The sequence below is a fragment of the Micrasema longulum genome, unplaced genomic scaffold (genome assembly GCF_059751315.1).
Source record: "Micrasema longulum isolate JH-2025_06_02 unplaced genomic scaffold, ASM5975131v1 h1tg000487l, whole genome shotgun sequence".
Lineage (NCBI taxonomy): Eukaryota > Metazoa > Arthropoda > Insecta > Trichoptera > Brachycentridae > Micrasema > Micrasema longulum.
This window is the reverse complement of record NW_028277684.1, coordinates 144947-388739: the sequence shown is the minus strand read 5'-3', so window position 1 is coordinate 388739 and position 243793 is coordinate 144947. Positions and strand designations below refer to the sequence as shown.

Sequence of the window (243793 nt, the reverse complement as noted above, 5' to 3'; positions counted from 1 at the left end):
TGGTCAAATTGGCGAAGATTTAAGATATGACGTGTGCAAATATTCTGCAATCGTTTCAATTTATCAAGCAGTTTAGGATTAGCATGGGGATAACATGCATCTGCATAATCAAGGAGTGGGAGAAGGAAGCTTTGGACCAATGTTTGCTAAGCATTGATTTGCTTAGCAAAAGAGATATGAACAACAGTTTTATTATGACTGTAAAAATATTTATATTAAAGTCATTACCTTTAATATTTAATAGGTTTAGTGATGTTTCTCGTTATCTCTCTGATTTGTGAGCCCTATGAGAATGTGTTTATTTTTTCCAATATAATTAAGCTGGTTTTCTATTTATTACAGACAAACAATCGAAATGTTCACCCACGCCCTAATGAGTGCTAATACACCTTTATTGGGGGAGACTCTTAGGTTCTAAGAAAATAATCACCATATTGATGAGATTGGCTGTTACCGGAAGGAAAACGTGAACAAAGTGGCAAAATGGCGGACCGGAACTTCCTGTGGAGGAGGTTGTTTTTCGTGTTTGGTAAGTTCTTATTCCTTTTTTCGTAAAGCTATATTGAACTTGTTGAAAGGTTGACGAGTAAAAGTTATTTTTACAACTTCGATGGATGAATAAAGAGTAATTACTTACTCCTGTTTTATCATTCGGGGTAAATAGATTGTTTTTTTTTTGTAGTGGAAAAAATGTCTCTTTTCGTATTTGATGGATTCAATTTTACTAACGTTTTTTACTTTAATTATGTTATAATGAATGAAATAAGTTTTATAATTGGATATTTTTTTAAAAACGTAAATAATATTTTTTTCTTCAAAAATATTCAATACCGCTTACAATATACACAAACATCAAAAATTTAATTAAAATTCAGAAAAAATTGACAGAATACAACGTTTCAATACAAGATTACATTTTTTTTCAAATTTGCCCATCGATATCTACGAAATGACATTTTTTGTAAAATAAAATTACATATCAACTGAATGTTTTTCTTATAATTCGTATAAACAATAAATAAAAAATGATTTTTTCAATTCAATTTTTTAATAATGCAACTAACACAATACATCAGCCTTGTTTCATCCATTTTAATTTACGATTCACTGAAATATAAATACCAATTTTCATTTAACATTAGGTATTTATGTAAACTTATTTACACGTTTAGTTTGTTATATTAGTCATACAACAGTTTTATTACAATAATGAAATTATATTTAATACAAATACCTCAAAAATAAATTAAAAAAGTTAAAAAATATTCAAGTAGACCGCACAATAGTTTTTTTTTTTTTTCATTTTAATTATAATTTGCTTTATTATTCATTTTTACCTTTGTATTAGTTGCATTTATAAACAACCAGTATTTTTATCTTAAAAGCGTTAAATAAAAATGTATTTTTTTACTAATGTCTGAGCACCGGATGACAAGCTATTATAGGATAGTTTATCGGAAAAAAATGTTTATTAAATTTAATGTTTAGTAGTATTGTAAGAAAAAGAAGAAAAAAAAACATTTTTGTACCAATTTTTTTTATATTAAAATTAATTTAAGCGTCCTTTTTACTAGAGTAACACGTTCTAAGGAGGACTTTTTAGTGAGTACAGTGTTCAAATTTATTTGTTAACATATTTTATATGTCATTCAAATACTTTTTTATTTCTTCTATCCTAATTTAAATGTTTATTTATATTGTTGAGTTGATTTCGATCGTTCGGTCCTGGGCACACAATAAGAAAAGTATTAAAAATATTCACTGACTAAAATAAATAACTGGGCACAGCAGCAATCAATCCTTTTTATTTTATTTTAAACATTTCAACCAAACATATTCTAAAGAGTTTCTTTTTTTTCCCATTTCATAATTTTTTTTACTGCCTTATTCAACTTAGATTTTTTTAAAAATAGAAACCTGATCTTTACTTTTTTTCTAGTATTACGATGATGTATTAATTAAATTAGATTATTTTTCACCAACATTCTGTTTTTATATTACAATATTGCCTCAGTATTTGTTTTATTTTACATATTATTTTATACGCTTGCTTGTTCATCAAGATAACTCTTTCATTTTGTATCTACTGCATCAACTCTACTTCAAACGTTTAAATTCTTAGTTCTGCATTATTATTCGTCTCACAAAGACGCTTGAGTGTTTCTGAAGCGGAAAAATAGTTTTACAAGAAGCAATATATTTGTAGTCACGCTTTCACGTTCATCGTTTCTAGTTTATTTACCTACAAAGTGTATTAATGTTTTCTGACTAAACTTACATAAGTTTAATGAATTGATATTTTGATATAAATTATCTTTTAAAAGCAAAAAGGGGTTTTTAAAATAAATCCAACATCAATCGGGTGGCGTTATGCAAAATGCGTTAGGCCGCACCAACCTCAAACTGAAATAATTGATGATAAACATCAAAAACTTGTTTAAAATATGATTACTTATTCAAGTTTTTTTTATGTAAAAACTACTTTTACCTTTGTCATCATTTTTAAACAAAGTTGCATCCCAAAAAAAACTTTATGTTATAGTTTTTGACTTTTTTTAAATGTAAAATTATCAAAAGTATATATTTTATTTAGATGGAAAATTTTGATTCAAATATAAATTAAATTTAAATAAAAGCTTCACATTCTAAATCAGATCATAAAATACCTTGAAATTTACTTCCAACGAGAAACCTCAAATCACTAAAAGTTGACTGCCGTTTATATTAAATAAAACTTGTCGCCAATTCTGGCAAAAAAAGCGTTTATCGCGGGGTTACATTTTTGCAATACTGTTATCATGTTAGCCACATATGGATTCAATTCGCAATAATACGTTAAGCATCTTAAAGCAAGTTTACGTTGTTTCTAGTCCAGTTGCATGGTTTTCGGTTCAAACACCGAGGTATTTACAGAGAATTTGTACGTTTAAACTCATCAAACTATTTTTCCAAAGTAAGAATATCACTTTTGAATTGTGATTCTGAGACTAACTCATTTTTTTCGATTTTGTAGATTGTCGCATTTTTCCTAACAATATCCAATTAGATACATTTATTTATTTATTTATTTATTAACGGACATTGTCCATGTATACAATTTATAAGGTTTAAATATTACAATAAAAGAATAGTTTAAAACATTTAAAGAAAAAAGAAAGAAGCATTGACAAACATAAGGGACATCGAGACAAGATCTGGACTATTTATTTAGTGCTCGTTTAAATCGTTGTAAACTTAAACCAAAAAAGTCCAGATCCTGTCTTGAGTTAACAATACGACAAAGGCGGGTCATTGGAAAATTTAGGCCATAGTTTGTTCTATGCTGATCGATGAACAGTACTTCATTGTTTCTCAATCTACGAGTCGGAATATTGAATTTTACTTGTCCCAGTAATGATGGAACATCGATTATACCATTTAGTATGCCGAACATATATATGGAGTCAATATTAGTTCTACGTTTTTGTAGACTAGAAATAGTTAACATTGACTCTATTTCAGCATAAGAATAATTATCTCTCTTTAGTCCAAGCATCCACGCTTTTTTTCGAAGCAAGCAAAGTTGGACTGATTCAATGTGATTTATGCGATTGACATAGAATGGAGACCAGACCACTGAGGCATATTCAAGAAGAGGGCGAACAGTGGAGCAATAAAGAGTTTTGATTGTACGGACATTAGTAAAATCAGAGGATATTCTGTTAATGAAGCCAAGTAATTTCAGTGATTTATTTACTGTATTATCTATATGCTCGTTGTATGTCAGTTTATAGTCCAGAACAACTCCTAAATCTCTGATGGACTTGACTACATCAATTTTGGAGTTTTCTAATAGGTACTCGAAGGAAATTGGTTGTTTTGTTCTATGAAATGACATTATTTTGCATTTTTTAATATTTCGTTCTAATTTATTGACTTTACACCATCGGTTAAAAGAGTTAATGTCTGATTGAAGAAGAAAGCAGTCTTGTAAAGTTTGAATTATTTTGAGAATTTTGTTGTCGTCCGCGAAGAGCCAAAAACGAGAGTAAGAGAATGATTTAGCAACATCATTAATAAACAAATTGAAAAGCAGGGGTGCCAAATGAGCACCCTGAGGTACACCCGATGTAACATCAATACTGGTTGATAAATAGTTATTTATCCGAACATTTTGTGTCCTACTAATTAGATACGATTTAATAAATGATAGTAATGGATCTCTTATTCCCAAGGCATGTAATTTATACATGAGAATTTTATGATCTACTTTGTCAAATGCCTTAGAAAAATCTGTATAAAGAACATCAATCTGCTGACCATTTTCGATATATATATCAATAATTTGTTAAATACAAAAGAGAGATGAGGCTCGCAACCCATCAGGTCGCTTCTCTCGGGGAGGCGCAAAGAGGAGGAATTCTCAGGAATGTAGAATTGCCACTTGGAATGTAAGAGGACGTATGACTGATAAGATGAATGAACTGTGTGATATAATGAAGAATAAATGTATAGATTTATTGTGTGTCTCTGAGACTTGGAAGAAAGGGAGTGGTTCGATGGAGCACGGTGATACTCTGGTTCTCTGGTCCGGTCTCCCTGAGACGGACAAAGCTTGCCGGGGTGTTGCTGCGTTTCTATCGCCAAGAATGATAGAGGGCATGAATGAATATTAATTTGTAAGTGAGAGACTCATGTTTGTCAGATTTAAGGTCGGACTGACAAGATTGCTTGTTATCATAGGATACGCTCCTGTCAACTCCGACTGTGAATCTGAGAAGGACGAGTTTTGGACGAGTCTAATGAATGTGATGAATGGGAAAAAAGATAGCGAAAGGATAGTTTTGGCTGGAGATCTTAATGGTTGGGTGGGAACAAGGAGAGATGGGCTGGAGTCAGCTCTAGGTATGTTTGGGGATGCAAGAGTGAATGACAATGGGAAAAAACTGCTAGAGGTATGCCTGGAATGGAACCTTTTTGTATCAAATACATTTTTCGAACATAAAGGAATCCACCAATACACATGGGAGAGAGGAAATGAAAGGTCGATTATCGATTATGTCATCATTGACTCTAGATTGAAGCCTGTAACTGTCGACACACGTGTGTACAGAGGGGCCGAGATGGAATCAGACCATTTTTTAGTAGTCTCAAGGGTGATTCTGTTTAAGGGATGGCGGTCCCAAACAAACAAAGTCCAGGCTCCTTCTAGAGTCAAAGTTGAAAAACTGCAAAATGCTGACATAAAAGATAATTTTGAAAGATCTGTGAGTCACAGACTGAACGAAAAAGATGTAGAATGTATGGGTATAAACGATATGTGGGAGTGTTTGAAAATAAGTCTGTGCGAGGCGGCGAAAGAAGTGTGCGGTGTGACAACGCTAGGGAGAAAGAAAGGTGATGCGTGGTGGGACGACGAAGTCAAAAAACTCGTTAAAGAAAACAAGGATGCGTGGATAAATTTGCTTGCTGTAAAAAAGAATACAATTGAATATGAATCGGCTAAACGCGTGTATGGTGAAAGTAAGAAAAAGGTTAAGCAGGGTGTATGTGAACGGAAGAAAAAATTGAAGGATGAAGAAGGAATGAAAATGACAAAATTTCCATGAAAACATTAAAGTTTTCTGGAAAGCTGTGAAAAACTCCAGGAGTAGCAGTGAAAGCGGAGGCATGACAGTTGTTAAAGATAAGGATGGAAAAATGGTGACTAGTGAGAGTGGAATAAAAGAGAGATGGAAGGAATACTTTGAGGAAGTTTATGAATCGCACACTGGTAACTCGGGCGGTGCCGATGTATCGACATTATCCGAGGTGTGTCTGAATGCAAATGATGAGGTAAGTCAGATTAGTATGAAAGAAATTATCAGCGTTGTCAAATGTATGCGGAATGGTAAAGCGCAAGGGTATGACTGTATTGCAGCAGAGTTTATTAAGTCGGGTGGCAAATTAATTCTCACATGGCTACATAAACTTTTTAACTTGTGTCTCAAGGAGGAAAGGACTCCACCTGATTGGAGGAGGGCAGTTGTTATGCCGTTATACAAGGGAAAGGGTTCTAAGGTGGAGTGTGGGAATTACAGAGCTATCAGTCTTCTGAGCGCTGTCGGCAAAATGTATGGAAGAATACTGATAGAAAGAGTAAGAAACGTGACCAAGGAGAAAGTATGGGATGTACAGAGTGGATTCATGAATGGTAGAGGATGTATGGATCAAATATTTGCATTACGCAATATGACAGAAAAGTTTTTGGCGAAAAACCAGAAGCTTTTTTGCGCTTTTGTTGATTTGCAAAAAGCATTTGATCGAGTTGATAGGAAAAAATTATGGATGGTTCTATCGGAGTATGGAGTGAGTGACAACCTTGTCCGCGCTATTGCTTCCTTGTACAAAGATAGTGTAGCGTGTGTAAGGGTAAATGGGTCATTAACTTCCTGGTTTGACATCCCTAAAGGAGTCAAACAGGGATGTGTAATGTCACCGTGGTTATTCAACATATACATGGATAAATGTATGAAAGAATTGAAAAGTATGGATGTGGGAGCGAAAATGAGTAATCTAACTGTCAGTTGCCTTCTGTACGCCGATGACGCAGTCCTCCTAGCTGACAGCGAAGAGGAACTGCAATCCTTGGTTACAAAGGTTTACGAAGTGTGCAAGGAGAGTGATTTGCTAATGAATGTGCAAAAGTCGAACGTCATGGTCTTTGAAAGAAATGTAACTATGACTGAATGTAAGATTGTAGTAAATGGAGATAGTTTGAAACAGGTCGAAGAATTTGTATATCTGGGTAGTATGTTTACTAGAGATGGAAATATGGACAAGGATATTGAAAGGAGGGTTAGTGCCGGTAACAGAGTTAATGGTGCCTTAAAGTCTGTCGTAGCAAATAAGTGTCTATCGCAAGAGGCTAAATTAGCAGTTCATAATGGAGTTCTGGTACCAACCCTAATGTATGGAAGCGAAGCATGGAGTTGGAAAAAAAGGGACGAAAGTAGACTGAATGCTGTTGAAATGCGATCCCTCAGGCGAATGTGCGGAAAAACAATGTATGATAGGTGCCCTAATGTCGAAATTAGAGCAGAATGCAAGGCTGAGTTAAGCATTATCGACAAAATTAAGAAAGGTCTTTTGCGATGGTTCGGTCATGTGGAGCGAATGAATGATGAAAGAACGGCTAAAAAGATTTATGTTGCGAATGTGTCTGGTTGTAGAAGTCGAGGAAGGCCGAGAAAGACATGGCATGATCAAGTACAACAAATTCTTGAAAGTGGTCATGTGAAAAGTCGGAATAATCGACGTGCGTGCATGAGAAGATGTATGAATGTGAAGGAAGCAGAGGAAGTGTGCCAGGACAGAGTGGTGTGGCGTTCTATCCTCTCTGCCTACCCCTCTGGGGAAATGGCGTGATGATTAGTTAGTTAGTTAGTCAAAAGAGAGATTTGTTTGAGCATTTTTCGTTTAAAATTTACACTCTTTTTTATTTGGGTATTGTATTTGTTTTGTTAGTATGTAAAAGATAAGTCAATAAATAGACATATTATATTTTATCTACTTGCGTAAATAGTCAGTTTGGTCGGATCTCAGAAATTTCAAGCTTCAAGAAAATAAACCAAAAAATAAACGGAACATTTACAACTTTGTCTCTGTTTTAAATAATCAAAACATAAATTATATAAAGAAAAACTTTTCTTTGTTAAAAACGTAACAATAAAAGATCCTTCCTACTTACATTACTTACATTTGAAAAAATTTTTAGCCTTAAATGACAACATAAATTGTTTTAATGAAAAATTGTACTTGAAGAGTTAAATTTCCGATGAGAACCCATAAATTTATTATATGTGTTCTGTGCTGTTGGGTTGGATTTCAATTTTTTTTCCTGGGCTGTTGTGATGAAAAAAATGACGAATTTCATAAAACACTGCGTAAAATCTTTATTGCGTTTATTTTACGAAAACAAAAAAAATATTACGAAAATAGCCCTTTAAAAATTATCAATAGTAATGTTAATAAAAAGTTTACATACGAAATGCATAAATACGAATTGTAATATGATAATATTTATTTTTTTGTTTTCTGAAGAAAAGGGGGGTTTTAATTAATCAATTAATACGTATTTATTATCTCCATGAAAACCACTCCACTTAATGCCAAAGGCTTTATGATCAATTATCAACAAGATTACAATTATTAAATTTGTTTTTTTTTGCAATCTTGTGTATTTTGTGCCTTTTTTACAACTGGTATTGACCGTTTTAGCCAGCTAGAAAAGTCTGTCTATAGTTAAATATTCATCCACTTAGAATTTATAAAAGGACAAAATATTATGAAATCTTTTTCAACTTTTTTAGTGACAAGAGCTTTTGAAAGTTTCTCCATACACCGCTACACCAAGCTTTTAACGACTGGTGAACGATGTGAGCTTTTTCATAAATCCACTGGCAAAAGAAGTTTATAAGTTAAAAGTTTTACTCACTGTCAGCCATAAATGTCCAACTTCAATATTAAAGGTTAATATTATAAGACAGTTGAGACTTTTTATGTAAAGGAAAAGCTTTTAACGATTCACTGCTCTCTAAGAGCAATGGTTTGCGTTTTCTGCCCACAAACTTAATTTAGCAACGAAGTAGGAGTACTTTTGTATAAAATATAAAAAGATTATTCAGGTTTAATCGGAGAAAAAAAGTATTAAAAAATTTAAAACGATAAATGCGTTTCAAAAGTGCATTTTTTTTTGCAACACACTTTCAATTTTTACTTGTTAATTCGGTATAAATTTGCATTTTTAAATAGTAATAATGATAATAATATTCATGGTTTTTTAACAATTAAGAAACTTTTTTTTTATCTACTACACACATACTTAGGCTATGGATTTTTCTAGATTATGTCTAGTCTGCCTAACTAAGTACAACCTGTTTAAGAGGCAGGAATATTTATGCAAAAATAAACAACAACCCTAATACCTCCCAGTTAATTAACTATACAGTTTGTCATGTTACCGACTAAGTAGATACCATGACAAAAGAATATTCCGATTATTAATTGTATTGTGGCAACCCCCGTAAAACAGGTCGCTACTTAAACGCGACTCTTGTCAAAAATGTCGTTCTTGCGAAAACACGTTCGCCCTTAAACGCTCTAGTGAACAAAAAAAACTGAAATAAGATGTCACCACAAACCCGAAAGACAGGAGCCGAAATCATAAGTCAAAACCCATCTTTAACTTGACCAATGTAGAACTGAACAAGCAACTAATATTATTCAGTTTTGACACAGGGTTCCCCCAATCTTTACCCTTAATTGAAATGCCATGCTCGTACTTTTAATAATTATGTTGAAATATATTTTTCATTTACATCTTCCATGTCAGATGTTATATTGAAACTTTCGGGTGATAAATAAACTAAATATTTGTATTGGACTGGGGTTTATCCCGTATAAAACTATTTATTATTTTTAATAAAATACAAAACTCGAAGAAATGAGAAACGTTCGGAGGATATTATATATTTAATAAGGAAAAATTCACGAAGAAGATGACTATTGGGATGAAATCTCACAATGGACTTCCTTGAGAAGTTGACTGAGATTCTACAAAAACTGTATTTTATTAGATTCACCAATTAAGGTGGCTTAATATTAATAGTTTTCTAGTCGCTAAATAAAAACGTATCGTTTAAAGACAATTTAAACTCGAGCTTCATATCCGTATATTTTACATTTATCTTGTGATAAACTTTTCAAAATACCATTTGGAAATCTTTCATTTAATATTAAAATCTGTGAGTGCTATCAGCTGAAATAATTTTTTCATGGAGTACCTTAATAAAGATTGAGTTGGTTGGTGAATACCCTTTGCGACAAGGAACACGCAGGATCTCCTTAGCGACTTTTCTTGAATTTCCCATGCTCTCGGTCCAAGGCTTTACTAGTTGTACTTGCTAATTTATTATACAATATAAGAGATTTTTTAGTTATATGATGGGAGAAGTAGATGAAAAAACCTGATTCACATAACTGTATACTTTTAAACATCTTTATTAACTTTATTGCGTTAACTTTTTAGAAGAATAAATAAAACTTTAATAAATAAAATTTTATAAGCAACTATGTATTGTCGTGGGGGTCACAGCCCATGATCGATGAAACACGTATGTCCTTAATAATAAACATTTTTCGATAATTGCGCTACAATAAAAATGTGTATTATGTATTATAATTATTGAATGCTGCTTCTTATTAGTGCATGTAGTTATTAAAATGTATGTTGTGTTGGTTTTATATTTTTGTTCAACAGCTATGGTGAAGGTGTATAGTGGGTTTTGCATTTTGGTTTAATTAGTGTCCTGACAAAGAGACGGGTACGTCTTGAAACCGGTAGATATAGAAAAGTCGGTAACTGAGTATATACAAATATTTAATAATATTAAGTAAAATATTTGACCACAAAATTGAATGCCTGTTATAATGTCAAAATATGTATGTACCTTCTTTTGAAAATTTCACGTTATAACAATAATTTGAAAATTGTATGATCGATCTACTTTAACAATGTTGTCTAATGAAATACGCTTTGGTTAAATTCCATTCATTTCTTATATCTGAGACGGAGATCACGCTAATTCTTATCTCGCATGCGATAAGATACATTGCAAATTGCTTTCTTCACACGAAAGGCGCCAACATGGGGGTCGTATTTTATTTTAGAAGAATGATGATTCTATTTTACAAAACCTTTATTAATTAACATAATTTTTACAAAAAATGCTGTTGAAGTAGGACGCTGAAAAGTAACACGGGAGGTAATGGAATAATGAGACAAAAAAAAAGAATTTTTCTTAATTCGGAGAGTTACAAAAAAGCGAGAAAATGTTACAAACCCATGTATACGTTTTTAAAATATTTAAAAAAAAAAATATTTTTTTTAATAAAAAAAAATGGTTATTTGAAAATACTTTTTATGTTTAAATGACATCAAACCATTAAAAATAATCATTGTTCAATAAGTCCACTTATATTCACAACACATTGTCTCATACACATATACACACACCCTCAAACAATATATATTTATACTCACTCTCACTAACATGTACAATAATAAACTAATACACTAAAACAAGTATTTAACATAAATATTATTATGTTAAAGTAAAAGTTATCATCATAATGTAATTCAGATACATTTTATATTTGTATATTTCTACCTATATATTAAATCCATTGAATTTATTTGATAATGTGTTTCGTTTTTATAAGAAAAATAAAATAAAATAAATTGAAATAGAAAGGGAAACCCTTTTTTTTTTAAAGGAATAATTGGCTAAGCCATTATTTTGAGGCTTTTCAGCAGGTAGGATAGAAGAGATATAAAATACAGTAATGAAAAATACACCGTAACACCCAGACCAATTGAGAAACAAATCTTTCTTGATTTTTTTCTTGCAACTGGCGGGAATCGAACCCGCGACGCCAGTTTCAAGGTTAGCCGTCTAACCAACTGCGCCACGGCGCCTGCCTTAAACCAGAAATTATTTTACTTTTAAATAAACCAATATTAACTTCAATATAAATCAATTTTTAAGTATTGAACAGTTATTTGAAGATACCTGTATAAACTAAAAACTAAAGTAGGGTTTTTATAAAAAAATAATTTATTACACTTGGAAGTTATTTGAACTTTGCTTTTGTATTATGCAAGATTTTTTCGAATATTAATATATTTATCATGAAATTATTTTCAGTATAAAAACCAAATCAAAATTAACTAAATAGCAGCTAAAAATATAACATAATGAAAATAGCTATAAAAGCCTGACACCATAATCTATGGATTTGTTGTACTACAAATTAAGCATGAAAAACAGGCTTCAAATGAGGTATGTACCCTTTATAATCAGGACGAATTAACAGTACATTTCAGTAAGTGAAATACGTCAAGAACCCTAAATGAGTGTTTTACACTACGGTTACTCTTAGGTAAAAATCTGAAAAAGGAAATCGACTTGGTTTTTTTTTCTCATAAAATAATAGAGAGCACGTTTGCTTACTACGTTTTAAGTCCCTGATTTGATTCTTGGCAGGGTCGACGTGAAATATTTGTTTAAAAGGTCTACACATTTAAACCACAATATTTCACTGTCCCTGGACTCGGACCAGAAGTATAAGGCCGTAATGTAAGAGATGATCAATATTTACGGCAATTTGGTGTTTCCTCCAGGAATTGCACCCAGAACTTCAAGCATGGTAGGCGAACACGCCAACCACTACACTTGAAGGTCACTTACTTCCCCTCAATTTCATTATTCAGAGAGTAGGCATCGAGTCGAAAATACTCGTTCAGGGTTTGAGTTCTATTTCTTGCATAGAACTGTATTCTTTATACGCCCGAACACAGCCTCTGTTCAGCTGTATTTGATGACATAGAATGCTTTTTTGTTATGAAAACACCGGACTTTCAGTATTTTTTTCGTAATCGCTTATGAAACCAAGAATGAAAACACTACTGTACATAGAGAAAAAATTAAAACTTAATTTATTCCTCTTGATTCAATAAAATTTGAATAGTAATCGTATTTATGGTTATTTGTTTTTTATATAAAAATTATATTGTAAATAATTCGCTATTTCGAATTGGGAATCAAATTGTGGTAGAGCTGGATTCGAATGTCCGACTTCTAATGCGTGAATCTGCGGCGCTACCACTGGACCACAAATTTATCTACACAAAGTACGAATATAAGCAATCAATCGAAGTTGCTAGGAAACTCGTAGAAATCAGAGATATAAACTTGAAATCAAATATCATAAATCGAGTAAGCTTCAATATAAATTTATATGAATCGACGTCTACCTATTGGAGTATTGGCTTTGCGAAATATACCGAAAAGTTGGTTGCGGTTTTAAGCAGACAACCTGCGGTCGCCGGATAGGGCGGGTCTGGGGTTGCTAACTGGTTGGGTGGAATAGGTCGGGTGGGAAGGAGGGCGGATATTGCGGTCAGATCAACACCTGCTCCCTGGGAGATCGAATCATCGGGACCCGAGTTATCTCGAAATATTATTTTCGTTTCGTGTTTGATTTATGAAAATTTAGACACATGATGAGAACGTGATGGATGGAAGAGTTCTGATTTTTAATATATAGACTAGTGTAGTTATCGTCCCCCTTTCAACACCTAGTGGCTCATAAGGCACTGTTTATATTTCTAATTATCAATCTGCGATTATTTATTGTTCTTAAAACGCACTTGTTTTTTAAAAAATGACCTCTTTTTCTGTTTATTCTGATACAAACGGTTATTTTTATCTACCTTTACACTTCATACTTGTCATCAGGTTGATTTTTCAGAAATAATTTTATCAATTTATCACTTACAAGTGCCGGAATGGCATAAAATTTTCACCTTAAATTGAATTAATACGAAACGCTGATAATAATTCGCAGCCATTTTGCCTTAACTGCCCCTTGAAAAAGCTAAATAGGGCATTCATTATTTTAAATCGCACAATTGAAATCATTCAAAGGTCCAGAGATACACACGAGCGCAGTTGTCTGTGTTCGCGTAATTAAGCTTGGCCATCATTTTCAGTATTTGCTGAAACCGGAAACAGATACTACAGCGGAACCGGACCTAACAGACGCCATAGCAGTTTACACAGTAAACGAAGACTACCTACACTGACACAAACAAAATAATAAAGCCTTAAATTGCGACGTGAAGCTGTTTTGAGCCTAATAAATTATAGCAATAAATTCTACGCTGTAATATTATCTTTTGAATCTTAATTTATACAATTTGTAGTCTTCCTATCATTACTTTATTAGGCTATATAAACACTCTGTTATAATTGGAAGAGGCGATCAATTTTAATAAGCTTTGAATAAATAGATGTATCATTAATGTTAATATTTCAGCAAGTCGACAACTTCTTGATAAGTTTTCTTTGCGATATGAAAAACTAATTACATTTTACCTTGAATAAACAAATAGACTGAACGATGACGCCTAGCAAATTGATACGATTTTTTTTTGAGTTTTAAAATATTTATCAATGTATATTGACACTTTTGTCAAGGTATTTATAAAGATACTGATTTATCATTATTGTCTGTTTCTAGCGAGCACTTATTATACTATCATCCAGTCGACATTCAAAATATGTTAAAGGTTTTATCGTCCAGTATGGTTACTAACATTTCACCAGTAGTAAAATATTGCACTTTTGAGGTTGAAATCTATCTTAAATCAACAGTTCAAATGATGAATAATATGAAGAAAAAAAATTATCAGAAACAAAAATTAAAATAATTTTTATTTAAATAGGAGAGTATTTGATTCCAGTTTTGAATCAATCTCATTTTTTAAATTATTTTTGCTTCCAACTTGTTCCAAAAATCCAACGTTATATTCAAAGATTTATTTTATTTCAGTGACTTCTATTTTGCAGTCTCAATCCTAGGGATTGGTTTGCAGCAAAGTCCTGCATCTCGTCATCCATTGGTCTCTATTTTCTGCAGCCCTCTTCAGCTCAACATATGAGGCGCAGTTTAAATCTTCCATCGAGCTCGCCTCTCTGAGATGGTTTTGATAAGAAACTTTGACAATCTAACAAGGGTATAAACCTCGTTCCAAGCTAGGCAATGAAGAAATTCAGCCCTACGGGAAATTGGATACAAAAAATGTTTTCTTGCGCGCGCTAAAAATTACAGCATTAAATTTTAGGGTAAAATTTCTTAATAATATACGAAAAAAATAATAATAAATATTTTAACAAAAACGCACTACTTAGAATGACGTCACTGGTTCATATAAACCATCAAATGATATGAGAGCTTTGAAAAATATCCGGTTTGGTCACCGTAAACAAACCAATCAGAAAAACTGTCATAGAACAACCTCTGACGTCGCACGCGGAGTTATTTCAGAAAAACAAAACTTTTAAAATCATAGCGCTGATAATAGGATACATAAAAATACGAATTTGGCTTAGTTTAATATTCTACTAACAAATAAAAAAAAACTTAAAAGACACTGAACTTCCTCATTATATTTAAAAAACGTATGATAATTTTCAAGTTAATTTATTTTAAAGAAAGTGCAGACAATTGAAATAAAAACTAACTATCATAAACATATTCAAATATATATTTATACACGCATACACATATTTTTGCGCATAAACATACATAAATACACAACATATTCACAATTAAATAAGTATTGGCCAAACTTTTTGATAGCCATTTGTGTTTTTTTTTAATACGTTTTTTTATATTTTATTCTCCATCCAATAAGAATCTCCAATCCCGGCATAACATCAACCTCTCTGTCTCCCTACAACCTATGTCAAAAAAGAGAGAAAGCAACACTTTCATCAACTTGACAACACTCCCGCTTTTCCATAATTCTGGCAAAAAAATATAGACCTTCTTGCCAACGTAAAAATATTGCTTCGATGCCGGAACAGTGTCGACCCCTTATCTTAGTATCATATCCCTATTGTAGTATCTCGTATAATAGTTTTGGTTGACGGTTGGGTATTTGTCTATATTTATGTGTTTTACTCATACCGTTTTCTATATAATCTGTTGAATAATATCAAACACTCCGACATCTGTAAAGAGCAAGTCACTTATTAAATTAAGTAATCGCTATGTAAAACCTTCATTGAAACAATTGTTTCACGTTTACACTACCAGGAATTGAACCCTGGATCTCAATAATAATGGAAAAATGCTCCAACTACTATTTAAGTTATTTTCCTGGGTTCAGATGATAGTTAAGTCTTAAGATAATATTTCACATACAAAACTTCAAGTTTGTTTTTTAAATTAACATATTAATAATTAATAAATATGGCTGAATTAAAAAAAAACTGATGTTGTTTTATTATTTTTAAAACGATTTAAATCTGAATTTGATTTTTTTTCTTTTTTTATGACGTCAAAAGAACTTTCTCTTTTATGTTATGAAGTATAACGTTACGAATATTTTACAATTTCAAATATCCTTGCCTGAATAATCTCTATAGTAGATATGTATCTACCTGTGTTCAAAGCTTTCGCTCGCTTTCAATATCTAAGGGTTGGTGCTTTGCTACAGACCCGCTTCCAATATACAAAATTTGATATTTTCCAGACCTTTCTGGAATGTTTCACAGGTTTTGTATGCGGGTATATAATGAAGAGAACTAAGTGAAAATTTTACTTAGTCAACTGTCATTTATACGAAAAATTTTAGACGTGAGCTTATTAGTTTGAATTCTGAAATGACACAAGTTTGGGAGGCCGGATGAAGGAATATATATATATTTTAAAAATAATTTGAAAGGCGTTACCGTCAATCTGCTTTTTGTGAAGTTTTCTACTGAAAATTTTAATAACATAATTAGTCAAATAAAATGTAAAAGGAAGTTTGTCAGTTTTTTTTGGCATTTAAAATCTAAAAACAAAAAATCTTGTAAATTGTAATGATATAAAAATGTCTCAACTCGAGACCAATTTTTTGTATCAACTTGTTGAAAATAGCCTAAAAACTTGAAATATTTAGATAATTCGTACACTCACACTATTTCACAGCCCGAACTTTGTTATGTATTTGCTATTTTTTTAACCCTTTCCTCACAGTGCCTAAAACATTTATTTATTTATTTATTTATTAACGGACATTGTCCATGTATACAATTTATAAGGTTTAAATATTACAATAAAAGAGTAGTTTAAAACATTCAAAGAAAAAAGAAAGAAGCATTGACAAACATAAGGGACATCGAGATAAGATCTGGACTATTTATTTAGTGCTCGTTTAAATCGTTGTAAACTTAAACCAAAAAAGTCCAGATCCTGTCTTGAGTTAACAATACGACAAAGGCGGGTCATTGGAGAATTTAGGCCATAGTTTGTTCTATGCTGATCGATGAACAGTACTTCATTGTTTCTCAATCTACGAGTCGGAATATTGAATTTTACTTGTCCCAGTAATGATGGAACATCGATTATACCATTTAGTATGCCGAACATATATATGGAGTCAATATTAGTTCTACGTTTTTGTAGACTAGAAATATTTAACATTGACTCTATTTCAGCATAAGAATAATTATCTCTCTCTAGTCCAAGCATCCACGCTATTTTTCAAAGCAAGCGATGTTGGACTGATTCAATGTGATTTATGCGATTGACATAGAATGGAGACCAGACCACTGAGGCATATTCAAGAAGAGGGCGAACAGTTGAGCAATAAAGAGTTTTGATTGTACGGACATTAGTAAAATCAGAGGATATTCTGTTAATGAAGCCAAGTAATTTCAGTGATTTATTAACTGTATTATCTATATGCTCGTTGTATGTCAGTTTATAGTCCAAAACAACTCTTAAATCTCTGATGGACTTGACTACATCTTCGGGTTTTGGCGCTATGTAGTCATTACACACGCACAAAATGAAAGATTTTAAATCGGAAAAATGAAATATTTATTGCAAATTTTTTCAATCATTTATAGTTGAAGTCAAAAGTGATAATATTTTTGACTTTATTTCCAAAAAATTAAAAAACCATTATCCCATGCCCCCAACAAAACTCGGAGAACTACTCACTGTCGTCTGGCAGAAGTACTGGCAATTTCGCTGTTCGCTCGTGGCACGTGTGAAAGTATCGAGAGTGAGCCGTAAAGAGAGTGTGAGACAATTATATCATCACTACTCTTTTACTTCATACTCCGCAACATGTGACATATCGAAAAACTTTATATTGGATTGGTGTTGATTTATCTATGATTAAAAAAAAAACGCTCTTTCTGTTTTCAATTATGTATTAATTTTTGAATAAAAACATTTTTTGACCGTACGTCAGAGTATAACGGAGGAATACCGAAAATCTTTATTCAGAATTTATTATATTTATAGTGATATTTAAGTTATTAGATGCAATGTGTACTAGCTGCACATCGATAGTTAATCTCAGAGTAAAAACGCTCTTTTGTGGGCCTAGTGGTGTAATGTTTAGTGCATTTGTCTACCATGCAAGAGGTCTTGGGTTTGATCCCCGACATGGTTGATATAATGTACATCTTGAGTGGTTTATGCTATGTATATGTGCCGCATGTAATGTATATGTTTGTGTATGTTTTATATGTGCGTTCATGTGTGTGCGTGGGTGGCTCGGAGTGTACATTCGGTATTTTTATTTATTTTAATTTATTACCTCCATGGAAAACGCAAATGTCAACAATTATCCTTTTTTCACTTAAAGTTCTTATTTATTTTTTATTTTTTGTCACAGTTAATGTTTATATCTTTTTAATTTATGAAAACTTAATTGGTCTTTTTATGTTAAAAAAATGTTGTTTTTAATACTGATTTTGTATGACTGTATGTTTTCTAAATAAAATAAAATAAAAATAAAAATAAAAAAAATATCATTTTAAAGGGTGTTTTTATACTAGAATATTTCATAGTCCTTCGAGTGGTACGTGAAGCGTAAGACTGATCATCTTACCTTCATGTGACAAAAATTATCAAGATACGCTGCGATTGGTTTACTAATGCATAATTCAGTACCCTATGCACCATTAGGTGTGGAAAGGGAATGATGATAAATAACGCTCTAAGGATTATAAATGAAAAAGAAAGCTACTGTTTACAGCAAACTAATGGGAAGTGGGTACTATCGAAAATTCTAAGCCGTCCGTCACACATCTGTTGTTAAACCATACACTGGCTACGTTTTCCACAGAAGGTGGAATACAAACTCTGTTGGCTTATGTATTAGTCGATGCAAAACTCTGCTCCGGAATATCTAAGGGACTATGCATTCTAGATGATTTAGCTGACAGACATCTTACGCTTAGGTCAGCTCTTTCTGCGAAGAGATGGAAAATTATAATCTCTCTACGCAACCAGCGCACTAAATTCGGTAAACGTGCATTTGCGGTCACAGGCCTATGGCATGGAATGCTCTCTCAGCAGAAGTGCAAAACTGTAAGACTGAAGTGACATATAAGAAAAAACTCAAAACCCACTTATTCTCTAATTCATTTTATCATTTTTTTTTTCACTCCAAAGTTTTAATATTTAAATTTATTTATAAACAAATTTTATGTATTAATTCATTTTGGTTAATAAATTGAATACTCTGATTTTATATTACATTCATTTTACACTTATATGTTTATTCATGTTTTAATTTATTAATTTCCTTCCATCAGAAAATACTTTAGAAAATTAATCAAATTTACAACTTAACTTTTTAGATGTAATTTAAATTAATTTAAAAAAAATTAAAATAAAAATTAAAAACCGACATATACAGATACGGTCACCCATACATATTCTAATCACCCTTCATCACATAAACATTCTGCTTTCCATTCTATTCGTCTTACTTCAATATCACTAAATAAAAATAATTTTGACTTGGAATTAAATACTACAAAAAGCATTGCTTTCAATGATGGTTATGAACCAAATTCACTTCATAATATTTTTTTAAAAATTAACCAAAGGAAAAAATACAGTTCCCAAAATATTTGTAACAATAATGAGAATTGGCGTAGAATTTTGTACATTAATTCATTTTCTAATAATATCGTTCAAATTTCACCAAACAATATTAGGCTAGGTTTTTATTATAATAATAACATAGGTTAAATTATATCAAATTGTTATGATTAGGATAACAAATAAATTATTTGGTAATAAATAAATTAAATTGTTTAAATTTGCCAAATGTCCATAGTGGAAAAACTTCACGTAAATTAAAAATAGTAATCAAAGAACATTTAAAATATCTCAGTAACAATAATTTTCCAGAATTCGCAAATCATCTTATATCTGAAAACCATGATTTTAATCAAGAAACGGGAGTAGAAATTTTGCATGTCAATAAAAATGGTTTTCGTTAAGACAATTAAGAACGATTAGAAATTTGTTAAGCCATTAAAAAAAAACTTCATATAATAAATAATCAATTTAATTTAACTTCGAGTCCTCTTTTATAAATATTTCCGTTATGATTACTTGTTTTTTTTTCTCTCTTTTTTTTATTTTTCTGTTTCTTTCATTCAATATTTCATAATATTAATAGCAACGCGTGTCATTATAAGTTAGTTTAATTCCTGACGATGAGGTAGTAACCTCGAAACCGGACGAAGTAAAACTCAAAATTAAAGTAGTTTATACAAATGTAAAAACATATATATAGCTATCTGATTTTATTTCAAAGATCTAGCTTAAGTATCGCGTAACATTATATTTGTTCTTAATCTGGGGGGAGACGCTAAAAGTGCCTAAGTCAAAAAAAAAATAGGCAGGAGAGTGAAACTAAAAAAAATTGTTTGTTACAACTACCTATGCGATTTAATGCCACGAAACATCTCAATACATGTTTTTCTTATATTATATTATCTTTAAACATTTCTTTGTATAAAATGAGCCGGAGCTTTGGAATACACATGACAAACTATTTTTTTGGTGGATTTTTAAAAATGACTGACTTGAGCACTTACAGCACTACAAGAATGGTTATTTAAGAGTACTTTCTAAAACCTAACTCATTTTTAGCGAAATCTGATATAGGGACTCCTTGCATTGCCCCAGAATGCGAATCCCAATTACTTCATTTTAATTCACAAACAATTTCATTTTCAAATCTCTCTTTCTGTTTTTCGTATTTTTCTACGTAGGTGGATATTTTTAATATTAAATGGCATTAAATATGTTCAGGCGTTGATCCTAAAATATTACGGTTTAAAATACATTTATTTAACGGCTCTTTTAATTCGGATTGGATAAAGTTAATCGGATTACAGATTACTTCTCTGGTCTTTAGTCTTAGGGGATTACAAGTCAAGTACTAAAAATTAAATCGTTGTACAAAAGAAGATAAATACATTTACCCCTTGTATTTAACACTTTTATCATATTTCTATCCAATAGCTATAAGCAGAAAAATGTCAATTTTTATTTTATTCTTTTTTACGCGCTCATTGCTAGAAGCAACGTGTGTTATTCTCCAAATCATGAGCATAAATTTTTATTCGAATTTTATCAAATATTGGTGTCAAAAAACATGCAATAAAAGAGGTCAAAACAATTACAGCAAAGAAAAAATACGTAAGGATCATCAAAATGAAAATAAGAATAATTAAACTCCTATATGCGACCTGTCAAGGCTGGTTTTAGTGGCCACTTTACACACTGTGTAACATTCACCGTTCTGCCAATGTTTTAACATCCATGTTTCTTCAATTCTTCCATTTGTTGATTTTAGTGAAGTTAAAGAGCTGATACTTTTATCGTTGTGAAGAGATTCATCTGACTGAACTATTACACATACTAGGCAACGCCTGAAAACAATTTTCCAACTTTTAAACTTCTTCTTGGACCAGTTGGTTTTATTACAATATTTGAGTTTTTCTAAATGTTTGTAGACAAAAGACTGGATTTCACCCCCTCGGGAGTCATTAAGATTAACAAATTACAACAGGGATGGAGAATACCTTAAAAGGGGAATATGATTGCTTAGTATGTGAAATAGTTCAGTCAGATGAATCTCTTCACAATGATAAAGTTTTCAGCTCTTTAACTTGATAAATTAAAATTAAATAAATTAAATATTATGGAACAAATATGGATGTTCAAACATTGGCAGAATGATGAATGTTACACAGTGTGTAAAATAGCCACTTAAACCAGCCAATGACAGGTCATAAGCTCTGTAAATGCCTAGATATCCATATTCCCTTTTTAAAGTATTCTCCATACCTGTTGTAATTTGTTACTATTTTGAAGCAAATGATATAGAATATCGTTTCGTGAGGAAAATAATTGACAATATCTAACTAGCTAAACTGACTAATGACGGTATACAACAACCCCTGTGTGAACTTCAGAAACAGAGAGATGACGCATACAAAGCTGCTTAAATAATTTAATCAGATAAAAAACAGGAAATATTTTTAAAAAATTGGAATTATAATGAGTCTGAATTAAATAACCTATAATATAGTAACTGAAATTATTATAGTACGTATTTACAATGCATTTTTTAAACTAGTTGTTTAATTAATTAATTTTTTGAACACATTCGTTACGATACAATACATGAATATAACATATTTATATGTATTAACTCATATGTATTTATTTAATACGCCATATATTTTCTTTACTAAATTTGTATACTTTGTGGAAATCTGTTATTAGTTCTGAGTTTATTCACTATATCTGTTTGTTTACTGTAAATGTGTATATAGAACTGTTGATTTCTCAAATAAAATAAAATAAAATGTCGAACATAACAAAAATTTCACCCATTCATCTAACAAAAATGTACACAAGCTTCTAAATATAGTTATAGAGTAAAGAAATAATCTTAAAAATATTCCTGCTGACAAGTATGTCAATCTTAAGAACTTTTTAGTTCTTGTTTTTGTATTTGCTTTATCTCGAATAACGTAGGTGAGAGTAGGATAATGTGATTCCACTAGATAATTAGATATGGTAAAAAACGTAAATTTTAATTTTTAAAATAACCTATTGATGAGTAATTTTTATAATAAAAATTCTTTTTTTTTGCAGGCATTTATATAATTCTTGTAGACAAGCAAAAGTAAAATAAAGTATTTTTTTCACTCAGGGTATAATCCTATTATTATCTCTCTTCAAACACTTTCTGTGCTAAGTAATACCTTGAGAGCGGATTTAATTGTTCTGACGTAGGTGGGATTAGCGAATTTTATTTTTTACGCTAAGTGTATCGGATTTTTAAAAATGGCGACCATGGGTGGCGTGCCTGGATTGGACATGACAGGGGTTCGAATGTGTGTGGAATTATGTCAAAAGATATTACGTAAAGCCACATTTTACCGGAGACCAAAACCTACATAATACCTACATACACAAACGTGATCCATACATACAGGTTATCCAGGGGCGTACCTCAATAAAAGCGATTATTTTTAGCTTTAAAACTCCCTATCGGTTGAAATCCAGTACCTCTTATTATGCAAGCATTTGGTTATTTATTTATTTATTTATTTATTTATTTATTTATTCACACTCTTTATCAAAATACAATTCCATATTTACTTTGCCCAGCTAACAAGGGTACATACCCCGTTCCAAGCTAGGCAATTACATTTTTATATATTATAATAGTTAACAAATTAATATAGAGCACAGACAAACAAAATATAAACTTATTCGGATACACATTTTGATTCATATACATACAGACATACACATATATACACACATGTATATATAAATATACACATATATACACATGTACATACACACACACGTACATACACCCATGCGCATACACATACATACATTCATAAAAACATAGACAATTTATTTATGCGAAACTTCATGGTTGTCATCTATAAATATATATTTTTTAAATTATTCCTTATTTTTATATTTTATTTTTGACATCCAGTAAGGTTCTCCAATCCGTGGCATGCATCAACTTTTCTGACTCCCTACGACCAATGTCATGAAAGAGCGAGGTCAACACCTTCCGTAACTTGACAACACTCCCGTCTTTCCACGATTCTGGCAAAAGGTTATGGACCTTTTTGCCAACGTTATAGAGTTGTCTCGATGCCAGAACAGTGTTGACCTCTTCACTTAGTATCAGATCCCTATTAGAGTATCTTGTATTATGGTTGTGGTTGACGCTTGGGTAAATGTCTCTCTTTATGTGTGTAACCACTACCGTTCTCAATATATACTGTTGAATAATATTCAGTACTCTGAATTCTTTGAAGAGCAAGTCACTTGGATAGCGAAATGTTTTTATATGGATATAGTTTACATATTCTTAAAAGCAAAATAATTTACAATTCAATCTTGATGAGAATCAAACCCTAGACATCTGGCACGGTTGGCAAAGACGTGAGCCACTTGATCGTAAGGTTAACATTTAAAAAAAATACAGTTTTTCACGTATTTGACAATAAACATTAACATATTTATTATTTATTTTTACGCTTACATGTTATTAACAACTATAAAAAATCTTCGTTCGCCACTGAGGCAAGTATGGGTGAGTTTTATACTTCATATTTATGTCTGGATGGTAGCCAAATGGAGCGATGCAAAAGTTGAAAGCAAATGAAAGCATTTTATTTGAGAGAAAATGATTTATGTGACAAAAAGTCATTTGCTCTAATTAAAATTGCGCTATTTTTCAAATACCTTTTAAAGCTTTCACGATTTTTATATAATGACTAATCCATAAACGTGGCTTTTTGACAAAAAAGGTGTTCGAAAAGCTTTTTTTGTTAGTGACAAAAAAATGAAAATTGAATGTGAAGTACATTGACGTTGTAAGGTAGGTAGAAATATTAAATCGGACGCAGAAACTTTCGGTGACCAGTGTCATTAAGCGGACGCCTTTTGAGAGTCTCAATACGCCTCCCAACATTGTTAAGCATGCTTCTTTGCCAACAGACCTTACTGCCTTCTTAATAAATAATACATAGGCAGCCACTGTGGTGAGGTGGTAAGGACCCTTATCATACACGGGAGGTTCCGGGTTCGATTGTCGTTGAGAACACAAAAATCAAATGTAATTTTTCTCAAGCTTGAAAAAAGATCTAGAAATGAAAATAACTTTAAAGTATATTAAAGGATAAAAATATATATATATATATCTAGCCTCTCCCACCCATGAAATATAATAGAAAGTCAGTCTTGTAGGTACTTAACTTCACATGGAATGAATCCGATGTCTTGATACTAACTTATTGCCTAGAGTATGAAGTCTATTGATGACTGCATTTTTACTGTTAATTTCGTCTATATTTAAGTGTACCCCCGAGCTGAAAGAGTAAACTTGAAGTGTCTATTGATACTTGTGTAATTATTATTTATATTTTTTTTCTGCATGCAAATACTTCAGAACAAAAAAGGTAATAAAATATTCCCTGAATTTAAAAAATATGCATTCTTTTTGAGATACGGTGTATTTCATAAGAGTAAATGTTTATTTTACTCTGAAACCATCCCTTGTAGCATAAAACATAAATTTACAGTTACCCCTTTTTATGTTACCTACTGTACTCCGTTCGGGCTTTCGTTCTTTGATACCGTATTTGATTTTTCCTTCCAGCTAAAGCCGCTACTAAAGACCAAAATTATTACACGAGAAAAATCCAAAATCAGCGGAAAAACGTGCAAAAAATGCATTACGTTTACCAAGTCAAAAATACACAGCACACGAATGGTTTGTTACTTTTAGGGGAAAGTCAGACATGGCCGGAGATTCTGTTGCGCCTAGGAATTAGGGCAAACAAAATGGGCCGTAAAGAAAATATATACATAGATTCTTCCGAATCCCTTCTCTTTCAAAGATGATATCGGTTAACGGGAGACTCGCAGAAAGGAGTTATCAGATGTTATGGCTAAATATAAGACGGAAGATACCATGATAAAGAAAACATGTCATTAAATGCCATTTACATCGTAAATTTTTGCTCTGATCACATAAAACAAATACTTTTAATATGTAATTATTTTTTTTCTATGTTTTGTAACTTCGGTGCAAAGATTGCACTCACAAAGGTAGCAGATTTTTTTGCCAATCAATGTTACGCAAACATTAGTCCAGAGATTAATTCTCTCACTCTTTGATTACGCAGATGTATGTTACCCAGATGCTTATTCTAAACTGTTTGACTTGGAAATATTGCAGAATATCTTAATATGCATACATTATATCTTTCATCTTAGAAAATTTGATCACATAACCGAATACCGCACGCAACTACACTGGCTCAGTATGAGGCATAGAAGAAAAATTCACATTATTTCACTTTTTAATGATGTTTTAAATAATCCCACTTCGCCTGTGTATCTAAGAAAACTCTTCCAACCTATAGAGGTTTTGATAGCACAACATGAAATATGTCTTCGTTCCAGAAATGAAAGACCGCTTTTAATACCTATTCACCGCTCTGATTGTTTTGCCTCCTCTTTTACAGTAGTTTAAGCGCAATTGTAAAATAATCTACCTACTAATGTCCGAGACGCCCTATTTACATTTAAATCAAGATTAAAATGTCACTTTCTAAATAGTTAAACTTCTTTTTTTCTCGTTCTTTTGGTTCGGAAGAAATTGCCTTAAGGCAAAATACCTGCCCTTATTTGTATATTAAATGTAAAAATATGCATAGAAAATAAAGTGTTAAGAAAATAAGAAAATAAATAATTTTATTTTTTGTTCAGTAAACTTGAATAATTTTTTTATTCATTATCGGTGCAAAAAAAAGTATTTTTTAAATTTAAGACAGTAGCTCAATAGTTAGTAGAACACACAATGTTGGAAATGAATAAGCCGCATATTCTGAGATATTTAATTTTTCGAATTTGTTCCTGGCATAAACCGGAAATCAACATTATTACATAGGGTAAAACATATATATTAAGTCAAATTAATTTAATACCTAATAATTCAAATCATTTCATTAAAAATCAATATGAACGATGCATATAGAAACTTCGGTTTTACTTTTGATGCGATACATACAAAATTTATATTTTATTTATTGAAACGCTCCTTTGATTCTTTCTGTAATTTACTTTCCTTTTGAAGACGTTTTAAATTTATTTATTTTTTAATACTGATAAAAACACAATCAATTTTTATAAAATGGTTATTGGCATACTGGCATACTGGACGTCCCTAATTTAATGAGACTGATAAGTACCAAAGTATCAAATAGATGTAGAAGATTGCAGTCTACGATTATTATGGCATTTAGTAAGCATAAATATTTTGTAAATTATCTAATCGTCAGACTTCACCAGCTCGGAAACGAGTATGGAGAACTTAATGTGTTTTGTTTTCTGTTATCAGTTTTTTGATAGAAAATTCTTACGGTAATAAAATCAAAATAACTTACATTTTTTATTTATATCCCTACAGAGATGAGGTAGATTTTTTTTTCCAAATTCAGGATTATGGATATTCGAGCGTTTACAGGGCTTATGACCTGTCATTGGCTGGGTTAAGTGGCCACTTTACGTATTACAACATTCCCCATTCCGCTTATTAGCGAATATCCACACAGATAACATTTTTGATTTTTGTATATATCTTACTAAACGAGAAACCATTCACAAGCGTACAAATACACGTACCAAAATAATGTTGTATAACTTACATTATTCGAGTGCCGTAAAAATCGATTCTTTTTTGTACTTTATTTCTTCTTGCGGTGCCTTGTCAGGTCCCCCCGACGTTGGCGATCACTACAGCAAAAGCATCTCGGTCCTGCGCTACTCTTGTATTCCGCAGCCAGGACATCTGCAGTGATTCTTGGGAAAAGATGACCAGAGTGGTTTCCTGTTGCCTTTTCTGGTTGATTTTTCTGTCGGGGTGACCTTCCCTTAGCTGGTTGGTTCTGGTTTGGAGGCGCCAGAAACTTGCTTTTCATCCTCTTCTTATCTTAACATATTACAACAGAGATGAAGAACATTTAAGATAAGGTAATATAGAAGTCCAGACATCTACAGGGCTTATGACCTGTCAATGGCTGGTTTAAGTGGCCACTTTACACACTGTGTAACATTCACCATTCTGCCTATATTTGAACATCCATATTCCTTCAATTCTCTCATCTGTTTATGTTTGTAAAGTTAAAGAGCTGAAACCTCTATTTATGCGGGTGAGATTCATCAAATTGAATTATTTTCCCTCTCTGTTGAAATACATTTAAATCAAAACATAATATTTCATTTTTTGAACCATCATGATACCCCATATCCGTGGATATAAAGTTATACATTCCATCAATAATTCAATAATTTCAATTTACAGATGTACTGCATGGCCAACTTACATATTCAAAAATGTGAAACTGATTCTAACTTGCTCCGAAAGCAAACAAGTTAGACGCCAACTTTTAATTGAATTAATTTTGATCATGAGTGACATTAACTTCTACGTCTCTTGCCCGGGTAAATTTTCATAGAGAACTAAAGGTTTTTCCCATAAGGAATCGCATACTTTATGTAATTGAAATTGATATGTGAAATAAAATGAATTCGCATAGAGGTATTTTATTATAATTTTTCACCTGTACTCAAATGATACAGTTTTTCATTTCTAAATGCTTTAAAGTAAAATCGTAAAAAAAACGCTTAAACGAAAAATGACAACTAAAATCAAATGTTTCCGAATGCAAAAACTAAGATGTTCTTTCACCTTAAGTAAACATTACATTTCAATAAAGAAATCATCAAATTATCTATTCATGCTAATTATTATTAATAAATAACCTTAATTTTTTAAGTTGTTCACTGAAAAATTGCTGGTTGGTTTGGCTGGTTTTTAATCATTAAACATTCGTGGTTAAAAACAAAGTTGTTTCATTTATTTTATTTACGTTTTAAAACCATTAACTATTGAATTGTCAATTTATAATATATATTTATTTTATTTTACTAACATAAACTGCAAATCCGCCTTTTACAAACATTTATAATACTAACATATTTGGCTGAATATTTTATTTTTTTTAAAACCATAAATTTCCTTATACCTTAAGATTAAAAAAATAATAATCCTAAATATTATACAAGATATATATTTTAAAAAATAACCTAAAAATTATACAGCATATTCAGTAGAAAGTTTAAATAATAAAACGTTCTACAATAATACAACAAGAAAATCATAAGTACTGTTTCATACAGCTGAGTAAAGTGAACAAAAAACTGTATATATTATGAAACGCATGAATAAATAAATATAATTACCATTCACCATCTTTAAAAAACTTCAAAAGGTTTGTTCTATAGGAACAATACCCTACACCAAATATATCAGATACGTGGGAATAACTATTGCCGATTTCATGAAGTCTATTTAATACGGCATTACAAGTATACACTGTCCGTGAATTGTTGCTACAAAACGGTGGCACCTGTCTAGTCATTCTTTCAGGCACCCTGAAGTTGAAAGTAAATGAGTAAATACGACTATAAATAAATAAACATATAAATTATAGCTTGTGCCCGAATGTGTTTTCCCAAAAGCTACTTAGTTATATTGTACAAAATGTAGAAAAATTTTGTTTTCTAAATAAATTAATTTAAAATACGTTTATTTTAAATGTATTGGCATTGTTTATTTACTGTTTAATTTTAAAAAATCTTATATCTTTCGGTTATTTTGTATTGTATGTTGTTCGTTTATTTTACCAATTCTTTTAAGGGGGATTGTTCATTCATCAATTTACAGTTTTATTTTTCATGACTTAATAAATTTATACCTTACAAAATGACGATACAGAAAAGATTGTTTTAAACGATAACGTTTTCCAGTAATTATAACATTTTCCACGACTTCACGTAAAGCAGCGTCGTTGTTTGTGTAGGCACTAAATTTATTTGATAATTTTTAAATTTGTTCCTTCGAAAGTTTACCAAATAGTGAACAAAACATTACCTAACTAAATACAGTGAAGCTATGTATTGTAGTATATAATGCACGCAATTTGGATGCTCCATAAATCACACTTTTGTTTCGTTCGGCTCACGTTATTTTGCAATTTATTACGGATAAATTCTAAAAATGCGTAAATTGCCCGAGTTGTATAGCTGGTTTCGGCAATTTTTCGCGTGTATTGGTTACATTCTCGCTTCGGTGATTTATAGTGAGAAAATTCTCAATAGACCGCAGCTAATCTTTTTTTATTTCTCACAAACATTAACAATGAGAAATATCATTGAAAATTAAACCTTTTCTCCTTAAATCTATGTTGAACTTTTAAATCAATTATTTCACTTCGAATAATTTAATCATGAATTATTTATTATTATCTTAATTTGTTGTAACAGAAGTAGAAAACATTTCCTAGCAGGGATATGGAAGTCAAGGCATTTACAGGTCATGACCCTTCATTGGCTGGTTTAATTGGCCACTTTACATAAATCCAGCCTGTCTACAAACAGTTGGAAATACTGAAAACTTTTATACTATTAACAAATTACAACAGGGATAGAGAATACCTTAAATAAGGGAATATGGAAGTCAAGGCATTTAAAGGGCTTATGACCTGTCATTGGCTGGTTTAAGTGGCTACTTTACACACTGTGTAACATTCACCATTTTGCATATGTTTGAACATTCGTATTTCTTCAGTTCTTCTATTTGTTGATTAAAGTGAAGTTAAAGAGCTGAAACTTTTATTGTTGTGAAGAAATTCATCAGACTGAATTATTTCACATACTAGGCAACGTTTGAAAACAATTTTTCTATTTTTAAACTTCTTCTTGGACCAGTTGGTTTCATTACAATATTTGAGTTCGTCTAAATGTTCGTAGACAAAATACTGGATTTCACCCCCTCGAGAGTCATTAAGATTAACAAATTATTAGTTTACATGTGAATGGTCACTCTTTGAATATCTTGTGTGCGTGTTATTTCCATAGTAAAAGAAAAAAAATATATTTAAGTTATTTTAATTTACCCTAATATTTTAACGTTAAAGCCAATTTCCAACCAGTTGTTAATTACTCACTTTAAAAAAACGGGAATCGAGTAGAGTGGGGTTTGAACCACGGTCCTTAAATCGGTGAGTTCGCGATACTAGCCACGAGTCCACAACTCGATTTGCTAACTAAAACGGTTTCACCCACCCTTAAGTGAAACGGTGTAACCCATTCTTATACTTCTGCTGAGATCTACTGTGTGGGGGTACAGCTTCTTTGGTTATCCTAAATGCGGGACATAATAGAAACTTTTAAATATAGACTAATAGAAGTTTTATATCCATCCTTACCTCCACATTCATATAAAAGGTTATAATTGGGCCAAGGTAAGTTCAACAAGCAGGATCCTTTAGTCTTAGGAGGGTGTGTGTGAGATTTCTAGCGCTGATAATCTCGTCAATTGGATCAAAAAATATTCATGTTAAATTTAATTACAAGACTTCTTTGAAATTTGAAATATGGAATTTTCTGGCCTTGCCTAATAGGTAAAATATTTAAACCAGATGAATCTCACTCACATCAATATTGGTTTCATATCTTTTGCATCACAAATTTGCAGAATCATGAATATATACAAGTATGTAAAGTGGTCACTGAAACTGGATACTGACCGGTCTTAAGCCGTGTAGATGCCTTAGTCTTTCATGTATCTTTCTCATAAATGTTTTTTTCGTCTGTTGCTATGAATTTCAATGATTTATTTATTAATTTCAAATTACATTTGTATACATATTTACTAACCAATTATAGCTGTCTAGGCTGTGTTTGCATTAACGCATAATAATTATCGACAATAAAATGTAGTGTAACGTTAAAAAAATAATAATTACATAAAATTAAACAATAATAATCCGAATATATAAAATAATACTAAATACTTTAATTTATATATGTTTCAATATTTTAAATAACAATTCAAATAAAAGTTATAAAATTATATACTCATCAAACTAATAATATTTAAATTAAGTTTACAAACATAAACCAGTATACAAAATAATTGTATAATTAAAATTCATAGAATTTAGCACAATATGAAAGTCTAGATCGTTCTTAAAATTATTTGAATATGGTATTTAAAGTGTAAATTAAAGTCATCATTAATGCTTAAAAATAACGATTTTAACAATGTTAAAAAGCAAAACAAAACATCAAAATATATTATTCGGAAATTAAGTATGAGGAAGGAATGGAAAAAGCGATAGAATAAATTATTTCATTCAATGAATTATTTATAATTAGACCATGTATTATTATTGAAATTCAACAATACGTTTTAATGAATAATTCGTTTTATTTTATACTTATTTTTGTAGGTAATCCACAAAGTATTCGCATGATCCTGATAAAAATTTTGAATTAAATATACGCCTTATCTCAAATTCAAACGATGTTTCCTTGTCCAACACAATTTTTCAGATGAGTGATCGCCAAGTCTAAGCAAACTAAAACCTTCCTTCCCTTTTCTTATCTTATGATTATTTGAAATAAATTTTTACAAAAAATAAAACGAAAGAAAAAAAATTACATAAAAACACGCGAAGACCCAAGCGGCTGGGATTTGGATGGTTTAGGTCAGTTTAGGATGAGCCCAGTGGACTTTAGATATAAGTTTAGCGAAACTTTTTTAAGGACTGTCGTCTTGTTATATTAGAAGGAAAGCTCTCAGCTTTTTATTTTAGGTCCTCAGAAATTCAAACTAAGATCTAACTCCCGACATTCGGTGGTTGAGAATAAATTATAATTGAACGTACTTATGCAGAAAACAGCCAGTTCACAATTTCAAAAATAAAAATAGATATTGGAGTTACCGGGTGCAGTAAGGTCAATTCAATGCTCTGCTAAAAACAGCCAGGCCGCTTTTATGTTTTTTCTGAAAATAGTGTCGATCACAAAAACGATATTTCTCAATTTGTATAAAACACCCACAGCACTTAAAAATCTTACGGTACTTTCAAAATTAATAATACTGTATTCTTCATTCTTTATTTGGATAACCAAAAGCTTTTTTTAACTTAAATATAAAACAAATTAAATTACAAATAAGCCAATTACAGGTTTTTGCAGGTAGCATCACCGCAAGTTGAAGAAGATTCGAAAATATTGAAAAAATATAAAATGAACAGTAATTTAGTGGAAATCCTAAAGAAAATAAAAAATACTTTGAAATATTTTGAAAGCAAACGCCGCACGTCATTATGATTATTTGCAAATAAATCTTTGTTTAATGTTTTTGTTATTTCATTAAAATTATTCAAAGTTCGTCATAAATATGAATTCGGCCCAAAATTAAATGAAACATTAAGTATATGAAGAAAAAGGTTATTCCTTAGAACTTTGGAACGAACATTAATAGAGAGTTTGCATAGTAGTTAGGGCAGTTTTCAAATACGTAATAAGATTTTTGTCAAATATGTAATTAAATTCTTGTTTGTTATGTAAAAAAACAAATATATTTATTTATCTAAATCTAAAACATTTAAATTAAACGAAAATTCTTGTTGGAAGTTCATTGTAATTTATTATATAAATAAAGACGAGGAATACTTTAATCCACAAATTTGGAATATCCAGTGACCGGTTTCATCGCTGTTGCGACATCTTCGAGACGACTATCTATATTTAAGAAAAAATAAAATAATTAAACTCATTAAAATAGCATTTTACCAACTCATTAGTTAACCCGAAAAAAAAATGATAATGATTCATTTAATTTACTTTTATACAATTTTGAATTCTCTATCCTTACCTCTGTTTTGTATAAATACATTGAACTCCTTAATAAAGATACCAGTTTTTATTAAATAATTTATTTTATATTTATTTAAATAAGAGAGAAATAGATGTAATCGAATTAGATAAGTACGCAAGACATATATATATATATATATATATATAATTATGAAAATCTTAAAAGAGACGGTGATTATCAGGTGATAATTTCCGTCTGTCAAGTCAGAAAGGTTGATGCATGCCACAGATTGGAGATTTTTACTGGATGTCGAAAATAAAATATGAAAATAAATATTAATTAAAAAAAATATATACACAAATGGCAATCATGAAGTTCGCATTATAAATAAATTGTAAATGTTTTATGAATGTATGTATGTGTATGCACATGGGTGCATGTACATGTGTGTATATGTGTATGTGTATATATGTTTATATATATATATATATATATATGTGTGTGTGTATATGTGTATGCGTTTGTGTGTATGTATATGTATCAAAATGTGTATACAATTAAGTTTAAATCTTATTAGTCTGTGCTTTCTATTAACTTCTTAACTATTATCATGTATTAAAAAATGATTGCCTAGCTTGGAACGGGGTATGTACCCTTGTGATTGTGATTTACCCGGTTTATTGCTAACTGGTTCGACCCTATCTAGAATAAGTTTCTCCTATTCGGTTTTCATTCTTAAGGACTCATATTGACCATATCGAGTCTTTCCAACACCGATTTTTAAGAAAATTGGCATGGTTGCTCGGATTGCAAAGGGGTAATTATTCCTATTTTGAAATTGAACAGTCTCTTAATCTGTATTTATTAGAGAACGTAGAATTGAGTTGGACCTTATATACATTTAAAAATACTCAATGAAATAAGTGATGTCCCATCTCGGTTTCAACCTATTTCTTTTTATGTTTTCAACCAAGTCACCAAAAGCTTCTATTTTTTAATATTCCAAGAACAACTTTTTTTATATACCTCAATGCCCAAAATGTGGAGATTAGTCAATTCGTCATATTACTTGGAATTAGTTTGGATAGATTTTCCGGCTTTTCCTAGATCTTTTTGCTACTAAAATGGCGTAGCTCGAAGTCTTATATGTTTGTCGTGTTTATGAAAATATTGTATACCATTATTGTATTGCCATTGTTTGTTTTTGCTAAATAGTTTTAAGTTCTTTTTGTTCAGTTTCATGTGTATATTTTTCTTCGCGTAACTGTTGTAAATAGCTCGTATAAAATAAATAAAACAAAATAAATAAATTTGTCTTAGGGTACTCAACATTTTGTCATTTAAATAGATCCTGGAGGACAGAATATTTAATTAAAAATTATCTTACACATCGTAATAAATTGTGTTATTACCTTATTCTTATGTATTAAGTTTTTTTTTTGTATTTTATTTATTTTGCATGTCTCCAGTTATATTATGTATAAAAAGAACCGACATGCGCATTTTATTTAAATAAAGACTACAAAAAAAATACAAACAAATATTGAAGTTAAGAATCTCCTTGAATCATTATTTCAAGTCGCCTTTCCCAGGAATCTATTCCAGAACCTTAAGGACGGTAGCCGAACGCGCAAACCACTACTTTGTTTTTGTTGTCATTATTTATCTACCTATGGGATTATACTTGCATTGCATATTATTAGTCCGAAGAATATGTGAGCTTTTGGTTTTAAGTTTTATTAAGCCTCAGAAGCCTCAGGCCGCAAAACCCACAGATAGATTAGAAGTACCCTTAGCTTATCATCCAACCCTAGGTCACTGTATGTTCTCCTGGTACACCCTTCTCAAATAAAAGGTCAGTACTAACAATATTGTAACTTTTATGACACGAATTTCTGTTATTTAATATTAAATTTAAGGAATAATTACATTTATGTTTTCAAAATTAAATAGTTAGACTTCGACTTTCGATGTTCAACATTTTTAATCAAGAAAATTTATAGAGGTCAATAATAATTGCAAAAGGGGTAAGAAAAAAAAAGATTTATTAATTTACACCAATAGTCATCATCATCCCTTTATCTGCACCCAGTGTTACATAGAACACTGTTTTATTACACTAAATGCAGCCATATGTTACATAAAAGTAAGGTAATCAGTATTATACGCTTCAAGTGCCAGTCCAGGAACAATGAAATGTTCCAGTTCAAAAAACTTTTAAAAACAATATTTGCTTCCACCCTACCAGGATTGAACCCAGGTCCTCAAAAATCCAGGCGAATACGTCAACCACAACAAGAAGAGGTGGACTTATCTCCAATTGATTTCTTTTGTCAGGATTTTAATCTGAGAGCAGTTGGAATCGAGTCAAAAGAACTGGTTCAGGGTTCTGGTTCTATTTCACCGATAGAACTGCATTATTTATCAGCCTGGAAAAAAGAGTACATACTCACAATATATAAAATTATATCCACCGGTATCATCGGGTCATCCCCTTATTTTGAACTAATTTTAAATATATTTGCACAACAGGCAGGCCAATGACAGTGGTAAATTACAGCACACAACACCCAGGCTTGAGGAAAATTACAATTTAATTTTTATGATCTAATGGGGAATCACGTCCGGAACCTTAGATGTGTGAGTCGGGCGTATTAACCACTACACACTGGAGGCTGCGAATGGTGTGGTTTACTTTTAAATCACTATCATAATTTCCGTTTTCATAGGGTTCTGCATTAAAACATCAAACGCAGCCAATTTCGATTATCTGTTACGTGATATTAAGATGATCAGTAATCGTTTCAGACAGTCTAGCAACAATGAAATAATGCGCTGTACAACCACCTTAAAAACCAATATTTCTCATCTACCCAGGCAGGAACCGAAACTAGGATCCCGAACATGATAAGCGAAGGCAACAACCATTTTTTCAATAAGAGGCGGATTTGACGGAATACTTGAGCGGATCTATCGGTTCCTATATAGACAATTATATTGTTGAGGAGTGGACGAGGTGGGAATAATACCTCGTTCTAGGGGGAGGAAAATTTAGAGTGGACTGTATTGTTAGGAACTCCACTTACCTGCTGATTATGAGGCGTGATGAGTGCTGGAACCTGGCTGATAAAGCTGGCGGTCTACAAGGACGCTGGCACAGCTCACTTGATGATATATTAGTTGAGCACTTCATTCGTTAATGTTAGATTTTGTACGGATTTTTTAATGTTGTAACCGGCACTCACACGTGGTATTATTGTGACATGAAGTGCGCTAAGAAATGGGAAGGACAGGTAGGTAGATATGGATTTGGTCCCAACAGATATGTTACGGCAAAATAAATATAAAAACGTATTTGCAAACGTGTGAATACATATATTTTTATTTATATATAAGGCATTAACTTTGAGGTCAAACATTTTACTAAATGTAATTAAATATTTGTATATAACCATTTACCGCTTACCACCATTGACCATCGAATGACTCTTTTGAGACTCGGATCAAGAAGGAGTTTCCTCAAAGTCTTAAATGACTATGAGATCTCTGCAGAAAAATGCAGAGAGGATCTGTGGAGAGAAGAACTCGGCGATAGGCTCTGAACAATGCCATCCAAAAGCGCAAACACCGCCCACAGCTTGAACTTTTCTACGTGGAAAGTTCTCAATAAACTAAGTGTAGGGGTGTCTAGGTGCAAATACAATCAACCGAAGTTGGGTTTTCTGGAGGGAGATGTCATGAACTGCGAGTGTGGAGAGGTGCAAGATGATCCTCACCTGCTGCGGTGTCCACAAATGCAGTTAACTTGTGATGATAATGATTTGAAGATGGCCACTGACAAGGCACTATCTTTCGTTGCACACTGGAGTTTAAAAGGTCTGAAGTCCGGACTCGATAAGTAAGTAAGTAAGACTGATTACCACTTACCGGTTGTGGGTATATACAAATATTAAGCATTTAGTCATTTATATCTGCCCTTGAACCTGTAGCAATTGCACAGAAATCTTTAATCCGAGTCATTTAAAAAAAAAACATTTCGTTATCCAAGTGACTTGCATTTCAAAGAATTCAGAGTACTGAATATTATTCAACAGTATATATTGAGAAGGTAGTGGTTACACACATAAAGAGAAACATTTACCCAAGCGTTAACCACAACGATAATACAAGATACTCTAATAGGGATCTGATACTAAGTGAAGGGGTCAACACTGTTCTGGCATCGAGACAACACTATTACGTAGGCAAAAAGGTCCATAACCTTTTGCCAGAATCGTGGAAAGACGGGAGTGTTGTCAAGTTACGGAAGGTGTTGACCTCGCTCTTTCATGACATTGGTCAGAGGGAGTCAAAAAAGTTGATGCATGCCACGGATTGGAGAACCTGACTGGATGTCAAAAATAAAATATTTAAAAAAAGGAATATTTTTTTTTTTAAATTGTAGATGACAACCATGAAGTTTCGCATAAATAAATTGTCTATGTTTTTATGAATGTATGTATGTGTATGCGTATGGGTGTATGTACGTGTGTGTGTATGTACATGTGTATATATGTGTATATTTATATATATGTGTTAATATGTGTATGTCTGTATGTATATGAATCAAAATGTGTATCCGAATAAGTTTATATTTTGTTTGTCTGTGCTCTATATTAATTTGTTATAATATATTAAATTGTAATTGCCTATCTTGAAACGGGGTATGTACCCTTGTTAGCTGGGCAAAGTGAACATGGAATTGTATTTTGATAAAGAGTGTGAATAAAAAAAAATAAAAAAAAATATTGAAAATCATTACAATGCTTATATCCACTCATTTCCTTTTTTATTATTTAAACCAAGAGGTAGCCATTATGTTAAAATCACTCACCCGGGGTTCTGGTTCTATTGATAAATTAATTAACATATTTACGCAATAACAAAGACATCTTTTTTTTACTCATGCGATCTATGTTAGTTTAATGTTTTCAGCAGCAACAATGGTTCAGCGTGCATTTATTATGCCACAATTATTGCTTAAGTTTTAAAAATACTAATATTTTAACCAATGTTTTATTTACTTACGCATTTAAGCCCAAAGGGCTTTTACATATACGGAGGTTATAAACAATTAACACATAAAAATGCAATTTAAAATTTTAAAAAATACTAATTAAAAAACGAACTAAGTTACCTACTAGAAACTAAATTATTATGATATTGTTATGTCTAGTAAAAAAATGATATTTTCATCTTTTATTTAATACATATTTTTTAAAAAAAATGTACCTATTGTACATCTTCATTTAAATAAGTAATTGTAAAAGTAATATTTTTTGTTGATCTAAATTTTGGATTAATTTTGATTTATATTTATTTTTTATCTTGTTTTGGTTGTTTTTTTTATTTCATCTTGTTTTCAAACTTTTTAGATACGCCAGAGCGTTTTTTATCTTCGGCATCAAAATCATTCCTTTAAAAGAGTCAAAAACAACATCTGCATGTTGTTTCTGGCAGAGCATTGTAGCTATAAGTCTCCACAACAATTTTGTGTGCTTCAGCTGCAGATATTTTTTTGAAAAAGTAATGCATTTTAATTCCCTGCAAATACGTTCTCTCTTTTGGCACGAGGCTCGATATGTTTAACGCCATGAAAAAATATGTTGTTTATACTCCGGCGAAATAACATACGCTGTCATTTCAAGCCTTATAGTGAAGCTTCACGATAAACTTAGATGTAGTATTGCCTAATGCAAAAAGGTTAAGATAACACCGTCGGTCGGGGAATAGCGAGTACTTACTCAACTACTTTTAATATTCCCGTCAGTGAGAATTTTACTATATTTTTTCCTTAATCCGTTAAAGTACATACCATGTACTTTTAGATTATTTTTTTCTGCACACAAATATCAAGGCTACCAAATAGCAAATAGCTTTTTTGCTAAGCCGTTTTTTTATTGGGTACGGTAAATTTTTCCTTGTATGTGGGCATTACCAAGGAGACTTAAGATTTCACATGTGATGTGCAGTATGTGATAAACTGTACAAAAAAATAATGTTGCATTTTAACTTTCACCTATGTAACAAAACATCGCACGGAATGCAGGATCTGTCAACAGACGGCTCTGTAAAATATTATAAAATGAAGAACACCAGACAGATCACTCATTTTTACACGCTGACAGCTTCCAGCAAACACGTTTCTTATACGTAAAACTCTTTATATTAAATAATTCTTACCTTGTTAAATCAGCGAAAATGCATGTTCATAAATAGTCCTCAAGCGGCTTGAGGATGTAATCTAAATATTATGCCATCCCATTGAATCAATAATAAATTTATTGTTTTTTGTATGTGCATATATATGTATGTATGTGTGTTTATATATATATTTATAAATGTATGTATGTGTTTATACTCGTATATATTAAGGTGTACAAGAAAAATTAAATTTTTATTTTTTCAACGCATACCCTCTAATTTTTTTTAAATGATGTCAAAACACTTATAAATAAAATTTCACGTAAATTGAATCACGGCAACCCGTGCCGCCGACTTGCATCGGAACTTGTCAGAACTTACATAGTACGGCGCGCGCGAACTAAGTGTTAATGTGCTTGTTATATCGTGTTTGTTTTTACTAGTGAACGCATTGTTTTCGTTGTGTCAATATGTCTGTGGAGTTACGCAGTTCTTAAAAAGAAATATTTTTGGTCGGGGATATAAAACATCAAATTACAGGTTCTAAACTTCCCTCTAATGAACAAGTGCTGGCGGTTTTATTTTATAATATTTGCAAAGTCAATTTAAGCGTCAATGAAAGTGCAAATCCTACTATTCTTGAGTGCATTATTTATTGGAAAAAGGCACTTATACCGACTAAATCTTTACCTAAGTGTGTTATGAAACTTGTAGCCTTATACCAAGATTGGAGAAATTTGCAAAAATATGCAAACAAAACTCAAGATGTGTTTGAGCAGCGTCGACAAGAGTTTGTTACAAATACAAAAAAATTGTTTGATATTGTACATGCCGATGCGCTTCAATTAATAAAGATAAATGAAGATAAGATTTTTACAAAAGCAGAGAGAACCATGACGACCCGGTCATTTAACTGGAGTGGACAAAAAATTTACAGAAAAGGAGGAAAAGGCGAATCTTAGAAATATCCAGGAGCAAAAGCGGCTGGCCACTTATTTGGCATCCATAACACCCTCTACGTCTTCTCATGAGCCATTACAAGAAACTTTATCTTCTAATTTTGAAGAAACGGACTTGCAATAAGATTTGTCCATTCCAATTGAGAGGAAACAGCCCGATACTATTAAAACTTCTGTGAAGAAAAATTTCGTTACTCTGAAACTTAGACAGGTGTCAGTTAAGTATGAGAGATTCTGTCTTTATTATTGAATCAATTATGGAAACACTTGGCCACAACACTGACGAACTTCCTATAAGCAAGTCCTCCATCCAAAGAGTTCGTACATAAAAGCGAAAACAGCGCGCAGAAGCTATAAAACTTAATATTATGTTAATAAAATTTGTATAAAACCACTCACCGACTTATCTGTCTACCGGTTTCGAGACGTAACCCATCTCTTCACCAGGACAACAACACTACACCAACATGCAAATACCACTACACACCTTCACCATAGTAGATTTGCAAAAATACAAAATCGACATCCAGGTTAGACACATGCTTCACTACGCCACCACCGAGGGTTAATGACTTATGAAGCTAATATTTCAAAAGGATTAACAATCGGAAAAGGAGGAAAAAAGGGTGGGAGGGTTTTATATAATTTTTTTTCAATATAGTAATCAATATAAATTATTAAAGTGTAACAGTATTTGAGTGTAAAATAATATTGTACCTTAACCAAAAATTTTATACTACAAAACCGCCGCTGCTCAAGACGTATCATTTAATATGGCCTACATAATTCTAAATAATTGTAATTAACCAATCTCTACTCGGATTATTTACTAACGGATGCTATCCCGACATTTATATTTCACTGGTTTTTTATATTTATCAAAAATAAGGATCGAGAATTTTCTAATTGATTTGTTTATTTTTCATACAGACTTATCCAATCTAAAAACTAAAAGACAGACAAACTCTTAGCAAGTTTTCGAAGGAAACAACGCTTAAACTAAAAGAAAAACTTGTATCTAATTTATGGAAACCGTTATCTACGATTATACTGATCGCTTATGATTATCGTAAAACCCTTTTACTTAGCGTATTCAATCTTTATTTTGGCAATTGATAGTGAAATGATTATAAATTTATGTGAAGAACTGGAATAATGTTAGCTGTTCCAAGACATCTAATCACTTGATGTCACTGGCAACATTGCTAGCATTTAAGTTATATATTTTGATTCACGATAAATCCCGGTAAACTTAATCAGATACGTGCAAATTTGTTATCTCTTCCTCAAGTTGTAAACTGTTATGTCCAGTCGTTTATGTGGGTGAACTATTTTATTAATAGAAGTTTTAGAAATATCGCTCGTAATTTTTCAAACTTTTCGTATGCCCACAAACTTAAGATACAACGAACGTTATTTGAGTTTCATTATATTTATTTTAAACTTTTTAAATAAAGAATATAATATTTTAAACTTTTAACCAAAAAGTTCTTAAGTAAAAAAAATAATAAAATCTAACCGTAACAAAAAAAAAACTAAAAATAAATGTCGTTAAATAATGAATATTGTTATGTGTCATCATCATCATTATCGATACCCTATACACACTCGCTGATGCATAGGACACTGCATTTGTGTATCAAATGCAGCGTATCTCGATTGAAAAATTTCAACGATTATCAGTTCATGGTTTACCTCTTCGTTCTTTTTCTTAAGGCACTCTCTTTATACCTATCCACAATTTTTCTTTCTTCTCTAACTCATATCGTGTCCATGCGGCTCGACTGTGGAATCATCTCCCATCTACTATCAAAGATCTTACTACATTATCTCTGTTTAAATCACGCCTGAGGAAATATCTCCTTTCTCCTCCTTAATCTCTCCTCCTTTCCTCTTTCCTTTTTTTCCTTTTTCCCATTGAGTAATTAATTTGATTTAAGGCAATTTATAAACAAATACGTTTATTTATATTTTTATACATCTTTAGCTTTTTAATATTTATTTTCTATTGAATATGTTCTGTAACTTGAATTATAAAAATAAAACTATTATTTTATTGGTTGGATGGAAGAAATCGCCATTCGGCAATAAGCCCGCTAATGTACAAATTACATTATGTACAAAAAATTAAATAAATAAACTATCAGTGATATATTTTTTTTCTTCATACAAATGCATATATATTATTCTCATTCTCAAGCTTCAGGTGCCAGATCATGAACAATAAAGAATTGAAATTTAAAACAACCTCTATAACCGATATTTTACATTCATCCTTGCAGGAATCGAACTTAGGACCTCAAGCGTCAACTTAGACTGTTCCACATTCCAATGCACAGAACCAACCTGTCAATGGTTATGCTTGTTGGATAAACTAACTCTATGTTGGACATTATAAGGTATCTAAGGGAGTTTCGATTATCTCTAGCAATATCCACAAAAAATCCTGATTTTATCTGTAGATTTTACAAGCACTCCCCCTCAACCGCTGTACCTCCCCGCAAACAGGTTGCGTGACTTTAGATCAGTGTTATTCAACGTATTTCATCGAGAGGAGAGCGACGTCATACAGCATCATTTCGCAACAGTATTTTATAAAAATTGTACAAATGAGAAACTTCAGCCCTACGGGAAATTGAATACGAAAAATGTTTTCTTGAAGAGGTAAAAATTACAGCATTAAATTGTAAGGCAAAGTTTCTTGAAAATGTACAAAAAAAATAAAATATTTCAATAAAAATGAACTACTTTGAACGACGTCATTGGTTCATTTGAATCAACCGATGATTAGAGAGCTGTGAACGACTGAGAATAAGCTGAAGAGAACCTCTGACGTCACGAAAAGAGTTATTTCAGAAATACGAAACTTCAAAAAATTATAGCGCTCATAATGAGATGTAAAATGTTTGTTTTTTAATTGCCTTAGTTAAATAGTCTATTAACATATAAAACATATAAAAAAAAACACAGAGTTTCCTCATTTGGCAGAAAACTCGAAATATTATGGGATAGTTTTATAAACAATACTATGACAATCATAATGAAGTAATTTTTTTTTTAAAGTCGTATTTAAAACATTTTAGCTGGGATATTTTGGTACTTCGCTTCGGAACTAGCGGAGCGTTTCCACGTTTAGGCTCGGAACGTTTTTTTTAGAAAATGGATAAAAAAAGGGTAAAAAAAAGTTCTAAGATGATATTAAAAAATTTCATCGTCTAATCTTAAGTCGATAACAAAATTAGGGTAAGTTTATTGATTGAATTTACAAAAAACATGAGTTGACAAAGGAAATAAATATAAACTCAATTTAATGTTTGTAAATATAAGTATATAACCACTCACCGAATTTTTTAGTCTACCGGTTTCAAGACATATCCGTCCCCTCATCAGGACACTCACTACGCCAACATGCAAATACTAAAATACACCTACACCTTTAACATCACCGTAGTATATATATAGTTTTGCCAAAAATATATATATACATAGACCAAAACTTAAAATGGAATGACCATATTAGTGAACTAGTAAAAAGAATTGATGTATAAACATATTTATTAGATTAAGGAATATTTTAAAAATCAACAATTGAAAAATAGCCTATTACTAAATTATACAATCTTTGTTACAATATGTTATTGTAGGGTGGGGTAGTTCATACGCCAATATATTAAACCCTTTTAAAATAGTACAAAGATTTATTATTGAAGTAATTCTAAAGAAACCATCAACCTTCAATACGGAAAGTCTAATTAAAATATTTAAAGTTATTTCAGTAGACACTCTTTAAAAAATAAATTATATTATTCAAATAAATAAAAAATAAAATAATTTGAGATGAATAAGTCATTTAGGTACCAACATAATATTAAAATTCCTAAATTCCACACAAGGCACGAAAATAATAGCTTTGTCTTCAAAGGTGTAAAAAATTATAATAATCTTCCCAATGAACTAAAACCTATTAAAAATAATATATCAATAATAAATTTTTTAAAAATATTAAGAGTTTTTTTGAACACGTGTAAAAACTACATTAAATTTTAATTAGTATGAATGTATTATTGTGTTATGTTTTTTTTTTATATATCTTATGTTTTTATTTTTTTCTTGTGTACTCGTATTTAAAAATATATAAACTCTTATAATAAACAATAAACAACTACAACAGCATAAGATTTAGTCTCTTTTTTGGAGAGTTACAGTGATAACATTTATTATATGTGTAAAAGGAATTTGTATTTAATTTTAATAAAACATGTACCTTTTATGAAATTTATTAATAAAAAATATAATTTTAAAAATATAAATATATATAAATGACATGCAGATTTACAGAGATGCGAACGCCACGGTGTCTGAACATGCAGTAAGTCTAATTTAAAAAATATTTAATCTTGTATTGAAGAATTGGTATGGAATTGAGAGGGGGGGGGTAGAGGTGGAGTTACCTGATGGTTCAATTTTTAATTCAAAAAGTGGGCTGTCCTGAAAACTAATTTGCTTATTTATTAAGGCTTTGTAATGTGAAAAATCTCCATATTATTTGATTTAAGTTCTCTCTCATTATTTGAATGTAAAATTTTTATTCCTTTATCCTTATCAAAATTGTGATTTGAAGTTATAAGATGATTATTAAACTCTAAAAAAATATAATTATTTATATATTTCATGTGTTCTTTAATGCGAATATTGAAGCTAATTGTATTTTAGTTTTTGCATGTTGGTGTTGAGAGTGTCTCGACGAACGAGTACGACTCGAAGCAGGTAGATTAAAAAAGTCCCTAACTGGTTATATTCTTATATTATATCCTAACATTATATAAAATATTTGACCGCAAAGTTAATGCGTTAAACAAAAATAATATAAACTCAATCGTTAGGACTACCGAAGCCTAAGTAAAACGGCATTATTTTAGTAATTTAGATTTGTAAATAGATTTTGTGACTTGTAATAAAAAACTGTGAGTGTTACAAAATAGAAGAATTTCTTTATCTATTAGTGGTAAAGTTTTCTGTGCTAACCAAGTAATTTGTTTTCCCCCTGGCGGAGAAATAATTCTCCTGGCCATTGAAATTAGTTTTGGGGAGGTTAGTGGAAGCTGTTTGAAGGGATTGATTGGATCCACTGAGAGGAACTTTGTTTATTTTCCTTGGTTCTTTTTACCTCATGGGTATTTCTAATGTGACCATCGCACGTAAGTTCCTGAAAGGGTATAGATATCCGGCTTATAGGCTCTATAGAATATTATTATTGGATCAAGTGTTGATACAGAACCTAGTGTAAATTACGAGTATGTATTTTTGATACATGTGAAGGATAAATATGTTTGTATCGTCATGAAAATTAATAAAACAAAGTATTGTGTGGAAAAATTTACTTGTGTTAAGAATCGTTTTTTGGATCATAGGAATTTAAAAAGCATAGTTTAGTTGATATTTCTTTTCAATTGATTTAGTTAAAATGTTTTTACGAGTATTTGATAAATAAACCGAGAATTTTTCAGATTAATGCAATTTAAATAGATCAACAACATGTTATAGAAGTCAAGGCATTCATAGGACTTATCATTGGCAAGTTTAAGAGGCCCTTTTACAAACTGGGTAACTCACACCATTCTGCCTATGTAAGAACATCTATATTTATTTATTAAAAAAATTATTGCATAATATAAGTGTACATATTTAATAACAGGACACAAAAAAAAATACGTAAATGGAACAAAAGAATTTTTTTTTTTATAGTCTTAAATTAATGAAATACATTCATTACAACAATATGAATACATTTTTAAAAGAAAACAAAGTAAATACTTTTTATTTTGTTTTAATAAACAAATTTTGTCCCGATAAACTATTAAATAATAGTTTGTCATCGGGTGCTCAGACATGAGTTTTAATTAAGGGTCAAATAAAAGAGTACAGACATAATAGTGTTTACATATAAGCTAATGACCATACATTATTTTGTTATTGATGCTTTGAAAAATTAAAAATAATATTAAGAAGAATTATTATTGAAAAAAAAAAAAAAATATTTTTATGAAAAATAGGAAAATAGAGAAAAATAAAACAATTAAAATGAAAGAATAGCCATTTACTTGAATATATTTAAAACATAGGAAAAAAGATATTTATATGTATAAATAGTGGGTGCTCATAAATGTAACCAAAACGAGATAAAAATTAAACTAAGTAAATCTAAAATTTTAATTCATGTCTACAGAAAAAAAAAATATAAGTACATATTAAAATGAGGATTTAAAAAATGTAAATAAAATAAGAAGGAAATAAAAGAAAAAGTTGGAAATAAAATAATAAAAATGTATTTAATGAGAGATAAAAATATTAAAGAATATTTCACAAAAATAATAAATCAGTATAGAATCGTTCTGTCTACTAACCACTTCGTTGATAAAATTACTAATGAATAAAAAAGGTCCAGACATCAAATATTGAACTTTTCGACTTCCCAGTTTTAAAATACTATCTTCGGTCTTATTGGCGTCATATCCCGGAGCAGTAAATAAGCAACTGCGTAAAAAAGTCAAATCAATCTTTTTGATACGTGTCTATTGTGTACAACAGAGCCTCCGTTAAATAAGGTAATTTTAATTTAAATTAATACAATGACGTAGGTCTTTATGCTTTTAATTTAGGTTCAATTAAGTTGTTCGCACGATGGAAAACGTGTTTTGGACAGTTATATTGGAGTTAAATTGTATCAAGCAACATAAGTAAATGCGGGTAATATATTGTCGTCCAAATTATTTCTAGTTGATGGAGTATAATTTGCGGGTAGAACTCAGTGGACACTAATGTATGGCTCACCGCACACCACTCACAGTGAACAAATAACAAACCTTAATTTGCATCGCTTACACATAAATTATTGCACGGCGAATCAAATTCCGTTTCCCTTCTATTTTAAACTGAAAAATAATTGGCTTACGTACAAATATATTGTATTAAAAAATGTACAAATCCTTAAAATTCATTGATTAATTAGTCACTGATGTAATTTTGGACGAAGAACTAAAACTTAAAAAATTGTAGCAAATATGGACACAATTTTTTTCTATGATTTAAATGAAAGATTTAGATGAAAACTAAAACATCGATAAAAATACAGATGGTCCCTTATGCCATCTGACAACTGAAAGGTTTCAGCTCTTTTGCTTCGCAAAAGTCAACAAATAGAAGAGTTGAGGAAATGAGGATGTTGAAACATGGGCAGAATGGTGAATGTTACACAGTGTGTAAAGTGGCCACTTGTTTTCCTTCTCTGTTGAAATAAATTTAAAGGAGGATTTTATTTACATGAGTTAATGGACAAGCTCTCAAAATATTTAAAAACTATCTACACGGAAGAAAACAGTTTACGAAAATTGAAGAACACAAAAGTGAAATAACAAAAAGTGAAATAACAACAATGCAATTCGGAGTACCTCAGGGATCAATTTAGGACCATTTTTTTATATAATATACATTAACGACATAATACACAGTGACATAATGGGAAAAAAACAATCTATGCGGACGACTTAAGAATTTCATATGAAAACAAAAATGACATTGAAACGACTAAAACCATTAACAATGACGTGCAAAAACTATTAGAATGGACAAACAAAAACTTCTTAACACTAATTGCCAAGAAATGCAATATAATACATTTCGAAACACAAAAGAAGAACCATAACATGAACATAAAAATAAACAACGAAACTCTTAAATAACTAAAACATGTGACTTACCTAGGACTCACAATGGAGAGACAATTAAAATGGACAAAACACATAAACGGACTCACTAAAGTAATGCCATCACAACATAGCCTCTTCTACAAAATTAAAGATTTTATACCAAGAAAGGAAAAAATTATGATGTACGAAGCCTATGTCAAAAGTAAATTGAGTTACATGATCGCCTTCTAAGGTAACAAGACAGAAATAACAAGAATACAAAGACAACAAAACAAAATTCTTAAACTAACATACAACCTACCCTACCTGACCTCTACGACTAAACTGTACAAAAAAACACACCAGTTTGACATAAACTACTTGACTAAAATTGAGACCTTAAAAATTGTGAACAAAATAACACTCGGAAACATACAAGAAGACGACATAATATTAGTCAAAAATGCTGACATACACAAATATAACACCTGACATCAACAACACTATCATATTGAAAAAGCTAAGACAAACACAGGACTGTTAAAAATACTACATAATGGACTTGAACACTACAACGACCTACCTAACTACTTGAAAACTTTTACTGGAGACAAATTTAAAATCAATCTGAAAAAGCACATGATGACTGAACTAACTAGACTAGACGAGACATAAAATGACTAGACAATATTAAATTTCTAATGTAACCCTAACGGGTTTTTTAAAATTGTAAATAAATAAAAAAAATAATAAAAAATAATACATTTTTACATGTTTGTGTTAAACTGTTACCGTACAATTCTCCTTTATTTCATAGTTGTTATTAAAGAACGCTGCGTCTGTGTTACTTAAAAGGCGATTTAATCCAATTTTGAGCCATGACGTAGATTCCAACAGGGAAATTCATGTTTCTCTATCATAAACAAGCGAAAAAATCTCAGGAAACAAAAAGTTACATTCTTCCTCCATTTCCTGGCATGTTTCGTACTCCAACATTATATTAAACTACCCTACTGTGAGATATCACATTCCAAGCGGCGAAGGCTTGTTTGCTCACCGACAATTTCGATTTGAATGTGCAAATAAAGTACCGCACACACGTCACAGTCGATATACGGAACGCTGAAATGGGTGGAATAAATCAGTTGAGTTCGTTCAAAGACTGTGAGTAAATTTATCATTTCAGGTAACGTTTTACAGTTTGAACATGCAAAACCTATTTCAATAGTGCATTAATTAAGAGTTTCTAATGGTAATAAAATGTCTATTAAATGAACAAAAACTTGTTTAAATAATCGAACTAAATGAGACTTATAATCTTTTATGTGAATTATATAAAAGCGGGAATGTTGTCAGGTTAAGAAGGATGTTGACCACGCTCTTTCATGACATTGGTCGTAGGGATTCAGAGAGGTTGATGCGTGCCGTGGATTGGGCATTCTTACTGGTTCCGTAAAAAAAAAAAAAAATTAAAAAAAAACAAATAATTAACACAAAATTTCTCCCATATTAAATTTTCGAAAATCGTGTAGCCTTTTTGTACGATACAGAATTTTATACATGTTGATTATGTATATACATAGATATTTCAACCGGGTTGTGGTCTTGGGATAGTATTGTGGGCTCACGGGCCAAAGGTCCGAGGTTCAAATCCCACTCTAATACAACTCGATTTCCATTTTTCCAGCAAAAGTTGTTTACGACTTATTTATTTTGGCAAGTTTTTATTGTAATCGTATTTGTTTCTTCTTTCTTTTAAATATATCAATGGAAACGATATATTTTCTTAATGTATTGCGTAGCTTGTAATGGGGTATGTACTCTTTTAAGCTATGCAAAAGTTTCTAATAAAAAAATCTAAAATATGGTAAAATGTATAAATTACCCCAAAAAAATTTTGTGTCAAATCACAAACTTTTCGGAGTAACCTAATCATCTCATTGTAAATAATTACACCTTTGATAAGTGCCAAACGATTTTACTTGTAATATAGAGCAACGGCTCAGAAGCAAGACAGCATTTTATATTGAATTCAATACATCATATTCTGCAAGAGCACACATTACTGCACATCAGACATTCGTACACATAAAAACTACGTCTTTAAGTACATTAATTTCTTTTCTGCCATGGAGATATGAATAACAAAAGCACATGGCCTATAAAGAGACGACTTGGCGTGGTAACGTAAGTCAGTATAACCAAGTCAGTTATCAACAAGTCAGTCATTGCCGTTACTCTCGAAATCTGTTATTAAGTTCTGTAATTTAATCTATAATTAATTCTGTATTTTCAATGTAATACGAGTAAATACACATTGAACGTCAACCTCGTTTCTTTTGTCCATCTCCAACAACACGCCAAATCTTACACATATCTGCAATAGCGGTCGTTACTTATATAATTATGGAAAATTCTAAAAGCTGTCAATCATAATAAATAACCGAATTAAGGATTTAAAAAAAAAAAATCGATGAAAATATTTAATAATTATAAATATATTTCTTTTGTTTATTTACTTTAACTCTCTTATTCTTTCTCTGAGAAATGGTAACCTAATCGTTTTTTTCTTTTTTTTGTTCTATTTTTTTGCCTCCATTTCTTCTTGAGTTGTTTCTTTCTCCTCCCTCTTTTCTTCCCTATTTACCCCCTCCTATCTTCATAGTTAAATTTAGATTTTTAGTCGATTAAAAAAAATAAAATATTTGCATAAATCAATGTTTTGTTTTATAGCGAAAATATTTTTATATACCTACAATATGCTCACATACCATTTATTCTATAATTGAACTGTTTGGGTAGATAGGAAGAAATTAATTTAAGGCAATATGCCCGCACTTATGCATATGTATGTTAACTGTTCATTTTGTTCAAATAAAGTGTTTAAATAAATTAAAGTTACTAAAGAACCTAGATAAATGTTACTAAACGACTTTTAAAAAAATGTTGTTCACGATCTTTATGGTAGTGTTTACAAAACAGTTTCATAATATTTCGAGTTTTTTTCGGTATTCATACTTTATTTCATTACATACTGTTGCGAGAGAATGCTTTATGACCTCATGCTATTCTTGGTGTGACACTTTAAATAGCACTTATTTTACGTCGCGCCACCCATTAGAGAAAAGGTACAGTGGAGAATTGAGAAGGGGAAAGCATGATAATTGTGAAGCACGGAATCCAGATTTGTATGGATATAGGTGGAAAAGCGACCAAATAGTAAAAAGCACACGTTCAAACTGACCAACACATCGAAGAGTATTAAACCGTAAGACGATGAATCGTCATGTTTGCTGTTTGCTTAAAGCCAAATGTGAATTATTAACGAAATAATTTGGCAGAACAATATTTAAAAAACTAAAATGAGTAAATGTATTAATTACCGAAAAAAATATTGAAATTACGTGCTACCTGAGGGGTAAGGTGGGCCAAAATTTTTTTCCGATTTTTCAAACAGAGGGGGTCTAAAAAGGTGTCTTTCGGATTACTTGGAATGCAATTTTTTTTTTTTAATTGATACTACTTTTGGCTTTCAACTAGAGCTTGAAGTTTTTGAAAAAGTATTTTTTTTGCCCTAAACCGGCTGTCATTTCGTATTTGAGTAAAAAAAATCAGTCCAAATAAATGTTATAATGTGCATTAAACCTTACTTAATAAGCATCAAAGGGCGTGAGTTACATTTTGTTTTGTATTAAATGGGTAGCATTGTTTTAATGAGCTATTGCTTTCGTCAATATTAGCCAGGCGCTCAACGGAATCAGTGTTCCGCGGAGTGTAAACTTTTTGCATTTCGGTAGTTTTAAAACGTGTTCGAATTTGTTATGTGATTAAATTATATCTTTACTAACAAAAAAATAATTTTATCAACATTGATAAATAACAAAATGTTCAGATAGTTTAAAAACTCAAACCTCGGTTTAGGGCCAAAGGTAGTATGGAATATTTTTTAAAAATAATTTTTACGTTCAATGTGATCCAAAATGCAACTTTTTTGACCCATTTCACTTTGATGTGTAAAAAAAAAACTTCGTACATCATCGGCCCGCTCTACTTAGGGGCCTTAAATACCCCCCTTGGGCCCGGAAGGGCAAATAAATATTTATTTCAAAAATGTTATATGTACCTAAATAATTTTTAATTAATGATAAAATTTCTGATTTTATAAATTATAGTAACCTTTTATGTTAAATATGATACTAAACGGTATATTTATTAAACTTAAATCGAGTTATTATTAAGATTAACGAACGAATTAATTAAGTCTGTAGGAATAATTCTTGTTTCGGAAAATTTCGTTTGAATTATGTAGTGGCTCTTAATAAAAGGTACTTTTGTTGTATTTATATAGTAGATGCTGTGGAGCTTTGGAGTGCTTGGTAAATAGAAAAACGTTACAAGATCCATTTGTTCCCAGAGCTCGCAAATAAACGAGAAGACAATGTACCCTGGCACTTTTATCCTATCTTTTATTAAATATATTACATTCGCTTAAGTAATTTCGATTAGCTTTAATAATTTTATTAAAGTTAACAACAACTTTAATTAACTTTTAAAAAACGTGTTTTTTCCAATGTTTGTTGACAAGGACTAGAGTTTACCGTAAGAGTTTTTTTATAACAAAAAAAACCAATACGCCTCTTTCCCGATGGGAAGTAGGAATAGACAAGAGACAGACAGAGAGGATAGAACGCCATGTCACTATGTCTTTTCAAAAAAACCTCCTTGTCATGCACGCACGCTGATTATTTCGGCTTCAACGATGAATTTTTTTACCAATCATAAAGAAATAATTAGGTACAAAAAGCATACAAAAACGAAAAAAAATCCCGCTCAACCGTGAGATCGGCTTATCAACAGGTTTTTATTTTTAACAGAGATAGATGTAAAAACCAGTTACGTTCATTTAGAAATCAATGTTGATATTATTAAAAGCATCAGTTATTTAGATGAACGTATTAAAATAGAAATAAACATTACATGTTTAAAGAAGAGAAAATAAAACTGTAAGCATTTACAGGGCTAAAAGCCTGTCAATGGTTGATTTCAATTACCACCTTACATCCTGCGTAACATTCATCATTTTGCCTATGTGTGAACATCGGTATTTCTTCAATTTAACATTTGTTCACACATGACTTTTCACCACATTATGTTACACGGGGCACTACATTTTTATTCCAATCGCAGCGGACCTGATTCTTTTTTACCACATGAACGGTCAGCCTAACCCAGGATCAATAAAATATTGCAGTTTACGGCATTTAAAACCAATTATTCAAATTCTTTGTGCCAGGAATCAAACCCGAAACCTTAACATGGTCAGCGATCGCGCCGATGAGTAAACCAGGGGACGGAATTAACTATTTGATTGACAAAACTCTACAATTGAATCGGCAGGTTCACATATTTTATTGCTTAAAAGATTGCTTCAAACCAATGAACCTTCTATAAATATTTGCGCCTTGAGTACAATAAATTATATATCGGATTCCTTGCAATTTTTTTCAATATTCAGTCTTAAGGAGAACGTTAAGGATATCTTAGAACAAGGACTTTTATTGGAACCGAAGCCTATTTACCCCTCTTCGGTTTGCGGAAAGGAAAAGCTCATTAAAGGTGATTAATGACGTAATACGCAGTCCACGAAATCCATAAATATATGTTCCTACTTGTAATAAAACCAGTAATGAACTTAGTGAAACTCGGCACAAGTTTGTTCCTACATCTTATCTTTGATTTAATTCTTATGGCATGTTTTGGTCCTAGCGGCATTCATTCTTATTTTGAGACATTCTCTTTACAATTCAATAAGTTAAATTATTTATTTATTATGTACGCCCAGAGGGCTTTTACATTACAGGTACACAATTAAAATTCAAACGTTTCGTGATATTTTATTTTATCTTTCTCATAAAAACAAAACACGTTATAGAATTTTTACAACGGTTTCAATATGTCGGTAGAAATATATACTTGTATTTAAAATATGTCTCAATTCCATTATGAGGATAACTTTTATTATAACATTTAAGTTTGTAAGCAAAAATTCTTGATGGAAGTTGATTGTGATTTTTTAAATAAATAAAAGACGAGTGATACTTTAATCCACAAATTTGGAAATAATATAATATTTTATTACATCAACTTGTATAAGAACTCAACAATTTGTACTACATCAATAAAAAAACTCTTGATCGAGTAGCTTCTTCCTTATTTTACACTTGCTACATCTAATATTAAATCTAAGGTTAGTAAGAATAAAATTAAAAATATGTTCAAGGTTCGATATACTTTAAAGTTCTTCTACCATAAATAATAAGTAGAAGGGATCACTAAACCATTATTATAAGGACAATGAGCATTAAAAGTGAAAAATCTAGACCAATATAATATAAATCGGGTTTTTTAAAATTGTAAATAAATAAAAAAAAAAAAAAACAAATTCACAGACAATAAATCATAATCATTTCTTTCAAATACTTAGCAGTAAATTAACGAAAGAAGTATTTATAAAAGCAAGTCGTGTTTTGATGTCATTATACTATTACTTTGATTGCTTTTATAAAACTATACCTGCGTATTGTATTTATGTCTGTTTTCGGTCAGTTATTTATGAGCATTTGAAAATAACCTGTAACAAAAATTCTTATGTTTAGAAAACAGAAAAAAATTGCGTTTCAAGAACAGAAAGACTAAAAAAATCACGCTTTTTCAAAACAAACTTATAATCTTGAGATTAAACAAACACTTCACATCATTCAATATTGTATTTATAATGAATTTTTTTCTGTTTTTAAGTAGAAACTCATGGACCTCTATTACAATGAAAAGTAACAGAGTAATATTTATTTGCCTATAAAGTAAAATATAATTTTCCGGACAAAAATGTGTGTATTTGTATAGAGGTCAAAGTATAGTAATAGGCGACACACGCACGTACCAAACGATTTTACCTGAAATAAAGAACAACGGCCTAAGATGCGACAATTTTATATTAAATTCAATACATCATATTCTGCAAGAGCAACAGTATTGCACATAAGAACGCGGTGCATGAAGAGACCACAGGGCCTGACAAAATCAGTCAGCCTTATCAAGTCAGCTTAAGTCAGTCGATTCTAACATGTAGTTTAAGTGCAGGTAGTTCAACTTATCATCGCCGTTACTCTCGTGCTTCAGAAAATAGTTCCGTATATTTATTCGCCATGCAATAAGTACACATTAAACGTCAACCACATTTATTTTATCAGTCTTCAACTGACGTAAGAGCTTTCATCACCACGGTCTTTAAATCCCTACAGTAAAAACCAATCCAGTGGTGACCCTGACGTGATTTTGATATGATGTGACGTGATATATATTTTTTTCCAAACACGTTTAATTCTAATTGCCAATTTTCTTGAATATTTAGTTTTTTCGTGTAACCTTCGTTATTGGCTTAGGCATTATAAATAAATTACAGAGTACCGACAAAGATATTTTTTAATTGGATGCAAATATACATCATTTTCATTAGAAAATTTAAATTTAAATCACAAATAGTTAAAGATATCTGCGTTTATTTCCCATATAATTAAGGTCCTCTGATTTACTTTCAATTCTACGCACAAGGCATGTCTCAGTGTATTTCGTAGAAGAAAAATATTTAAATTTATTTCAACAGAGAGGGAAAAAGTTTTCGAGAAGGGAATATGAAAGTATAGGCATTTACAGGGCTTATGACCTATCATTGGCTGGTTTGAGTGGCCACTTTACACACTGTGTAACATTCACCATTCTGCTCATGTTTGAACATCCACATTTCCTCAACTCTTCCATCTGTTGACTTTTGTGAAGTAAAAGAGCTGAAACCTTTATCACGTGGGTGAGATTCATCCGGCTGAACCAAATCACCTACTAGGCAACGCCTGGAAACAATTTTCCAATTTTTATACTTCTTCTTATAGGTACCAGGTAGTAATTCAACAATGTTTGATTATGTCCAAATGCTTGCAGACTGGCTGGATTTCCTCCCTAGGGAGATGTTCATTTTTAAATTTATTTCAACAGAGAGGGAAAAAGTTTTCGAGAAGGGAATATGGAAGTATAGGCATTTGCAGGGCTTATGACCTGTCATTGGCTGGTTTGAGTGGCCACTTTACACACTGTGTAACATTCACCATTCTGCCCATGTTTGAACATCCACATTTCCTCAACTCTTCCATCTGTTGACTTTTGTGAAGTAAAATAGCTGAAACCTTTATCGTGTGTAAAGTGGCCACTCAAACCAGCCAATGACAGGTCATAAGCCCTTTAAATGCCTATACTTCCATATTCCCTTCTCGAAAACTTTTTCCCTCTCTGTTGAAATAAATTTAAATATGAACAACTCCCTAGGGAGGAAATCCAGCCAGTCTGCAAGCATTTGGACATAATCAAACATTGTTGAAAAATATTTATCTTAAGTAGCAAAAAAATAAAAACGATACAATAAATCAAGCAATCATTTTACGTCGCCTATTTAGCGAAATAAATCAGCCAGATGAATCTCGCCTACATCAATAAAAGTCTCAGAATTTTTAATTTACAATAGTCTACAGATGGAAAAGTGGTGGAAAAGAATTATGTGGATGTTTAAACATAGGCAGAATAATGAATTTCATACTGTGTGTTAAGTGCCTACATATACTATCCAATAACAGGTTATAAGCCCTGTTTATACCTAAACTTCGATACCCCATTCTCGAAAAATGTTTTTTCTCTCGATAGAATAAATATTTTATTAGACTTTTGAGTATATATATAAGACAGTTTCATTATAAGACTTTTGTGGAATTGTCTACCCATCTAGTGGGTACTGTTATTCCAGGAAGGGCATTAGGACTGTGAGAACTTAGTTTGTCTCACGTGAGAAAGCACTAAGTAGATCTGTGAGTATCGGAAAATGTGATTATTGAATTTATCAAACTAACCTCAAGAAAAAGTCCAAGTCGCGTAAAAGTAACGTAATTGGCAGAGGGAGTACTGGGGGATATTGTACCACGTGCTGTGTCCATAAAGTGGGCGAAACTGAGAAGAGTTTCGTTAGTGGATTATGTTCAGGGAGATGTTACGAAAGTTTGACGACAAAACAAAACAAAGTCTTTTTTATAAACTTTATATTTAAAGCACTTACTTTGTGGTTATTTATTTAATGATAGTTTTTTTTTTAATATTTGTTACTTTTTTTAAGCTAATCAACAGGCTTAAGTAAGCCCTAATAGATTGTCATTGGCAGTCAAACTTAATCTAAACATTCTTAAAATCTACCTAAATTAACAAAGTGTATAATTGACAAAAGGTATGTACTCGTATATTTATTTATTTATTCATTTTATTTTATTTAGGATTTTTACAGCTATTACATAAACAAAATAATTAGAAAAATCTTAATAATACTAAAGCCAATTAAAAAAATCCACTGTAAATATAATGACACATAATATTTAAGAAAAGAAGTTTAGTAATTGTATTTCTGTGACGTTTGTATTCATGTGAATGTGAATGTGTGTATGCGTGAATGAATGAAGGAGAGGATACATGTGCGTGTGGGAATGAATGAGGGAGAGGGTGCGTGTGTATGGGTGCGTAAGTATGAAAATAATATATTTGCTTAAAACTTGTAAATTGTATTTAAAATGGTACAATAAAGAGCTTAGTAAAAAGTTAGAAACCTTTTTGTTAAAATTGACATAATCTAGGCGGAAATATCAAGTGTGATACCGCGAGTCAGGCAAAACATCACAGCTACCTTCCTAATGCCTGTCCTTGCTGTAGAAACACATTGACAGAACCGTTTAGTGAGATTTCGTTCACTGTTCTGAGGTTCTTTGGCAAAGGGGAAAAGAATCCGATGTCAGTTTTATAATTTCTCACATCAAACAAAGGTTTATCTGAGCAAGGATATCATGGGCATCTATACAGTTAGATATTAATTTGTGCAAGAATATCAAACCAGCTAAAATCCTTCTGAATTCTAAACTAAAGATATGAAAGTACGTACTCTAGACGATCATAATAGTTGATAATGAAAGTATTTGATCCGATTGGATGCAAAAATTGAGGAAGACTGAGAAAAACAAGGCACGGCTAATTCCAACAAATACTTGAAGATGAACGTATCGAAAGCTGAAATGATCGGTGTGTGGGCATGAGAAGATGTGTTTATTTATTTTATAAAAACAAACAATTAACAATTTTTAAATTATATGATAAAGATCAGGTTCAAAGTCAGATAAACAAGTTTTTAAATAACATCATACATATTAATTTATGTTACTTACTTAAATGTGTGCATGTGTTTATATATATGTATGAGGGTGTGTTTTTGTATGAAAGGGTATGTTCAGGTGTGTGAAAGCGTATGCATCATTAAAAAGCAAGTGGAAGTGTGTCGCAGCCAAACAGTACGAGTGGTAATTTATTTAAAGACAGGGCGATGATGATTAGTCTTATCTCTTATATCTCTCTGTCTTATCCTACAGGGAAACGGCGTGATGATTAGTTTATTTGTTAATTTTTTTTAATTTTTATTAATAACAAATAAAAATACAATATTACAACTTTATACAATTGTTGACATTAATCAAATACGTATATTTACATGAACGTTTGCCATTACGTAAAAGAAATAAACAATTCTTGTGTACATAATGGAGAGTGACGTCTTACAATAGTTCATTTTATTTTAATTGATAATATTTTTAGGATACATGTATAAATTACAAAAAAATATATAAACGATGTTTTTAGCAGTGTTACATAAAGAAGAATTATAAATGTTACTTTTCACTTCTTTCTTATGTAATATGACTTAGTCCCATTCTTCTTGAGCTTCAGCTTCCAAAAAGTTAGGACAATATTTTCTAATCAATTTTTTCATGTTCGTTCTACCGTCAATAACCGTTTCGGTGCTGTTATTTTTTCATTTTGGCCGAATTTATGGTCTGCTGATATTAGGGTCCCAGTCTATGGTAAATTGTTACACAAATTCAGACACATTGTCGCCGAATGTCACCTTTGAAAAGGTTGGCATTACTCTTGTACCTTATTTACGTAAAACAATAAGCAGGGAAAAATAACTTTTCGGCTTTCTGCCCCTCTGAAAAAGTACAAAAAGGGTTGGCGTTTTTTTATCGTTTCAGTGATTTTCGTGCTTTTGTGGTTTATGGCAGGTGGGGAGGAAATTGAAAGTTGTGCTTTTATTAAAAGTTGCCCATGAAATTGCTTGTACATATATGATTATGTTTCGCTGGCGGTTGTGACTTTTCCGTCCCTAAATTACGCGCTTGTTATTTATACTGATATTTTTTTTATTTGTTATACTTATTTAACTTTTTGTGCATAATATTAATTGAACGTTGTTATGCAGAAAGCAGCCAGTCAACAATTTAGAAAAAATGAGATGTTAATGTTATCGGGTGCTGTAAAATCAATTCTATGTTCTGCTAAATACAGCCAGACCGCTCTCACAAAAAAAAATCTATTAATTCACCTTCTGAAAATGGTGACGATTTCAAAAATTTGAATTTTTCTATTTGCAGAAAACACTCACAGCACTAGAAAAATCTTACGGTTTTTTAAAAATCATTAAAGCTGGTCAAGTACATAATTAGATTCTTGTTTATCATATCTAAAAAACAAGGTTTTCATTGTTTTTTATTTGTGAAAGTCAAAAACATTCTAACTGTTGTGAAGATTTGTATATTCACTGATTTTACAAAAGTGTCTCAGTTTCACTTTTCTATGGCTGGCTGCTTTCTGCATAACTGCGTTCAATTTTTCATTGGCAGGTTTATTTCCAAATGGCAATTTTATCCAACCAACCAATAAAATAAATGTTATATTTTTGAAATTCAAGTTACAAAACGTATTCAATAGAAAATAAAAATATAAAACCTAAAGATATATGAAAAATGTATCTGTTTATAAATTATCCTAAATCAATACCACTTCTCAGAAACAGGAAAGGAGGAGAGATTAAGGAAGAGAAAGGAGATGTTTCTTCAGACGTGATTTAAACAGAGATACTAAAGTGACATTTTTGATTGTGGATGGGAGATGATTCCACAGTTGAGCCGCGTGAACACTTTATGAGTTAGAGAAGAAAGAGGAATTGTAAATGGGTTAATCTTAATAGAAAATTCGTTCATGACCATATTAAAACTTTTAACTGTTATTAAATAATTGTATATAATCAGTTAAAAACGTTTCTATTTCAACCGGTTTCTAGGTGTTACCGTCTCTTAGGGAGGATACAAATAACAATATTTATTTATTTAGATATTTTATTTAGCTAACGCTTTATATACATATACAATATCAGAGTGGGCAAGGCAATAGCCTTAAGGCAGTTTCTTCCTACTTCCTAAACCGTTCAGTTTGAGAAAATTTCAAGTATGGACATAGACACACAATCGACATTTTCTAGGTAATTGATTTTTTTTTTTATTAAATTTTATTAAATTTTACAATACACCCAAAGGGCATTTACAAAAAGTATACAAGTTAGTACAAACATAGTTAGTAATAATTTAAAAAATAAACAACGCTTTTTTGTATACATGTAGAAACAATGAAAAGCATACTGCCATGCAAAATAAAAAATAAAACTTTACATAGTAAATAAGAAAAAATATATATGGATTAAAGAAAAGTAATTGAATTAAAAAGCAAATTGTAAATAACTTTTAAAGAATTTACACAAAAAAAATATAAATATCTATATAAACTTAAATGTATAAGAAAATGGTACTAACAAATTATTGTTAAAAACAAATCATAAAAATTAGTTTACAGTAAGTATATATAAGATAATAATAAAATATCTGTTACACAAAAATATTTGATACATTAATTTCAGAAAAAGATGATAATAAATAATAATACACATCAAAAAAAGAGAAAAATTGTATGAAAAAGAAAGTTTCATTACGACATTAATGTGCATTTAAGAACGTTTTAAAATGAATAATTGCCGTATTAAAAATGTCTATATCACAAGTAAATTTGTTGTTGTGTGGAATGTAAACGAAATCTTATAAGTTAACACAAAAATACTAACTAAAAATTTACTGTTTACTATGAATAAATGAAAGAAGAGGTGATGGGAGGGAAAGAAGAAGATGAAAGGAACAACTCAAACATTTTGATATTAATATTTTAATCTTGATTTAAATGTAAATAAAGAAGGAGTGTCTCTTACATTAGTGTGTAGGTTACTCCACAATCAAATCTAATATGCAAAACATTTTTTTTGTGTTAGCTACTAAAATCGGCCTCGTGATGGAATGTTCAGCGCGTTTGCCTACCATGCAGGAGGTCTCGGGTTCGATTCCCGACATGGTTGATATGAAAAACTTATTTAAAATGGTGTTTTCACACCAGAATATTTCATAGTTCCTGAACTGGTGCCTGAAGCGTAAGACAAATCATTTAACCTTCACGTCACAAAAATGATTGAAGTATGTGGCGATTGGTTACCAATGCAGTGCCCTATGCACCATTGAGTGTGAAAGGGAAAGATAATGATTATTATGATGAAATAATTGAATAAAATAATCACTTACCGAATTTTCTATTTCTACCGGTTTCGAGACGTTCCCGTAACTTCGTCAGGATACTAATCACAATAATATCCAGAACATTTTTTTAGCTACTGAAATAATGTGTCCGATCAGCAAGTTATTTTTATATATTTGTGCGACTACTATGGAAAAGGTGTATTGTGGGATTTGCATGTTAGTGTAAATAGTGTCCTAAGACGTCTCGAAAGCGGTAGGCATAGCAAAGTCAGTAAGTGGTTATATATAAGTGTTTACGAACATTTAATAGGTTACGCAAAATTATAAATAAGTAATTGTAAATAAAAATTAACAAATAACAACAGGGATGGAGAACATTTTAGTTAAGGGAAATGGAAGTCTAGGCATTTACAGGGCTTATAGTCTGTCATTGGCTGGTTAAAGAGGCTACTTTACATATCGTGCAATATTCACCATTTTGTCTGTATTTGAACATCCGTATTTCTTCAATTTTTCTATCTTTTGATTTTAGTGAATTTAAAGAGCCGAAACCTTTATTGTTGTGAAGAGATTCATCCGATCGAATCATTTCACATACTAGGCAACGCCTGAAAACATTATTCCAATTTCCGAACTTTCTTTGGACCATTTGGTTTTATTACAATATTTTGAGTTTGTCCAAATGTTTGTAAACAAAAGACTGGATTTAACCCACAAGGGAGTCATTGAAATTAACAAATTACAAAAGGTATGGAGAACAGTTAAGAGTTCCTAGGGAGTGAAATCCAATATTTTGTCTTCAAACATTTGAACAAACTCAAAATTTTGTAAGTAAACAAATATAATGTTACTGTGAGCTACTAAAAGCATGTGTTTTTAAATCGCATTGGTTTTATTTGTTAGTGCAATTACTATGGTAAAGTTTAATTGTGGGATTTGCATAATAGAGTCCTGACAAAGAGACAGGTAGACACAGGAAGCCGGTATCACAAAAAGGCATAAAAAGTCAGTCTGTTTTAATACCCTCAATATTTATTAACATTTGTTTGGATATTTAACCACAATGTTAATTCTTAAAACATAAATTATATTTTATCGGCATAGTATATTCTTATAAGGAAATTATTAACTGACTGAGAGACGAGACAAAAAGCCGGTAAGTGGTAAAGTAGTAATATTTACTTAAGTTAGTTTAAATGATTGACCACAAAGTAAATGCTTTAAACATATCCGAGTATAATATTATGTAAAAATTTTGATTCGTAAAATAATTAAGAGATTTGTAGAAATTCAAAATGTAATCAAATTTAACCGACAATCAACAAAGGCCTCTGTGGTGTAGTGGTTACGATGAAATGACTCACGCACAGAAGGTTACGAGTTCAATTCCCGGTGAAAACCTCCTGGTCTAATAATGTTTTGAGTATGTCCAAATATTTGCGAAAAGGCTGGATCTCCTCCCTAGGGAGTTATTCCGATCTACATTTGTTGCAACGGAGAAGGAAAACATTTTATGAATATGGAAGTCTAGGCATTTACAGGGCTTATGACCTGTCATTGGCTCTAAATGCCTAGACATCCATATTTCTTTCTCAAAATTGTTTTCTCTCTCTGTTGCAACAAATTAAGACTTACTGGTCTGCTGTTATGCAAATAAAAAAATAAAAACAATTCCATGCATTCGAAACCAGAGATTAAACTAGATTCGATTACCGATGAGGAGAAAAACAGAGTCTCAAAACTCTATCAAAAACCTTGATTTCTAATAAATTTGTTTGACAAAATATGTTTTTGAAATTTTTTTTATAAAAAACTGTAATTTTATAAATAGTTAAAATTAGTTCTTAAAGTTTCAAAAACTAACTGAATAAAGCGTAAATAAATAAAAACGTGCTTACATACGCTCGTGACGCGAGATGAGCAATAAAAACGTATTTAAAATTTATTTTAACTCTATTTGCTGTGAATAATAGTTATCAAAATAACGACTTCGATAAATTGCTTTTTTTGGGTAAACATCGCTTTTGCTTATCAAAATGCTGATGCTGGAAAAGCAAAAATGATTAGCATAATGCCAACATCATTACATGGATCATTACCTCCTGCGAGTAACTTTATGATGAGTTTAGCTGTCCTGATCCTAAAAAACCATCTCTTAAGAATAAAAATTACAATATTTTCAACCCTTAAATTCAAATTTTAAAAACTTTTTAGCCCTCTTGAATTTTCTTGACGTTTTTTGAAGCATAAAAAAAGGCGTTGAAATTATTCAGTCAGATAAATCTCACTCACATAAAAAAGGTATCAGATCTGAATCTTTACAAAAATAAATTACTTGAAGGAAAAATTTAAGAAATATGCTTGTCAAATATGTGTAAAGTTGCTACATAAACCAGCTAATAGCAGATCATAAGCCCTATAAATGCTTGGTCTTTCATATCTCCAGCGCTAAAATATTATCAATGCAATATGTAAATAAAAATATATGTTGTTTTGAATTTTTAAATATAATAATAATAATACGTATATAGTTTTGTTCCACTTTTATTTATAATTTTTTACCAGTGACCGGGTTTTGTTGTAGCCGCATCGACAAAATTTAAAAAAACTCTAATTTTTTTAACCCTTGTTGACATCGAATAGTACATTAGGTATTGTATAAGATAATTAATAGTTGCAGTATTATTTGCCGAATAGTTGTACGAAAGCTTTAAAGCTTATTTTCATGGAGCTACCAATTTGAGCATATAAAATCAAAAATAGCGACCGTAACTGGCGTATTGCATAGACTTCGAGGCTTGTTTCCTCATTCCGTTTTGTTTGCCGTCTACTACGCTATGATTCATTTCCACCTTTCTTATTTATCATGCATATGGGGTTTTGCCAGCAAAAATCAGATCTCGGAAATACAAGTTCTTCAGAACAGAGCTCTAAGAAACATTCTTGGACTTAAATGGGATTCCCATGTCAAGAATATCTACCGACAAATAAAGATACCTACTTTCAAGGTAATGCCACTGCATGACATAACCAATACTATTTTAAATATCATAAACTTTTCTGCTCACTCAAATTTAAAATACACACTTGGTCATAATATTCATAATTACAATACGCATTATTCAGGAAATCTTTCGTTTCGCTCAACGTTTTGCTCAACAAAGTTTGGCAGTAGGTTCTTGGAAAATATTGGCCATTCCGAATATTATAAACTGCCTGATGAGCTAAGACAAGAAAAATTGGATAAAAAATCCGGAACTGTCGCAATTAAAAAATATTTTTTAAATATTTTTGATAATGATAATTATTAACGTAGTTTATATAAGATAGTGTTTAATGTTTCTTATACAATAATGTTTTCTTTTTATTGTCAAAAAAATGTTTTTTCTTATGTACGGTCCCAAATGAGTTTCTTTAATAACTCCTGTGAGTATAATGTGTACTTTTTGTATTATATGTTTTTATTATAATAAAAAAAATAAAGCAACGATATCAGTGTTGCTTTAAAAACACCAGTGTTCTAGTTTAAAAATAAAGAAGTAGAAATCGCGGTAAAAAATGCTTCAGATTTGTCAAAACTCATCATGTGGATCATAAGTATGCTTCACGGTAGACAAGTATTAATTTTTAATTTCAATTAACTTTTATTTATTAAGTGTAGAAACTTTACAAAATATGTGTTTCAAAGCATATAAAACACCAGAATATAATTATAATATAAGGGTATTACTTGAATGATTTGTTGATCTATGTTAATTTTTACGACGTAAGAAAAATACGTTTGCGCGATGATGGCAGATGCGAACTAAACAGTATGCGGCCAAACAAACCACAGCAGACAAAAATCCTACCTTTGGCAAGTCAGGAAAGGGGATCAGGGACAGAAATCCATATGTTAAATCTCCAAATCTCGACTTCTGCTAAGTGTTTCCTTTTTTGGCGAGCACAGAACTTTTGCTATGTTAATGCGGGGAATATATCAATGAATGTAGTAGCGCAGCGGTCAGAAGACGTAAAAGTGTGCGGATGTAGGCAGATGATTAAAAAGTGAGCAAACGCGGGCAGATTTATTATGATACTCGTGGTTGTTGACAGATCAAACTATTAAGAGAGAAAATACGAGATTGTTAATGTTGGTTGCTATGAATATGGAAAACTGTTCTCATAGCAACCGTAGCTACCCATGGCCGACTAGGAGAATAAATAAATTTTGAAAGTTGGGAAGTAACAGGATAGGTAGCATAAGTTGGCATTCATCAACTGGCGGTCCATTCAGCCACATACCACTCAATCCCATCAACCTCTCGCGCCACCAAATAGTGTTAAAAGAAAAAAAAAGATCTGCGTGCATACAAACAATGAGCTCGCGGCCCCACGTCATTCATACTGTTAACTGTCAACGCATATGTATTTGTTATTGCTTGTTTTAATTTACTTATCCTCTATTTACTGCACTTTTTAACTTCACGCTTGGCTTTCTTTTCTGTAAATATTGATTTTCATCGCGATCCTTGATATTTTAGAAACCTGGTGTTGATTTTTGATAGCAGAATAATTTACTGTTAGCAGATTACGCCATTTCAAATTTAGACTCAACTTAGGTATCTGGGATCTCAATAAAGACTAAGTATTGAACAAAACTTTTTTTCTAATAATTAAAACGTTATTATTTTCAGGGATGGATGGCTGGAAAATCCTCCGAATTTCCACCATTAAACCACAAAATCCCCAATCATCTCCAGCACCAACATCCTAAGAGAGACATTAGGGAATACACAGACACAGTGTTTCAAAATACACGCAGATTCTCAAATATTGACAAAGAAAACATATATTCTAGAAAAGTCCCCAGCATGAAACTATTAATTTAGTAGTATTCCGCAGAATGTGTGGGGGGAGTTATGAAGGGGAGGTGTTAAGTGGTTGAACGTTAATTTTTATAGCAAAAAGTGGGCTATATTGAAAAGATATTTGATAATTCATAAGGATAATGTTATTTTTTAAAGCATTTTGTAAAGCACACTTAATTATTATTTACCTTATTTTAGTGCGTATTCAAATATGGTGATGTTTGCATCCCCTTGAACTCTGTTTTTTTTATGTATTTGTTCGAAAATACTTTGCACGCTACGGTGACCGTAAATGTAAAAGTGTATTTTAGTATTTGCATATTGGTGTGTGATTGTTCTGACTAAGAGACGGGTACATCTCGAAACTGGTAGATATAAAAAGTCGATTAGTGGTCGAAAATCCACATATTGACTTATATCAATTTATATGTTTGACCGCAAAGTTAATGCTTGGAAAATAAATAATAATTAATCATTGATCATGATATCATCATAATTACATTCTTTTTTCCACCAGAAAGTGGGAAAAGGAATTTCTACGCGGATGCGGGGCGGAAAACAGCAACGGACGAAACTCTTGAGATTCTACGATATTATTGATTGGAGTAAACTGTATTTAATTTTAATGAAAATAAGTGAGTATTTTCGATATGCGGCATGCAGTGTCAATCGGTCACAACCCCAACAAATGCGATGGATTAAGAATGGATGCCACTAACCTTATCTTCGTTCTTGATGGAATTGCTGCAGTTCGCCTGGTCACTTGCACGTGGCACCAACACTAAGGAAGGCTCTTGATCTGAAACTTAGCACTGGTGATTGGTTAAAACAATGTTTGTGATTCGGCACACGTTCATCAAAATAAACGCGCGATTCACGATACGAGTTTTTAATGTGGCGGGTGATCAAAGAATACTGAGGCTGAAAGTGAACAGTGGTTGTAGGTGCAAAGGATGTAGAAGTTGTGACAATACTTGACCAATGCTTACCCACATAATTCTTCACCGAGTTCAATTCATGGTTGGTGGGGTGTCAATTTAAATATATTCGTTTAGTTTCTGATGTACTATTATTATATTTTATATTTGCTTCCAAATAATGTTTTTAATCTGAATGCCATTTTATTGAGTAGAAATATTTTACGTTCTTTGTTTTCCGCTTAAATATTTTAATGGCTTTGTTTTCCCCATTCTATAACTGCCTTCATTTAAGCATTCATTAACGTATTCGTGGAGAGCCTTTTAGCCTTTTCAGCCGTACCAGCATTTAATTCAAGTTTCTATGTAGGTACTGTTGATGGCGCGTTTTTTCACTTGTTCATTTCCACCAGTCTGTTCTAACTTCCGGTTCCACGCCATTCGGAAGTGGAAACGCGGGCAGCTGGATGTTGTGAGTTTTTAGCAGGGTTGCCATAGTTCAATAATCTTAGATAAAATCATTATTTAAATATTTTGGCAACAACGCAAAGAACAAAACCAATATTTATTTTACTTATACTAATTAAAATACTTATATGTATAAGTTAAAATAACTAAAATAACTTAAAATAAATAGATTAGCTCAATACCCCCCCGTGTATGTTCAGCGATAATTCAAAGTTTTGGAGCCACATACAAGAATATAGCTTTTAGTTGTTTTTTACGATTTTTTCGCTTTTTTATTTTATTTTATAATATAAACACACTGATAACCAAAAAAAATGGATGTATTTGCCATTACTTTATCAAACTTCAAGAACCAATTTTTCTTTAAAATTTTGAATAATAATTAAGTTTCTGATAGTTTTATTTGAGTTTTTTTTTTTTTTTCAAATTTCAAATTGTATTTTTATATTTGTAAATTATTTATATCCTTTGTATATGTACAAACCCGTAGGGCGTTAATAAATAAATAACTCATAAAATACGTAAGTAAATATTTGTGCATAACCACTGACTTTTCAAAGTCTACCGCTTTTTAAACGTACCCATCTTTTCGTCAGGACACGAATTACACTAACATGCAAATTACCACTATGCACCTTCACAATTAAAATGTAATTGTCAACCAAACCTTTATTAATTAATACTCGTCCGTTCTTTCACTCTCCTTTTTTCAATTGTTACTCCCACAAGACATTTTCTTTCAGAACGTTGGTTTTATATTTTTTTGCAACTACTATGGTAAAGGTGTAAAGTGGGATTTGCATGTTAATTTAATTAGTGTCCTAACGAAGAGACTAGGGCGTCTCGAAACTAGTAGATATAGACAAGTCGAAAAGTGGTATATGAAAATATTTACTAGCATATATTGATGTTTATCAATTTGTGTTAGAGAGGGGGTTTGATCCCTTTACTAATCTGTGGTCCGCGATATTACGACTCATGTTTTTTTTATTTCAACAAAATTGATTCGCTTTTTTTTAGTTCGTATAATAATTTCATATATGTATTATGCATACGATACCGATTTTTTACTGTTTCGTATTTTAAATTTTAAAAAAATATTTTGTTAATGGTAAAATTAAAAATATATGCGTGTATTAATTCCAACCCTGGTAGTTTTCAGAACATTTGGCGCGCTTTAGGGCTGCGTTTTTCAGGGGTTGTTAATTACGTTCTTGAATGATGCACGATGCTTTTCACTAAATCAAAATTCTGAAAAGAGATTTCAAAACTTAATCAGTGTTTTGATGTTAGGAAACTCCGAATACTTCATCTAGCTTTGAAAAAGGCTTTTCATCATTATGTATTTTTGGAAAAATAAATTCTACTGGTTTTCAGCTAAAAAATCTAATAAAATAAATAATTATTATTGTTCAATTATAAAGCGCTTCTTTATATAATACCTCAAGGGTGCCCTTGTGATTTAATTAATATTATTTATTCTTAATTTGACCTAAAATTAACAATTGAAGTAAAAAAAATAGCATCACACGCTCCGGATGAATGATAAAATAATTTATTGAACAGGTGGATTTTAAAATTTGTCCGATATATCACATCTTTCTCACATCTCACGTTCTTCTACTAGTAGAACATTTAATGTAATCAAACCCATCACCACAAATGCACGTTCAAAATGGTTTTTCAGATGTAGCTGATCTAAGCGTATGACGCCTGTCAGCTAGTTTATCTGAAATACATAGTTCTTTTATTCCTATATCCTAAAGCAAATTTTTGCAGCGCCTTATACATAACCCGACAGAGTTTATAATCCACCCTCTGTGAAAAACGTAGCCAGCGTGATTCCTGAAGTAGTGGTGAAATATAACTGAACATAGAGACTTCAAAAATTATTCTCACCGTGGTCTTTAATAGACTACAGGCGAATCATTTTACTCATTGATGGACCTCTGAAAAATATAACACTAACAATGAATGTATTTTTACCTTGGGTAAAAAAAAAATATGAATTATTTTCATTCGGAATCAGAAAAATATTAATTATTTGACTCAAAGTAAAAAAAAATACAGTAAACCTATACTATTCAAATGTACATAAAGTTTTCTGTGTATATTCTTACGTGTGACATTTATATTGGGAGAAATAAAATAAATCACACTCGATTTATAACTATCAAATCCTGAACCAAATATATCAGCATTATTCTCATACCGATTACCATATCTATGGAGCCTGGGAATAGACGAATACATGTGGTAGTTGGTTCTAGAACTTGCTAAAAAAAAGTGATCTGTGGCGGTTATGTCGACCAGGTACATCGATACACACTCACTTCAGCAAATCAAGACAGGCAATGAATGAGTTGATTATTTTTTAAACTATCAATCTTATCTGTTAGAATTTTTACGTCGCAATGTTTTTAAAGATTTGCCAAATGTTACAATTGATTATATTGAAATAAAGTAAATTAAATATAGTACATGATCACGAAACTGTTTTAAAACATTTATTGTTAAAGGGTTGTAATAATTTTCAATTCTTAACATGCACAATTGCAATTTTTTTTATTCGAAATTTATTTACTAATCCTTTTCGGATTATTACATTAATTTTACAAAAATAATATATCTTTTTTTATATAAACTCTGTTGTTGATAATTATATTTTGTATGTCTTTTGAAAAGTTTTTCTGAGTCTTTTGTTTAGTTTTCTAGTCTATTTGATTACACTGGGCAACAAAAAAATGTAAAAAATGGTCTTAGAAAGAAAAAAATGTGATTCTGGTAGTATTTTTTTTCCTGAATTCAAATATGATATATGTTTCTCATTACACAAGGTTTTCAAAATACTATCCAGGTATGAATAATTTCAAACATTCGAACATTTTTTTTCATTCTTAACTCCACGATATTCAAATACTCTGACTTACCTAAAAGCTGTGAGAAACATTTTTAAATGCTTGCCAAGCTGCATTTTCTGATGGATTCAATAGCTCCTTAAACTTCTTACCATGCTTTTGTGAGTAAGCGTATTTGTGGCCTAACAAATATTCCCTCTTTATTTTTTGTGAGTAAGGGAACTTCCGTTTGAGGTACATGAAACCAAGAGTATTGTCTATGGCTTTAACGAAATTCCGCTGATTTGAAATTCTGATATAAAAAAACTCCACTAAGTGCATTTATTGGTACTCATGAGACAAAAATCATGTTAACCAGTCTTGTTTGTCTAATTTATTTATTTTAGCGTGAAAAAGTAGACTTTATTGAAAAACGTATGTTTACAATTGATCTGGTACGCTTAGCTGGTTTTTCACTGACAAACTAATTAAACGACGCCCGCTCACGTCTCGCGACTCACCGTTCTTGGCCCCCTGTGACTTTTTTTGTTCCCAAAGATGGATAAGACTATGAAAAGATGACGTTTCACGACTATAGAGGAGGCGTAGACCGAATTGCTGACGGAACTGAAGGCCATACCAGAAAGTGGGTTCTCGAATTGTTTCGAGGATTGGAAAAAAGCTGGTATAAGTGTATTATATCTGATGGTGATTACTTTGAAGAGAAAAATATTAATATTGACGAATAAATAAAGGTTCAACGCATTTTTTTTATCAAACTATATATTTACTAACATAATTCAATAAATGCTTGACGACAAAGTTAATGTTTTTAGAATAAATACCTTATAATCTTAATTTATCTCATAGCGACTCCACGTTAAAATATTTTTCCAGTGACTTTCGCATTCATCTTAATCGTGGAGAGTTTTCAAATAGACATTGTCATTTATTTCTCAACCATTTTTAATATTATTTAGGGCACTGAATTGATATTTTTGATACTCAAATCATATGTGATAATACTGCATAAGTAATAATTTATTATGAAATAGGTTTTACCCTGCAATATTTGATTTTACCTGTTCTGGCACCTAAAGCGTAAGACTCACCCGACTTTCCTGTGACAGATGATTGAGATACACTAAATTTACTCCACCAATACTGTGCTTTATTCACCATCAGGTGCTGATAAGATGATAATTACATTTTTGTAAAACTTTGTTTTTATATTTCTAATCAAATACTTTGTGTACAGCTACAACTGTTTACGTAAGTGATTTTTTCAATATTTTAAATGAAGCGTTATTCACTGTGATCGATCATTTTATATTATAAATCTTGACGTTTGCTTTATTTTTATTTTGACTTTATAAGCCTGCAGGCTGTTAAGTGAACATATATTTTATTAAAATTGTTTTTAGTATTCAGGGTTTTTTTTCCATTTTTACTAGACTTGACAAATCAATTTGACGTTTGATACGAGACGCCCTTCACAGCCTCGGTACACCGAACGCTGCCTCTCGGTAAAACGAGAAAAGCTTCTAAAAGCTACTCTCTATGAATGAACGCGTACATTTGTATTATGACGTTCTTTCACAGTCCTTTTCCCCTCTTAAACCGCTCCTTTTTATTTTGCTTCTTTTCCAGTATTTAAACACTGTTATTGTCTCGAAAATGCGGCCCTTCAATGTCGTGCAGGGAGAAAGCGTGCGTTGGAAAGGAGACGGGCAAGAAAGAAAATGAAAAGCGAAGAAAAATGAGAAACGAATTATTTTTTGTAAGGCTACTACCGAGGCAATAATGGAGGTTATTTTATCTACATTTGTTGCAAATATAAATTACTCACTACGGAGGAAATCCAGCTAGTCTGCAAACATTTGGACATAATCTTACATTGTCAAGTTATTCTATTTTATTTTTAAAACAATAACAAATTATAATTCATTCATTCACGCATACAAACATTCACATACACATGAATACAAACGTCACACACATGCAATTACGTATATATTTTTTTAAATATATTATGTGTCCTTAAATTTACAGTGGATTTTTTTAATTTGCTCTAGTATTGTTAGTATATTTCTACGGATTATGTTTATTTAATATCTGTAAAAATCCCAAATTAAATGGAATGAAATAAAAATAATCAGCACTCACGTTGTCACATGTTAAACAAAATACAACTGAACCAATGAGCCTCTAATTTTATATAACGTTTTGTAAATAGTGTTAATTGAATATTAGCGGGCTAATTGCCAAATTGCAATTTCTTACAACCAACCAATATAATAAAAGTTGTATTTTTCTAATTATTCAAGTTACAAAACATATTCGATAGAAAATGTTTTTTAAAAATCTAAAGATATATTAAAATAGAAATAACTGTATTTGCATATAAATGACCTTAAATCAATACTCTTACTCAATGGGAAAAATAAAAAAAAATGAAACGGGAAAAGAGAGATTAAAGAAGAGAAAGAAAATGTTTCTTCAGACATGATTTAAACAGAGATACTGTAGTAACATCTTTGATGGTGGATGGGAGATGATTCCCAGCGTTCACAACAAGTAAACTGCGTAAATTGTAATAATTATATACATGTTTATAATCACAATATGTTGAATGTTTCTAATATTTTATATACAAATACGAGATTTTACCCCCTAGGACCCTAAGACGTTATTAAGATTTAAGTAGCGTAAGATCAACACTCACATTATATAAAATTCTTTACTTTCAACACTGTCGTATCTGCACTGATGCAGTCCAGTTCACCCATGGTATTTTGGGCTTTCCTGGTTATCGTCGTCCTCGTGGCACAGATAGAGTTAGGCGTTTTTTTGGGTTTTCATTTTCCATTGTACCAGCCTTTAAACAACATTATTGACAAAAGTAAGTAGATCCAATAAACTGCAAAAGAACGGCCAAAATATTTTTTGATTCGAATGTTGATGGATGTAGAAAGCGAGGAAGACCAAAGCAGACATGGCGCAACCAAATTTTACAAATACTCGAAGTTGGACATGTCAAAAATTGGAATAATTGGCGTACGTACATGAGAAGATGTTTGAATGTAGAAGAAGCGAGGTTTGTATGAAAAGACAGAGTGAAAAAGCGTTATTTCCTCTCTGCCTACCCCTACGGTGAAATAGCGTGCTTGTTTATTTCCATATTTGTTTCAAACCTTGGATTGGATTTGGCATAAATTAATGATAAAATATTTAACTCAATGTATCTTAAATTACAATCCATCGGAATATTATTAAAAAACGTTTTTAAAATCGAAGAGTTTTCGCTTGTTTAATTTAATCAAGAAGTAATCTACAATGACATATCATAAGCCCTATGCTAAGATTTTCAAACTCTAAAAAAAATTTAAATCTTGCAATAAATTTATATTTTATTATAATTGACCACGAAGCAAAAAATTCATCTTTGTGTGGAGCTTTATGTTTCTGAAGATTTAAAAAAAATATTTTCTAAATTAAAATAAATCTATACAACAAATAGCTTAATGATATTATGTTTTGTTTTTATGCTATTGAAAAGCATATTTGCTTTGGCTATTTGTTTGAAATGAAATTTTCTAAATGGGGTGTATTAAAAACCCATTTATTTTTTTTATTATTTTTTTTATGTTGTGTATACAGTGTTATTTTGATATAATATACGATACGTAAATATCTATTTTTTTTTCACATCAACCATATCCAGAATCGAACGCGGGACCTCTTGCATGGTAGACAAACGCGCCGACCATTACACCACGAGGCCGACAAGACTATTTCATTGTTTCTGGACTGGTGCCTGAAGCATAAGACTGATCACTTCATCTTCTTTATTCTATAAAATCTACCCACATTATCTGTACATCTTGACGTTAGTTTTCAAAACTGACCGTTATTTCGGAATTGAATTCGACCTCAAAATGTACTTTTTTTAAAAAACAGTGCCAACCTCAGAACGATTAAATATTTTAATAAATCGTTATTATGGGAGAAATTGCTCCATGGAGTATTTTTTTGTCACTTTCAATGCGTAGATATGCATATAGAGGGGTACTAGTCCCGTCGGGACAAACCGATGAACTTACATCAAAACATAAAGGTGGGCGGGCGGTCATGAATTCGTAATCGCTCGGAAGAATTTATTTTCAACTGCAACGTCATAATGAAGCTATGTCACTTTGGTGCGTAGATATATGTGCCGTGACGTACGCTTCCCCTTGTTACATATCGATGTACCTACCTCAAACCTAAAGGGGGGTGGTTGGTTTTGAAATGTTCGTCTTTTTATTTTTATATTTTTTTTAAATATGTATGATTGTTGATATGTAAAAACGAAATTTGTTTAAATTTTGTTGAGTATTGTTTTATGTACGTGCCAAAAACGCGATGCATTATTTCAGACCGTTTTGATTATGCAAACATCTCTCGACCCCTTTTTGTCTAGCGCCTCATAAGCTACCTTCTCTCGTCCCATTAACATCTGTTTGTTCATTTGCGGCGTTTATCATTACGTCCCTCTCGTCGCAGATGCCCTGAAAGGGACAGCGATAGCGGCTGCGAGGGGCGGCTATTACTAACCCCCGCCCCGTGCCCCATAGAGTCTGAGCAATTAAAATGGCCATTGTTTGATGCCCCTACAAAACGTTTTACACGACCCAGCGCCGGAGGAATTATTTTCATTTAAAGAATCATTAATTATGTATACGGACGCAGACCAAGTGTGGGGATTTTTACAAGAAACATCGAGTAATTGACCGTGTTTAGTAAGATTCCGGTATTCTGATTTCTTATCGAAAAGTTTAGCTGGATTTTCTAGGGCTGTGAAATAAATACATTTCTTCAAATTGAAAAAAAAATCCATCGGTCGTTCAATTCTGCAACTGGTGAATATTTTTTGGTAATTAAAAAGAAAAACATTAATCTCATTTGTAATTAGTTTTACACATGTATCTTATAAAGTCTGAATTTTGATATGATATGAATTAACCTTTGCCTAATTTATTGCCGTACAGTTTTATTCAAATTGTTAACGATTCATCTAATTTTTTTATTGTAATTTTTTTTTTAAATTTTATATTAATTTTATTTCCTTTTCAATATTAATTATAAAAATGTGAAAACTAACAAAGGGGATTTTGAAAATCATTTAAGTGGATAATATTTAAAATAAAAAAAAAACAGATTCTAAAAAATATATATTTACTATCTTAAAACGGGGAAGCAATCCCTAGTTAAGGGAATTAAGGTGTCTCAGCAGCAAAAAACAAAAAATATATTATACTACTACTTATCAAAGCTATTGTATAATATATAACTAAATGTTTATTGCTATTATAAATATTTAAATTTTTAACCATAAACAAATTGTAAAAGTAAGAGGTTTGTGATTTAAAGTTTTAAATAAAAGGGACAAGAGCTCATTAATAAAAATCAATCAAATTAAGGCCTTTTTACCCAGTCGGTCAAACAGAGAAATGCATTGCTGTTCTTAGAATTAAAAAAATATTTTACAATTGCGTTTCATTTTGTTTTATTTTATATGTAATTTTTTCGTTTACATTTAGTACATATTTTATTACATAATATTTAACGTTACAACTTTACAAGAAAACTAAAAATCCCACATAAGTATGTGCGTGGGTATACTAGATCTAGAATATATAAATCTATTCTGTAGATTCATATTATATAAAATAATTAAAATTAAAGCAAAAATTAAATGATATATTCAGGTCGAATAATTTTTATATTGCTTTGTTTGACACTCTTGCCCCGAACCAAACAAAAGCCCGTTTTCTTGCTCATTTGACTGATTGAAGGTGCAAATTTCATTTGCGGACACTTTAGCTATTTGTATTAAAGGAGATCATATTTGTTTTTATCACTCTATTAAAAAATATTCTGCTCTGATGTTCTGAAAATGGAGCAAAATGAACAACCGTTCAGATTTTAAGGTTGTTTACGATTTTTTTTATTCATTTAGAATTACACTTGTTTACACGTTCATGAACATGAATAAAAGGTTTTTTAGGCTGTGTCGAGTTAAACCATAATCATGAAAAATTTATAAAACTATACAAATATGTAATGAAATAGAATAACAATAAATAAAAACAAAGTATAAATAATAAGATAACCTAAACAAAAAATCAGTGTTATCAATAATAATAATTACACTTTGTTTTTGAAGCAAAAAGTAACTTTTTATAAAATAATAATGGATAGACTTTCATTCGATGGTAAATTACAAAAATAAAATAGCTTATTTCTGGACACAGGGGTCGTTTAATCTGTTTTTACAAAAAGTATTATACGCTAACCCCCCCCCCCCTTGACCTTTTATTAGGTTGTTTACATTATTTAAAAAAATATATATTTTAGGTATGTGAAATGCGAAAATTTTTTATTGTATTTTCTTTTCTATAAAGGCGCATATATACAGTATATATGTTGGTTTTCAAGAATATAAAAACATTTTACTTAATCATATGAAAATGAGCATTTATGTACACACTACAGATTTTTTTCTTGCACTGAAGATAAAAACAACGATATGATAAAGTATATTTTCTTTTACATCATTATTTTATATGTGTTCAAGCAGATGAAAAATACAGTTCTGCGTTTGGAATAGAAACAGAACTCTAGACGAGTGCTTTTAACTCGTTAGCTACTCTCGCTAGAGTGTGAAAAATTCCGCATCTTAGGTAGTCTATAATGCTTGAGGTTCTGGGTTCGTTTCATGGGTAGATAGAAATAAAATATTGTTTTAAGGTAGTTTTATCCTGCAAGATTTCACAGTCCCTATGCTGGGATCTGATGCATAACACTGATTACCTTACTTTTATGCCACAAATTTTCAAGATACACTGCCCTATGCACCACTGAGTGCAAATAGGGAAGTTATGATGATTATAAGAAAAATTTATGTAATTAATAGGTACAAAATAAATTAAGGTTTTTCGCAATCTCCGAAACCCGAGTAGTTGGAAAAAAAATTAAGTCAATGAGTAGTAAGTTTTTAAAGTAGGAACAGGTTGCAATTAATTCCAAATATCTTTTTTTAATAACCATTTTCATCATTTCAATTATGAAACTAAAAACGTTATCTACGCGTTTATTTTGTCTCGTGTTCTGAAAACGGTCGGTATATAAAATTTCTTTTCCAGATTTTACATTAAATAAGAAGACTCCCTAGGGGGTTGAATCCAAAAATTTGGACAAACTCAAATCATTGTTGATAAATCCACCTGGTCCAAGAAGAGGTAGGTATATAAAAAATGGAAAATAGTTTGAGGCGTTGCCTAGCATGTATGTGAACTAATTAAATCAGATAGATCTCACCAGCATCAACAAAGGTTTAAGATGGATGAATCAAAGAGTTTGACTGTTGTTAGGAGAGATATATCTAGAATGACGGTACCAGGATATGTGGAAATGCAAATGACTGGATATATGATGTTGTCACCAACAATAAACCTACATTCCTTAATGTATACATTGGTCATTGTTAAAAAGAATGGCGTTCTTTATAAAAAAATGAATCTTTCGAAAAAAAATCATTTCACACTCAATTCTTTTTTACACTTTTTTTACAACGTAATTCTTTTTTTTTATTTTAACAGTTTCATTACATTTTCGTAATAATTTTAATCTCCAGACATTTGAACAGGCCCAGGGTAATTATACAAACAATTGCAATTCACAGCAGGCAAACAGGAAGAACGGGGGTGCTCTGAAGGGTGTAATAGCTAAAATCGCCTCCAACAGGCTATGCGCACCGAATAAAACCTCCCTCCAAATGAAAATGTCCTTTGTTTTACGTATATATAAACCTCCTTTTTGTGAGCCTCTATATACTTGAACCGCATTTCATGAAACATTTTGGATTTTAAAAACTATTTAATACATTTTGAAACATATTCATCTCAAACAATAATAATTATTATTATCGATAACTTTTACAGTGCCGCTTTCGTAATAGAATACCTCAACGATATATTACAAAGCGATTTTAATTTGACTAAATATATATTTTTTTTTTTGGTAAAACAGACATGCTAAAAAGTTATTTTAATTATTTAGAGAATAGGTGGGTGTAAAGTTTTAACTGAAACATCCCTTCACTCACACAGTTTTGCAATCTCTACTGGTTGCGTTTCAGGAGCCATCTCCAGGATAAACTTTAGGAAAAAAAAGATATTATTTTCATGTCGCGATCGGCGGCCGATTAGTACATTTAGTGTAATTTTGATGCACAAGGTACCGGAAACCATTTTGAATTTAAATTTAGCCCGTTGTGTCAGTTTACGTTATTAGTATTTTTTACAGAACACATAGTTTATTTATACATCAGCGGTTCAAAAAACCTTTTACAAAAAAAAAAAATTACAAAAATAATTACAGCAGTGCACAATAATCATATAGTACATAGTATGAAATAATAGAATAATTAAAACTAAAAAAAATAGTCACCACATAATGCAAAAAACAAAAAAGTAAAAAAGAAACACAACATTCCCAAATAAAAGATAACAATAACCATGAGAAAGTCTTATGTTCTAAATATAAATAGAACACAGTAATATTGAGAACAATAAGATAAAAAAAAAATAATACATTTCTACTTTAAAAAAAAAAGTTTTTTGAGCAATAAAATAATTTTAAAAACTTAAATTAAGTAAAAAGTACCTTTATTGAGTTAAATCATAATCATCAGTTGGTTGGAAGAAGTTGCCATTTGGCAATAAATCCACCAATGTACAATTTAAATTATTTCTTTCATGTCAAAATAAAGAAATAAAAAATCACGTATTCCAGGAAACAAAGTTAAATTTAATAACATATTTAAAAATGAATCCATTAGTTTTCTAAAAAATAACGAGTGAGAATACGTTTTAATTCATGAACAGAATTTGTAAAAAAAATATTAAATATTTGTTCTATTTCATATCCATACCTGTGTATCCTGGGTATAGGAGAGTGCATTTCAAAGTTGGTCTGTGAATTGTTGCATAAAAATAATTCCTTACTTCTAGTGCATATGACTTCTGCAACGGTAGTCAAAACGTCGAAACGAATCCAACCTACAAGGAATCACCCAAATAGACGATAAATATACAGAACTGTGACTGAAAATCAACGCACCAATAAAAAAAATTATATATTGACATCAATTCAAATACTTTCATAATCAACTATTATGATCGTCTAGAGTACTTTCGTTTCTTTAGTTTAGAATTCGGAAGGATTTTGGCTGGTTTGATATTCTTGCACAAATTAATATCTAACTGTTTAGATGCCCATGATATCCTTGTTCAGATAAACCTTAATGTACCTCGTCGTATCTTGCGTACCAATCCTGTCTTTGCTGTGAGAAATTATAAAACTAACATTGGATTATTTTTCCCTCTGCCGAGGATCCTCAGAACAGTGAATGAAATCTCACTAAACGACATTGTCAATGTGTGTCTACAGCAAGGGCAGGCATTTAAGAAGCAAGCGGTCTTGTCTCTCCTGACTCGCGATGTCACACTTGCAATTTCCGCCTAGATTATGCTATAGACATGCTTTTTGTTAATTATACACTTTGTTTATTTGGGTAGATTTTAAGAATGTTTAGATTAAGTTTTAATCATTAATGCCAATCTATTAAAACTTACTTAAGCCTGTTTATTAACTTAAAAAAAAAAACCAACAGTAAAATTATTACATCCTTCATACATTGAAAGCCCCCACCCACTTACCCGAATCTGTTTTCAAAGACCTTGTGGCCTCTTTTCAGATCCGCACATTGCACAAACAATTAATTTTTTTTAGCTGTGATGAACGGTAAATTTATTTATGTTTTCAAAAAAATCTTTGTTTTCAAAAGATTCGCGTATTTTCATTTTTTGAATTTACATTTACTGCTTTCAATGTCCCGATCGCCGTCAAAGCAAGCAGTCAAGTATATACAGTTAATTTGTCTGTCACCCTCAATCAAATTTCATCCCCCATAGAACCTAACTATTTTGACGACCAAATGTCTTTTAATGGGGAAGTTCATGGTCAAAATGTTTACTTACGCGCTGTAAAAACTAGAGCATTTAATTGCACAGTGAAGTTTCTCGAATATACATGAAAATATAAAAAATAAATATTTTGATTATAATTAGCTACTTTAAACGACCTCATTAGTCCTCCGAAACCAACTTATTACATAGTGTTGTGATACATTTTCGGTCACTGGAAAGCCAACCCACCTATCGAGACAACTCACCGTAGAATGCAGACGTCACGGCGGAGTAATTTTAAAATTACAAAATCATGGCGATACATAAAAATGTATTTTTTGAAATTGTCTTAGTTTGATAATTATCATTTTTTTTTCTCAAAACCCCCTGAACTTTCATATTGATTTTTCTCGTATTTTACAGAATTTTTGTGTTGAAAATCAAGTTACTTTTTAAAATATCGCTTTTTTAAACCACTCTCAATTTTTTTTTAAATTTATTATCAGCGCCTTTACTGTGAGTTTGGTTTTTTGTATGGAAACCTTTGTCGGATATTGTCATTCTTCTTTATTTTCATATTTCAATTAACTACACAAACGGTAGCAAGATTTATGTTAACTGAATTGTAAAATCCCGATTCGATAAATTCAACTGACTCTAAGACTCTTGAAAAATAAAGTTCCCTACAGATGTTTCCTAGTTTCTCTCATAAAATTGTAATATTATTCGACTTTAACCTTTTACATACTGTGTGAAAAAACTACCTTGAGTCGATCTGTGATAACTTGAGGTTAGGAAATGATCGCCTGATAATCACTGTCTCTCTTCATCGTATTAAAATTATAAGTGTGTCTCTTGCTTGGTGATCTAATTTCATAACATATGTTTCTCTCAAATTAATGTTTTATGTTCAAATTTGTCTCAGGATGCTTGTCATTTTTGGAGATCCTGCTGAACAAAATACATTTTTTTTTTTTAACTTAATAAGTGACTTAAATGCAATTTGCAACACCGGTAACATGACTGATACGGGTGGGTTGTATCACCCTTCTTTCATATAAAAAGAAATCGTTATCATTTTTCTTTTAGTTTACGAATAATTGAACAAACATTTAGTATTCAATAAGGACTATGTATTCAAATTCCTCTATTTACTCGATGATCATCATTCACCATTCTGCAATGCTTCAAAATCATCTTTTTTTTATTCTTCCGTCTGTTGATTTTCATACGGTAAAATTACTTTTAGAGTGATTTGATTCTTAAGAATTGTTTATCATTTTTTTCGTATTTTCCAGCATTTTAGATTACATTACAATATCCATCATCAGGGTTGATATCGACGCTGGACAGTAAAAAGTTACTAAAGGACATTTAGCAACTTTACGGAAAGACCAACATTTTTTTTTTTGACAAAAAAAATCTCATACACATATTTATTTATTCGACGGCTTACGCCTTTAACGAAGTTTAAAATAATAATAAAAACCATTATAATGAAACAAAATACAAAACACCTGCACACAAGTTAAGAAAATACAGATACATTAAATCAGAAAATAAAGAAATAACAATGGAAATTAAACAAGAAATTATATCATAGGTATGCCGCAAATTAACAAAAAAATAAAGCGTTTAAATATAGAAAGTATTGAAGTAATGGAAGTAACAGAGGAGATGTATTATAGTATAAACAGTAAAACAAGAATAACATTTAGTTTATTTTTAAATTTAGAAAATAAGTTTTTCAAAAGTAACTCAGAGTAATAATGCGCCAAGCTATAGAGGAGCCCAAACGTAAAAAAAGTATTCTATGACTATATTGGGTATTAAGTTAGCTACAGTTCGCAGCAAAACAATAGACCGTACTCAGGTCGAGAATTGCCAAATGGATATTGATTTGCATTGTTAATATTTTTTAATATGTAATTTTCTATTCATTATTGCAGGGTTTTCCAATTTATTTTTCTATACTTCGCCTATATTTATTTTATAAAACTGAAAATACGTGTGTGTTTATTTTTTATTTATTTATTCATTTTATTCACAATTCACTTATGTTTCATTTATTGAGACATAAATCCCAATTCCATGGAACCAAAGTCCTGTGTTGAGTTTGTTTGTTTGTCCGTCACATCTCCGAAAGGGCGAGTCGTAGCAGCCTGAAATTTTGATACGTCATTTTAGATGCGATTTAAAGGTTAAAATTGCTATTTTTGAGAAAAATTTGAATCGATCTCTACTCGATAAAAACTCAAATTTTATGTGGATGCCTAGTATGGCCCCGACACATTGCCCGTAATCAATTATCATTATCAACAGTAAACATACTTTAATTCACAAATTTATCTCTCAAATTGGGAAAAAATAGTAGCTGAAGTGAACATGTTGATATAAGAAAAGTTTTAAAGCAACATAATACACGTGCCTTGACAATAAATGCCGAAAATCAATGTAAATCATGGGAAAATATTCAAAATCAATTACCTGTGAAAACTAACTCCTTTAACACCTTTGACGCTCCTACTGCTGCAACCAAACATACTGCAATTCACCAAAGTCGATTTTTATTTATTATAACGTAAATATCCAAGTTATTCACAAACAAAGCTAAGCACAGCTACAAAAGCATCCGATCGAACCGTTATGTTTATGTTGTCAAATTAAACAAAATGGCCACCAATTGGTTGCTAACCAACAAACCAACATCGCTTGCGTTCTATGAAACATAGTGATAGGGCATCTTTATAGGTTCACGCATTATTACTCTGAGAAAAGTAATGATTTTCATAACTAACTAACTAACTAACTAACCATCATGCCATTTCGTAGGCAGAGAGGATAGAACGCCACACCACTCTGTCCTGGCACACTTCCTTTGCTTCCTTCACATTCATACATCTTCTCATGCACGCACGTCGATTATTCCGACTTTTCACATGACCACTTTCAAGAATTTGTTGTACCTGATCATGCCATGTCTTTCTCGGCCTTCCTCGACTTCTACAACCAGACACATTCGCACCATAAATCTTTTTAGCCGTTCTTTCATCATTCATTCGCTCCACATGACCGAACCATCGCAAAAGACCTTTCTTAATTTTGTCGATAATGCTTAACTCAGCCTTGCATTCTGCTCTAATTTCGACATTATATCATACATTGTTTTTCCGCACATTCGCCTGAGGGATCGCATTTCAACAGCATTCAGTCTACTTTCGTCCCTTTTTTTCCAACTCCATGCTTCGCTTCCATACATTAGGGTTGGTACCAGAACTCCATTATGAACGGCTAATTTAGCCTCTTGCGATAGACACTTATTTGCTACGACAGACTTTAAGGCACCATTAACTCTGTTACCGGCACTAACCCTCCTTTCAATATCCTTGTCCATATTTCCATCTCTAGTAAACATACTACCCAGATATACAAATTCTTCGACCTGTTTCAAACTATATCCATTTACTACAATCTTACATTCAGTCATAGTTACATTTCTTTCAAAGACCATGACGTTCGACTTTTGCACATTCATTAGCAAATCACTCTCCTTGCACACTTCGTAAACCTTTGTAACCAAGGATTGCAGTTCCTCTTCGCTGTCAGCTAGGAGGACTGCATCATCGGCGTACAGAAGGCAACTGACAGTTAGATTACTCATTTTCGCTCCCACATCCATACTTTTCAATTCTTTCATACATTTATCCATGTATATGTTGAATAACCACGGTGACATTACACATCCCTGTTTGACTCCTTTAGGGATGTCAAACCAGGAAGTTAATGACCCATTTACCCTTACACACGCTACACTATCTTTGTACAAAGAAGCAATAGCGCGGACAAGGTTGTCACTCACTCCATACTCCGATAGAACCATCCATAATTTTTTCCTATCAACTCGATCAAATGCTTTTTGCAAATCAACGAAAGCGCAAAAAAGCTTCTGGTTTTTCGCCAAAAACTTTTCTGTCATATTGCGTAATGCAAATATTTGATCCATACATCCTCTACCATTCATAAATCCACTCTGTACATCCCATACTTTCTCCTTGGTCACGTTTCTTACTCTTACTATCAGTATTCTTCCATAAATTTTGCCGACAGCGGAGTCCTTTCCTCCTTGAGACACAAGTTAAAAAGTTTATGTAGCCATGTGAGAATTAATTTGCCACCCGACTTAATAAACTCTGCTGCAATACAGTCATACCCTTGCGCTTTACCATTCCACATACATTTGACAACGCTGATAATTTCTTTCATACTAATCTGACTTACCTCATCATTTGCGTTCAGACACACCTCGGATAATGTTGATACATCGGCACCGCCCGAGTTACCAGTGTGCGATTCATAAACTTCCTCAAAGTATTCCTTCCATCTCTCTTTTATTCCACTCTCACTAGTCACCATTTTTTCATCCTTATCTTTAACAACTGTCATGCCTCCGCTTTCACTGCTACTCCTGGAGTTTTTCACAGCTTTCCAGAAAACTTTAATGATTTTCATTTGTTGATTAATTTGGTGTTTATTTTGTAGAACTCCATATTTAAACTTATAATGCAAGAAATCAAACACTGATTTGAGTCTACTGAACACTTATAAATACCTAAAGTTCCCATTACCTATTAAACACGTAGCCTTGCCCTTAATTATTTGTTTTCCCCGCTAATATGATTGATGTACATGCTATGGTTCATAAGATAATTTTAATTTTTACTTAAGTACCTTGAATTATATAACTATATAAGGAAATTCGATCTATTTAATCATCACATTCGTTTGAAAATGCCCTAACAAGGCGAAACAATTGTCACGAAATTTTTATTTTTATATTTGTAAAAATAAAATAAAGTCAAATATGTTTGAGTAGGTATGTCCAAATGCTTGCAGGCTGGATTTCCTCCCTAAATTTATGGAGTTATTCATACCTAAAATTATTTCAACATAGATGGAAAAAAAAATTGAGAAAGGAATATGGAAGTCTAGGCATTTACAGGGCTTATGACCTGTCATTGGCTGGTTTAAGTAACCACTTTACACACTGTGTAACATTCACCAATCTGCCTTCGTTTGAACATCCACATTTCCTCAACTCTGCCATCTGTTGACTTTTGTGAAGTAAAAGAGCTGAAACCTTTATCTTGTGGGAGAAATTCATCCGGCTGAACTAAATCACCTACTAGGCAACGCTTGAAAACAATTTTCCAATTTCGAAAATGTGTATGTTCAAACATGGGCAGAATGGTGAATGTTACAATTAAAACAAATGAAATCAGATGCATTTTTCAAAAAAGTATGAGAATTTAATTTAGTACCGACTAACTGGTGAGTTAGTATTTATTTAAAAAAAAATCATTATTTAAATAAAGATATTATTATTTATTTTGTACACGAATTTAAACCGTATTTATTAAATAAATTAATAATTTATTTTGAATGTATATAACGGATGTGTATTGAATAAACATGTAAGATTGTTCTTAGAATTTTGGCACGGAACCTAACAGTTTCTCTCGGAACGGATCCTCGGCGTAAAACGACGTTTACCTGTACACGAAAGTGAGTATTTTTGACGACTTCTGTTTGCGTTCAGTCAAATAATAAAGCTTCAAAATCTGTTCCCGGTATTTGCGCAGTGTAGTGAAGATGCTATAGGTTAAAACACGTTATTGACTAATTTGAAGTTTTTTGTTGTAATGTCATATTGTTCTCTTAATTTGGTAAATACCGGACACAAATTAAGTTGAAAATCCACTCGTAGGATTTGAACTTGAAATCTGTGTCAAAATTTCATATGAAATTTATTTTTATAAATGGTACCGAGTAATAATTGTTCGCTTTCTTCATTTTTAAATACGTTCAAGAATACGTATTTTTGCAAAGTGGCATTTGAAAGCTCTTTTTTAATACCGTCTGGTTCGAGGGGGGCGGACTCTCGAGACATCAAGTCCGGTCTTTCTTTGGACCTAAACACGCTGTTTATGATAATGGCCGGGTCTTTTGTGAATTTATACCGAGGTAAATGGCGCGTCCGTACTGCTACTGAGAAAGAAACTTTAGAAAAACGACGCTAGTGTTTTATATTATGTTATACAAACTACTGTTATTTCTCTAGGGACGCAACGCAAAAGGGGGGTTGTATTAAAACCGACACAAAATAATATTTATGTATATGTACATGATTATCATCATTTCTGCGCCTAAATGAGCAAAGGGCACTGCCAAATGAGAAATATGGAAGCCAGAGCCCGCTAGAACCTGCCATTTATTTTTTTATTTTTTTATTTTTTTTTATTTAAATTTAATTAAGAGAAGACCCGTGCTAAGTCAGAGTAAGTTTATTTATATATTTCTATATAAAAACACACACGTGTACACGCTTATAAACATTCATACACATATACACATACATATACGCACATGCACACATATACATGCATATACACAAACATATATCTACATACACACATACTCATAAATATTCATACATGTACATATATACATGCATATACACATACCCACATAAATATTCATACATATATACACACACATATATATGAACACCCGCACATACACATACATACATACATATATACATATATATATATTTATAAATTTTATCCTTCTTGTCATTGTATTGTTTTGTGTTTACATTGTCGTGGATAATATTAATATTAATATAATTTACCTTGCAATGTAGTTAAATAAGGTTTCGGCTTATTTTTTTCCTAACTTAATAAGCCACTGGGTTATTTAATTATTTTGCATAGTAGTTACATCGTGTTGGGTGAATAAAATATGTTTAACCTTATTATTGGCTGGTTTAAGCGGCCACTTTACACACTGTGTACCATTCAGCATTTCGCCTATGTTTAAACATTTATGTTTCTTTAATTCTTCGATCTGTTGATAAGTGCAGTTAAATAGCTAAAAAAAATATTGTTGTTAAAAGATTCATGTGATCAAATTATTTTACATACTAGGCAACGCCTGAAAATTATTTTCCAATTTTTAAACTTCTTCTTAGACCAGTAGGATTTATTTGTTTTTTTGAGTTTGTCCAAATGTTTGAAGACAAAAGACTGGATGTTATCCCCTGGCGAGTCGTTACAGCCAATAACAGGTTATAAGCCCCGTAACCAATATAACCTTGCCACCAAATCTATCAAGAATGTTCAAATAACTCGGGACCTCGGTGTTCTTTTAAATAGTAAACCCGACTATATCGAACATGTCAGGCATATTACGAATGATGCATTCAAATTATTAGGTTTTGTGACTAGAGTCACCAAAATGTTTAAAGATATAAATACCCTAAAAATTTGATATTACGCATTTGTTAGAAGTCAACCTGGGCATGTCTGGTCCCCATACTATGAAAGTGATAAATATGTCGGTGGATATCAAAATTGGTTAAATCCAAAATTGGTAAAAAAATATTTTTTGTGGAAACACGATTAAAAGTTTAGTTTTTCATAGATAACTCATTTCAAAAATGGGAAAATCCAATGTTATACCATAATAATTGTTTTCAGAAGTTTGATTTTGTATCAAAATCGGCAACATCCACTCAATAACACTCAATAACACTCAAATAACACAATAACACTCAAAACGATTCAAGTTTTATTTATTTTTTACTTCGTAAAAGTGACAACCCTGACAAAGACATTCAATGACGGATTAGATCAAAACTGGTTAAATCCACAAATTAATTTTATCAAAACTAGTTAAATCCATTTCGATATATCAAAATGAGTTACATCCAAATTATATATCGGTTTTACACAAAAACTAAGTCTAATCGATCAAATCAAATAACGTAGAATACTTGTATTACCTACGTCAGACCTACGGGTAGTCCAAATAACCATTTAGTCGAATAGCAACGAATAGCAATATCAGTTTCAGAAAAGTGTTTTTTTGTGAAAAAATACTTAGTCTGGATATATCTATTTTTGATGTTAACCGACACAAATATAAAAAAGAAAAAGTTTAAAATATCTAGCATACAAAAATAATTACCAATTCAATAATTATAGTGATGCGAGAGTGCATTTAAAAATTAACTCTTCCGATAATAGACTATCGTCTACTATCGATAGCTGACTCAATGTTTCTATTTAAGCTTTTAAATTGCATTACTGACTGCCCTAACTTACTCAGTTTAATTAATTTCCATGTACATTTTAAACGTACCCGTCAAACCAAATTATTTTACTGCACCGATCACTAATGCAGCAAAAAATTCGTGCATTCATAGAATTTGCAACTTATATAATAATTTAAATATTTGAGTTTGTCCAAATGTTTGTAGAAAAAAGACTGTAAAGTGGCCACCTAAACCAGCCAATGACTGGTCATAAGTCCTGTAAATGCTTAGACTTCCATATTCCCTCATTCAAGGTATTCTCCATCCCTGTTGTTATTTGTTAATCTTAATGACTCTTGAGGGGGTGAAATCCAGTATTTTGTCTACGAACATTTGGACAAACTCAAATATTGTAATGAAACTGGTTCAAGAAGAAGTATAAAAATTTTAAAATTGTTTTCAGGCGTTGCATAGTATCTGAAATAATTCGGTCGGATAAATATTTTCCCAACAATAAGGGTTTCAGCTCTTTAACTTCACTAAAAGCAACAAATGGAAGAATTGAAGAAATATGGATGTTCAAACATAGGCGAAATGGTGAATGTTACACAATGTGTAAAATGGCCACTTAAACTAGCCAATGATAGGTCATAAGCCCTGTAAATGCCTAGGCTTTCATATTCCCTTATTTTAGGTATTCTCCATCCCTGTTGTTATTTGTTATGTAATAATATTATTGTGAGTGATATCTTCAACTTGAATAATAATAAATCCTAAAATGAAATCAGCAACAGCATGCAGGCATTGTCGTCGTGGGCGAATAGTGATGAGTAAATACAATATTATTTTTTTCGTTTTATTTTAAATTTACAATGGTAAATATTTACAGACATTTTATTTATGGTTTTCCGAATTCTATTATTTGTATAATATAACTTTATTTATGACACTTTACGAATATTGATAATTATATGTTTGAGTCTGGTTTTAAGTATTTATTATATTTTAACCGTATTATTGTAAATATGACTGTAGATTTCAATAAATAAATGAACAAAAATAAATAAATTTTTAAAAAATATCTAGACTTACAAATTCCCTTCTCTAAAATGTTCTCAATCTCTGTTGTCATTTGTTGATTTTAATGACTCCCTAGGGGTGAAATCTAGTATTTTGCCAACAAACATTTAGAAAAACTCAAAATATTGAATTAATAATCATTTACAAAATTCACTTAGGCAGGCCAGTCTCACAATCTATACGCTATTTAAAGAATGGTATCAATTTATGTAGTTTTAAAATATACGTTTAATAAAAATACAGGGAATAAAAATTAGAATGAAAACCTTGAGGTATCTTTAGATAAAACATTTGCCTGAAAAAAAATATACAGCGACAGCCAATGATACATCATGAGCTAATTAATATTTATGACAAAAATAACTTTAAAAAATACATTATTTATTGCCTTGGAACAGGGAAGCTATTTCTAGCTAGGCAGTTTAGATGACTGACCAGAAAAATTAAAAATATGTATGTTTATTTTTATTACTTGATTAACTTTTTGTATAAATAATTAAATGTTAATTGCTTTAACAAAGATTTCAATATGTAATAATGAAATAAGAAAAAAAATTATTAAGTATATGCTTTGTTTCAATACATACATTAGAATAGATATAATAATATGGAAGTGTTGACATATTCAGAGCTTATGTTCTAATCATAAGCTCCATTTACTATTCTGCCTAAAATGAGGTGACTTTCATATTTAAATACACACATTTATAAGCGTATGTTTTCGTTTCGTATTACGTAAATGAAAAAAAAAAATGTGTTATGTAATAGGGAGCGACGTCTTACAGTTATATCCTTTCTGTTTTTAGCCCAAGAAATATTTTTAAAATTATAAATAAAATTACATAATTAATCTTTCATTGTTTCTGGCCTGGCGTTCGAAGCGGGAGACTATTCAAATTAACTTAAATTTAACAAATAACAATCAAGATGCCCTGAAATGAGATAACTTATGCAGTGCCCTATGCACAACTGATGCGGGTATGGAAATTATTAATGGTGTATTAAATCTCTACAAAAATATGATGAAAAAAAGATCGTTATAGTAGTTTGGTCACATGTAACTTGTGGATAAGAAAGACATTTTAAAACAGATGTCTAATGCTAGAGTAAATGGTAACGTAAGACAAAAATATGAAAAATACATATGCTTTATCGAGCAAATCAAAATTTTTGATTTGGTCATGTTTAAAGTTGACGGAATCAAAAGACTAGAAATCTACGTAAGGATAAACGTGTGTGGCGTTCTATCCTCTCTGCCTAGCCCTCTAATGAAATTATATTGTAGTATTAATTGAAACAGAAAATGTATTTTTAAAACTGAAATCGGACTTTTTCTTAAATTTAAAATTATAAATAACAAAGGAAAATATTTAAGAAATATTTTATCTGTAGGTAAATTAAAAATCAATGAGTATTTAATTAAAAATTAACTTAAACTCAAACCATGCTAAAGCAAAATGTCGCAAAGAAATTGTTGTACTCATTATAAAGTATCATTTATAGGATTTTCTCTTAATTATTTTCATAACCTACTTTAAAGAAATACTTCTAACAAATTTAACCCAAAAGTTACTTCGCGAAAGTTATTTTTAATGAAACATGTATTTGGATCTCCATTAACCTTTCATTAAAAATGACAATGAAGCTTTTAAAATAAATAATTTACTTAAAACTTGGTCTGGCCAAATCTTTCCCAGTACTTCAGGGCTGTCTTTTTAATGTCAAATATTCAGAGGACCCTTAAAACTCAAACATTTTACGACTGGGAACAGGCAGCTGTTTATTTTTCGAATAAATTTCCTTCGCAAAGCTTTTATTAAATTTTCGGCGATCCACTCGTCTCACATCTTCTCAAAAATATTATCACAAAATCTAAATATGGCGAATCGTAATTTATTCAGGAAAACTTCGAGAATGCCTATATCAAATATTTCTGCTCACCGTTTTGTGGTTGTTATGCAAAAACGTGTATCATAACGGAATTTCTCGTTTTAACTTGCGATGATATAACTACACGTGCGTAATTTCTAATATGAGATTTATTCCGTTTTGATTTCTTCTATTAAGACCTCAAATAAAATAATCTGTAATCTATTTTTATAAACATATGTGTATCTGTGTCATGGCAGATTTAGAATATGGTCCTGTGTGAAATACTCGTATAATAAGAATCCTGACAAAGGCAATCAAGTGAAGGTAAGTCCACTTACTATTGTTAGGGTTGGCGCGTTCGCCTATCATCCTTAAGGCCCCGGGTTCGGTTCCTAGGAAAGTCGACAAAAAATTCTGGTGTTTTTTTTAGTATTATTTTTTAGTATTTTTTTATTTACATTAATACAATTTTTTATGCTTTTAGCATTACATTTTTTAAATAGTTTTTATTTTTTTATATTAATAAAAATCCCACCAAGCCACTTTCTGTGGCTTGTTGGTGGAGATTTAAATTAATACGAACATATCAAATGTATAAAATCAATGAATTTACAGATATACACAATAAATATCCGGAAAAATCAGTTGTATATATTATATAAAAATAAACTGTTTTTTTCTTTTTAAATACAAGAAAGAAAATAAATACAAAAAATAAATATACATGCACATAAAATAGTTAAATAACTTTTGATCGAATAACTACTATCTTATTTTGCATTTGTTACATTGTGTGTTAAATCTTAGTTCATTTGGCTTTATAATAAAAATGCCAGGTACTAAATAATAATAAATTATATTACTATACTTATTAGTTATTAGATATTTTTAGTACTACCAAACCATCATTATACGTAAAGCGTGTATGCTGGTTATGTTTGAGAGGAATTTTGAAATGGTAACTTGTCAATTGTTCTAAAATGATGCAAAGCCACAGTAATTCTCGAACTGGCAGAGCTACACTGCAATATTTTATGTTCTAGGACTGGCACCTGAAGTGTAAGGCTGACCACCTTACAATCTTGCAACAGGTAATTGGTGACGTCAATCCGATAATTCACTTATGCAACCGTTTTTTATAATCCTCGAAACATTTCTGCACTTTTTGGTATGGTCTATAGTTACGTCAGTGATTGAGTCATCTTTTTATGGTCTTCCTTATCTTTGGTAAAAGTAAAAAGTCGCAAGGAGGTAAGTTTTGTGAATATGGTGGCTGCAGCATCAATGCGGTCAGGCTTATTGGTGAAATGTCGCGAGCAAGCAGCAAGACGTGAGCTGGGGCCTTTATTTTTGCTCTGGAATAATCTTAAAAATTTGCCGATAACATCAAAACGCGACTTACTAGTTTCAGTTTAGTTCAGCTCAGTACAAAATACGGCGTTTATTGGCAAAAAAATTTAAGTTTATGATTGCTAAAAAAGTAACAAATAATTTTAATTGCGAAAATTGCAAGAAAATATTCCCAGCAGCATCACTAGATAAAAAATGCCTGTTCTAAAGCCACATATTTCATATATATATATATATATATACATACACTATTATAATGTAGAATAATAATAAATAAGTCTGAAAAAATGAATAAATTACAAAAATAGAATATTTATGAAAAGTTACAAAATTGAAAACAAAGAAAAAAATAAATAAATAAAAATATGTAACAAGCTAAAAAATCAAATAAAATTTTAATGCATTAATAATTTTAAAAGTTGGCAACTAACATTCTAAATTACAAAAACAAAAACCAAGTAAAAAAAACTGCAGAATATTAAAACATAAAAAACAAAAATATTTCTTAAATTAAATGAATGAACAATTGAATTCTTATTTTTAAGACCTCATCCAGACTTTTTCTTATTCTGAGGAGCCACTCTTTTACTTCAACTGGAAATTTAATTTTGGAAGAATCAGTAATTTCTTGAAGTAGCTTTTTAACATCAGGTCCTATAAAACTTGAGTGTCTTTGGGCAAAAATTGTTTTTATTCGAGAAACCGCAAGACAACCTTTAGTTATGGCTCTAATTCTTTTGGGGTATATTTGAACTTAAGTTTGTTCATTATTACAAGAATTTCCAAATAAACAAACCAGCCGCGTGATATTTGACGGAAAACATCCTATATCACACGTAACAGCTTAATCTAAACGGCACAGTAAAATTATAGTGGATTGGCATTTATTAGATTCGTTTGTATTTATTGAAATTTGATAATATTTACATTTTTAGTTTATTTTTTATATTAAACTCCATTATTAAGGAATTTAATCAAAATATCGATGAAAAAGCTTTGTTAATATATGTTAAAAAATTTTAAATTTAAAATATTTGCGTTCTTATAATTTACCCAAATTTTGGTGACTATTTTCACTGAGTTGTCAAAAACTCACTCTTAGAAAATAGAAATCAAGTTAGGGTAGAGGGGGGTTCGAACTTCGGACCTCTGATCCGTCTAAAAGATCGCATTTCGACCGCGTTCACTCGGTTCTCATCCTTTCTCTGCTCTTACTGATTTACTTAAATATATTTATTTATTTTATTAGGTAAACAAACAACAAAGAGGATGTTCAAACATGGGAAGAATGGTGAATGTTACACAGTGTGTAAAGTGGCCACTGAAACCAGCCAATGACAGGTCATAAGCCCTTTAAATGCCTAGACTTCCATATTACCTTCTCAAAAAGGTTTTCCTTCTCTGTTAAAATAAATATAAATTTATTTAACAATGTTTGAGTATGTCCAAATGCTTGCGCACTGGCTGGATTTTCTCCCTAGGGAGTTGTTCATATTTATTGTCTGTAAATGCCTAGACCTCCATATTCCCTTCTCAAAAACGTTTTTCCTCTCTGTTGAAATAAATTTTAAAATAAATTTATTTTGTTTTTAACTATTACGCATATTTAAAAAAATTATTTAACGTTGTTTTTTAACATTTTTATTAACAAAATTGTTATTGTATAATATGGTTTGAATATTTTTTTTAATTAACTGTTTTTCGTTCATTTATTTTAAGAGAATAAACAAATTAACTATTGCTACTTATTAATTTATGACCAACAGCTTATAATATTGCTATGCTGCAAAAGTAAATTCAGCCTCAAACGGTAAATTTCAAATAGGCGTTGGTTTTAGTAAATAAATAAATCGAATCAATATAGTAAGGAGTATTGTTGTAGATAGAACACATTTAGGTAAATACTTCAGTATTCAGACAGTATTGTTTTGTATTTTTAGATATCAAATTACCACATTAATCCCCTATGAAGACCTTAAAGATTTTAATTCAACGCATGGTACTCAGCGCGTACACAATAAATTACCTATATGTAGTTGATCCGCCGATAAATATCTCAGTGTCAGCCCCTATTGTATTTTCCATGGCGGATTGATGTCCAATCTCTTTAAAAACCTTTTATATTATAGGCAGGCCACGCAGTAGCTTACAACTTAAATCAGCCCTCGAATTTATACAAGGGTGTTTTTGTACGTCGATACAGAATAGTGATTTCGTATTCGTTACACATATTTTGCCTTATAAAAGCTTTATTATAACGAGTGGTGTATAACATGCATCATTTCGGCCTTGTGGTGTAATGGTCAGCGCGTTTGCCTATCGTGCGAGAGGTCACGGGTTCGATTCCCAATATGGTTGATATGAAATATTTATTTGAAAGGGTGTTTTTCCACCAGAATATTTCATAGTTAAAGCGTAAGAAAATGATCAAGATACGCTGCGATTGGTGTAACAATGCAGTGCCCTATACACCATTAGGTGCGAAAAGAGAATGATGATGATGATGTTGTATATTATTGTTTTTTTCAATGTTGAGAAGTTATTAATAATTATAAAAAATTCCCTGTTTTGAAGTACATGCTCTTATTATTACGATTTGTTTTTTAATTATCAAAAATATGTCAACTTGTGTTTTTATAATTTACAAAATAATTATATTGAAATTCGGAATCTTTAAATTTTAACTACGCCATGAATGAAAACAAGATATATTTTGTAAACAAAAAAATCAGTTCAAATACATTAGTAACATTAGGCAGAAGAAGAAGAGGATGAATGTAATAATCCGTAAGGGTTAATGAATAAATTCTAAAATAAAATTGTAAAATATTAATGAAGGTTGCGTTATAGGAAGAAGGATATAATAAAGGCAATATTAACAATTAAATTCAGAAAAAAACACTTTGTTAATTTATTTTAAAGGTATTTTTTTTTTCTTTTTTAAATGTAAAGTCAAGTGGGGTCAGTGTATCATACGTTTTTTTTTAAATTCAAATTGAACGCTCTCTGTGTCCTGTGTTTTTGGTTCGTTTTTTTTCAATTTACCACAGAATGAAAGTCTATTTAATATTATTTTAAATAAAGCTTCTTATTGAGCCAAAAACACACAAAAAATCATAGTGTTACTAATAATAATCTAAAATCTGTAAGACTGTTCCTCTTCCGCCGTTACCCGGGGTAAAGCTAGGGTTTTCTGCCGTTTCCTGCGGTGGACAGCCGTCGTAACGGTGACTAGAGAGAGGTTTCTTAGGAAAACAATTTTGATAACACCGTTAAAAAATAAAACCACTCTCTAGTCACCGTTACGACGGCTGTCCATGTCATCACCGTTCACTACGGCCGTTAAGGTACGGGCACCGCTGTCCTAGGAAACCCTAGCTTAAGAGTATCATGGCATTATATCTCCTAATATAGTCATAATATAGATATTATCACCTTTTATACAAAAAAAGAAAGTAACCGTCGATGAAATGTGTACCTTCAATCATTTTTGAAAGATGTGCTTTTGATACTTTTGTCCCACCTGACTTCAATTATTAAAATAACTTTCGATTTTAATATGAACATAGATAACAGAAAGGAGCATATTTTAGAAAATTGGGACTAAAATAAATCAAAAAGAAACTCACCCTAGCCCATCTATCCAACCAGCTTACCCCGTTGTACATATATCGAGCCATTATCGTCAAAACATCGTAACCGACAGGAACAATATTTTCATTATCATCATTCCCTTTCTGGAGCTAATGGTGCATAGGGCATTGCATCGATACACCAACCGCGACATAATAAAAAATAATAAAAAAAACTATTTTGAATAAAACTCCCGTTGGTCCCTTTATCTCTTATATCACTCAAATTACATACATTAATATTATTATCACAAATCAAATTTCTCTTTTGAAATTCGTTTTACTACTTAAATCGCTTTAATGAAATTTTATCGACTTCTCTTGGTTTGAAATCTTCTCCTTATATTGCTTATTCAAATTTGAAAGATTACTTGCTATACTTGTTATTCCTTCTTTATTTTTTATTTTTTCTCTGCTGCATTGGCATGTTTTTATACTTTTAAACTACTTTTAATTACTTAGATTATATATGTAAATAAAATCAATATATTGCTGCTCTTACTATAATGTGTCATTAATTTTGAAGATGTTTTTTAAATTGACATAAATTTACTGTTTTATATTTCACTTAAAGATTCTTCTCATCGTTTCTTTGAATCCCTTAAAATAAATATATGTATATTTATGTTTCTCCTTTTTTTTCAAAAAATTTTATTACTATTTCATTTTATTTTTACATCTGAGCATGTTTTTCATTCTTTATTTCAATTCTTAATTACACTTACAAATTTTCTTCATTTTTAATATTATTTCCATTTGTAAATACTCACTACAAACTACAAACTTTAAAATATCTTTTTTTCACTTAAATTTTAATTTTTTAACAACTTTCATTTATGTTTTTCTTTTTCCTTCTCTTTTTTATACTTTCATAATTAACCTTACATATAATTGCTTTATAATATGGAAACTTCACTGGTCCATTAGAATTAAGTCTAATTGTGTAAAATATTAAACTTTGTAACTGTACTGTATGTTTCCTAAATAAAAGAAAATAAAATAAAATAAATAAATATCTTGATCTTTTTTGTAACATGATCACTCTTACGCTGCAGGTGCCAGTCCGGGGGACTATGAAATATTTTAGAGTAAAAACATCATTTGAAATATTTTTTTCGTGTCAACCATGTCGAGAATTGAACCCGAGACCTCTCGCGTGGAAGGCAAACTCGCTGACCTCTACACCACGCGGCCGACAACGGAACAATATTTTACGGGAGAATATTAATTTCTACATCTTAATGGGGAAGTTCAGTGGTTTGAAAAAAAATGAAATTTTTAATAGACCAATAAACTAAGCCAAAAGAAATATTTCAAATTTTTATATATCGTATTATCAGCGCTAGGATTTTTTAACGCTTTGTTTTTATAAAATAACTTAATTGTAAACTGTAAAATAACGTGTGACGCCAAAGGTTCTTCGATCAGTTCTTCGCATTGGTCCATCCACAGCAAGCAAACCGGAATTCTTCCATAACTCTTATATAATAGGTTGATTCATATGAAGCAGTGACGTCATTCTAAGTAGTTCGTTTTTATTAAAATGTTTTTTTTTTCATACATTTTCAGGAAACTTTGCCGTACAAACATTTATTTTTTCCAATTTTCCGTGAGGCTGAAGTTTTTCTTTATTGAGCGTATTTGCTGTTGTTCAATGGACTTATTAAGTCCGTAAATAAAATAAATTACATACGGTAGTTTGTGGCCACCAACGTAAAGGTGAAAAGTTTGGGCATTAGTAAAAATGTAATACATTTGGTAGGTAGGGTCGATAGTCGGTAGTGGATACCCATCGGACGGGTGAAAAATATTGCACTCAGAAACAGACGGATATTGATAGCATCTGTGGTGATTTACCGTGCAACTCAATAAACATTTACGTTTCCTTTTAGACTTATGGCGAAAATATTCACTTTTCGATAAGAATATTTGTAACATGTGAAAAATTTACATTTTCCCCCCGTTTCACATAGAAATTTGACGTGATTCATCATCATCATCATTATTTTTATATCGGTACCAAGTGATGCATAGAACAGTGCATCTGTGTTTCTATTCTAGCGTATCAGGGTTTTTTGCCATATGAAAGGTAAGGTGATCACTTACACTTCAGGTGCCAGACCAGGGACTACGAAATATTCGAGTATGAAAACATGTTTTAATTTCTGATTGTATGATATGATAACCTTACTGATTCAATAGATGGCGGCCATCAAGTAGACGTTATTTATACCGATTACAGTAAATGTTTTGACCAAATTGATCACAAATTACTATTTGAAAAAATAACTAAAATCGTTATTAGTGGTGACCTTTTCAGATGGTTTTAATTTTTTTTAAGCGCTCTTGTAATAAACCCTAATATTTCAATTTTGGTGGCCATTTTCAACGAGCTGTAAATAACTCACTATTAGAAAATGGAAATCAAGTTAGTGTAGAGTGGGGTTTGAACCTCGGACCTCCGGTCCGTGAGTCCGCAACACTAGCCACGGGACCACAACCCGACACCTTATATAGACAATAGGTCACAAGCGGTAGTGGTAAATAATTTTATTTTTAGTTGTGTACGGGTTCCCAGCGGAGTGCCTCAAGGGTCTCTTCTGGGACCTTTCCTCTTCATATTTTTTGTTAATAACACCGATGAATGCTTTGTCTCTTCATTTTTGCTTTGTTTTGCTGACAACATGAACATTTTTGTAACAATCAGGAACCCAGCTGATGTCTCTGATATGCAGCCAGATATCGACCGAATACAAGATACTGCAACTCCAACTGCTTGGACCTTAATCCTTTTAAGTGTTTAGTTATAACAATTAGTCGCAAAATAAAAATTTAACCATCAACTATGTGTTTAAGGGTCAAAACCTCCAACGAACATTATGTGTAAAGGATCTAGGTATCTTCCATGATGGTAAATTACTTTTCGACGCCTATGTTGACAGCATCGTAAAAAAGTCATCGCGTTCGCTTGGCTTTGCTATGCGTAGCTCTACGTCGTTCACCATGGCAAAAACACTCAAAACCTTTTACTGTACATTATTGCAAAGCAACTTAGAATATGCATCACAAATATGAAATTCTATGTACAATGTGCTAATATCACGCATTGAAAATATTCAAAAGAATTTCATAAAGTACATGTGTTTCTTGTTGCATACATCATTTTGGCCTCGCTGTGTAATAGTTAGCGCATTTGCTGTTTTAACGGAACAGATGTTGATTTTATGCATACATACATTCATTTTCATTTTCACCTACTTTAGAAAAACCAGTGACTGCTTTAATATGTTTTAACATAAAAATATTTTTAAAATATGTCAGCCTCGTGGTGTAATAATCAACGCGTTTGCCTACCATGCGAAAGGTCTTGGGTTTGGTTCCCGGCATGGTTTATATGAAATATTTATTTGAAAGGGTGTTTTCACACCAGGATACTTCATAGTCTCTCGACTGGTACTTGAAGCGTAAGACCGATCATCCTACCTTCATGTATTAAACATGATCAAGATACGCTGTGATTGGTGTACTAGTGCAGTGCCCTATGTACCATTAGGTGCGGAAAGGGTATGATGATGATGTCAACTACGTATGTATTAAACATGAGACATCTTGCATGGTAGGCAAACGCGTTGACCATATGTATATTACAAAGCGGTCAAATGCATCACATTTTCAAATACATTTTTAGAATTCGATTATTTTCATCATTTTCCTATCCTCACTCATTGGTGCATAAGGCGCTGCATCGGCACTTGTTTTAATGTGTAAAACGTTCTTTGAAACTTATGATTCATGTTCAGTCGACCAGAAGTCAAATCCAGGACATCAAACATTGCAGACAAACGCACCAACCTCTACTAGATTTTTACCTAAAAGTTGCGAAAATTTGTCCAATTTAACACTTCAGCCCATCTGTATATTTAAACGTACAGTGTTTATTAGGGAAAACGAAAAATAAAATAATGTTCTAAACACGAATTCCTTCACTATGTTTAACTGCCTTACCTTCTATTTTTATAATTTCATTGATGTTAAAAAGAATTCTGGGCATCATCAGTGAAAAAAATGACATTTAGCACTTGCCTACAAAAAGTTACTGATAATTGAGTTTTTCTACTGACATTTCTTGGTGAAACTGCATTTTAATTACAATAATAAAAATACTTTATAGTTTTATTCCACTTTTATTTATGTATTTTTTTTATTATTTTACCAGTGACCGGGTTTTGTCGTGACCGACATTGTCAGACTGGTGGAATACTAAACAAATTTCTATTTCATACTGGTGGGAGACTAAACAAATTTCTATTTTATATAATTATGTTAACTTTTATTTACATAACTATATAAAATCATGATTTACAACCCTTGTTTGCACTTGTGTATAACATATAAATTTGTTTAGTCTGACGATGTCGGTCACGACGAAACCCGGTCACTGGTAAAAATAAAAATATAAATAAAAGTGGCATAAAACTATAAAGTATTTTTTTATCATAATTACCGATAATTTTATTTATATCACTACAGAGATGGGTAGAATTTTTGTTTCAAGATTATGGATATTCGAGCGTTTACAGGGCTTATGACCTGTCATAGGTTGGGTTCAAGTGGCCACTTTTATGTAGATGCTACAACATTCCCCATTCCGCTTATTAGCGAATATCCATATCGGTGACATTTTTGGTTTTTGTATATATGTCATGAAACAAGGAAAGCTTTCGCTAGCGCGTTTGGAGCGCCATTTATGTATTTGATATTGAGGTTAAGTATTAAGTTGGCACTCCAAACGCGCTAGCGAAAGCTTTCCTTGTTTCATGACATATATACAAAAACCAAAAATGTCACCGATATGGATATTCGCTAATAAGCGGAATGGGGAATGTTGTAGCATCTACATAAAAGTGGCCACTTGAACCTAACCTATGACAGGTCATAAGCCCTGTAAACGCTCGAATATCCATAATCTTGAAACAAAAATTCTACCCATCTCTGTAGTGATATAAATAAAATATACCTACTCCCCCTTGGGATAAAACCCAGAATTGTGTGTGTATAAATATGTAAATATATATACACATACCAAAAATAATATTGTATTACCGATAATATTTACTACACCGTGTTCATACCAGCTTTATGCACAAAGAATTTTATTTTTATTTTAAAAAGTCAAGTTTATCGAAAACGATCCATCTTCCTTTTACAGTGGATTGGTACGAAGGTAAAAGAGGAGTTTTTTAGTTTTATAAAAGTACCCAATGCAGTGAAACATACACTGGCTTTCCACCTGGCAGGTGAGATGGCTCCTAATCGCTTTTCTTTGCTACAAATTGAACGTGCTTTGCATTTAAAGCCACTAATTTCTTGTATCCCGGATACGCCTTTCGTTGGAACGAATTAACTAGAGCGTATTTTTATGGAGATTGATAAATTTATAAGGTATTAGTTTACAAATTAGCTAAGAAACTATTAGCTAATAGCTGTTTGTATGGTGAAATATCGGTATTCAAGATAACCGATAATTATACCATAAGGACATATTATAATGTTTGTACAAGTTAAGTTTTATTTTTATTCATCGTCTTGCTCAGTGCTGACTGAGGTCTTCAGGGATATCAGGCACCAGGAGTATGATTTAGCCACGTTTCTCCTGGTTCTGGGCTTGTTGAGGGCACCAAAAAAAATGCGATCTGGCTGCGCTTTTGTTCCTCCATCGGGAAAAATCTAAGTTTATATACATAAATATAAACATATGTAACCCACTTAAGGTGGTACAAATAATTATTTGTTATAAATCAATTTAGGTTCGTCAACACTTTGGTCAACCATTACTCAAAACCGGAAACTAAGGCATCAATATGTACATTATAATTGCCAACTGTGGTGAATAAATTAAAGCACAGGTAACAAACAACTGAGAATATATTATAACCTTTTATTTAAAGCACTAACTTTGTGGTTATTTATTATAATTATAATTAAATTAAAACATTCATGTTTTCAACCACGTATTTTTCAGGCAATTTCAAAATCTTAAAAATTAAAGCAGTAACAAATAAAAATTTAAAAACATTTAATAATCAAATAAACAATATTTTCTGTAGCCCACACTTGTCTAGTTTTTGTAATAAATATCGAACTCTCCCACCATGTCCCTTAACAAAAGCAAAGTACCATATGCCAAAAAGACATGACTTATTAAACCCATATGTTTAGATTTAATGTTTATCACTTTGACACTATTTAAATAAAATAACGACTCAAGTAGCAAATACCGAATCAGAATTAACGACGTTGTCACAAATTAGTTTGAGGTCACCACCGGAGTTCACCAAGGTTGCATCCTTGCACTGTTTCTTTTTATAAACCTCATGAATTTTATTCTAAGGAAGTTAGTTTCTAAACGATAGAGGAATATCCATCTCCCCCTTACAGAAACTCTGCGATCTAGAATATGCCGATTATGTGGTTATAACTGAAATATTAGTCGGGGGTCTTCAGGTCACTGTAGATAAGCTAAATAGGTATTCCGCATGCATGGGTTTGAAAATCAATACTGCAAAAACCCTCGTTCTATGTAAAACTTTATGCATTAATGCTCAAAATTCTCTGACTTTGTCAAACTAAATCATCAAGGGGGTTTCAAATACCTGGAAGTATATTATGTTACAGAAAATGACAGCTTTAAAAAAAATAGTAAAAAAAAAAATCAAAATAAGATGATGATCATTAGTAAATAATACTTTAAAAAAGAAGCTTATCTAGCTTGAAAACCGGTAGGTAAAAAATAAAAAAATAAAATGGTTAAAATTAAAGTTGTTATATTCAAACTTTAATAAAAATATATTTAATTAAAATTTAATATACGAAAAACTAACAAGCCAACACTAAGCATGCATAACAGAAAGCAAACTGATATCAAGGGAGAATTATTATTAAATTGTAAATAATGATTTCCTCCCTTATATTTTTTCAGGTACACGATTCATCCATTTTATACTTATTAAGTGATATACATTTTATTCTTAATTATTAAAAAAATTCATTTAATTGAATTAATTATTTGATTTTCACAAGAAAAATCACGAAATCGCTTCAACGCTTCGTTGGTAATAATAACTAATGATCTTACTTACACCCGCCCCAAGTTTCAAAGATCATTGAGGTTAATTATCCCTATTAAATTTTCGAACCTCGGTTATACTCAACCTTAATAGATCTTACAGAATCTATTACCGAATTACACATAAGTTTAGTTTGCGAATTTCTCTTAATGTTTTCTCTACCCTTTATATCTGTTTTAATGGGTAACTAAACGAATAAGACACTCCTCGGAGATAGAAAAACTCTTTGAGAAAATACAAGTTGTATGGATGGCTAAGCATTTTCCAGAGCTAAACATTTATGATTGACTGGTTAATGTGATCACTCAAAACACTGTGTTACATTCGCCATTCACATACATAGATAAACCACCAGAATCGAAGTATTTATATTAGTATCGTTAAAATATTTACTGGTAGATCAGTCTTTTTCAGCTTTTTCGAATGCAATAGTTTTATTATCTTTAAAAATTAACATATTTATAAGGTGTATGTATCGTACCTCAACACAAAATATATATTAATAAATTACAACAGGGATGAAAAACATTTTAAAGAAGGGAATATGGAAGTCAAGGCGTTTACAAAGCTTATTTAAATATATTTATTTGTTTTTTTTTAGTTTTTTTTTACAATTGTTATAAGATGTAAAACAAAGTATTAAAAAAATTAAGAACAATTACAAAGCAATGAAATGCATATTAACAGTCAAAACAGTAAACAAAAAATCCCACAAAGGTATGGCCTGTTTATGAATTTTCGCTACTATAATAAATAGAAAGGTATAATGTTTTTGGGTTAAATAAGAAATAGAAAATAAAATATTCTGTAAAAAATAATATGGTTATTTTTTTATTTTATAATAATTAAATAGGGATATAACAAAAATAATACATAAAAAAAACATAAAAGTATTACTTATTATTAAAGAGCTACAAAATCTATCATAAAAAAAGAGTTAATATCTTTAGTTTGAATCCAGGATAGTGCGTGTTTTTTAGAAGAAGGAAAATTTTGAAAGTTTGGGATCAATGAAACATTATCAGTAAAAAAGAATGAAAATTTTTTGAGTCTATAAAATATGCATGTCTCAGTGCTAGCTTGTGTGTTAATTCTAACACACAATTCCTTACCTGCCGTTGGCTGGTTTAAGTGGCCACTTTACACACTGTGTAACATTCACTATTTCGCCTATGTTTGAACATCCATATTCTTTCAATTCATCCATCTGATGATTTTACTCACTAACGAGTAGGGCTGGGAGGAGTATATCGGTCGAGGGTTGGGCTGTGCTGCTCCTTCGCCGCCGTGGTAAGTTATTGGGGACGCTGTCCTAGTATGTAGGATTGGATTTTCATATTGCGTGTGGTTAAAAAGGCTGATTGTTAGGTTGGTTGATAGGTCAGTTGATATATTAGTTGATAGGTCTTAAATAGGATGCTTTTTAACATTTTCAAAAAGGAAAAACATAAATCTACACGGCCATATTTTATGGGATTCAAAAAAACGATGAGAAGAACTTTTAAATGAAAAAATAAAAACAATAATTTAAAAAAACATCTTCAAAATTAATGACACATTTTAGTTAGAGCAACAATATATATATATTTTATATACATATACAATATAAGAAGTCAAAAGTCGTTTTAAAGTATAAAAACATAAAAGCAGCAGAGAAAAAAGAAAGAATAACAGGTTTAGCAAGTAATCTTTAAAATTTGGAAAAGCAATGATGAACGCTGCACAACCCAGAAAAACTTATACCCCGAAACGTGTATTATTTGGATGGATAATGGAAATAAATAAATATACTCAACATTATTTTTAAAATGCCTCGTATTTGATCGGTTAATATGTATGATCAATGTAAATTGAACGTATTATGCAGAAAGCAGCCAGCCATAAAAAAGCGAAACTGAGAAAATAGCACTTTTGTGAAAACAGTGAATAATCAAATCGGTAGTCAGATGGCAGAAAGGACCATCTGTAATTTTCAAAAATGTTCAGGAGAGCTGAAATACGCCTCAATTTCAAGACTTTAATCCACAAACTAACATATTTTAGAGTTGCTTTTCAATAATAAATTACCATTCTAAATGACGCTGATCTTTTTATTTTTTTGCTGCGTGTATTTACTGAAATATTAATTGAAACTTTTGAAAACTAAAACATAGACAAAAATACAGATGGTCCCTTTTGCCATCTGACTACCGAAATCTACATCTACATCTGTTTAAATTTTTTCTGCTTTGACAAATTATTAATAATGTGTACATTCGATTTTTTTGAACGACAAAAATAATTTGATTATGCATTCGACCAGTTTCAATAATTTTTAGAGTCTGGGTGACCACGCAATCTAAGATGAGCATTTTGCAGAAAATAGCCATCCCTAGTAAAACGTTGATGTATTTTTTTTCCTACGGCAGGCGCCGTGGTACTGTTGATTAGACTGCTTACTTCAAAACTGGCGTCGCGGGTTTGATTTCCGCCGGCTACAAAAAAAATTAAGAAATATTTTTTTATCGATTGGTTGGGTGTGGTGGTATATTTTTCATAACCTCCTTCTATATCTCCTCTTTTCCTCCTCCAGACAAGCCTCTAAAAATAAAAAATTTCTTCAAAATGAGAAATGTTTTTATGATCAACATTTTATTTATTTATTCATTCAAAATTACACTAGTTTAAATATTTATGAACTTATTAAGGCTTTTTAGGCTTTGTCCGTGTCAAACCACAATAAATAACAATAAAAATGCATACTTAAATTAATAAGATCAAATTATAATGACATCGAATAACAATCCAGAAAAAAGGTTAATGCAATAAATAATCAAATTCCAAAGAATACAATGCAAAAAAGATAACAAGAAATAATTTTTAAAATATAAAATTATACAAATTAAGAATCACACATAATCAAATAAACAAAATAGTGGTATCATTAAAATCAACAAAATAATAGTAGAATATAGTATATAAATCAACAAAAAAAGAATATATATATAAAAGCATAATTGAAATGATAATTGAGATATGTTTTCTAGAAATTCACTCAATACTATAGTAAGAAATATAAGAAATAGGAGCAATAAATCATACGCCAAATAATAGTACGTACTAAATTAAATTATTTAAAAATACATAATGAAAAAATCATAAAAATTATCAACATATATAAAAAGCAAATAAAAGTAAAAGCATGGAAGGAAAGCAGATTTGTAAATTTTTGATAATCTCGAACTTTAAGAAAATTGACAACCTCGTCCCTATCGATGTGCAGCAACCAATTGCAAACATTTTTCTTAAATACATTGGCACTTGTGGAGTTTTTTTATGGTTGCCGGAAGTTGATGAAGTTTCTTTGAGCTAGCCTCAAGTGAGTGGTTGGGCCAAGGTAATTAATCCTCCCCGCTGATCGCGTCTGTATATTTTGCTGTGTCCTGACTATATCTACAGATTTCCATTCCATTCCATTCCTACACATTAATTTCAGAAAGTAATTTTTAAAGTTTTTTATATAAAAGTGGCCTGGCTGATTTAGCGGAACATAAAATTAAAATTACTGCATCCGATAACACTAATATCTAATTTTTCCAAAATTGTGGACTAGCTGCTTTCTGCATAGCTTCGTTTAATTGCTTTTCTTATTCGTAATTCTCTCACAATATCAAATATTACCTACGCGGTTGTGCGATCTCCAGGTAAAGATATACCAACATTAGATTTCTATAATATCTCGCTCTCGTGGTAGTTACGTGATCGGAGTATAATCATTTAATTTCAACCCTTATATTATGGAGCGCCTCGCCGCTTGGTCCCAAAGGTTCAATAATTAACCACTAATTTTGCCAGTAATCCTTTCTTGATAAGTTTTTTCTCCTGCGATTCGCTCCCATTTACAAATGAGACGCCTAAAGGAATGTTTAACGAACGTTACATTACGGTTACATCGTTATTTTTTGCTGTACACAGAAAATTAAACAATACTGAATGTATACCTATGAATTCTGCTAATGAAAGAATTAAAAGGCTTTAGAATGAGAGCAAAAATGGGTTATTTAAATGTCAATTGTCTTTTATATACTGACGATGCTGTACTTTTTGCTAACAACAAAGAGAAACTGCAATTCTTGATAACAAAGGTCTACGATGTATGCAAGAGAAGCGATTTACTGATAAATGTCGATAAATCGAATGTGATTTTTGAAATAAATGAAAGTATGACTAAATGTGAAATCACCGTGAATGGAGTTATACTAAAACAAGAAGAGGAATTTGTGTATCTGGGAAGTATGTTCACTAGGGATGGAATGACTGAGAAAGATATTAAAAGGAGGGTGAGTGCCGGGAACAGAGTAAACGGTGCACTTAAATCGACCTTGGCAAATAAATGTTTGTCAAAAAAGGCAAAATTGGCAGCTCACAACGGAGTCCTGGTCCCGTCCCTGATGTACGCGAGCGAAGTATGGACTTGGAAAAACAGGGATGAAAGTAGGCTGAATGCTGTCGAAGTGCGATCTCTCAGGCGAATGTGTGATAAAACTATGCACGATAGATGCACAAATGCTGAGATCCGTACATTATGTAAGGCTGAGACAAGCATTATCGACAAAATCAAGAAAGGAGCTCTGCGCTGGTTTGGACATGTAGAACGAATGGACAGCGAAAGAACGGCTAAGAATATTTACAATGCGAATGTTGATGGATGCAGAAATAGAGGAAGACCGAGAAAGACATGGCATGACCAAATCCAACAAATACTTAAAGATGGACATGTCGAAAGTCGGAATAATCAGCGCGCGTGCATGAGAAGATGTATGAATGTAGATGAAGCGAGATCTGTATGCAAAGATAGAGTTTTGTGGCGTTCTATTCTCTCTACCTACCCTTACGGAGAAACGGCGTGATGGTTTGTTTGTTTGTTTGAATTCTGCTAACTAAAAGCAATTTTCGTAAAAGACAGGTTATAAATCTATAAAGCATGAAGTTTGGGGTCAAACATTTCTGATAATAATATAAGATAATATTCGTATATAAGTATAAAACAACTAATTGACTTTTCTATGCCTACCGGTTTCAAGACGTACCTACCCATCTTTTCGTCGTTGGTTACACTAACTTGCAAACTCCACTATACGCCTTCGCCATAGTAGTTACACAAAAACATGAAACCGACATGGTGATAGGACACATATTATTAAAAGCTAACACCAACGTGGACTGATTATATATTATATGTTTTTTAATTTTAAACTTTTTTTTGTTCAATGATTTTTGTTTCAATTGATTTTTATTTGTATATGTATTATACCAGCGGACCCGACAGATGTTGTCCTGCCCGAACGTTGGCTTGCCTGCTGTTATCTTGGAAAAATACTTTTCATCTAAGTACTTGTTTGTGATTCAATTCCATAAGTAAAAATTGTTAATACTAAACAAATATCAAATTTAAGTAGGTACTTGTTTATGGCTGAATTCCAAAACAAAAAATAAATATCTTTTTCAAATATGGCATTCTTTTTGCAAACGTCAAAATCCGGTCGTCTCCCCAACAAAGGAGTGTACTTATGTAGGAATACGATTTTTTTTATGTATTGAATTTAAAATTTCTTTAGTGTTACCAAAAATCCAATAAAAAGTAATAAATGGGTAGAAATTATAAGAAATTTAAGGAAAGAATCTGATTTAGATCCACAAAAAACAAATGCTGTTTGTAAACATTTAAAATCATTTTTTTTTATACACAAAAAAACAATATCTTTTAATTTTTTTGCAAATGCATTTTCCTCAAATGCAACCCTGGTAGATCGATGAATATAACATTTATGCTCCTAACTTTTTTTTTACATATTCTATTACAGATTTTATCTACAAACACGCACAGCGTAAAGATCTATATTTCTCTGAAAACCGCACGTAAATCGGTTAAGCCGTTTAGGAGGAGTACGGTGTCATGACACGTACAGAGGAATTATATATATAAATTTTGTGCGATGTTGTATGTCCTGTTGATTTTTTGAAATTATTTTTTACGGCTTTATTTTTTCATAAATTTATCGCATGTATAAAATACACAAAATGTTTTTTTGAACACCTGTTATAAAATACCCTATTTTCCAACCATTATGATTTTCACTTTCTACGATATAATTCTGAGTAACCAATTAATTATCGCAAGCACCTGAATAAATTATGAATAATTACAGCTATAAATCATTTTACATCGCTATGAAAATAACCATCCCTCTCAATTCGAAAACTCCGTACGATTTAAGTCTACAAAGATCGGCTGTTTTTGTTGGCAAGACTACGCGGATTGTTTGCGCCTCCAAAACCTTATGTAATTCGTATTTTTCTTCCTATAATGAACGCCACTCTGCATACTTTGCGTGCCTATAATATGTACATTTCACCCACCTGCGGCATTGTCATTGAGAGATCTCTTCATAAAATATTCATTTAATCAACCAACGGTTTTCAAAGTTTATAAAATGTACTTATTAAATATTTGAATCAACTACTTTTTTTTCATGATTAAAAAACTGTGTTAAATCACAGTATAGTGCTTAATTTAGTGATGACGGCCAACGAAAACCTAGGCATTTTATTTATTTACAAAATACAATAAGTGCATTTACTTACATTTATAATTAACAAAAATGGCAACTTGGCAAAATGTTTTATTTTTTATTTATTTATTCTCAAAATATTCATTTAAACATTTATGATACAAGTCCCAACTTCATCGAAGCAAAGTCCTGAGTTGAGTTAGGACAAATATATACAAAACTTTTGCAGTGAATATTCCCATATTATTAACTCTCTTTCTCTCTTTCTCTTTCTCTCTCTCTTTCTCTCTCTCTCTTCAATCTGTGTCTCGTGTCTGAGGGTGGTGATTACGCCTGACTCCAGGCATGGCTCGTCTGTTAACAGTCTCCCTCCATCAAGAACAGTCTTATGCTCTTCTATAGGCATTCGTTGGTGATGATTCTGATAATTCGGTGATAAGGCTGCTTCATCTTGTCGATTGACGTCCTCGCGACCTTGATCTTTCGACACTTTCCAGAAGAATAGTTTTTTGGAAACTATCAGAGTTCCCCCTGGAAATTAGTCCAAATATCTGCTGGATTCTTTTCTCGTACATGGATGTAAACTTTTCTTCTTTGTCCAGTTCCTGAAGTAAAGATACATATTTATAACATAAACATCATTAAATACATGGCAAATCAAGTATAAAAAAGAATATGCAATAAAAATCCTTTAAAATTTATGCAAAAAAATAATTTTTAAAAAATCCACCCAACTATAACTATAATATTATCATTATTTGGAGTTCTTTTAACACTTGAGTTTTTTGGAAAAATCTAAGAAATACTTTTTTGATTACAATATTTGAGCGTGTCCAAATGTTCGTAGACAAAATACTGAAACCAACTGGTCCAAGAAGAAGTTTAAAAATTGAAAACTTGTTTTCAGGCGTTGGCCTAGCATGTGAAATAATTCAGTCAGACAAATCTATTCACAACAATAAAGGTTTCAGCTTTTTAACTTCACCAAAATCAACAAATGGAAGAATTAAAGAAATATGGATGTTCAAAGATAGGCAAGATGGTGAATGTTACACAGTGTGTAAAATGGCCACTTAAACCAGTGTTAAGAGTTATATTAAAAAAACCATACCGATACCCGAGTGATTCGCTCTTCAAAGAATTTCAAGTGCTGGATATTCGTCAACAGTATATATTGAGGTCAGTAGCGGTCACACATCTCAACAGGGAAAAATACGCAAGGGTTTGTCATGTTCATAATACTAAACACTCCAATAAGGATCTGATTCTACAGAGAGGAGTCAATACTTTTTTAGCTCAAAGGCAGCAATAGTATATAGGCCCGAGGGTATATAACCTTATCCCAGTTTCGTGGAAATGTGGTGGGATTGCCAGGCTGAGGAAGGTGTTGACTGCATTCTTAATCCATATTGGTCGGAGGGAGTCAGAGAATTTGTTGTCCGATGTAGAAGGACGTAAGCTGGTTGCTTGTTTTAATAGTAATGACTTGGGACTTAGGATATAGAGATTTTGGTATTATTTATGTTTTCTCTGGATATTCATTGTTTACCTTTAAGACTGAAAAAGCACACATTATGATAAAACTGTAAATACTTTTAAATATCATTGTAAAATACATAATTTACTGCCTTAGAACGGGGAAGCTATCCCTAGTTTTACAGTTTAGATGAACCAACAGCAAAAATAAAAAATATGTATGCTTACTGTTACTACTGAATTAATTTGTTGTATAAATAATTACTTGTATATTGCTGTTATAAATATGTAAAATAATAAATAAAAAAAAAATTTAATTAAAAAAAAAACAGCCAATGACAGGTCATAAGCCCTGTGAATGCCTAGACTTCCATTTTCCATTTTTTAAGGTATTCTCCATCCCAGTTGTAGTTTGTTAAACTTATTTGATTGTGTATTTTCGGATTTATTGATTTATTGCATTATTTCGGTCAACTATGTCTAATGGAAAGTCTTTTTAGTATGACTGACTACCTAAGACATCGGTGGCTTAAGCTGTTTTATCTTCTTGCTTGCAGAACCAGGCTGCTAATGATAATCCCAGTAGGAAGAGCAATATCTTCACTCAACCGTTAGTATCTCTTCGGATATCGACATCGTTCATTTTACAGAACGAAAGTTCAGGAAGCGTATATTCCTTTTTTTGCTAATTTTGTTCACGTTATGTGTGCCTTGGAATATATATTTTGTAATGGACTTAAACATATTGAAAGAATTAATTCAAATTGAAATTTTGTGTAAATGTAGTAATAAATAAAAAAAAAGTTTAAATAATATTTTTTATTTTATTTATATATTTAAATTTTTGTACATAATGTTATTTGTACATTGGCGGGCTTATTGCCAAATGGCAATTTCTTCCAACCAACCAATTAAATAAAAGTTTTATTTTTATAATTCAAGTTACAGAACATATTCAATAGAAAAAAAATATTAAAAATTTAAAGATATATAAAAAAGAAATAAACGTATTTGTTTATAAATTACCTTAAATCGAAACTATTACTCAACGGGAAAAACGAAAAAAAGGGAAAAGAGGAAAGAGGAAAAGGGAAAGGAGGAGAGAATAAGGAAGAGAAAGGAGATGTTTCTTCAGACGTGATTTAAACAGAGATAATGTAGTAACATCTTTGATGGTGGATGGGAGATGATTTCACAGTCGAGCCGCATGGACACTATATGAGTTAGAGAAGAAAGAGGAATTGTGTATGGGTATTAAGAGAGTGCCTTGAGAATGAGAACGAAGAGGTAAACCATGAACTGATAAGCGTTGAAATTTTTCACACAGGTATATAGGAGCGTTAGGACTATTATTTGACAGCTACAATAAAAGAGAATATTTATTTTATTTTATTGAAAGCACTAGAATTGTAATTTTTCATGTTTTATAATTTTCACAAAGGTTTTAAACAACAATTCCAAAAAATTACCTAAATCAATTAATTTAATATGATTAAAAAGGTTCCTTGATTACCAAATGTATTTTACTCCGATTGTGATTGTCTCATGCACATTTGAACAAAATGATTGAATTAAATAGACGTTATTAGTTCAATTTTTTTTTAAGTATCTTATTAAATAAAAATCAATTTATTTATTTATAAATAAAGCAATGGGCCTAAAATACATTCGAAATAATAAAACGACTTTTACAGAATGGTTCTGGTTTGGTGTCATTGTTTTGAGTACTGCTTATATATATATATATATTTTTTTTAAATAATAAACACTTCAGTTCAATATTTAAATAAGTAAAATAACAGCTAAAATGAACAGAATAATTATGTGAAGTACATAAGTAACTTCTTTAACGTTCTTGTTTTACGAGTAATGACTTAGGACTTAGGATTTAGGAGATTTTGGCCTTATTCATGTTTTTATTGTATATTTATTATTTACTTTTAAGACTGAAAAAGCACACATTATAATTTAACTGCAATTACTTTTTAATATTATTATAAAAAACACCATTTACTGCCTTAGAACGGGGAAGCTATCCCTAGTAAGGCAGTATAGATGAACTACCAGCAAAAATGAAAAATATATATGTTTACTTTTACTACTTAATTAATTTGTTGTATAAATAATTTATTGTAAATTGTGGCAATAAATATGTAAAAAATAAATATAATAATAATAATAATAAAATATACGACTGCAAATCCTGGCACCATACTTATGCTCAAAATACTTATGTTTTAAGAAAGGCATAAGGTGGTTTGATTTCTTGATAACATTGAAATCCGAGAGTAGACGTTGTGGTATCCTATAACGAGCATTTTGATAATGCGGTGGTGGACCTGCCCCAGGAAAACTTTAATCCAAGCTGCCTCTTCTTTACTCCTAAGAGCTCCCACCGCCCTGGAAGACCGTCGATCACAATATTTCGGCTATAGTTTGCAAAACTAAGGGACGCGGTATAGACGTGGGAGGAGACAAGAGTTCTGGCTAGCGACATGATCTCCTGGAGGCGTTTGGTAGTGTCCACATACTCCTTTTTAGGACCGGATATGGAAAAAGTAAAAAAAAATCCCACGTGGTGATGTAATATTGTGTTACCTTAAGCGAAAGACATAATATTCTAAAGTTGAGACATTTGATGAAAAAACAAACATTGAGGCATCCTGTTACATAATTTCATTTCCAGAATTAAACTAGTGTGCACTCCTACTAGCTGCCAATAACCGACCGATCAAACGTATTCCTTCTTTTGTTTTTGTCTTATTCACAAAAATACTAGCCACAGAAAAGCGTCTCTGTCTTTCTTGTTATAAGTTTTATTCTTGTACTCTTTTTTGTACAGTAAAACATATTGACTGTGGCATTGGGATCACTTCTATTTGTATAAATTTTCTTGGCGTAGCAATGATAAATATTTTTTTCATTAAAATTCAGCATATTTTTGCAAATTTTACTTTCTAAATCCAGTTTGAAAATGACAATTTGAAGATCACAAAAAACACAACTACATCATTTAAACAAATAAAAAAGATAAATCAAGTGTTGTATTCTTTGAAGACTCGTGTTAAACCTCAGCCACACAAGAGCTAATACTATTTGTAAATCTAAATTTGTTACAACAAAGAGATAAAACATTTTTAATAAGGGAATATGGAAGTCTAGGCATTTACAAGGCTTATGACTTGTCATTTACTGGCTTAAAGAAAATGTTTTCCCTCTCTGTTGCAACAAATTAATATCTTAATAACTCCCAAGGGAGAAAATCCAGCATGTATACAATCATTTGGACGTACTCAAAACATCGTTCATTTGTAAATGTTTCAAAAACGATAGGGTTCAAAATAATTTTAAATTTTCAAATGAAACATGTGAACATACATAGACTTAAACATTTTAAACACCGTGTATAAACATCACATAAGTATGTAAAAGTTTTCGCCAAATTTTCTCTCATTCTCTAAAATAAGATATATTTTATTTTTGATTGTATCTTTGCGGAAAAGATAAGAACTATTGTACAATATCGTACATTGTATGGAAAAGAGCGACTATTCACGGCAAAATAATTATACCTATAAAATTTCGTGGTTGATTTTATTTTGAATCCATGGTGTACATTAAAGGCATTAAATTGAAATAAAACATCCTACTATAGAAATGTTGGCTTACTGGCTTCCAGAGTATAATATAGGAGTCGAAGCGAATAAGTTCCCATCGTATTTGTGAGTAGTGGCTTATAACTTTCCGAGAATCCAAAGAACTATGTGGCTTGAAGACGGACATAGTTTACGGAAGTTTGAGAACCATATGTGGTTTCCCACACATGTATAGAGCTACATATACATATAAAATATGTACGATTTGTATACCTACGTCTCACTCACACTTTACGATGAACTCGTGCTGTTCGTCCAATATCCATTATCAAATTGAAGCGAATTTTATACATTTTCTTTTATCGAATTGGATTAAACATACATTTGTATATTAAATCCACCATTTACAGCCATAAAAGTTATTTTATTTGTAATAAAATCGAACATGATTTACTATCTTCTTTTCCAGCATCTTTTAATATTGTCAAGGGAATTTTTTTTCTTATAATGCAATACTTTTTAGATAGGAAACTAATTAAAAAGCATGTTTTCGTTTTGTTTTCAATAATATTAATAATAATCACGTTTTATTAACGAAAACCACATTTTTTTCATCTACTACATATTTAAGGTAATAGATTTCAAACAATTCTAACAAATTAAATCACGTTTTTTGTTTAATATAATATGAGGGTAGGTACTACTTGGAAACCCGGCGAAATCCAAAATTTTAAATAAGTGAGATATTAATTGAAACTTATTCAAAATACGATTTTTTACAATAATTTCAACATTATCAGTTAAAAATGCGGCTTAATTTGTGAAATTTGACTTTTAAACTATCGGCTTTGTTGCAAACATGCCAATCTCTCCTTGAGTGTTGCAAAGTTGGTAATGTATAAAATTAAATTTATTATTTCACTACTGTTTCTTGACATAACCATGCTTATGTCATCAAAGCTAACGTATAAAATATTTACTGATTATAATAAAAAAAATAAGTTTTAAAAAAAATTGAAATTGAGTATTAAGTCAGTTTTTTTTTATTCTCTCAAAATAAAAAAAGATGGATTTTGCCGGGTTTGCAAGTAGAAACATCATATTGTGAAAGTTTTGTAAGAAATTTAGCACTTGAATCCGTTGAAACTATGGTAATATAATAATTAACCATGGTTTTTTACCTGAGAGTTGCTATCGAATCAAAAACACTCGTTGAAGGTTCTGATTTTACATACAGTACTGAATTATTTATCCATCTGGAGACAGAAAAATAATAGTCGTAAAAAATACTGGTGACTTTTTTTGATGGATCAGATTCTTTGAAACTTACTTTCAACGTTGGTTGCCACAAAATTAATAATTCCAGTTGTTTGAGTTTGATCCTAATAGTGGCCAACTTACATTTTCTATCACAAAAAAAGTGATTTAACTAGAACTTCAGTGTGTGTTATATTGATTTATTATTATGAAACCTAGTTATCGTTAATTCCATTTTTATTTATTTATTGAAATCAAAGAATCTTTGAAAACCAATAGTAGACGTTCCTTGTAAATAACACAAGCAATTACTATTAAAAATAACCGTTGTTCTATTAGTACTCTGTGTCCAGGCAGATGAAAAATACAGTTTTTTACGGGTGTTTTCGACTGGATAGCTACTCTCAGGTTAAAATTCAAAAAAAAAAATTGAATGAAGGCAGTCCTTGTTATTAAAAAATCTACAAAATCAAAACATTCTTGAGGTGGGTTTCAGTAAAAAAAAAATTAAGGAACATATGTTTTTTGCATTTTGTATTGTTTATTTATTAAAGGTTGGTTCACAAATTCATTCGTACATTTGTATGTTTTTGATCATTTCCATGTTATGTTTTTATTCCATGTTAAGTTTAAAGCACTTTTATTTATTGTTTTTCTTACATAAACTTTATCTGAGCCACGTTGCGTGGCGCAACATCAAATATTTTATGCACCGGGGTAATTTGGTTTGATTTCAAACAGTTAATGTTTTATTATTTAACTTACAACTTTCAAATGGGATGCCTTTCGATGTCAGATAACATAAAAAATAGCGATGTTTCACCTAACGTTAAAATGAATGTAACTACGTTCCAACCAAATAACATCAACTTTGAATAAGATATTTGAATACTATAAAACCAAAAGGTACCTAACTCTACAAACGTATTTTTTGTTGAATTTGTATAATCTTTGGATCAAATAAGTTATAATTATAAGAATAAAAAACAATAACTAATGTGAGGAAAAATTTAAATCAGAAAGTTCTCAAGACATGATTGAAATGCAACTTACACAGTATGATTTGTAATTGAACATTTTATAATGTACGTTTTGAAATTTAATATTTTATTTTTTCAATTAACCTCAGGCGCTTGTATTAAAAAACACAATTAGTTGAAAAAAAACAGCAGTCAGCTATTGCCGACTCATCACTTTAGTTCATTTTTGTCCAACAGACAAGTGTTCGGAGTTCTGAGAAAGCCCTTATTTATAAAATTCAAACGAAAAAAACGTATTCAAAAAAATGTTTAATGGTTGTGGTAATAAGTTGTGGTTGTTATTTATGCTTATTTCGAAAAAAAAATTAAAGCTCTATTTTTGAATATTTGGGTATTGGTTTGTTGGACAAAAACGAACTGAAGCGACGGACCACGACATGCTAAAAATTTTACCTTTCAGGCCTTGCCAAGGATCTCGGATCTCGGTAAGGATCTCGGATGCCTAGAAATATGGCCAGTTTTTTTTAAAATTCTTATTTTATTTAAGGATGCGATTGATTTACTTATATTTATTTCTTTACTTTTATTTTGTTGAAATATTTCAGTTTTTTTATTATTCTTAATTAATATATTCTATTGTGTTACTAAAATATTTAAAGAGAAAAATGTCCGCAAAAAACTGCTTTTGCAGTTTGGCAAGAATTAAAAGAATGTTTTTAAAAAATGCGCATGTAATAAAGTTCCAATAAAAGTTTTAAAAAACAAATATATCCTTATCCAATATTCACATTTATTTATTTATTGATAAACATAAGTTTATTGTACATTATTTGAGACATAAGTCCCAACTCCATGGGACTAAAAGTTCTGTGTTGAGATGGAACTAGCAATTAGTTGACACAGACACACGAGTATATCACCACAAATATAGGATCAGAAACATACAAAATAATTTTAAAAAGAATAATATTTTGAGTTTGTCCAAATTTTTGTAGACAAGAACTGGATTCAACTCCCTGGGGAGCTGTTTATATTAATATATTACAACAGAGACGAAGAACATTTAAGATAAGGTCATATAGAAGTCTAGGCATCTACAGGGCTTATGACCTGTCAATGGCTGGTTTAAGTGGCCACTTTACACACTGTGTAACATCCACCATTCTGCCCATATTTAAACATCTATATTTCTTCAATTCATTCATCTGTTGATGTTTGTGAAGTAATAGAGTTGAAACTTTTATTTTTACGGGTGAGATTCATCTTATTGAATTATTTCCCCTACATACTAGGCAATGCCTGAAAATGTTATTTTTTTCAATTTCTATACTTCTTCATGGACCAGGTGGATTTATCAACAATATTTTGAGTTTGTCCAAATTTATTATTAAAACGACTTTATTACCTTGTTCATAAGGCAATTCTGGGACATTGCTACAGATTTCTTTTCTTGTCTTATATTCTTATATCCTCTTGCATATTTATGAAATAACTCATTCTTTTTTAGTTTGTTTTAGAAATATTTCCGCAATATTCATTGAATGATTTTGTCAATTTTATGAGCAAAAATTGACTTGATTCTTTGATCAATTGTCAAATCTTAAAATTAAATCACTCTTTAATTTTAGTGCATAATATACCACATCTCAAATTTTTCTTATAACTTTGCATTGTTTTATTTCTCTCATTTCTTTAATATGAAATACTGAAACAATAATCAATACGGGGAGCTGTTATACTTAAAATATCAGCATATAAGTTTTATGGACTAGATTATTCCTCATCCTTTCTAACAGAGAAACTTTCTTTCCAATTTTTTAAATAATATAGTCTGCATACTATGTAAAATATATTTTGAAGTCAATTTAAACTCCTAGTTATATTATGTTTTTAACATTCTCAAGAACTTTTTCATCTAATTTAACACTGTGTTTACTGTTGAATAACGTTTGCTACCCATTATCAAGCATTTTGTTTTTCCTTTGTTCAGTTTTAGCTTATTTGCTTCAAGCCATTTAAACTATTTTTAATACGAAATTTATTTCCCTTAGCGCTGAATCATAATCGGTATTAGCGACATAAATTCATGTATTGTCTGCAAATAGTCGATTTGGGCCTTGCGATTTTTTTTGTTATTTAGAGCAATCAAGATGTAATAAAAGGAAACTTTTATATAAAAATACAGCTACAAGAACCACACCACATAGGAACTTACTTATTAACCTGGTATAAAGTTACACCTAAAGAAAGTGATAGAATAAGGATAAGAATATCAATATTATTGTACTAATAAAATAAGGATGGTATTCTTATCCGTATTCTTCCACTTTGCCTAGGCGTAACTTAATACCAAGTCTATAATTAAGGCGCATTGCCAAATAAGCATGTCACATATATATACGAGTACACTAAAAGCAAGGTTGGTACGCGATCAAAAAGTAAAAAAGAATGGTTATTAAAAATATTACTTTAAAAACCACACAAAATATTCAGATACATTAAAAATCTAGGCAAAATTTTCAGTAAGTGATCGATCGAAATGTGATAATAAAGAATTTCTAATTTAAATTAATGCTTCTAGCATCACACAAAATATTCAGACTTGTTTTGGGTATTGTAATGTTTAAAAACAACTTCTTCACTACTCGCCTACGCTCAATTATTTAGTTTTACTAAAATGAATAACCAAATAGCGCCGTTTTATAATATAACACCTCAAACGGACCTTTTCTATCTGTGGTAAGGTAAATTTATTGTTTTAAAATATCAAATAAGTACTTAATTCAGACGCCACGTCATGTTGTATTGTATTATATTTATGCTTTATTAAGTTAGTTCATAACATCTTAAGAACTAATAAAAACTTTTAATAATATTTCTTTTTTTTTTTTTTAATTTTTCAATTGCATATTTTTTCAAATTAATTTGAAATATTTCAATTTTTTGTATTTCCTTTATTTTTTCAGGTAACTCATTGTACAGCTTTTATTCCTTGTATAATGGGTTTTGAGTTTCTGTTTTTTTTCTCATTGGTAATCTTATCTTTTTTTTACCCCTTGTTTCATATGTATGACATTGTTGGTTAAATTTTATCATTGTTTTTATTTTATTCATCCCCTTAATTATTTTTAGTATAAAAATTGCCACATTATATTTAATTTGTTGCTTTACTGCGAGCAAGCCAATTTCTTTTTGCATTCTTTCCATATTAGAATATATATTTTATTTAGTATAATCCTCATTGCCTTGTTTTGAAGAATTTGTATATTTTGAGTTTCTCCTTCAAACCATAAAAAAAGAATGGAAGAACAGTAATTTATGTGTGGACAAATTATTGTTTTATATATAAGAATACTACTTTTTAAATCTATTACATTTCGTTATCTTCCCATAAATGAATTTATTTTTGTTACATATTAAGTTTTTTTTTTTTAAATTTAAATATCTATCCAAGTAGATATGGTATTTTTCGTCAGAAAAAAAAACGAATTTGTGACAAAAAATATTCACACAAAAATCATTTAAACTGAGACGGCTTTATTTACTACCCTTAATGACGAACATTTTTTATTCTCTCTGTATAAAACCCTCTACACAAGCCCCGCCTCAAAAATTAGGCAGGCTGACCAGCTGACAAAAGGAAACAGATTTCAAGCGATTCGGAAAACAAAAGATTTTATTACATCATATTTTGAAAGAGATGTTTTGTCCAGTCAAAGCGTTGGGTTCTTACATGTCTCTGTTTTCTTGAAAAAATAATTTGAAGTATTATCGTACATTAGGCATTTTCATTATATTATTTAATTGAATACTTGGTCTTGTACCTTTTACTTTTTCTATGAATACTGAATGAAGCTGGCCATGGCCTAGTTAAAGTTGCTGTCGGATATCCAGATTCGATGGCTTCCAAAAAGAATTTCAGGGATTTTAAAAAGTTTTGTAATCAGTTTGACGAATTAAGCATGTTTTTATTGTGTTTTGTTTATTTTTTCTGTATATGTTTATCATAATAAACCAAATAAAAGTAAAAATACAGTAACGTAAAATATAATAAAATCAATCAAAATATAATATCGTAAATACACTAAAGACTAGAGTAAAATTAAGGTAGTTAGAAAATTATTTTACTTTTAAAATGCATCTGAATATAAGTAAAACATGAATATTATTTTGAATATACAACATACCTCATGCAATATGTCATAATTTGAAAATATTTATTAAAGTATTGATAATCTTTTTAGTATATTCATAATATAATCATAATTCAAATTTATTTTTTTAGTATAAAATATTTTACACTAAAGTTAACGATTTCATTGACTTTTGAGCCGATATGTATAGACAAATTTTAAAAACGTAGAAAAATGAAACAACGTTATTAAAAATGTAACTTAATAAAACAAGATACTCTAATAGGGATCTGATACTAAGTGAAGGGGTCAACACTGTTCTGGCATCGAGACAACACTATAACGTAGGCAAAAAGGTCCATAACCTTTTGCCAGAATCGTGGAAAGACGGGAGTGTTGTCAAGTTACGGAAGGTGTTGACCTCGCTCTTTCATGACATTGGTCGTAGGGAGTCAGAAAAGTTCATGCATGCCACGGATTGGAGAACCTTACTGGATGTCAAAAATAAAATATAAAAAATAAAGAATAATTTAAAAAATATATATTTATAGATGACAACCATGAAGTTTCGCATAAATAAATTGTCTATGTTTTTATGAATGTATGTATGTGTATGCGCATGGGTGTATGTACGTGTGTGTGTATGTACATGTGTATATATGTGTATATTTATATATACATGTGTGTATATATGTGTATGTCTGTATGTATATGAATCAAAATGTGTATCCGAATAAGTTTATATTTTGTTTGTCTGTGCTCTATATTAATTTGTTAAGTATTATAATATATTAAAATGTAATTGCCTAGCTTGGAACGGGGTATGTACCCTTGTTAGCTGGGCAAAGTGAATATGGAATTGTATTTTGATAAAGAGTGTGAATAAATAAAATAAAAAAAAATTTAAAAAAAAAATTAAAAATAAATAAAACTTTGAGGGGTGTTGAGTGTTTAGTCATAAACATGGGGCCGAATTTACAATATTAATTCTTTTTTGTTGTACAATTTATTTTCTGTGACTTCTAATTGTATTTATGCTTTTAAATTAATAAACTAATTGAAAACCTTGCATGTCATGTAAAAATTAACACGTGCAAAATTCCCTGAAGAGGTTTTTTATTATTTCATATTCCTTAAATATTAGCAAGAAAAATTAAATCGTAAAACTGCAAAAACCATTTCATGATGAAATACATGAAAACTTATGTTCTGTGAGTAAATGAATTTTTCGCTTTGACTGAAAACAAAACTTTTTATTTTTAAACATCATTATATCTACCGAAAAAACTGACTGTGTCAATTTCCTTTAACACATTTCATCCATTCGTTCGTGCTTATTTCTCGCCCTTAGCCAAGTCTCGCCTCCCTCAACCATATTAATGTTCATAAATGAGATGTCAAAACATTAATGTCTCTGAAAATTTACATCCATTACGACTCTCCTACGCCATTTCAAAACATTTTATTTATTCGAATCGTCGTGAAGTTTAATAGAAAGATATTTTGTTTTTCATTACAGGCTCCGCATAACTTTATGATTAAATATGATAATATAATACAACATTATGGGTAATTTTGATTTTATTATATGCGTGTAGCATAAAATAAAATATTTTAATGAGCAAGATTCGTGGACTTTAAAAACCAAACATTGAATTAAATTATGTTTTATAAACAGGCTTTATGTCTATTATGCACATAATCTTTATATCTCTACTTTTGGTACTCCAGTTTTGTATTTCCTTTTAATTTTATTTGAGTATTAAAATATCAGATATTTATTATTTACTTCAATTTTTTTTCAGTTTCGATGCTGCAGAGCAGCGTTTATTTGATATTTTCAAATATATATAACAATTTGTTACCCTACTAGTCTAAAGACTTTTCAGTGGGACATTTTTTTTTTTTTTAATGACAGGTTTATTTTACTTTATTGTTTTTATATTATACAAACTAATTAACTAACAGGCACTATTTAAGTTCAAATATTTAGAAGATATTTTTTCAGTTCTTTTTTTTTTCATTTGAAAATCTTTCATGTTAATGATGGTTTGTGGGAGATCATTGAACAACCTTGGAACAACGCAATTAAATGTTTGCTCTCTGAATTAATTTGTAATTTTTAACAATTTAATTCATTAGAAAAAAGTTCTCGCCCCTTATACTTTAGTTAATATTAATTATTATTTTACAAATAGTGTAATAATTTGTTTTTATTTAAATGATCTCTACTGTTAAGTCATATATGATATATTAAATTATCCTGATGAATCTTATAACAATAAAAAAAGTGAATATATATGTATCTTTTGCTGTTATGGTATTAAAACATGTTTTATTAACATTTTTTCTAAAAATAAAAAAAAAGTCATTATTATTAATTGTAAAACTTTTTGAAAAACATTTTTATAGCCAATTATTAAAAACAATTTCAAAAATTTTTTTCTTTCAATTTTTTTTTTAATTTTTTAAGTTAATGACTATTATGCGTAGTACAATTTAATTTGTAATTTTTTTCATTTTCATCATCATTCCCTTTCCCTTTTTAATGGTGCATATGGCACTGCATTGGAAAACCAACCGCAGTGCATCTTGATAATTTTTTTTGTAACATGAAGTTAAGATGATCAGTCGTACGCTACGGGTACCAGTCCAGAGACTATAAAATATTCTCGTGTTTATTCACCTTTTTTAATAAATATTTCAAATCAACCATGTCGGCAATCAAACTTGAGACCTCTTGCATGGTAGGCAAACGCGCTGACCATAACACTACGAGGATGACATATTTTTTTTAATTTTAGTATATTTATATGTAAAAATATATAAAAGCAGCAGGTGCAAACCGTGTATAGAAGCGATTATGCGCAGCTTACCATTAAATTTACCAACCACAATAATGTTTTTTTGTAACTTTATTTACAGAAAAACAAATAAATAATTAACATTTATTTTAATTCATTTCCACCGTTTGTATTTTTATCCTAATATAAATATAAATTTTAATAAAGCGCGCCCAGCGCCTGCGGTTAGCCAAGAATCTAGCCGATTATTCCAGCTTATTTTTTCATGCAAATAAGTATACTGTATTTTTAATGTATTAACCCCAGTGCGGGTTTTTTCTTTTAGATTAAACTTGCAGATCACACAAGTTATATGAAGATTCTCGATTTGGAAAACAGTATTTCAAACATTTTTTCTTAAGGACTATTTTTCTTTAAGATGGTACTTTTGACATAAGACCATAATTACTTTCATACGTAATATTGCAGGACATATAGCGCTCCACGCGGCTGTTTTCAGCACTATAAAAACTAGAACGTTCGGCCTGTTGACATTTTAATTGAATGCCCAATATCGACTGAATTCAAAGTGGAATTTTTTATTATTTTTTTAATGAATTATATATTAAAGTCATGAATAATATATCTATATAATATAATATATCACGAAGTTACATCGTTTGAGTTAATCTCATGGATGAGAGTTGTTGTATCGCACAGAACCACAAAAAAATATCAATTTATAGTATATATTACTTACATATTTTTTTATTAAATATATTTGGACCCCTGTATTTAGTAGCCTTACGTGTCATGTACAAGGCTAAGGTACTCGGAAAAAAAAAAGTTTTTGTTTGTCTTGGAAATGGGATGTTCGATCACTGATTTTGGTTTATTACCTTTATGAGTCCAATCACCATTGTTGCAAAGTTCAAGAACAATGGCGCGTGATAACTACTTTTTACTACAGTGTGGATATCTGTTAAGGATATTCCATCTTTCCTTCATTTTGCTTCAAGATTATGGCGTTGCAAACTGAAAAATGGGCACTGAAATAACAGATGTTCTATACTCTGTGAAGAAATATCATCACATGGACAATAGTCATCATTCCTTAATTTAAACCTATATAGATAACTTCTCATAGCTCCGTGTCCGGTAAAAATTTGGGTCGTTTCGAAAGTACTTTGGTGATGATGACGGAAGTTTGCTGCATCAGCCAGCGTTGGGAAAAACATTTTAGTGATTTTACCTGCAGAAGAAGCGCGGTAATGATCCTCCCAACGCTGCTAAACAACTCAACAAAGAAGTAGACTCGATAGTGGCTCGATGATTTGGGGACCGTGTGAGTTGAAGTACTCTCTTATGGTGAAGAGGGTTTAGAAGAAATTTCTTCGGTTTCTCTACATAAGGGAGTGAGGATATTATCCATGGCTTTATCCCGCTGCGTTCCTCCAGGGTATGCTCGGTTACAGCAGTTTGAAGGCAAGAAGGAATGTGTATTTAACTACGCACTTTTTTCAACCCTTAAATTATGCGAAGCATTAGCTTTTATGTTCCGGATCATTACCTTAGACAGCGTCAGCATAGACTGTTTCACTTTCCAATATACAAGACTAACCTGCGAATGGTTATGCCTGTTGGAAGGGCTATCTCTATGTTGAACAATATTACTTTAAACATTGAGATTTTTCACGTCTCTGAGGTAGCACAATTCCTAGAATATGCGACCAATAAAACAATATATTTACCGAGGCTGATATTGTTTGTGACAATGTATGTAAATTTAGGTCAAAAATTATAGAAATTTTGAGAGAAACAGATATTTAACTTTATTTTTATTATTATTTACATATTTTTTCATTTCGTTTCTTTTACATTTATTATACTGAACATAATTTAAATGATTGTATTAAGTGTAAACATTTTTTTTGGTGTGTGCATGAGTTTCTTTCACTAATATACAAAAAAATTGGTGATACATGTGTACATACTGTTTGTTTACCTAATTAAATAAGTAAATAAATAAATGTAAGTACAAACACATGATACTTTTTTATAGCTTACCTGTAAATAAAATCACCATTCGCCACTGAAAAGCAGTCACTGGTTATTCTAAAGTAGGTAAATAATGAGAATGAAGTTTTGGTAAATGTATTATGTATGCATAAAATCAACATCCGTTCTGTTCGTTTATATAGATGAATAGCTAACGCAAATTAAGTTAAGGCGAACAAACACCTACATCTGCGTGTATCGGCTTCCGAAGGCTGCAATTGTGTTTTTTATAGTGAGCTGTGCATTTATTGGACATGAACATCTAAGATTTATATTCTAATATTAAATACAGTTTTCATGTTTGTTGTGTCATTTACTGGGAGGTTAACAATTACATATTTATTTATTTGTAAGTATCGAACGGTCGTGCGGCGGTAGCAATCCCAGTGATTTGAATGAATTCAGTTGAATTTCGTCGAATTGTAATAATTAGGTTAATTAAGCATTTTTAAATTAAAATATCTCATTGCATGTAGGTACATGCATTAAAAATAAAACAAAATTAAATTAGAATTTATTAAAAACATTAAACCCACAAATATTCTTGAAATACGCTAAATAATAAGGATAATTAAATATACATTTGTGTAATAAATGTCATTGTTGTTAAGATCTTCGATCGTATTTATGTATGCTTAAAAGTTAGCCGGTGTTATGTTTTATATTTTTAGTTTATAAAACCCTTTTCAGTTTTAAAAATTTTGGATAACTTCACTTTAAAGTTTAGTTTACCGGTGTAAAAAAAAATAATAATTATGTTTTATTTGAATCCTACTATGCCTTATATTATAAACATAATATAATGTATGTATTATGTCTTAATAGTGTATTATGTTAACTATGTAACTTTATTTTTAAATTTTAAAAATATTTTTTTTTAATTTTTATATTTGAAAAAATGTTAATTAAGTTTAATGTGTAACTTTTTCTTTTTATATAGTTTGTATAATATAAAAGCCCCATGGGCATAAACAGAAAGAAAAAAAAAAAAAAAAAAAAAGATGTGCATCGACAAATCAGCCGTCTCTTTTAATGTTAGCTAGGAACTACCATGTAACCAATATTAAAATATATATATGTTTTAATGTTTCATCAAATATTTATTAAGTGAATTCAAATTACCCACAATAAATATGTATGTTCCTAAAAGTTCACTTTGAATAAATATTTCATATTAACCTCATAACGGTTTCACACACTCACCCTTTCCATAAACCCACCCTCACACCCATATATACACACACACATATTCACATACCTACCTAAACTACACTTACTTACCCACGCATCCTAACACACATAAACTCCCACACATGCACTTCTACATGTTTTAGTATCTAACTGAACTGGATTTTTGTAATTGTTTTTATGTGGAAAACTGATTTGGCTTTATTTTATGTTTTTTAATAATGTTGTGAATATTTTTTTGTATTGCTGTTGTTTTTCTGAACAAACAATATTTTTTTTAATTAACAAAAATAACCTTAATAATTCAATCGACCGAAATACATACTGTATTTTACCATTTTATAATTTAAACATCTGACTGAGTATTATGTTCGCCTCAAACGTTGAGTTACATTATACGAGTATATATAATTTTCGCTAATGTGTATGTTTTCAAGCTAATTAAAACTCACTTAATATCCCTATGTACTAGATATCATTTTATCATACGTACTACAGTATAAAGCAAATTATGAGAATCAGGGGAGAGTTTTTCTCTTATTTATTTGCGGTGAAAATATTATTAAAAAAGGGTATGTCCGAATGTAACAGGTATCTTTATTTATTTTCTGGAACTGTCACTCTCCGTTTTCTATGCAAACAAATGTACCACTCTTAGATATAAATTACAGAGATTTTCAGGGCGTATCTGTATCAGTAAAGCCCATATTACACTAAACGAAACCAAAAATTAGTTAATACCTAAAAAAAAGTTTATTTTTTAAAACGGTTTTTTTTTGGGTAGGTAATTGAACTTTTACTCGCAGTATTACACGGTTCTTTTCCACTTTTTAAATAAGTTTGTAAGCATGTCCAGTAGGGTGTATCGATCTTGTATGGAGAGAAAAAAAAATAAGTTATCAAAATGGCTTTATGTGGAAAAGATATTCTATAGTATTTAAAATAAGAGAAAAATAAAATAAAAAATATTTTTTAAGGGTAAGGTTTGCCGCGAGGAGGATGAAATTTAGATTTTCATTGAAAAAAGCCATATTTTGGTAAGATGATTGGATAATAGGATACTAAATTAATGTTCTTCTGCAATAAAAATATGCATAAATTATAATCAATTATTAAATAATATATTACTCTAGCTTTGATAATCGACCCTTTCCTCTCATCCTCTGAAATCAGTTCGTAAAACTGCATTAAACTGAGCGAGCGGCCGTCAGAATAGCATGCGCGACCGCTGTTCCCGGTAAATAAATAACTATAATACTATGTGAATTGTGAGATTAAATGAACTTGAACCAGTTTTGCACGATTGCAATATTAAGAAAAGACATGATTTGCCATATTTTCAGGCCTGGTTGTAATGTGCCACCAAATATGATATCTACCTGTGAAAACGAAATCTGGTACGTATGTTGGCATTTAAACCAACATACGACATAAGGAAAACATTTCTGTACCGTGTAAATATTTTTTTAAGAAGTAAGACTATATTTAGCATCAATCCCAAAAATTAAATTCAATATCATTTAATTAATTTATTTATTTATTTTATTGGGTAAACAAACAGAATTTACATTCATATTGTCAATTTCTTTGTAAATTAGTGTATGACACTCGTGCACACACCAAATAAATTGTTTACACTTAAGACAATAATTTAAGTTATGTTAAATGTAACAAATGTTAATGATAAGAGAAAAAATACGAGCAAACGGAACCAGCATGTGAGCAAGACTTCTGACTTTTTTATACAGTCGGATATTGTTGAAACCCCATCCTAAGTTCTCAAAGACCTCTTATTTGAAGAACATGATATAAGTATGGCGTTTTCAATTAAGCAAGGGTAGCTATCGTATCAGCTGCACTTCAAGATGTTGGCCTTTTATCACTATGGCAACATATCGAACGTCATTGATTGCGTTTTAATTCGGCGTGAGAGAACAAAAACAAGAACCACTTTACTATCTCAGCCAGTTGTAGAAAATTCTGATCCAGTTAATTTATATTTTGACCAACGTAAAGACAATACCATAATAGTAAAAAAAAACGGAAGAAAAATCAAAAGAAAAAACACATAGGTCTGGTAAAAAGAACTTGAGTCCAAGTATATTGAAAAAATGTTAGAAAAATTGGAAAAAACAAGATAAGGTCTGATGTTGTTCTCACAAAGCTGGTTGCGATTGGATTCAATGGAACAGTGGTTTATGTGCCAGTCACATGCCAATAATGTTCCACATTGTCATATTTTTGTAAATTTAGATGGAACTACAATTGGGCTCATAGAGTTCACGGGAGAAATAGAAAAATTGTTATATGGCGAGAAGCTGCCTATAGTTTTATTCACCTCAATAGAATGCAAACTACCTGAAGTCATTAATAAGAAAGGCGTAAGCTTTGATCAGCTTTAATTAATGGACATTATAAAATTATCAACTTTGGACATTGCAATTAAATTCTGTGAAAGATAACCCCTAGAAAAATTTGGCACTGTAGGTGGTTCTACAACCGCAAATTGGAATCATAACATAAATCACAATAATCCATCCGAGATTTAAGTAACATTAAAGACTATTATTTAATTAAATTATTATGACTCAGTTTAAAAAAGACTTACTTCATATCCTGAGAATGTTACTTTATCAGTGCTAGCTGACAAGAGAAAACACGTAAGAAAAAATAGTTTTCAGGAGAATTCCGAGAGCCTGCAAAATAAAACGGACTACACTTGCAACAAGTATTCGAATATTCGAATTTCTAGAATGTGATATTTGTACAACAGATTATGAAAATTCGACTTAAAAAAAAAATCTGCAAGAGCCTCGAATGACTGAAAAATTTACCTATAAAATGATTTCAGAAGCAATAGGAGACACATAGATTATTAAGGAGGCCATACTACCTTCCACCACGGGGTTTTCCTGTCACAGTCAAGCCACACGAATTGTAAAAATAGTTACGAAAGCGTCAGTTTCTGTCTGCAGATACCAAAAAAGAAACAGGTTTAATAAAAAAATAGCAAAAAATAAAAAAATTAATGCCAGTGTTTAAACACTAGTAATAACCGTCAACTTGAATTTTGATGTTTTTTTTTTAACCTATAACAAAACAATTTTCTGAAGCTGCTCAATACATATTATCAATAAAAAAATTGCATCTAATTGGTTTATGTTTTACCTTTGCAATAAATACTAAAAAAAAAAAAAAAAATTAATTCTTACCCAAAAAATTTTTTTTGTTATACTGCCAAAAAAACGTTAAAATACCTAAACTAAAACAGTCTTTTCCACATAGGGCCGTTTTCAATTTCCAAAAAATTAGAAATCAAACCACTCTAATGTCCAGTAAGCAATGCGAAGGCAGATTATCAATGAGAAAATGAACAAATTCTTGAGCCTACAAATTGATTGACTTTAATGAGAATTTTAAAAGTATCATGGCCGCCTTTTTTTTGATTTTCAAATTAGTTTCACAGTTGAGTTACTTAAAATCAAATTGAAAAATTTAATCAAAATTAGGACTTAATTGTAACTTAAAATTTTGCATTTGCGCATAAAAATTATTGTTTTTTGTTTTTGTTTGCTTTTGTGATTTGTGAATTTCTACACATAACTCCATAGAGGCCATCAATTGATTTGTATATAAACCATCACCGATTTGTGTTTTCAAAATTCGATCTTTTTGATCTGATTTCTATCTAAACAAAAATAACCATAAAATTTGTTTTTTTTTAAGATAAATTTTTATTATTAAATTACATGTTTGTATTTTACTTCTGAATTAAAAAAAACAACTTAATTATAAATGATCAAAAGAAACTGTTAACTAGTTCAAAGACTATCATTAGCATCAACAAGTTCCTCAAATATTACAATGTAATTGAATGAAGATAATGCACCTGGCGGTTATTTTGTAAATTCCTTTTGAGTTAGTCATCATCTGAATATTTTTCGACTAGTTTTGCAATTCATGTAATATGGACTTAAGGCTGGTGTCAAAAAAGAAAGGAGGGTTAAAGTTTGGGGTAAAAGGTTATGCGTATTCCTCAGACGGTTTTCGAACTTCTTTTATGCCCTGAAAAACTTCCCTTAGTTATGAAATGGACCCTTCCAGCCCTTAGAAGTCCTGAAAGGGTTGCGTTTTGTTATTTACCCCAAATCTCGATACATCTCCAAGTTATATGAAATTATTTGTTGAAAGATAAGATGAGCAACCACGGATTTAATTAAAACAACTTGATTATGTAATTTTTAAAGATAAAAATAGTCAATGCGTTTGCTTACCAAACAAGAGGTCTCGAGTTTGATTTCCGATATAAAATTTGTTTTTTTACTGGAATAGTTTTTGGACAAGCGTTTTAAGCATAAGACATACCATTTTTCCGTTCCTTTTACACTTTACAACAAAAAATATCAAGATATACTGCGGTCGGTGTATCAATGCAGTGCCCTATGCCACACTATGGAAAAGAAATTATGATGATAAAATCAACATGAATAAACTATGGATGGTGGGAATCAAGAACCAATAAAAAAATATCATGTCTTTATTCGCTGATATATGGGATTACGCAGGATTGACTGTAGACTCTGCCACAATGTTTTATACGGCAGTTTTTTTTCCACGTATTTCCACGATTAGTAATAATGCGATCTCACTGGGGTTATTCATGCCGGGGATACTTAAAGATATACTTTATTTTAAATAATTTTACATGTAAGAATATACGTAAAATCCTACAGAGATAATTAACAAAATTTTCAGACTGTTTTGGACATTACGTTTTTGTGTTTATAATTTATTTATGTGTACCTATATTATTTATATTTAAGTTAAATCTAGTAATAATGCATGAAATTAAAAAAAATAGTCATTGTTTTAATGATTTACTGAAGTAAATTTTTAAATTTTCTCATTTTTAACAGGTTTTAAATTACTACTAGAAAACGTCTTTTGACAAATAACGACAATCCGCATTTTCAGAGTAAATTTTTTGTGGTTTCCTCGTCATTAGAGCAAATGCAAAGAAGCTTCTAAAACAGGCCATACCTTTCATATCATAAACACAACTTTATTAAGTTTTTCTGAAGCTTATTTTATAAAGTTACTTTAGAAGTCCTTAATTGTTGCAAAAGAGAGAGAAAACCTTTTTGAGAAGGGAATATGTAAGTCTAGGCATTTACAGGGCTTACGACTTAGGCAAGAAATCCGCCCAGTCTGGAAGCATTCAGACATACTCAAAACATTGTTGAATTAACTAACTGGTAAAAGAAGACGTTTAAAAAATGGAAAATTATTTTCAGGTGTTGCCTAGTAGGTGGATCGATTCAACCGAAGGAAATTTAACCACATTATAAATGTTTCAGCTCTTTTACTTCTCAATAGTTAGGAGTTAACAGATTAGGGAGGTTAAAGTGACCACTTTACACACTATATAAAAATATAGCCAGCCAACAATAAACCAGCCAATGATAAGTCATAAGCCCTGTAAATGCCTAGACTTCTATATTTCCGTCTCAAAAATGTTTTCCCTTTCCATTGCAACAAGCTTAGATCTACATAACTCGCTAGAGAGGAAATCCAGCCAGTCTGAAAACATTCGGACATACTCAAAACATTTTTACTTTAGAAATATTAAAGTATTAACAAATGTATAAATTTTATATTTGAAGCACTAACTTATGGTTATTTATTATTATAAAATAAATAAAACAACTTTGTTTTTAACAACCATTTTTTTTTTCTTTTTTTTCCACCGACCGGTTTCAAAGCAAACAAGCTCTTTCGACAAGGTTTACGTAACTAATAAATTATTTCCTATTTTATTTTTATCATGTCAACTAAATACTAAACGTGGACCCAATAAATCAAGTCAAACTGATTGCTTATAATAATGGATATAATAATAACTTAATTGATAAAATATTAAATTAAAAACAAAAACGAAGACTTTTAAATAATTATTAATATTCTACTCCCACAGAAAATAAAGCAAACCCACCTGAACATTATTAAAAAATCACAAAGACAAAGTTCATAAATATATTAATATAATCTGGGATATACCAATTAAATTGTAATGATTGCGATTCAATAAACATTATAAAAACTAATAGAAACTTTTAAATTAGAGTAAAAGAACACTTAAGGTACTTAAATAATAGTAATTTTTCTAAATTCGCAAACCATCTGATAGAAAATAATCGTAACTTCAATAAAGATACTGGATTAAAATTACTTCATGTTGAAAATAAAATATTAACGTTAGGCAACTTAGAAATCTTAGAAATTCAAAAAGCGATTTGTAATAAGAAAAAAATAATTAATAACCAAATAAACTAATCTTTTTTTAAGTCCTCTACTGTCTAGCTTCGAAAATATCAATATCAAATTACCACCCTTGTAAGGAAAAAAAGACTTGATAGTATCCACGTGAAGTATTTAGTTGACACGATAAAAATAAAATAGGAAATAATTCATTAGTTACGTTAACCTTGACGAAGAAGCTTGTTTGCTTTGAAACCAGTCGGTGGAAAAAAATAATAATAAAAAAAATAGTGGTTAAAAACAAAGTTGTTTTATTTATTTTATTTTAATAATTATCTCTTTGATGTGTACATAAACCTTGTAAGCTAGGTAAATAATGATGCAACTCTCGTATATTTTTAGTCAGTCGTACGCTACCTAATAGTATCATTGAAATTAATCACGTGTCTTCTTTTTCTTTTACAGGATTTTTATTTTCTGCTTCCTATGCCCTGGCTTCAGAACCCACAGCATCTAACTCCGTAGAGACGCTGGCATCACGCTCGCCCCCCGGTACAAATAGCGTGACTTGTGTTATGGGAGTTCTACGTGACACCACGCTCACGGAAGAAACTTCTGAATTATCCAAGTAAGTCTTCTCAAAATATTCCAAACATAATATTTTACTACCTGGTTCTTGAAAACCTCATATATGAGGATTTCAACTAGATCCATCACCACCATATCTCTTTTTTTTTATTTCGATGCAAATATGTTCTCGTGATCATTGCTACGAATTAAAACTAGTATTTCAATGTGTTGAATCGATACCTGGAGCTAAATAATTATCATTTTACCTTCACTGTACCTAAAAGAAGCACTTACACACTTCTTGTCGAACAATAAGGAGAGATCTCAGCAAAATGTTCGTACAAGATTGTCCCAGATCACGAACTATGTCATACCTAAAACCCGTATGCCTTTTGCTCAGAGACATCTCTCCGCATCGAAAGTGTTAAATATTTTAAAATATCGCAATAAGGCATCTAGGACGAAAACCATTTTCAAGAAAGGAGTTTAGAACTGGATTTTCCTTAGTGGGAGGGATTTGAGTGGGAAACTACTAATAATTTTCTAAATGTTTGAGTTTACTGTTTATAATATTTATGTGTCATACATTTTGTTTATTAAATATTATTATTAGGGTTTTGATTTTGAATTAAATTTGTGATGATATACTCATGTGCCCGTGTCAATTAATTGCTCGTCCCAACTTAACACCTTTTAGTCCCCTAAAGTTGGGGCTTCTGTCTCAAATAATTTGTAATAAACAACCTATACGTAAATTAAAATATAAAATATTACTTAGATCGCTTTTAAAGCACCAAAGCCTTATAGATAACGGAATACTCGTATGATAAGTATTTTAGCTAATATTTTCAAATTTATCTAAATGAAAATATATGATCTTAAGATTCTTTTCGAATAAAGATTTTTTTACAAAAAAACCAAAAAATTGTAAAGAAAAAAAATTATGAATGAAATGGTTATTAGTTTTTGTACAATTTTTCATTTTTAATACGGGGTTTCAGATAGACTAATTAAATTCATTTTCTAAATATCTAAGCGGACATTTTCATTGCCAAGTTTTATTATTGTTACTTTATTTAGTATATATTGCTTTGCAAAAGGAATTTAGAGAATGACTTATTTAATATAAGTGTCAAATAAGTTAAACCTGACAGTGATAGACATATGACGTTATTCCTCTTTTAAGATAAAGTAACGTGAACATTTTTATGAAATTCGAATTTGCCACAAAATCAATACTCGGAGCAGAAAGCATATCATATTTACCAAGCTTTTTATTATGTACTCAAGTTAAAAAGATTTTTATATTTGAACGTTCAAACAATAACAACATTTTAAAGATGTTTGTCGCATAAAATTAACGAAGACGTCACATACTGATTTGGAGTCACCACTGAATTGCAACAAGGCTGCTTCCTTGCACTATTTTTTTAACATCTGAATGCATTTTTTATCCTGTGAAGTACCACCAAATACACGTAAACCTATTATTAATATATTCTTCCTAGAAGCTCTGCAATCAGAAATGTACCGATCATTCCGTTATTATTGATGACTAAGTCAACGGCCCTCAAATCATTTTTGATTTTCAAAATAGATGTTTTACATAAGTGGGTTTAAAAAATTCACTCTGGACAATTTGGTGTCTAGATGCTCATCGTCACCTGGCCTATGTCAGGCCAAGTCATCGAAAGGCTGGCAAATGATAAATTTAAGAAACAAGTATTTTAAATATTGTTATTGCTCAAACAAAATAAAATTTTATTGCACTCCAGGGAGTTGTTAAGATGAACATATTACGACACAAATGAAGAAAATGCATGATAAGGAAATATGAAAGTTTAGACATTTAAAGGGGTTATGACGAGCCAGTGGCTAGTCTAAGTGGCTTTTTTAAACTTTTTATGACATTCACAGTTTTACATTTTTTCAAAGAATCATATATCTTCAGTACTTCAGCGTGTAGATTTTTGTGAAGAAACTCAAAATATTATTGGTTAAATCAACTAGTCCAAGGCGTACGTTTAAAAAAAATATTTTCAGGCGTTGGCTAGTATGAAGGTGAAATCATTTTGTCAGATGAATCGCACCCGAATCAAAAAGGTTAACTTTACGAGCATCAAAACAAAGAAGAAATAAAGAAATTGTAAAGTGGCCACTTTAATCTGCCAATGATAGGTTTTAAGCTCTGTAAATGCTTTAACTTCGATACGCTTTCATCATTATTTTTTTATAAAATTATTATGTTAATTATAAAATTGAGTTTGTCCAAATTTTTGTAGACGAGGACTGGATTCAACTCCCTGGGGAGCTGTTTACATCATATTACAACAGAGCTGAAGAACAATTTGAAGAAGGCAATATAGATGTCTAGGCATCTACAGAGCTTATGACCTGTCATTGACTGGTTTAAGTGGCCACTTTACACACTGTGTAACATTCACCATTCTGCCCATATTTGAAAATCTATATTACTTCAATTCTTTCATCTGTTGATGTTTGTGAAGTTATAAAGCTGAAACCTTTATTTATGCGGGTGAGACACCTGGTCCATGAAAAAGTATAGAAATTGAAAAAACAAAAATTTCAGGCGTTGCCTGGTGTGTAGGTGAAATAGTTCAATTAGATGAATCTCACCCGCATAAATAAAGGTTTCAGCTTTATAACTTCACAAACATCAACAGATGAAAGAATTGAAGTAATATAGATGTTCAAATATGGGCAGAATGGTGAATGTTACACAGTGTGTAAAGTGGCCACTTAAACCAGCCAATGACAGGTCATAAGCCCTGTAGATGCCTAGACATCTATATTGCCTTCTTTAAAATGTTCTTCATCTCTGTTGTAATATAATTATAAAATTGTTTAATGTTACACAGTTTGTAAAGCGATCACTTAAATCAGCGAATGACATGAATGCCTAGCCCCGTAATACCTAGTCTTCCATATTCCATTCTCAAAAAGATTCACGTCTTTATTGAAATACATTTTTATCACACATTCATAATATAAAACTGAATGAATTCTTTTTAAAGGGAACTAAATTATTGTTACGATGACTGGGTTAAATTTTCATCGTAAATTTCCGTTTTACACCTTGTCGATTTGTGAACTTTATCAATGACGGCTAAAAAATGAATACAAAATTTCAGATCGTTTATTTGCAGATACACTTATTCATTTCGAATGTATTTGGATTTTGTCTGAATAACATGAATACCAAATGAACCATAAACTTCGGGGGCAAGTCTGCTACACGATGCTGCCAAAAAGCTGAGTTATTTTCCCTTACTTAATAAATAAGTCGTGACTCATCGACTTTTCTTCAATGGGGTCTCGGCGGGTTTATATCAAAATGTTATTTCGTTTTCATCCCCGCAAAATACCGACATTTTTCAAAAGGATTCCAGAAACATTACTCATAAGTTGAGATGAGTATTGTCAACCATTTTTTGTCAGCGTAGGTCATCTTTTTCACCTCTTTTTTGTTTAATTAAAAAATTTTTTTTTGTCTTTTTGCGTTTTTTTTATTTACTTACGTTCATCAAAAACCGTTATATTTACAAATAAGTAGTTAGTTTATCAATACTACAATTACTAACATGATGCTTTTTCCACGTAGGGGTAGGCAGAGAGAACGGACAGCCACACACGTCTATCCTGGCATATATTCCTAGCTTCTTCCACTTTCATACATCTTAATATAAATGTCTTTTGGTTCTGTCATTTTTTGACATGACTAGACTTAAGATTTTTATTTATCTGATCATGCCACGTTTCCCTTGGTCGTTTTCGTCTCATGTTACCATTCATTTTTGCTATATATACTTGTTTTACTATTCTTTTGTCGTCCATTCGTTCTACATGACCAAACCATCTCAGAGACCCTTTTTTAATCGTATCAGTTATACTTGACCCAGATTTACACTCTCGCCTGATTTCATCATTAGTAACCCTGTCATACATAGATTTCCCACATATTCGCCTAAGAGATCAAATTTCAACCGCGTTCACTCGGCTTTCATCCATAGTTTATCACATGCAAAAAAATATTTATATTGACTCTTTTAGATCTGAATTAATTTAGTTGATACAAAAAACCACAAATATATTATTATCTTTTCAGTGAAAAAACATTATTTATTATGTTTGTACCAAAGGAATCATTTGAAAAAAAAAAGTATTTTTAATGTTTTTTAGACTGTTATACTTTAGAAATTATAAACCGTTATTTTTTTTTGTAAACAATGGGTCTCAAATTGATAATCAACTGACAAAATTAATTTGAAATGTCATATTATCTACGAATACATGTTTATGAAGTCACATTTATTTCATTTTAATGAAATATGTAGAAAACTTGCCTCGCATATTATAATCATTCGCTCCAAGGCCAACTAACTAGCCAAAATTTTTGTTTGTTAGGTACAAGAAGGTATGAGAGAAAAAAATCTTAAAATTCGTGTATGTTTAAATGAATGCCTAAGGTAATAATGTTTTAAAACAAACATATGAGTTCATCATAACTGATATTATGTGGGATCAGAAAAAATAATACACGGCACATCAATATAATAAACAACAAATTCAAACATTTAGTTTAAGTTTAATGAAAAAGGAGAGAAAAATAAAAAGAAGGTCATATATCTGAAAAATCATCAAGGAGATTCCCACTCAAATCCCTCCCGCTGAGGAAAATCCAGTCCTTAATTCCTCTCTTAAAAAGGTTGTCTTTGTCCTTGAGAGCTTTATGTGGTCTTACAAAATATAGCACGCTCTCGGTGCGGTAAAGGAGAGGTGTCTCTGTGAATAATTCGTGTGATATTCATACTTTGCACATATCATCATCATTTCCATGTTTAGTTGGAGCATATGGTGTTCACAAAAAACATCCATGCATCTTCATCGGCTGCCAGATGATGTGCGTCTTCCCTCGTCAGGTTCGAGTCCCGTAGTTTTGTTATAAACTGCCGGCAAAAAGTCAGCAGTGAACGCCCAGGACGTCGAGAACCTGATGGCTTGTAAAGTAGGCAAGTGCGATTAAGGTCATCAGGAGGCATTCGCAGTATATGAACTAGCCAACTGTTTCGCCTCCACTTGACGACAGTTGTCACTGGAGTTTACTGCGTCCGTTCTTTGATTACTTCATTCCTCACAAAGTCAAACTAACTCACACCCAAGATTCTTCTGAGACCCCTTTTTTTAAAACCCAGTATTTTGCTGTTTTGAGCCCTAGTGAGGTACCACGATTTGCATCAGTGGAGGAAAATTAGTGCTATGCAGGCGTTATAAAGGCAGCATTTGGTTTTGACTGAGTAAATATCTGATCTACGGACAACCTTCATACCGTTGAACGTGGCGCCTGCTACTTCTAGCCGCACTCCCAGTTACATTTGAAAATTGCCATTTTCTGTAACATGTACTCCCAGGTATTCGAAAGTTTCGACTCTTTCAATGATTTGGTTTGACAGAGTCAGGGGATTTTGAGCATCAAAGCACAAAGTGGTACACGGTCCATGAGTTTTTGCAATATTGATTTTTGAACTTAGAAATATATAATGACTTATTTTTTTTTATTTATTTACTTAAGTTAGTTAATATTACATTGTATATTAACTAATATATTTACAATTATAACAAATACTTCTTACATAACTACATTATTACAATAAACATAACATTTTTTTTTTAAATCCGTAAGTTTTCTTTCATTCTTCATACTTTCAGGCATCTCATCATACAGTTTTAACCCTTTATACATTAAGCTATTTTGTGATTTTGTTTTTTTCTTAAGTGGTAGTCTTATCCTATTTCTATTTCTTGTCCTATATGTATGTACATTTCTATTTAATATAATTTCACTTATAAAATACTTTGGCATGAGATTATTAAACACTTTATATATAAATACAAATACATTATACAATAGTCTTTTCTTTATTCCTATCCAGTTCAATTGTTTTCTCATTTTTCCAACACTATTACATTTGCTTTTTTTCAGTATAATTCTCATTGCTCTATTTTGTAGTATTTCAAACTTGTTGATGTCTCCCTCGTTAGCTAAATATAATATAGTAGAGCAATAGTCCCAATGAGGGGCAATTATTGTTTTGTATATAAGTTCTGCACTCTTTTTATTTATTTTTTTTCGAATTCTTCCTAGGAAGAAAATCTTTTTTGAAATTTTCTTATGTATATATTCAAAGTGTGATGTTAAATTTAATCTGGAGTCAAGAATAATTCCTAAGTATTTCATTTCATCAACCCTTTCAATAATTTTACCATCAATATTTACATTCATTGTTATGCCATGTGCTTTATTACCTATTTCCATATATTTTGTTTTACTAACATTTAATTTCAATTTATTTATCTTTAGCCATGACGATATGTTCTGTAGATCTTCATTCAATTTATTAATTGAGTCTTCATAGTTTTCTCCCGCTATATATATAAGGGTATCATCTGCAATTAGTCGTACTTTGCAGTGCTTTATTATCTGTGTGATGTCGTTTATATATATAATGAACAATATTGGTCCTAGCACTGATATTATATTTATTTATTATTATATTTATTTTAAGTTCTCAACATTCATGGTCTTAATTTCTATCGATTTTAAGTTACGAAAATACAAATTCCCTTGAAAGCCTTTACTTGTGAAAGAAAACTAAAAATGTTTATCCGAATTTCAAGGCAATTTCTTAAGGGCCACAACACACTATTTCAGTCCAAATTAATTTTCTGCCATCAATCATTATGTTCGTACTGACGCAGGATCGAAAATGCGTTAGACTTTATATAAATAATTTATAAACTCGTTTTCGAATTTAATATGTTTTTGCAAAAACTGCAAGTCAATGTTTTCCCGAGAACCAAGGGAATTCTTTATCGTATTTTCTTTATGATCCGTTAATACAAACGATGTCAGTATAGTAATATCCCGTAATACTATAGCTTTAAGCTGAATACTGAACAGAAGAACATCGATATTCGCGATTAAAAACTACTCGAATGTACATTATCTACAACTCTGAATACCCCTTAGGAGGAATATTCCCTTCTTTAAATGTTTTCTCTCTCAATTGAAACAAATTTAGATATAAGTAACTCCTAAGAGAAAAAATCCAGCCTATCTTCAAAATATTGTTAACAATTATGTAAACTCTTTCCTTCATAAGATCAACAGTAAAATCTTATAAAGAGGAATTCCAGCCCAACCCGGAATTAAATTATAAAAATGTTTTCGTGTACACGTGAATATTTAAAAAAATTGGAATAGGATGAAATTTCTCAAAAACGCACGCAAAAATAAATAAAAAATGTTGAAAATAGTACTCATTTTAAAATTGTAAATAATGACGTCACTCTATATATCGACGTGTAGTATTTCCGGTTTCCGCTTAAAGCCTCCGCACCTTGTAAGGAACGTTTTGACCATAGAAAAAAAGAGTATAATTTGTATAATTTTACATTTCAACCAGAGATTATGTCAACTTTCTAGGTTTTTCTTAATCGGAGCGTTCGTAAAACCAACCATAACATAGAAATGAGCAAATTACGATCAACTAAATGAAGTAATCAAAGCAAATTCCATAGATTCTTGTCAAGTCAGTGAAAGTAAGAACACCAACCGTTTCATGACGTCACTACTGAAAAGTGACACACTGATTACAGTCATTTGGCGCGGTATTTGATAAATGTAACTTTAAAAAATCATAGTTTTGTAAATAACACACAAAAAAATAAAGTATATATATTTTTGTATGGTTAAATAGTACGCTAATAGAAAACAATATATAAAACAGTGGAATTCCTCATTGGTTCTAGTATTGTTAACTTATATCTGCTTCATGCTATGTAATATCTGTTGAAATCCATAATAAAATAAAACATCCACATTATTTTAATCAGAAATACCACTAACATAATACAACAGAGATTAAGAACATTTTAGAGAAGGGAATATAAGGGTTTATGACCTGTCATTTAATGACCCGTTATTCAATGCGAATTAAAAATGTTCTTCATAAATTATGTTTTTATACGAAAGTGGACAGAACGTTCCTACATTGATTTATTATTTATGTAAATCGTTTTTTATCTCTTATTTAATACATTTTTGTTATTTTCTTAGGTTAACCTTTTCTTTTATTTCTTTCTTATTTTATTTACATTTTTTAGATCTTCATTTTTACGGGTACTTTAATTTTCTTATTATTTCAATTTTTTATATAGATATGCTATTTATGCTGTATTTGGGGTTTCGCTAACAAAAACCAGATTTCTGAGATTCAAGTTCTTCAAAACCTAGCTCTGAGAAGCATTCTTGGTTTGAAATGGGATTTCCATGTCAAGGATATTTATCGTAACACAAAAATACTTCCTTTCAAGGTAATGGCACTGTATGACATCACTAACACTATTTCAAACATCATAAACTTTTCTGCTCACACAAATTTATACTTACATTTAATCATGAAATTCACAACTATAATACACGACATGCAAAAAATCTTCACATTTCTAAATTTTGTTCCACGAAGTTCGGCAAAAGGTCTCTGGAATACATTGGTCGTATACAATTTAATAAACTGCCTGATGACCTTAAAAATGAAATGTCGAGTGGTAAATCTCAAAGACCAGAAATGAAGACCTATTTCTTGAATCTTTTTGAAAGTGATAGTTTTTAGCTCAGTTTCTGTGAATAGTCTATAAATTGTGTTTTAGGTTTAAATGTTTTTCTTTTCTTTTTTTAATATTAAGTTCACAGAATGTTTAAATGTTTTTATTTTCTTTTTTAATATTAATTTCACAGAATGTTTAAATGTTTTTCTTTTCTTTTTTAATATTAAGTTCACAGATTGTTTGAATGTTTTTATTTTCTTCTTTAATATTAAGTTCACAGATTGTTTAAATGTTTTCTTTCCTTTTTTAATATTAAGTTCATAGATTGTTAAAATTTGTTAAAATTTTTATTGTTTAAATGTATACTATGTATTGTTACAAGAAATGTACTATTTTTTTATGTACCGTCCCAAATGAGTTTTCTCGTACAACTCCTGGGAATATAATATCATGATATTCATGTCTTATATGTTTTATTAATAAATAAAAATAAAATAAATAAAAAATATGAATTGAGATTTTCGATATACTTTGTTTTATTTTTTACCTCGTTTTGATTACATTTATGAGCATACACTTTTTATATGTGTGTTTATATTTTTTTCCTATATTTAAAATGTATCCAAGTAAATGGCTCTTGTTTAATTTTAATTACATTATTTTACTATATTTTCTTACTTGCAAAAAAATATTTTTTTAAACCATTTTTATCTAGTTCTGAATATCTGATTTAATATTATTGATATTTTGACAGTATTTCGAATGTGTTTAAATTTTTGTAGACAAAGACTGGATCTCATCAACTGGGGAGTCATAAAGCTAAACACATCACAACAGAGATAGAGAACATTTTAAACAAGCGAATATAAATCTATGCATACAGGGTTTATGGACCGTCATTTACTTGTTTATGTGACCTCTGTACGCACTCTGTAGTATGTAAATAATGTGTAACTGGTTAAAAAAAATATATAAAAATAAAAATATAAAATAGTTTTTCTAGCGTTGCGTTGCCGTTACCTTGTATTCAGGTGAAATAATTCATTCAAATAAATCACACCCGCTTCAATTAGTAAACATTGTTTTTCTTTCACTCTCTCGCAAATGTCTCTTAGATACTGTGCGAAAAATACTAATTTTGTCCAACTAAAATCAACGATTGACTGTCCCGTTTTCCGCACCTCATTTGAACAAAACTTGATTTTTTTTTCGAGAAAGTGTACCAAATTTAAATTTTCGGTATGGGTATTTTTTCCGTTTTTCAATTTTCGCCCGAACAAAATCGATGATTGACTGTCCCGTTTTCCGCACCCCATTTGAACAAAACTGAATCGATCTGTTTTTTTTTTCTTTGAGAAAATATTTTTTTTCCGTTTTCAATTTTTTTTATTATATTTGTATACCGTGCGTCCGAAGACAGCAGGTAAAACTGGACCCTTTTTGGGTTTTTGCATGGTCCTAGCTTCCACAAGAAAGAATTTACCAAGCAAATAGCAAAACAAAAATATATACGCCAATAATAAATACCTATAGTGTATAAAATACATTGGTCTAGTGCCACAATCCAAGGAGAAAATACAAGAATACGTTTGTATGAAAAAAAGAGACACCGCGTTTCCTTTTAATATCACAACAATCTACAAACGTTAAATTCTCATACTGTTTGCAAAGGCATGCAACTTTCTTACGAAAATTCTCATATTAACATTTGTGTTTTTTTTTTTAATATTTGAATAAAATTCATACGCTTTGTACCGAAAAATTCAAAAAAATACAACAAGGGAAAAAAAAAGCAAATTAAATCACTTTCCTTACTTAATTTTTATTTCTCTGAACTCCGATGACTCGGGGTACTTTTCTAAACAGGTAATTTTCTTTTTTTCTTAAGTGGCAATTAGTCGAGCGTTACTAATCGGGAGTAGCGTCCCATAATCCCAGGGAATGGCGTCACGAGTATCCTGATTGATGATGAGCCAAATGGCGGGACGGTGCATTAGTCCCCGAGGTCTCATGCTTGCCTGGTACTTCATACCCAGCTGCATCAGGATAGCAGGATGGAGATAATTAATACTACAGTCACGCGGGATTTAAATTGAGCCATTGAGCCGATTAGGTTGGGAATTCAAAACGAAAAATATTAATTAAATTACGCGTATATTTTTATGTCAATAAAATCACGCTTTTTTTTAATTTCATTCGAGTACTTATATTTCATCACTTTATATTACCGTTTCGCCTTATAAATGTATAAAATCTTGAATCGGGTTATGGTCCCGAGGCTAGTGTCTGGACTCACGGCCCAAAGGTCCATGGTTCGAATCCCACTCTACCTCACCTTGACTCCTAATTTCTAAAACTGAGTTTCTTGCAGCTCGTGGAAAATAGCCCTAAAAAATTAAATTTTTGGTTATCGTAAGAACGCAAATATTTATTTTTTGACAAAAAAAAATATAATTGGACGATTTAAATGTGTAAGATGATTTCACGATATTTTATTACGTATTTATTACGCTGAAAACTGACTGATTTTGAAACACATTTTGAAGGCAGCTACGTATTTTATTGTGTCCCACAAAATGACGAACTTTGTTTTTTAAGTAATATTTATTTTATTATTTATTTATTTATATATAAGCCCAATGGGCATTTTTAAGGACATATTTATACATAGAAAATTATTATAACGGAAAGTAGAAAGACACAATAGTATATAGTAGACTTGGTAGGAGTGGAAACGGGAGAGAAGTGTTTATAACTGAATTTGATTCAGTGATCGTTTGAAAGAAGACAACTTGTAATCAAAGAAATCAAGACTGGTATGTTTGTTGGCAGATCTAAGAATTCTGGGCATAGGGGAATAAAAACCATAGTTAGTTCTATGGTTATCGGTACGAAAGAGTAAGTTTTGTCTGAGGTTTCTAGTTGGGATATTTAATTTTATTGAGCTCAGTAGTTCAGGCGCATAAAAGAGTGAGTTGAGATTTTTTAATAATAATGGGTAGACAATTAAAATAACTTTAAATCCCTTTATACAAAAAAATAATATATCTAATAATAAAGACGAGGAAAGCATGAGAGCTCCTACTAAGTTGGAGGTGACAGAAGAAAACAGTGATAGTGTTTATTGCATGTATAAACAGAGTGACGGAGAGGATAACTGAGTAAACGTTTTACTTGAGTTACAGAGCACTAAACTTAACTACATGCTGTAACTGACTGACAGTGTTATCTGGCTATGTAACTAAAGGTGTAACTACTTCACTTTTACTCCAGCGTTCACTTTACTTCCTAATAGGAACTTGGTTTCGTGAACTACTTCCTTGGCTGTCAGCGATTTTATCGATAATGCTGATATCCGCGCAAGTAAACAATAATCTGACATTACTAAATTAGGTGATTTGGTCATTGATTGCTTACATACAAGAAATGTGTGATTTCATTTCTGCAGTGTCTTTAATACGATTGTAGGTCAGCTGACACTAAGAATTGATTTTCGGATGACTCCTACAGACGTAAAAGTTTCATCTCTGGTTTGACTTCCGAGAAGGTTGACAGTAAATATTTATCGGAAATCTGTATTACTAAAAAATATTATTTCAATTAAGACGTGCGACTTACCTTCACTTACTGAACGATCTTGATGTTGAGTATTAAATTCCGAAAACAGGTAAGGATTTTTTTTATTATTTATTTTCTACTTTTGTATTTATCTAGTTAATTATTTTTTCCTTCGTTCTTTTATCGTGAATTAAAAATTAAATGCTACGCAATTTTTTGTCCGAAAATGTAATATTTTTTATAAAATTGAAAACCATGCTTAACAATGGCGAACGGTGAATTTATTTACAGTTAAGCCATAAACAAAATCATTTATTTGTACCTACATAGTAGGCAAATTATATAATGTAAGTGATTTATACTTTAAATTGCTATTTTTTCTGTGATTCTGTGTGATACAATAACTCTTATCTATGAAATCAACTCAAACTACGTAATTTCGTGATATATTATATTGTTTAGCTATATTATCCATTCATTTAACACATACCTAATATAAAAGTTTACATAAAATAGCACAACAAATTCAGTCAATATTAGGTATTATCATTACGATTGAAATGAAGATGAACAAATCAGCCATAATTTGTTCTAGAAATGAATAATTCCAAAAACGGCCGCGTCGAGCGCCACATGTGTTGAGTCATACGTCAAAAGTGTCATCTTAAATAAAAATAGTCCTTAGTAAATAATGTTCGAAATACTGTTTTCCAAATCGAGAATCTTCAAAGAATTTGTGTAATCTGCAAATTTGCTCTAGGAGAAAAATCCCACCGTTGGGTTTAAGATGTTTAAAATATAGTATACTTTTTGTATGAAGAAATAAATTAGAATAATCGGCTAGTTCCTTGGCTCATTTCTGGCGCTGGGCCCGTTTTGTTAATATTTTTATTTATATTTGGAAAAAAATACAAGTGGTGGCAATGATTTATTAGAAATAGTAATTATTTGTTAGTTTTTTCTTTAAATAAAGTTACCGTGTTACATTATTATGGATAGTCAAATATAATCGTAAGCTGCGCAAAATCGCTTCTCTTCACGGTTCGCCTCTGATATATACCAAACTTTTTAGTGTGTAAAATTCTAAAAGAGAATTAAACTTTCTTTGTAATTTCTTTCTGTGTCCAGAAGAGCAGATAAAAGATACGAATAGAATATAGTAATAGAGCCAGAGCCCTGAACGACTGTTTTCGACTAAATGGCTGCTCTCAGGTCAAAATCCTGAAAAGGGAATCGAGTGGAGGTAAATCCGGCTCTTTTTGCAGGAGTTGGCGCTTTCGGTTACCATTTTTGAGGTCCTGGATTCAATTCTTGGCAAGATGCATGTAAAATTTTGGTTTTAAAATTCGTTTAAACTACAATACTTCATTGTTCCTGGAAAGGCACCTGAATCTTAGAACTGATAACTTTACCGTCATGTAACAGATAATCGAAATACTTGTTATTATTTGGTTCACAAACGCAGAGCCATATGCACCACAAGGTGCGAAAAGGGAAGTAATGATTAATACTAAAACGTCAGTAAGATATTTAATAGCTACCTGAATAAAGACGTTTGTATATTTCATTATTAATATATATTCGGTTTATTACATGGGTATATTTACTTTAAAAGAGAATAAGGCGTAGAATTTTAACTTTGATTGATTAAAAAAACCCTTAATCCTTACCAATCAAAATAAACTGGTTACTTTATATTATTTTCTTACATTATCATCAATCTTAAACAAATCCTGCGAAGTTCCCAATTAAATTCAATTAAGATCGAACGCTTACCGTTATTACAGAGAGTACCTAATCGACTATTTGATTAATGGATTCGTTAAAAATATTATAATCGGAATGTATGGTACAGTGCCCTTGAGGTGATTTTCACAAAAATGGCGCTATATAAATTATCCAAACATTATTATTATTGATTGATTGGGTGTTTATTTTGTAGAACTCCATATTTAAACTAATAATTAGAAATCGAACACTGATTTGAGTCTACTGAACACTTTATTTTATTTTTTAAAATATAAAAATAAAAATTTCGTGACAATTGTTTCGCCTTATTAGGGCATTTTCAAACGAATGTGAAGATTATTTGGATTGAATGTCCTTATATAGTTATATAATTCAAGGTACTTGAGTAGAAAATAAAAATAATCTTATGAACTATAGCATGCACATTAATCGTAATTGAGGGAAAAACCATTGGTTAAGGGTGAGGCTAAGTGTTTAAAAGGTAATGGGGAATTTAGGTATTTATATTTGAATTTCGGGGAAAATATAACAAAACAAGTATTTATTGACATACAAGTATGTATTGTGAGATAATTAATGAAGCCTTATAGTTTTGTAAATTTAGATAATTGTTGTCGAAAAAATATCAATAATATTATAACAGGTTGCTGTTCATTTTAATTTTAAAATATGATTGAAATATTATGCCGAAATTTATATAAACATAAATGTATTATTATACAATATTTCTATTTTTAAGAATTTCTTATCAAAATATATCAATGCAATTGTAACATGATTCATATATTAATTACGCGTCATATAAGCGTGTACAAAAAAGAACAAAGTGAAGAATAACAGTCTATTTAAATATGTTTAATAGTGGTGAAGATATTACGTTGGCTTGTTCATTTATTATTTAAAAATTAGGATTATTTAGATATTTATTAATTTCTAATTGTTCGAGTATATTAAGTTAACGCCCTTTGCTTTCAACGTGTAATGGAATTGGTTTATTTGAGATATGAATTTTATGATTATTTTCAATTAAGTGATTGGCAAATTGAGAATCTTGTTTTTTATTTTTAAAGGATCTTATGTGTTCTGAATATCTAGTTAAGAAAGAGCGCCCAGTTTGTCCCACGTAAACTGCATTACAGTCGTTACATTCAAGTTTGTAAATACCGTTTTTTTTTTTAATATTTATCTTATCTTTTGAGTTTTTCAAAGTAGCTCCAATATTATTATTTGTTTTGAAAGCTACGTTTATTCCATATTGTTTTAAAATAGTGGAAATCTTTATTGAAATTGGACCTGAAAATTTATTTTCATTAATTGATTTTTGATATTAGGATATATTAAGTTAATACTATTTTTATATGTTTTTCCGTTTATTATTTTATCAATGGTCTTTTCATTAAATCCATTATTTTTGGCTATGATTTTAATTGTATTTAATTATTTTTTGTATGCAATTTTATCTAGAGGTATGTTTATTAGTCTGTGTATCATAGAATGATATGCTGAGAGTTTATGAGACCATGGGTGCATAGATGCGGCGTGTATTGTAGTGTCTGTAAAAGTTGGTTTTCTAAATATTTCAAAAGTATGTTTATTGTTGTGTTTTCCTATTGTCAAATCTAAAAAAAATATTTTACCGTTTTCCTCGGATTAAATTAGAGTGGGGATCGAACTTCGGACTTCTGATCCGTAAATCTGCGACACTAGACACGGAACCACGACCTAGTTCAAAGTTTTCATTTATTTATTTCGTAACATACACGGCACGCAGTGCCTTTTACCTTAAAAAGATACCATTTAAAAATAATATAAACATTTCAATATAATGTGAAAAACTTAAAAATTAAATATAAAAGTATTATTTTACATAAATACTATATATATAACACAGCAGTTTTGTATAAAAAACATATTTGATTAATAATAATTGAACAATGTGTGAAAATAAAATTTTTAAAGGAAAATAATTTATGTATATTTTTCTTTAAAGGGTACAAAATATAAGTATATAATTAATAAAATAAAATTATTTTATATAAAAAATATAAAATAATAATGACAATTAAAGTGATTCAAAAAATAAGTATACACGTAAATATGATACACAATAGTACCATACAAAAGTAAACATAGAAAGCACTATAATCTAAAAAATGACAATTACCGTTCATCATCTTTGAAATGATTAAATAAAGTTGATGTACGAGTATCATGTACTTTAAGAAGCACTAAGCAGATTTTACATTTGTGTCCAGTATAATTTTTCAAGTAGACAGGTAAGTCACTGTGGTGTTCAAGTCCATATAGTACTTTTGACTATCCTTCATTTGTCTTCCTTATTTAATGAGGTAGTTTTGTTGATACCCAGTTTATATTTGAGATTAATATTTGTGAACTGTGATTTTTCGACATGATAGATACGTGTGACATAGACATTATATCCACTTCTTAATGTCGTACGCTGAAGTCTGGCGTCTAAAATTAATCAACATCATAACAATACTCTCCTTCAAAAAATTCGTACATTTTTATTTTTAAAATTCTTGTTTACAGAACTACATGAAATAAAGGGTTCTATTATTGAACCATCACGTTTGGTCCGTCTCGTCCGCAGTCTACGGCATTCCATTTTGTCTTACGTGGATCAGCACAACAACGGGAATACGGGAACACTGCTAAAGCCCGTACAAATGAGAAAATGTCAGGTTGGATGTAATAACTCCAGAATAGTCATTTAGGAATACGGAATGCACTCTAGCAACAGTAGCCTAGAAACTGAAAACCAAATTGAATTGTTCCACTTGGTAGCACAAATAGATAACCTCTGTAACCAAGAATCCCAGACTTAAACACATATCCGAGCCCGTTTTAAATATTTGATAATATTTCATATTTATTTATTTCACCTCATCGGCCTCGTTTGATTCCCGACATGTTTGATGGGAAATATTTTATTTTATTGTTTTTCATTATTATCATATACCATACATAAAATTATACATCTATACAAAGCTAGTTAAAGCAACGTATAAAATTATACGTTGCTTTAACTAGGGTTATTAACCCCGTTCTAAGCTGGTAAAAAAATATAAAAAATTGTAATCAATACATATAAACAATAAATAACGTTAAAAAACGTAGTGAATATCATTCTTAAAAATTTAGAAAAAATACGTAGTAAAATACGTAGTAAAAAAAATACAAAGTAAAAGACATAGTAAAAACATATTTTAAACCCAATAAAATCCGTAGTAAAAACAAAATACATAGTTAAAGACATAGTAAAGAAAATATATGTGCATAGCAAAAATAATATTTAAAAAAACGTAATCAGATACGAAGTAAAAATTAAAAATAAACATTAAAAACGATGTAATTTTTAAAAATCTATTTGTATCGTAAAAATTTATTTTTTTTTAAAACAAAGTAAAAAGTAATGAGGATCTTCAAAAATTCAATCAATTAAAAAAAATAAACGGGTGTTTAAAATACTGATCATCTTACCTGTACGTAATAAACAAATTTAAACGGGTGTTTAAAAGACTGATCATCTTACCTGTATGTAACAAAAAATGATCATGATACGGTGAGATTAGCGCTTTGATCATCCATATTTTACCAGCTATCGAGGCAACTTCATCGACCCCTCTTTTTTTCAGCACTTCTTTAGTTTACCCATAGTAACCATTGTTTTTAATTGATTTATTAATAACATTGTACTTGCAGTTATTACGAACAGAGACACAGTTTATAGTGACACTATCAGAAACGACCCATGCCTGTGAACTTGCCCCCCCTCGCTAGAAAATCCGCGTTGGATCGGGGAACTCGTAATGCATTTATAAACATACATACACACATAAATGCTAAGATATATTCGCATATACATATTCATATTATATTTTATACATACATATTAAGTTTCTATATCATAAAACGTATCTTTATTTTTTATTTAACTTTTTGTACATAATGTTGATTGTGCATTGGCGGCCTTGGTACCAAATGGCAATTTCTTTCAACCAACCAATAAGATAAATGATTTATTTTAATAATTTAAGTTAAAAAACATATTCAATGGAAAAAAAAGCTCAAGATAAATAAGAATATAAATAACTATATTGCATATAAATGACCTTAAACCAATACTATTACGCAATGGGTAGAAGAAAAAAAGAGAAAAGGAGAAAAGATTAAGGAAGTGAAAGGAGATGTTTCTTCGGACGTGATTTAAACACAGATACTGTATATTCTATACTATAAATGTCATTACCTACTACAGTTATATTACATTTTATATTTGTACATACATATTAGTCGTTCTATAGAAGTGATCCATTTCCGTTCGAGTAAACTCTTTGCGCCAGATTTAAATTTTGAAAATGACTCTGACTCCTTCGTCACTTGATCCAGTAAATTAAAGATTCTTGGACCTACCAATACTTCTTTTGTTTGCCCACGGTATCCGCTTAATTATTCTGGGCGTCCACTTGACACCATTTTGCCTCGCCAAGTATCCTAATCACTGCCATTTTAATTTTGCTGCACGATCCATGATATCTACTACTCTGCTTCGGTGCCTTATTTCTTCATTTCTTTTTATGTTTCTAAGTCATACATCGATCATCTATCTTTCCCTGAATCATTGCGTTCATTTTAGTTTTGGCTATTTTTCTGTGTCAGAACGAAAATATTTATTGCATTTAAAAAAAAAGTAATTTAATTCTATGTCAGTTGACCCTTTCGGCCCGGGTGTTTATTAAAATATACTCGAAACTTTTTTTTTCTCTCGTATCTTCTAAAATCGAAATACGGAGAGGTAATTTTTTACTAATTTACAAGTATATGCACTGAATAGATAATACACATAAATCTGTGAGTAAATGCTTAATTATATATCTTTTTTGCCTTGTTTACGTTTGTTTAGGTTGTAATTATATATTTATCTTCGTGGTCAGCCTCATGAAGTAATAGTCAGCGCATTTGCCTACCATAATTCCCGATATGGTTGATTTTCAATATTTATTTAAAAGGGTGTTTTCTCACCGGAATATTGCATAGTCCCTGAAATGGTACCTGAAGTGTAAGAATGTTCATCTTGCCTTCATGATACAAAAAAAATGATGTACCAATGCATTTCCCTATGCACCATTAGATGTGAAAAGGGAATGATGATGATGATTATTATATATCTATTCATAGCACAGAAAACTTCGTTTTTAATTTTAATTGGTGGTTTATTTCTTTTGGAGAGAACGTTGTCCTTTTGAATTATATTCAAGACATATTAAATTAATCTAATTATGAATAAAATTATTTTTAATTAAAATATGTATTTGATGAATTGCGTGTATTTATATCATAACACCCAGTATCTATTAAATTTATTGACACTAGCAACATTAAATACCAGGTCCACATATACCAACCTAACAAATCACCAACTGCTGCGAAACGGAAACCAAAATTAAACCCTCTCCGTTCAGCGCTGGTACTAGATGTGCAACGCGACATAGCTATCGACACTCGACTCAAACATGAATTTGATTCCCGTTTATTAAAATGGCTAGATTCAATCAGTATTGTCATTATTTTTGAACCACTCGTATAGTTTATAATGTTAAAAAATCAATTACAAAACCCTATGTTATAACATAGGTAACATAGGTGACTTACATAATATATGTAAGTCACCTATGTTACCAATTTCTGGTAAATCCGATTTTAATATAACCATGCTCACACGAAATACTTCACTAAAAGTTTACTTAAATTAAAAATTATTCTCCGCCTCGAGATGTAATGAACAGCTCGTTTATCCACAATGCAAGAGGTTTTTAGTTCGATTCCCGTAGTGGTTGACATGTTATATTTATTTTGGTGTTTTCACACTAGAATATTTCATAGTCCCTGAACTGCCACAATTAGGGTAAGATTAATCTTCTTACCTTCATCTTAAAATAATTCATCAAGACACTGTAGAACCGAGAATAATTTGTTAATAATTTATACCCGGTGATCAATTGGAATGATGATTGAAGATTTGGAGCCTTCCTATCATAATTAATCTATGTTACATTTGTGCCGTATTGAGTTGTGAATGCAGTAACTATCTACATCACACTATCCATATTTCGAGTTAAAAAAAATGTTTTTCTGTCTTGAATAATAATAGTTTGCATTTTTCTGTTGGCTTTCCTGCATCAGTGATCTATGTAAATTAAAATGGGCGGCAATCTTAGCAATTTATGTCGTGACATAAATCATTGATGCATGGAATTTAACTATATTTTCTTATATCTTTAAAAATGTTATCGATTGTTCTGTTATCATATCCACTTTAATTTTGTTGGGAGTACATTTTTTATTGTCTTTTAATTTAAATTTAATAAATTACATTAAGATTAAGACAATGTTTTATTTGATTATTTCAAAACACCAAATTGTAACATATATCACGAATGGTAGGAAGGTTGAATTTTTATTTAAAATAAACGTTAAATGATTTTAAAGATCGAGTCCTCTTTTAAAACTATTCCCGTTATGATTTATTTTATCTTCTTTCTCTCTCTTTCTTTCAATTTTCTGTCTCTTTCATACAATATTTTATTATATAAATAGCAACGCGTGTAATTATAAGTTAGTCAAATTCCTGACGATGAGGTAGTAACCTCGAAACCAGTCGAAGTGTAATTTAAAAAATTAAGTGGTTTATACAAATTTATAAACAAATAAGTGTAAAATGTCATACCACAAAGTGAAAAATGTTTTTGATAACAATAATAGATTTTAAAGATATTCAACAAATACCAACCTTTTTTAATGATTCCTTTGGTACATTAAAAATACAAAATATTTTTTTCACCCGCAAGAATTAACTCTAATTAAGGTCTAAAGAGGTTAAGCAATTTCGAAATCTCGAACTTCTCTCTTATCAAGACGATTCAAACCATTATGCATTAGAACTAACTATAACATGAACAAGCCTGTGTCAGTTACACAAAGCGCCTATTGTAATTTGTCAAGTAGCTGTATAATTCCGTAACTATTGTAGGGGTGTTAAATTAAATAACGGAGTTGAGGAAGGTTAAGGAATAAGACGGAATTTCAAGAAAATATGTTAAACAAAAATAAACAGTACATTTTGTTGGCCTCGTGGTTTAATAGTCAGCGGCGCATTTGCCTACCATGCAAGAGGTCTCGAGTTCGACTCGACATGGTTGACATGAAATAATTATTATAAAGTATGTTTTCACACTTGAATATTTCAAAGTCCCTGGACTCACACCTGAATCATAAGACTGATCCCCTTACCTTCATGTGACAAAATTGATCAAGATTCGCTGCGCTAGGTGTACCAATCCAGTGTCCTATGCACCATTACGTGTTGAAAGGGAATAATGATGATGATGATGATATTATACAAACAGTAATGAAAATATTGTATTTTATTTTACCCATCTTTTTTATAGTTTTCACCAGTTTGACGATGTCAGTCACAACGAAACTCGTCCACTGGTAAAAATTATGTATTAACAGTATTTTAGTAATTGTCGTTATAATTCAAATGCTTTTCCAGCAAGAAATGTCAGTAGAAAAATTAAATAAATTAAATAATATTACACATAATTAATTCATAAAAGTACACATTTCAACAAACAATATACCCATTAAACTCTTTGACCCCTGAACATAGATTTAGTAGAGTTTAAGAAATTTTTATTTTTGAATCATGTTACTTATTGCTTGAAAATGATCACTATTTATTTATCGTTTTTTTCTGTTGTTCATATTGTTTTTATTCATAAACGAAAGGAAAAACTTTTTTTTTTTTAAGTTGTGCTGTTTTGATGATAATTGCAAAAAATCGCTTAACAGATATTGCAGGCGCAGCGACGATTTATTGCGACACCTTCTAGAGAGACTAGAGGCAATGTGATCACTGACCTTACCATCAAAGTCATAGCAGAGGACTTATAGCGAATCTTTGGCGTCACAAAACCGAAACCCACTAGCTAAGAGAAGGTTACGAAAAAAAATCCCTAAAATCCCTAGAGAAGCCAACGGGATACCACTCCAGTAACTCTTCCCAGGATATAACTATGACAAGAAACAAACATTTGCCTCGAATCTGACCAAAAAATTTTTTTTTTTATTAATGTATATTTCAGGATAAAACAATAAAAATCAACAGAGATGTTTAAAAAGCTCTCTCATTTCGTTTTTTAAAACGTTAATTTCGTTATTTTATTTTCGAATATTTTTATCTATAATGTCTTATTATTTTCATCCTTATTCTTTCAGCCTATTGAATATTAAATGAAAATATTTTCAAACCATTGACTTTAAAGTGTTTCTTAAGATTCCTGAAGTGTTCGCTTAACTCCCAACCATTCTATTATTTTTTGAACAAGTTTCTTTAATATATTCAGAAAGTTATTTTTCGGAAACGCCAATAAGGATCATTTAAACAAATTTCAATAATGAAGGCAAGTCACGTTTTCATTGAGGCTGTGTAAAATTTCAAGAAGCTTAAAACAAATTGTCTTTCCGCTGATACAATCTGTTAAGGAAATTTAAAAACTTATCAACCGACATCAGAGCAGTTGTTCCAGAGAGAAGCATAATTTTAGGGAATATTTTACATTAGTAATTATTAACTTTTTTCTTGATGTCACCGATAAGCCGCATTTGCCAACGTCTGACCGAGACTACCGTTTTTCAAGAGTGTTCTTCATCTCTTTTGTAATGTGTATCAATTATATAATTATGTTTTACCGCAATATTGACAATCCGCAAAACACAACGGTAAAAGTACATACAAATTTCTTTCTAAAAGTAAAACATTCGTTTCATAACAATTTTATATCAGGATTCTTAAAATTTCAGCTTATTTGGCGCTTTCTTATTTCTCTTTCCAAAGAGAGTAAGACTTACGCACAGTGTGCAATCAACCGTGATGAATATATAACAAGGTTAAGGGTTGGTTTAGAGGGGGTGCAGAAGATATGTAGATACATAATTTATTATGTAGACCGTAGACCCAATCGGTTACGGTTGGGAATAAATCGAAACCGCTACAAACAATATTGATTATTTTGCAAGAAATAAACATAACTTTAGCTCTCACATAAAACATGCCGATTCATTTTTATGTTTTGTTGTTTTTCTTTATTTTAATGCTGTGTTAATATGTTTTTATAGTCTATTTTATACGTATCATTCAAATACGTTTCTTCTTTATGTGCCATATCAGGTCCTCCTGACGTTTGTGATCATTCTTGAGTGAGCATTCCTATCCTGCCCAACTGGAACAGCTCCTCAACGTGGATGTTCCTCAGCCAGGACATCTGTCGCTTTTTAGCTCCACGCTTTCTTCCGATCTTCCCATCGTTTCTAGTTGTAGAAGCTAATATTTGATTCTGCGCATGAAATGACCCAAATATTTTAGTTTTCTCTCTTTTATTCCGGACAGTAGTTCTTTTTAGGTACTGACTCGTCTCAATACCTCCACGTGGGTCATTAAATATGTCCTCGGGATTCTCAGCATTCTCCTGTGAAGCAATATTTTAAAAGCGTTTAATCGGTTCTTAGAGTTCTTCTTAGGAGTCCATTTTTAAACCCCGTAGAGCAGTATTTACCACACATAGCATTTGACCACCTTCTGTCTCAGTTTTGAATGAAGACTCACAGCAGAAGAATGATTTCATGCGATTGCTGACCGTGCTACTTCTAATCTGCATCTAATTTCCATTCCAGATCAAAATTGATGTGACTGCCGAGGTATTTAAAATTTGCCACTCTCTCGATTGTTTTATCGTTTAAAACTGTTGTAAGGGGTTTTGGCTAAACATAATTTTATTTTAAATTTTCCTTTAAAATGCTAACTTTATGGTTATTCATTATAATTTAATAAATATTATTATTATTATTATTATTATTATTTATTTATTAACGGACATTGTCCATGTATACAATTTATAAGGTTTAAATATTACAATAAAAGAGTAGTTTAAAACATTTAAAGAAAAAAGAAAGAAGCATTGACAAACATAAGGGACATCGAGACAAGATCTGGACTATTTATTTAGTGCTCGTTTAAATCGTTGTAAACTTAAACCAAAAAAGTCCAGATCCTGTCTTGAGTTAACAATACGACAAAGGCGGGTCATTGGAGAATTTAGGCCATAGTTTGTTCTATGCTGATCGATGAACAGTACTTCATTGTTTCTCAATCTACGAGTCGGAATATTGAATTTTACTTGTCCCAGTAATGATGGAACATCGATTATACCATTTAGTATGCCGAACATATATATGGAGTCAATATTAGTTCTACGTTTTTGTAGACTAGAAATATTTAACATTGACTCTATTTCAGCATAAGAATAATTATCTCTCTCTAGTCCAAGCATCCACGCTATTTTTCGAAGCAAGCGATGTTGGACTGATTCAATGTGATTTATGCGATTGACATAGAATGGAGACCAGACCACTGAGGCATATTCAAGAAGAGGGCGAACAGTTGAGCAATAAAGAGTTTTGATTGTACGGACATTAGTAAAATCAGAGGATATTCTGTTAATGAAGCCAAGTAATTTCAGTGATTTATTTACTGTATTATCTATATGCTCGTTGTATGTCAGCTTATAGTCCAAAACAACTCCTAAATCTCTGATGGACTTGACTACATCAATTTTGGAGTTTTCTAATAGGTACTCGAAGGAAATTGGTTGTTTTGTTCTATGAAATGACATTATTTTGCATTTTTTAATATTTAGTTCTAATTTATTGACTTTACACCATCAGTTAAAAGAGTTAATGTCTGATTGAAGAAGAAAGCAGTCTTGTAAAGTTTGAATTATTTTGAGAATTTTGTTGTCGTCCGCGAAGAGCCAAAAACGAGAGTAAGAGAATGATTTAGCAACATCATTAATAAACAAATTGAAAAGCAGGGGTGCCAAATGAGCACCCTGAGGTACACTCGATGTTACATCAATACTGGTTGATAAATAGTTATTTATCCGAACATTTTGTGTCCTACTGGTTAGATACGATTTAATAAATGATAGTAATGGATCTCTTATTCCCAAGGCATGTAATTTATACATGAGAATTTTATGATCTACTTTGTCAAATGCCTTAGAAAAATCTGTATAAAGAACATCAATCTGCTGACCATTTTCGAGTGCTTTGACAATAGCCTGGGTATAATCTACCAGGTTAGAGGTGGTTGATCTGGCAGATCTAAATCCATGCTGTTCATCGATCAGTATATTCTTAAACATGGGCGTGATTTTGCTAGCAATTATAGCTTCAAACATTTTAGGGATACAAGATAATGTTGAAATAGGCCTATAGTTGCTAACATTAGATTTATCGCCTGATTTAAAAATAGGCCTTATATAACTTATCTTCCATAAGGATGGAAACTCACCAGATGACAGAGAGAGATTAAACATGAATGAAATTGGTTTAGAGAGAGTGTAGCTACAATTTTTTAATAATAAATCTGGAATACCATCAGGCCCAGTGGTCTTTTTACTAGTTATTTTTTTCATAGAACGTAAAACATCATTATTAGAAATTGTGCAACTGTTTAAATCTATAGTATTTGAATATTGTAAAGGGATAGCGCAGCAATAAATTCAAATATAATTCAACTTTGTTTTTAACCACTTATTTTTAATTTTTTCTACCGGTTGGTTTCAAAGCTACACAAGTTTCTTTATCAGAGTAGCTTTAAAATCGGTTGGTAGAAGAAATACAAAATGGGTGGTTAAAAAAAAGTTATTATGTATTCTTTTTATTACCACCATCTTTGTTTGAGCCATATTGATGATCAAGCCCAGTACTCCTTCACCACCTTCATGGTACCTTGATTAAGAAGTCTGTTTAGCTTTGAAACCGGTCGGTAGAAAAAATAAAAAATAAGTGGTAAAAATTATCTTTGTTTGAGCTACATTTATGATTAAGCCCAGTGCTACCAGCTTCATTAATATAAGTAAAGATTTCCTGATAAATACACCAATTTTTAACGTACCTTTTTTTATTATTTTATTTATTAAGTGATTTCTTTCGGGTAATTATCCTGCAAAAAATCGAGTAAAGATCAGGTTGAGTGAAGATCAGGTTATCAGGCTGATAGTAGACTGGTTAGTGCGTTTGCTTGGTTATAAATAAATAAGAATTCTTGGAATATTATGGTGTAAAAATCCCTTTTGCATAAATGTTTAATATTGACTACGTCGCGAGAGACCTCGTTCAGGCAAAACAAATGTTTGGACTATTTGACCACCAGAGTGTATCTGTCATAATTAATCAAAGATAGAGCTTTATGATTCAGGATAATATAATAATATATCCTCTTTGCCAGCAATATCTGTTAACCGATTTATCTTTCCTAAAATCTAACGTAGATAATAAAACACGGTATTACCGCAATAAGCTATTTTATAAGCACAGTAATTGCTAATAAAAATATACATAACTTCAGTAAGCTTTTTGGTGTACGCTGATGATGCAGTTCTGTTAGCAAGCAGTAAGGATGATTTTCAACAAATAGTCTTTGGAATGTATGATGTATGTCTGGAGAGCTAATTGATGATAAACAAAAGTAAGTCAAAAGTTATGGTATTTGAAGAGGGAAGTGAGGTTACTAACTGCATAATAAATGTAAACAATGAATGTCTCAAACAAGTAAAAGAATTTGTGTATCTGAGAAGCATGTTTTCAAGAGACAGAAGTGTAGAAAAAGATATTGAAAGGGGAGTGAATGTGGGCAACAAAATGAACGGTGCATTAAGCACATCAATTGCCAATAAAAATATGTCGATCTAAGCTAAACTGGCAGTTCGCAACGGAGTTTTAATCCCAACACCAATGTATAGAAGTGAAACATAAAACTAGCAGAAGAAGAATGAAAGCCGAGTGAACGCGGTTGAAATGCGATTTTAGACCAATATGTGGGAAATCAATGTTTGACAGGGTTTCGAATGATGAAATCAGAGAGTGTAAATCTGAGTCAGGTAAAATTGATAAGATTAAGAAAGGGTCTCTAAGATGGTTTGGTCATGTGGAACAAATGAACGACAAAAGAATGGTAAAACAAGTAAATATGGCAAAAATGAACGGTAACGTGAGACGAAGACGACCAAAGAAGACGTGGCATGATGGACGTGTGTGATGGACGTGTGTGGCTGTCCATTTTCTCTGCCTACCCCTACGGGGATGGCGTGGTGGTAGTAGTTGCACCTTAAAGTCTACTTTCGTCAAATGAATGCCTTTTTAAGTTGAAATAAAAATTTTAAGTCCACTTACTTTTAATGCGAAAAACATCAGTCGTCTCGGATACTTTATTTTAAGGTGTATTATTATCATCAAAATAACTATTATTTTACATTGAAAGTTATTTATAGATTTAAATTATCACATTTGAGTTAAAACTTATTACACAATAACAAAATCTTGTTTCCTGGACATATTTTTTAATGCGACTTCCGTGGTTTATCGTTTGAGGAACATAAATAATTTTTTATTTCAACGTATTTATTTTTTTTGCTATCAATAAAAAAAACATGCAAAAAGTAAGTTTGTTATCAAAATGTACATGGTTTTATTAATCTCCTTAACAATCTTTGCAATGTTCATTATCATAATCATTCCACGACCGCTCCCTAGCTAGAGCATATGGTGTCCATGAAGATTTTTCAAGCATCTCTGTCAACCGCCAGCTCCTGCGCATCCTTCAGAGTCAGATTTGCGTCCCATAGTTCTGATATAAACTGCCGACGAACAGTCAGCAGCAGACGTCCAGAGCGTCGATAACTTGATACCTTGTTTAGTTGGCAAGCCTGGTTATGGCTCTCAGAAGGCATCCGCAGTATATAGCCAGCCACATCGCCTCCGCTTGATGACAGTTGTCACCAAGTTAAACCGCCAAACATCCAAGGCGTGACGACGATATGGAAATGGTACCCATGCTTATTTATCAATAGGAAAATATCCTGTTTTTTTATACATTTTAAAGTAAAAAGAGTCTATGAAATACTGTCCAGTAAAAAAATAATATTTGCTACCGCTTTCTTCTCTGTTGTTCCTCAGTTCTGAGGGTCGTGATCATTGGTACTCTCACTAGCCATTCCATTGACAAAGCGTCTCCACTCTTCACGGCTCTGCGTCCTCTCCACATCTCCGTAAAGGGTCGCCCGTAACGTTGTTTTCACCTGGTCGATCCATCTGGGTCACGTCTAGCTATGTGTCCGAAGAACTGCAGAATACGTTGGCAGCATATGGCCGATAGGCAAACTTTTACGTTGAGTTCTTCCAGTATAGAAACATTTGTTCTTGTACTTATTAAAAGCATGTAAGAAAGAACGTAAGAAAGTAAAGTGGCCACTTAAACCAGCCATTGACAGGTCATAAGCCCTGTAGATGCCTAGACTTCTATATTACCTTCTCCTAAATGTTCTTCATCTCTGTTGTAATATGTTAATATAAACTAATAACTAAATAAAAACTAATAATAAATAAATAAAGAGATATTGTGTGCTTTTCATCAATGTTAATGTTTGTACACAATAATTGAACACAGTCTAGATTCGTGCTCCCTCTGTTATCTTTGTATATGTATTGTGATCCTTTATTAATTATTTTATATCGCCGAGGGATAAATTATCTTTTCTAGAAGCTTATGTTTCCCATATGGATTATCCGACTGCTTTTGAGATCATATTCGTTTCATTTATACCATACAAACATGTATATAAAAAAAACACGTTGATTTTGTAAAACGTTCTATCGAGACAAAAAATAAATTTCCATGTATTGCAATTAACCTAAAACATCCTTTTTTTACGCATTAGGTATGAAGTTCGCCAGGAGTAAAGAATGGAAATAAAAGTTGAGTATGTGTAATAAAAATCTATAACTTACTACTGACACTGTTAATTTAAACTATTTTTAACCAAAAAATGTTTTAAAAGGCTTAAAAAAAAGTGGAAATGGGTAGATATAAAATTGATTGTGTCATTCGATCAAATCAATTTTGAAATACCTAATCTACAAAATTCACATTGACGTTATTCTTATCAATGCAAGCCCTGTCGTCCACCCTAAATTATGATACGTATTCAAAAGGCCTATTTTTGTACGATTTTATTTATCGGGTATTTTGATTTTTTCCTGAATTTGACGCCAATACATAAAACGAAAATTCGAAAAATTCGAATTTTTTATAAATCTTCTATCAAGGTTTGTTCACCCATTTTACCGATTAGTCATTTTATTGTTTTATATCCCTACCTACAACTCAGTTCTTCGATGTCCGATGGCAATAGCCGATTGTTTATAGCTAGCATGTTAATTTATTGATCTCTTAATTAACATATTACAACAGAGATAAAGAACATTTAAGAGAAGGTAAAATAGAAGTCTAGGAATCTACAAGGCTTATGACATGTCAATTGCTGGTTTAAGTGGCCACTTTACACACTTCGTAACATTCACTATTCTGCTCTTTTTTGAACAACTATATTCCTTCAATTATTTCATCTGTTGATGTTTGTGAAGTCAAAGATCTGAAACCTTTATTTATGCAGGTGAGATTCATCTAATTGAATTATTTCACCTACATACTAGGCAACGCCTGAAAATGTTATTTTTTCAATTTCTATACTTCTTCATGGACCAGGTGGATTAACCAACAATGTTTCGAGTTTGTCCAAATTTTTGTAGACAAGAACTGGATTCAACTCCCTGGGGAGCTGTTTATATAAAAATATAAAAAATATAAAAATATTAAAAAATATAAAAAATTTGGACAAACTCAAAACATTGTTGATAAATCCACCTGGTCCATGAAAAAGTATAGATATTGAAAAAATAACATTTTCTGGCGTTGCCTAGTATGTAGGTGAAATAATTCAAATAGATGAATCTCACACGCATAAATAAAGGTTTCAGCTCTTTAACTTCACAAACATCAACAGATGAAATATTTGAAGGAATATAGATGTTCAAAAAAGAGCAGAATGGTGAATGTTACACAGTGTGTAAAGTGACCACTTAAACCAGCCATTGACAGGTCATAAGCTCTGTAGATGCCTAGACTTCCATATTACCTTCTCTTAAATTTTATTCATCTCTGTTGTAATATGTTAATATAAACAGCTTCCCAGGGAGTTGAATCCAGTCCTTGACTACAAAAATTAGGACAAACTTAAAACATTGTTAATCTTTTAATTGTTTCCATTGTTGAAATGAACAATATTATTTAATATAAATCTTTTAAATCACATACTACCGAATTATTATTTTTTTATTTAAAGGAATAACCCGCTAAACTTCTTTTTTAAAGTCTTGTCAGCAGGTGGAAAATGGGGTAAGGAAGGAAGTTATGAAAAATATACCACAACATCCAGACCAATTGAGAAAAAATCTTTTTTGGATTTTTTCTCAAACCAACTACGCTAGTTTCACAGTTAGCTGTCTTAACAACTGTGTCACGGCGTCTGTAAACAATAACATTTAAAATTGTATCGCATCTTAACACATATATTAAATACATTTATTTTATTTATTTATTCATTTTATTTTATTTGGGATTTTTACAGCTATTACATTAACAAAATAAGTAGTAAATCTAATGACACATAATATATAAGAAAAGAGTTTACGTAATTGTATGTGTGTGATGTTTGTATCCATGTGTATGTGAATGTGTGTATGCGTGAATGAATGATGGAGAGAATACATGTGCGTGTGGAAATGAATGAGGAAAAAGGTGCGTGTGCGTGGGTGCGTAAGTATAAAAAAATAATTGTGTAAAACTTGTAACTATATTAAAATGGTACAAGAAAATTTAGTAACTTTTCGGCGTATTTCATCCAATGAACAAACAAATAAAAAATCCGTCTGTTTTTTCATAGGGGTAGAAAGAGTTGATATAGATCCATTTTACTTTGTCTTTGTATACATTCCTCGCTTTTTCTACATCCATACATCTTTTCATGCACGCACGATTATTATTCTGACTTTTAACATGTCCATCTGAAAATATGTGCTGAACGAAATTCTTTGTTTTTTGCAACTATCAACATTCGCATCATTAACATTTTAAGCCTTTCTATCGTTGTTCATTCGCTCTATATGTTCAAACCGTCAAATGATTTAACACACATATTTCGGAGATCTCGACATTTTTGCACCTATCGTACAAAGTTTGAACACACAGATATTGCATTTTGACAGCATTCAGCTTAATTTCATTCTTGTTTTTCCAATTTAAAACCGCATTTATTCATAAGGGTCCTCACCATGATTCCATCGTGAACTGTAAGTTTTTCGGTTGTTTTCAAAACATTAATCATAAATCTAATTCTCAATTTTGCACATACTGTATTTTTCATTATCCATGTTGAAATTGTCATCCTATTATCAATCCATAATACGTCTTTATCCGTTAAAATAATCCGGTTGCTTCCTTTACGGAATAAGGCTTAATGATAACTAGCAATCATAAATTTTCCAGCACGGTAATGTACTTTTATTATAGGTTGAGTCCAAAATGATAAGGCGAATAAATTATCGAACCTTGATCCAATGACAGTCTTTTCTTCTATTTTTCCTATGCATATATACCCCAAGGGGTCTTAAAGTATTATTTTACCCCTCTTGTGGCTATGATTCCAAATGGGTCTACATAAAATACAGGGTATAATATTTTTTATATATTTTTTTTATTTATGCTTTATTTAGTGAGTTAATAATATTATAAGAAATAACAAAAACTATCAATAACATTATGATTTTATTTATCAAAACATATTTCATCAAATTAATTTTTACATATTTCACTACTTTCTTTTCTTATCTCTTCTGGTTACATGTACAGCTTCAATCCTTTATACAATGAGTTCTGAGACTCATTTTTTCTCCTCACTGGAATTCTTATATTTTATTATCCATAGTTTTATATGTATGACATTGTTGGTTAAATTTAATTACATTTTTTATTTCCTTTATCCCCTTAATTATTCGATGTTTTATCTAAAAATAACTACAAAATATTATGTTTGTTGCTTTACTGCGAAAAACGATTTTCCTGTGCATTTTTTTACATTAGAATAAATATTTATTTTGATTATAATCCTCACCGCCCTATTTCGATGAATTTGTATATTTTTAATTTCCCCTTCATAACATAAAAAATAATAAGGGAACAGTAATTTATGAGTGTGCATTCAATTGTTTTATAGATAAGAACACTTCTTTTTATACGTTTTATATTTCTTAACTTTCGATACTGTATTTTGAAATTTTTATATTAATTTATCTACGTTAACTCCGAGATACTTCATTTTATCCACAGAATCTATGGTTCGATTATCAATATTAATATTGTATCTTTGGGGTAAATGTGTTCTCCCAATATTAATACATTTTATTTTGGCGATATTTAATTTTAATTTATTCATAATTGTCTCCTGATATTAATTTATTTATTAGTGTGTACACGGCACAAATGCCTTTTATAAACATAAACATAAATACATTTTTACCTATACATACTCATATTACACAGTTGTTTCAAACATTATTCTATTTAATAACTTTGGGATTTTTAAACTTGATATACTTAGGGAAAAAAAATTAAATTATAATAATAAAAATAAAGATAGCGCAGTAGGTATATTCGAAATAGCAAAAACAATAAATTATTGATTTATTGGGATTTTTGCAATGTATATTGAATGCCCTATGTATAATACTAATTGTCTCCTGATAAGAGCTCAGGGGTTCTCAACTGTTTTAAAAATAAAATATAAAAATAAACAAAATAATAAACCCTTTAAAAAATTCAATATTAAAAATTATAAAATAAAAAAAATAATTTAAATTTTAAAAACTATAAAAAAACAAATATTTAGTCATTCGTTTATAAATACATTTGCCGTGTATTTATGTGCGTCATCTGCAAAAAGTTTGATCTCGGCACTCGCCAGATATTACGTTTTTGCTGGTTCGCGGGACTTGCTTTGTGTTATTTTCAGTTTACTTTGCCACCGAGCCCTAACTTTATTAAATTAAATTAATGCTTTATTAAATTAATCCAATTACCTTACTTGTACTAAGATTCTTGGCACCTAAGTGTTTGACTTTTTTTCGCGGCTAGATCTCTCTGATTCTGTGGTTAGATCGGCACTTGTTAGTTTTTTGACTATCAATTCACACGATACCACGACAAGGTGGATTGTAATGACTTATTGATCACTAAAATAAATTGTTTGCGATCGCGCTAGGAATATCAAATTGCATGTGTATTTGTTGATAAGATTTTACTCACAGTAAGACAATAACAATATTTTTACCAGGGTTCAGAAAGTAGCTAAAAATTAAAAACTGCAACCTACATACTTCTTGACATTAACAAGAGATCTGCAAAACGCAGGAACATCTAGCCCAAGAAACTCCAAGTCTCTGGAAGATGTAAATGTAAAGTGAAATTTTCATGTTAGTATGATTAGTATCCTGACGAAGAAAATGGTACGTCTTAAAACCGATAGACATACCGAAACAAAATATTTATTTACATTTAATGAAATAATATTTGGAAGGTTCCTTAATTGATTTCATACGTACATAACTTGTAAAAATCCATAGTAATTACTGAATGAATGAAAAACATGCCTCGAAAGATGGAAAAAAATAAGATTTACATTTTTTTTCTACACAGAGTACTTTATTTTTCGTTTTTTGAAAAAAATTTAACTCATTTTTTTACGATTAACATAGAAATGTCCATTTTTTAAAATATTTTCAACTAACAACTATACTGCTTATAAGTTGTGTTTGAAAATGAGAATAGATACGTGGTGTGGAATGAATTTTGGATTCCAAAAAATATGTAACTAACCTTTTTTTTCTTTCTCCACAGCAAAAACCTCGAAAATTCCCGCCATTTTCCTTCTGCTGTTGGCAGCTATGAGAGCGAAGTTGGTTACAAGTGCAGATTTAGGGCAGTCAATTTAGCGGCTAAAGACGAGAAATCGCAGATAAGCGGTAAGTTAACATTACATTATTTACTTTTGTGCATTGTTTATTTGTTGCTCATGTTGAGACGTACAATAAAGAAGAAATTAGAAATGTACAAATTCTTCAAAATAAGGCGATAAGGAGGAAAAAAGTGTATTGTTCAGTTTCCTCGGCACGGGAAACCCCAGTGAGGTCACATTATTTTTATTATTAATTATAGTTTGCAAGCAAAAAATATGAATAAATAAATATTCAGTTCAACGCTTCATATTATAATAATTGTGGTGCCTCAGATGTAGGTACCGCCAACTGTCGGATATAGTCTTAAAACGCGACGGTTGCGACGTTGGCAACCTAGAGGATCAGTGACGTAGGTAATCCTATAAAAGTACCGACGCACTGATTGCTCGCCCTTCTCTCTACCTCTGCTACCCGCTACCTACTACCAGGATCAACGATCGTAGTCTTCCGAAATTATTATTAATCGCGACGTAAAAAATATTATTGTTTAACGTAAATTCAGTGTTCCGTTCTTTTATTTAAATATTCATAAATATCTCTTCAAACCGTGTGTCATGTCTGAAGATGGTAATTACGCCTGACTCCAGGCATGGCTCGTCTGTAGACAGTATCCCTCAATTAATATATCTCATTAATTTTATTGCATTTAATTTTTGCTGAAACAAAAAGCATTCAATTATCAAGTACGACTCCTTTTTGTTTATAATATTAGAAGCAACCTTTTGAAGAGTAAAGTAAGGCCCACGTGTGAGATGTTGGATGTAGGACTTCCGCTGACTTCCTTCATCATACTTTTGCCTGCAGTGAGGTATAAAAACATCTCCGCGTAGCGTAGGCACGCTGTAAAGACAGAATAGAGTCGATGAACTGGGTGTCCAACAAAACTGTTGACCCCAACAATAGGCCCCTCCACATAATGTTTCTTTCATAATTAATTGGTTCTGAAGGGTAGAAACACTTTTTTGAAATATTTTTTTCATTGAGATTATAAGCAAGTAGGTAACCTTTAAATTTAAAAAAAAAGCTTCCTTGGCTGTAAACTGTTTAGAATTTATAAATTCTAAGATATTCAATATCTCAAAATTTAAAAAAAAATTCTCACGGTAATCCCATCCCATTGCATTTTACAAAAACCTATTTTGAGGGTGTTTTAATATGATTTTTAAACATAATCGTAAGAATTTATATTTCATAAAGCTGTCGTGAAAGTTCGTCAGCTTTCCGGGAACTTAATAAATAATCAAATTCTACACCTGGGATTTTCAAGCATAAAATATTCTTGGTATCCGATGTTAAAACCAAGGACACAAAAATAAGAACACTCTTAAGCTTAACATCGGAATATTAATTAAATTTTTGAGAAGCTTCAAAAACAACAACGGTAGAGGAATTTTCCTTCAAGACCTCTATCGTACAATACCAAATACTCCCATGAGTCAAAAACAATGTCGTTCAAACTTTTTTATTCGATGACTCCGAAAAGTTCAACATAAATATTGTAATCGTTCAATGAGGTCTCAATCTAAAATATTTATCTTTAGTATTCTTACGAAACCTATTTACATACTGATATGCTAATATATTTTTTTTTTTCATTTTATGGTGCCACACTACGGTGAAGGATGGCTGGCAATTATCATGACAATTTTAATTTCATCCGCAGCCGTTTCGAATAAATGCTTGTAGCTTCAGCGGGACAATTAGTTTTTAAATCAAAAGATACGTCTTTCTTCAATGCGTTTTCCATCAATCGTTGTTTGTAATATTATCTAAACTTTTTTGTAGGAATGTTTCTTTGATATGATAAAATATAACATAATATTAACAGATACGACATTTTGAATAGATAATGGGAGCTTACAATTGCAATTTATTGCAACAGAGAGGGAAAACAGTTTTGAGAAGGGATGTGGATGTCTAGGCATTTAAATTTAAAAAACATATTTAAGGTTAAATGGAATTATTACTTTCATTTATACATATTAACTTAATTATTTTTTGAGAAGTGATTAGAGGACCAATCAAAGGTCACCCCTTTTCTTACTTTGATTATGTCTCGGAGAGTTTGTTTTAAAAAATAGTTTTAAACTAGTGTGTGTTCAAAAAAAACTGATAAAATTATGATATAACAAAGTGATTTGACCACCATGTGTTTATAACTTTATTGCTGACACAATGTATATTTTTATCCTTTGCAATAAACGTTAAATTTATACATATTTATGAAGGTTTTAAATTTGAAAATTATCAAATTGGCCCCATTCCACGGTAATACAGATCTTCGGATTCCTTAAAAGTTGAATAAAAAGTAGATATTTTGTATTCTCAGTATATATATTTATGATATAACTATTAAGAAAAATAAAATAGTAAAATCGGGGTTAATTATACCTGATAAAAAAGCATGTGTTGCTTTCAAACCAGTAGATAGATAAATATAAAAAAATGGTGGCTAAAAACAGAGCTGTTTTTTTATTTATACAATTAAAATGAATAACAACAAAGTTACTGCTTTAAATATAAATTTTATAAAGTAAAGTATTTATTTCATTATTATACTTAAAATAAATTCAAACCATCACACCGTTTCTCCATAGGAGTAGGCAGAGAGTTTCTCTATATTCATATATTTTCTCATGCGCGCATTCCGATTATTTCGACTCTTGACATGTCCATCTTCAAGCATTTGTTTAATTTCATCGTGCCATATCTTTCTCGGTCTTTATCATTTTTTGCATCATTAACATTCACATGGTAGATCCTTTAAGCCATTATTTCATTGTCCATTCGCTCTACATGTCCAAACCAACACAGCGCCCCTTTCCTGATTTTGTCGATATTGCTTGTCTCAGCCTTACATAGTGCACAAATCTCGACATTTGTGCACCTTTTATACGTCGTTTTCCACACATTCACCTGAGAGATTGCATTTTGACTGCATTCAACCAACTTTCATAATTATTTTTCAAATTTCATTCTTCGCTCCGACACATTAGGGGCGACACCAGAACTCTATTGTAAACTGCTAGTTTTGCCCTCTGTGACATAAATTTGTTTGTCCAAGTAGATTTTACAGTTATTATGTTCACAATTTCGTAATTTAAAATTAAGTACCGTATTTTTCGGACCATGAGACGCACTTTTTACTGTGAAAATTTAACTGAAAATTGTGGTGCGTCTTGTGGTCCGATGTGTCGTATCGTCAGCAAAATATGGTTGTTTAAATAATTATTATAACTGTCTTTCAATATTCGTATAAAAATACTTTTTACAACAATATTTTGAGTTTGTCCAAATTTTCGTAGACAAGAACTGGATTCAACTCCTTGGGGAACTGTTAATATTAACGTATTGCAACAGAGATGAAGAACATTTAAGAGGAGGTAATATAGAAGTCTCGGCATCTGCAGGGCTTATGACCTATCATTGGCTGGTTTAAGTGGCCATTTTACACAATGTGTAACATTCACCATTCTGCTCATATTTGAACATCTATATTCTTTCAATTCTTTCATCTGACCATCTGTCTTAACAGCTCCCCAGGGAGTTGAATCCAGTCCTTGTCTACAAAAATTTGGACAAACTCAAAATATTGTTGATAAATTCACCTAGTCCATGAAGAAGTTTATGAATTAAAAAAAAATCATTTTCAGGCGTTGCCTAGTATGTAGGTGAAATAATTCAATTAGATGAATCTCACCCTCATAAATAAAGGTTTTAGCTCTTTAACTTCACAAACATCAACAGATGAAAGAATTGAAGAATAAAGATGTTCAAATATAGGTCGAATGGTGAATGTTACATGGTGTCTAAAGTGGTCACTTAAACCAGCCAACGACAGGTCATAAGCCCTATAGATGCCTAGACTTTTATATTATCTTCACTAAAATGTTCTTCATCTCTGTTGTAACATGTTAAAATACTCTTAATTATCGAATAACAAAAATCTCCATCTTAGAAGAGGCTGAGCCATGTTCCATGGGGACGATCTTAACCAGATAACATTCCATTGTTAAAATGCTCTAGTGTAAAAAAGATTCCTTGGTTATAAAAATGTATTTATATGCATAAAAACAAATAAAAATAGTTGAAACGTTATTATACTAACATTACTTGAAATGTTGGAAATATAATCAAGTCGAATATATTTCCCCATACTTTATATTAATTCTTGGATCGTTGCCAGACCAGGAAAGTGCGGCTCCATTTTTGGTTATTAATTTTCTTCATTTGCTGATTCCTGTTATTCGCTACACCAGAATATCAAAAATATTACTTTTCATGCTATACATTTCAATAATATAATTGCAAAATAATTTCAAAAATATTTTAAGCATGTTTTAATATTTCTAGATAAATACTAAACGCAACCTTCTTAAAATTCTACCTAGATAAAAAGATATTTCATTCTTCTTTTTCTTATTTTTGTGTCTTGACAGAGATCAAGCGTTGACGACAGCACTACAGCCAGCTTCCAGTACCTCTACCAACCCCGTTCTTGGGCGTTGCCTGTCAAATCTTCAGCATTTAGCCCTGTCCACAAGCGAATATTCTTTAACTACGACGGTTTTTTTCGGCTAAAACCGAGAAATATATATTTTATGTATGGTGAATCCAGAAAATACTGAGCTCAGAGTGATTTCTCGACCCAGACAATAATAGATCATAAGCTCTTTAAATGGGATTTGATTGGGTTTTCATATTTTGTAGCTAACAAATTAGTTGATAGGTTCTGACTAAGATTATGCCAAGGTTTGAATAGGTTGATGCTTCGTTTTTATCATGAATAGACTTAGGCAATAATAATGGATTTATAAACTTTGATTTTCTTTTGTTTATTTATTTTATTAGGTAGACAAACAGTATGTACACAAATATTGACAACTTCTTTGTATATTAGTGTAGGACAATCATGCACACTCCAAAAAAATTGTTTGCACTTAATACAATAATTTAAATTATGTTAAATATAATAAATGTAAAAGAAACGAAATAAAAAAATATGTACATTATAGTAAAGTTAAATATCTTCTTCTCTCAAATTTTTTATGATTGTCGACCTAAATTTACATACATTGTCACAAAAAAATGTCAGCCTCGGTAAATCTAATGTTATATTGGTCGCATATTCTAGGTATTGTTGATTGTTTAAAATAGTTAGTTGACGCGTTTTCAGTGTAAAACAGAAGATTTGGTCTTGTCGGTCTAGATGGCACACGGAATGGAAGTCTTTCAAGTAGGTTAGGAGAATCAATTTTATTATTTATTAATTTACTGGTCTGACATTATTCTTGGATTTTTAGGAGAGTTTATTTCATGATACTGCTACTTTCAGCGTGATTAGAGAAGTTAATGTTTAATGTTCTTTTGGACTTTATAAGTCCTAATTTTTTTATAGATATCTTAATCTAGGTGTGTTAAAATAGGCAAATAACGTAAAAATGGTTGCTCTGTATAAACTATATCTGTGAAAGGGTAACGATGGCTCTGGTTTTCCCGATCGGACTTGTTTCACTCGGTTAACTCACAAACAAATTAACTAACCTGTCTCCTGAAAAGTAAGGAAGTTCATTAGTTTTTTTTTTGTATTTTAGAATTTTTCTAAGAAATCTTGTTCAATTCTACTATTCAAAGTATAGTCCATCGGACGTTCGAACATTTTCCCATCTTTCTGGTAATTTGTGGATGCCATCCCAAAAAAACTGGTCATCTTTTGAATCAAAGAACGAATCCAGCCAATTTTTTATGCCAATGACTAAAATGAAGCGTATTCCGGAAAGTTCATTCTGAATCAACCTAAACAAATGGAAGTCAATAGGCGTCAAGTCTGGACTATTTGGTGGGTGGGGCAGAACTTCTTATCCGCTATTTTCCAAATAGTTTTAAACGGGTTGAACAACATGTGGCCGAGCATTGTCATGTTGGAAAATCTATGTCTCGTGTTGGGTTTTTCATTATGGCTGTTTTTTCTTTCAATCCTCTCTTTAAACTAATCAGTTTTTATCGTTACAGCTCTCCAGTAATAGTTTCACCCGGTTTCAGAAGCTCAAAATACACATTTTCCTTCTGGTCTTCGTCTACCAACGTTTTCGGCAGTCCAGGCCGCTCTTTGTTTTTGATATCGAAATTGCCACTTTAAAAGCGTTGAAACCACTCAAAACACTATGATTTTGCAAGAGCATGTTTGCCATACTATTTCACGAGCAAACGATGACTTTCGGCTGCAGTTTTTCTTGCAAAAAAGTGACTCAGAAAAACTTTCTGAAAATGCAGTTTTTTTACCAATTTTCAAAATGTGATGCGCACAAACAAATCAAACACTGTCAACTGATTTTGACAGCTGATTTATAGAGCTTCAAAATGACATGTATATCAATGATTTGCTACAGCGCATACACAAGTATTGACATCTAGTGTTAAATTCCGTTTTTTAGTTAAAGACCCAATAATATAATATACAATCGTACAAGCCGAAGTAAATTTTTTTTATTTTTTATGTATAGTATTATCGCTATGATTTTTTATAGTTAACAAAATTTTTATTACTCCGTGCTTTACGTCACTAGTTATCTTCGGTAAGTTGTCCTGATTGGTAGGTTGGCTTCTCAGAAACCGGAAATCTATCACTTTTGGTGATAGATTTCCAGTTCCATTTCCACTAGAACTTGTGTCGTCGTTTAAAGTAATTGATTTTTATTAAAACCGTTAATACAAATTTTTTCGTACATTTTAGAGAAACTTCGCCGTAAACATTAAATACTCTGTTACCGCGTGTTGGAAAATATTTTTCATATCAAATTGTCCGTGGCACCGAACTTTATAATTAGAAAAATTAGATTATGAGTGACTGACAATATGACTATATATACTGAGGTCAACAGACGGTGATAGGGGCGTGGCGTTGAATGCAGTATGTGTTAATTTTTTTAACAAATCTTTTATTAACGAAGAATGTCAACAAAATACATTTAAAAAAGTCATTAACCGTTCACTAAAGCATTAAAATTGTAGGTTTTTCAATGTGTGGATCTAAAAAGAGGCCACAAGGCCTCTTAAACGGTTTTTGGACATAGGAAGCGCTTTCACTCTATTAACTCTTAAAAGACTGGTTAATAATTCCTTTGCGCGCGGTGATGTAGCATCGTGTTACAACAAGCAAAAAATGGAATACTCTAAAGTTCAAACATAACATGTAGACATAATAAATGTTATAAAATATCTGTGTATAACACCTTACCGACTTATCTATGTCAACTAGTTTCAAAACGTACCCGTCTCTTTGTCAGGACACCAGTTAAACCTACATGCAAAACCCACTATACACCTTCACCATAGTTATTGCACAAAAATAGAAAACCAACACGATATGCATTTTAATAAGCACATGCACTGATTAGGACAAACATGCACTGATAAGATTATGAAAATATTTTATTATGTTTGAGAAATAATTTTAAAAAAGGAGAAGGGATAAAAGGAGTGTTCGTTTTATATTTTCGCGCAACAACTATGGTGAAGGTGTATAGTGGGTTTTGCATGCTGGTTTAATTGGTGTTCTGATGAAGAGATGGGTACGTCTTGAAACCGGTAGACATGGAAAAGTCATTAAGTGGTAATTTCCGAACATTTAATAACATTTAGTAAAATGTTTCACCATAAAGTTAAATCAATATTTGAGTATGTCCAAATGCTAGTAGACAAATGACTGGATTTTACTCCCTCGGAAGTCATTAAGATTAACAAATTATAACAGGGAAGTAGAATAGCTTAAATAAGGGAACATGGAAGTCTTGGCAATTACAGGGCTTATGACCTGTCATTGGCTGGTTTAAGTAGCCACTTTACACGCTGTATACCATTCACTATTTTGCCTATGTTTGAACATCCATATTTTTTCAGTTCTTCCATTTGTTGATTTTAGTGAAGTTAAAGAGCTGAAACCTTTATTGTTGTGAAGAGATTCATCTGACTGAATTTTTTCACATACTAGGCAACGCCTGAAAACAATTTTTCAATTTTTTAACTTCTCCTTGGACCAGTTGGTTTCATCCTTGGTATTCTCCATCCCTGTTGTAATTTGTTAATAAAATTAATGCCTTAAACATAAATAATAAAGAAGTTTTCACTTCAAAAACAGTTTGATGTGGTACAATATTTTTTTTAAAAAAACGTGGAGACTTATTGTGGAATAATTACTTTTCCAAAATTTATAAAAAATAAACATACAATTTAGCCCTGTCATAGTAAAATGAATTATAAATCATAAACACACCGCTCAATTTAGATGGGTGCGACCCCTACCACTGTTAATAACCGACTGGATCTGTTTCACACAAACACTGGCTACAAAACAGCGTCTCTGTCTTCCTTGTTACGAGTTCTATCTTTGTGCTCTCTCTAATACAGATTTATTTCTGTATTGGCGAACATTCGTTCTTCGCGTACCAAAAATAAATATTCTTTGCATTAAAATCCAGTGTAAAAATGTCCAGATTACAAAAATACAACTTTATGATTTCACAAAATAAGAGATATATATCAAGTCTTGTATTGTATGTAGACTAGTGTGACATCACAGACACAAAATAGTTAATACCTCGATTGAAACAATGTATAATATTATGTTTTTATTTGAAGTTTTCTTGTTTGAAATATTACCGCGTTGCCCTTCCAAAATACCATAGACAGGTCAATATTTATGGTACTTTTTATTATACTCTCTAAATTTTCACGTTGCCATTTCGCATTCTCTCGAGGATCTGATTTAAGGGTCTGTTCGATACAAAATACTCTGAAATATTATTTTCCGTTCCCTCGTAAACAACGTGGTTGCTTATCATTCCATTGCTTGCCAATAACTGTATCTTTTCCTATGCCATAAAAGCATAAAATCTCATAAAAAACATTCTTCATTTTAACTTTTTCCAAAATTTAAAACGAAAACATGATTTTTTCGTATTATAGTTTGTAAACATGTAGTAGGGAGATAATATTTTTAATATTACACAAACAAAAAAAAAATCGAACAAATAATAAATATTCATATTATTAATATTTAAAGCATTCACTTTGTGGTCAAACATTTTACTAAATGTTATTAAATATTTGTATATAACCACTTGCCGACTTTTCTATGTCTACTGGTTTCGAGACGTACCCGTCTCTTCGTCAGGACACCTAATAAAGCAACATGCAAAACCCACTATACACCTTCACCATAGTTGTTGCACAAAAATATAAAACCAACACGACATGCATTTTAATAAGCACATGCACTGATTAGGACAAACATGCACTGATTAAATTATGGAAATATTATCTTGTTTGAGAATTAATGAAAAAGTAGAGGGGATGGAGGGTGAAGATGAGCTTAATAGGTTTTACAGGGTAACCATTACAGTGGAACATCGTATAAAAGACTATATTGCAATTAAAATGCTATTCTTATCCTTTAGTTTACGTTGGAAGAACATCTAGAAATTTTGATATTCGTGTTAAAGAACATATTAATCATTATTTTTTATTTATTAATTACATTATACATACATTTGTTAAGAACAGAGACACAGTTTATAGCGACACAATCAGGAATGACACATGTCTGTGAACTTGCTCCGACTCGCTAGAAAATCCGTGTTGAGTCGGGGCACTTGTAATGGTATCTTGGTATCTTCACAATAATAGTTTCTCTGAATTCGCAAATCACCTAATCAATTTAAATCATGACTCAAATAAAAATACTGAAGTTAAAATCTTACATACAAATAATAAAGGGTAAAAGTAAATAATATGGAAATATTTTACATTAGGAAAGCTTTTAAAAATAATGTTCCTTTGATCAATAATCAAACAAACTTCCAATATAGTATTTTATACAATATTCCTCTGTAATGGTCACCCTATAAAACCTATTAAGCTTACGGGGGAGAATCATCAAAGTAAGCGATTGTGCACAGCTTACCATTATATTTGACTTTTAATAATAATAATTTTTAGTAACCATGTTTATGGGAAAATAAATAAAGTATTTGTTATTTATTTTAAATCACCGTTTATATATTTCTACAAAAAAAATCCATGAAGTGCGCCCAGCCCATTCTTACTGAACGATAAAACTAGCCGATTACCTCAGCTTATTCTTCCATTCATAAAGTACACTGTATTTTTCGTCTTTAACCCGAGTCGGCTTTTTTAGTACTAAAACAAACTTGCAGATTACATATATTATTAGAAGATTCTCTATTTGGAAACTAGTATTTCGAACATTTTTTCCGAAGGACTATTTTTCTTTGATGGGCTACCGTTGACATATTATGTATTACATAGGACAGGTGGCGTTCGCAGTGGCCGTTTTAGGCATTATTCATTTAAAAAGAAATCGGCCAATGCTCAAGTCTTGACAGTACTGTCAATGACAGATCATAATAGAAATATCTGTGGAATGTCATTGTGGTATTTGTTAATAAACTTTTGTACAAGTATTGTATTAAAATAGTGTAGAATAAAGCCACGTTTATCGCGTGGTTAATAATAATTGTTGTTTGAGTTGATTTTCACAGAACCACAAAAAAATAGTAATTTATAATAACAATACTTACATGTTATGTACGTACTTATATTTTGTACAAATTAATGAATATTTTTAATAGATTACCTATAAAATAAAGCACGGCTCGCCACTGTAAGCTTATCCCCTCGACTTCTTTCATTAATTCTCAAACAAGAGAATATTATCATAATTTAATCTGTGCATGTTTGTTCTAGTCAATGCATGTGCTTATTAAAATGCATGTCGTGTTGGTTTAATATTTTTGTGCAACTACTATGGTGAAGGTGTATAGTGGGTTTTGCATGTTAGTTTGCATGTTGGTTTGATTGGTGTCCTGACGAAGAGACGGGTACGTCTCGAAACCGGTAGACATAGAAAAGTCGGTAAGTGGTTATTTAAAAATATTTAATAACATTTAGTATTCATATTAATGATGATAAACCTTAACTACTGGGAGTGTTCCTTAATTCTTACCTTCTTAAGAGAAAAACGCTCAAATAATTTAAACAATAAGTTCGCGCTTCTACCAGCTGAGACAAATTAAATGCATCCGCGAAAATTTGCCGGTTGATGCCGCCCTTCAATTAATAGTCCCGTTTGTAGTGTCTAGGTTCGATTATTGTAATGGTATATACGCCTCGTTCTCGTCCTCGTGGTATAATGGTCAGCGCGTTTGCCTACCATGCGAGAGGTCTCCGGTCCGATTCCCGAGATGTTTGACATGAAATATTTATTGAAACGGATGTTTCCACACCGGAATATTTCATAGTCCCTGGAGATCTGAAGCGTAATACTGATCATCTTACATTCATGTAACAAAAATGTTCAAGATACACTGCGATTGGTGTACCGATGCAGTGCCCTATGCACCATTAGGTGCGGAAAGGGAATGATGATGATGATAATGATCCACGCAGGTCTAGCAATAAACAAAATGAGTCGCCTACAATCAGTACCGCAGCGAGACTTATTTTCAGAATCTCTAAGTTCAGTCATGTCACTCCACTATGTCGGGAATTACACTGGCTACGTTTTTTCCCCAAAACTCCTTAAAATAAGAATCCAGGCAACTAAAACAATATGTATCATAAAAGACTTAAGATGTTTAATAAGTTGCCTGCACAGATTAGGGATGCTGGGTCCATAGGCATCGTTTCGTGGGATGGCGATGACTTTTTTTAAAAACAAACATCCATATGGGTAGAGTGTCATCGAAAAGCGTTTGGATTTTTTTACAATGTTTTGTTTTTGAAATTATAAAAATATATATATTTTGTTTATTAGTTAAGGTATAACTAGATGTTTAAATTATTTCTACAACTATCTAAAATAAATGCAATGCAATACAATACAGTGGGTGGAATATAAACTCTGTTGGCTTATGTATAAGTCACTGAACAACTCTGCTCCGGAATATCTAAGGGAACTTTGCATTCCAGACAAACTAGCTGACAGACAATATACGCTTAGATTAGCTACGTCTACGGCGAGAAGAAAAATTATTATACCTCTACACAAACAGCGCACTAAATTTGGTGAACGCTTTTTTGCGGTCGCAGGCCATATGGCATGGAATGCTTTCCCAGCAGAAGTGCGAGGCGGTGAGAGTGTGATGTTGTGAAGTGATGTTTCTGAAAAAACTTAAAACCCACTTGTTTTCTAAATCATTTGAATAAATCCGTAAAATGTCTTTGTGATATAAAATAATTTCACTTTTGTAATTAAAACACTCACATAGCAACATGCAAATACTAACACATGCACACTAGTGGCGAATAGTGATTTTATTTACAGGTAAGCTATAAAAAAATATCATATATTTGTACCTACATAGAATGCACATAATATAATGTAAGTAATATATACTATAGATTTATATTTTTCTGTGGTTCTTTGTGACACAACAACTCTCATCCATGAAATCAACTCAAACGATGTAACTTCGTGATATATTATATAGATATATTATCCATTACTTTAATACATAACTCATCAATAAATAAATAAAAAAATCACTACGAATTCAGTCGATATTAGGTATTCAATTGAAATGTCAACTGGCCAAATTGTTCCAGAAATTAATAGTGCCAAAAACGGTCACGCCGCGCCGAGCGCCATATTATGTCCTGCAATATGACGCATGAAAGTAATTATGGTCTTATGTCAAAAGTACCATCTCAAAGAAAAATAGTTCTTAAGAAACAATATTTGAAATACTGTTTTCCAAATCAAGAATCTTCAAATAATATGTGAAATCTGCATGTTTAATCTAGGAGAAAAAACCCGCACTGGGGTTAAGACATTCAACATATAGTATACTTATTTGTATGAAAAAATAAGAAGGAATAATCGGCTAGTTTCTTGGCCCAACGCAGGCGCTGGGCGCGCTCTATTAATATGTATATTAGTATAAAAAAACAAACGGTGGAAATGATTTAAAATAAATGGTAATTATTTATTTGTTTTTCTGTAAATAAAGTTTATTTATTTTTATTTATTTATTATCATTATATTACATACACAAAATTATAATTTATGTAAAGTTGCTTTGACTGTCTAACTAGGGCTATTTACCCCGTTCTAAAACAGTCAAAAAAATATAAAAAACAGTAATCAATTTATAGAAACAGTTATAAAGATACAGGATAAAGTGAAAAACAAAGTAAAAAATGGAGTAAAAACATGGTAAAAAATGTAGTAAAAACATAGTAAAATTGTAGTAAAAACATAGTAAAATTGTAGTAAAAACAAAGTAAAATTGTTGTAAAAACATAGTAAAAATGTAGTAAAAACATAGTAAAAAATGTAAAGTAAAAAAAACGTGGCAAAAAAATAAATTATTAAAACAAAGTAATAAATGCAGTGAAAACATAAAAACAGAATACATAGTAAGAAACATATTTAAAGTCATAATAAAAAAATGAATGTATGTTGTATAGCAAAAAGCATATTTAAAGAAAGAAAAAAAAAACAGCATATTAAAAAATAAAGTAAAAGATGTAATAAAAAAGTTACAGTAAAACATTATTAAGGTTAGTCAAATATAATAGTAAGCTACGCATAATCGCTTCTATACACGGTTCGCCCCTGATGCACACACCACATATTCGGGCATGGTAGTGTTTGCATCCTCTTTAACTCTGCATGTAATTTATGTATTTTTCGTTAATACTTTTTATACTACGGTGATGATATAGGTGAAAATGTATTTTAATATTTGCATGTCGTTGCAGTGAGTGTCTTGACGAAGATACGGATACGTCTCGAAACTGGTAGACATAAAAAAGACGTTAAGTGGTGAAATACAAATATTTATCAACTTAATATCAAGTGAAATTAGTTCAAATCGTTATCGCCTTTACTTTCGTGTTCCGAAAAAGTTCCGTATATTTATTTGCCATGTAATAAATACACCTTGGAATATAAACATCGTGTTTTTCGTCAATCTCCAACTAGGGTAGGAGTTCACAATTCTCAACAACCTGAATCCTACATATTTTTTTAGTGCAACTGCAATCTGTAAATTGTAGGGTACACAGGTAAAGCATGCAGTGAAATACTTGTATGTTCGAAATAATCCAATTTTATTCGTATTTCCCGCGTTGTATCACGTAAGCTAACGGTTTTTCACATTTATCAAAGTAAAACTCAATTTAAAACTTGTGTTTATATAAAAGCTGCATGTAAAACACACGATTTGGCATATTTCCCTAATATCTTCAACAATGCTATTTACATCTTAAGACATTTTTCATAGAAACATTTTCCCGTGTTGTGCTGCGCCGCGTAAAATGATAGTTTTCACAATGATGTTATCTCAGAAATGCAGTTTTCTGAACGTTCTTCCATAACTTATCCTGCTTGTATTCTACAATAAGTATATTTTAAACATTAAAATTATTTTTAATTTATACTAGAATTACAATATATCGATAGAAATAAATAGAGAATCACTTCAGGTGCCAGTCCGAAACAATAAAAAATTGCGCGTAAAACAACCTTTGAAATAAATATTTACGTCCTCCGTGCCAGGGATCGAATCCAGGACCTTAGGAATGGTAGAGAATGCGCCTACTACTTCAGGATGAGGCAAACTTACCTCCACTCGTTTTCCTTATTCACTATTTTTACATTAGAGCCGCTATCGAGTTAAAACTCTCGTCTAAAGTTCGGGTTCAAATTGTTTTGCATCCGTTTGGACACAGTGTAAATTATTATTATTATTATTATTTTTTTAAGTTGACTGTTTATGGGTTGATTTATTTATTATTTATTTATTTCTAACGGACTTAGTTCATTAAAAAAATAGTAAGTACATATCCTTATAATACATATAGGCACAGTTATTTAAATAAAATACAAGTATAGAAAATTAAACCTAGGACAAAAAAAATTACTACCTTAAGACAAAATTTAGTCTATATTAGTGATTGTTTAAATTAAGAAAGACTTACACCAAAAAAGCATTTAAAATAAATACATAAAAAAATATTTAAAAATATACCTTTTAACATAATTTATGAGAGATGAGAAAAAACATTAGAAAAACTATAAAAATAATAAATTTACAACTTTTTAAGAAGCCTTTGGTTAATAATTCTTACATATGAATCTAAAAAACAAACAAAATAATAAGCGGTTTTTTCATTATTTTCTTTTATTTATTTAAATTTATTTAAATTTTTATTCCAGTAAAATGGCTATAAAGTGCAGAGCCAATTCTACCATATAAACATATAAACATGAACATAAATATAAATATAAACAAAAATATAACAATAAACATAAATATGACAATAAACATAAATATAAACATAAAATAAAATTTTATATTGCAGCACTTATGGTGGTCTTAACATATCGCGCCATCGCTTGAACAACGGTGATTGGATCCACTCTGCAGTGGCTTGGAGAATTTCGTTATTAGACTTTTTTAGGCGTTCCCATAGGCTCCAGGCTCTTTGGCGAAGCAGGGCAGCGAAGGTGTTTATTCGTCCAGCTGTAAACATTTCAGAGGCACTGCAGTACCTAGGCAATCCGAATAATTGTCGGTATGAGTTGATATACGTGATCCTTAATTTATTCCACGCTCCTTGCGTATAGTTGTTCCAAAGTTCCGCTGTATACATGGACGTCAAATACGAAGTAAATATGATTTTCTTCACTTCGTTACTGCATTGAAAGAAGCGTCTCGCTAGCATAGAGGCCCTGACATTGATGGCTCTTCTCTGTCTCTCTATGTCCTGATCGTCTTTACAATTATCAGTCAGTATGTGCCCTAGATATTTGACTTTTGCAGTTACCGTTAAACTGTTGTTGTCTAGGAATACAGGTGGAGGAGCTAGAAAATATTCTTAGGTAATTTTCCAATATCATTTGGAGTTTGTTCAAGTGTTTGTAGACAGACTGGATTTCACTCTCAATAAACGTTTTTTACTTTTTTTGTTTGCTTAAAATATTCGTTGATTTTATTCGAATTTTTTTGCACCATTAACGGTCATTCAACTTCGTTTTCCGATCTCCTTCGTACGGCAATCATGCGAATCAGTGCGAAGCTTGTCCGTCCCTCCATGTTCACACTTTTAATTAGAAATTATTCCCTAACATTTGTCCTCTTGGTTGGCGCAAATCCTGTGATGTATCGAGTTAATGGATCGAGCACGAATGCACTCGACTAATTACTTGTCCCTACCACATACATACGAGTATATTTATATAAACAACGAAAATACCTTATTTAATTTAAATTGCTCCGAGCGCAGCGCAGCGCTACTGAAAAGTTTATTTCACAGTACTCATTTCTTTACTCCATCAGATTTGTAGCTCAGTAGAATATTCATTACAAGTTTTGAACATCCAAGTTTCGATTTTCCTCTTTGACACTGTTTTGCTACTACTACTACCAGAACTTTCGGTGTCCAGGCGGAGGAAAAATACAACTCTAATTTTAGAATATAATCATAACCCTGGACAAGTGTTTTTCACTCAAAGGGTGCTGTCAGGTAAAAATCCTGAAAAAACGAAATCAAGCGGAAATAAGTCCGCTTTTTTCTGAAGTGATTGGCGTGTTTGCCTACCGTTCTTGAGGTCTTCGGTTCGATGCCTAACAGGTAAACCTTTTGCTCACTAACGATACAAATTTGTTCTAGTGCAAAATAACTCATATATCTCATATGTGAAAATAAATTTTATATAAATAATCGCTTTTGGTACATATTTTTTTAGCTTTAATTTTAAAATAATATAGGACAACATTTAGATTTTCAAAAGTGAAATACTTTTTTTGTGAATGATCAAATTATTCGCAAATACCACATAAAACATTATTTTCAACTTAAATTAAAACACGATTCATCAATGTAAACGCCAATTTAGCAGTTTTCAATAATATTTCATATAGTTATTAACTTTTACTATGGAAAATTTATATCAATTCAATTTCAGGAAATCAGCCGTTCAAAAATACAATTCTGTTATTTTATTCCAAAACTTAGTTCTTAAATAAACACTGTAATCAATTCCAGCCTATTAAATATTCCCTGGTATTCCGAAACTTCTAGAATAAATGTTTTTCCATTTAAATTATCTTGATCTTTCGGAGGCCGCGCTGAATTTGCCAATTGAAGGAAGTCCAACAAACATTCAACGCTTCTGAACTACTTGAGTAAGTCTACGCGAATCATTTTCTCTCAGAGAAAAGCAGTTAACTCGTCGGATCGCCGAATTGTCAATTCATTCATTATTCATTTAGCGGATATTATTTTTGAGAGCAAAATTGTTATTTTGTAAGATTTTACGGATTTTAATTAAAAATGAGTTAAAAGTATATTTGAATTGATTATACCACGTAGTTTTTAATTTCGATAAATATTTTTATGTTTGTATTTGTATGTTTTCAAATTAATCCTATTCTGAAAAAAATGCAGCGAAATTCTATTTTATACAGATTGAATCAGGATTTACACGGTTTTTCAGGTTCATACCGCGACACTTTAGAGGATAATTATTTGGAAAATTGTTTTTTTATTGAAAAAAAATACGTTTGTATAGAAAACGCATTTGACCATCACCAACGAAGTGATACACACCAGTCTTGGATAAGGCACTTCCCTAGGCTAGATGGGGGAGGTATTGGTGTTTGTGGAAGGGATGCTAGTTCGAGACATTAAGGATTGACTCCATTTTCAAAATATTATAATTTATTTTTGTCGCTAAAAAAATATCATTTTTGGTAAAAAAAAATACCATGAGGAATGTTCCTCTAAAGTTTCGTGGTCTGGTTTAGAAGCACTGAGATTATAACATACATCACATTACTTTTAAAAAAAAACAACTCTTGTATACCATAATGGAAAGTGACGTCTTACAATGATGTGTTTTCTATTTTAACTCAATAAATATTCCTACAATGGAACTTTAAACCGTCATTTCAATGAGTCCATATAAAACACACTCCCATTTTTAACTTCTTTTTTAAATATATTGAATAACTGGCTGTACTTTTTATTTATATGCGTAAATCATGAGGGTGCAATTATTTCAATTGACATATAACATAATGTGTGAAAAAACCCTCAAGTCACTGTGAGGTAACCTGAGATTACCTTAGGTTAACCTTAATTGCTGTCTCTTTTAGTCTTATTAAAATTATGCGTACGTCTTGTTTAGTGGTCTAATTAAATTACATTACTTTCTCTCAAGTGAATGTTTTATATATTTTTCCAAGGGTACTATATATTTTGTCATTTTTGAAGATACCTAAAGATGTAATTTTTTTTTTCTTATATGTTACGATTATAAAAAAAATAGTTGTAATATTCTTAGGAGTTACCGAGATATTGATTAATTAAGTGCAATTTGCAACGCCGGTTCATCACAGGAACGGGTGGTTTAAGAAAAAGGAATAAATGGCCAGCGCGTTTGTCAACCATGAAAAAGGACTCAGTTTTGTTTCTGACATGGTTGACCTGAAATATTGATTTTAAACTATGTTTTCACACTACAATGTTTCAAAGTCCCTGGACTGGCACATGAAATATTAGACTGATAATCTCACCACTATTGAGCGAAGAAAGTGATCGAGATACGCTGATATTAATATATCAATGATGATGCAGATTTTTAAATAATATTAATTCAAACTAACATCAAAAGAATGTGATTCATTTAATTTATATCATCATTACCTTGGTCCGCACCCAACGGTGCATAGATCACTGAATTTGTACGCCGTTTATTTGTATACGTTTACCAAAAAAGACTCGTATCGAAAGAGGATCGTGTGTGTGAGATTTTATTTTTCTGTGGTGATTCGGTGTCTTATGTCATACAAATTTTACCTACTTAGTACAAAATGCTAATCTTTATATTTATAACTCCTCTGTGCGTGTGATGTCACCGTACTCTTCCTAAACGGCTTAACCTATTTACGTGCGGTTTTCAGAGAAACATAGATCTTTGCGCTGTGCGTGTTCGTACATATTAAAATTTTCAATCTAAAATGTAAAAAAGAAATCAGGAGCATAAATGTTTAATTCATCAATCTACTTGGCTTGCATTCGAGGAGAATGCATCTGCAAAAAATGGAAAGATTTTGTTTTTTGTGTATAAAAAAAGTTTGTTTTTGAATGTTTGCATTTGTTTTTTGTGGATCTCAATCAGATTCTTTCCTAAAATTCTTTAAAATTTCTACCCATTTGTTTCTTTTTATTGGATTTTTAGTTATATTAAAATAATATTAAATTCAACACATTTAAAAAAATCGTATTCCTACATAAATCCACCCCTTTGTTAATGAGACGACCGGAGTTTGACGTTTGCAAAAAAAATGCCATTTTTGAAAAAACATTTATTTTATTTTTGGAATTCAACCATAAACAAGTACCTAGGTACCTACTTAAATTAAATATTTTAATCTTATCAATGTTAAGTTTTGGAATTTAATCACAAACAAGTATTTAGGTACCTATTTATCAATAAAAAGTTTTTTTCCAAGCTAATACAAGGGAAGCCAACGTTCGGGCAGGAAAACGTATGACGGGTCCGCTGGTATTAGTATAAAATGCTTGAATATACTAGGTATTTAAGTGTGTTATTTTGCTTCATCATAATTTTTCGCAAACCTTTAAACCGCAAATGTATATCCGTTGGTGCTTAAAAAAATACATATATATATATGTATACATATTTCTCTAAAGGTACTTCCTTTAGGTTCTCTTTTGAAAACATTTTTCAAAAAATCGTAAAGATATTTCTTTATTTATATTACATAAAAATCACGAAATATTTTTTAAAAATTAAGCAATATCAAAAAAAAACAATTTATTTTTGTAACGAGTCTAAACCGACTTTTTTGAAGTTAAATTATGAATGTCAAAAAAAGCAGACTTCTATGTTTTTTGGAACATTAATAATATAATGTTAGGGTTAAATTAATTGCTGGTCAATGTTGATTAATCGAACGTGATGGCTTTTGAAAGTAATGAAAGTACGACTAAATGTAAGATCACTGTGAATGAGGTTTTCCGGAAACAGTTGGAGGAATTTGTGTATCTGAGAAGTATATTTTATAGGGGTGAAAATACGACGAAATATATTGAAAAGAGAGTACTCTAAAAGCAACCTTGGCAAAATAAAATTGTTGGAGGAGGCAAAATTGGCCAATCACAATTGAGTCCTAGTGCCGGTCCTTTGTAAAGTATAAAATTGGAAAAACAAGGGTGAAAGTAGGCTAAATGCAATCGAAATGGTACCTCTCGGGCGAATTTTTGGTAAATCTATGTACAATAGGTGCACAAATGTCGAGATCCGTGGATTATATAAGGCTGTACGGCGAATCAAGAAAGGAGTTTTGCGTTGGTTTGGACGTGTAGAGCGAATGGACGGCGAAATAATGGCTAAAAAGATTAAAGATAAGAATATTTATGAATGCAGAAAACGAGACAGACCAAGAAAGACATTACGTGACCTAATCCAATAAAAAATATTGAAAATGGGCAATATGTACCAGGGGCAAACCGTATATAGAAGTGATTATGCGCAGCATGTCATTATATTTGACTAACCATAATAATGTTTTACTGTAACTTTATTTACAAAAAAACCAATAAATAATGACTTTTTATTTTAAATAATTTCCACGGTCTGTATTTTTATCCTTACATAAAAATTAATCTAAATAAAGTGCGCCCAGCACTTTTGGTAAGCCAAAAAACTAGTCGATTATTCCAGCCTTTACACAAATTATTTGAAGATTCTTGAATTGAAAAACAGTATTTCAAACATTATTTCTTAAGGGCTATTTTTCTTTGAGGTAGTACTTTTGACATAAGACCATCAACTTTTACGCGTCATATTTCAGGATATATGGCAATCGACGCGGCCGTTTTTAGCACTATTAATTTCTTGAACAATTCGGCCAGTTGTCATTTCAATTGAATATTTAATATCGACTGAATTCGTAGTGCTACTTTTTATTTATTTTTTAATGAGTTATGTTTAAAAGTAATGGACAATATATCTATATAATATAATATACCACGAATTAACGTCGTTTGAGTTGATTTCATGGATGAGAGTTGTTGTATCACACAGACCCACAGAAAAATATCAATTTATAGTATATATTACTTACATTATATTATGTACCTTCTATGTAGGTACAAATACCTAATATTTTTTTATAGCTTACCTGTAAATGAAACCATCATTCGCCACTGATATGTACATGTCAAAAGTCTGAATAATTGTCGCACCTGCGAGAGATATGTGAATGTAGAGGACTCGGGGTCTGCATGCAAAGACAAAATGGTATGGCGTTCAATCCTTTCCGCCTACCCCTACGAGAAAACAGCGTGATGGTTTACTTGTTTGAATAAATTCGATATGAGAACGAATAAAAATCATGCAATTAACGGATTTTCGGAAGTTATTTAGTCTTTATAAATAATAGCAACCAGCAATAACCAGCAACCTCAGAGTGCCGCAAATTATGGCCGATACGAGTGCACCATCCCTCTTTTCTAATAAAATCTGTGGCTTTATAATACTGGTAATAAAATCAGATTCATTACTTCTGGGCGGCGACGACTTTCCAACTTCTTGCCCCCTCACTCTCATTATATCTGGTATCTCCTGTCTCCTTTTAACCGCCCACCTTATAAGCAATACGCCCAATAAAATCTCTAAACTCCGCCGCCCTAAGCGTTAGTTATAAAAATACGCCGGTGGCCAAGATTACCGACTCTGTTTTGTACATTTTTATTTATTTAATTTTGTGTTATTTTATATTTTTTTCATTTTGTTCTTTGGGATTTTTAGAGCTTTAACATAAATAATAAGTAGAAATATATTAACAATACTAGATCTTATTTTAAAAAATCCACAGTTAATATAAAAATACATAATATAGAAAAAAATAATTTAAAACATTGTATGTGTGCAACGTTTGTATGTTAATGTTTGAGGGTACGTGTGTGTGGGTGCATAAGTATAAAAAGTGTAATTTAAAACGTGTGTTTATATTGAAAATGGGTATAGGAAAAAACTTGGTAAGAGGTTTAACTATAAAGAAAATATAAAAAAATCGTTTCAGTTTTCGGTTACGTTTAGTTTTTTATTGGCATAGCTACTTATCCTCTGGTCTTAAAGAAAATTTGTAAAGCCTCTAGTTGCACCTAAAAAAGGTAGGTTTAAATACTAAAGTTTGTTGGTGAAAAATTTGAATTAGAAATAAAAGCCGAGTGATAATTAAATCCACAAATTTGGAATAACCAATTTCATCACTATTAAAGAAACCAGTTTTGTAGATGTCGCGAAAGTGGAGAAACCTGTCACTGGTTATTCCAACTTTGTAAATATAAGTATCGCTCGTCTTTGATATAAATCATAAGTTAGGTTTAAATATTTTTAATTGAATCGGCATTCACTTCGTAACACTTTATTATAAATGATTATGAAAATAAAATGTTGTTATCAGTGTTACATAATTTTATTATTTTACAAGAACACAACTATAGTTTCGGGAGAGCACTCCTCCCATCGACGGGTGATAGAAATCTAATATAACAAACACAGAATATTGTTCACAATGTCATCGAATCTAAACAAAAAATAAACAGATTAATCAGTGAAACTTAGAGCAGGGGGGTTTTTTTCCTTATGTAAGGTGTTGGCATATGAATGGATGGTTATCTTATCAAAATAGAAGATAAAAACATTTGGATTTGAAACAATTTCAACAAAATTTTAACATAACATAACATTGCATAAAAGTGCTTGGAATCGTCGGGCATCGTTGTTAAATGTATTATATCAAATCGTTAAATACCATAATTCATAGTAAACTTTCACCATCCATTGCTCCAAATAGAAGAACATCCTCATCGCATCAAAGGTAGGTCCGTTTCCGTGCTCCTTTCCTTTATTCAAATATTCCCAACCTTTTACAAAACTGAATGAAATTCGTTTTTTCGTAACAGTCCGCTTTTCGTTAAGAGTGATATATTATTGATATTTATCTTATCGCTTTCAAAACAGTGGTATTCTTTAAAATGTTTTTAAAAAACTTTTATTAAAAAACTAAACATAAACAAGAACGCGCTTGGAAATGGGGATAACTGACTCAATAAAATTAGCCCCTTTCCATAACGCAGAAAAATAGAATTTGAGCTGAGAAAGATTTCAGACACATCAGCAACACTTTTATTCGTTTAAAAAAGGAAAGATCTTGACAATTTAATTTAATATTTGTGAGGGCGCGTCCTTTTAATTTGATAGTCACCTAATTTGCTTTTTTCAGCTCTTAGAAATCTTCACTCAACGTTTTTACTGAAATAAAAAGGAAGAGATATTGCCTCAAGTTAATTCAACTCAAATAATATTTCTTTTTCAAAAATATTATCTCTTTTACTAGTAATTCAATCTACATGGAGTATCTATGCATTTGACTCTTATTATTACAGCAGGATTAGGCTTAATAAAAATGAGCGATTGCATTGCTGATACGTTTTCTCAATTTAACGCCTTAAATATTTTGTTTTTTGCTAATGTTATTTTGGCGCAATTAAAGATTATTTAAAAAAAATAATTAATGTCAGCTTTATTTTATAATGTATTTACGACTAGTAGACCCGACAGACGTTGTCCTGCCCGAACGTTGGCTTGCCTACTATTAGCTTGGAAAAAGACTTTTAATTGATAAGTAGGTACCTAGGTACTTGTTTATGATTGAACTTCAAAACAAATGATTAAAGATATTTAAACATTTAATTTAAGTAGGTACCTAGTTACTTGTAATAGTCATGCAAGAGAGTATGACTAGACATCCAGAGGGTAAAAAAAGGATTGGAAGACCCAGGCTTAGGGAAGAGGATCACGTAAATAAATATGCAGCATAGCTTCTACAAGTTGCAAATTGGAAAATAGCTGCTGAGGACAGGCGAAGTTGGAAACAAAAGCTAAAGGAGGCCAAAGCTCAATTTGGACTGAAGCGCCAGTGAAGAAGAAGAACAAATATTTGGACATTATATTGCTTGAATGACACAATTCATTTTACTTCTACCGGTCTACACTATCTATTTTTTTTAGCGCCATTTTCACGTTACGTATTATTTTAATAGACAGTGGAAGACGGTTGGTAGATAGATCTCAATTGAATAATACTCAAAGTCTCTTTGACCTTAAGTCGTGTAAGTTTGTATGTGTTTGTATCGACGAGATTATAATTATATTGTTGGTATGTGGTGTAGCCAAATATATTTTTTTAAAATTCAATCTTCACATTCAAATTAAAATAATTACTCTTTTCACTACCTGTTATAGAACGCACAAGTTGCACATTGAACTTAAAAGAAATAGTCGTTTTGCAGCTGGTTTTGTCGGTCTTCTCAAAAACAGTGATCACATACAGTAGCGATTTTTCTTTTGACACCCTCAAATAGTCAATAATGTATTCTCCTTATCTGTTTTCTCCTTTATTCCCACGATTGAGTGAGAACAGAAGAGGATGTCGAGAATGCTCACGTTCGTCTATTTTTTATTCCATTTTTAAGGCTTGTAATAAAATAAAAATTATATATAGAACGTAAAAATAAATAAAATATCTTGTAGAGCAGAAAAAAGTGACGTGACCTTTACCATTTTGGTTTACTTTTGGTACTCATTTTGAATTGGAAAAAACGAACACAATTTATGTTAGCACTCAATACATGCTTATGTACAGTAATTTTTCCGAATTCTCGTATTATGTAATGTATAGCCTCGAGCGTTTACTGGAAATGATGAGATTTTTTTCAATTCATTATCCATTTCAAATGTTCAGTCCTTTACGCCATCAGCGTTTCCCGCAGTTCGCAATACCGGGGATACTCATAAAGAATTCTGTTTCCAAATCTATCACCGTGAGATCCTTTGAGTGGCACATTCGTATCTTGAAAACCGCTTCCAATTCAAGCCAAAATAAGCTGGTTTGTATGGGTCGGAAAATTGGAAAAGATTGGTCAAATATCTGATGCAAAAACCAGCGCAGCGGGGCGATTTTTACAATTGGATGATATGGATGCCATATCTCCATTATGACTGTAAATTTTAATATACATTATCTCAAGCGATTACGAACATACATTATCGACACCGTATCCTCGAGTTTCGAAATAAGTATATCGATAACCAATGATAAAAAAATTATGCTCAACTGCGATAAATTAAAAAGTTTAATCACCATAGTCAATTTGTAATACGAAAAACATTACATTTTAATTTGATATGAGTGCATAGTAAAGGTTAATAGTTATAACAGCAGAGATAACGCCATTTAGCGGTCCAGATTCTAAATTATTATATAGTTACAGCGCATGCGTCGGATTATTAGCACTTGAGACTACATAATTTGCATGCGCTGTAATGTGAAATGGCAACTTTGGGAGAAATTGTGCCACCATGAAAAATAATTCCAACCATTTATTTTTTTTTTATCGACGCCCATGTCTTAAAAACACCTGTCTACATGTTGGTCGAGCCGGCTTCGAAATACCGAGGTAGATACAGATATTAGAAAATAGATACATATCGACGAAGATAGCGTTTGTAATTGCTGCGGGTTGCTGATGAAAATACTTCAAATTTGTGTACAAATATATAAATATACATTTTTTTAGAAAATTTTATATTGTTAACTTCCAATTGTTATTAGAGCCCCGGGAAGGTTGACATACAATATTTGTTTTTTAAGTTAATTACAAGTTTTTTGCTGTCCTTGAACTAGTATATTCAGCGTAAGACTGATCGCCTTATCTTCTTGTCACAGATAATGGATATGCGCTGCATTTGATTTGACAATGCATAACCATCGGGTGCGGAAAAGGGTATGATGATGATGATGATTTTCATTCGTGCCATTAATTTATTTTCATAAAAAGATTTAACCATAACAAAACGACAAACCATTACGCCGTTTAACCGTTAGAGTCGACATTAAGGAGATCTTTAAGCAAACTATCCACCCGCAGTTAAAGTCCTGGGAGACTCTCTGTCAGCTGCGCACAGAGGGAAGTTATTATAAATATTCCCAAGGAATAAAAACCCTATGCAGATTAAGGAAGGGGGAGGAGAATGTATAGACAGAGGCTAATACTTCCATCCCCCCACAGGATCTTCTCAATGCCTTAGTTTTTTTAATTAAAAAAAAAAAAGGTTGGTATCTACAAAATTTACAAACAGTTTACACAAATAAACGTCTAAAAATATACAAAAATAATGACTTCAAACCATAGTTAACACAAAACACGGTGAAAATATATTTTTATTTTTAATGTTTACTTTAAGCATAAAACAATTAAAATTTTTAAAAAAACAAAGGTGATATGTACTGATAGAAAAAAAAAAATTCATATATTTAAGATTATGCAGTTGAGGGTTGAAGCTCCTACCGCATTTAGAGATTAACAAAAGACACGAGGTTGCTGTTTAATGCGTATTTTTTACATGGCGAATAAATAGTGAATTGTGTTGCGCATGTGTTATGGCGCTGAGGAGTTGAAGAAAGTGCACTTGAACTACATGCTGTAACTGAGTTACTGACTGACTGTGGTCCTGTGGTTTCTTTATAGGCCACGTTTCTATGTTCTTCGAATCTCCATGGTAAATCTAAATCTCCGTAAATGCTATTCTATAACTCAAATTTGTTACTAGATATCGATTTGATGGTAACTACCAGAAAAGCTATATACTTACACAAAATACAAGGCTAGCACAGAGTGAAGGCTTGTCAATACCAAGGTTTGTAAACAAGTATGGCAAAAGAGCACTTCATTGAATAATTACTAAAATTTTCAATAAGATTCCCAAACAGATCTTTAAAAAAAATGTTAAAGAAACTTTTAAGAAAAAAGATATTAAATGGCTAATATGTAACAAGGCTTTATATTGATTATTATTTTATGTTAAGAGTCATCTATTTTTTTTTTATTAATAAATATTGTGAAAAAATACGTACGCTTTTAGTTCTTAATAATGTTTATATTACTTTATAAATTAATATAATTTCTCTAACGGTTTTCTTTGTTCGCCGGTTTTGCGGTTTAGTGGGTTTCATTATTTTTCCTTTTGTATTTTTTTCTGTTCATTTTTACCTTCTTAAAGAAAAATAAATAGAAAAAAAAGACGATAATAATGTACTGCAAGACGTTGATCTCATATTTCGCAGAATGTAATGAATTGAATTCATCAGAAAACGCTGACTTGCTTCATGGATGCATGACTATACTTCAAGTGAAATTATTTTGCACGTGTATATCATCGATCATAGACATTGAACCCTACATATAAACAATATTAAATTACGACAATTAAAATGAAAAATACGATTATTTACAATGAGAAAACTTCTTTGAATATAGAAGGACCTTACCTCCTTGGGTGATCAGAGGCAGATGATCCGAATCCTACCCCTGTAGGGAAATGACAAAACAAGAGAACGTTTGCGTTTCACATGAAAAGAAGCACAATCCCAACTGTATCAGCATTCTACAGAAATAGCTGCCTGTCTCACCATATTTAACCCATATCCGCACATCTGAGCACCTCCCAACGCGATACCCAAGTCCGGACAAACCGGTGGCGGTGGAAGAATGCTAAATATATCATATTGGTTATCAAATCCACATTTCGCGCTGGTTGCATGACCTTTGTCAAACCATTCATCATCTCATCTCTAGCATTATTGCAAGAGTTGACAGAAGAAACAAAAAAATTAAGTAAGAAAGACATTTCTTCCTACATATTTATTCATGTTCCTATGTACGCTAGCCCATTTTTCCAGTTCGAACTAATTCGTGCACTGTGTAACAATTTTTTTAAACTCTGACTAAAATTTCATAAAACTTTCTGTCTCATATAAAACTGGATTGTGGCTTTTTTCCCAAAGCGATACCCACAAAAGCGGATAATCACCATTCAGCGTGTTTTGTTGTGAATAAAATTTAATTTTCACTCCCCTTCGGAGATGGAATAAGAAGATTGAGAAGATCCGATGTGTAAGCTTTTCTAGCGTTTGAAAATTAAAATGTTTCCTTTCAATGTTTTTTTAGTATTTTCCAATTTCCATTTTCCATCCATTGCTACAATTCCTGAATCGTTAGGGATCCATTGAAATGAGAAAATGAGAGTTTTACACCAATTCCACATAATAATATATATTTTCGAGTATTTTGAGGTTTTACGGTTTACCGAAGTGATTTCAATTCAGTTTCCATGATAGTTTATTTATTTATTTATACATTTCAACATACATACATTTTTCGTACACTTTGCCCAGCTAACGAGGGTACATACCCCGTTCCAAGCTAGGCAATTACATTTGAATACATAATAATAATTTGCAAGAAAGAACAGACAAATAAAATATAAACTTACGAGTAAACACATATTGATACATATATTTATACATACATACACACACCCTTACATATACAAACATACATATACCCATGCGCATACACATACAAACATACATACATACATATATATAATATATACACAATTTATCAAATATATGCGAAACTTCGCGATTGCCATTTGTTTTTTTTTTTATTATTATTTATTTGTATATTTGATTTTAAACATCCAGTAAGGATCTCCGATCCGCGGCATGCATCAACTTCTCTGACTCCTTACGACCAATTTCATGAAAGAGCGAAGTCAACACCTTTTTCAACTTGAAAACAAACTTTTTCAACACTCCCGCTTTTGCGCAATAGGGAAATTTAGATTTTTTGGATTTTTAAAGTAATAAAGGTCTATGAAATACTCTCAGGAAAAAAAATTGTTACTTATTAGTAGCATAAAATATTTTTTTTAATTTGTAATTTTGAATTTCCGCAAAAACGGTCATTCCATTGGCCACGCCCCTAATACGTCACGATTCATCTTTGTTAGTTCCTGACGATTCAAAATTGTTGAGAAGATTGTCACAAATTTTGACGTCACAACTATCAAAGCCATCATGTTGCGTTTTTCAAGTGACGAATTTGCTTTAAATTTATGTCTGAAAATATTTCTCAACAACAGGTAATAAAAAAAGCTCATTTGAGACCGAACAAATAAAGAAAACATTTTTGTGACAATACATAATTGCATACATAGTTAATACATCCAAAATAATGAGAAAACATAATAATATAAGAAACATAAAACACATTACTTTACACCATCTATATAAATTCCATTAATAACTTTAACTATCAAAAAGATTTAAGTTATATTTTTTAATTGTGACACTTTTGGATTTGATTGATTGATATTTGATATTGATTTTGAAAATACAATTTATTATTCTAAATCCATTTCATATATTTTTATCGATATTTGTAGTATGTGATATTTCCTTATTCTGGCAAAAAAATTACACCAAAACAATGTTTCAGCCTTTCTAAAAACATATGTACGGATTTGTAATGTACTCGTAAATTGATTTAATTAAAAAATTCAGGTTTTTTTAAATTTTATTTTTTTATTAGGGAAATGTATAAAAATGATTACTTATATAATATTTAATGAAAAGTTTATTTATAAAGATGAAGAAATTTATTTTTCTAAATATACTTTGATTATTTTATGATATTATTATACTTCTACATTCTTAGAGATTAATATCTGTCAAGTAAGTTTCCATTAATAATAATAATAAAAATAATAATATTAATCACGATTTATTAAGAAAAGCTACAATTGTTTTATCCACTACATGTTTTAGGTAATAGTTTTTTCTAAATAATGTCATTATTATACTTTTTTTGCTGTTGGTTGTAGGTGTTTTACAACATAAAATACAATTATATTCTTTGATTTAAAAAAAACGTTCTTTTGATTTACCCAGATTTTTTTTGGGGCCATTTTAACGAGTTATTAACTATTTTCAATGTTTGAAGTTCTTTTTTTATAAAACATTGTTATTTTTTTTTAAAAAGTGGTACCTGCATAAAGAAAACAAAATTATTTCATTTAAATTTATTGAGTTATTATAAAATATTATAATAACTCAATAAATTAATTAATAAAATCAGAAAATAGGAATCAGATTGTGATTCGAAATGTTTGACAACAAAGTTAATGCTTTAAATATTAATAAAACCTTTTTACTTTAAAAACTAACTAACATTCGGAAATTGGAATGAGATTGTGTCAGATTTTTTTAATATGGATATATTTTTTTTATATTATTACTTAACCCTTTCAGACCTGAATTAATTCCTAAAAAAATTTTTTTGAAATCTCTGTGTACTAAACGAATTATTTGATTTTTTTTTTAAATATATTTTTTATCTTTTAGAAATTATAAAACGTTCATTTTTTGATAAATAATTAATTAGTCTCTGTTTTTTTTTTTTTAAAGAAATATTTTCGTTTTTATGATTTACCCAAATATTTCATTTTGAAGGCCATTTTCAACGAGTTATAAATAACTCACTTTAATATAGTGTAATCAAGTTGGGGTAGAGTGGGACTCGAACCACAGACCTTTGGTGCGTGAGCCCGAGACACTATCCACAGGACCACAACCCGATTTTGAAATTTGTTAATCAACCGACATAATTTATTTGAAATGTATTATTATCTTACAATATTTTTTAATTTAATTAAACTCATTTAATTTTACTGATATTTTAAACATGCCTTACATATAATTTAAAAGGATTACAAGGAATTTGCACCAAAACAAAAAATCAAGACAGAAGCCAGCTGTCGAAGTTAAAAACAAACATTTATTTTTACTGATGATTAACGACATCTACACAAAAGAGACATGAGTCATTATTAAAAAAATAATTCGCCACTTTTGAATTTCGGTATGTAGAAAAAAAATATCTGAATAAACATCCGTGTTAAAGGGGTTAAACATGCTTATTTCTAGAAATGTGTTTTTATTCAAATAAAATGCTTTTATTTAATAACAACTTTTTACAAAATCAAATAAAAATATTACTCAGAATGCTGGCATTTCGACGTAGGAAATAATGTTTAACGGAAGAGGCATTTTGGATTGGCAGAAAGGATTGTTCGTTTGGTTAACAGGACATTTAAACTCACAACAATTTCTTGGGAAATCAGATGTTAGAGGTATTTTGACAGTTAAACAATATTCAACTAAATAAAATATTACTTTGCTTTCAATTTCAATGATCACCGGTTAGACTAAAGCCGTATTACATGGGTCAGAAAATGATACAAGATCTTCAGCAAGACTTGGCCTAGTAAATATTGTGTCATGTAATACACAAATCGGTTGAAATCTGCGGTCAAATTCAAAACAATTAGAACACATCCTATTCATAAACAAATATTTTAACCAAGATCTGAGCGAATAAAAAATGTGCGCGCTCTTTCCACGCCTGTTATACTGTTAACTGTCAACTTCAACTGTCAACGCGTATTTGTTTTTGCCTCTGGCACTTTACTTATCCTCGAACATAAGTTCGAGTTGTTAAGAAACAAATAATTGTTTCTTAACACTTTTTTACATCACGCTCGCTTTTTTCTTCTAGAAACTGATTTTCAATATGATTCACGATTCATGCCTTTTTTAAAACCATGCGCAGTACGTAGATGTTTCAGCTCTATGAGAGATAACGGACAATTTTACAGTTGATAAAACAAACTATCTTGCGACCCTGCTCACACCCGATAGTGCATAGGGTACTGCATTGGTTTACAAAATGCAGTTTTATACCGTCTTCTTCTTCTTCTTCATTTTTTATGGCTTTTTTATATCATCTGTTAGATGAAGGTAAAATAAAAATTACGTAAGCGTTACGCTTCAGGTGCCAGTCCAGGAACATTGAAAGCCCCACCCACTTACCCGAATCTGTTTTAAAGGTCTTGTGGCCTGTTTTCAGATCCGCACAGTGCAAAAAAAATTTTTAAAAATTAGCTGTAATGAACGGTATTTTTTTATTTTTTTTTTAATCTTTGTTTTCAAAAGAATCGCGTATTTTTATTTTTTGAATTCTACAGTCCAGGAACAGTAAATATAACTGTGCAATACCACTTTTCTTATCTTTATTTTATGTCGACCTCCCCAGAAACGAACCCAGGACATCGAAAATAGTAGCCGAATGCGTGCATCACTACACAACGAGGTGGACTTATCTCCATTCAATTTTATTACCTGAGAGCAGCCATTGAATTAAAAACACTCGTCCATGGTTCTAGTTCTATTTTACACAAGGAATTGTATTGTTTATTCGTCTAAACACAGAAGAAATTATATTTATAATCGCAATTGATTTATTTATCTGGATTGAAAAAAAATTATTTTTTTAGTGGTCTCAAGGGTGATTCTGTTTAAGGGATGGCGGTCCCAAACAAACAAAGTGCAGGCTCCTTCTAGAGTCAAAGTTGAAAAACTGCAAAATGCTGACATAAAAGATAATTTTGAAAGATCTGTGAGTCACAGACTGAACGAAAAAGATGTAGAAGGTATGGGTATAAATGATATGTGGGAGTGTTTGAAAATAAGTATGTGCGAGGCGGCGAAAGAAGTGTGCGGTGTGACAACGCTAGGGAGAAAGAAAGGTGATGCGTGGTGGGACGACGAAGTCAAAAAACTCGTTAAAGAAAAGAAGGATGCGTGGATAAATTTGCTTGCTATAAAAAAGAATACAATTGAATATGAATCGGCTAAACGCGTGTATGGTGAAAGTAAGAAAAAGGTTAAGCAGGGTGTATGTGAACGGAAGAAAAAATTGAAGGATGAAGAAGGAATAAAAATGACACACAATTTCCATGAAAACATTAAAGTTTTCTGGAAAGCTGTGAAAAACTCCAGGAGTAGCAGTGAAAGCGGAGGCATGACAGTTGTTAAAGATAAGGATGGAAAAATGGTGACTAGTGAGAGTGGAATAAAAGAGAGATAGAAGGAATACTTTGAGGAAGTTTATGAATCGCACACTGGTAACTCGGGCGGTGCCGATGTATCGACATTATCCGAGGTGTGTTTGAACGCAAATGATGAGGTAAGTCAGATTAGTATGAAAGAAATTATCAGTGTTGTCAAATGTATGCGGAATGGTAAAGCGCAAGGGTATGATTGTATTGCAGCAGAGTTTATTAAGTCGGGTGGCAAATTAATTCTCACATGGCTACATAAACTTTTTAACTTGTGTCTCAAGGAGAAAAGGACTCCACCTGATTGGAGGAGGGCAGTTGTTATGCCGTTATACAAGGGAAAGGGTTCTAAGGTGGAGTGTGGGAATTACAGAGTTATCAGTCTTCTGAGCGCTGTCGGCAAAATGTATGGAAGAATACTGATAGAAAGAGTAAGAAACGTGACCAAGGAGAAATGGGATGTACAGAGTGGATTCATGAATGGTAGAGGATGTATGGATCAAATATTTGCATTACGCAATATGACAGAAAAGTTTTTGGCGAAAAACCAGAAGCTTTTTTGCGCTTTTGTTGATTTGCAAAAAGCATTTGATCGAGTTGATAAGAAAAAATTATGGATGGTTCTATCGGAGTATGGAGTGAGTGACAACCTTATCCCTGCTATAGCTTCTTTGTACAAAGATAGTGTAGCGTGTGTAAGGGTAAATGGGTCATTAACTTCCTGGTTTGACATCCCTAAAGGAGTCAAACAGAGATGTGTAATGTCACCGTGGTTATTCGACATATACATGGATAAATGTATGAAAGAATTGAAAAGTATGGATGTGGGAGCAAAAATGAGTAATCTAACTGTCAGTTGCCTTCTGTACGCCGATGACGCAGTCCTCCTAGCTGACAGCGAAGAGGAACTGCAATCCTTGGTTACAAAGGTTTACGAAGTGTGCAAGGAGAGTGATTTGCTAATGAATGTGCAAAAGTCGAACGTCATGGTCTTTGAAAGAAATGTAACTATGACTGATTGTAAGATTGTAGTAAATGGAGATAGTTTGAAACAGGTCGAAGAATTTGTATATCTGGGTAGTATGTTTACTAGAGATGGAAATATGGACAAGGATATTGAAAGGAGGGTTAGTGCCGGTAACAGAGTTAATGGTGCCTTAAAGTCTGTCGTAGCAAATAAGTGTCTATCGCAAGAGGCTAAATTAGCAGTTCATAATGAAGTTCTGGTACCAACCCTAATGTATGGAAGCGAAGCATGGAGTTGGAAAAAAAGGGACGAAAGTAGACTGAATGCTGTTGAAATGCGATCCCTCAGGCGAATGTGCGGAAAAACAATATATGATAGGTGCCCTAATGTCGAAATTAGAGCAGAATGCAAGGCTGAGTTAAGCATTATCGACAAAATTAAGAAAGGTCTTTTGCGATGGTTCGGTCATGTGGAGCGAATGAATGATGAAAGAACGACTAAAAAGATTTATGATGCGAATGTGTCTGGTTGTAGAAGTCGAGGAAGGCCGAGAAAGACATGGCATGATCAAGTACAACAAATTCTTGAAAGTGGTCATGTGAAAAGTCGGAATAATCGACGGGCGTGCATGAGAAGATGTATGAATGTGAAGGAAGCAAAGGAAGTGTGCCAGGACAGAGTGGTGTGGCGTTCTATCCTCTCTGCCTACCCCTCCGGGGAAATGGCGTGATGGTTAGTTAGTTAGTTAATTAGTTAGAAAAATTTTTAAAAGGTGCACGCAAAACATTTCACTAATAAGTATTTTTTAAAGGGTTAAGCTTTTTTCCAAAGCTACGAAAATATCATACTTACGTATTAGTCTTGTTGTTTAAAGAGAAGTTAGTGTTTGAAGACGACACATGCGGGCTAAAGGTATATAGAAGGTTGTATTATTCCAGCACACAGCCATCTTAAATGTTTCCCGTTAGGTACCCTAAAGTTTCAAACCCGCATAGGTTTTAATATGGGTACCAAATTTCGAGTTTATCATTTAACTTATATGTGTTATACAAAAAATAACAAAAATAGTTTTTGGCACCACCAGTAAGTTTGATAAGGAAACTTGGTAAACTAAGGAAAGGTCAGATAAGGTTGTATAAATAAGCCAGGTAAATTATGAAAAAACTATTTACGTTATTTTCTTTATTTAAAGTATTTTTTTGTGGTCTAACATTTTAGTAAATAGCAAATAAAGATTTTACTGGAAGAAATGCTACAAATAATTGATATTTTGCATTATTCATGTGCGAAAGATATGACTAAAAAAATAATTATGGAAATAATTGCATGTATGTACCTACTATTCCTTTGCAGTGGGTACCATTGAACAGCTATGGAGCAATATCCTATTCTTTGGGATCCCTCTGTGCCAGTTTGACTTGCATTGACGAATCGCCTTCTATCAATTAGTTTAAACCGTAATTATTGTTATTATTTTTGACAAAAAAAATGCAAAATAACATGTGATTTTTATTCTTTTTTTTTTTAGTTTTACTTTTGTTTTTAATAAATTAACTTTAATTACAAAAGTAGGACCAAACGTAATCCTACTTTTTCATTTACTAAACAAATCGTTGCAATCAATGCATGGGTAGATCGTCATTTTCATATCTTCACTGGAAACATAAGCAAAATCAGAATTTAGGGGATCTTCAAGTGTGATCTTTAAATACTTTATTTGATTTTTTTTTCTATTCTTCTTTTTTTTTGTGTGTCATCTAAGACCGTGTTACTATGACATAGGTGTCGTTTAAAATAAATAGAAACTAAACGTATTTGACGGATTAAAATATTTATCCAAAAATTAAAATACGAGCCTTATTTCTCTACTACACTCCAAGAACATGATCCACTTTTGTTAGCTTTGTAATCAAACTTGAAGAATCACAAACTTGCCATTTAATATGATAAAATTAAATTATAATAAAAATATGTTTTCATTTTTTGCGTCATTTTTACGCGTTGCTTAAACATTCAACGTTCTTACTTTAACGGTTTAATGTATACTGCTTTTATGTCATCTTAATTTTTAAAATACGGTAAGTATCCCCTTTGCGTGCGGTGATGTAACATTGTGTTACCACTAGTAAAAGACAAAATATTCTCAAGTTCAGACATTTAAAAAACAAACAATTAGGCATACTTTTTAATTATTTCTTTTCCATAATTTACACAAATAAACATATAATTTAGCCCTGTTAAAGCAAAATAAATTAAATATCGTAAATACGTCGCTCATACTACGCACGTGGGTCCAACATCACGGTCATCAACTTACTGACGACTGAATCTGTTTAACACAACACCCGCCATAAAACAGTTTCTCTGTCTTACTTGTTATGATTTCTATTTTTGTGCTCTCTCTTATACAAATTTATGGCTGCATTGGCATCACATTCATTATATTATCCTCCAAGGGTATTATCCTTGGCACTATCCGACCGAGTTTCTCCAGGGTATGCTTTGCTACAACAGTTAAGAGACTAGAAGGAATGCGATTTTTTTTGAAATTATGATGAGCATTGGTTTGTATGTTCCTGATAATTACCTAAGACAGCGTCAGCATAGATTGTTTCATATTTCGATATACAGGACCAACTTGCCGATGGTTATGCCTGTTGGAAGAACTACCGCTATGCTGAACAACATCGCTCTGGAAATTGATATGTTTCATGTATCCGAAGGGGTTTTTCGGAGCAGGATTCTCCTACTACTTTGACATGAATCTCTTTCATATATATTTTTTTCTTTTTTATAATATGTACGTATTGAATGTATGTTTGTAATGTATATAATATATTTAAATAAATGAATTGAATTGAATTCTTCGCGTAGCAACGATAAATGTTTTCTGTATATTCTGTATCCAGCATAGTTACACAAATTTACCTACACTTAAAATAAAATACTTAAACTCATTAAAATAGCATTATATCAACTCATTAGTTAACCCGAAAAAAAAATATTGAATGATCCTTAGAAAATAACTTGATTTAATTTACTTTCGCATGATTTTGAATTATCTATCCTCACCTCTGTTTTGTATAAATACATTGAACTCCTTAATAAAGATACCAGTCTCAAAGATGTCGCGAAAGCGATAAAACCGATCACTGGATATTGCAAATTTGTAGATTAAAGTATCACTCGTCTTTTATTTATATAATAAAACACAAATTTATTTTCTTAGTCCGATGTGAAAATGTCCATTTGAAGATTACAAAAAATACGAGTTCATCATTAAAAAAATATGAGAGATATATTAAGTCTTGCGTCCAATGACGACTATTGTGACATCACAGCCACATTTATTTACATAATAATTAGAACGAAAATCTCAAAATTCGTCATTTCTGAGAAAATTACCAAAATCACTAGCAACTATATTTTTTGGATTGTTTCCCACAAATGTAGGTTCTGCTATTATTCATGTCTAACAAAGTTCTTTTCCTTGTGCAGGTGTACATTTACTGGCTTATACGTGAAATTTTTGACACCCGCCTACAAACACGTTTTATTCTGGCAGAATACAAGATACTGGGATTGGCACGATTCTGCTCCCAGGGGACTTGGTCCAATCGGACCTCCAGACTTTACCCTTTCTCCGCTTTGCTAGAAAGCCCCAGAAGTTTTTGGAATTCTCTAGAAAATTATGTTTTATGTCCTTTGTTATAAAAGTACGTACTTTGTGTTTTCTGCCTGTTTATTTTATTATTTTACATTAGAATATCAGTTGGGTCTAAGACAGGCAGATAAATGCTCTTTCTATGTTACTTTTTATATAACTGCCTACGCTCTCAACAAATGCCAAGGGACGAATTTTTTATTTAAAAAAAAATAGATTAAACTATTTTTTCTATTTTTTTAAAATAGGAAATGCATTCTTTTTTACTTCGCTTATAATGTACTCAATCACAAATAAATATCGACGTGCTTAAAAACATGCTAAGCATTTAAGCCATCACAATGAACATGCTTAAGTTATCGAAGTCATAAGTCAACGCGTGTGTAATCTCTAAGTCAACGCTCATGTCGGTTTGATTTTTGTTTTCCTCGTAAATAAATATAGTTTTCTGGTGAAAAATCGGCGTTCACGATAAATTATAATACAATATATTGCTTTTGCAAAATAGTTAGAAGTATCTAACACTTTTTGGATTTGGATCGGGTTGTGGTCACGTGGCTAGTGTCTCGGACTCACGGCTGATGGGCCGTGGTTCGAATCCCACTCTACCCCAACTTAATTCCCATTTTCTAATAATTCCGAGTTATTTGTAACTCGTTGAAAATGGCCCTCAAAATTAAATATTTAGATAAATCATAAGAACGCAAATATTTATTTTATAAAAAAAAAAAAAACACAAAAAAGTGAAAATTAAATTACAATTACTATGCCGACAGCTTTTCTTAACGTTTGGCTTGCCAACCGCTGGCTGAATGCAATAAATAATAAATAAATAAACAAAAATAGCAGTTTTGGAATATTTTCCATATTTACACTGCTGAAATTCAAATATGTGATGGCACAGCAGGATTATACGTCGCAAAATGTAAATATTAAGTGTTAACGGATGTTGAATTGTAATCGCGAATACGACAAACAACCATGGTGAGAAATTGTTATTATGTCACTTATTTGCACGTCGATAGTTATTTTTGATTGAGCTATAGGTTTATATTTACTTCAAAGGGATGGTTATTTGTTTGTTTATTAAAAAAAAACAATATTCTTTTAAATTTACTTCAATGGAAAACTTTATTTGGTTGGAACTGTATGTTTATAATATGTAAGGATCGCGTAGGATGTTTCGGCTGTGGCCTGTTTTTGGAGCTTCTCCGCATTTCCTCTAGTGACGAGGAAACCACAGAAAACTCGTCAGGAGAAGGCGGACTGTTGTCATTCGTCAACAGACCTTTTGATCCATTAAAAAAGTGTTCGACATTTAGTGCCCTGCTATCATTAATACCTTTTATTGCTTTTACTTTATCTACTCGTATCACGTACAATGTTACCTCTCCTGATAAGTCTTTATGACTCAGTACTACATGAACGTCGTGTAAATTCTCATTTAGACTGCATCGCACCCCCAGTTGCATTATCTGTAAACTAAAAAAGGGGCAATGCATCAACAGATGGGAGACATCTTGATGAGTAACATCATCGCATGGGCAGGTATTGATCTCAGATATCTTGAATTTGCGCAAATAGCTCAAGAATCTGCCAGGTCTTGTAAGGATTTGTTTGAGTTCGTATCCTGCATACTGCAGTTTCTTGAGATCAAAAAAATTTACAAATTACAACAGGGATGGAAAACTTTTTAGAGAAGGCAATATAAAAACCGAGGTGTTTACAGAGCTTATGACCTGTCATTAGCTGATTTGTGTAGCTACTTTACACCCTGTGTAACATTTGCTAAAATTAGCAGATAGAAGAATTGAAGAAAGACGGATTTTCAAACATGGTTTTTTTTTCTATTAATAACAAATAAAAATACAAAATTACAACTAAATACGATTTTTTACATTAATCAAATACACATATTTACATTAACGTTTCCCATTACGTAAAAGAAATAAACAATTCTTGTGTACATAATGGAAAGTGACGTCTTATAATAGTTTATTTTATTTTAACTAATCATATTTTTAAGATAACATAAATAAACTACAAAAAAGATATCAACGATGTTTTTAATCAGTGTTACATAAAAAAGAATTATAGATGTAAATTTTCACTTCTTTCTTAAATATATTATATTCCTGACTGTACTTTTTACTATATTTGTTCATTTCATTAAATAAGCATATTCCTCTGTAAGTATAATGATGTTGTGCAGTAGTTGTTTTTAATTTAGGAATTAAGATATTACCACCTGCTCTTGGTCGCGTACTTACGTTTTATGACCTAGTAATACTACTATTTATTTTATCTTTATGTATTTGAAGCGAACAATTTTTTTTATTTAGCAATTTTACATCTAAAACCTTAATTTTTTTAAGTAATTGAACGGTGTGAAAAGTAGACGGTTTTTTCAAAATAACCTTTATTATGAATTTTTATACTTTTTCAACCGGTAAAGTATTTGTTTTAAAATCACCACCCCTTAACAGTAAATAGTACACAGTGTGTAAAGTGGCCACTTAAACCAGCTAATGACATGTTATAAACCCTGTAAATGCTTAGACTCTCATATTCTTTTCTCTCAAATGTTCTCCTTCCCTTTAGATTGGGTTATACCATATTTGTATGAATTATTGTTTCGTCAATGAAATTTTTCATTGTCTTTTATTGGTAATGTTATGAAAGTGCAAATATATCAATATCGCATCAAAACGCCAATGTTTCTTTTTAATTTAATTTTTATTTTTTATTTATGTATTTCACAGTTTTTAAATGTACAGAGTTTCTTTGTTTCAGGTCCCGACTAGCTAGGAAATTCCTGTGTTTAGGAAGGACCTTATTTTTTACATGTGTTTTTTTTTTTTTTTTTTTCGTTAAATGATGCTTAATAAATTCAAAGAATAATAATAACATTAGAAAAAATCAATATAAATATAAATTAGAAAACATGCAAGTTATAATACTAAAAATTTAATAAAAAAAATAAATTAGAAAAATTGCCATTAATCGTAAATAAATGAGACATAATTATTATATACCGATAATAATAAAAATTGAAGCACAAATACACATTATAAAATAAAACATTAGTAATAAAGAAATTAAACAAAATATAAATTGGAAAACATACAGATCATAAAAAAAATTGAAGCATAAATATAAATTTGAAAATATAGCGTTAGTAATTAAAAATTGAAGAACAAAAATAAATTACAGAATAAACCATTTATAATTAGAAAATTAAAGATACGTGTAAATACTAGTATTAATAAGAAAAATAAAACATATGTAAATGAATAAACATAAACAGTTAAAATAAAATATACATAAAAACAATAAGGAGATATTTGTCAATTAAAAGCAACCCAATTTTAGTCAAAAATATTTGTAAAATACCGATAGACGTTTTAATCGGTATATTTCAGCACTCACAATGACCATGTTAGTCGCTATCCATAAAATATTCAACAAACCTTCCGGGCTTCCGGGAAATTTCTGACAGTCGAGTACAGTACAAAAATACACGTGAAACGCTTCCGTTTTCCCCAGCAAAACAAATTGTTAAAACCACGAGAAAACAGTCTGAAAGTTGTAAACAACAACTGTCAAACTGTCGATTTTATAAGAAAACGTCCCATAAGTTGTTCAGTTATTCGGTTTATTGTTAACGTTTATTCTATGTTGTTTACTAAACTTTTACGTAAGACATTTTATGAAAAACGCGGCTTGCCTCTTAAAATAAAGAAGTAAAGTTTAGTTTTATCTTCTCTGTTTGTCATTCGAAATGAACAAGTTGGACATTTCGGTCAGTTTTTTTTTTAAATAACTCTCAATTTCAAACCTGTCAGCTACGTTTAGCTAAAACATTTATTTATTCATTCAAAATTACAAAATTAAATATTTATGAACTTATTAAGGCTTTTTGGGCTATGCCCGTGTCAAGCCACAATAAATAACAATAAAAATACATAGTAAAATTAAATAGATCAAATTATTATGACAAAGAATAATAATCTAGAAAAAAAAGGTAAATGTAATAAATAATCGAATTCCAATGAATACAATGCAAAAAAGATAATCAGAAATAATTTTTAAAATATAAAATTATACAAATTGAGAATCACAGATAATCAGATATACAAACTAGTGGTATCAATAAAATCAACAAAATAATAGTAAAATATAGTAGTATTAAAAAAAACTAAATAAGATTATCATTTAAATCAACAGAAAAAGAATATATACATAAAAGCATACTTGAAATGATAATTCAGATATGTATTCTAGAAACTCACTCAATACTATAGTAAGAAATATAAGAAATAGGAGCAATAAATCATATTCCAAATAATAGTACGTACTAAATTAAATAAAACAAAAAGACATAAAGAAAAAAAAACATAAAAATTATCAATATATATAAAAAGCAAATAAAAGTAAAAAGTATGGAAGGAAAGCAGATTTGTAAATTTTTGCTTATCTCGAACTTTAAAAAAATTGAAAACCTCGTCCCTATCAATGTGCAGCAACCAATTGCAAACATTTTTCTTAAATACATTGGCACTTGTGAAGTTTTTTATGGCTGCCGGAAGTTGATTAAAAAATTTCGGAGCCAGGAAGGTAAAGTTTCTTTGAGTTAGCTTCAAGTGAGTGGTTGGGCCAAGGTAATTAATCCTTCCCATTGAAAAAGAAAAAAACATTAAAAAGGTAATAAGAACATTGCGTCATGGAAAAATAAATCTCAATACATTTAAATTATTCATCATCACCATTCCTCTTCCGCACCGAAAGGGGCATAGGAAACTGGATGGTATACCAATCGCAGCGTATCTAGATTATTTTTGTTACATTAAGAAAAGATGATCACTCTTACGCTGCAAGTACCAGTCCAGGGACTATGAAATATTCTAGTGTGAAAACACCCTTCAAATATATATTGTACTCATGTAGTCCCCTATGCTCCATTAGGTAAAAAGAGTGGTATATTTTTGATAAATGTTGTTTATACACCTCGTTTCCCGTTTTCCAACACGGTTATTTACCAACAATATTTTGAGTGTGTCCAAATTTTTGTAGACACGGAATGGATTCAAAAAAATTTGGACAAGCTCAAAATATTGTTGATAAATCCACTTGGTCACCCGCATAAATGGAGGTTTCAGCTCTTTAACTTCACAAACATCAACAGATGAAAGAATTGAAGGAATATAGATGTTTTAATATGAGCGGAATGGTGAATGTTATACAGTTGTAAAGTGGCTACTTAAACCAGCCAATAACAGGTCATAAGTCTTGTAGATGCCTAGACTTCTATATTAACTTCTCTAAAATGTTCAAAATCTCTGTTGTAATACGGTTATATACGTTTAAAGAAAATGGTCCTAAGACTGAAATAATGGCGTAAACTTTAAGACCCAAAACTTATTTTGGATCAAAAATTCATTGTTTTACCCAAAACTTAAAGCAAAAATTATATTTTTACTCAAAAGTATAAGCAAAACTTAACCAAATGTTATTAAATATTTCTATATAACCACTTATCGACTTTTCTATGTCTACCGGTTTCGAGACGTGTCCGTCTTTTCGTCAGGACACCAATTAAACCAACATGCACACCAAATTGCAAAACCCACTATACACCTTCACCATAGTTATTGCACAAAAATATAAAACCAACACGACATGCATTTTAATAAGCACATGCACTGATTAGGACAAACATGCACTGATTAAATTATGAAAATATTATCTTGTTTGATAATTAATGAAAAAAGTAGAGAGAATGGAGGGAGGGGATAAGCTTAAAAGGTTTTATAGTGACCATTACAGTGGAACATCGTATAAAGGACTATATTTTAAGTTTTTTTGATTATTGATCGAAGGAATATTATTTTTTAAAGCTTTCCTAATGTGAAATATTTCCATATTATATACTTTTAATCGTTTATTATTTGCATGTAAGATTTTAACTCCAGTATTTTAATTAAAGTCATGATTTAAATTGATTGTGTTTTGCTAATTCAGATTATTTTTGTGAAGACACCTCATATGTTCTTTGACTTTCCTCAAAATTGTTTTACCTAGAAGTTTAATTAAAAATTATTTTTTCCTAAAGGTTTTATATAAAATTAATTGTTTTCCCAAAGTGTGCGTAGTGAATATTACACAGTTTATAAAATAATGATCTGTCATGTCAGTGCCTAGACACAAATTGACATCTCAAATAAATACTGTTTCTTTTGAGATACCCATCTATCAAATTACCTGTCATAAAATTTATTCAAATAATGCGGGGAGCATTATCTATAAAAACTTTACATTTTCTAGTTCCGATCGATTGAAGGTTTTTCAGTCAATCGAATCTATTGCCACAACTTGTGAGCACTTAACTCTCCCCCCCCCCCAAAGACCTTCTTGTAGTGGATTGAGATCTCAAATGCCTACTGCCTGCGACACACTGTATGTCTCCCCGAGATGAAGTAGGTACTCGTAGGTTCCTAGAAGCATACGTACATACATAATATATGAGGAGCTGTATATGATCGGACATGTCTACATTCTACAGCCATCTCAACTGTTCTCAAAATATGCGACACTTAACGTTTCTGAAAACGGGTAGCTAGATGCGCTACAACGCGACGTTTGAAAATAATTTTCATGCAAATTTATGTAAATTTATAATTAAAAAATATTTTTTGAAACGTACACATCAGCGTAAAACAAAATGTAACCGAGTTTATTGAATCAACTTTTTTTTATCGACATACTTGATGGCATGAATTTTCATATTTTCTTATTTTACAATATTTTATTTTATTTTCTTGAAATATACGGCACTTAGTGCCTTTTACATATTAGTGGTATGTACATTAAAATACATCCATGCAAGTGGAATTTTAAGTCAAATAATGTATTTAAAACAAATTAATACTAAACATATATATACGAAGTCAAAAAAAAGATACACAATTTAAAAACTACATTACCAGCTATAAAAATATTAAACAAAAAGTATTATTTTTGCGCCTAGAGTATTCCTCTGTTATCTAGTATCCATATTATGATGCTCACGTCAAGAATATTGAATCAATTCAACATCGAATTTTGAGAAAGATTCATTATTTTATATAAATTTAGTAAGTCGTAATTTTAAATTATCCCTTGTCATCTGCCTTTCTGAGAGAGCCCTTTCAACCTCTATCATAGCATGGGCTGTTCTAGGAACGAGAGAACGTTTTCAATACCCATTCACCGCTTATATTTTTTTGCCTCCTCTTTCACAGCAGTATCTGTCTAATTGTGTAATGATGTACCAAATAATGTCTGGGACGCGTTCTCTTTTATTTACATTCAAATCACGTTTGAAATGTCACTTCCTGAATATTAGAGTTTTTCCTTTCTCCTCCTTATTTTCTTCCCTTTTAACCCCATCATCGTTTAGAATAGATATTTAGTCAATATCCATTTCTTAAAAAAACATTAATGTACATTGATGTTTTTCATTTCATTGTCATTTTGTCATTATCTCCGAACATCATTGACTTTGACAATATTGCTTCGGAGATATTGCTTTAAGACATTATGCCTAAATACATATATATTTGTTTATTATAATAACAAACGACCGTAGCCAATTTATACAAAATACAAAGTTATATAATAAAAATAAAGAATAGTTAATTGATATGGTTAAACTCAATAAAAGTAAGCAAAAACTAACAAAAAAACGAGATATACTTAGAAGAAGATTTAAGTATTACGATAAATAAAAAAATAATGCCTTATTTAAATTTATATTTAAACGTCGACTGTTTTCAGTGATTTCATCATCTTTGAGGATTTATTTCACTACCCTTCAAGGTAAAAAAAAAAACAAAAAATATTAAAAATTCAAATTTTGACAACGATTTTATTAAATTTGGCTAGAATTACAACAAGTACTTTAAATATCCCATCAAAATATCAAATTTTAGCATTTTTCAAGCCACTCTCCCTTAAGAAAAGAAAGCTCTACTTTAGAAATATGCTAGGGAAAAGTTTGAATTAACCATTTAAACCAGAAATGGCTATTACATTACATGTTAAAGTTGATGGAAAACACAGTGGAAAAATAACGTGCATATCGTGGAGTAAAAAACTTGAGAGTGGTTCTATTATTTGTACGAAACCCCGTTTCAGAACGGTTGCGGCTAAATCAAAATTATTAGTCAACCTCCACTCTCGCGCGTTGTAGAGTAGCAACAAAATGAAGAAGCTCGATAACTTTTTTATTTATTTGTAAATAGACTGTTTAACTAAGCCTTTTTTTATATTTTGTATGTATTGTATTATCACCGCTTTGATTTTTTAATGTTTTTAATTTCTGAAATTAATCCATCTGTGACGTCTCAAGTTCTGTTCCGCTTCTTCTCGATTGATTCTGCCGATAGTCCGTTGATGATAAGTAAACCGGAAATCTTCCACAACTCTCTTATTATTAGTTGATTCATATAAACAAGTGACGTCATCCAAAGTAGTACGTTTTCATTTTTTTTTTACGTTATTTTTTTATCTCCTGGCAGTCATAATTATTATTACAATTCAGCAATACCTAGACTAAACCGGCCAAGTTGATCGTTTTTTTATATAATAAAAGGTTAAATATTCTAAAGGCTTTAAATTAAACTGTTTAAAATTTCTTAATATTGTTTTTTATTTTCTAAGTTTTACTAAATGTTTCTTTATTTTTTTTATGTACCTCTATAATAATAAATGTATTGATGTGTATGTGTATGTACAATGTACATATTTGTATATATGCGTACGCATGTATATGAATGCATATGCATGTGTATGTATGTGTGTGAATTAATGTATGTTGATATATTAAATATCTTTCTGTATACAATACCTATGTGGATACATTTCCTTATTTTTAATTTTTATTGTTTCTTTTATTTTTTCTTACATTGAAACTAATGTTTATACTAATACAACATTCAAAAACAAACTTTTTTATACACAAAAAAAAACGTCATTCCACTTTTTTGTAAATGCAACCCTGATATATCGATGAATAAAACATTTATGCTCCTTACTTCTTTTTTAGATATTGAATTGATGATTTTAATAACTACAAACACGCACAGCGTGAAGATCTATATTTCTCTGAAAACCGCACGTAAATTGGTTAAGCCGTTGAGGAGGAGTTCGGTGACATCACACGTAGATAGGAATTATATATATAAAGATAACACTGCTGCACTTGAATGTATTACTTATAAATGTAAAAGCTCGTAAGGCGTATAAGCAAAATAAATAAATATTTTTTTCGGGCATTTTCAAGAAATTTTGCGGTATAATTGAATGCTCTAATTTTCACCGCGCGTTAAAAAAATTGTTTGTATGCAATTTCCTATGGGGCTGAAGCTACTCATTAGATTTTTTTTTCTGTCTCGTTTTATATGAAAAGTTGATGAAGCGCTGCAGTTCTAGTGACGTGTGGCCAGGCCCTATTTCACTCTGTTTGCAGACCCCGATTTCGATTTGCCTGTGCAAATACTGTTGTACGTTCCTCTCCGCCCTCCCCTCGCCGCCCTCGGCCGCGTCGGGGGGAGGCAGCGGCGGCGGAGGGCGGGCAGCCGGCCTTTGAAACGCGACGCTTCTGCGAAATGGAAACATGTTATAACGCCACAAACAAACGTCATATTTGCTCTGCTAGGCGGTGGAACGGTTGGAACGGAAAAACGCGACAAAAGCCATACGTGACACAGATTTGATACACAAACGGACACAGCGGACCGAAACCGCGACAGTGCTTTACGCTCATTAACGTAACAATTGCAGCGGTTATTTCGTAAAATGACGATGATTTTAAATTTTAAAAATCACTAAAATTTGCTTGCATATATTCATCAAAATATATTTTTTTTAAATGCTTAGTTAATTAAATCGTCGACGTAACACGAATGTTTTTTTTTTATTTATTCATTAACGCACACCAATTATCAACATTAGAGGCTGCCAACAATTATGTCTTAATTTTGAAATTATTTTTATTTATTTATTTAAATCTTAAAGTAGGGCACACATATCATACATATTGTTATGTGTGTTCTAATAATAACATTGCAAATATATTTAATTTATAAATTGTTTATCACATATGTCTTGACCATTATTTTAAATTTTGGTATGTTTTTTTCTTCATAAATATTTTTTTGCATTTCGTAATACTTTTTAATTGCTTTAAATAAAATTGAATTTTGTGACTTTGCCTTTTTCCTAAATGGAAGTCTAATTTTGTTCTTTTCTCTAGTATTGTGATCGTGTTCATGCTGGTTCCGAACATTTTTTTTCCAAAATTCTGTTTTTTTATTAGAGTTTATAATTTTATGAACAAATATCATTGTATTGTAAAATATTCTTTGTTTATATGTTAATAATTTCATTTCAATTATCAACATTAACATTAACAAAATTTCTTGGTAAGAGTTAATTTAGAATATGAAAATTTATATTTCTGGTTGACAATTTTTTTTTTTTTTACAGAAACATACATTTAACAATGATTTAATGACATAATAAAGACCAGCGAAGTTTCCAAATAAAAATTATACATATTAAATTATATTACATTTTGAAACGTGTACGTGCGTATATATATGTAAAAGGGTGTGAAAAAGTATTTATTTATTTATTAAAAACTATTTTATCCACTATTCAGTTGAATCTTTCACCAGGGCTCACTAAATTATTTTTTTCGAAACGACTGTTAACGAAAAGCGGACTGTAGCGAAAAAACTAATTTCATCCAGTTTTTTAAAAGGTTGGAATATTTGAAGAAAGGAAAAGAACACGGAAATGGACCTACCTTTGATACGATAAGGATGTTCTTTATTTTCGGGCACTGGATGATGAAATTTCACTATCAGTTATGTTTTAATTATGTTACAATTTTACGATTTATTTTAATAACTTTCACAACGGCAAAAAATATTATGCAATGATTCATGTGATGTCTAAATTTCGTTCATAATGTCCCAAATCCAAATGTTGAATTTTTGTATTTCTTCTATTTTAAGAAGGGGTGGATGGGAAAAATATAAAATATATTTATTTACTTATTTATTTTATTTTACAAAACGCCCAAGGGGCATTTACAAAAAAATAAACAGGTAAGTACAAACATAGTAAGTAATAATTTTAAAAATAAACAACGCTTTTTTGTATACATGTAGAAACAATAAAAAGCATTCTGCCATGCAAAATAAAAATTGAAACTTTACATAGTAAAAAAGAAAAAAATAGTAAAAATAAAAATGTATAAAAGAAAAGTTATTGTATTAAAAAGTAAATTGTAATTAAATTGTAAAGAATTTCAAAAAAAAAAAATATATATATATACATATAATATTTTTGATGTTTGAAGCACTTACTTTGTGGAACATTATTATTTTATAAAGTGATTAAACAAAGTGATAAAAGCAAACTGATTTTATTTTATTTTAATATATTATATATACATATATTTATACGGATATAAAACCATATTTACACATTAGTAAAATAAATGTGTGTATACATGTAATACATACATACATATATTGCAGGGGAGAGAACAGAAGTGCATTTAATGACATAATGAATTAAAATACTAATTTATTGATGGTTGCATGGGCGCATTATTTGAATATTCCGTAAATGCAGCGAAAGCGAGCGCAAATGTAATGTATCACCGGATAATTGCATGTTTGTCAGTTTTAAACCTAAACATTCAGTGAGTAATGCGACCGAAGTGTACTAATGGGACTGCCAACTGACATCTGGGAGAGTAACTGACCTGGTTCAATCGAACGTAGTTATGCAGAAAGCAGCCAGACATAGAAAATTGAAACAGAGACATTGAAGACAGAGATGATAGCACCTTTGTGGGAAGAGTGAATTATCAAATCTACGCAACAGTTAGAATGTTTTTGACTTTATTTAGTTATAAGTATACACGGCACAAATTCCTTTTGTAAACATAAACATTAATACAATCAACAAATTACAACAGGGATGGAGAATACCTTAAATAAGGGAATATGGAAGTCAAGGCATTTACAGGGCTTATGACCTGTCATTGTCTGTCAGTGGCCACTTTACACACTGTGTAACATTTACCATTTTTCCTATGTTTGAACATCCACACTTCTTCAACTCTTCCATCTGTTGATTTTAGTGAAGTTAGAGAGCTGAAACCTTTATTGTTGTGAAGAGATTCATCTGACTGAATTATTTCACATACTAGGCAACGCCTGAAAACAATTTTTCAATTTTTAAACTTCTTCTTGGACCAGTTGGTTTCATTACAATATGTGAGTTCGTCCAAATCTTCATAGACAAAAGACTGGATTTCACCCCGTCGGGGGTCATTAAGATTAACTGGTCCAAGAAGAATTTTAAAAATTGAAAAATTGTTTTCAGGCGTTGCCTTGTATGTGAAATAATTCAGTCAGATGAATCTCTTCACAACAATAAAAGTTTCAGCTCTTTAACTTCACTAAAATCAACGGATGGAAGAGTTGAAGAAGTGTGGATGTTCAAACATAGGCAAAATGGTGAATGTTACACAGTGTGTAAAGTGGCCACATAAACCAGCCAATGACAGGTCATAAGCCCTGTAAATGCCTTGACTTCTATATTCCCTTATTTAAGGTATTCTACATCCCCGTTGTAATTTGTTAATCTTAATGACCCCCGAGGGGGTGAAATCCAGTCTTTTGTCTATGAACATTTGGACGAACTCAAATATTGTAATAAATACAATTAACATACAGTGTTCTATTACAAAATTATGAAATAATATAACAACAATATATCTATACATATCACACAGTTGTTTTATAAATGTTCTATATAATAGTTTTGAGATTTTATTACTTAACATACTTAAGGGTAGAAAAATAATAAAAATAAAGATAACGCGGTATATTCGAAAAAACAAAAATCTTAAATCATTGATTTGTTGGTATTGTTGCAATGTATATTGAATGCCCTAGGAATAATACAAACTGTCTCCTGATAAGAGCTCAGAGGTTCTGAACCGTTTTAAAAATAAAATATAAAAAGAAACAAAATAATAAACCTTTTAAAAAAAAAAAATATTTAATTTTTTTTTTAAATAAATAAAAATTGAAATTTTAAAAACTAAAAAAAAAAACAAATATCTTGTCGAACGTTTATAAATATATTTGACATGTATTTATTAAAACATTTTTTTTTTTTAAATGAACATAAATACTTAAACATCAGTCAAAATTCTGAACTATTTATTTAATAGCAAGTTTAAACTTCATTTGGCTAATGTGAAAATGTCAATACAACTGATCTGGTTCCCTAGACTGTGCAATCTTGAAATAGGTGAATTCATAGTATAATTAGTAGCAGCAATATCTATACAAAATGGGACATTATGTCTAGTAGTCCTAACAGGTATTCGGAATTGAATCATGTTTAGCAAGTCAGGAGAGTCCTACATGTCATTTATTATCTTAAATAGAAACATTAAATCACTCCGTTTCTTTCCAAATCAAGTGTGTTCATTAAGAAGTCATAGTTTAAAGATTCAATAGGATTAGATAGCTTGTAGTTGATAAAACTTAATAATTTTATCTGCATTCTCTCAAGTTTTAACGAAAATGTGTAATGTGTAACTCCGTAAAATGTGCTCTTTGACAAATGATTAACATTGAATAGATTAGTTTTTTGGTATTGCAAACAAGGATCTTATTATCTTTTTAAACAGTGTAAATGAATTTTAAAGAACCGTTAGATTTTTCAAGTCCTGTGGGTTTTTTCTGCAAATTGAGAGATTCCGTTTTTGTGATCGATCCTATTTTCGTAAGGTGATTTTTACAGTTTTTTTGTATGAAAGCGGCCTGGATGTTTTTAACAGAACATAGAATTGATCTTACTGCACCCGATAACACCAATATCTTTTCGAAATTGTGGACTGGCTGCTTTCTGCATAACTGCGTTTAATTATGGTAACAAAATGCATCGAACGCGAAGTTTATTTATTTATTGACATTTTGTTTACTTAGAAAACACGTACTTATACATTCATAATTAAATTAAATAATCTAAAATCAAAAAAACATTGGTATGCATTTTCTATGGAGGTAGAAATTAAAAATAATAATAAAATCCTATTGCACACACTGTCATCCATGTATATATTTCAACGATTTGTTTGTGAAGGATCGATTAATAAAAAATCAATTGAAATTTGAGAGAGTTTACACGAATTTGTATCCCTAAACCAGCGATCCTCCATTAGCTAAACCAATCGCCACGGGCTAGGCTACAACGCTTTAACATGAAAGGTCTAAATGAGCTCAAACATCAATCACAGAAATATATTCAAAAGAAAAAATATTTGAAATAAAAATACCGGTCCTTGCAGAATATGAATTTAATTACAGTAAACACTATACAATTTAATTGAATTTGCTGCCTGATCAAAAATTCATTTAAAATACTACTTTCAAGTTTATTTAGTTGAAAACCTTAATTTAACTAACAATATTTTGAGTTTGTCCAAATTTTCGTAGACAAGGACTGGCCACTTAAACCAGCCATTGACAGGTCATAAGCCCTGTAGATGCCTAGACTTCTATATTACCTTCTCTTAAATGTTCTTTGTCTCTAATGTTATATCTTAATTTAATCGTTGATGTGAAACCTAAAATCGCATAAATAAAAAATGGCGACGCGTTGAAGTAGGAGTTCTAGAAAATATCATCATGGCCGGTTGTTTTAATAATCTGGAGTGTTTCATCCAAAGTCATGAGTCATCCGGTTCAATTTTTCATCATATCCAGATGATTGATGCTTTCATCAAAAGCATAACTTCATAGCTCGGAAAGATCCTTACAATACCCCAGCATCGCGCAACGACAAATATGACAGTTTCTTGATTCGTTACTATCCAAGTTACACAATATATGTTATTATTTATATTTAAGGCATTAACTTTGTGGTCAAACATTTTACTAAATGTTATTAAATACTTGTAAATAACCACTTACCGAATTTTCTTTGTCACCCTGTTTTGTGACGTACCCGTCTCTTCATCAGGACACCAATCAAACCAACATGCAAAACCCACTATACACCTTCACCATAGTTGTTGCACAAAAATATAAAACCAACACGACATGCATTTTAGTAAGCACATGCACTGATTAGGACAAACATGCACTGATTAAATTATGAAAATATTCTCTTGTTTGAGACTTAATGAAAAAAGTAGAGGGGATGGAGGGAGGGGATAAGCTAAATACGTTTTAAGGGTGACCATTACAGTGGAACATCGTATAAAGGACTTTATTGGAAGTTTGTTAGATTATTGATTAAAGAAGCATTATTTTTTAAAGCTTTCCTAATGTGAAATTTATTATTTAACTCTTAACTCTTTATTATTTATATTTAAGATTTTGACTCCAGTATTTTTATTAAAGTCATGAATTAATTTGATTCGGTAATTTGCGAATTCAGAGAAACTATTATTGTGAAGACACGATTTTTGCGATGTTCCACTGTAATGGTCACCCTATAAAACCTATTAAGCTTATCCCTCCCTCCATCCCCTCTACTTTTTTCATTAATTCTCAAACAAGAGAATATTTTCATAATTTAATCAGTGCATGTTTGTCCTAATCAGTGCATGTGCTTACTAAAATGCATGACGTGTTGGTTTTATATTTTTGTGCAACAACTATGGTGAAGGTGTTTAGTAGGTTTTGCATGTTGGTTTGCATGTTGGTTTAGTTGGTGTCCTGACGAAGAGATGAGTACGTCTCAAAACTGGTAGACAAAAAAAGTCGGTAAGTGGTTATTTACAAATGTTCAATAACATTTAGCAAAATATGTAATTGCTTATTTTTTTATATATTGCGCTGAGTAATTTATGGATTATATAATCATCCCTTGATCCATTTATGTTAAATCAATTTAAATATACAATATGCATTAGCATAATAAAAATGGGACTACAATGTTGCTGTCCCTTTCACCGAAGATCGTTTTCTGTGACTGATTATTCGGTTAGCGTTTTGTCACGGAAGAAGGCTTAGAGAAAACGACATTTGGTAGATGCGTTCGCCATAGACGAAATCAGAAAGATAGGTGAAAACTATTTTCAGTGACGAATACAAAATTTTATGTTATAACTCACTCACACATATAATATGTATAATAACAGCGCAAATACACCATCATCGCCATTTCTCTATCCGCTCTTAATGTTATATTGGATGATCAGTCCTATGCTTTGGATACCAGTTCAGGTATTGTTCGTTCTCTTTTAGAATATGCATCTGTGATCTGGTCTCCCTTCTATGTAGGCCGGAGAAATCATATCGAATCGGTGCAACATCGTTTGCTAAGAAAAGTAGCATGGATGATTGGCCTCGAGAGGGAAGACTACACTTACGGAGAAATGGAGTCAATGTTAAAAATCTCAAGTCTACAAAAACGTAGAAATAACATTGACTCCATATTTATGTTTATTTTGCTGAATTGCTTAATTGATGTACCATCGTTACTGGAACAGGTGGAATTTAATGTTCCGATCCGCCGGTTGCGAAATAATAATGTGCTGTTCCTCGATCAACACAGCACAAACTATGGCTTGCATGCACCAAAGTCCTGATTGTGTCGTATTGTAAACTCGAGACAAGTAAGTCTTTATAGTTTTAAAAATTCACTAAGATAAACCGGATCTTGTTTTGAGATAGTAATTTATTTTTTTGTCCTCGTTTTAATTTTATTTAGTTGTATTTTATTTTATTAGTGCTTGTATTTATTGTAAGAAATTGTATTTACCATCGTTAGAATGGACTGCATAAGTCCGTCAAATAAATAAATAAATTGAAATATAAAGCAATGCAGAAAAGCTATATTTTATATCCATCCTACCAGGAATCAAACCCAGGACCTCCATAATGGTCAGCCACCATTTCATGTCTGTTCCCTAAGTAGAAAATATGACATCCACAAAATAAGCTAAAGTTATTATGAAACACCTCACGAAATCAAACTAGTTCATTAAAACGAAATTATTTTACGACATCTATTAATATTATTGTGAATATGACAAATTCGTGTACATTATTTTTGATTGTATTTTATGAATTGACTTAACAAACGAAACTTAATTTTAAAAAGTCACCATAAGAAACCTGGTAGATATTAAATACAAGTTTAACTAGTTAAAACAGTTTAAACAGACTACTCGAGATTTAACAAAAAGTTGCCATAAATGCCAACATTTTAATTTTTATGAAAGTTTCAGAAAGCTCAAAACAAAAGCCAAACTTTTTCAGTGTACAAACAAACGTTTCATTTGTTACCCAAAACACACAACGATTCAATGTGCTTTGGCTTTAGTAAACTTGACAGGTTTTTCAGCTTTTTATGGTTTTAAAATATCAGTAGGAAGGTTTACTTAATTAATAGGTTGTACGCTACACAAAATTAAATTTAATGTTCACAAAGGTCTATGATGTATGCAAGAAGAGCGATTTATGAGCGAATGTTAGTTGATAAATTGAAAGTTATGTTTTTTGAGTTTTGATTTTAATTGTATACAAACTTTTATACAATTATCATCATGATAAACATGTACAGGGCACAACATTGAAACACCAAATATTCGATTCTTTAATCAGTTACTTAAAGGCAAGATTATAACATTATTAAATTATGATAAGGAATGGAAAAATACTTTAAATAATCCATACATTTATTAAAGTCGATAAATATAATTATTTGTACATGAGTACTGAAAAAATACATCATAAATTATCATTTGTATTTTGAACGCATTTTAAAATTATCTTGCAGGTACTATTACGAAACATAATATAAAATAAAAAAATTCTCACAGTAGCGAAGTACGAAAAAATTCTATCGTAGTACTTGACAGATAGGGTACATTTTTTGCAATTGGACGTACAAAGTCCAGAACGTCAAAACATATGGCGATACAATAGTCTGTTTGTGGAACCATGTTTTGGGTGGTCGCTCTACAAAAGCTGTGTTTTGTGTAAAAATGTATTCACGGTAACCACTGCTTTGTGCTACCGGATTTTACAGTGACAAAAGGAAATGAAGAGATGAAAAACTGCTGGAAAAGGGGCTTTAAGGCAGAAATTTCCAAACGCAGGGGCGCGAACGAAAAAATCAGAGAGAGATAAATTAAACAAAAATGTATTTTAATATATACTTCAAGCAGTTACCTTCTGATTATTTAATTAAATATATTAAACTTCATTCAAAAATTACAACAGGGATGGAGAATGTCTTAAAGAAGAGAATATGGAAGCCTAGGCATTTACAGGGCATGATCTGTCATTGGCTGGTTTCCAGTCTTTTGTCTACAAACTCAAATATTGTAATTCAACTTCATATTTATTGTGTAGTTTGTTTAAGCATTTTCTTTAATATATAGGTCTATGAAAATAAACGTGCAAAATGAAAACAACTGAAGAAATATGTACTTTTCTTCTGTTCGCTATATGTATATTTTTAAAGCATCATTTAATTAACTGAAAAAAATATAATACATGTAAAAAGAAGGTCCTTTCTGAACACAAGAATTTCTTAGTTAGTCTGAACCTGAAACAATGAACGACTGTACAGTTTAAAACTGTGAAATAAATTTATAGGGTTTATTGGGTGAAGAGGAGCATATTATAGTTTTTTTTTCTTTTCTCGGTAAAGCACCGAAATTTGAGTGATATATGCCTTAATTTACCAAAGTTATTAGTGCGAGGTTGCAAAATTGTTGCAAATTAACGAAAGATTTGACAATTATAGTAAAATGAACATCTTTAAATTAGTACAGAGAACAATTGAGGACCGTTTTCACAAAGCAAAATATCTACAAAAAGTAACAACTCAAAATGTTTTCACTACATTTTTACTATGTTTTTACTACTATTTTACTGTCTTTACTGCATTTTTACTATGTTTTTACTACATTTTTTTCATGTTTTTACTACATTTTTAACTTTGTCCACTATCTTTATAGCGGTTTCTCTATGTTGATTACTGTTTTTTTATATTTGTTTTGACTGTCTTAGAACGAGGTAAATAACCCTAGTTAGGCAGTGAAAGCAACTTTGTATAAATAATAATTTTGTGTATGTAATAAAATGATAATAAATAAATAAATAAAGAAAAAACTTAAGCCAGTTTTCTTTGTTTACTCAAAATATGTAGATTCAATATTAAGAATGAATCTGTTTAACACAAATGTATCTTCGTAAAAAAAAGTTTAAGTTTGGTCCATTTAAATAGAAAATTTGCACATTAATGTATTATAGATGTTCAACGTAATAATGAAATTCATCGCTATCCTACGAGGAGAAGTGAAGGTTTCAGACTCCCGAAAACAAGAATTTAGGCAACTCAGAACAATTTGTATCGTAAAGGACTAAAGCTGTTTAATAAGTGGCCAAAAGAGTCTGCGTCCATCGCATCGTTTCGTGAATGGCGATGATTTTTGTTAAAAACTAGCATACATATGATAGATAGAGTGTCATTGGAAAGCGTCTAGATTTAGATAACAATGTTTTGTTTTTTTTTTAATTATTTTTGTATTTGTAATGTTTATTAGTTAAGGTATAACAAACTGTTCAAATTTTATTTGTACAACTATCTAAATAAATACATTACTAAATGTTATTAAATATTTGTATATAACCACTTACCGACTTTTCTATGTCTACCAGTTTCGAGACGTACCCATCTCTTCGTCAGGACATCAATTAAACCAACATGGAAACCAAAATGCAAGACCCACTATACACCTTCACCATAGTTGTTGCACAAAAATATAAAACCAACATGACATGCATTTTAATAAGCACATGCATTGATTAGGACAAACAAACACTGATTAAATTATGAAAATATTCTCTTGTTTGAGAATCAATAGAAAAAGTGGAGGGGATGGAGGGAGGGGATAAGCTTAATAGGTTTTATAGGGTGTGTGTAGTGGTTTGCATGTTGGTTTAATCGGTGTCCTGACGAAGAGACGGGTACGTCTCGAAACCGGTAGACATAGAAAAGTTGGTAATTGGTTATGTACAAATATTTAATAACATTTAGTCAAATGTTTGACCACAAAGTTAATGCTTTAAAAATTAATAAATACATTACATTACATAATATTCGTAATCGTTAGGATATCTATTTATAAAATCGCCACGATGTGTAAATATTTATTTTTCCTTATATTATGCTAATCGCTAAGTTTTGCTTTGTCCGGAAAAATAGTTTTCTATAAAAATTAAGGAAAGGGGGATTTTTTTCATGGGAGGCACTGTATCATTACGTTTGAAAACCTCTGCTTTTGAAGCAGTACTTTTTATGCCACTTTATATACGGCCATCATTATATTCTACACAATGACCATACCTTCAGAATATATCAAATATATCTATCAGGCATTATGAAGTCCTTTCTATCGATACAAAATATAACAATAAGTCGTTTTCAACGTTTCGTTTAGCTTGTAATTTCAGACAATTTTGTAAAATCTGCCGATTTTACTTTTCTTGAGCCTCTTTACAATTTGAATAAATATTTTATTTTTATGAAACATAACTTTTCTATGAATTTGTTTAATCTATATTATTATTCAGTTCCAATGAGATTTTATAATTAAAAAGAAGATTTTATTTTTTTTATTATTATCGCCATATATACATAATTATTTTATATACATACGTATGGAGGCGGGCATATTACCTTATGGCAATTCCTTCTTACCTTCCAACACCGTTCAGTTCAAGAAAATTAGCAGTAAGTATAAGGACAGATTCTAGGTACATTAACATGTTATAATTGTAGAATGTTATAATGAAATACACTTTACTAAAAATAGGGGGGGGGGTGGAAAGGAAACAAGGAGGTTCGATTTAAAATATGATATTTTACATTTTTTAGATTGGAAATGGCTTTTTTTCAATTTTTTTTTAAATTCCCGTTTTATTATTTTTATTTTGCTAATTTGAACGTGGATAATTTAATAATGCACACTGAGTTTTTCTGGGTTACTTTGCTGTTTATCTTTCGCGCTATTTTCTGACATTTTGGATCGCATTACAGGATCCATCATCAGGTTGGATGTTGCTTTTATTTTTTATGAACACTGTGATGCGATCTGAAACGTCTGAAAAATTGTGCAAACGGCACACGCCATTTTTATCCTAAAAAACTCGTTGCGCTTGTGAACAGCCGTGAAAATCTAAGAAATTTAATCATTTTTCATAAAACTTTTATTATAATCTGATGGTAATTTGGGCAATGCATCAGTAAAATAAATGCACATCTCGATCATCTGTTAGAGAAAAATAAGGCTATCAGTCTAAAGCTTAGGGCACCAATCTAGGAACAATGGAATGTTAGAAAATCATATTTAACTCTTCCGAGCCTAAGGACGGTATCAAGGGTCCCCAAGACTCCATAATTTTATAAGTATTTTTTTGTTAATCATCACATTGATTTCATTTTTCTCATAATGTTAAGAATGTGTCAAAATTATTAAAATGTTTTTCTGTCAATTTTTTTCAGTAATAATTTTAATTTGTCATCGCTTTCCTCCTATGCAAACAGGAAACGTTGCAGTCAGTTAGCGCATGTCTTTTTTGCTATTAAGGCACAAATTTCCTACCACAACCACATAATACCAGATTTCGTACTTTACACTTCATATGCATTCTCTCAATCAATTCCCCGCGTAACGCCGCTCTAACACGTAGCAAATTTTAGATCAGTGTTGTCCAGCATGTGGCAGAGAAAGCAGCGCGCTATAGTTTAGCATCCTCTCGCAACAGTATTTTTTGAAAAAGTAAAAATTGAAGAAAACATGTAATATTATGAAACAGTTTTATAAACATAACCAAAACAATCATTAATACATTTTTTAAAGTCGAATTTATAGCATATTAGCAGGGGTATTCCTGATACCCCCCTCAGAAACCAGCAGTTTTTTTTTCAGCTTGAGGCTTTGTTATTAAAAGGTAGGTTTTGTTATACCCTGGCAAGAATCAAACCACTGCACTACCAGACAGACTTTTGATCTCCACTCAACTTCCCTTTTCATGACATTAATTTGAAAGTAACCATCAAGTCGATCGCACTTGTCCAAGAGTCTGGATAATTTTTAATAGGCCTGATTATCTGACAATATTGTTTCATTATGTGAAAATACAACACAGTATTATATGGTATTTTAATATATATTTTTAAGTTTAACTGGTTCTCCATTAATTAATAAAAATATCAAAGTCAATCCCTTGTTTGAAGAGCATTTTTTATCGAAAAAGTTTTTTAAATTCCCATGCTGAAAGGCTTAAAGTTTTACCGCTTTACTGTAGAGGATTTAATTTGCAAATGATTTTTCTACGCTTTTAGTTCCTAAAACATGCAGTAAAAAATTGAAATGCTTTTGCTTGTGATATTAATTGGACCAAACATAAATTTTTAACATTTTTTATAACAAAACTTTTAAAATTTCTTTGGAATCTGGTACTTCAAAATTTGACACCTTGCAAATACCAATATTATCAATGTTATTAATTAACTGTAAATTAAGTCAAAAAAATAACTTATTTTTTTATTTTCTTCATAAACGTTGTATAAAACAAAAACAGCTTAGTTTAATTAGAGTTTCAATGTCACTCTTAAGATTAATTTAATACTTGTATATTTTTTCTTACATGCTCAATGGTCGACCATTGACTGATAAAATCGTGGACTTGGGTCCCAGCAAAAATATATTAGAGGAGGTACGCCCAAGAGTACGCAGTCCATAAGAATACGCATTGTTTTTTATTTATTTTATTTTATTTTGAATATTATTACTATAATTGTTGAAATACATTATAAAAAATTATTACTACGACGAGACTTTATTTAATAATCTAGTAAAATTATATTCGATTGTATAAATTGCATCTATCTTGCATTAAATTTTATTAAAATTAATCTTATATAAATTCTAATAAACTGCTTTAATAACATATAATATAAACTGAATTTTGGTCTACTTACAATTTTTAATTTTTCTTTTGTGACTATTGGTGTTCACATATAATCGGTGAAAGATGTTTAGTGTTATTATTTTTTATTGTATAAATTGTATTTATATTGTGATATCTTTTACTGTTTGTGAACTGAAAATAAATGAATTTACACATTGGGTCCCTCTGCCATAGGTAATTTTTATTTTTGAAATATGAGTTTATTATATGAGAAAATATTCATTAGCTTCATTTTTAAATAAATGGTGAATCAATAACATGTATCATACTAAAATAAGTTGCATAATTACTTTCCTACTCCGAATAAGATAGTTAAAAATTATGTGAACGATAAAACAAAGGGTGAGACTGTTAAGGGAGATTGTACCGGATAGCATAATCCGTGGGGCGAAACATATGGGCGAAGGTGTATATTTCAAATTCTGTAATGTCATGTCGGTAAAACAACTTTGTGACTACAAATTGATTGTAGATCACTTTGTTGATCCGGAATATAAAAAAAGAGTTTCTTACACTCAATACATTAGATTAAAAACTAAGGGCTTCCTGATCATTCCCCGAATCACAAATTACTTCTTTCAGAGAGCGAACATTAAATTGCGTTATTCCAAGGTTGTTCAATGATCTCCCACAAACCATCATTAACATGAAAGATCTTCAAATGAAAAAAAAGAACTGAAAAAAGAACTTTTAATCACTTTATAGTGCCTGTTAATAAATAAATTTTTATAATATAAAAAAAATAATGTAAAATATACCTGTCATAAAAAAATGTGTCCCACCGAAAAGTCTTTAGACTTAGTGGGTAACAATTTTTTATATGTATTTTAAATTATTAAATAATCGCTGCTCTGCAGTACTGAAACTGAAATATCGTATAATTACTAAGAATAATGTTCAACTACATTGAGAGCATAAACTAAATTTATCCGGATTCTTTAATACTTTAAAATTTCAATATTTCAAATATGTGTACATATAAAAAATAACTCTCATTTTTAAATTTAATAATAAAATATATTTTTAAACCAAAATAAAGCAGTTGAGAATATGGAAATGAAGGCATTAACAGAGTTTATGTTCTACCATCGGTTATATTAAGAGATCACAACCTACTGTAACATTTACCATTCTGCCTAAGAGTATTTAACTTACATATTTAATTACGGAAATTTTTCATTTGATGGGTGGTTTTGAATAAACGTTTCTGCGTGACTTAATTTTTCGTAAATTATTAAAGTATGAGAAGAACTACAGATGCCCGGGGTTCTCTAACATGCAATAGTTAGCGATATCAAAAAATTTCCTGAAAATTACAATGTGTAATTGCTCACCACTTAATATTTAATAAAGAATTTGTTTTAGATAGTAAAAATAAAACGTAAATAAAAATGAAAACATATGTGTATACACTATCTTTATATATATAATTCTTCTGTACGTGTGATGTCACTGAACTACTCAGAAACGGTTTAACCGATTTACGTGCGGTTTTCAGCGAAATTTAGATCTTTGCCCTGCGCGTGTTCGTAGATATTAAAATTTTCAATAGAATCTTTAAAAAAATGTCAGAAGAATAAATCTTTTTTCATCGACGTACCAGGGTTGTATTCCACGAGAATGCAAATACAAAAAAAAAATGGAACGATGTTGTATTTTGTGTCTGCAAAAAGTTTTGTTTTTCAATGTTTTCAAACAACATTCCCAATCAGATTCTTTCCTGACATTCCTTATAATTTCTTCCCATTCATATCGTTTTACTGGATTTTTGGTAATACTAAAATAATATTAACTGACATTTAGTCCGTTTTTAAAAATCGCATTCATGTATAAAGTGCACCCCTGTTGGTGAGAAGGGTCGAGTTCCACATTTGCAAAAATAATTTTGAATTTGAAAATGAATTGTTTCATGTTTCGGAATTCAACTATAAACAATCAACTAGATACCTTCTTAAATTTAATAATTGAATATTAATAATTTTTAGTTTTGGAATTCAATAATAAACAAGTACCTACCTAGATGCCTACTTATGAAAAAAAACTTTTTCCAAGCTAATAGCAGGCAAGTCAACGTTCGGCCAGGACAACGTCTGTCGGGTCCGCTAGTATTACATATAAATGTAAAACGAATTACCTCTCTAAAGACAAGTTTTTACTTTATAGAAAAGTTAGAAACGTTATCATTAATTATTATTAGTCCGATACCTAGTTGGAGCATATAGTGTCCACAAAGATCCTCCAAGGATTTTTGTCGGCTGCCAGCTCCTGTGCATCCTCCCAAGTCGGGTTCGCGTCCCGCAGTTCTAACACGAACTGCCGACGAACAGTCAGCAGTGGGTGTCGAGAACCTGATACTTGTAAAGTAGGCAAGCGTAGTTAAGGCTCTCGGGAGACATCCGCAGCACATGGCCAAGCCAACCGCATCGCCTACGCTTGACGACAGTTATCAACAAAGTTTGCTGCATCCATTCTCTTATTACCTAATTATTCACAAAGTCAAACCACCGCACACCCAAGATTCTTCTGAGACACCTATTCTCAAAACTCAGAATTTTTCTGCTTTGGGCCCTAGTGAGGTGCCACGATTCGCATCTGTAGAGGAGAATAGGTGTTATGCTGTTTTTTTATTTAGTTTTCATAAATGTAAATTAAGTAAATATCTGATCTCCAGAAAGCTTTCATACTATTGAATGTGGCACCTGCTATCCCCAGCCGCACTCCTAGATCTTTTTGAAAGCTGCCATTTCCGTAACGTATACTTCCATTAAATAAACAAATTAAAAACAAAAATACTGTTTAATACAGTCAGGTATGAGACATAACCTTTTTCTATAATTCAGATGATTTAGCAAGAATGTCAATATGTACACAGAAAAATTGTTTCTCGAGTTTGTAAAATATCATCGCATTTCAGGAAATGTTCTGAAATGTTTTCTGAAAGCATTTTTTCCCCAAAATCAGTACCGGTCACCAAAGGACAGTAACTCTGTAGCACAGTTTATCTTTTACAAAAACCCTCTGTATATTCTCCCCCTCCCCGCTCCTGTAAGTATAAATATAGTTCTACGTATAGCAACATTTCCTTTGTACGCTCTGACCTATGTACAAGTACCGTTCTTTATTACTCTATCCGAATAGTGTCGAATCACCAGCCTCCGGACATTATATGACCACCACAATGTCCTAACTGAATAAGGGAAATGAAAAGATGCGAAGGGATTTTCGCACCATTTCTTCCAAGATTACCGAATTTATTACAAAAGATTACAAATGGGTCCAGAAAATACTTCCATTTTTGCAACCAACCATATTTTGGGTCACTAAATACACGGTCTAATCCATGCACATGTGTTAAATCTTGGAATAATCGTATTTTTAAAAGGGCAAAATAACGCATTATCATTTCTTTTTTTTAAATGAAATTTATCAGTGTTATAATTTAAATTTTGAATTATATATTTTCACTACCTAAGTTATACTACAACTCATCACATAGGTTTTCCACATTATGTACCTTGTAATAAATAAAAAAAGTATTTTACAAACAGTTTTTTGTATGTATAGTAGTACGTATTTTATTTACAGTTGTTTTTAGTGGGCGGACAGAAGCTTGTTATTATAAGTGAAGCTTATTTGATAGACACAAGATTTAAAATCTATGTACCATTCTTGTGAAAACTTGATAAAATTAAAAAATTGTTAGCCCATAAATTGTTAGAAGCATTTCATATCAAGTCCCTGTCCGTAGAACTTGTCAATCTGTACTCTTTGACATTTCTAACTCTATGACTAATTATTTGAAAAAGACCTATAATGACAGTTTCAGTGATATCGACATATTACACAGTAAATACCATATTTTTATCAGATCTGTTAGACATTTTAAATTTATCTCCTGCTTAACTTTTAACATTTAATTTTGACTTTTAATTTTATCTTTCAATTTTAATTTTTTAATTTTAATTCTTAATTTTAACTTTTAATTTCAACTCTTTATTTTCACTTATTTATATGCACATCTACTACCTGCATCTAATTAATTATTGTTGGTTGTGAATTTTTATTAAGAAATATAAATGTTCATGGAAGCAGAGAGGGGGAGGAGGAAAGCAGAATTAGAGCTATACAATGTCTTCTCCTTTTTATGTACTTTTTATTTATTATTCACATATTTTTTTTTTAAATTCAATTATTTTTTACCCTCTCCTCCTGCATTCATAATAAATTAATGTAAAATCTATAATTGGTCTTACTTTTTTAATTGTTATTTTGTACCTTGTATTTAAATGAATACTATGATTTCCTGAATAAATAAATTAACAAATAAAACCCTCCAGGCGTTTATGTAATTTTAATAAATAAAAAATAAAAAATTTAAATAGGTCCGTTAAAGACTATAAAAATATAATTAAATTAGTCCTTTTTCTCGTAATATTTTCTAGATAGAATATGCATTACAAATATAGAATCATTCGTACAAATTGCAGATATCACGCATCGAAAATAAACAAAAGAATTTAGTCAAGTTCATATGTTTTCGGTTGAAACTTGACATTTAAATCCGATCAATATATTCAAATATGTATAAAAAAATCACCTTTCTTACCTTTGAAAAGCGTTGCAAAGTTCATAGAAATAGAATAGTCCAGAAACCGCATACGCGCGTCAAACCGATTCCAACAAAACAACTAAAAAAATTGTAGTTTTACGTTTTGGCCAAGAGAAACTCTGTAGACGTCGCTTAGTATGCAACTGCCGATAAAATCAATTATGCCGTGTTGTGTCGTTTGTAAGTGTCAAAATACTGCTGCGATTAAAGGGGAATACGGTAGGATCACATTTCATGTGTAAAGCTAGGGTTTCCTAGGACAGCGGTGCCCGCATCTTAACGGCCGTAGTGAACGGTGATGCGGTGGACAGCCGTCGTAATGGTGCCTAGAGAGTGGTTTCCTAGGAAAACGGTGTTATCAACACCATTTAACACCGTTTCTCTAGGAAACCCCTCTCTAGTCGACGTTACGACGGCTGTCCACCGCATCACCGTTCACTAAGGCCGTTAAGATACGGGCACCGCTGTCCTAGGAAACTCTAGCTTAAGAGGGAAATTTACAAATAATATTATTTGAGAATACTGTCTGTCAGATTGTTAAATATAACAAGGTGAAAATTTTGTAAGTATTGCAAGGATAGTAAATTTTTTACCCGGCTTTCTATTGCAAACCTTATTATTATTATTATTCTATGTCCGCTCCCTAGTTGGAGCATATGAAGTCCACAAAGATCCTCAAATTTTATGTTTAAGAATATATCGGTAGTCAGATGGCAGAAGGGACCATCTGTATTTTTGTGAATGTTTAAGTTTTCAAAATTTTAATTAATATTTCAGTAAATACACGCCGAAAAAAAAAACAGCGTCATTTACAATGGTAATTTATCATTGAAAAACAACACTAAAATATTTTAGTTTGTGGATTAAAGTCTTGAAATTGAGACGTTTTTAAGCTCTTCTGAACATTTTTGAAAATTACAGATGGTCTAGTCTGCCATCTGACTACCGATATGTTAACTGATAGCAGTGCTACTTGTGAAAACCTGTAATAAGTTTTTTATCATTTGATTTGTTTTTTATATACATGATAAACTTATTTGTTGGTTATTCGAATAAAAAATAATTTAAAAAAATATATTTGTAATTCGAACCTTTAGCCAAATCATTTCACTCCAACACGATAAACTTTCACTACCTAACTCGACGAGACTTTTTTGAGATTTGTAAAAAGAGTGTTATATTCACCGAGCATCCAATATAAAATTCTCTTCTTGAAATACGTTTTTCACTACATGTTGTCGATTTTAAATTACAGTTCTAAAATTTAAAAATTAACTCACACATTTGTCCGAAATACGAGAATTCGTTGAGAAAGAATGATTAAATAGAGAGAAGCTATTATTTTCGCAGAAAATTCTTCAAAATATTGGGTCAGATTAGATTTCGCTAGTCATTTTTCTTCCCAAAGAGGGGTCACTTTTATATTTCCTTTTTCCTGAAAAATGTCCCACCTACTGAAAATGGAACGTAATAACAAAATTTTCCACATTTCATTGAGATAATTGAATCTAAGCGGGAATGTTTTTTTTTATTCTAAATTGTATTACTATTTTGATATTTATTTTTTTTCTTCAAAAACATTTCCACAATAATTTTAAAATTCAAGTCCTGCTGAATTTATTTTTTTTATTTAAAAATTTGTTCACAATAATCTTAAAATTAAAGTGTTGCTGAATTGTAAGCATACAACTCGTCAGCACGATGTTATACTCGTATATTGCTTCGTTCATTCCATTCTTAACCTCCATTAATAATTAACAAATTACAACAGGGATGGAGAATACCTTAAATAAGGAAATATGGAAGTCTAGGCATTTACAGGGCTTATGACCAGTCATTGGCTGGTTTGAGTGGCCATTTTACACACTGTGTAACATTCACCATTTTGCCTATGTTTGAACATCCATATTTCTTAAAATCTTCCATTCGTTGATTTTAGTGAAGTTAAATAGCTGAAACCTTTATTGTTGTAAAGAGATTTATCTGACTGAATTATTTCACATACTAGGCAACGCCTGAAAACAATTTTTCAATTTTTAAACTTCTTCTTGGACCAGTTGGTTTCATTACAATATTTGAGTTCGTCCAAATGCTCGTAGACAAAGTACTGGATTTCACCCCTTCGGGAGCCTGGAAGACTGGGGAAGACTGGATTTCACTCCCGAGGGGGTAAAATCCAGTATTTTGTCTACGAGCATTTGGACAAACTCCATTAATAATAATTTTATTATATTATTACATATTGAAACCATAATTAATATTTACAAATAACTTGTTTCCATAAGCCATAATTTCAGCATTTAAATATAGAGTTTAGAACAGAGATAAAGAAGGTGTGAAGGTTTATTTCTTCTACAATTTTTTTAACAGTTGTGTAGGTCATGTAAAAAGATGAAAATCTGTTGCAACTGAGAGCGAAAACATTTTTTAGAAGGGAATATGGAAATCTAGGCATTTGCAGAGCTTAAGATCTGTCATTGGCTGGTTTAAGTGACCACTTTATACACTGTTTTTGCAAGATTTAGAGATGATTTTGAATAACGCTATTATTAAGGTGGGTAGGTTCTTACGTTTAGTTTATTTTGGCATCAATAACTAATTTTCTGTTTTTGGTGGAGATTTATAAATTTACTTCTAATACTCTTTTATGTATACACTAGATGCAGCATCAAGCACCTGTCTTATGTTCCATTCAACCTAAGTTCCGGAATCTAAATTGTAGTCAGTAAACGTGAAGCAGCGAGAAAAGGCGTGACAAACAGCTTTGCATTCACAGTAAACTGGCAACAGTTAAGGGTTGTGGTCCCGTGGCTAGTGTCTCGGACTCACGGACCAAAGGTCCGTGGTTCAAATCCCACTCTACCCCAACTTGATTCCATTTTCTAATAGTAAGTTATTTACAACTCGTTGAAAATGGCCCTTAAAATTAAATATTTGGGTAAATCATAAGAACGCAAATATTTCTTTTTAAAAAAAAAAAAAAAAGGCAGATTTACTTTTAATCAGTCACTGACTTCAAATACAAGGCAAGTCAGTACTGACTTGGTACTGCTTTCGTACTATCGTCCAAATTGATTTCACGTCAGTACAGCGCTGTCGCGTCAGTGCTGACTTCAATATTCCCGCTGTTAATTTTTTGAAGTCAGTCCGCTCTCCCCGCAACCCGCGTTAGCATAATGACACCGTATAAACACTGAAATCAGTAGTTGGTCAGTCGCTGGCGCAGCGTTGTAGAGTGTCGTTGCGTCCGTCGTCTCGAAAATAGTAGCGAAAAATGCCGTGCAAATTAAGCGAAAACTAAAACATAAAGTTGGTTCAATTGTATCGCGAATCTAAATGTCTCTGAGACATCAAATCACAAAATTACTGAAACAAAGAATGGTGCATATACCGCCCAGCAAATTTTTGGTATAACATTAGATATTGATGGTTTCGAAAAATGATAAAAGTGACTGGGGTTTCAAAACGACATCCCTGAAGCCAAAAATGACAGTGTTATTTCGAGTCTTATTTTTGCTGGCAAAGCATTTCTCATGAATGTGTCTTGACCTTGAATCTAGCTTGTTACCAATGAAAGCAATTCGTCAAAATTATTTGGTGTCATTTTCAAAATCAGCCTATATTCGTCAGGATCTTCCAATCTCAATTGATTCAACAATAAAGCCGAACCTCCAGGTCATTTCGATCGTTTCACTTTCACTTTCTTATCTTCCTTATTTTCACTTCCTCATCCATCCATCTTTTTAGATATAGATATCTCTTCTTCTAACATATCCGTGAACTCTTTTGATAGTAGATGGGAAACATTTCTCAACAAATAATTGACTCGTATCAAACTCTGCCGTTTTCGAGAATTCATTTTTCCTCGCTGACTTTAATAGCGTGTGTGCACCGTAAAATAAAAACCTCGGCTGATGACTACGTGTAAACGGTGCAGTCAGTTCTCGGCGCCAGTACTGACGCCAGTACTGACGTAAGTAACTGACTCAATGTAAATCGGCCTTTAGTTTTTTCAACTCTGCTACGCGTTTTGCACGGCAACGTTCACGCGACGACTCTAATTTTTTCGGAAAATGATTTCAAAATATTGTTCTATGAAGCATCATCTCTATTTAATTATACCTCTGTGATATTGATGTTTTTTTGTTGATATTTCTTGATAAAACGCCATAGTTAATGATTATGATAAAATTATTAATAAACTTATCAACGAAACTTCTTGGTTTAGTTTTACTTTTTAGTATTTTGACCAACGAGCGCTTTCGCCTAAGTAGGCACCTTCAAGACTGTTGAACTGTTTACAACGTTTACAGCTGTTATACTATTTTTAACATATGTTTGAGATTAGATCAAATGATTATTTTAGCAAGGGACAGAAAACATAAATATTTACCAGAAGTTTGCTAAACTGTTTATTTTTGGGAGTTTTTGGACCGAAATTGGGATTAGGATTTTATTATTTAAAAGGTGGGCAAATAATAGAAAAAAACACATGGCAAAATACAACAGAGTAGGAAATACACATTTCAACAGATAAAATTAGCACAAAAGTGAAACTTAACCAAGAAGTTTCAATGATCAGTTTTTTTATAATTTTATCATAATCATACCTCAGTGAGTTTAACGTGTATTTTATAACTAGCAAAGCGGGAGATATGAAATATGAAAGCACATGTACTCGTAGGTAAATAAGCGTCATACAATAAATAAACAATTATACAAAACAGTAGTTTGATGGAGTTCTCAAATCTGCATGTACAAAATAATTGTCTGTTTGCGATTCCGATTCATATTATTATTTGCGCATCCCATACACGAAATCCCGTTGGTGTTTAGCGGTGCGTATAATTGGATCCATTCCAGCGATGCCGATACTGGATCCTTCTTGTATTGTGTAAAAGGTCCTTCTGACTAACTACCTGCCGGTTGAATAATATTCCATTATAATTTGTTTTATAACAAAGAGATACCAATTTTGGACACACAATGCCAAAGCAATATAATATTATATAAATATGAATGGATGCGGTTTAATATTAAGTAACCTGAAATGTATATTTGAAGCTCTAAATTTGCGGTTATTTATTATTATAAAATATATAAAGATCGAATTCACTAGTCCGTGACATTAGTATAAAAGTTTGTCTAGCTTTGAAACCGGTCGGTGAAAAAATTAAATGATTTAAAATTATGTTGTTTTATATTTATTAAATTAATTATCCTTTTTATTTTAAATCTTAAGGGCACATCACCCGCGCGTGGGAAATAAAAATTCCTCAAAATGGTTCCAGACTACTAACGCATACAATTGATATTTTTGAACACACACTGTTTCACATTGCACCAAGGGTCACATAGATACTTGCAAATTCATTATTTGCAACTCAGAATAAAATTGGATTACCCTCACCATTTAAATACTTATACCTTCGAAACTTAAATTCTATGCTCGTTCTTTATAGAAATTTTACATTCAATTACAAAAAAACGTTGGTATGTATTTTTCAAAATAAAATTATACAAAGATTCGGTTAAAAATTGACTCGTTTTCAATTTTCTAATTCTATTTCTGTTTTCAGTGATTTCATGATTTTTGAGATTTTTTTTCACTAACTTTTAAGATAAAAATAAAAAAACAAAAGACATTGAGTCCTAGAATTTTTTTTTTAATTTTGACGAAGTATTTTTAAAATTTGGCTAGAACTACTATAAGTACTTTAAATATTTCATCAAAATATAACATTTTGTCATTTTTCAGTCCACTCCCCCTTAAAATAAAACGCATAACACGCATACATATTTTTATGTGTGCTCTAATAATTACAATGTACATATTTATATTCGTTTACAAGTTATTTAACACATTTTTCCTAACCTTCTGCTTGAATTTTGATATTTTTTTATTCATTAATGTTTTTTCCCATTTCATAATATTTTTTAATAGCCTTATATAAAATTTAATTCTGTGACTTTGCCTTTTTTCTAGATCAGAGTCTGATGTTTACCTTTTCTCGCGTATTGTGATTTTGTTCATGTTGGTTTAGATCATTTTTTTTTTAATTCTGCGTTTTTATTTGAATGAATAATAATATATTGTACACAAATATCATCTTATTGTAAAATATTATTTCCTTGTATGTTAGTTCTTTTATTTATCTTAACATCAAATTTACAGTCGTGTGTCGGTTTTTTTTCAAAATGATTCTTAAAGCTTTGTTTTGTAATATGGTAAGTTTGTTTAAATTTCCTTGGTGTGATAAAAATAATAAACTGCTACAGTAGTAAATTTGTCGTTCAATAATTGTGTTGTAAATAATTGTGCATGAATATTTATCAGCGAATCTTCTAATTCTTCCAAAATTGAAATTATTTTTGCAATCTTTTTAGTTACTATCTTAGTATTTGGATGAAATGTAAGTTTGGAGTCTATAATTATATTACTAAAAGAGAAGAAAAACATTTTTGAAAAAGTAATACGAAAGCCTGGGCGTTTAAAGGACTTGTGACCTCTCTTTGTTTTTAAAAGGCTAATGGCTTATGACATTTATTAAATGTTACGCTGTGTGCAAAGTGGCTACTTAAATCAGCCAATGACAAGTCATAAGCCCGGTAATTCCTAGACTTCCATATTCCCTTCGCCAGGCGTATCTTACCTACAAAAAAGTATTAGGTCTTTTACTTCATAAAAGTCAACAGATTGAAGAGTTGAGGAAATGTGGATATTTAACCTAGGCAGAATTGTAAATTTTACACATTTTTGTAATGTGGCAACTTAAACCAGTCAATTATATAAGCCCTGCAAATGCCTAGACCTCCATATTCTCTTCTTGAAAATGTTTGCTGCAATAATTTTCAATCCTAATAACTCACTAGGTAGTGAAATCCATCCTTGTCTACAAACAATTGAACGTACTCAAATGTAGATAATAATTATTTTAACTCATATCTCTACGGATCATAATTCAACGCACCTATTTATTTGACCAACTAACGCATTCACCCTCTAACGGGTATCTTCAAACTGGTAAAATAAATAAGTAAACGTATTTTAGGTTTGCCCAAATTTTTGTAGGCAAGGACTGTATTCAACTCCCTGGGGAGCTGTTAATATTAACATATTACAACAGAGATAATGATCAAACCAACCAATGATAGGTCATAAGCCCTGTAGATGCCTATACATCTATATTACTTTCTCTAAAATGTTTTTCATCTCTGTTTCAATATGATTATATTAACAGCTCCCCAGGGAGTTGAATCCAGTCCTTGTTCACAAACATTTGGACTAACTCAATATATTGTTGATAAATCCACCCGGTCCATGTAGAAGTAAAGACATTTTTCAAAATAAGATTTTCAGGCGATGACTAGTATGTAGTTGAAATAATTCAACTAGATTAATCTTACCCGCATCAATAATGGTTTCAGCTCTTTAACTTCACAAAAATCAATGAAAGAATTGAAGTAATATAGATGTTCAAATTTGGGCAAAACGGTGAATGTTACACAGTGTGTAAAGTGGCCACTTAAACCAGCCAATGACATGTCATAAGCCCTGTAGATGCCTAGACTTCTATATTACCTTCTCCAAAATGTTCTTTATCTCTGTTGTAATATGTTAGTATTTTAGGTTATTATGACTTATATGAAAGAAGTAATTACGGAGTCACAAGAATTGTCAATAAATAACATGAAAAAAAGTTTGGGTTTATTTTTGTATATACATGTTTGCATTTTAAATAATTTTTTCGTCAACAAATCAATTGCAAACAGCAAACTTGATATATTTACTAAATACACCACAGTGAGAAAAGAAATGTTATTTTTCTTCTTTTTCCTCATCCGCTCCTAGAAGAAGCATTTAAACATCACCAGACCCCTTCAGGAGACTTCCAGAATGTCAGGAACCCACAGGTGCAAAGAAAAGGCAACCTGGGGTCAGGTTCTCCTGAGGCATGTGCAGTACATGTACAAGCAGGTCCACCGCCGCATCCTCAAAACAGTCGTTACAGAAAGTTTTAATGTTAGTTATAAAATAGAACCACCTTTTTGCTTATATTCTCCTAAAGCATTCACTCACAAAACTTAGAAGTTTGATGTTTTGAGTTTTGGAAAGTGCTAAGGATCGCTCCCATATTTTTATAGACTATAGTTCTCAGTAGAATCGAAGAAGGGAGACACCTTATCAAAACCATCTCAGAGAGGCAAGCCCAATGAATCGGCCACATTATGCGTTATGCCTTCTGCATAACATTATAGAGAGAATTATTGAGTAAACTAATGACAGAGAGCCCCGACTGGAGTATTTAGAGCAAATGTGCAAGGATTGGAATTGCGCCTCATATGTTAAGTTGAAGAGGGCAGCAGAGAATAGAGAGCAGTGAAAGACGAGATGCAGGACTGCGCTGCAAACCAATCCCCAGAATTGAGACTGCAAAGAAGAAGACTAGAGTTCTAGACAGCACGCATCGCCATCGCGTTTAAAGTTGTTCCAGCAATTTCTAGACGGGTTGTGAGTTCTTTTATTACATTTCAAAAACACAAAACGTTAGAGTCAATGCTTAAAATTAACTAATATTCTTAAAAGCAATTTGGCAATATTGAGTCATTAAATAAATACATTTGATGCTTTTTTTTATACTCCTCTAGGACTCAAATTGTATTTACTTTAATTGCAAACAAAGTATGTAAGTAAGAAGCGGTACTTAGTTTAGGTCAGCTGGCACTTTGCCATCTAAATAGTCCACAGTCGTGTTCCCCTATTTCCCAAGACTAATGGCCAACATTACTTGTTATTTTATTTTGGCCTCAACAACCATTAGCTGTGCATTTTATCTCCATACAAGAATATGGCAAACAACTAAAGTAAGTATAAAAAGAAACGCAATATGCACAAAATGAAAACTCGCCACTCGAAAGTTAAGAAAAAACACAAAAAATTTACTAAACCCATATAAGAATACATTGTTTGCCTAGCTAGTTGAATAGATCACTTGAAAACAGCAGATTGAAAATGTTACTAATAAACTTAAGAGATTAACGTATATATTCAACACAATTCGAAGTATAATTAATGTACAGGAACTTTTAAAGATTTATTTTGCATTGTGCCAATCAATTTTGGAGTACGGTATAATCGGTTGAGGTGGTGCGAGTGACACAGTTTTAAATAGTGTATTTGTTGCAAAAAAATCCATCATTAAAATAATACTCAGAGTCCCGATACAGACATCTACTGAAGAAATATTCTATAAATCACAACTTATGACACCAAAACAATTATACGCTAAATTAATACTCACTTATAGATTCAAAAACTACTCTTACTCAAATGAAAGACATAACCCCCACAATACATCACATACAAATAATATAATCACTAGATCCTGAACACATAGACAACTTAAACAAATACAAAATAATACCACTTTCGGAGAAAGGGATTTTGAGTATTATTCAATTAAAATCTATAACCTACTTCCACTATCTATTAAAGCAATTAGTAATGAGAAAATGTTTAAAAAGGCTTTAAAAAAATGGATAGTGGAGCTAGGTAGAAGTAAAATGGATTGTCTCATTTGCCCATACCAATACTGAATCAACTGCTCCACAACTGTATAGCTTATGTTAGGTTTTTGTTATTTTCATTGTGTGTTTTGTAATATAAATAATACACATTTACATATAAACCATGTTTTTAAAACTGTCTGAATATTTATTAATTATGTCTGTTTTTTAAGTTAGTCTTCTTTGTTTATTCTCAAATGTAATTTCAAAAAACTAAATTGTTAAGTGTCCTCGGCACGGAAAACCCCAGTGAGGTTACATTATTTTTATTATTCACTATAGTTTGTAAGCAAAAAATATGAATAAATAAATAAATAAATATAGCAAGTTCACGTCTTTAAAAGTT

The 243793-nt window shown here is 31.0% G+C and overlaps 2 protein-coding genes across 2 annotated transcripts; both read left to right on the top strand.

Moving 5' to 3' along the window:
• Positions 1-396: 396 nt before the first annotated feature.
• Positions 397-190391, top strand: LOC148281178 (uncharacterized). The gene is made up of 4 exons (XM_088227124.1): positions 397-529; positions 134539-134701; positions 168515-168639; positions 190246-190391. Exons 1-4 carry the CDS (start codon positions 484-486, stop codon positions 190389-190391), a joined length of 480 nt encoding a protein of 159 aa, XP_088083250.1. The 5' UTR covers positions 397-483.
• LOC148281177 (uncharacterized) lies at positions 3950-201582 on the top strand. The gene is made up of 2 exons (XM_088227051.1): positions 3950-6141; positions 201247-201582. Exon 1 carries the CDS (start codon positions 4674-4676, stop codon positions 5586-5588), a length of 915 nt encoding a protein of 304 aa, XP_088083177.1. The 5' UTR covers positions 3950-4673; the 3' UTR covers positions 5589-6141; positions 201247-201582.
• Positions 201583-243793: the final 42211 nt, after the last annotated feature.

Excerpts from the sequence above, each read along its gene's own strand:
- LOC148281178 (XM_088227124.1), top strand. The coding sequence starts at position 484 with ATGGCGGACCGGAACTTCCTGTGGAGGAGGTTGTTTTTCGTGTTTG. Across the intron at positions 134,702-168,514 it reads GAAACTTCTGAATTATCCAA|CAAAAACCTCGAAAATTCCC; the intron begins GTAAGTCTTCTC and ends CTTTCTCCACAG. Across the intron at positions 168,640-190,245 it reads CGAGAAATCGCAGATAAGCG|ATTCATTACTTCTGGGCGGC; the intron begins GTAAGTTAACAT and ends TAATAAAATCAG.
- LOC148281177 (XM_088227051.1), top strand. The coding sequence starts at position 4,674 with ATGTTTGTCAGATTTAAGGTCGGACTGACAAGATTGCTTGTTATCATA.